The sequence below is a fragment of the Malaclemys terrapin genome, chromosome 2 (genome assembly GCF_027887155.1).
Source record: "Malaclemys terrapin pileata isolate rMalTer1 chromosome 2, rMalTer1.hap1, whole genome shotgun sequence".
Taxonomy (NCBI): Eukaryota; Metazoa; Chordata; order Testudines; family Emydidae; genus Malaclemys; species Malaclemys terrapin.
Genome location: NC_071506.1, coordinates 219,305,720 through 219,594,077, shown reverse-complemented (window position 1 = coordinate 219,594,077; position 288,358 = coordinate 219,305,720). Strand labels below are relative to the sequence as shown.

At 42.3% G+C, this 288,358-nt stretch overlaps 2 long non-coding RNA genes across 2 annotated transcripts; one reads left to right on the top strand and one right to left on the bottom strand.

Annotated features, from left to right (window-relative positions):
- Positions 1-54,172: 54,172 nt before the first annotated feature.
- On the bottom strand, positions 54,173-114,175 carry LOC128832115 (uncharacterized). The gene is made up of 3 exons (XR_008443902.1): positions 113,919-114,175; positions 61,401-61,444; positions 54,173-54,425 (listed from the first exon to the last, which is right to left on the bottom strand). It is a non-coding gene; the product is annotated as an uncharacterized LOC128832115 (long non-coding RNA).
- Positions 75,808-287,730, top strand: LOC128832114 (uncharacterized). The gene is made up of 4 exons (XR_008443901.1): positions 75,808-75,985; positions 232,244-232,328; positions 286,926-287,021; positions 287,582-287,730. It is a non-coding gene; the product is annotated as an uncharacterized LOC128832114 (long non-coding RNA).
- Positions 287,731-288,358: the final 628 nt, after the last annotated feature.

Below are 288,358 nucleotides of genomic sequence, written 5' to 3'. Positions count from 1 at the left end.
TGTGAGACTGCCCAAACCAAGAGACCAAGGAACGCCTAGGGCTCCATACAGATGTTATGCCTGCGGGGAGTGGGGACACATAGCTGCACAGTGTCCCAATGCTGAGGAGCCTATGCAGTGTAACCTGGGGAACTGGGCAGATCCATGTTCCCTAATCCACCTTGTGGGGGTTTCACTAACCCCACATATGTATACCAGACTAGTGAAACTAAATGGGGTAGGGACCACGGCACTGGTTGATTCGGGGAGTGCTATCACGCTTATCTCAGGGAAGCTCGTGAAGCATAGTCAGCTGCTGCAGGCTAAATGTACAGGGATAACATGTGTCCATGGGACAGTTAGTTACTACCCAACTATCCCAGTAAAAATCGAGATCACAGGGAACACTACTGAGGTAGCAGCAGGTGTAGTCCCTAAACTCCCATATGCGGTGCTCATAGGGAGGGACTTCCCATGGTCTGGAAACTTACTCCCAGTAGGGGGATTGGAGAAAGATGGGGACCCTAAAATTGGTGAGGCATCCACAGCAGACTGTCAACCCCCAATCTTCTCTGAAATATCCCCAGATTTGTTCTCCACTCCCAGACAGGGTAGAAAGACAAAAAGGGAAAGAAGGGCAGCTAAGGCCTTGGGAACCCAAATACTGACCCAAAGCCAGAGGGTCGCTCTTGTAGGTAGGCGGACCTGCACAGCTGAAAAGGAGGCCACGCAGGAGGGAGAAGCAGCTGAGTCTGACCCCCACCCTAATGCTTCTGAACCAGTAGAGGCAACAGAGACTGGGCCCCTAGATCTTGGGCAGATTAGCCCCGGGAGAGGAAATTTTGGACGGGACCAGGCAGAAGACCCAAGGTATGACAACATTAGGAAGGAGGTGACTGAAATAGATGGGGCCCCCGTGGAAGGGAAAATCCAGGGACCAGGACCCTACTTCATAATGAAGAAGGATCTCTTATACCGGGTTGCACCAGTACAGGGGCAGAAGGTACAGCAGATCCTAGTACCTCAAAAACACCAGAACGCTGTATTAAGTCTTGATCATAGTCATCTTTTTTGGGGGCATTTGCGGGTAGAGAAGACCCTGGCACGAGTCCTATGACGGTTCTTCTGGCCCGGAATGCATGAAGAAGTGCGGAGGTACTGTGCCTCCTGCCCGGAGTGTCAGCTGCACAGTCCCCGTCCCCACTTGAGGGCATCTTTAGTACCCCTTCCCATCATAGAGGTCCCCTTCGAGCGAATAGCCATGGACCTAGTGGGACCCCTGGAGAAGACGGCTCGGGGCCACCAATATATACTTGTTGTTTTGGACTATGCTACTCGCTACCCAGAAGCCATCCCCCTGTGGAACACGGCCTCTAAAACTATAGCCAAAGAGCTGGTGGGGATCTTTGCCCAAATGGGGCTACCGAAGGAGATATTAACCAGCCAAGGAACCCCATTTATGTCGAAGCTAACGAAGGACCTCTGTACGCTGCTCCATATACATACCCTGAGAACTTCGGTCTACCATCCGCAGACTGATGGGTTGATAGAAAGGTTTAACCGAACCCTCAAGGCTATGATAAGGAAGGTGGTAAGTCAGGACGGAAAGGATTGGGACACCCTACTACCCTACCTTATGTTTGCTATCCGGGAGGTACCTCAGGCCTCAACTGGGTTTTCCCCCTTTGAGTTATTATACGGGCGTCAGCCCTGTGGCATACTAAATATCGCCAAAGAGATCTGGGAAGAGGAATCCAATGAGGAGAGAAATATAATAGAGCATGTAATGCAGATGCGAGACCGTATAGCCCGGGTTACCCCTATTGTATGGGAACATCTGGAGAAGGCCCAGGAGGCCCAGCGAACCCATTACAATCGCCAGGCAAAAGTGCAACAGTTCCAACCAGGGGATCGGGTTATGGTGTTGGTACTCATGGCAGAAAGCAAGCTTCTGGCCCAATGGGAGGGGCCCTATGAGGTGGTTGAACCCGTGGGGGAAGTAACCTACAAGGTGCGGCAGCCAGGACGCAGAAAACAAGAACAGATTTATCACGTTAACCTTCTGACACCCTGGCATGCACAAGAGGCATGCACAACAGTCCAAAAAGACCTAACCCAGGAAAATAAGCCTTCCAAACAGGTGAGAGTGTCTCCCGATTTAACACCAGACCAGAAGAATGATGATGTTCCTGAGATGTGTCTGAGATGATCTTCCAGAACCAAGGTGTGTTCTCGACAAAACCGGGTCGAACAACCGAGACATATCACCACATCGTCACGAACCCTGGGGCCAGAGTAACAATGAGGCCCTATCGGGTGCCAGCGGCAAAAAGGAGGAAATAAAAGCAGAAGTAAAAAAAAATGCTGGAGTTGGGGATCATCGAAGAATCCCACAGTCAGTGGTCCAGCCCAATCGTGCTGGTGCCCAAACCTGATGGCACCACAAGATTTTGCAACGACTTCTGGCGACTAAACGAAGTATCCCAGTTCGACGCGTACCTCATACCACACATAGATGAGCTAGTGGACCGTCTGGGTAATGCCTGGTACTTGACTATCCTAGACTTGACAAAAGGGTACTGGCAGATTCCCCTTGCAGAAGACACAAAGGAAAAGACTGTGTTCTGTACACCAGAGGGTCTTTTTCAAAATACTGTCCTCCCTTTTGGACTACATGGGGCCCCAGCTACCTTCCAGCGCCTCATGGACAAGCTATTACGCCCACATAAGTTATTCTGCTGCCTACTTGGACGATGTGGTCATTCATACCCCAGACTGGGAAACCCACCTGGAGAAGGTGGAGGCAGTCCTCGATACCTTCAGGCGAGCTGGCCTTACAGCAAACCCTGCCAAGTGCACTGTAGGGTTTACAGAGGCCAAATATCTTGGCTACATTGTGGGAAAAGGTCTGATAAAACCCCAAATGAACAAGTTAGAGGCCATCCAAAATTGGCCCCGACCAAGTTGCAAGAAACAAGTCCGTGCATTCCTAGGTGTGGTGGGGTATTACCGATGATTTATCCCCCACTTTGCCACAAGGGCAAGCCCCCTGACAGACCTATTGAAAGCCCGTGGACCTGATCTGGTGAGATGATCTGACGCAGCAGAGGAAGCATTCACAGACCTACGGACTGCCCTCTGCAGTAACCCCATACTGATAGCCCCTGATTTCACCAAGGAGTTTATCCTGCAGACGGATGCATCAGAAGTAGGGTTGGGGGCCGTTCTATCACAGATGGTCGGGGAGGAGGAACACCCAATTCTATACCTCAGTCGGAAACTCCTTCCAAGGGAACAAAAATATGCAGTGGTGGAGAGAGAATGCCTCGCTGTAAAATGGGCCATGGAAACATTGCACTACTACCTGCTCGGGCGCAGACTTGTCCTCGTGACCGACCATGCCCCTCTTCAATGGATGCAATGGAACAAGGAGAAGAACACAAGGGTGACCAGATGGTTCTCATCCCTCCAACCTTTCCAGTTCCGTGTGCAACACAGAGCAGGGAGCCGTCATGGCAACGCCGATGGCTTGGCACATGTGCACTCTCTGACGTCCTAGGCTGCCCAACCCCTTGGCGTTGAGCAGGGGGGAGGGATATGTGACAGACCCAGACCAGTGGGGTACAGGAGTCTGGTAGAGGGCAAATATACTGGTCACTGGATGAGTAGTTTTCTGTTCCCTGAGTGACCAGAACAGGGGCTGCACTAGAGGAATCAGGAACCTGCTAGAACCAGTTAAGGCAGACAGGCTAATTAGGACACCTGGAGCCAATTAAGAAGAAGCTGCTAGAATCAATTAAGGCAGGCTAATAAGGGCACCTGGGTTTTAAAAGGAGCTCACTTCAGTTTGTGGTGGGAGTGTGAGGAGCTGGGAGCAAGAGGCGCAAGGAGCTGAGAGTGAGAGGGTGTGCTGCTGGAGGACTGAGGAATACAAGCGTTATCAGACACCAGGAGGAAGGTCCTGTGGTGAGACTAAGGAAGGTGTTTGGAGGAGGCCATGGGGAAGTAGCCCAGGGAGTTGTAGCTGTCATGCAGCTGTTACAGGAGACACTATAGACAGCTGCAGTCCACAGGGCCCTGGGCTGGAACCCGGAGTAGAGGGCGGGCCCGGGTTCCCCCCAAACCTCCCAATTGACCTGGACTGTGGGTTCTTCCAGAGGGGAAGGTCTCTGGGCTGTTCCCCAACCCACATGGTGAATCTCTGAGGCAAGAAAATCTGCCAATAAGCGCAGGACCCACCAAGATAGTGGAGGAACTTTGTCACACCGCGTTGTAAGTGTAGCCATAGCCTAAAGAGTGCCTTTGTGTGCATTTGCTTAATGCCCTTTGGAAGTGTATTAAGCTAAACCACCAGATGGCACTCTGCACCGTAAGTGTGTCCACACAGGGAGTTAGAGTGGAGCCCCATGCAGACAAGCCCTAAGTTGTTGTAAACAAACAAAATAAAATAATCTCTTGTATTATTTTCTTTTACTGTGTTGGCTGTCCTACAAGGTAAATGTTTTGACAAACTATCACTAAACCCCATTCTTATTAAAAATAAAATCAGACAGTCTAGTTCTCTTTTCGGATAGCTTTGTTACCAAAGCAGGCATGTCCGTAGCCTTCTCAACAACTTCCTGACCAACAGCACCATGCTCTGCTCCTCCTGGGGGACTATTTATGTTTTGTAAAATCAGGGCTGCATCTCCAGGATTGGAATTCTGTGTGGCTCCTTTTGGCCTTTGGAGCTGCAGATCTAGCCTTTGATTTCAGATGCTGAATATGCTTTATACTGAACACAAAGGGCCAGATTCGTAGCTGGTGTAAGTCAGGGTAGCTCAATTGCAAGTCAATGGAGCTATGCTGATTTGTGCCAGGTGAGGCTCTGGCCCAAAATACAGATGCCAAAGACATTACTCAGTAGGCTCCCTAACTTTTTTTAATAGGCAAACTAATAACTCAGCATCCTAGAATGGAATGGTACCGATTTACATTTAATTATGCTGCCTGTTTTAATGGTGAGTCCCTTTAAGGCCACCATATGGCTGTAACCTAAGAACCCCAGAACTGCTGGTAGAATCAGTCATTAGAGCACAATCTGTCAGTGTAAAGCAGAGTGCTGGACCTTTGCCAGCATAACAGTGTTGGACCTGTTCCTGTGTGCGCGTCTGGATTTACTTCCCACAAGGCAGTATGCTCGTTGCCTTCATAGATCCCTGCTTGGTCTGCCTTTCTTTTCTGGGGTGTGTGTGTGTGTGTGTGTGTATACACACCTCTACCTCGACATAACGCGACCCGATATAACATGAATTCGGATATAATGCGGTAAAGCAGTGCTCCGGGTGGGTGGGGCTGCGCACTCCGGTGGATCAAAGCAAGTTCAATATAATGCGGTTTCACCTATAACTCGGTAAGATTTTTTGGCTCCCGAGGACAGCGTTATATCGAGGTAGAGGTGTATTGCGCATGGCCTCAAAGGGTGAGATCCTCAGCTGTTGTAAATCAGTGTAGCTCTGTGGAAGTCAGTGGAGCTATGCTGATTTAAATCAGCTGAAGTTCTGGTCTGAAGTTGGTCACTTTTGATACATTATTTACGGTTTGCGGAAAGTAACTGCATATGGTCTTCATTATTAACAGCTTTAACAAAGAATGTTAACCAGGTGAAAATGTAGGTTCCCTCCACATATATGGGGAGAAGGATGCAAGGATCCTCTTCTCTAACCTCCTGCATCCCTGTGTAGAACTGAAGCAGTCAGGACTAATTACAGTCTTCCCATTCTCCTGACGGTTCCTGGCTAGCGCCACTAGAGACAGCAGGAGGAGGCAAGGTTGTGCTTGAAACCCTTCTCCACATTGGTCAGTGACCAAGCTCAGAGGAGAACATATGCTGTCCCTCTAAAACTGTGGCATTGAGCACTGGGAGGCATTGTGCCCCCAGTGAAGGATTGTTGCACCTTAAAAGCATAAAAGAGCCTTAAGGGAATAATAATAAAAAAAAATCCCCTGAGAAAGGGAAATAGGATTTAACTCACTTACTCACCCTCTGGGTCACAGGGGAAGCCAGGCCTTTCCTGATATCAGTAACTGGCCCAGTGTTGATTGCCAGACCTGCTGAAGTACTGAGATGGATGTCAGCCAAAGCAGATAGTCTGCTGGAGTTCAGCGGGAAGGAGGGAGAGAGGTACTTGTGTAGCAGAAAGACAGCACTTCATAAATACTGAATTGTGCTATTATCTACATATGTGCTGGGATTCTATTAACATAGCACTAATTTTGCTTAAATGCAGACGGTTGGTACTTATCATTAGAAGTGTTCATTTGTCTGCCTTTTATTTTAACTAATAAATGCTATTTGTACGCTAAAATTACAGATAGTCCCGAATCTAAACCCTGGATCCAAGTGCTTTTTTTTTCCCATCAGGGTGGTGGTGGTTCAAAATCTAATTCTGAATTTTGCCTCTCTAATAGGTTGAATCCATGACCTGGGTCTGAAAATCCCTGCATATATTTTAAGTGGAATTTTGGATACAAATTTTGCCCTTCTCTAGCTAAAATTTGAAAACCAAAATAATTTAGCTCTGTTGCTCTTTGATAAATCTATCTCATTGCTCTCCATAGGGAATAGAAAAGTGGTATGCTTCCAACTGGCTATTTCATCACAAAAGCCCACTCAACAGGACATTTATTTGGCAGACAAAAGTTTTAAGTCTAAATCTGGTACATGCACCCAAAACCTATTGCACCTATTGAAGTCTTCATTGGGAGCTGCATGCATGTATCTGATGGCAGAATTCAGACCTTGCACTCTCAAGTCTGACTTGCAGAATTCTGCATGAACCTGTGATAGCAAAAATGTATGCTTAATTTATGCTTGCCACCACTGTGATTTACATGCAAAATGGTGGCATTTTCTGGTGAAAATTGTAGTTCACAAAAATCTGGGCTAAAGAGTCACATTTTCAAGTTTTATCAGCTCAGCCTCAACATTGGCATCCACAATTGTGACAGTGCAAACAATAGTTACATGTACTAATTGGGTCGTTAGTAGTTAGAATTTCAAAAACACTCACCTAATTCTGCTTCTACTGAAGTCCATGGTACTCTCCCCCCCCCCCCTTAGTTCAATGGGAGCAGCTTTAGGCTGTTACTGACTGCTTTTGAAAATCCCACCCTATGTAGCTTTCTATCTCATCTGTGCCTGCCAACATCAACATACGAATAAAGTTTTCATTCACAAAATTTCAGATACAGAGCTAGAAGTTAGGCTGGAGACTCCTTTGAAAATCTGGGTCTTGGGGTAGGTTGCACACAGATAGTTTAGCATTTTCCTTGGTTTAGTCCCCAAATTACCTATGTTGCCCACAACTTTGTTGCTCTTTGTTGTTTACAGCAGAAATAAAACATCACAGAATTGAGGTTAAAGTAATTTCCATTAAAGCAATGGGTCCCACAGCATTTCAAGTTTCCTTCATGAGCGAGTCATCTGTCCTCTACATTGAGTCTTTGTCACGCTGTCTCACATTGCTGTGTGGAACACAAGCTGAATGCTCACTGGGACACAGCATTTAGCGGAAACTTGATGCTATCCTATAGAATTGTTCTGCCAGCCTAGGTTAGCTTAAATTTATCAATAATGGCTCTCCCTTCTAGGTGAAATACAGGCAGAATATGATGAATTGTTGAGTATTACTCTATTAATATAGTCCTGATTCAGGAATGCATCCCTATTCGGGATTAAGATTAAGGTGCTGTCCTGAATAAGGGTGGACTGAACCAAAAAGATTAAGTGCTTTTCTAAATTAAGGCTATGGAATCAATGCTATTATTATTAGATTCAAATTCAGATATGATATTGAATTATGGAGGGCTTACATCTTCCTTTGTTCCTCTGAAGCAACTGGTATTGCCCTTTGCTGGAGATTGGTCCATCAAGTCTGGAATCCTATGGTTTATCCTACTATGCTTCCAAGTGCCACTTTTGGATGTTCAAAACACTTCTAATCCCACTGTTGGGCTCCCTCTCGGCAAGGCAACCTGCTTTCTGAACAGTTTTACTACAGAGCTGAGGATGAACTTCATTAAACCTGTTTCCATTTGGTGAATTAAGCAACACTTATCTGAAGCCCGTTTGCTTGCCTGATTTTGACTCTCAGGTAGTGGCTCAGCAGTAGGGCTTCCACGTCCTTCATTCTCTGAAAAACTGACAACATAGAATGAATTGTCATAGCCAACACAGAAGCAGGTTGTTGGATATTCTCCTGTAGGGCCTGGGTGGATGTGCTGGACTGAGAGATGAGGTGCTTTGCAGCCTCACCCCTCCCTTCCCAAGCACACCAGTGCCAAGAAACTGTAACGAAACCTGCCACTGCTGTAAATAATGGAACATTAAATTAAATGAATTATCAGTTGGTGCATTGTAAGAGTACCTAAAATGAAACCCATTAAGCATTAATTGAACTCCTTAAAAACCCAGCTGCCTTGGTTTTACGTCGGATTCCTAGATGAGGAGGTTGTTTAGTGTTCCAAGGGGAAAGCCACCCTCCTGAGATGCCCTGAAGCAAATTGACTTAGCTATCAGTCACCTCTCTGACTGTTCCCATGTCCAAACCATGGGAACAGCCACGGGTACCAGGATAGCTCCCCAATATGGCAACCTCTTCATGGGCCACCTTGAAGAAGAAGTTCTGGACAAATGCCCCATGAATGAGTAGTACACCTCAATTGTCTGCTTTAAAAACTATAGAAAGGCAATGATCATTTTAAGTCTGTCTTTTAGTAAAAACAATACAGTAAAAGAGTTTATTGCTGACCTGCAGCTTGTACATTCTATTTATCTGAATATCTATTTAAGTACCAAACTTAATGGGAGCCCCCCTCTTCAAGAATATGTAAAAAGACACTTATTGTTGATGGGTTGGGACTCTTAACTTCTTGTGAACCAAACCTCTAGGGGTTAAAGTAAATGTTGGGCCTGGGACAAAATCACAAAAAAACCCAAACCAGGAATAAAACTGTACAATTGTTATAAGTCTTCTATATCTGTTTAGATGTATAGGGGGCTCTTAAAGATTCAGGAAGGTGACATCTAAAAATGAGAGACTGAGGACAAAAGATTCAAATAAAAGTTCCCTCAAAGTTCTCTGTGATTCCATTATGTGAAAGCCTTTTATGCAGGCATGCATTTGGGAATCACACGCTGTTCATCAGGCTTTGTTCATGAAAGCTTTGCCCCAGAAGTATAACTAACACAATTATCTCTCTTAATTTTTGCATTAGTCATGGAACACTAATTAGGAAAAGTCTTCCAGGGTTAGGCATTGTGTCACTGTGTTATATGATTCAACAGACTGGGACATAGTGTACAGTAACTGCATGAACTGGAACTGGCACTGTAGCTAAACGGATGCACATGAGATCTCCCTCGCAGATTGGTTAATTGTTTTCTCTTAGGGAAAGATCTGAAAAATTGGCAACATTTGTGCAATACCCTTGTTTTATAAGTAAATCACCAGCATACTTGGTGTTCACTCAGTCATGTAGCTACTGAGCAGAGGTCATAGGCAATGGCCATCTTTGTATTCAGTGCTGGATTAAGGCAGCCTGGGGCCTAGGTACACCATGGCACAGTTCTACCCTGGTGGGTCTGCCCTCTGGCCCTACCTACCACTTGGAGTGATGGTGGCAGCAGTCCAGCTCCTTTCCCAGAGAAGCCTGAATAGCAGCATGAGCTTTCCTTCTCCCTTCCGGTAGCAGCAGGGACCCACCTTCCCATGTGAGAAGTAAGGCTAGCATTAGCCCTCCCTCTTGACAGTGTGTGTGGTGGATAGGGTGACCAGATGTCCTGATTTTACAGGAACAGTCCCGATTTTTGGGTCTTTTTCTACTACAGGTTCCTATTACTCCCCTCCCCCCCGCCCACTCCCATCCCAATTTTTCACACTCGCTGTCTGGTCACTCTAGTGATGGAGAGAGGCACAGTACTCATCCAGCAGCTGGGGTGTATCTGCCTGGGACAGGGGATAAGCATGCAAAGTGTGTATAGTCCCACTGAAGCCAATATGCTCATGAGTATATCAATGAGACTATGCACATGTATATGTGCTGAACAATGTGAATAAGGACTGCAGAGTTGGGTCCATAATGTAGATAGGCTTTAGAGTCCATCAACTAAGAGTTTTGTCCATAATATCCTTCAAGAAGCCAGATTAGAGAATAATGAATAATGCATTATATTATCCATGCAGTGACTTGAATGAAAATGATTTGCAAACAAGACTAAACTGGCTGAACAAATGGTTATTTTTCCAATTGGACAAACTCACCCAAGGGTCAGCAATGTATTATTACATGTACTTTTCTCACCAGAAACACTATGTTGATTGCCTGGTCGCAAATTGGTTAAAATTTTCTCACTGCCTTATCTCTTTATCATACTAATCACTCACACTGGTTCTCACCTGATCATATCTTTTCAAAGTGCTTATTTATTCCTTCCTTGATTGCACACTTTGTTTTGCTAAGGCCTAATTTCCGTTTGCCGGGGTTCTTAAAATAGAGCATCACTGAAGATCTATTTTAGACTCTCAGTCTGTAATGTAAATACAGTAGATGTTGTTGCTCAGTCCACGTTCAGTCGTTTACAAAGCATGTTTATGTCTTTCTGGAAAATAATCTAGATAATCTTTACTCTATAAGAAAATTACTCTAAAATGGAGAATGGTGGCTTTCTAAATTTAGCTTTTTGATTTTAAAAAATGCTCACCTCAGAAGCTGCAGGAAGGGAAGGGAACTTTTTACATCTTTCACTCTAAAAAAAAATCCTATTTTTGATTATATAATTATAATACTACAGTGGTAATTAGAGAGAGCTGATAGAAATGCTATGCAGTGCTGTTTTCCTAAAATATCTTGGGGAGGAAAAAACCCTCTTTTGAATTAGATCACCTTATAAAGGAAAATCCAGGCCTTTTAGAAAGGTAGAGCTAAATTCTCTACTGCTATATATTGGCACTGCTCCATCAAAGTCAATGGAGCTGTGCCAGTTTATACTAGCAGAGATTTAAAGGGCCTGATTCTGCTCTTGTTAACACCACTGTAAATGAGGAATGACTATAATGAAGTCAATCAGGTGTAAAACCAGTGTAAGTAAGATCTGAATCAAGCCCTAAAAGTGCAACTCCCAAGTTAGCCAGTGTGAGGATTATGATGCATGGCTTTACTTTATCTGAAAGAAGCAGACTCTGCTTTTTCATGTAGTGTTTGATGTTCCTGTTCTTAAAAATATGCATGCAATTTGTTGGATAGAGTGACCTGCAGTGGATCTATCTTTTAAAGACTTTAATTTGAATTCATTTCATACAATTATTCTGCTGTAAACTCACCATGCAAGACACCATTCTTGATTACATTCACCTTACTGGTTCACTGAGCAGGATGATAGGAAATCACATATCAGACTAGTCATTCAAGGTACAACTGCCTGCCTGTCACTTAATCAAGATTCAGCCTCCTTGTGGCTCCGTAATTTAAAAGCAGGCACTAAAAGTATTTCATCCCTATTTTTAGTCATAAGATTGCTGAACCAGCAAATCCAGCCATCTCAGAAAGTCTGATCATATCCCTTAAAATAAGGTGATATGCTATCTGGTTACTGGATTGATGTACATCATGGTGAATCGACCACCACCGCTTTCAAAGAGCATTGTGACCTCCAGTAAGTGACATTTTCCCTGCAGTTGCTTTTTATTAAGTGACAAGCTGCTGCTACTTGCTTAAATGTTGAATGTTTAAAAGGAATTGACCCCTCCCTTGCTTTGTATTACCTGTCTATTATCCCCAAATATCATAAAAGAATATTATACTATGCTTTAATATATTTATATTAGATATAGTAATATTGTACTTTACATAGAGCCTTCCAGGATCTCAAAGGATTCTGAAAACAGTAGTGGTATTATTTGTATTGCTGTGACACCCAGGAGCCACAGTGGTGGACCATGACCCCGTTGTTCTAGTAAGTTCTCTGCCCCCAAGAACTTACTGTCTCAGTAATGAATTAAAAAACAGTGCACTCTTGTGAAGTAGTACTGGTAGAATCTCTCTAGTCCCTTGGGACCTGACCAGTGCCTGTTGCCGGACCAGAGAGTGCTATACTAAAGAGGTTCAACCTGTAGTTTCCTTGTTTTCCAGATGGGGGAAACCGAGGCATAGAGCCGGTTAAGTGACTTCTCCACAGTTGTACAGCAAGTAAATGGCTGAGCCAGAAAGACGGAGACAGCTCTTGTGACTCCCAGTCATGTATTTTAACCACAAAAACATATGCCCTTCTGAAAATGAAGCACATTTTCCTGTAAAATATTTGAAAAAGAATTTGGTATTGACTGACTTCAGTAAACACAATGTTATCTCTTACCTTTGCCGAGTCTTCCTTCTTACCTTGAAGCTACACTGTTAATTGTCAACGTTTCAAGTTAAAGAAGGAACCCGCTTTTGATACCAAAGAGGACTTTAGAAGATAAGGCATGTATTTTTTTTTTTTTTTTTTTTGCTGTGCGTAGCATGTAAGGCTATTAGATACAACATCAGGGACATTTTGTAAATCGTGTGGTTGTTATTTAGTAGTGTAATTCCACAAGATTATGATTGCAATAATGTACAAAGTTCTCCTGGTCTACACTTGGAGGGGAGGAATCAGTCTAAGATACGCAACTTCAGCTACAAGAATAGCGTAGCTGAAGTCGACGTATCTTAGAGCGACTTACCTCCCATTCTCACGGCGCGGGATCGATGGCTGCGGCTCCCCTGTCGACTCCGCTTCCGCCTCTTGCCCTGGTGGAGTTCTGAAGTCGACGGGGAGCACGTTCGGGGATCGATTTATCGCATCTAGATGAGACACGATAAATCAATCCCTGATAGATCGATCGCTACCCGCTGATCTGGCAGGTAGTGTGGACGTCAGGATCAAGACCCCATTGTGCTGTACAAACACATAGTTAGATTTTGTCCCTGGGCCAAAGAGCATTTAATATAAAGACCAGAGACCACCATTGGATGTAATAAACAGTAGGAGGGAGGATGAGGGGAGGAGGAAAGAAATCCAGTGTGAAATGAACCCAGGTCTCATTATACATTTTATGTTGAGGAGGATTAATTGAAAGCAGATTGTGTTTGTTTTCGCAGCATGTGTGCACGTTTGTGAAATATGCAGAGAAATTACTAAATGACTTTGAGACAGAGGAATGACAGCATGCTGCCTCTGTAGGCTTACAATGACATCAGTGAATACAGAACCTGTTCTGTAAAGCCAACTCTGCATTGTTAGCATGGAGTCAATATGGTCTGGTCTGAAGCCCACTGAAGTCTTCCATTGATGTCAGTGAGCTTTGGAGAAAGCCCTGATGCAAGTGTAAATCAGGAGTAGCTCATCCCCTGAGGTCGGTCTCTGGTAAAACTAATGTAAGAGAGAGGAGAATCCGGCGCTCTATCACCTATCTTCAGAGCTGCACCGAGGAATTCCGACGTGTGGCAATCTCTCTCTCTCTCTCTTTTTCTCACACAGGACTTACTGTGGCCTTTCAGCTCTGCTATTTTGGTGTTGTCCTTTAAAAAGGTTGGATCTCCGTGTCCTTATGTCATCCTCATTATCTCACCTGCTTCCCGTGAGGTTTAATTAATATTTGTAAAGGGCTTTGAAATATAAGGGTTTCAATTAAATATTTGACGTAAGTGCAAATTATTACGATTGTTGTCACAGGGCTGCCACACCCAGTCTCCTTTAAGCAGGTTTTGTTCTCTAATACAGGCATGTAAACAAACAGAAATGGGCTTTTAACTCACTCCTTGCTCTCAGGCACCAGAGCCACCTGCCCTGGTCTTTCCTGCTTCCCAGTTCTGATCAGCTCTGCTTCCTTCCTGGAGCAGTAGCTCCAGAGCTGGATCCTCGAGCTCCAGGTCCCTTGCTCTAGGGCCCCAGCACAGGAGTTATCTCTATTCCATGTGGCTTCCCTTTCCCAGGTACAACCTGTCCCAATTAGTCCCTTCCACTTCCTTATTTCCTGCCCTCTGACAGCCCTTTTTATGCCCAGGTGTGGCCCAGCCCTTTAACTGGCTGGATTGGGCTCACTTGCTCTGGCAAAAGGGAGCTGAGCCCAGTTCCACTCACAGGGACATAAGAATAGCCATACTGGGTCAGATCAACGATCCACCTAGCCCAGTATCCCGTCTTCTGACAGTGGCCAATGCCAGATGCTTCAGAGGGAATGAACGGAAGAGGGCAATTATCGAGTGATCCATCCCCTGTTGTCCAGTCCCAGTATCTGGCAGTCAGAGGCATAGGGTCTCCTGGAGCATTCCTGACCATATTGGCTAATAGCCATTGATAGACCTATCATCCATGAATTTATCTAATTCTTTTTTGAACCCAGTTATACTTTTGGCCTTGACAGAACCCCTGGCAATGAGTTCCACAGGTTGACTGTGTGTTGTGTGAAGAAGTACTCCCTTGTGTAGCATTCAAGTCCATCATATGGATTTGGGAGTGGTTCAGATCCTTCTTGTGAAGGAAAGAGTTGTGTAGCATTTTGTCTAAATTAGAAGTATTTGTTCTTCAGTGTTTTGTCAATTGGGATATTTCCCTTGATATGTTCAATATAAATATTAAATTGTTTATTACTTATTATTATTATTATTATTTGTATTACTATAGCACCTAGGAATCCCAGTCATGGACCCGACCCCATTGTGCTAGGCACTGTACAAACACTGAACAAAAAAGACAGTCCTTGCCTCAGCAATCTTACAATTTAAGTATTAGATGAGAGACAACAAATGGATACAAATAGACAGATGGGGGAGTACAAGGAAACAGTGAGACCATATTGGTCAGCATGATAGGCAGTGGCATCAGCACACCATCCACCTAATCATCCAGACTTTTTGTAGGCATCACGGCAAAGGAATTTTGAGGAGGGATTGGGAGGTGGCTAATGAGATAGCTTTGTAGATGTTTATGGGAGCATCTCTCAACCACAAGGGGCAGTTTGGGAGGAAGCACAAAAGTGCTTGTTTGGAAATTTAAAAAGTGGGTGATGGAGGCTGCCATCATTGGCTGACTGAAAATGGGTGTCAACATTTTGATAGCGAATGAGAGATAACAAGTAGGATGGGGATAGTCTGTGAAGGGCTTTGTAAGGCAAACATCTTACGTTTGATGCAATACAGAAGGGGAAACCAGTGGAGGGATGCAAATATAGGGATGGTATGAACAAAGTGATGGTCTAGAAGAGTAAACTTTGCTGTATTTTGTAGGGATATGAGTGAGGCAAGATTGCATTTGTCAAGATCAGAGAGAAGGATATTGCAGTAATTGAGATGTGAGCTGATCAGAGCCTGGCAGAGAGTTTTAGCCACATAGCTGGATATGAAAGAGTGCATCTCAGAGATGATATACAGAAAGAATCTGCAATATTGAGACATAGCCTAGATATGAGGACCAAGAAAGAAGTTTGAGTTGAAGATGATGTCCGGGTTACTGGCCTTAGTGAAAGGCAGGATGGTGATGGTGTCCACAGTGATCAAGCAAGGAGGTAGCAGAAAGGGCTTCAGGGAAAACATTAAATGCTCTGTTTTAGACATATTGAGCTTGAGCTGAAGGCTACATATCTATGAGGAGAAGTCAGAGAGACAAGCCAAGATTAAGTTTGGACAGAAGGAGACAGGTCTTGAGCAGAGAAGTAGATCTGTAACTTATCAGCATTTGTGAATCTGAATTTATGTTTGTGGGTGAGACTACCCAGAGATAAGTATATCAGGAAAAGAGAAAGGGACCAAGGACAGAGCCCTATGGAACCCCCAGAGAAAGTTGGAGCAGGATTCTCCGAAGGACATGCTGAAGGAGCCACTACAGAGGTAAGAGGAGAGGCAGGAGAGATCAGAGTCATGGAAGACAAGGGAAGACAAGATTTCAGTTATTTCTACGACTTGTTTAGTTGTTTCTAGCTGATGGCTTGATTTAGTAAATATGGGAGGTTTTCTCCAGTAGGTGTTGCTCTTCTTAGCTCTATAGCTTGCTATGTGTTTAAAGACACACTGCCAAAACTGGTATGTCAAGTTTTAATCAGTTTTTAAAATACCATAATTATATTCTCACTTCCCTGATTGTTTGAAATAAATCCATTCAACCAAATGAAAGCCGCAGTCTATGTAAAACTGAATGTACTTTGCGAGGTCAACTCTACAGTCGCAACTCTAGAGGAGCTTAAGTTTTTTGTGGCTATGTGTAAGAACCTGGGATCATGGGGGCTGGGCCGCTGACACTTCCACATCGCCACTGGAAGCTTAGGGTTGCTTTTTGCTAGAGGATCCTGTGAACCTAGGCTCAGCAGGAAGTAGCACCCATCAGAACCTGAGTGGTGGTCCCCCACAGCCCACTGATTGGCTGAAGCTAGTAATTAAACCAGGAAGTCATCAGGGGGCATTGTCTGAGCAACAATGCAGATTGCCTGCCTGCCTCTGCTTGCTGTAGACTCTAGATGCTGGCTTCTGAGCATGGTTTGTCCTCAACTTTGCTATTTGATTGCTATCTATAACCTGGTGCCTGACCTTGACTTCCTGACCCAGCTTTACCATGACCCTGCTATCTGCCTGTCACCTGCACCTTGGTGCCTGACCCTGACTTCCTGGTGTTTTGACCAGGCTTGAACCTGACCCCACTAATCATCACCTGACTGCAACTTAGCAGCTGACCAATGCATGCAGGCTACCTGTAGCCTAGCCCTCGCATTGTTTCTGCACCTGTGACGTTGTACTTCTGTTGTTTGTTAATTCCATTCTTATGAGCAGTCTAGAGTATAGAAATATATCAGAAGATGCTTGTTCTCTGCAGTGCTTGCAGTTTAGGATACTTGCATTGACAATGGAGAAACAGACTGCAGTAGAAATGAAACATTTGAGTATCCAACAGCTCAGCTTTGAAGGATGACTCTGCTACACCAGGCCTGTGTTGCAATAATACACAGGGTGTTTGGACACACAGGGTCAGTGCGAAGTATTTGGAGGAAAATGTGTTATCTTCTCTATTCTCTGTTGAAAGGTTATGTATATAGCAGTTTTTACTGTGGGATTTATCTGTGCATACTCATTGCATAAACTTCCTCCTGTCAGTAGAATTAGTAACCCAACAATATCTTATTTTCCACACAGTGCATTTATTTTGATGTGTGATGATTCTTGATTCCTAAGGGCCTTGTCTATGCTAGGCCACTGCTGCTAACATCATTTCAGCTGAACTAGTTTTGGCAACTTTAAGAGACCTAGATTAGACAGGCCTCTAGCTGCCAACACAGTTTTCAATACACAGGTATGTATCCCTTCTGGGAAAATGTCTGATCTATGTGGTGCTGAAAAATGTGCTGACAATCAGTGGGCTGTCCACACCAGAGCTCCCAATGGTGCTAACACAAGTTCAGCTGAACCAGTGTTAGTGACGGGGGGTATTTATTCAAACAATTCCCTAGTGGAGACAAGGGTCACCTGATCAGCCAGCTACACAATGAAACTTGTTGAACCTTTTCAGTGAAGGCTAAAATAAATGAGGCTTTTGCTGTCATCCAACTGTCCCTTACTTTGAAAGCATAAAAATGTTCAACAGTGACTTGTGAGTTTGGGCGCCTCACTTTGTGGGTGGCCAATTTGAGACACTGGAAAGGGGCCTGGGTTTTTTTGGGTGATGGGTGTCTCAGACTGGGCTCCCCACGTCACTACTCCTTTTGAAAATGTAGGCCATGGTGTTTAAATTTACCAGGTTGAGGTGTCCTCTTTAGGTCCCTCCATAATATTGAGTAGCAAGATTCAATGGTTAGCCTCTCTCCCTCATGATACTATACTCAGTAATGTACAGCTGGATGGCCTGTTTTTTTCACCTTTCCATGAAAATTTCTAGAATGTATATCCCGAGAGTTTCCCTAGCTACTGGCCAGCAGGCAGTATAACACTGTCTAGCACATACACACTCATTTCAATAGTAGGAAAATCTGAATATATTTTCAAAAGACAGTGATGATGGACCCAGTCTTCCTTGGTAACTGGAACTCTGGTAACTCCTAACAGAACTTTCCACCTTCCCCTGGGATATTTTTGATAGCTGTGACAGGGTTTATAAGTCTTCCTTAGAGAGGAAGTATGGTGCAGTGCTTAGGGCATTAGCCTGGGACTTAGGACACCTGAATTCAATTCCTTGCTCCTCCACAAATGTCTTGTGTGACCTTGCGTAAGTCAATTAGGGCTTGACTTCATGAACACTTAGTTCATGGTGAGCTGGGGTGGGGTGGGGTTGGGGTATAAATCTACCCCACACTAGTCTGCCGCACACCAAGTATCTGTGTAGACCCTGCTGCCACATGCTAGAAGTTCTATAGTGCACTTTGATCTACACTGCTTTGAAATGGGAGTAGATTAAAGTGCATTAAGGAATTGTTAGTGTGAAGCAGTAGCAGGGTCCACAATGACATCTAGTGTGAGGCAGGCAAGTGTGGGGTAGATTTACACCCCAGCTTGCTGCAAACTAAGTGTTTGTGTAGGCAAGCCCACAGTTTCTCTCTCCCTATGTAAAATACGGATAATAGTGCTTCCCTACCTCACTGGGGTGTTGAGAAGATAAATGTGTTGGAAATAGTGAGCTGTTCCGATATTGCAGTAATGTGGTCAATACAAACATCTTACATATATTTTTGGTATTGTCTGGATGGGTTTCACAGCCAGGATGCCTTATAGTGGTGGCAACACAGAGAAGCCCCAATGAGCCAAAGAGTGGCATGGCTTTTGCGTTTAAATTCCAGAAGAGTTTTTCCATCTAGGAGTGGCTCCCTGAGCTTAGTGAATCAGATGCATCTGAGTCTAGTTAAGCTGGGATTTTATCAGAGAGGAAACAACTGGAGGTAGGGGATTACAGTGGATGAAAAGCTGGATATAAATTATCAGTGTGCCCTTGTTGCCAAGAAGGCTAATGGCATATTGGGCTGCATTAGTAGAAGCATTGCCCGCAGATCCCAGTGAAGTGATTATTCGCCTCTATTCGGCACTGGTGAGACCACATCTGGAGTATTGCGTCCAGTTGTGGGCCCCCCGCTACAGAAAGGATGTGGATAAATTGGAGAGAGTCCAGTGGAGGGCAACGAAAATGATCAGTTAGCTGGGGCACATAACTTACGAGGAGAAGCTGAGGGAACTGGGCTTGTTTTGTCTGCAGAAGAGAAGAATGAGGGGGAATTTGATAGCAGCCTTCAATTACCTGAAGGGGGGTTCCAAAGAGGATGGAGCTCAGCTGTTCTCAGTGGTGGCAGATGACAAAACAATGAGCAATGGTCTCAAGTTGCAGTGGGGAAGGTCTAAGTTGGATATTAAGAAACACTATTTCACCAGGAGGATAATGAAGCACTGGAATGGGTTAGTTATGGAGGTGATGGAATCTCCATCCTTAGAGGTTTTTAAGGCCCAGCTTGACAAAGCCCTGGCTGGGATGATTTACTTGGTGTCGGTCCTGCTTTGAGCAGGGGGTTGGACTAGATCACTTCCTGAGGTCTCTTCCAACCCTAATCTTCTTTGTTCTATGAGGCTGTGTGCCTAGAAGACAGGCAGCTGCCTTGTTTATATTGTTTTCCTTGGTGTTTATATATGGTTTTTTATTAGGGTTTAGGGATTTAGGCTACATTTATGGCCATCCTCTGGAAAATAAGCCTGAAACTGCAAATAGGGTGTTTTGGCTTGGAAATTGCAAATTTTCAGTTCAACCGCTGAGACCTTGGCCCTGCTGTAACCTACCTAATATGAAAACAATGTTTTGTATGAAATATAGGAGATCATGATTGAAAATGTGTTGTTATTGTTGGGCAAGATTGTATTGCCTCATAAGTGGCCTGCATTTCAAGCATTCCCAGCTTCTCCCACTGGCTTCACATTAAAACTATGAATGTGATATAGTGACTTCAGCGTGAAACCAAAATGTGCCCAAGTTGACATGAAACTGGACTGTTTCACCCAAAAGATTTGTGAATGTCAGGAACATTTTTCAAGTATCAGAGGGGATAGCCGTGTTAGTCTGAATCTGTAAAAAGCAACAGAGGGTCCTGTGGCACCTTTGAGACTAACAGAAGTACTGGGAGCATAAGCTTTCGTGGGTAAGAACCTCACTTCTTCAGATGCATAGAGTGAAAGTTACAGATGCAGGCATTATATACTGACACATGGAGAGCAAGGAGTTATTTCTCAAGTGGAGAACCAGTGTTGACAGGGCCAATTCAATCAGGGTGGATGTAGTCCACTCCCAATAATAGATGAGGAGGTGTCAATTCCAGGAGAGGAAAAGCTGCTTCTGTAATGAGCCAGCCACTCCCAGTCCCTATTCAAACCCAGATTAATGGTGTTAAATTTGCAAATGAATTTTAGTTCTGCTGTTTCTCTTTGAAGTCTGTTTCTGAAGTTTTTTTGTTCAATGATAGTGACTTTTAAATCTGTAATAGAATGACCAGGGAGACTGAAGTGTTCACTTACTGGCTTTTGTATGTTACCGTTCCTGATGTCCGATTTGTGTCCATTTATTCTTTTGCGGAGGGACTGTCTGGTTTGGCCAATGTACATGGCAGAGGGGCATTGCTGGCACATGATGGCATATATAACATTAGTAGATGTGCAGGTGAATGAGCCCTTGATGGTGTGGCTGATGTGGTTGGGTCCTCTGATGGTGTCGCCAGAGTAGATATGGGGACAGAGTAGGCAACGAGGTTTGCTACAGGGATTGGTTCCTGGGTTGGTGTTTCTGTGGTGTGGTGTGTAGTTGCTGGTGAAGTGGACTATACCCATGAAAGCTTATGCCCAAATAAATCTGTTAGTCTTTAAGGTGCCACCAGACTCCTTGTTGTTTTTGTAGATACAGACTAACACGGCTACCCCCTGATACTTGATACTGTAATGTAGATGCTTACAGAGTTAGGTCGACATGTGCTGCCTTATGTCAACCTAACTCTGTAGCGTAGACCAGGCCTAAGTCTGAGTCATTAGACCATCTTACCAGATGCCCTTACCTAAGCTGTGCTAGACCTTCATCAGCATGTGTCATTTTGTCACTGAGGCAGCAGTTAAATGTTTTAGAGCAAGTTTGACTTGAAGCCGTTTGTACTAACGCTACAAATAATGGATATTAAATACTTAATTGAACTGGGAATGTTTCAGGTTGGAGGAGATTCAACCAAAACACTCAGATAACAGCTGACAATCTGTACCTCCAGGGGAAACACATCATTAAGTGGTCCTTCAGTGGTTTATGTTCAAAAAATCATTTCATCCAACTCCAAGAATGTACAGCTCACTCATAACACACGTAGCAAAGAATATGAATCTCACATTATCCTTCAGATTCAGGCATTAATGGATTTCTCAGACACTGCCATTTTTCAAATGCCAGTGGAAAAACTGTTTCCCGTTTTTGTGTATAAAAAAAAGAATATGGATTCAATCTCGCTCATGCTGAATATTAGTGCCAGCTTGGAAGCTGCTTCAGTGACATGACGACATTGTGTAATGTACTGAAGAGCTTGTGGCAGCAATGTAGAAAAAGTCTGAGTTTCGCTCTACAGCCTTGGCAGACACCATTGCAAAGTGTGTGTTGTAAAAAAGCTGAAGATTAATCCTGCCTCTTTCTGTCCAAATTCTTATCTAAATCTCTGCTCTAAGTGTTACACTTGGTTGATCTCTCCTGAGAGTAGGACTCCTATTCTCTTCCCTCCCCTCTTCTTCGTGGCAGATTGGGCCCAGGTCCAAAACTGTAATGTCTCCTACTTCAAATCTGACTCTAGGAAGTGAAAAGAGATTTAATTGTTGCTCAATATGTCTGAAGAATGTTTATTTGAAATTATATTCTCAACTAAAGTAAGGAAGAAATATTTTAATTCCTTTATTTCTTATGTTTATGTTTATATTATGAGTGAATGAGATTTTCTGTTATATTTGATTCTATTTTCAGCTCAATTTGTTACACTAAAACCAACATAACAAGCATACTAAAAACTATCCATTGAATAATCAATTAAGCACACTGACAAATCACTGAGTGGCATATGTACTGTATTGCACAGAATAAATTACATTAAAATATTATTAAGACTGCAAAGTCAAGCAGTCTAAAGTTAGGAAATGTCAGCATTAAGGTTGCCTTTGCAACCTTAATTTGGTCCCCTTGTGTGTGCATTCATAGATTCCAAGGCCAGAAGGGACAACTGTGATCATCTAGTCTGACCTTGTGTGTGATACAGGCCATAGAACTTCCCCAAAAATAATTCCTAGAGCAGATCTTTTAGAAAAACATCCAGTCTTGATTTAAAAACTGTCAGTGATGGAGAATCCAGACCACCCTTGGTAACTTGGTTCCAATGGTTAATTACTCACTGTTAAGTATTTACACCTTATTTCCAGTTTGAATTTGGCTAACTTCAACTTCCAGCCATTGGGTCATGTTATATCTTTCTCTGCTAGACTGAAGAGCCCATTATTAAATATTTGTTCTCCACACAGGTAGTTATAGACTGTACACAAGTCACCTCTTAACGTTCTTTTTGATAAACTAAATAGATTGCGTGCCTTGAGTCTGTCACTCTAAGGCATGTTTTCTAATCCTTTAATCATTCTTGAGGCTCATCTCTGAACCCTCTCCAATTTATCAACATCCTGTTTGAATTGTGGGCACCAGAACTGGACTCAGTATTCCAGCAGCGGTCGCACCAATGTTAAATGCAGGGGTAAAATAATCTTTCTACTCCTACTTGAGACTCTCCTGTTTATGTATCTAAGGATTGAATTATTATTGGTATTATTTTATTTACTGTTATAATAACACCCCGATGTCCCATTGTGCTGGGTGTTGTACAATGGGAGACATGGTCCCTGACCTGAAGAGGTTACAATCTAAGGGCTAGATTCTGACTTGTGTTATGGGCCCACAAAAGGGAGTACAAGGCCATTTTACATTCTTATGTGTGATAAATGGACTTTGAGTCCAGGTATCTGCTTACTTCCCACCCCAGAGTAGGTGGGCATGGAATGATCAGGGAATAAATAAAGCACTGGCACCACCGTATACCTCCTCCTTTCTTACTGGCTTGAGTAGCTGAACCAGAGCCGGGAGATGGTTAATGATATACTACTGGTATAGACTAGGAGCAGATGTACTACCTTCTGGGAGCAAGGAGAAAGCAGAGGAGGAACTGTGATTCATAAGTGTGTCTCTGGATCTCAATGCCTTCTAGTGCTGCTCCTGGATTAGTGCAGGTTACGCATCACCCCTTGCACAAGTTTAGTCACAGTCTAGCCCCAATTTAAGAAAGACTGAACAAATGAACCTGCACATATATACATTGGATAATTCTTATACTCATATGTGGATCCATGAATGATATTTGAATCTTAGTAGTGTTATCCCAATACCGTACGAGTGATGTTTAATCTAAGGTCTCATTCTGATAGGAATGGATCCTGAGAGCTTGTAAATGTTAAAGATACGAGTAAGAGTAATTAGTACCCCTGGGCAAATACTGCCAAATAATAATAATAATAATAATTAATAATGTTGGTGAACAGTTATATGAATGAAATCCACAAATAAAATGCATAGATGGTATCCAGAATCCCCTTTATTGCCTTTTGAAAATATCGATAAAATATAACCTATCAAATACTATTAGTTGACTTCATTATTTGATGAATTTTGCCATGCATCATCAAATAAAACACTTAACAACATCAGGGTTTTTTGGAGGGGAACGGGGGGAGCATTTGACCTGCTGCACATACAACCAAATTTTTGGTCACAAGAATTCTGCTTTTTCTGAGACTATTTTTCTGCTAAGCTCAGTGTTATCATTCCTGTGTCTTCCCCCTGTATCTTCATCCCCATTTCTCTGTCTTGTCCACCTGTCTGACCTTGTCTGGACTGCAAGCTTTCTGGGGCAGGGACTGTCGTTTTTTAATGCTTGTCTGCACAGTGCCTAGCATAATAGGGCCCTGACTGGGCTTCCAAGGTGCTCTCATAAGATAAGAAGAAGAATTTTGATGGAAAGTGGAAGCGTTTCTGAATATTTGTGCAGGGCCCCCATGAAGCTAAGTTGCTCAGGCTTTGGCTTCAGCCCCAGATGGCAGGGCTCAGAGCCCCAGGCTTCAGCCCCATGCGGTGGGGCTTTGGCTTTCTGCCTTGGGCCCAGCAAGTCTAACACTGGCCATGTTTCAAGGACTCCCTGAAACCTGCTTGCGGCCCCCCCCAGAGGCCCAGGACCCCTGGTTGAGAACCACTGCTCTAGGGTACATTCTCGTTTCATTTTTACATCAATTAATATTACTTCTAACTAATATATGTTGTGGATGTTATCAAGAATAGTTCTTATAGGCTTTGGCATGGGGCCTTCAGACATATTGATAGGTTAATAAATTACCTCCTGACAAAGTTTTAAATAAAAATTCAAACAATAGTTTAAAACAAAATCCTTCATAGCAGACAGGTAAATCCTGAAACAAGGAAAGGAGACTTAAAACATTCATTTTAATCATCCACTTCTTCCTTCCAGAAAGAGGAGGTGGACAAGCCATCTATTTAAATCCATTTTCATTTCCTCAAGTTGCTTATTATAATTATTCTCATGCAAAATCTTCATGTCTGGATGCAAATTAATACTTACATATTTAAAGCTGTTCCCACTCCACAAACGTTGGGTCAAATCAGGAACTTCTCTAGGATCAGAGACATTTTATCATCATTATAGCATCAGTCTTTGATTTAGTTGGGGTCCAATCCTGCAAGACCGTTGCATGCAGAACTTCTACTCATGCCAATGGGACTTTCATATGGGCAGTGTCTGGATTGGGTTTGTATTTTGTACCCCAAAATAAAGATGAATTAGAGAAGAAATGTGGAGACTGATTTATGATTCTAAGCCTATATTTGTGTTTCAAACTCTTTGGCAATTACTGTGCACTGTCCCAGACATAGCTGCATATTCAATGTGGTTGGAAAATTTTAATAGAAAATTTATGAAGCAGACTGGCTTTCCAAGTAATTTTTTAATGAAAAATTGAGACCCGAAAATGATTTAGTTTTTGAAAATTGATAATGTTTACTGGAAAAGTTTCAGTTTTTGATTTAAGGAAACAACAACGTTAGTTTTCAATTTTGGCAAACTGAGAACTTTTACCAAAACCTAAAAATGTGTATTGACATGGAATACCGTTGGGTTTCCAAAACTTTTTTTCTAGTTTTGGTTTTTCATCGGAGGTCTTTCAGGATTGTCCTTCATTGTAAAAACTAAAAAAATGGGCATTTTTCGACCAGCTCTCCTGCATATAGGCAAAGTAATAACTGGGAAATATGTAAAAGTAAATGGGAGCCTTCTATAGAGTTCCCCCTAACTGCTTGTTAGTGAGGTTCCCAGGTTTTAGTTCAGTCAGATTCTTTGGTCATAGAAAAATACCTTCCCCTTGCCCCCTTCCTTACTCATGTAACTCTAGTGCCCTCATGGCCAAGATGGAGTATGCTCTGCAGGCAGCTCAGGCCAAGAAAGGTGCATGCAGGAGTGCAGCAGGGAAAGTCCCTTCCACCCCAGAGGCAGCTGTTCCACACACACACACCGGAGTAGTACAGTGAATATAGGAAAGGGAAATATTTATTTACAGAGGGATGGATGGAGAAAAAAAAAGGGGGGGGGGAGTTAGGGCGAGCAAGACAGCGGGGTTACATCCACCACGAGGCCCCACAGGCCCAATGGTACCACCATATGTAAGGGCAGACACCGAGCAATGCGGCTACACTCAGAGTTTAGGAGTTTTGGGCAAAGTTCCAGTCTGGCAGTGAGTCTTGTATGATCCCGGTTATCTTCGACATCAATAAACTTTCTCCAACAAATGCCTCCGGTGCCCTCTTCTGCCACACTCTGCAAAGCCACACAAAGTGACAACCTCCATACTTAGCTAGCTACAGTCTCCCTCCTTATCTCAATTCAAAGTCACAAGCCCCAGTACTCACAGCCCCATACAGCTCTGGGCAGCAGTGATATTGGGTCCAGTTCCGGTTTGTCCTTCTCGGGCAATTCCTCCCTTGCACAGTGCTCCTCCTGGCTCCTGTCCTTGGGCATCCTTTTTGGCCACACTGTACCTCCCAGGCTTTGGGCAGGTTCTTGGCTCCTTCACTCTGTGAGGGCCTGCTTTCTGGAGGTACAGACATACATCCATTCACTCTCCTTTCCACACTCCTACAATAACCAGCACTTTCTCTTCCTGCAACCATCAGTACTTCCTTACCCTCAGGACAAGGTTTTAAAGGAGTCATGCTGTCTAAACCTCAAAGGGTTTACACTTGTGATGTTAGAGGGTCTCCACATTTCTGGAATCTTTCTGTTTAACCTCGTTGATATCATGTCAGGATCATTAATGAGAAGACAAACATCACAGTGAAAACACTACCAAAGGTGCATAAAAGGCATCTCTTACTTTGTTTACTGTGTTACTGCTTTCATCTGGACCCTGTTTCATCAGTAGAGTATCAAGGAGGAACCATGCACTACCTAACTATTTAGGGTGGTTTGGAGGGAGAAAGCAATCGGAAAGAGCCTGTTATATTACTTAACAGCTAGAGTGCCAGGCTGGGTTTCCTTGAAGAGAAGTCGCACTATGGTTGTCTGAAAAAAAAATCCTAATCTTGCTTCTTTTTAATTTTTTTTGGTGGCAGCTTTGGTTTTGTATGTGTGTTTTTAGCCGATTTGTTAAATAGAATCCCTGTTCCCCTAGAGATGTAGCCTGGAGATGGAAGGAAGAAAATTACACTGGCTTGTGGCTTGTAGATTTTCTGAGAAGGCGGTCTTTCAGGAGTGTCTCATTTTTTTTCTGCTTTATTCACGCCTTTCAATAGCTCTCAGCTTGCCCAAGGAAGAAATCTGAGGCCTGTCAGTGTTGCTCTGAGTATCCCAGAGGGGCTTCTTGAGACAGACAAAAGGCTCTTCATCCTCTCAGGGGCAGTTCATCCACAAAGGTTCCCAGCCCTTGCTGGTGTGCTGGAAGTGAAGCATCAGATGAGAGGCTGCCAGACTAGCCCTGTTTTTTTTTTTTTTAAACAGTGCTCACATTCAAGAATTTTTTTTGATCAGATGAGCAAACACAAGGGCAGGCTAGGACAAGTGTTAGCAATGGAAAGGATGGAGTAATACACAAGCACTCGAAACCAAATGCCACTGTATGCACAACTTAATAATCATGTGAGTGGAGATAGATTTGTATCTTCATTGGGTTATTTTATTTCTTTAAGAAAATAGTTTTAAATTGTGCATTGCTTCCTCAAACAGACACCTGGTGAAAATCTTACGTTGCTACTTCAACCTTGAGTATGAGGTCCTGCCATAGGATTCATGCTGGGAGATCCGACTGCCCGCATGGAGCACTATTGACCTCAAAAGGCTCATCTATCAGGATCCTGTTGAAGTGCCTTGTATAGCTATTTTAGTAGCTACTTTACAAATTAAAGTAACTAAGGCCATGTCTACGCTTTCCGGAGATCGATGCTGAGGAGATTAATGCACCGGGGATCGATTTAATTGACCGCAGATCACTCTCCTGTCGACTCTGGTACTCCACTGGAACTAGAAGCGTAGGTAAGTTAACGGGAGAGTTTCTCCCATTGACCCAAAGCGGTGTAGACTCCGCAATAAGTTAACCTAAGATACATTGACTCCAGCTACATTATTCACGTAGCTGGAGTTGAGTAACTTTCCCCTGTAGTATAGACCAGGTCTAACATAACTTGTCTTGCTTATTTAAATGTCCAAAAGTGCCATATAATGTTCTGGGGCATTTTATAAGCATTATAAAGTAAGTATTAATAGATCCCAAGCATCATTTAAAAAAGTCTTTCCGTCCACCAAAACAAACTGCTCCATATCCACCCACTGCACATTCCTTATTAACCTCCTTCATTTTCTCCACCTTGACACTCTCATACAAAAACTGTGGGTGGGGAAAATAGATGAAACTTATAGCATGTCCTGAAGGTCCCCCAATCCTACCTAGCTTTGGTTGCACCTAGGGTGAAAGAGCATTGTAGAATCAGGACTTTTCTACATGGGGAAATTGATTAGCACAGCTATAGTGGAGAAATCATATTAGAATAAAGTCATTTTTATGCTGGAATTGAATGTCACAGGGGAGTTATACCAACATGACTATGGAGGTAAAAATATTCCACTGTAACAATGCTGGTCATTTTCCGTGCATAAAAGAGCTGTAAAGGCATACTCACCAAAAACACCCTGCCACTGTATCCATCCCCTTTAAACCAGGGAAGCCCCATAATAGCTACAGTATCACACAGGGATAGAGACAGGGCCAAAATTTCCCCTCCTTTGTGCTATTCCACCAGTGCGAAGTGGCCCTAAAAGTCTGCTTAGCAAGGGGCAGAGCAAGGATGTCTCTGAGCCCTAGATCAGGATGTCCCGGGTGCATGTAATAGTCCCCTTCTGATCATTTGCAGCCATCTTTGCACCCCTTCCTCCAGAGTTGCTGTCCTCTATCACAGTGGTCTCCAAACTTTTTTGATCGTGCACCCCATCAGTAAAAATTTTTTGAGCATGCACCCCCTGTCGCGCCGAAGCAAAAAAAAAAAAAAGCCGCTCGGACTCCCGCCTGACGAAGCAAAAAACCCCCCAAAACAAACAAACAAAACCCACTCCTCCTGCCGCGCACCCCCAAGGATCCTCTTGCGAACCCCTTGGGGTGCGCGCACCCCACTTTGGAGACCACTGCTCTATCAGACCACAGTTCCAGGCCATGGTTTCTCAAGTTGTTATTAAGTTGTTATTAAATATCCATAATTTCTGGCTGCTCAATGATAGTTCGCTGTATGAACATTACAATAATTAACAAGAACGTTATAAAAATGTTAATGGAGTAGATTTTGTATTTGTAGAAAAGTCTGTAATCTAATGCTGACCTACATAATGTACAAATACACAAGCCATACTATTAGCTGCATTAAAAAAAAAGTCCAGCAAATATTACTGTATTAAACTGCCAGCACTTCCACACTAAACTAAAATATATGTTCTAGAAGTCTGAATGCTTAGTCAGCCTTTTCACATTCCCCACTCACTGACTTCACTGGGAGTTTGGCCTTAGTAAAGACTTCAGGATTTGGCCTTGAATGAGTTTTAAAGGAAACAAATGTGCAATTTGCACATACAAAGCAAGGGTATGTCTACACAGCAATGTAAGCCTGGGCTAGAGCTTGGGCTCAAATCTAATGCCTCTCGTGTCCACACACCATTATGCTAACCTAGGGCTCAGACCTAGGACCCAGGATCCTGCATGGCTGGAAGTCAAGCCCATGTTAAGCTGGGACCCTGGGTCCAAGCCCTATTGCTTTCCTGTGTGCACGCAGCTCCAGCTTGATTCAGGTCCCAGAAGTCCTCGGGATGTATCTCAGTGTTCCTGGCGGCAGAGGGGAAGTGCTGCAGGGAAGTTTTGAGGCAGGATCCCACTCACCGCCCTCACAGTGCATGCAGTGCCAGGGAGGGAAGTGGGGGCCTGGGAGCAAGAGCGAGAGAGCGGAGCGGGGACTAAGTGGCTGCCCTGCAGGGAGGGGGGCACAACAGAGCTCCCAGCTCAGCATGGCCAGGGAAGAGATGACCACCCAACAGCCTGGCTACTCCCCCTCCCTGAGGGGCAGCCACTTGGTCCCTGCTCTGCTGTCTTGCCTCCCCTTCCCTCCCTGGGGCTGTGTGTGCAAAGGTGCCTTGGCAACATGCACTGTCAGGGAAGTGAGTGGGAGCCAGCCCCAAAACCTCTCCACAGCCTCCCAGGGATCCCTTTTACTTGCCTCTCGGGGTGCATCAGGGGCAGGAGTAACGGATCCTGCAGGGGGCTGGAGCACACTGCACTCCAAGCCCTAGGAACGCACTTCACCACTCCACAGCCAGCAACAGCCAGGCTGGGGCGTGTGTGTTTTTCCTCTGAACCCTACATTTTATGTCAAACTTTATAATAAACCAACAAAAATAAATAAAAAACCAACCAAACAAAAACACCTTCATTGAACATCCCATGTTAAAAGTTAACAATTGCAAAGTTTCATTTTAATAGTCTGACAGCCCTGGAGACTGACCTGCTAATTATCCTCAGAACAGGTGCACCTTGGCATTTTCATGCCAATGTGACTCAGCCTAGTGGTGGAGAGCCCTATTCTCAGATTAGATGGTAGTTCAGTATAAAGCATTCTCAAACTGCAGTCATTCTACTGAGACAGCCACTAAAGCAACTAATTATGCAGTTTATGCACTCACGTGCTCCTTATGGGCACCTGAGTCCCATCAATAGCACTGCCTCAATTAGGAAATGGGGAGGGGGGCAATAGAATTTTCCCCACAGTGCAACACCTTCATAGGGCTAGAGTGTCGACACCCAGGAGGAAGGGGCCCTAGGCACTCTGGGAAAGGATTCCTTTGACTTAGAATAATAGGGTTAGAAGGTACTGCAAGGGTCATCTAGTCTAACCACCTGCCAAAATGCAGGATTTGTTGAGTCTAATGCAGTGGTTCTTAACCTGGGGTGCATGTATCCCCTGGGGGTGTGAGATGCCATTTCTGGGGGGATGTGACATGCCAGATTTTTTTAGAAGGTAAATCATCGAAAACACAAATTAAGCACAGGCACGTAAGTACAACTACTTTGTTTCATCAAACCTATGTATTTATTAACATTATGCATTTTTTAACAATTACTGTAATATACAAACAAAAAATATATCTAGGTTTAAGGGGTGCGAGAACATATTTTGAGAACCAAAGGGGTGCAGGCTGAAGTAAAGGTTAAGAACCACAAAGACAAATGGCTATTCAGCCTCCTTTTGAAAACATCTAGTGAAGGAGCTTCTACTGCCTCCCGTCCCTAGACAGTCTGTTCCATTTTCCTCCTATTCTTACAGTTGGGAAGTTTTTTCTGAGGTTTAATTGAGTCTGCTATTCCATAGTTTGAAACCATTGCCTCTTGTCCTGCTCTCTATGGCAAGAGAGAACAACTTATCTCCATCTTTTTTATGGCAGCCTTTCAAGTATTTGAAGACCATTATCATATACCCCCTTAATCTCCTCTTTTCCAAATTAAACATAACCAGTTTCTTCAGCCTTTGCTCGTATGGCTTGAGTTCCATCCCTTTAATCATCTTTGCCACTCGCCTCTGGATCCTTTCCAGTTGCTCTACAACCTTTCTATAGACTGGTGACCAAAATTGGACACAGTGCTCCAGCTGAGGCCTAACCAGCACTGAATAGAGCGGTACTATCACCGCCTGTGACTTGCATTCTATGCCTTTGTTAATGCAATCTAAAATTGCATTTGCTTTTTTTTTATAAGAGCATCACACTGTTGACTCATTTTTAGGTTGTGATCCACCCCAGCTCCCATATCCTTCTCAGCAGTGTTGTTGCCATGCCAGTTTTCCCCCATTCTGTATTTGTGCATTTGGTTTTTCTTCCCTAACTGTAGCACCTTACATTTGTCTTTGTTGAATTTTATTTTGTTGTCTATAGCTCAGTTCTCCAATTTATGAAGATTTCTTTGAATTTTAGCTCTATCCTCCAAAGAGTTTGCAACCCCCCCCAGCTTTATGTCATCTGCAGATATGATCAGTATGCTTTCTAGACTTACATCCAAGACATTAATAAAGATGTTAAATAACACTGGATCCAGAACAGATCCCTGTAGAGCCCCACTTGAGACTGCCTTCCAATTTGAGATCATTCCATTAATAATTGAGTGTTTGCTTTTGTTTAACCAATTATGTATCCAGTTAATGGTAGTTCTGTTGAGCCCACATTTCTCCAGCTTACTTGTCAGAATGTCATGTGGAATTGTGTCAAATGCCTTGCTGAAGTCCAGGTATATTACATCCACCGCATTCCCTCTATCCACCAAACCATTTACCCTGTCAAAGAAGGAAATCAAACTGGTTTGGCATGATTGTTCTTAGTAAAACCATGCTGGCTGCAAGTGATTACTCCTTTATCCTCCCAGTATTCAGAAATAGAATGTTTATACATTGCTCTAGTAGTTTCCCACATATTGAAGTCAGCTGAATGGTCTATAGTACACTGGCTCCTCCTTTTTAAAGATGGGCACTATGTTAGTTCTTCTCCAATCTTCTGGGACCTCTCCTGTCAGCTATGAGTTTGTGAATATTATTGCTAGTGGCGCTGAGATTTCTTCAGCTAATTCCTTCAGCACCCTGAGGTGAATAATATCAGGCCCTGCTGACTTGAATTAATTCAAATTAGTCAGAAGGTCTGTGATGTGTTCTTTACTTATCCTGATCTGCATCCCTTCCCCTTTATTGTCTATGGTAACGTTGCTAGTCACTCAATCACTTGTTATTTTTTTGTGAGAAGACAAGCAAAGTAGGCATTGAGCAGCTCTGCCTTCCTATCATCTTCCATTACCTGTTCACCTTCTCCATTGAGCAGAGGGCCCACACCATCCCTGGTCTTTCTTTTTTGTCTGACATATTTGTAGAACCCCTTCCTATTGTCTCTAACATTTCTTGCCAGCTGTAACTCGTTCTTTACCTTGGCTTTCCTGATTTTTGTCTCTACAACAGTGTTTCTCAAACAGGGGTCGCTGCTTGTATAGGGAAAGCCCCTGGCCGGCCGGGCTGGTTTGTTTACCTGCCCTGTCCGCAGGTCCAGCCGATCGCGGCTCCCACTGGCTATGGTTCGCTGCTGCAGGCCAATGGGGGCTGCTGGAAGTGGCGGCCAGTATGTCCCTCAGCCCGCGCTGCTTCCAGCAGCCCTGGCCAGTATGTCCCTCAACCGGGCCTCTCCCCAGCAAGTCACTGCTTAATTAGGTGACTTTGAGAAGTAGACAAATGTCCACTAGGGACTACCCTGAAATTACCAGAGTTATTTTACTTGCAACTACTTTGAATCCAGGTCTCCAGAAGTGAAGGGCAGGCAATTGCATTAACCCATGTTTTTCTAAGCCCTTGATCATTTGCCTTTCAAATTAGGACTATTTTTGAAAGTTTCCATCCATTTCTAGAGACTTTTTTTGTAAGAGGAAATGGGACTTTTGCATCCCAGCAAATCCTAAAGAAAACGAATCACTGAAAGTTCTTTTCCTAAAAGCCATCACAATTTGGATATTTTTGTAGACTGCAGCTGTCCAGAGTCTATCCCTAATTTAATTCCTTCCAGCACAAGGAACTGCTATCAGAAAATTGCCCTTCAGGTGTCCCATCAGGTGCTCTTATAGCCTGGTTACCAAAAAAAATCCTTTGATTAACCATTTTGGGTACTGATTTGCATTGCACTGCATTTCCCACTAATCCTTGTATGCTTAGCTGGAATTAATCAGTTAACAAAAGTAGTTAAGCATATACCATTAAAGGCTAAATGCTTAGGGATTGCTCAAAATACACAGATGCTTCTTGAAAGAGCTCTGGTTCACTGCACAGAGAGTAGTAATGTTGTCTGGGCTGAATGTAGCTGAAGAGATATGTGGCTGATGTAACTTTGGAAGGTCACAGTGGCTGTATTTGCTGGAGCTTATTATTAGCTGGAAACTCTATTTTTGCTATCGAGTGCGCTTGTCAAATGCAGGCTCATTGTCAAGGGGCATTGAAGAAGTGATATTCCCTGAGAAGCTGTCCTTCTTATGACCGTTCAATAGTATCCATTAATGAAGATTTAATGTGTTTTGTATGGAAAACAGAATCTGTATTTTATCCATTTTGAGTCACAGAAAAACAAAAGCATAAACAGCACTGAGCCCTCACTCCATGGATAATTTTGTGAAGAGCAGCAGGATTTTGGCAGCATATCTGGCTTAAGAAAACAACCACAGTTATAAAACACAGGAGTTTGGGGGTGGTATGGTTAGTGAAAATGGCATATTTTGAGGCACAGACTTCAGTGATTCCTGACGTTTCCTTCTTTATTTTCCAGGTTTTTTTCCTGTGTATCATTTTCTTTCCTTTCCATGTGTTGCACATCTGCTCGGCAGGCTCCAGCCAGGAGAATAGCCATATGGGGACCTGGACATCTCCTCTGCATTGTTGCCAGAAGACAACTTTATATTCATTCCAAATGGCATGAAGAACCATTTGTCAGTTTTCCCTTTACCTCCCTTCTAGTGACTTAAATGTGCGATGTTGTCTAAAACACACAGAAAATTACCTTTTTGATGACAAATTTTAAAGACTCTTCATGTTAGTTTAATTCCTAAAACACTGAAAAACATAAGGCCAGAAAGTCCCACTCTTTAGTGCTTGGTGAGCTAGCAGAAGGACTAACTCTCCCCCTCTCCCCAAAATGTTTTCAGTAGTTTTCACCCATGTTTCTTTTGGCATTTTTTTTTCTCTCTGTAGCGATATTGTCTCTGGAGGCAGATACATTCATTTAAAATTCCTCCAAAGTCTGGCCATTAGCTTAAGTTAATGTTCAACCCTCTGCATTATCTTCAGAATTTCAGTGACGTTCATATTAATTTTCAGGAGATATAAATCAGGGGACAGTGTACAGGAAAGACAGGCAGCTTAAAAACGGCTACACCTGACTCACATATCGACAAAGAAGCGGCTTATATAGATATTGTTGCTTCATGTTTGTCTCCTAGGAGTTGCTTGTCAGAAAATGAAAAGTCAAAGAAAGTGAACTTGAATTGTATTGGACAGAGCAGTGTTTAGAAAAAAAGAATCTAAGGGCCTAATCATACTCCTATTCAAATCAACAACAAACCATCCATTAATTTCAAAGGAGCAGAGCTGGGTACAATATTCTCTTGGGCATAAATATCTATTGGAAGCTATATGTGAACTTGGGACAAACACTAGCTTCGCATATGAATCTGGTATTAAAGGAATGTGGGATTTGTTCACAGAGGGTGAAATTCCCTTCACTTGCATGATGCTCAAATAACCCAGTTTATGATGGTGAAATGCAGGCAAAATCCACCTTCCTTACTCCCTGGCATGGGCTCTGGGATGCAGCACAGCCCTAGCACTGCCCAGTACCAATGGCCATAGATAGACCCTTCGTGCTACTTGCACAGTGTGATGGATTTACATGTCAATCAGCCCCCAGTACCATGCCAGCCTATGCACAGTTGGTGCAGAGACCTCTTGGGCTGATGTTGCAGTCTGAATGGTTGTGTGGATTGGGAGGAGTGTACAGGCACAGAAACTCATGCTTGGGAAGCTGAACAGAAACATATTGCAATCACACTCAAACCATCATTTTACAGTAACTTCTCTGGATATCTCCTTAGTTTCCCAGCGCTCTTTCCACTCTTGCTTCGTCCTGAACATGGTTTGGACTGGGCATCCCTGACTGTCTAACAGTCACCCCTCATGCTGAAAGGCTCAGTCATCTCCCCACTACCACACAAGCTCCCCATTTATTTTTTAACCTTCTAGATTTGGCTTTCCTGTCCCCACCTACTCTGCTTATCTGCCAGATGGGAGTTACAATGAACAGCTCCCCCCAGTGGTCCAGTTTGGAAATATATCTCCTATTTTAATAGTGGTATGATTATCATTATACTCTCTATAAATAAACATCAGTTCTGAAAATGTCCACAGCCTTACACTGGTCCTCTGTACTCTCTTTTTCACTCAGAGAAAACCCAGATGGCAGGAACAGGAACAACTGGTATACAGTGTTCAAGCCCTGTGCTTTGGAATATGTCAGTTTGTGTGTGGTAACAGTGGTAAGCATTAATCCCCAGGGATATAGGTACTTCTCAGAGGATGTAATGTACTAGGTACATTGGGCAATACCAAAGGTACACTTTTTTTCTCTATACATGATATGGCATACACCATGTTAGATACATTCATACACCAGTAGTCTCTTTTATCTTATAATTGGAGCGTAAACTCTTTGGGCCAGAGACCATCTTTCTGTTCTGCGTTTATACAGTGGCTTCCACAATATGGCTCTGGTCTATGACTGAGACGGCTAGGTACTACCACAATATAAGCAATAAAAATAGTACAGGGGGTGGGGAAATTGGGAATAGTAATGCTAACTAAACATGAAATGATTGTCTTGATTTGCTGTCAGGTCCTCTTTAAGCCTTAACATTTGCTGTGTTTTCAGTCAGCTTTTCCAATGTTACTTGCCATCTCCCTAATTGTTGAAGTTGTTTCGAGTCTATCTTTTAAAACAGGTTCTTCTTGTTGCATTCACCACTTCATAGCTGACTTCAGACACTTCTGTTCTGGCACAATCTTAATTTCCCCTCAATATTCCTTACGGATTCCCTAGCTAATATTTGTCTGCTTCTGGAATCTTTTCCTGTTACTTCTTTGTAAATTCCAGAGCAAGTAACATGTATTGTTTTTTAGAAATACCCTCTTCATTATCCCAGCCTTCTTTAAAAAGCTCTATTATCTTTTTCACTGGTCTTTCATTATTTACACATGTGAAAATACATCTAATTTTTATGGTGTTGAATTAACAGTGCAAATGTTATCTCTGATTCTCCTTAATATTGTCTTTCTCTTTTGCTGTTCACTAACGGCCAGATTCTTCCCCCCCTTGTTCATGTTGAATGGTACCTTTCTTCATGAGAAGCCCTGTTAGTGTCAATAGGACTACACATGGAGTAGAATATCACTCACTGTAGGAGTGGCAGAGCCTGGCACTAAATTAATATTGTTTTTCTTCTCTATCTTCATTTCTTTTTTATATGTCCCCCTCATATGTCTGAGTTCAGTGGGAGTTGGATCAGGATTTGACACTCAGGTCTAGATTGTTCAGTGTTCCAAATTTCCTTCTCTAGAGTGTAAGCAGAATACATTCAAGGATTGCGTTCATTAAACAGTGTGTGTCGGGGGAGGGAGTGAACGGAGGGAGGAATCAATTTTCAAATGGAAGATGACAAAGCCAACTTTAATATTCTTCCCTTATCTTAATTTCCTCTTGGTTTCCTTGATTAGGAGAAAATAGTTTGAAATATAGAAGGACACTCCATAAACTTAATTTTACCAGTTTTAAAAGATCACAGTTAAGGTGACACAAACTGTGGCAAAGAACTGCTAATTATGTCAGATTATAGCTTTTATAACACTGAACATGACCTCATTTTGGATTAAGTAAAGTTCAGATTGCAGCTGGGAGTCTAGTTGAAAACCTACATTTAAATTGCCTTTGAACTTCTGATTGCTAGGGGAGATTAAAAATAGGAACTCACCCCTCACCACCACCACCACCACCGTTTTTGTGGCACAGGGAAGTTTTAGAACCAATGGATGACATACAGCAAACTGTAAGTATCAATTTTTGTGCCAATCTGAACTAGGGATGGTTGAATCTTAAGAAGTTTGGAGTTCAGGTTTGGATAAGCACCCCAATGTTTGGTTGTATATCTGGAACTTATTCAAAACCCTCCTGTCTGCAAAATAGATTTAGATATCTTGTAAGAACAGGCTTTCTTATAAGATTTCTGGCATTTCTATTTCTTTCCCCTAAACCAGTTGATTCTTTCCCGCTTATTACAAGCCTATAGTCACTGGGCACAATTATAAAATTGTTATTCAGTCCTTACTCAGAACTGATATTGGACTAAATTCTATTCTGTAGTACGCTCATACAGCCCCAGGGAATTCAGGCATTTTAATGACATTATGGAGAGCAGAATCCGGTCTGTTGTTTTCAAATGAAATCCCTCTAACGTTAGTGTGAACTTTGCCTGTATAAGGAATGAGTGAGAACTTTAGTATAGCATCTCAACACAGCATTGTGGGAGTATAAGAAGAACAGAGACAGTCTACATAACTGCTCATTTAGAGATAGAGCCAGTAATTATTTTCCTATTTCTGTGGCTTCTACTGATTTTATAAAGAACATTGTTTTCTTTAAATAAACCCACGAACTTTGTTGGACATTTCAGATGTTTACATGAGAGCTGTTATCCTGGATTGGCTCCCATTTACCCCAACAGATCTTCTATTTTAAAATTATTTTTCTTTTCCAGTCAGAAGTATGTTTTCAGTGTGAGTATCCTGGGATCAATATTTTGCAGGTAGAAAAAATTAAACCCACTTTCATTTTGCAGATTTTCTTGTTAGGAGAAAATCAATCTAATCAATAATGGCAAAGTTTTAAAAAACGGCCTGCTATTATGATTTCTACCTATCCGTTTGCTTTCAGATCACTTATTGACATTATTTCTCAGCATGCAAACAATTAATGTAAATTCTTTGACATGTGATTCCTAATAAAACTGAAATTATTTTTATTTTCCTATTAACTTTCAAGTGGAAACCTCAGCATTGGTGTTTTACAGCCATTAACCTTTACAGTCTCAGTGTATTGATGCTGAGCAATAGATTTTGTTTTCTCGGCATCTCCTGTCAAATCTCCCCTTATTCTTTTGATAGGAAAAGCAAAAGGCTTTGGCAGGGTAATTCACCCTTGCCACTCTGTGCCACTGGGAGAGGTGCTAGAGGAGATTCGGTGATATGCTCATTCTTACTAGCAGTGAAGACTTTTTACAAGGTCTTTCTACAGAGAAGATGAACAGCCTTTCCTCTGTACATCCTTCCCTCATGGCTGACTTCATCACTCGTATGGGAGTGATAGGCTTCCAGCCATAAATTCAGCAGCAAACGTCAATTATTTTGAATAATTCTAAGAAGATTTTTGTTTAATCCTTTCTACTCTGTCCCAAGTAATATTTTTGTAGCACAAACATATGCTGTCTCAGTAAAAAAGAAGCCACATTTAGACTGAGTTATGATGGAGTGAGTTGATTCATTATGTTTGTAACTGAGTTCTTCATGGAGAAGTCAACAAGCAAGAAACTATTTCCTTTCCAAGCCATTTCCACTTCATAGCAGCAACTCCACTCCCTGTCAGCATTGTTATCTGTTATGCTTATATCTCTGCTTAGCAGTCAGTCCTGGTTTGGGGATGTAAAGGTGTAATGAGTGCTTTGGGTTTATGGATTTCTGCAGCTGCTTAAAATGGAATTAAAACAATCATGAGCTAACCTCAGATTTAAGCCCTTTGAAAATCCAAGCCAGGTTGCTTTAATCTTCACAAAATCCTCTTTCATTAAAAAAAAATCCAAATTCGCTTTCTTCCCCTGCCAACGATACAGTCATTGTAGTGAAGCAAGAACATAAAGTTGATTTTCTAAAAAACTTACACTGCCACTTTTGAAAATCTGCCCAGCACTAAAAACCAGACACTTGGAGTTTGTGGTGTACATTGTAGAATTAGCATGGCATTCTCTACTAAAGGCAGTGATACCTTGATAGTTTTTCAGGTCCTTGGGTTTAAAGAGAATTGACATGCCCCCATCGGACATTTGTATTTGGCTAAACCCCAGCCAGAGGATGGCTAATTATTTTTTATGCTTGTAGGTAAAATTATTATTACAGTATTAAGCCAATGTACCCACCTAAAAGGTCAAAACAGAGTACAAATACTCACATTTTTAGAATTTTGCCTATGAAAGTGAACAGTCAAAAGGTTTTTTGCCCTTGGACATCCCAGGTTGTGCTGTGTGTTTTTACTTACTGTTTACTTTTGCAATTCCTTTAGTTAAGCCAGTCTACCTTCCCACTAAACAATGACTTTTACCTTATCCCTGCCAAACTCAGAGTCATTTATTTTGTGCCCCAGCCAGGTGTATATGTTTCATTCTTGGGTCAACCCACCAATTATCAGATGCCTACATGGTTGTAATAGCTGGAGAGTTTACAGCACTTGCAGTCAGGGTTTGTGTTGTGGTCATTTCAGCTACCAACCAGGGTCTCTGCGCACCGCTGCTCTGATGGGATCAAGCTCATGCCTACCTAAGGCAAGGAAGGTGGTTCTGTTACAATAAATTGCAATAGACATACTTGATTTGGGGTTTCATCTGAGAAGGTTCACACAGCTTTACTGTTAATGTACTTTGTTTTTTATTCATTAAGAAATAAAAGCACAAAGATAGTGTGTGTTGAGGCGGGGAAGTTCTCTCAAACTTTTTTGCAGATTTTTTTTTTATTCCCAATCTGCCATGTGAGCTGCACGCTTGCCTGAAAAGGAAATAATGTCTTAAGTGGATGTTGACCAATGTCAACATGTTGTTTATGTCAGGTCACATTTGTATGCAGAAATCAAACATTGGTTTGTGGAAGCATTCAGATTTGCCGATTGGTGAACTGATCCAGTAGGCCAGCTATGGGAGCTTATCTAGAGTCTGACAAATAGAATGGCAGCAGCTGCCTTCCCGTGGAACGCTATTGAACAGAGAACTGTCAGATGTAATAATTCATTCTCTTTTTTTCTTCTGTCTTCATAATTTCTTTTAAAGACCAGCAAAGAAAGAGAGAATTTTATGCAATGGAAAATTCCCCTTTCTCCTCCCCGAAGCCCCCATACTATGCAAGAATTGGATGTATTGTTACTTGCTTAAATACAAGGCTTACTTTCCAATTTTTAAGCCAATAAAACATGTACAGATGTCCTAATGACAGACCACCTGGGCCTTTTTATATAAAGTTATTAGACAACAAAAAGTTGAAGGGGAATGAATGTGCAAAATCAAGTTGGCAACTAATCCTCTAAACTGTTTTCAGCTCTGATTTTAGTAGTTATCCCATCCGTATTTGGTTATTTTTACTTGCTCACTCATTTTTATACTGATGTTGTTAATTTCTGAAATTCCAAATTGCTGTTACCTCTTTCAAAGTGTTGTTGTAATTTCTTCTTCTCTATTTGTTTGGAGCCAGGCCTGGTTTGCTAGTAGCTCCCGCAGGACTGAGCTGAGGCTCGAGCTTGCCTATCATTTCTGACACACCTCTGGATATTGCTGAACTGTGCTGGGTTTATGTTGCTACCATTGCACTAGGCTAAATTCCTGATTAACTACTGCTGCAGAATTGGGCGCATGTGTATGCAGACTTACCAACTTTCTGGACATTTTGGCTTTTCCATATGTGTATCTTTCCATTCTTGTCTCAGGAATGCCTCAATTAAAAATATTTAATGGAAAAGTCAGAATCTCCATTCCCTCCTTTATGAAGATTCTGACTCCAGAAGGAACATGTTCTGATTCTTGTGCTGAGTTAGGCCTTACTGCTCAAGTAGTATCCTTGAAATCTATTACTTACTGCAGATTCATAGATTTTTAAGGCCAGGAGAGACCATTACGATCACGTCGTCTGACCTGCAGAACACAGGTCCAGAATTTCACCAAACATTCCTGCATCAAAACCCATAGCTTCTAGCTGAGATAGATCTTACCTTTTATCAAAGCTGGGTGTCTTTCTGAAAGATATCAGAATGTAGCCCACAGAAAGCATGACTCCCATTCAAAAATCTGATAAGTTATTGGCCAATATTAGATCATTGGAACCAGCCCTGCATTCACTGGAGTCGATAACAAAAAATCCAACTTGGTGTAACAGTCAGTATTGAGCCCATTATTTCCAAGGTAAGTTCTGGAGAAAATAAAAATAAAAATCCAAATCCAGACTCACTTGTCCATTAATGATACATCTACACTATGAGCTAACTGTGTGATTCCCATGCTTGTGTACACATACTCTCACTCATTGAGCTAGCAAGAGTATAAGTAGCAGTGTAGCCATAGTAGCACAGGTAGCAGCAGTGGACGCATGGCTTAGCCAGGCCAAGTATGTACCCACCAGATTCAGGCAGGTTTGTATTAAGCATGACTTAGCCACCCTCCACCGCTGTGATCCACGCCACCACAGCTACACTACTATTTATACTCACACTACTTTGAGAGCTACTACAAGAATGTGTACATGAGAAGGAGAATCACGCCTCTAGCTCACAGCGTGGACATAGCTTAAGTGTTGAGACTATACCAGAATACAATGTGCAATTGCTGGTGTTGTCATATTGAGCTACGATGGCATGATTTTACATGATTGTATTTGCAGAACTTGTAAACATCTTGGGTCTTTGAACTGAGCTTTGTTAGCATGTCCTTCTGTAGACTGCTTTAATAGAAAAGTCCTATAGAACTTAATAGGTATGAAACCAATAGGGCTCTATGGAAATGACTCTAAAATATGTAGAATATAATAAAGAATGCATTTTCTAGTCATAGAATTCTGTAGGATGGTTCAACAAATCTATAGAAAGATGGTTAATTTCTTTTACATTCCATAGGGCTTTTTCCATAAGGGATAGTTTAGCTGCTTCTTCTAAGTGGTCTCCTTCTGTCATTTTGCAGTAGTGATAGTTCCTGCTGAGAGTCTGTCTACCATCTCTCGGAGCGCTACTCTACCTCCTAGTGTCAGTCTAGACATTATTGTTCTAATTGCCAGAAATGTCTCATCTTGGTATCTGAAAATCAAATCAAATTCTTCATGCATTTTTACTAGCCCTTATCATCAATAAAGATTCCAAAAGGAGAATTTGACTGGCAATTTTGCTGATGATTCATAAGGCAGAAAAGAATACCTACCCTTTTCCAGCACTACTACTACTTGTGTATAACTTGGATATGTGGCAATGATTACAAATGTATATCTAGTCCTTCATGCCCCCAGCGAAAGAATGAAGGGGACACTCAGATATGATGTGCTCCATCGTTTGTGCCTGGTGACCAGAGTCACATACAGGTGTTTGCCTCATTTTCCATTTAAAGACGGTTTGTCCACATCTCTCAGGAGATGTCCTGATGCGATTCAATCTGCACCAATCTTTCCAACATACATCAAAACCTGGTGGCTCCTCTGCAGGGCCAACAATAAGCTGTTTGTTTTGAGCAGTTGAAATGCTCCATGTGGCTCTCCACTGAGCCTTAGCATCAAAGTTGGGAGTAAGGGTCTTGACGTGGTTCCATAAAGGATTGCAGGATTTTAATCTTATCTTTGGCAGGTGTCAAGGCTAATTCCCCACTCTGGCACTTTGAGTGCAGAAGGTGCGGGCCCGCACAGATTCTAAAAATTAATACTGGCCATACCAGGCTTGTATTAAACTCCCAAGATTACAGCTTTTCTCTGACCTTGGATTGGTAGATGCTGCCACCACCTGAGTGCAGAACCCCTTTGAGAGCCCAGGAAGGCACACTTGGGAATTCCTTCCTTTGGGGTACCCTCAAGCCCTTTCACCCCACCCTCTCCAGGGAACAGCTGAGAAAGAAAACAAAAGGAAATCAGTTGTAATCAGCTAATTAAACAACATGTGCACAAACCTCTTAATACACAAAAATCCAATTCTGTTCTCAAAAAAGGTACATTTTATTAATAAAAAAGAAAGAAAATACATCTGGGAACTCAGGCTATTGCTAGTTTTTAAAAGAGCAACTACAAGGATTAAGCACCAAGAATAGCTTTCTTGAGGTCCAGCTTAAAGCAAAGCTTTTGTTACAAGCAAAACAAAAGCACGTGGGGTTAGCAAAGAGGAGTCCACAAGCCATAAAGAAATAAAAAGAGAGAAACCTAATCCATCTTTCTAGACATCTCCTGATCTACTTACATGTCTGGGGGTTCAAATGAATAGTTTCTAGGTATGATACTGAGGATTTTTCATACCTGGCCCAAAGCTTCCTATGGCATAGCTGTTGCCCTGTCTGCCTCTCCCCAGGAGAACAACAACAGACAGACAAAAGGGGAGTCTTCAATTTTAAAAAGTTCTACCCTTCCCATTGGCTCTTTTGGCCAGTTCCTTTTACCTATGCATAGCAGTGAGACTTTTTAACCCTTTACAGGTAGAGCAATTAGAGAACAGCTACTAAGCGGGATTTTATAGCTACTGGCTGGCTGGGTGTCCATAAAAGGGAGCTGACCCCCCTTCATTTATTACAGCGGGTTCTGCAGCTCATTGTGCAGTGGGAGTCTCGCATGTGCCTTGACACGGTTGAAAAAGCAAGATGTCTGAGCAGCTCTTCTAATCTGTGGAGGCTGGATGTGCGATAGGACCGGGAGCCAGTTGACTTGAATCGATTTGAATGTCCCTGACACTATGCTCGTGGCGTTGTTGAGTTGAGTGTCAAGGAGTTTAGTGTGACTGCTGTGAGACCACACTGGTGCACAGTATTCAGCTGCAGAATATATCAAGGCAATTGTTGCAGTTCGTAAGGTCTGTGGACTGGAGCCCCATGATGTTCTAGTCAGTTTTCTGATAAGCACAACGTGAGACCTGAACTTATCATGGGTGTTCTTGAGGTGTTCTTGAAAGGTCAAATTCCACTCCAGTGTAACGCTAAGATACTTTGGGTTAGCCTTATGGCTGACGCTCTTGCCACAGAACTGCACATCGAGTTTGGTATTAGCCATTTTATTGTTCAGATGGAAAGTGGTTACTGTGGGTTTTTTTGGGTTAGGCTTAAGTTTCCAGTGTCGGAAATAGTCAGCCATTGTGCTAAGATCTTGGGTTAGCATGCAGCTGATGGTATGGAGACTTGTATACTGAACAGCTAGGGCAATGTCATCTGCATACATGAATTTCCTTGACTCCGTTGCTGGTATATCCGCAGTGTATAGATTAATAAGTATTAGGGCCAGGACGGAGTCCTGTGGGATGCCTGAGTTAAGAGTTCTTGGTCGACTGATCTGGCCATTAAGGTGTACCTTAAAGCGGTGGTCTGTGGTCATCGCCACCAAGAGACTAATTGTTCACCTGCAGTGAATGATGTGGGAGATCTTGAGAAGGCTCTGTTTCCAGATGGTGCCATATGCTGAGGAAAAATCAACAAGGGTGATCCCTGTCTTCCACTTATGTTGGAATCCTGCTTCAGTGTGGCCGGTGAGTAAAACTACTTGGTCACAGCGGTTCCTCTTTGTGTGAAATCCTGCCTGCTGTACTGGAGGATGTCTCTGATAATGTCAGACAGATGGCGGTGTCTCTGTCTCTGCAGTGCTGACACTAGTCTGTCAATAATCTAAGGTGATACAACTGGCAGGGCCGGCTCTGGCTTTTTTGCCACCCCAGGCAAAAAAGCCTCCCGCCACCCGCCCCGCCCCCCGGTGGGGAGCGCGGCAGGGGAGGGCGGTGAGCCCAGCCACGGGCCTGCTCTCCCCGATCGGCCAGAGTGCCGGGGGGAGGGCGGCGAGCCCGGCCAGGGCCCACTCTCCCCGACCGGCCAGAGCGCCAGGGGAGGGCGGCGAGCCCAGTCGCGGCCCCGCTCTCGGGCCGGAGCGCCGCGCCACACCGCACCGCCTCCCTCCAGGTGCCACCCCAAGCACATGCTTGGTGGGCTGGTGCCTGGAGCTGCCCTGACAACTGGGCTGACCCATAGGTATATGTTTTCAGATAGGCTGATGCCAGATCTCCCTTTTAGTAAATGCAGTCTGAACCACTACATTTGACTTCACAAAATGAATTGCAAACCCAAGAGAGAGTTCTTGCCCATCTATTGGCCTGATTGCAGGGCAAATACAGTAGTTACAGGAGCAGCACTCTAATTTGCACCTGCAATTCATACATGCGTGCACAACTAATGGCCTGAATTTAGTAATATGGTTTTTTTGAAATCCAAAAGGTTGATCCTTCAGTGACATGAAGCTGAATAATGTATGTAAAAACTCAGAAGCATGAGACAAATAACCTTTTATGAGCAGGTCTTTTTGTTCTGATTCTTAATAGCCTATATCATTTTAAATTGACATATTCTGTTTGATAGTTGCAATTTTAAGTAAACACATCTAAAACAGTCATGGAACAAAGCATGACCAGTTGCTAAATGTTTCCATTTGAAACAGTGTTGTTACTGTGCAATATGATGGTGTGTCAGCACCCTGAACTGTGTCCAGTTGGTCATGACTCCACTCTCCTTCAGACCTTGGAGATGTTGTCAAGGAGGCAGTATTACACATGCATAGTTCCTCCCTGGTTACACTGTGGCATTGGGGCTTTACCTCTAATTATCAGTCAGCTGTGAGGCAACCAAAATGTTTGGAAAGGAAGACACCAGTTCTTATGGCCTCTCCAGATGTCTAAATGGTTCCAGGCCTGTTTTAGACTGAGCCAAATGTGATTATGTTTGGTCAAACTTGAGCGGAGCTCAGTTATGTGGGAGAAAGAAATTAATATGCTCCTTATTCCAATGTAACCATGGTCCAAGTTTTGGAACTTGGGGCTCTCTCCTGTTCTGTTGAGGACAATGGGAGTTTGGATATTGGCTTCAGTGGAGGAATGATCTGGGTCTAAATGTGCAACTTGTAGTTGCAGACGTACTTGTTTTGCTAGCTAGACTCCATTAGAAGTGTTTCATTCAACCACATAACAATGGTAACAATTTGCATTAATATAGCACTTTTCATCTTGAGCTTCTCTAGCACTGAAAACATTAATTAATGTATTAATACTCTTGTGAAGTAGGTAAGCATTATTCTTCTCATTTTATAGATGGGGAAACTAAGGTACAGAAGGACTATGATTTTTCCAAGATCAGGCAGTAAGTCAGTGACAGAACCAGGAATAGAACCTAGAACCCGACACACCATCATATGATCTAACCACTAGATTAGTCTCCCTCACTGTACTGTAACTTAGAGGCAGCCACTCATGGACAGTGATCAAAAGCTTTGTTAAATTACATAAAAGCAAATGTTTCCTTAAGGTAAAGAATGCATTTTGTGTTTTCCAGAATAATGTATGTAAAAGCTCAGAAGCATGAGACAAATGACCTTTTATGAGCAGGTCTTTTTGTTCTGATTCTTAATAGCCTATATCATTTTAAATTGACATATTCTGTTTGATAGTTGCAATTTTAAGTAAACACATCTAAAATTGTCATGGAACAAAGCATGGCCAGTTGCTAAATGTTTCCATTTGAAGCAGTGTTGTTACTGTGCAATATGCCATTTGAAGCGGTTAGTGTTTTGCAAGCAAATGTGATCGAATATCAATAAGAAAAATTCTGTGAAAAATTCTGTGAAGCAAATGCTTGTATTGTTTTAATTATAAAGACTGGCATGCCAGCATTTTCCTTTTGTTTTGTGAACAGTTGACAAAGAGGCTATTGGGGACCATGGCAATGGTCATGGAAATATTGCTGATAGCAATGTGTACTTCCAAAAAATTAAAACCTCTAGATCCTAGAGCTTTAGCTGTAAATACAAGCTGGAGCCCATTCTTAACACATATGGGAAGGGTTGGTTTAAAAAAAATCTAGCAATCATTTGTTAAGCATTTGTGCCATGAGTACACATACATATAACAGTGGGAAATGTCACGATCAGAATTGAAGCTTTAAGACTTTCAGTTAAACACAAACAACAACAACAACAAAAATGTAGCTCAGCTAGTAGAAAGAACGCACACGCATATGCACACACACGCACTCCTGTCTCTACTAGTTTGTAACCAGTTACTTAAATGGTTTTTGTCCATGCACAATATGGTTAACACATATTTAGTAATTGTGGTAGGTAATGACATGTCACTCTCATGCCTACTACATGGTGATCTTTCTGTAACCAAGTTGCTTCAAAGAGTCATCTTACCAAAAGTGCACCTATGTCACTGATGGTTGGTTGTCCTTCCTCCCTGAGTTACTAGGACATCTCAGCATTGCCTGACGAGCTGCTGATACTGCTCAGTGTGAATGTCCTCTAGGCATTGTCCCTGGCTGACTGGCTGCCCAGAATGCACTGATACAGACACAGTTAAGCAGAATGGTAAGCGTGGATGCAGAAACACAGCTGACAAATATTTCTGTTGTGAAAGCAGCTGCTTTGTGGATGAAACACAACTGAGTTTGTTGTATCCAGATCAGAAAAGGGTGTCATGAGCTGGTCATAAGAACGTCCATACTTGGTCAGACCAACTTAATCTAGCCCAGTATCCTGTCTAGCCCAGTATCCTGTCTTTTGACAGTGACCAATGCCAGGTGTTTCAGAGGGAATGAACAGAATAAGCAATCATTGAGTGATCCATCCTCTTTTGTTCATTCCCAGCTTCATGGGCTTGCATCCTTGACCATATTGGCCAATTCCATTGATGGACCTATCCTCTAGGAACTTATATCTAATTATTTTTTGAACACCATCGTAGTTTCGGCTTTAACAACATACCCTGGCAACAAGTTCCACAGGTTGACTGTGAGTTGTATGAAGAAGTACTTTCTTTTGTTTGTTTTAAACCCACTGCCTATTAATTTCATTGGGTGATCCCTGGTTCTTGTGTTATGTGAAGGAGTAAATAACACTTACTTTTTCCACACCATTCATGATTTTATAGAACTCTGTCGTCTCACCTTTTAGTTGTCTCTTTTCCAAGCTTAACGGTCCCAGTCTCTTTTAAGCTGTCCTCATATGGAAGCTGTTCCATACCCTTAATAATTTTTTGCCCTTCTCTGTACCTTTTCCAATTCTAATATATCTTTTTTTGAGACGGGCCCCCCCAGAACTACATGCACTATTGAAGGTGTGGGTGTACCATGGATTTATATTGGCATTGTGATATTTTCTCCCTTTTTATCTACACCTTTCCTAATGGTTCCTAACATTCTGTTAGCTTTTTTGACTGATGCTGCACACTGAGCGGATGTTTTCAGAGAACTATCCACAACGACTTCAAGATCTCTTATTGAGTGGTAACAACTAATTTAGATCCCATTATTCTGTATGTATGGTTGGAGTTATGTTTTCCAATGTGCATTACTTTGCATTTATTAATACTGAATTTCTCTGCCATTTTGTTGCCCAGTCACCCAGTTTTGTGAGATCCCTTTGTAACTCTTTGCAGTCTGCTTTGGACTTAACTATTTTGAGTAATTTTGTATTGTCCGCAAATTTTGACAACTCACTGTTTACCCCTTTTTCCAGTTGTATTTTTCCAGTTGATTTACAGTTGTATTCATAATGTAGAAGGGGTCGTAGTATACCTCAGTGCCTCACAGCATCATTTGATTACATGATGGAAAATGTGTAATGAAAAGGTTGCTTGGCACATGGTAATTCACTAGTTAAGTATTAATTATAAGAAGAGAACAATCATACCATTCTAGTATCATTCCAGAGGAATTTTTTATACTGGGTTCTCAATCTGGGGCTTATGGACGTGTCAAAGGTCACTACCACCATATCCTTCCCATAATGCTAAATGGGAGAGGGGTCCCAGCTAGATCCAGATTAGAAGGAAGCCAGGTGCTGAGTGTGGGGAGAGGATACTATGGAAAAGGGAGTCTCATTATGGAAAATGATTGTTCTCTGCCAAGCGGTGTAGTTTAAGGAAGGATTAAAATTGCTTTCTTTGGTACTTAAATGCCCCCTTCCATCATCATAGTAGCTGAGCACCTCACAACTTTTATATATGTACTCACCCAAAACCCCTGTGAGTAGAAAAGACTATTACTCCCATTTTACAGATAGGAAACTAAGGCCAAGGAGACTAAGTGCCTTACCCAGGATGACACAAGAAATCTGTGGCAGAACTGGAACTTGAACCCAGGTTTCCCCAGTACCCGACTAGTCCCCCAACAGCTAGACCATCCTCCTTCAGAAAAACAGTGGAGGGGAATCAGTGACATACAGGACCCTTCAGCAGAGCCCTTCCACTAGGGATGCACTCCTTTTGCCTCAAGTGCACCCATCTCATACCTTAAGAACTTCACATACAATAAGAAGACAACATTCAACACAAACAATTGAGATCTCACAATATGTTCATAATAATTATTATTAATATTGCAACAGTGCCCAAAAAAGATGCTAAGTGTTGAAAAGAAAACATTTGGGAAGACCCAGGACCTGCTCTGTGCAGCCGATTTTGCTAATATCTGCAATTTAGACATTTATTAAGCAGCCAATTGCTAATTAAAAGCAACTCCCTTTAAAAACTGGGTTTGCTAACATTGATGAGAAAAACTGGGCAGTATGCTCTGCTGCATCGAGAACTACTCATTTAATGAAAGACACAGAGGAAAGTATGAAGGCAATTCAGAGTACAGGATTAGGAAGCCCCTCGAGTTCGTTGCAGTGGAAAGAATTGGACATGATACAAATTACTATTCTGATTTGGTAGCCTTTATCGCCCATATTGCACAGGTGAGTGTGACTAGACAAAGTGCAAGGCAGTGGACTCTCACACCCTCAGTTTCTCATGTTAGGCATACAGAATTTCAGACATATAGAATTAGATAACACTTTTGAAAATGTGGGCCTTTGTGTGTGAATACATCCATTGGGTCAGGTTTGGAGAAGGGAAAGAAACACCAAGAGGAAGAAATGGCATGTGTATGTGAGCAATGCAGTAGTACCAAGAAGACTGCCGCACCGTATACCATGTGTGTAATCTGTTGCACTAGGTGAAGAAGATGATAGCTAAATCACTGACCAGATACTCTCTTTCCCCCAAGGTTTGGCTTCAAACGATGAGACCAATGTGACACATGGAAATACAACCTAGGTGGAGCTACTATAAGGTGAGTGAATAACTGGTTGGAAAACCATTCCCAGAGACTAGTTATCAGTGGTTCACAGTCAATCTGGAAAGGCATATTGAGTGGGGTCCTGCAGGGATCAGTTCTGGATCCAGTTCTGTTCAATATCCTCATCAACGATTTGGATAAAGGCATAGAGAGTACACTTATAAAGTTTGTGGACAATACCAAGCTGGGAGCAGTAAGTGCTTTGGAGGATAGGATTAAAATTCAAATTGAGCTGGACAAACTGGAGAAATGGTCTGAAGTAAATAGGATGAAATTCAATAAGGACAAATGCAAAGTACTCCACTTAGGAAGGAACAATCAATTGCACATCTACAAAATGGGAAATGACTGCCTAGGAAGGAGTACTGCGAAATGGGTTCGGGGGTTATAGTGGATCGCAAACTAAATATGAGTCAACAATGTAACACTTTTGCAAAAAAAAGCAAATATCATTCTGGGCTGTATTAGCAGGAGTATTGTAAACAAGGGCACATCTTCACTACCCACCAGATCGGCGGGTAGCAATCGATCTATTGGGGATCGACTTAATCACGTCTAGTGAAGACGCGATAAAATCGATCCCCAATGGCTCTGCCGTCGACTCCAGAAATCCACTGTGGCAAGAAGCGGAAGCGGAGTCGATGGCAGCGCGAAAGCGGTCGACTCGCCGCCGTCCTCACAGCCAGGTAAGTCGATCTAAAATACACAACTTCAGCTACGCTATTCACGTAGCTGAAGTTGCGTATCTTAAGTCGATCCTCCCCCTAACCCCCCGTAGTGTAGACCTAGCCCAAGACACAAGGAGTAATTCTTCCACTCTACTCTGCACTGATAAGACCGCAACTGGAGTATCGTGTCCAGTTCTGGGCACCACATTTCAGGAAAGATGTGGACAAATTGGAGAAAGTCCAGAGAAGAACAACAAAAATGATGAAAGGTCTAGAAAACATGACCTATGAGGGAAGATTGAAAAAAATGGGTTTGTTTAGTGTGTAGAAGAGAAGATTGAGAGGGGACATAACAATTTTCCAGTACATTCAAGGTTGTTACAAGGAGGAGAGAGAAAAATTATTCTCCTTAACTTCTGAGGATAGGACAAGAAGCAGGGCTAAAATTTCAGCAAGGGCGGTTTAGGTTGGACATTAAGAAAAACTTCCTGTCAGGATGGCTAATTACCGGAATAAATTGCCTATGGAAGTTGTGGAATCTCCATCACTGGAGATTTTTAAGAGCAGGCTAGACAAACACTTGTCAAGGATGGTCTAGATAATACTTAGTCCTGCCATGAGTGCAGGGGACTGGACTAGAAATCCTCTCAAAGTTCCCTCCAGTCCTATGATTCTATGGAGTATAGAATTTCCATTGGGAAATAGAGATAAGAAGAGTATTAATTATATGCTGAAGAGGCATTGTGGTGGAGTGGATTAGCGATATGATTAGGCATCAGAAGACATTACTTTTTAATCCTGGCTCTGACGCTATGTATGATGTTGGAAAACACACATCAGTATAGCTGGGTGAGAAACAGGAAGAAATGGCAATGAAAATTTTAACAAAGGATTTTTGCCATTTTTTCATATAAATAAAATTCCAATTGAAATTTCTAGATGGCTCTACTTAATAGGACTGTGTTGCCTTTTCCCCAACCATAAAAGAGAGATAATTATACTTTGAATTACCATGAGCTACTGAACTGATTTTCTTCATGCTTGATTTCTTATATCTCACTGGAATTTAAAATCAAACTGAGTCTCAAGACTGCATGCACTTTAATGTAACTTACTATATGTAAAGATGTAGAAGAGATGCCAGTTTGTATTACATTATACAGAATTATATTACTATTATCATAATTATCTATTAGAAGGGCTATGTTTTAAGGCCTAAACACAAGAGGGCAGAGTTAAGGCTGAGCTTTCAACTGTAACTGCATTTTCTGACTTGTGTGAGCACTTCATTTCTCAGTCTTAACAGTTACTTGACACTCTATGTTCTCCTACTATGGGTTGGTAGGTGATCAGAACATTGTAGAGAGGTTAATGGAAATTATATTTAACTCTCTGGGTACGTCTACATACCTGCCAGATCGGCGGGTAGCGATCGATCTATTGGGGATCGATTTATCGCTTGTAGTGTAGAAGCGATAAATCAATCCCGATCTCTCTCCCGTCGACTGCTGAACTCCAGCTCGGCGAGAGGCGGAAGCAAAGTCAACGGGGGAGCAGCGACCGTCGATCCCGCGCCGCGAGGACGTGAAGTAAGTGATTCTAAGTCAATCTAAGATAGGTCGACTTCAGCTACGCTATTCTCGTAGCTGAAGTTGCATATCTTAGATCGATTCCCCCTCCAGTGTAGACCAGGCCTCTGTCTCACAAATCTTTAACTGTGAGGACTTGGAATGCCAATTTGTACAATCTGAACCTTTTACTATTTAAAACAGAATTTGGTATTCTAAAAAGTTTGTTATTCATATTGTACACATTACTATAAATGGATCCAGTCTTCAAATCAACATGTGCCCTTTCACCCTGTTATCATGAATTTGTTTATTGGTTGCATAGAAAGGAGTTCCTCTAAGATTGGCATTAGTACCTATTTTACTCATAGAAGAGTAGTATGTTTGTCTGCATGTTAATTGGGGTGTCAACCCAGTTAGCCGAGATCAGAAGATGCCTTCCTAGTTTAATCTTAAAGTTAAATAAGAAGGGTTTATGGAAGATGTCACTATGAGACATAACCCGCATAGAATCCAATAATTGCATTTTAATCAGTTGCACATCGTTGATAACATTGAATTATAACTTTACTTGTTTTTCAAGGACATTATGACCTTGTATAGTTGTAGCAAGTGAATCAAATTCTGGATCTGTGTGCTACACTCTTCTCAGAACAGTTTCTTTCTTTCTTTCTTCTGTAAAATATCATAGAAAAATAATCATCCAGCAAAAGAGTCCTTGGTGATTATACACTGATCCTTCAGCTTGGATAAATATTGGTGAAAGTGAAGAAGACGTACTGTACTGGAGGTGGTAAAAATAACTATGTGCCCAGCTCTTTGTGTTTTCTTTATATCTACAATCCAATATATATTTCAGGAAGAGGAATATCACTTTGACAATTTAATATAAAGACCTAAATCTTTTTGGATAATTTAAAAGCAAAATTGAAGAATAACATTTGCTAAGAGATAATTTACACAGCAAGATTTATTTTGCTTTACACTATATGTTTTTATTAGAATTTCAAAATTGAAAACTAAGATATATTGCCTTTCTCCATGTGTATAATAGTATCTCAGAATATATTTATTTTTAGTGTGCTCGAGTTGCTGAGACTTGTGGATTTTTACTATAAAAGCATTTTTAATATTCCTTTTGATAAATATAAAGGAAAGGAGTTTGTAGTAGGAACATATATAATCATATGGTTCAGTTTCAAGAAACAAACGAATGTTGACTTTCAAACAGTAAAGATGTTATAGATTTTAACACGACAGATCTAAAAATTCAGTGAAACAATTCACTGTGTATTAAAAAAACCCAGACAACTTTTCTCCCCCACCTAAATTTTGGTCTAAATTTCCAAAAGAGACTAATGATTTTGGGTTCCTCGATCTTTGGGTTCTCAGTTTGGGGCACATTAAAGAAACCTGATTTTCCGAGGTCAGCATTTTCTGAAAATCAAGCTTTTGTAACAGATCTCATTCTGACCCCCCCCTCCCCAAAACTGAGACACCCAAAATCACTATTCACTTCTAGAAATTTAGATCATAATACCAATAGAGATATGCTGATTTACATGACTGGAAGATCTAGCGTTAAATGTACATGAAACCCTGAATCTCAGTTGGAATTTATTACAAACCTGACCTACTTATTCTTGTGTACTTTTTTCTGTAGCCTTTGCCTGAATATTTTATTAACATTATTACAAAGCAGTAAAAGTGAAGCACAGAAGTTCTGGGTGTACTGACAGGTTTACAATCCATGTGGTGACTTCCGTGATGTACTTGTTTTCACTTAGGGCAAGATCATCCCCACCCATGGAGAAACCTGTGGGAGAGAACATAAAACTCATGTTCATTTTGTTCATCTGAATTATTCAGAAAATGCATGTCTGTGGGTGAATGCGGTAAAGCTGTACATGCAAACCTTGCACCAATTTGAATTCAATGATTGTGAGCAATGGGTGTAATTTACATGCTGACGGGGTGCCTGGAGAAGAGCAGTAGTGAGAAAAACAGTTAAGTTTGTTTGCAGTATTGTAGCCGTGTTGGTCCCAGGATATTAGAGAGACAAGGTGGGTGACGTAATATCTTTTAATGGACCAACTTCTGCTGGTGAACGAGACAAGCTTTGAAGCTACACAGAGCTCTTCTTCAGGTCTCAAGAAGAGCTCTGTGTAGCTTGAAAGCTTGTCTCTTTCACCAGCAGAAGTTGGTCCAGTAAAAGACATTACCTCACCCACTTTATCTCTCTAACAGGACCGTCTAAATTTGAATAAATTATGGCGTATAGTGTTTAAGATAGATGCTCATTCTCTCTCCCTCAGTACATGTATTCCAAGAAAGAAACTATGCTAAGATGCAGTTAAGGCTGAGTGCACATATCAGTAATTTAGGGTGAATTAATTACAAGGATATCCCAGAACCAAGCATTATAACCCAGCAAATTCATAGTTAAGGTTAAATGTAAAAGAAATTCAAACAAGGTATGGTAATGTACTGTTAGGGTGCCCATAACAACTTTAACTCATTCCTGTAGTGACACCCTGAGATAACCATATGATTAGATGTTTTCATGTTTGTGGTCATAATTTAGATTAAACTGATTAAAGTCACATTAGATTTTTTTTACCCACTTCCACTGAATCAGTACAGAGCAGAATTGCCTTCATTTAAAATGGGTGCCATTATCTATAATTCCTGATGGGACTGAGACCCCACAGGTTCTCAGTTACTGTGCCATCTTTCAAAATGGCCACCATCTCCCATTGTTTCCAATAGCCATCGTTGTTAAAAGTCATCTATGTTAAGAGCATCCTGTGGCCTCAGTCCCACTGAGAACAATTGGAGATAGATGATGTTCTCAAAATGGTGATGTAATGGTTCCATTGAGAACAATTGAAAATGGCAGCCATTTTTTTAAAAGGGCAGTTCTACATTAAGTTCTCTGTACTAGAACATTTTTCATTAGCTTCTGCTAAAGAAGAAACTTAGTTATGAAGAATTATGGGAAAAGAAACACCAAAGAATGAATACATTTACTCATCTCAGGGGGAGGCTAAACCTTACTGTGGGGATCCTGAAACATGCCTGCAGGAGTGAGAACCTTTTCCATTGATTGGGGAAGGTGTAAGACTCTCTTCTGGGACAGAAACTTCGTGTTACCCTCCCCTTCCTCACTTCCTTGAATGTTTTTAGCATCACAGCTCATGCCAGTGTCCAGCTCTCACTATGAAGAGGTGGTGGGAGGACTTTTTGACGTTCCACTTAGAGGCTTTCCTCAATAAGGGGCTCCTACTAGGTCTTGGCCAGGTCCCCTGGGAGGTGATTGGAGTACTCAGGTCTGGGAGTCATGAATTTTCTGCTTGGCTTTTATCTCAGCTTTCCTCAACACTCACTCCACTGGATGTCTTATGGGGCGCCAAAACCTCCCTTGGCCATCTGAACCTGGCAGCTGATTGGGAGCCAGAGACTCATTTGGTGGCTCTCAGGAGAGTCATAGTTACCCTGCACATGAATGCAGGGTGAGGCAGCCCAGCAGCACTGGTAGAAAGCCCCTTTCCTGGCTCAGAAGTCTAAAAATTCCAAGTCTGAAACCTCAACTTTAACTCTGACCCTTGGCGTGTGCCTTAAAAATAGTCTCATTTTATCTCAATTTAAATTATTTTTCAAATAATGCAACCTATAATTTCATACCAACTAGAATTGTACATAGACCTCCTACACAATAACTCTCATGCACACTCAGCAATATCTCAATGTTTTAAAGGCTACCCTTGCACTCCTTCCTCGGTTTCCCTGGCAGCCTTTAAAGGACTGATGGCCAAGTTAGCATACAGCCATGAAAATAGCAGTGCGAGTTGGCCCAACCCACTGTTCTACACAGTTCTAATCCTATCACTGACCAACCTGGTTGTCTGAAACATTACTATATCAAAGTCCCAAGAAAGATATTTTTCTCATAGTGGACAGACTGGCTTATGTTTCATAAGATTCCCCTCTTCTGGATGAAATGCTGTATCTGCTTTCTGCATAGATTAGTCCTGCTTTGAGCAGGGGGTTGGACTAGATGACCTCCTGAGGTCCCTTCCAACCCTGATATTCTATGATTCTAGATTGTATCCATGGGTTGTGATCATGGAGCTGCTAATTTTGCTGTCTCTACAGATACCTGTGCCTTTGGTGATGTCCCAGATGGTATTTCTTAATTTCTCTACATGCAGTTGGTTGCCCATAGTGTATGCAGCTATGCTTTGCTACATGCTGTGCAGGAGTTGAGTGTCCTCCAACCAATCAGCTCTCTGTCTCCCTCATTTATTTAGTTTCTTTTTATTTTAAACTGAATGTAGATTTTATTAAATGTGACAGACAGAAGTTCTGTTAATCCACAAGATAGATACAGAAATGGCCAGTAGCAAAGCAAGCATGCTATCCCACCAATATGTTTCAATCTTGACCTGGAGGAGCCATTTTATAAGTAAGAGGTTTCTCATTTTCCATACCAATATTTATTTCAGAGATGGCTAACAAGAGTATCAATTAGTGCAAGTTGTGATGATGATTATTTGATTTTTATACTTGTCTGCTAGAAATTAGTTTAATACCAGCAACTCATTTCACTTAGGCCAGCAGATTTTGGACACTACTAACATTTGTATGCAGTGTAGTTCTAGCACAGTCAGACCAGGGATATTAGAAAGCCAAGTTGGGTGAGGTAATATTTTTTATTGGACCAACATCTGTTGGTGAGAGACACAAGTTTTTGAGTCACACAGAGCTCTTCTTCGAGTCTGGGAAAGATACTCCCAGCATCACAGCAAAATACAAGGTGGATCAGACACATCGTCAGACTCATCCATTTCGTCATCAACCATAACAATCTTACATTGAACAACAAACACTTTGTCCAAACTATGAGAACAGCCATGGGTACTAGGATGGTTCCCCAATATGCCAACCTCTTGATGATCCACTTTGAAGAAGTAGTTCTGGACAAATGCACCATAAAACCAATGACATACCTGAGATACATCAATGATATTTTCATCCTCTGGACAGATGGCTTAAAGTCCCTCATAGATTACCATCACAACTTCAGCAACCACCACCCATCCATTAAACTCTCTCTGGAACACTGTCAAACAAGCATCAACTTCCTGGACACCACAATCAGCTTCAAAAATGGAACCCTATACAAGAAACCCACAGATCACCATACTTAACTTCATAGATCCAGTAACCATCCAGATAACCAAGAAATCTGTTATCCGCAGCCAGGCACTCAGATGCCCAAGAATGTGCTCCAAGAAGAAAATCTCTGATATGCACCTGAACATACTTAACACCACTTTCACCAAACAAGGATACTCTACCAAGGAAGTAGATTGCATCTTGTAATGGGTCACCCAAATACCCCAAGAGAACCTGGTTCAATACAGAAATAAAAACCCCTCTGACGGGGTCACCTACCACCCCACACTGGAACCCATATGGGATATCCTCAAACAACTACAACCCATACTCAGTGAGGACCACATCCTGAAAGAAATTTTTCTTGAACCCCCACTTCTGGCCTTCAAGCAACCTCCCATCATCAGAAGCAAGGTCCGCACAGACCAGCACACACCAACTCAAAATGGCACCAGACCCTGCCAGAACAACTGATGCAAAACCTGCAGACATATCTCCACTGCTACAATGATTAACACTCCCCACAACACACCCTTTCAATATCTATGGATCCTACACATACCTATCACAACATGTGGTGCATCTCATCCAGGGCACTAAATGCCTCAGTAACAACTATGTGGATGAAACAAGACAATCACAACACTCTCTTGAATGAATTCATACAGGAAAATGGTAAAAGACAAAAACATTCTACTGACCTTTCAAGGTCCCTTCCAGTTCTAGGAGATGGGATATCTCCATTATTATTATTATTATTATTTATTATTATTATTACCTCTGGGTGAACACTTTTCACAAAGCAGTCACTCAATATCTGACCTATCAGTCCTAATACTCAAAGGAAACCTGCACAACACTTTCAAAAGACGAGCCTGGGAGCTTAAATTCATTGCTCTGCTAGACACTGAAAATCATGGACTGAATAGAGACACTGGATTTATGGTTTATTACAACAATCTGTAACATAGTAACCTCCTCTTTCTTCCTATGACTGCAGAGGTGGTATCGGACCACTCAACCTTGAATGGTCCCTTACAATATGTGTTAACTACTTATGCTGAACAATCTGTTCCACCTTGCATTTAGCTGTGATGCTGAGAGTACTTTTCCCAGACCTGAAGAGGAGCTCTGTGTGGCTCAAAAGCTTGTCTCTCTCAGCAAAAGCAGTTCGTCCAATAAAAGGTATTATTTTATCCAACTTGTCTCACTTATTGTCTCACTGTCAAACAGATGACCTATAATTGCAAGGTTGCATTGTCATTCCCTGAACAATCCAATACTCTGTGCTTATGTAGTTAATTTAAAAAGAGAGTTTGTCATAACTATAAAGGGAAGGGTAACAGCCCTCCTAGGTACAATACTATAATCCCTCCTGGCCAGAGACACTAAAATCCTTTTACCTGTAAAGGGTTAAGAAGCTCAGGTAATCTGGCTGACACCTGACCCAAAGGACCAATAAGGGGACAAGATACTTTCAAATCTTGGTGGGGGAAGGCTTTTGTTTGTGCTCCTTGTTTTGGGGGTTGTTCGCTCTTGGGACTAAGAGGGACCAGACATCAATCCAGGCTCTCCAAATCTTTCTGAACAAGTCTCTCATATTTCAAACTTGTAAGTAACAGCCAGGCAAGGCATGTTAGTTTTATCTTTGTTTTCTCAACTTGTAAATGTACCTTTTATCTCTGTTTGCTGTAACTTTGAACCTAAGGCTAGAGGGGGTTCCTCTGGGCTCTTTAAGTTTGATTCCCCTGTAAAGTTATTTTCCATCCTGATTTTACTGAGATGATTTTTACCTTTCTTTCTTTAATTAAAAGCCTTCTTTTTAAGAACCTGATTGATTTTTCCTTGTTCTAAGATCCAAGGGGATTGATCTGGACTCACCAGGAATTGGTGGGGGGAAAGGGGGAGGGATGATTAATTCCTCCTTGTTTTAAGATCCAAGGGGTTTTGGATCAGTGTTCACCAGGGAATTGGTGGAGTCTCTCAAGGCTACCCAGGAAAGGGAGTTAGCACATTGGGAGTGGTGGCAGCAAAAGCAGATCTAAGCTGGTAGAGAAGCTTAGAGGTTTTCATGCAGGTCCCTACATCTGTATCCTAAAGTTCAGAGTGGGGAAGGAACCTTGACAGAGTTGAATTGGGAATGAGGTCAAATGGAAATTTTTGGATGGCCTGTGTATTGAATGTATTTGTAAAGATGGGTGGTAGCATCAACTGAACAATGTGTTTAGTGAAGAAGCCTGAATTCCTGGAAGCTGTTTCTCTAACTCATATGTAAACTGCAATAAAAGAGAGCTCTTTTTTGACACTCATTATATTAGTCATTTGGAATACACCATACAGTGTCTGTGTTACATTTTAAAAGAGTCATCTTCAAGTCCTCCCTCATCAGTTGTTCAGGATCTTGTCAGAAGCAATTATCTATTTCTTGTCAGCATCTCCAGTCTCTGTGGCAGTGAGGCATCCCTGTGCATAAAGCCACATCTCAGGGATGATGATGATGATAAATGATTCTCTTCCTTTGTTCTTGAAGTGGGACATTACTTTTCAGAAGCTGAAAGAAACTTAAAGCTGGAGTTTAGCCTGCTCTCAGTTGCTGCAGCCATAGCCTTCCAGTGTACGTGTGACTCCTGTCTCTCACTAACTTAATTACATAGGTACCTGAAAGGAATGTGCTCCAGGAGATAGATAGAGTTGGGCAGTGGGACTCTTGTTTTCTTTCCGGAACTGCCATTCACTTACTGTTTAACTTCAAGCAAGTCATTTAAACTTCTTTGTTCCAGTTTACTCATCTTAATAATGGGCCAGGTCTTCAGCTGGTGTAAATCTTACTCACTTTTCTGGGCTACTGTTGTTCCTGGTCTAGCATGTCACTGTAGGACCAATTGACTAGGGCTGGGGAGTGGGTGGAACTGTGGCTCCGCTCCCTTGTCCCATGCACCAGCCAGCACAGCTGAACCAGTAACGAGGAGGAAGTAAGCTATGCCAGGTACTGGTATCTCTGGTCAGCTCCTAGTGGACAAGCAGCCGCATCTCAAAAACCCTTCACTATACTTAGCACTGACTGCCTTGCCGGCAGTTTCAGAAGAGAGCCCCTGGTATGAGTGGCTTTGGAGAGTAAAATACCTTGTTCCTCTCCTAGAGGTGGTCCCTTCAGGTTGGTTTATGAAGCAATTGCCTATGTAACAGCTGGTCTGTCGATGCAAAGGGGACTTCACTTTTCAAGGCTCTCAAGCCTTTGAATTTCACAAGCATTGAATTGATTTTAAAAAATGATGCAATGTTTACCTGCCATTAAAAATAATATTAAATAAAGAATTAGTTCTAATTTCTTTCAACTGTGTATTAGCTCAGTTTATTAATGAATAGGGACAAACGTAGTTAAAAGCACTGAGACCAAAAATAAATCTCATTCTATTTCCATAATGAACAGAATTAACCACATATTTTCATTTGAATGCCCCATGATAGTATTTAGATAATCAAACGAACTCCTCTAACAAACTCAGTGATAAAATGCTTAGATGGAAAAAAACCAAAAGAACAACTAGGCAAAAATAGAGGTCCTCTTTGGGTGAGAATTCATCAAAGCTTGTTCCTTCAGTGATTTACGTACAACACAATCTGCCTGGTCCTCCTTTTCCTCCTCCTTCAGAGCATCTGTAGGAGAAATACAGATTTGTGAGGGTTCTACAGTAAACTCTCAATCTGACAAAGGAAAGCAAGGAATGATACAGGCCTGTATTTACTGTCAGCCTTTGTCTGAGAGTTAGAAGTCATGCCGTGCAGCTTTGAAGGAGAATTGCAGGGAAAATTCAGGTAAAAATGATTTATCTACACCCACAGACTAGTGTTTAAGTGTAGAAATGGTAAAATGATGAGGAACAAGAGTGTATGTAGCAGAACTGCCAGAACTGGATTTGTGTCCTTCCCCCCTTGAACACAAAGCAGGGAAAGTTCCATAATCCATCACTTTCTAGACAAGTTAGTCTCATCGTAAGCCATAGTTGTCAAAAGGGGCCAATAATTTTAGGTGCCTAACTTGAGACAACCTAAGGCTCTGTTTTTCCCCCAGAGGTGCTGAGTACCACAACTGCAGTGGAAGCCAATGCTAGCTGTGGGTGCTCAGTACCTCTGGAAATCTAGCTTTCTCAAGGACATCCAAAAACTGAGGCAAGTGAAATTAGCTGTTGTGAATATTTTGGCCATAGTCATTTTAATGCTGGCAGAGCAGGTGCCAGCTCATGCCAAGGTCTCCATGTCTCAAATGAACACTGACAAATACTGTCAAGGCTGCTTCCCCACTCTGAACTTTAGGGTACAAATGTGGGGGCCTGCATGAAAACTTCTAAGCTTAACTACCAGCTTAGATCTGGTCCGCTGCCACCATTCCCAAAGCTAATTCCCTTCCCTGGGAAGCCTTGAGAAACCTTTCACCAATTCCCTGGTGAATACAGATCCAAACCCCTTGGATCTTAAAACAAGGAGAAATTAACCATTCCCCTCCTTCCTCCCACCAACTGCTGGTGAATACAGTTCCAACCCCCCTGGGATCTTAAAACAAGGAGAAATTAACCATCCCCCCTTCTTCCTCCCACCAACTCCTGGTGGATCAAGATCCAAACCCCTTGGATCTTAAAACAAGGAGAAATTAACCATCCCCCCTCCTTCCTTTCACCAACTCCTGGTGAATACAGATCCAACCCCCTTGGATCTAAAAACAAGGAAAAATCAATCAGGTCCTTAAAAAGAAGGCTTTTAATTAAAGAAAAAAGGTAAAAATCATCTCTGTAAAATCAGTATGGAAAATAACTTTACAGGGTAATCAAACTTAAAGAGCTCAGAGGACCTCCCTCTAGCCTCAGGTTCAAAGTATAGCAAACAAAGATAAACACTCTAGTAAAAGGTACATTTACAAGTTGAGAAAACAAAGTAAAACTAAGACACCTTGCCTGGCTTTTTACTTACAAGTTTGAAATATGAGAGACTTGTTCAGAAAGGTTTGGAGAGCCTGGATTGATGTCTGGTCCCTTTCAGTCCCAAGAGCGAACAACCCCCAAAACAAAGAGCACAAACAAAAGCCTTCCCCACCCCCCAAGATTTGAAAGTATCTTGTCCCCTTATTGGTCCTTTGGGTCAGATGCCAGCCAGGTTACCTGAGCTTCTTAACCCTTTACAGGGAAAAGGATTTTGGAGTCTCTGGCCAGGAGGGATTTTATAGTACTGTACACAGGACAGCTGTTACACCCTTCCCTTTATAGTTATGACAAATACATAGCTGGAATCAGTCTTACTCACCTGTGTCTTAATATTGTTAAAATAGATATTAGAATTATTACAATGTGTTTAGAATTTAGACTTTATTGAATGCTTGTGAGTTGCTGCATGCATTAATCTCACAACATCTGTATCCCATTTTATAAGGCAAATCACCAGACAGGAAAGAGACATTAATTAGTGTAAAGGGCTGATCTTCAACAGAAGGTGTTATGCCCTTTGTGAAAGGAAAGGTCCATTAATACCAGATGGAATATTGTGGAATGTTGCAACTGGAATTTTCCCATGTATTGTCAACAAGAGTACAAGAGACTTTTGTTGTCCTGCTCTTCTCCCTGTGAAGATGAGTCATTCAAAAGGACTCCTCCCATCAGCTGAGTTTGCAGCTCAGAGCACGTGGCAGGAGGAGGATAAAGAACCCAAACAAAAGGAAATAGGTATCTCTATGCTGCTTGGACTCTGGGATGCAAAGTGTTTCTACACATAAGCAAGAGCTACCCAACTGCTTAAATTGCTTCAGACATACAGAGCTTGCTGATTATAGAAGCTTCTATTACCATTTGGAATTTAGGATTATAACTTATTAGTGTATATGTTTCCCTGCTTTAACCTTATAAATAACTCTCTAATTTCTTTTTCCTGTTTAATAAATCTTTATATAGTTCATTTAAAGGATTGGATACAAGCATTGTCTTTTGTGTGATATCTAAGGTGCAATTGACCTAGGGTAAGTGACTGGTCCTTTTGGACTGGGAGTAACCTGAATATTCCTATGATTCTTGGTGTCAGGGACCATCTGTCACAAAGGTACGCTCACCTGGGTGGCGAGATAGATTGGAGTACCCAAGGGGACTGTGTGTAACTCCATATTAAGGCAGTTAAAGTGCCTGAGGAGTTTATACTTGATAATTGGTTGGTGAAATCTAAGTATAGAACTCCCAACCAATTTGGGGTTTGTGCCCTGGTTCCTAACAGTCTGCCCTGAGGCTGGTACTCATGCTCTTGAGTCACTGTGGGCAGCATTACAATCATTATGGAAAACCCTAAGGTAGATTGTATTATGTTCTGTACTGAATACTAGCATCGTTATGGTGCACTCCCAGTAAAATCTCCAATTATATAAAGTGCATTACCTACTGCTTAAATATTTCCTTCTACTGCATACTGATTGACATTCCAGTTTAAATAATCCAAAATTGTGTGGAACTGCGGATTCTCTAATTGCCATAGGGGTTCTTATCTGACTGTCCTTCTGGCAGGGGCGGCTCTAGGCACCAGCAAAGCAAGCACGGTGCTTGAGGCAGCCAATTTGCAGGGGCGGCAGGGATCCAGCATGGGAGCTGAGAGGCAACAGGGGGCCCTGGGAGCTGTAGTTCCTTGGTTAGCTCCCTGCCTATAGAGCCAGCCCTGGAGCAGGGAAAGAACTACATTTCCCAGCATTGCCTTGGCCACTACCAACAGGAAAGAGAGGGAGGGAGTGAGGTAGCTGAGACCTCATGCGGCAGTGAATGGAGAACTGCACTGTGAGTAGGGATACCATATTTTAACATTAAAAAAATAGACACTCCACGGGAAGGGAGGGTAGCCCCACGCCCCACCCTGCCCCCATCCACTCCCTCCGACTGCCCCCCACAGAAACCCCAACCCATCCAACCCTCCTGCTCCCTGTCCCCTGATCACCCCCTCCCAGGACCCCTGCCCCTAACTGCCCCCCCAGGATCCTACCCCCTATCTAAGCCTGCCTTCTCCTTGTCCCCAACTGCCCCCTCCTGAGACACCCCCCCAACTTCCCCCCTAGGACCCCACCCCCTATCTGTCTCCCGATAAACCCCTGGGACTCCCATGCCTATACAACTGCTGCCTGTCCCCTGACTGCCCCCCCAACCCCTGACCCATCTAACCCCCCCTTCTCCCTGCCCCTGACTGCCCCCCCGAACCTCCGCCCCATCCAACCCCCCAGTCCCCTTACTGTGCCACTCAGACCAGCGTGTCTGGCTCCACGCAGCGCCAGACACACTGCTGCATACATGCTGCCATGCTCCCCTGCAGAGCCACAGCCCCCTTCCCCCAGCACCTGTCTTCCAGATTTGAACACCTCAAAATTCAGGAGTGCTCAAGCTCAGTTTGGGCAGCTGTTACTTCATTTCTCCCAAATCAAATATACTGATCCACTGTAACTTGCTGTAGAAAAAATAGGATAAAATTGAGCAAGAAATGCTTCCCAGTGGTTATTAGGACTGGAATTGCTATTTTCAACAGCCATTGCCTTTTTTGTTTGTTTGTTTGTTTAAAAGGAAGACAGTGATATTGCATTGGAAAATTCCCCATAGAAAGAAAGAGAGGAACAAAAGAATAATAAAGGCACCTAAACTTTTCTTCATTTATGTAGGACAGTCTTATAATATGCATCCAGATATCCTCCAGTCACACAAGCTGAAAATTGTTCCACTTTACTGCAGTTCTGTAACCATATGGGAACCAATCCTGTCTGTGTTCTGTGCACATCTAAAATTCCTGCTGAATGACCTGTCGCGGGAGCGAGTTACCAGTGACCCAGGGCTGGGGCGGCAGGAGGTGTGTGTATGGGGCAATGGTGGGGGGGAATGAGGGAGCCCAGAGCTGGGGCGGCAGGGGGTTTGGGTTGGGGGGAAGAGCCCAGAGCTGGGGCGGCAGGGGGTTTGGGTTGGGGGGGAGAGCCCAGGGCTGGGGCGGCAGGAGGTGTGTGTATGGGGCAATGGTGGGGGGGAATGAGGGAGCCCAGAGCTGGGGTGGCAGGGGGTTTGGGTTGGGGGGGAAGAGCCCAGGGCTGGGGCAGCAGGGGGGTCCTTCGAGAAGCCCAGGGCTGGGACAGGGGCAGCCAAAAATTTTTTTGTTTGGGGCGGCAAAAAAACCTAGAGCCGTCCCTGCCTTCCGGTGTAATATGGCATGCTATGGGAGATTATGTAGGGAGTTTCAAAAGTCCATTTATCCCCAGCACCATCATAGCATTATCAAAAAGGTTTTTACTTTCCCCCGTTTCATTGCCTTTAAGTATCCTTCCCAATCTTTGCTAAAAAAAATTTCTCAGGCAAGTTGATTTCTGCATGCCCTATAATCTCTACCATCCACAGAATGCAGCTGCTTGGTATCCACTGAGTACTACAGCAGCTTCCATATTTTTCCTTGTCTTGAACTAAAGATTTCAAACTTTTTATTTGATTGCAGCTGTTATTGCTTGAGTTATGTTTAATAAAAGTCATCTTTTGAATAATAATTGTCTTCTAACTTGGTATTACTTCATTAGACATGTTTGGAGGTATTCAGTTTTGAACAGTTTCTGAAAACTTGTCACCCAGTCAGTATGATATAGTTCTAGGGAGTGGCTTGGGGCTGAGGGAGAGGAGGCGGAGAGAGAGAGAGAGAGAATATAATTTAATTCCATGGCTTGATTTTGCCATCAAAAGATACAAGCAAGTCCTATGGTTTACAAGGGGACTCCCTTGTATTCCACTTGGGAAGAAGAAGGCATCTGGAATCAGTTTAATTTTCTACATATCTTTTATTTTACGAATGTGTTTCCAGGCCTAGAAGGTTAAAGATGAAAAGCGAGATTTACTGCTGACCTATACCCTGATCTACGTCTGTGGTAAATTTGGCCTGGAGTCTTCAGAAATTTTTCTTTGGTCGAACACCCTATTAAGTCAATAGTGAAATCAATGGAGTTACACCTGGGGTGAATGTAGCTCAGTGAGGTTACAAAAAAGTAAAATGTGCTTGTGTGTGTTAGGAAGAGAGTCTTTATTGACCTTACACATGACAGTAACTACAAAAATCATTGCAATGTAACTTGTAAACATTTCTATGTCCCGTGACATCCTAGCAAGTGAGGAGCATCCAGATCCCAAATATATTTTAGTTTGTTTGGTTTTTGAGTAGGGAACTTAAACATAGCCATCAAACAACTCACTCTACTCATTTCTACCATGCTGCCTATAGTGAACATTGTTGATTTGTATAAACATTTTTGTTGGTCTCCTTCCCTATCCTCTGTCAACTTGTTTGTCCTTAGATTGTGAGCTCCTTAGGACAGGGACTGCCCTTCTCAAAAATCTGGAAAGTGCTTAGCACATTGTAAATAAATAATAAATAATAATAATTGTCCATGGTGAAGCCCCTAATGAATTGACAGGATAAACAGGCTTAGCACAGTTGGATTGTTACATTTGTCACTTAGGTCTGAATGGAGCCATTTCTCTGTTATGTTTATGCACACAAAAGTCCAGGGGTGTCTGATAGAGCCATGTGAATCCTAAGGCACATGGTTTGGTCGGTTTCTATTGGATCAATCCCTGCTGGTTCTCAGAAGTGGTTGCATTTCAGTGCTGGCTGAACTGATCCATGCAGTTTTTAAAATCTGCTTGAAAGTTTTTAGGGCAATCTCTGGATGAAAGACACTAAGCTAAATGTCAGTTATAATTGCTACTTATAATCATTTTAAATGTACAGTAATTTTCTGTCACATCTCTTTAATATTAGGGACACATGGAACTACACTGCAAATTACCCTACCCATCAGTGATGTTCCAAGGATAATTTCTCATCAATGAGTGATGTTCCAAGGATAATTTCTCATCAATGAACTGTTCATGAATAATTTCTTAAATGTATTAGACACTCTGGCATTTATGTCTTTCACTTTCCAGCTACCTCCTTGTTTTCCTTTAAACTCTTTGGGGGCAGGCTCTGTTATTGTCTGAGTGTTTACAAGGTGTGCACACAATCGGGCCCAGGACGATTGAGTCCCCTAGATGCTACAGTAATATAAGTGTTGGTACCTTTTAAAACATGTCAGAGTAATGATGTACTGTAGCATGTCATTCCAACTCAAGAATATTTTTTTCAGTCCTCTAAAGTTTTAGTCTAGAAGATTAGCTGGTAGTACTTATATTACTCCCCCCCAGTATACGTGCATGCTGTTTAATCATCAAATTTGTAGAAGCTGCAATTCAGTTAATGCTTCCATCTTCCCTTGCCTAAGAAAAGAAGATTTTAGTGGACCAGAAGCTTAGGTGGTGCCAACAGAGTTATGCTGCTTTATATCAGCTGGAAATCTGTCCCAGAGATGAACTTCATAAGAGTCTTAAAACTTTACAAATTTTGCCTAAGAATTACATCTGCAGAGGAATGTATTTTCTGTGGAAAGGTCTGCCCTATGCAGTAAAATCCTATTATAATAGGGCCATATTCTGAATTCATTAACACCAATGAAAATCCAGTGTAACTCCATTGATGTTGGTGGAGTTACTTTGGATTCTTATTAGTGTAACTGAGCTCAAAATATGGCCCACGATCTTTACTGTCAACAGTTCACTTTCTTACTAGACAAATGCATTTTAGTCGATGTGTTTGCCCTTTTCTCTACTGTCTCGCTGACAGGTAGATACTGTAGTTACTTTCAAGTACCCCAAGTCCCAGCGGACAGAATAACAGGGCTGATCATTGCAACAAGCTTTCTATTGACTGCTGGACCAGTCTGAGTTTAAGCTGCCATCCATCTCCTAGTCCTTTCTAGCTTCCAGCATGTCATTTGGCATTAGCCCTCCTACTCAATTGAACTAATCTGGACAACACTGGCCTCCTGCCAGCTCTGTACTTCATCATTAGCTCCTCTACTAGAATCTCATTTTTTTTTTGTGGGTATCCATTTTATTCTGCCTCAACCTCTTCCATTTAAAACTCTTCAATCTTCTAAGCAATAACCTTTTAATCTGCATGCTATAATATTTGTTTAAGAATTTATGGTTTCTCCATTCCTCTTCCTCTCCCTTCTTATATGTGAATTGTCACATTAGCTTGCTTATAAGAATAGTTTGCAAATATTCAGTGGAAGGTGACTTATCTTGGTCCTTTCCTCTTCTAGGGAAAAAAAGAATACGCCTTTAATGAACTTGCTGCTAAAGTAGATTAGCCATTTTCAGGTGACAAGATTGATGATGCTATCAACGTTAAGTCACTAGGTTTGAATTCCTCATTGTGTAAATCCAATGAAATAACCACTATTAAAGCTCCTGTCTATCCATCTCAGTGTTGTCTTTTTAGTGTCCTGTCCAAAATGAAAATTGAAAAAAGAGAGATGCCTACTTTTCAAACTGTGGTACTTTCGGCTGCTTACATTTTCCAGCTTTGGATGTTTGGATGACTGGTTTGGAGAACACAGAACACCTAATTACCACAGGATATAATCTAGGTTTGTAAATCAAACAATTGACCTATGGTGACCATAGGTCCCATGGAGAGGAATTTATTTTCTGAAATCTGGTTCTACTCCATTTAAAAATTAATGCTTAGTTTTAAAATTATTCTCATTATTATGACATTCTAGGGTGGCAGTCACTTGACTATTTTGCAAGAAGAACAGGAGTACTTGTGGCACCTTAGAGACTAACAAATTTATTAGAGCATAAGCATAATTTGTTAGTCTCTAAGGTGCCACAAGTACTCCTGTTCTTTTTGCGGATACAGACTAACACGGCTGCTACTCTGAAACTTGACTATTTTGGCATCATTTTAAGAATTTAAAGGAATCAGATTATTTTCTCCTTTCCTCCTCACCAGATTATTATGGTTTACTTCTGACAAGTTACCACGTCTACTTGCAGGAGCCGCAAAGCCAGGGCAATGTCAAACCTCATTTGTGTGCTAGGAGAATTGCCCAAAGTGGTGAGCTATGTGATGCACCTAGAAGGTCATAGGACTTGGATTCCATCTGATCTTTTGGGGGCAATGAGATCCAGCACCAAGGATGCTGTGCTAGTCTCTGGCCCCAAAACGTGTATGTTTAGATAGTCCTGGGCTTCATCAGAAGTAATTTCCCTATTGAGTGAAGCTGATCTATAACTTAGTGTGGGCTGAGAAGTCAGTATCTGAGTTAGCCAGGTTCCAGGCAACCATTTGTTGGTTTATCAGTGAAAAACAATAGCTTGGATACGGAATTTAACAGGGGAGAGCAGAACAATCCTGAGGGTTATTTTGTCTTTCTCAGCATTTCTTCCCTCCCCAGCTGCCCCTCCCCCCCCCTTTTTTTTTTGCCATGCTACTACTACCCTGTTTCCCCGAAAATAAGACAGTGTCTTATATTAATTTTTGCTCCCAAAGATGCGCTAGGTCTTATTTTCAGGGGATGTCTTATTTTTCAGAAATGAAAAATGCCTTATTATCGGTGGATGCCTTATTATCGGGGAGGTCTTATTATTGGGGGGATGCCTTATATTACAACGAGAGGCAAAACTGTAAGTAGGCCTTATTTTCGGAGGATGTCTTATTTTCGGGGAAACAGGGTAGGAGAGGATGCCTGAAAGGAGATTGGAGTGGAAAGCTAGCCAAAGAAAATGAGCGTTGAAGACAATAGGAAGAGACTGAGGGTATGTCTGCACTACGAAATTAGGCTGAATTTATAGAAGTCGTTTTTTATAAATCATTTTTATACAGTTGATTGTGTGTGTCCCCACACAAAATGCTCTAAATTCATTAAGTTGGCGGACTGCGTCCACAGTACCGAGGTTAGCATCGACTTCAAGAGCGTTGTACTGTGGGTAGCTGTGGGTAGCTATCCCACATTTCCCGCAGTCTTCGCCGCCCATTGGAATTCTGGGTTGAGATCCCAATGCCTGATGGGGCAAAAACAGTGTCGTGGGTGATTCTGAGTACATGTTGTCAGGCCCCCACTCCCTTTCTCCCTCCCTCCGTGAAAGAAACAGCAGACAATTGTTTCACGCCTTTTTCCAGCCCAGACGCCATAGCATTGGGATCATGGAGCCTGTTCAGATCACCATGGCAATTATGAGCACTATAAGCACCATGCGCATTATCTTGGAGTATATGCAGAACTAGAACCTGCCAAAGCAAAACCAGGCGAGGAGGCGACGGCAGCGTGGTGACAAGAGTGATGAGGAAATAGTCATGGACATAGACTTCTCACAAAGTACGGGCCCAGGCAATGTGCACATCATGGTGTTAATGGGGCAGGTTCATGCCGTGGAACGCCGATTCTGGGCCTGGGAAACAAGCACAGACTGGTGGGACCGCATAGTGTTGCAGGTGTGGGACAATTCCCACTGGCTGCGAAACTTTCGCATGCATAAGGGAACTTTCATGGAACTTTGTAACTTGCTTTCCCCTGCCCTGAAGTGCCAGAATACCAAGATGAGAGCAGCCCTCACAGTTGAGAAGTGAGTGGCAATAGCCCTGTGGAAGCTTGCAATGCCAGACAGCTACCGGTCAGTCGGGCATCAATTTGGAGTGGGCAAATCTACTGTGGGGGTTGCTGTGATCCAAGTAGCCAAAGCAATCAAAAAGCTGCTGCTATCAAGGGTAGTAACTCTGGGAAATGTGCAGGTCATAGTGGATGGCTTTGCTGCAATGGGATTCCCTAACTGTGGTGGGGCAATAGACGGAACCCATATCCCTATCTTGGCACCGGAGCACCAAGCCAGTGAGTACATAAACTGAAAGAGGTACTTTTCAATGCTGCTGCAAGCACTGGTGGATCACAGAGGACATTTCACCAACGTCAATGTGGGATGGCTGGGAAAGGTACATGACGCTCGCGTCTTCAGGAACTCTGGTCTGTTTCAAAAGCTGCAGGAAGGGACTTTCTTCCCAGACCAGAAAATAAATGTTGGGGATGTTGAAATGCCTATAGTTATCCTTGGGGATCCAGCCTACCCCTTAATGTCATGGCTCATGAAGCCATACAGAGGCAACCTGGACAGTAGTCAGGAGCTGTTCAACTATAGGCTGAGCAAGTGCAGAATGGTGGTAGAATGTGCATTGGGACATTTAAAAGTGCGCTGGCGCAGTTTACTGACTCAGATAGACCTCAGCGAAACCAATATTCCCATTGTTATTACTGCTTGCTGTGCGCTCCACAATATCTGTGAGAGTAAGGGGGAGACATTTATGGTGGGGTGGGAGGTTGAGGCAAATCGTCTGGCTGCTGATTACATGCAGCCAGACACCAGGCGGGTTAGAAGAGCACAGCAGGGTGCAGTGTGCATTAGAGAAGCTTTGAAAACCAGTTTCATGACTGGCCAGACTACGGTGTGAAAGTTCTGTTTGTTTCTCCTTGCTGAACCCCCCCCATTGGTTCACTCTACTTCCCTGTAAGCTAGTCACCTTCCCCTCCCCCCTCGATCACCTCTTGCAGAGGCAATAAAGTCATTGTTACTTCACATTCATGCATTCTTTATTAATTCATCACACAAATAAGGGGATAAATGCCAAGGTAGCCCGGGAGGGGTTGGGGAGGAGGGAAGCGCCGGGTGGGGTGGGGAAGGAGTGCTGTAGTAGTGCTTTTCCTCTAACGGCCCAATCCTGTATTCCTAATCTGGGCACCCAAGTTATGTCAGTCACCTCAGTGACCATGGGTTTCACTCAGAGGCTGTAATTAATGTAATTTTATTCCATTAGCATTGACTCTTCCCCTTTTCGGTGTCACTTACCTGAAGAGCTTTTTTATGTGTGAGATTATAGACCCTTTTTTCTTTATACCTGGATAAGGAAAGGGCTGAGTTGGTCAGGGCTTTGGGTTTCTTTGGGGAATCACAGGGATGGGAATAAGTTGAGTTTAATTTTTCTTGCTGACTGGTTCTTTCGTGTTGGGTGAGGCCTGCTCCTATTTTGTTGTTATAGGTGTGGATGGTGGCTGGGATTTTGAAAGCAGCCTAAGGGAATTGGATGCCCAAATCACACTGAACTTCAGTGGCATTTAGGCAACCTCCCTCCCTTGTGCTCCTCTGAAAAGCCCAATCTGTATTTTTAATAGATGCCTATTTTTAAAAGAGATTTTGGCAAATCCTATTGAAAGTCAACAGGGCTTAGCCTCCTAAGTTTCTTAGGTGCTTTTCAAAAATGTACTCATGGTGCCTAGAGCCTCGTATGGGCATCTTCTATGATGAAAAATCAAAAATAAATACAATTAGGACCAAATGATGTCTTCCTTGGTGCCAGTGGACTGGGGTACAGAAGGTGGAGAGATTCCCTTTCCTTCCTCCTCCGTGATCTCATACAGGAGATAGCTCGAATCTGGCTCTCTGCAAAGGGTGCTTGTGTCTCTGTGTGATGGAAGATGTGAATGGTCCAAAGGGTGTATGTTTGGGCCAAAACCTTGCTCTCCTGAGCACTGAACAGTGCTTGGATTGCTACACAAGGAGGTGGGGGAACAGATGCTATACTATTTCAAAAGCTGCAGCAGGACGTGCCACTGACCATGTTTCCTTGCATTGCTTGGGGCAGTATGCCTGCTTCACAGCCCCCAGAGTTTGCATAATTCAACTCCTTTTCCATCCCCGTCTCAGTTTGAGCTGTGCCAGGGCCTTAATTTTGCCCTTGATATAATTTTGCAGGTTGGAAAATCTGGGTGCATTCTTACAGGCCAGCCTGATAATCAGATGCTAATTTGGAGGGTCTGATTAAAGTGATAAAGGGATAAAGTGAGAAGTTAGCCTGTTAACATTCAGATCTCCTGCAACATTCAGGTATCCAGGGCTAAATGCTACAATTCCCCATGTCAAAATCATGGTATGTCAAGTCCAATACCATGGCAGTTTCTTTGTGCTGAGTATGTGCTGTGTGTTCTAGTTTCAGAGTGTACTAAACTGCTGGATGTGAACCGGAGAACGGTATAAGTTAAAAGATGCACAGTGGACTTATACAATTCTTGCTGTATTTTAAGGCAGCTCAGTCGGTGGCAGTGACCTAGTTATATTTTTGCTGGCAGGAAGGATGACCATTTCTTTGTATGTCACAGCAAGTGATGCTTTTGTAAAAGATTTCAGCCATGTTATTCAAGTAAAACTATTTGCTTCTGCTTAAATCTAAACAGATTGTTTTTTATCAGAGCAAGCGGCTATTGGCTACTTTTGCTCAATATACCGTTGGAGTCATGAAAGTTTTGATAGGATTCCTAACCATCTCAGCGACAGCACAGGCAAACTTTCCCCCTGTGTCAACAACACTAAGACAAAAGGTTTATCCTAAGTCTGCTCTTCTCCTACATGTATTGTGTAGAATGCTAAAATGAGGTCAGGCCTAGGACTTTAGAGCTTTTCTTATGGTGGGACTGAGCAAGCCTCAGGGTATGTCTACATGCAATGTAACTCCGGGCTCAGGCTCAAACCTAGCCCCCCTTCCATCCGCACACAAATCACACTGACCCAGGGTCCCAGTATCCTGCAGAGTCTGAGCCCAGCTCAAAACTTGACCAAGGGTTTGAGCCCTTATGTACTATCTTGGATGATATGGAGACAGATATCACAGTGTGAAATTGAAAGAAATCGTAAATTAAAGACACAAGGTGCTACAACTGACTAGACAGGTTATGTTGTACCACAGGGGTACTTCAAGCTTTTCATTCTGCAGACTACTTTATGAGAGAGAAAGGAGGAGAGAGCGGAGCAGCTCTCCTCCCAAGTACCCCAATTCCCTGTTGTTTGATTCTCAAAATATTTCATTCTGCAGACTGTCAAGAAGGGCTCCATGGACCATGGTTTAGAATCACAAGTGTGCAGTGAGTCTACCTCTGATGACTGCAAAAAGGGAGAAGATAATACAGTTCAAAGATTCTTCTAGCCTACGGGCCGTATTTGTAAACAGATCCATGTGCAGGGCAGACCCTTGCAATAGGACTCCATGCGGAAGTAAGGATCCACAAGAGTGGATCTGTTTGCAGGAGCGGGCCCTAAATTACTACAGGATGTGTGGCGTGTGGGAGTCAGGGCAACATTGTAGGCCTATTGAAAACCAGTGCTAAAAATGTAGTTAAAACCTAGGGAATGTCTCAGGCCCCATGTTCTGCCAGCTTCTACCTTCCAGGTTGGTGGACGAGTCCAGGCCGGTGAGGAAGAAAAGCTTTCATTTTTGGATATCCTATATTTCAGTAGGCACAGTACTAGGATCTTTTTAAGGAAGGTTCATAAATCGTGAATTATTTATATTGAATTTGATTTTCCACTTTCCTTCATAACAATATTTTATCCTTAATTAACAACTGAGATTGAATTTGAAGGGTAAGGATTTATGTCTCTCATCAATCTCCCCCACTTTTAGGAAGGTAGTAATTTGCTCCAGATCCTGAGTTTTATCCACAAGCCCATTTACTAAATTAGACATGTGACCTGATTTTCAAAAGTGTCCAGCACCAACAGTTCCCCTTGTTCTGCTGGGCATAGGTCACTTTTGAAAATCTGGCCACGTACAGAGCTGCTTTAACGGGAGCTGAGCACTTTTGAAAATCTGGCCAATAGAATCTAGCTTTAGTTCCAGATGGTGCAAAGCAGCAGTTTTCAGAGTTCCAGTAAATGTCAGAACAGGTCAACGGACTCAAAACATCAGAGAGGATAGGTTGCATGTGAGAATGGTGTGGATTTTTCTTGGATAATTATGAATTGTTATATTTGAAACTCCTCCTTAGTCCTGGATGTCAGAAGAAAAATCCAGAGAGGTTACATAATTCTATGAAGGAGGATGTTGTGTTAAACATAATCTAATATGGTCTGCCTAGGGCTAGGAGTACTTGACCAACTTGAGTCATTCTTCCTCTAGCTATTGTGAGGCATTTTTCATAGTGGGGGTTGGGAGAGAGGAAGAATGCCAGCTAACAATAAACAATGCCGAAAGGAAAGGGAGAGAATATCCTTCCTCCCTCCCTCTATCCTCCAGTTCCTATGAGTGAGAGAGGCTGCCGAAATACTGTTCTTTCTGATCTCCCCTTCGAGAAAACAAACACACAATAAAGAGAAATCTCACTCTTTCAGTATCCAATGGGAGAAAGCCAAGGTTTCTAATGGGGACTACTTCAGGAGAATATATCTTAGAAGTAAAGAAAAAAAATGGAAGCTTCTTAAACAAAAATCCCCAAGCCTTAAATTACATCAGAGATAACAAAAGGTATGTAGAGCCATCAAGGAGTGTAATGTGACTTAAATGTTGATAGATGTTTCACATTTCTTCTGAAAGACCTGGACCATACTGGCTTCTAGTACCGGCCCTCCACAGTTTTGATACTGTTGGTGAGACAGCCTTGGCCTCTGCAGCTGCTGCCATCTACTAGTATTTTTATTCCTCTACTTTTCCACCTCACTGATTCTCTATCTTGTTTAAAAATGTCAGCTGAAAACACATCTTTTTCTTCATTGTCTATACCACTTAATTCATCTCTATTTCTATCTCTGCTGCTATTTATTATTTAGCACTATAATTCTGTATTTTAACTCTCAAAAGTGTTTTGGGATTTGGTTTGTATGAAAGAGAAGTTATACCAACGAAGAGTGTAGTACATTATGGTTGTTTTGATTAACGTTCTCTAGAAAATAGCACTGCACAATAACAGCATACAAATTCATCAGCTCCAAGCTTTATAGAGCACTTCTCAGTACAGATTTATTGGCAACATATCTACAAGGAACTAGAACTATTTAGGCTTCTTTCTTTTTTTCAGCAAACAAGGCTTTTTTATCTCCTGGGGCAAGCCCTCATAAATGGTAAATGTATTTGGGGCCCTCTATACGTCTGTCTCTTTCCATATTACAGTAACTCTCATTTCTACATCTGTAAAAATTCCTACATCTGTAAAAAAAATCCTGTCGTCTTTTTTTCTGCTGTTGCTATTATCTTTGGTGCAGGGATATTTTAATTCCAGGTAGAGAAGGAATCTGTTGATGGGATGAATTACAGCTCTTTGCAGCAGGTCCTCACTAGCAGTTCATTTAAACGCCTCCAGTAGGGCTGTTTGACTTCTGTGTGTGTTTGTGCTGTTTTCCTACAGCAGACACCATGCAGGGTGCCTGGAGATGGGAACTGTTGGCAACCAATTTTTAAGGCAATTGCGAGTATACACATGTGGAAAGGGCATCTTTCTGGGGCGATTAAAGGTAGCAAAGACATCCTATCATAATTAATATAATAATCAACCACTTGTGTTCCCTTAGAAAAAGGCAGGAGCTTTCTGAAGCACAGAACTTACTTCTTTTTCCTATTCTTACCACCTTGCCTTTTTTCTTTGGGTAGCAACTCTCCACTGGAGGGAATGATATTTTCTAGGGTCCACATGTACACTTTCTGGTGTATGCTGTTGTTGACTTTTTGAGATAATTAATGTAATTATTTTTTGTACACAGTCGTTTATGCTGCCAGAATGTACATCCTCTTCCTTTCTGTTCAGCTGTGCCATTGTAACTGGATAAAACCTTGTGCAATGGGGTTAGCTAAAAAATTGCTAACAGCTCCTGAAGGTCTTGCAGGGTTTTACTGTACTAGCTGGCTCTAGGCAAAAACAGTGCATTGTAACAGAGAACTATAAAGCTAAATACCTCCACTCAGGATTCAGGTGTGCCTTCAGATTCATAATATGCCCACATTTATGGTGCTACTATTTCTGAGCCTACTAGTCTTGTAGAGCTGGGTGATATTTCTTGTCTGAAACATTTTTCATCAAAAAATGCAGATTTGAGTTAACCAACACATTTTGTGGCGTCCTGTCAAATTAGGGTGACCAGATAGCAAATGTGAAAAATTGGGACGGGGGTGAGGGGATAACACTACTCTACAGCCAAAATGCTTCTGAAATAAATGTAGTCAAACTTTACTAATTCTGGGTCACTGAGAACGAAAATGATGCTTAAAATTGTTGATTGGCTCTAGTTTTCAAGATATGCTATTGGGTCAGTATATACGACCCTTGACTTGGGAATGATGGAGGATAAGTGAGTTATAAAGGGAAGGGATCTCAATTTAAACCAGAAATGACTAAAATACATCTTTGACTGGATCTATGACTAAATCTATGACTGGGTTTGGACAGTACTTGCTTCTTAGGCAAAACAATGAATGATGCAATCTGAAGCTGGTATTGCGTCATACATGATATGAATTGCATCATGTTATTCCTAGAAGTCATGGATGATGCAATCATAACGAAGCTTACATCACTCTGCTGAACAAATTGCCCCATATCAGCTCTAGAAATCATACAGTGCTCTCTTATTTGTCAGTGTTTGATTTTGCAAAGGGACACATTTCTGTTTAGCCAAAGTGAGCAGAGATGCCTCGTACTTGTGTGAACAGTGCAGATAACTTCTGCTATGTTTGTGGTGAAGTGACTTTTGCATCACAAAAGCGCAGTATAACCACTATGGTTAAGAAAACCTATCACCTTTATTTTGGCTCCAAAATTGGAGATCAGGACAAGAGGTGGGTCCCACACATATGCTGCAACACTTGTGCAACAAATCTTCGCCAGTGGTTGAACAGGAAAAGGAAATCTATGCCTTTTGCAGTGCAATTGTTACTTCTGCATGGTGCCTCCAGTTGGGAAAGGTGTGTCAAAGAAGAAAAAGTGGACTGTGCATTATCCAAACATTCCATCAGCTATACGCCCAGTACCCCACGGAGAAGGACTACCGGTTCCTGATGCACCAGAATCATTCTCACTTGAGTCAGACAAGGAAGAGGAAGAGGATGAAACTTCTGGTCCTGAACCATCAATGTCACAGGACCCACATTTTCTCCCATCCTCCTCCTCTGAACCACACCTCATAACACAAGGTGAACTGAATGACCTTGTCAGGGATTTGGAACTACCCAAGAGTAAGGCAGAGCTGTTGGGCTCCAGACTACAGCAGTGCAATCTCCTGGCAGGTGATGTTAGGGTTTCCATGTTCCATGACCGTCAAAAGGATCTTGTCCCATTCTTCTTCATGGAAGGTGATCTTGTAGCCTGCAACAACATCGATGGTGTGATGGCAGCCCTCAACATCGTTCACGATCCAGATGAGTGGAGACTGTTCATTGATTCATTGAAGACGAGTCTTAAAGCTGTTTTACTGCATAATGGCAATGTTTTGCCATCAATTGCAGTTGGTCATGCAGTCCATATGAAGGAAACCTATGACAACATGAAACAACTTTTGAGGTGCATAAACTATGACCAACATCAGTGGCAGCTTTGTGGCGATTTGAAGGTTCTTGCTCTCTTGCTTGCTCTGCAGACTGGATACACATAGTACTGCTGTTTTCTCTGCGAATGAGATAGTCGTGCAAGAGATTCCCACTACATCAAGAAAGATTGGCCACTCCGACAGTCATTGGAGCCTGGGAGGAAAAGTGTTCAGCATCCACCACTTGTTGAATCAAGGAAGATTTTGTTACCACCCTTACACATCAAGCTGGGTCTGATGAAGAACTTTGTCAAGGCCATTGACAAAACACAAGCAGCTTTCAAGTACCTCCGTGGAAAATTTCCAAGATTAAGTGAAGTTAAGATAAAGGAAGGTGTCTTTGTTGGTCCTCAGATTCGTGAACTTCTTCGAGATGATGCATTTGACCATGCACTGCGTGACAAGGAAAAGACGGCATGGAAAGCCTTCCACTTAGTGGCAATAAATTTTCTCGGAAACAACAAGGCAGACAACTACAGGTTGTTGGTGGAAAATCTCCTCAAGGCATACAAAAGCCTTGGTTGCAACATGTCACTAAAGATACATTTTTTGCACTCTCATCTAGATTTTTTTCTGAACTGCGGAGCAGTGAGCGACGAGCACGGTGAGCGATTTCACCAGGACATTGCAACAATGGAGAAACGCTATCAGGGCAAATGGAGCCCATCAATGCTTGCAGACTATTGCTGGACAGTGACAAGAGATGCTCCATTTAATGAATACAAGAGACAAGCCAAGAAGCGCTGAGTAGACACTGAATAGGACTAAACTATGTACATAATAGTTTTTTGCCTTTTGTTTCATAAAAAAATTATTTATATAACCCTTTTGCTGATTTTTAAAGTGTTACATAAACAGGACAGGTGAAATATTATCATGTAAAGCAACCATAAACACATGCAAAGACCTAGGTTTACAATTTATGATTAAACTCTACTATCTACACAATATACATAGACATAAAATGTAAAAACTTAAATATCTTAGAAACAGTAGCCAATCAGTTGTTTTAATTGTCATCTTTGAATTCAGCACATCAAAATACATAATAAATAGCACATTTTATCTCTGAAGCAGATGACTTCTCAAAAATTGTGGACCAGTGTAATAGGAGCCTATATAAGAAAAAGACCCAAAAATTGGGACTGTCCCTATAAAATCGGGACATCTGGTCACCCTATGTCAAATTCACCCAATTGTTTCAGTTATTTTTATTAGAACAATCAATGCATTTTGTGTTGACATTTTTGAAGAGAGATGTTTTGATTTTTTTTCAATTTGAAATTATTTTTGTTTAGAAATTTGTCAATTTAATTAAAAAAAAAAAAGCTAACTGCCCCGCCCGAAAACAAAATCAAATGTTTTGTTCAAACCTGAAATCATTCTTTATTTTTTTCAGATCAACTAACAACCCAAAAAATCAGTAATCTGCACTGCTGTAGTCAAGGAGTTATTTTAAATCTTCGTTTTAAATCCTGCATCCTAATTCATCTGATTTGATATCTATCGTCCTTCTCTGTCATTGTTTATGAGCTAACATTATTGGCTCCTCCTAAATCTTCTCTGTAGCTTATTTACTTGGAACATGAAATCTTTAATTTTTAATATGGCACTGTGACTTGTGAAATCTAATGATCTCAGCATGCTGTGCTCAGTCCTTGGTACATCTGGAGCATGGCATGCTGGGACCTGTAATCTCCACAGGCCATTCCACCACATTGAAGGCAAAGATGCCTTGCAATTTCTTCTGTATAGTGCAAATTAGGTGCACCTTTCAGGCTCCTGTCAAGCTGTCAATGTAGCATCTTAAACTGGATAAAGTGTAGATGCCCTGTTCTATGTTTTATTCTTATATTGTCTATCTAGCATACTCTATCTCGGAGTATATTTCGTGAAACCTATACTGTAAGTATATGTTATTATTTCCATTACAGTAATGTCCAGAGGCCTTGATATGACATGGGCCCATTGTGCTAGGTGCAGTACAAACACATTTACAACACACATGAAAAATAATAATGCTATTGCAGATGAGCCTCAGCTACAAAATTCACATCTGGATCCAATTTTTGAACTCCCCCAAATTTGTATTAGTGTTCAGTTTGGTCCATTAGAAAGATAGGGTCATCAGTGATATTTAGATCTAGATCCTAAACCTGACTATTCCTCCTCTCAAGTGCTCCCTCACTCCTACCCCACCCCCTCACCAGAAAAAAGGTGGAGGGTGTTCAGATCCAGGATTTTGGTTCAGACTAATCTCTAACAAATACCTTTGAAAGTAAACTGTGCTGGTTAGCCAGAGAATATATGCTGTGAGAATGTTATATTGCTCTATAACTCTGGTGTAAATCTGAAGTAATGCTGTTACCCTTGGTATTACTTAACCTTTATACCATTGTAAGCAAGAGCAGACTTTGGCTCCCTGTTCGTAACATTTGCTTCTTATCTTAAAGGGGTAGATGGACCTGGATAATTAGGAGTTCTGAATATAAGTACTTGCAGGATTCCAAGCAGAAATATGTATGGCCAAATTCTTGAGTGTGATGCTCAAAATTTCCTCCTATTACTAAATGATAAGAAAGACAGCAACGTAAGTAAGATAGCTGAAGCAGCATTGTCCAGTGGCTAGGAAACTGGACCAAGACACAAGGGACCTGCAAGCTAATCCCAGCTCTGACCTGCTGAATGACTGTAAGCAAATCACGTTCTTTTTCTGTGCTTCTGTTTCCTCACCTGTCTTGTCTATTTAGATTGTAAGCTCTTCAGAGCAGGGACTCGCCTTACTATGTGTTTATACAGCACCTAGCACAATGGGGTCATGATGTCAGTTGGGGCCTGTAGACACTATTGTAGTAGTAGTAATAATAATAACAATAAAGGGTCTTAATACATGGTGTGCTAGCCCTTTAAGGGAGGCTAAAGGCCCAGAACAGCCTGTTCTTCTTTGAATGCTTGCTCATATCGATTCCAATTAGGTGTGCGCGCGCCGCATGCACGATTGTCAGAAGATTTTTACCCTAGCAACACTCGGTGGGTCGGCTGAGGTGCCCCCTGGAGTGTCGCCTTTATGGCGCCGGATATGTGCCCCAGCCGACCCAGCGCCTTCTCAGCTCCTTCTTACCACCCGTGACGGTTGTTGGAACTGTGGAGCGCGGCTTAGCTGATCTCCACTTTCCTAGCTCTTAGCTCGTTTATACTTGTAGAAAGTTGTTATAGTGTAGTTGTTAGTAGTTTCTAGTTGTAGTTAATAGTAGTTATTGTTGCTAGTATACATAGTAATTGGGGGTAAGAGGTTTCTCCCCTTCCCTCCCTCCTGGTACCCGGGCTCATGCCTAGGTCTCCGAGTTTCAAACCGTGCTCGGCCTGCCTTAAGCCGATGCCTACGGGAGACCCCCACGACTCCCGTTTAAAGTGCCTGGGGGAATCCCATCAATCAGATAAGTGCCGCATTTGTAAGGCATTCAAGCCTCAGACAAAAAAGGAGCGGGACTTTGGCTTGAAGCAGCTCCTTATGAAAGCGGCACTTAGCCCAATGTCCTCGGCTCCACGCTGAGACCCGGCGCCGTTGGTCCGAAGTGCGCCTCCGGCACTGGAAACAACAGCTTTGCGACCCAGCACCATCAAAGACTCCCGGCACCGGACGTTTCCAGCACCGCTACCACCGCGGCACCGCTCGCTGTCTCCTGGACCCAAGAAGCAGCACAAGCAACCTGCTGCTCCTGTACAGTTGCCGGCACTGCCTGTGCCTCCCTTGGAGCAGCGTCCCATGCCGGACTGCCCCGTGAAGGCTCCAACTCCGACACCGTCGATTCCAACACCACAAGCGCCGTTGAGTCCAATGCACATAAGCTCCCCAGTGCGTACCATGGTTGAGCTCGGCCTACCTTCCACCCCGGAGACTTTCTCCATGGCACGCTACCTGATGGCGCTCACCGAGCCGGGACCGTGGCACCGATCTCCAGCTGCGCAGCGCGAGGCGACAAGGCAGGACAGTGCGACCCAGCATGAGCGCTTGGCTCCGCCTTGGCCGTCCCGCCCTAACTCGAGGTCGTCCCAAGTGGAAAGTGGCTACCACGTCCATGACCAAGACGCGGACGGCACTAGCCAATGGCGCGACGAAGGGCAGGATCCTGCTCAGGGACCCCCACAATGGTCCTTTTGAACCCCTTGGCCATACCATCAGGCCCAAGGTGTCCCCTCTGGGGCTTCTCGCTCTGCCCACTTGGAACCCTGGGTCCCGAAGGCCACTGTCAGTCGCCCCCTCCAAGGGGCTCGGAGGCAACGGCCCTACCCTCAGCTCAGGCCCATGCCCCTAGCATGGTGGACCTAGGGCAGCCGGACCCCGCCCCCAGCAAGACTTGCCCCAGGATCTGTTAGTCCCAGGTGTATCCTTCTCATCTTCGCCTGACGAGGCGGTGGCGGGTACGTTCTCCTCTGGCCCCCTACCTATAGACCTCCCATGCACACCTTCGCAGGCTGGCACAAAACATGAACCTCGAGGTGGTGGAGGTCGAGGACCCGGTAGTCGACATTTTATCTGCCGATACTCCAACATGTATAGCCTTGCCATTTATTCAGACCATCCAGGCTAATGCCAATATGATTTGGCAATCTCCGGCATCTATTCCTCCCACTGCCAAGGGAGTGGAGAGGAAGTACTTGGTCCCTTCCAAAGACTACGAGTACCTGTATATTCACCCCCAACCATGCTCCCTCGTCGTACCATCCGTTAATGAGAGGGAAAGACAAGGCCAACAAGCTCCCGCTCCTAAATCCAAGGATGCTAGGCGCCTGGATTTGTTCGGGCACAAGATATATTCTACCGGTGGCCTACAACTCAGAGTGGCTAATCAGCAGGACCTCTTGAGTTGCTATAATTACAATACCTGGAACTCGATGGGAAAGTTCAAAGAGCTTATTCCTCAGGAGTCCAGGGAGGAGTTCAGGGCCTTACTGGAGGAGGGCAAGAAAGTAGCCAGGACATCTTTGCAGGACTCAATAGATGCGGCAGACTCGGCAGCTAGGACTCTGGCCTCGGGCATAACTATGCACCTCATTCAGAGCCGTCTGTAGGATTTTTGCCGCCCCAAGCAAAAACAATTTTGGCCACCTCCCCCTGCCCCGTTTTTTTCTTACCCCACCCCCGGCCCCGCCTCAACTCCGCCCCTTCCCCAAATCCCCAGCCCTGTCCCCTCCTCCCAGGTTTGAGAGTCTGGGAGGGAGGGGGAGCAGCGGCGCGCGAATCAGCTGTTTCGCGCGGCGTGGCGCGCGAGCGGCAGCAGCGGAGGTGAGCTAGGGCGGCTGGGGCACATTTTTAGGGGCGGCAGGGGTGGCATTCTGGCGCCAGCCATGCTGCCTCTAAAAATGTGCCCCCCAAGCACCAGCTTGTTTTGCTGGTGCCTAGAGCCGGTCCTGACCTCGTTTCGTGGCTGCAGGTCTCTGGTCTCCCACCGGAACTGCAGCAAACTATTCAGGACCTGCCCTTTGATGGCCATGGTCTATTTTCAGACAAAACTGACTCCAGACTCCAGAGTCTGAAGGATAACCGGGCCATCATGCGCTCATTGGGCATGCATACCCCGGTGATGCAATGTAGGACCTTCCGACCCCAACCACAGCGCATCTACCCTAACCCCGGCCAAGACAGGACTTCTCTAGAAGACGCGGCCGGGGTGGTAGGAGGAGACAATCTGGTCCTCAGACGGGCCAGAACCAGGCCCTACCCCCCCCCCCAACCATCGGTGGGGCCCAAACAAAATTTGTGAAGGTGCGCCCGAGGGCGGAGCACCAGTCTCCTTCCAGGATCCTTTCCCACCTTTCACCAACCGGCTCTCCTATTTCCTCCCTGCATGGTCCTGCATAACATCAGAGTGCTGGGTCCTACGTACGGTGGAAAGCGGATACCGCATTCAATTTGTTCTGTCCCCCCTTCCCACCCTCCTTCCCTGTCCTTCTTCAGGGACCCCCTCTCACAAGCAACTCCTCCTACAGGAGGTTCAAATGCTCCTAACTATCAGAGCTATAGAGGAGGTTCCAATGGAACTGGGGAGTAGGGGGTTTTACTCCCGCTACTTCCTAATCCCCAAGGCAAAGGGGGGGCTACGGCCCATTCTGGACCTGCACAGGCTCAACAAATTCATGGCAAAGTTGAAGTTCTGCGTGGTTTCCCTGGGGACCATTATTCCTTCCCTGGATCCTGGAGACTGGTATGCCGCCCTCGCTTATAAAGGACGCGTACTTCCACATAGCGATTTACCCGCCGCACAGGCGCTTCCTTTGCTTTGTGGTCAATCAACCGGCTCTCCTACTTCTAATTTACCGTCCTTCCCTTCGGCCTATCCACAGCACCAAGGGTCTTTACAAAATGTATGGCCGTTGTGGCTGCCTCACTCCATCGGCATCGAATCCAAGTGTTTCTGTACCTCGACGACTGGCTCATTCGGGGTCGTTCCAAGGTCCAGGTGCAATCTTATGTTCAGTTTACCATGAGCTTGTTCAGACAGCTGGGTCTGTTGCTCAATGTCGAAAAGTCCACTTTGCAGCTGACCTTGAGAATAGACTTCATCGGAGCAGTCCTGGATTCAAATCTCGCCCGTTCGTGCCTACCGCACACCTGCTTCCAGTCCATGGCGAGAATTATCCACGGCCTCCAAAGCTTCCCAACCTCGACAGCACGCACGTGCCTCGGTCTACTGGGACACATGGCGTCCTGCACCTTTGTGACCAGACATGCCAGACTGCGCCTCCGGCCACTTCAGGCCTGGCTCTTATCCGTGTACCGCCCAGGCTGGGACAATTTAGACACAGTGCTCTTGGTACCGACGGAAATCTTAACCTCCCTGATCTGGTGGCTGACTTGGTATGCGGAGGGATGCCATTCCATGCCCCACAGCCTCCCCGGTCCTAACCATGGACGCATCATCTCTGGGCTGGGGCGCTCACCTTGCGGACCTTCGCACACAGGGCCTTTGGTCCATACAAGAGATATCCCTGCACATCAACGTATGGGAACTGAGAGCAGTACGCCTGGCATGTCAGGTGTTCCACAAACACCTTCAGGGCTGTTGTGTTGCAGTTTTCACAGAAAACACAACGGCCATGTTTTATATCGACAAACAAGGGGGATTGCGATTGTCCCCCTTCTATCAGGAAGCCATTTGCCTGTGGGAATTCTGCATAGCCCACTCAATTGACTTGGAGGTGTCGTTTCTCCCAGGAGTCCAAAACACCTTGACAGATCACCTCAGCAGATCCTTTCTGGCTCACGAGTGGTCGATTTGCCCGGACGTTATCCATTCTGTTTTCTGGAAATGGGCATTTCCCCACATAGACCTTTTCGCCTCTCACGAGAATCGGAAGTGCCAAGTGTTCTGCTCTCTCCAGGGGAGCTCCCCGGGCTCCCTGTTGGACGCCTTCCTGATACAGTGGAAGGACCACCTGTTCTACGCCTTTCCTCCATTTTCGTTAGTCCACAAGATCCTTCTCAAGTTACGCAGAGACGAGGCCCGCTTAATCTTGATCGCCCCGGTGTGGCACAGGCAACATTGGTATACCACTTTCCTCGATCTGTCGGTGACCACCCGAATGCCATTTCCTTTGTGGCCAGACCTGATCACTCAGGAACATGGCCGACTGTGTCATCCGGGCCTGCAATCCCTCCATCTCACAGCATGGATGCTGCGTGGCTAACCTAAACTGAGCTATGTTGCTCCCGCTCGGTGCAGCACGTACTTTTGGATAGCAGAAAGCCCTCTACTAGGTCCACATATCTGGCCAAGTGGAAGCATTTCTCCTGCTGGTGTCCCCTGACCAATACTGCCCCTCTGGAGATGCCAGTACCTGCCATCTTAGACTATCTCTTGTCCTTGAAGCAGCAAGGCCTAGCAGTTTCATCCATCAGAGTACACCTAGCAGCAATTTCGGCCTTCCACCCAGGCGAAAATGGGCGCTCGGTCTTCTCCAATCCCATGGTCAGCAGGTTCCTCAAGGGATTGGAATGTCTGTACCCGCAAATTCGGCATCCGACCCCTACGTGGGACCTCAACCTGGTCCTATCCAGACTCATGGGTGCCCCGTACGAGCTGATGGCCACTTGCTCGCTTCTATACCTTTCCTGGAAAACAGCTTTCCTCGTAGCCATCACTTCGGCAAGACGTGTGTCGGAGCTTTGAGCCCTCATGTCGGACCCACCGTATATGGTGTTTCATAAGGACAAGGTACAGCTGCGACCACACCCTGCCTTCCTTCCTAAGGTGGTGTCTGCCTTCCATGTCAACCAGGACATCTTCCTTCTGGTCTTCTATCTGAAGCCGCACACTTCTCAACGAGAACAACAGTTGCACTCCCTAGACGTTCGCAGGGCCCTTGCCTTTTACATCGATCGAACAAAACCTTTTAGGAGGACGATCCAGCTGTTCGTAGCTGTGGCAGACCGGATGAAGGGCCTTCCAGTCTCCACACAGTGCATCTCATCCTGGATCACATTATGCACCCGTGCCTGCTATGACTTGGCTGGTGTCCCAACTACACATCTTACCGCAAGCTTCGTGCTCAGCCTTCCTGGCTCATGTACCCATACAGGAGATCTGTAGGGCAGCAACTTGGTCATTGGTACATACCTTCGCTTCCCACTATGCTATAGTACAGCAGTCCAGGGGTGATGCTGCATTTGGTTCAGCGGTCCTTCACTCCGCAATATCTCAGTCTGACCCCACCGCCTAGGTAAGGCTTGGGAGTCACCTAATTGGAATCGATATGAGCAAGCACTCGAAGAAGAAAAGACAGTTATTCACCTTTGTAACTGTTGTTCTTTGAGATGTGTTGCTCATATCAATTCCAAACCCGGCCTCCTTCCCCTCTGTCGGAGTAGTCAGCAAGAAGGTACTGAGGGGGCGCTGGGTCAGCAGGGGCATATATCCGGCGCCATAAGGGCGCCACTCCAGGGGGCGCCTCAGTTGACCCACCGAGTGTTGCTAGGGTAAAAATCTTCCGACAATCATGCACCCAATGTGCGCGTACCTTATTGGAATGGATATGAGCAACACATCTCGAAAAACAACAGTTACAAAGGTGAGTAACCATCTTTTCTTAGTTTCAGTTGAAAAAAGAATTCCGAGAGGTGCAGTTCCCAGAACAGGTGGGAGTTGTAGGCTTGGGAGCAATGCATGCTGGAAAGGGATAGAAATATAAAACAATTTCTTTGTCTCTGCTAAAATACAGATCAGAAAAGACCTGATGGTGGCGCTACACAGCTTGGAAAGGAAAGGGGCTGGTTGTTGGGTTTCTCCATTCAAAGGGCTTGGGAAGGGTTTTGGAAGCGCTTAGGGGAGACCTGGAGAGATGCCATCAGAGTTCTCTAGTGAAGGGACATTGGGGCTATGGCAAAAAGACTGTGGAGAACAGCTGGGATGACCTGTGGAAAGAAGCCAGTGGAATGACTGGAGAAAAAGCTTCAGGGGCAGGCAAGCAGACAGAGAAGTCTCCTCTATGTCTCATATTGAGGTGGTGTGCTGAGCACTGAACCCTGGGTAAGAGCTGTGGACCTGGGGTGGAAGGTGAAGGACTGGTTTGGGGATCCCTGCATCTAGAGGAAAGGCTCTCACAGACCCTGTGTTTGTGGCCCAGCACAAAGGGGCAAAGGGTTTTGTCTGTTTGTTTGATCTTCTGAATCGGTTTGGTATTGGACATGGAATTTGTGCTGCAGCGTTTTAGAGGCAGTCCATTATGTCAGTGTGGGCAGCCACAAACCATGGCACATATTGTTAAGGACTGCAAAATAACTGAACTTCCTGGTGGTCTTCGTGCCTTGAACATCGTTGATAAGAACGCTATGGCTTGGCTTGACTGGATTGCATATGCCAAATAATAACAATCTTTGGTTACCCCAGATGATCTGTCCAGAAGGTTTATCAACCCACAGCAAAGGGTAAACTGGCTAGTCATTTGGAGAGAAACTGAAGCAGCAGATACACTTACAGATGAGGTAAACCACTGCGACTGGTCCTATCCCTGTTAGAGTAACAGCTAACATGGCCTAAAATATGCTTGATTTTTTTCCTTCTTGAATGCATTTTATATATTCACTTTTATATCTATAGGCTTCCCCTTGCTTACCATAACAGCTTGAATAACTTTGAATGGTGTTATTAATTCCCAAATCATCGCCATAATGTGGTGTCAGAGGGATGCCTTGAGCTGTCTTCTGCCTCCAGAGTGTAATAGGAATAGGTTATTTTTCTTCCATTTTTCCAGTCCTGATACAATCTTGGTCTTAGGAACCAGGTGTCAGAATTTTAATAGCTAATGTATTCCATGAATGACAGCAGAACACTGCAGTAGTTTCAAGGTATCAGTAGTCTATATTTTGACTGGCTAGTCATTCCAATTTCCTCCCTGTAGCCTAGTGATACTATTAAATGGGGAGAAATGGAATCGCCAAGTAATCCATATTACAGAGTAATGGAAAGGTCAATCTAGGTCAAAAGATTACTCATTTTTCTAAAAATTGAAAGGTGGTGGTGGGGGGGGGGACAATTTTAAAAGGCTAGCCATTTTTAGCTTGACAAAGAGAGACTTTATCCTTTAATGGAAGAATTTAAAATAATGCTAGCTGCTTCAAAATGAGAAACTGATCTTCAAATAATTGTTTTGTTTTCTCTTTGTAGGTGACTGCCTCTCAATTTTGTAATGTCTCTGTCTGTCTCTTGCAGCCAGTATCTGTAAAAGTATCTGTAAAAGCTTTTTCTAATGGATTTGGGAAACAAAATGTTACAAAAAATATTAATCTTTCAAAGACTGTTTTTTGCTTTCTTTCAGTTTTCAGACATATGAATCTTTTATTTTTTTCAACAATCTCTACCACACTCTCCTCCCACTCTCTCTTTTGTCCACCTTCCTCAGATGAAGAGCCTAAGGGTATGTCTACAATAGCAATGTATGCCTTGGGTTAGTGGGACTTGAGTCAGCTGACTCCTGCCAGGGAACCTTGGGCTTGAGCATTTTAACCCTAGGTTAAGGATTTTCTGACTCATGCTCGAATCTAAGGCTCTGGAATCTATACCACAATGCAGTCACTGTAACCCTATCCCAGAGTGCTAAGTGCCTAGCCCCCACCCCAGTGTTGACATCTAGCCCAAGGGTTCTCAAACTGGGGGTCGGGACCCCTCAGGGGGTCACGAGGTTATTACGTGGGGGGTCGTGAGCTGTCAGCCTCCACCCCAACCCTGCTTTGCCTCCAGTATTTATAATGGTGTTAAATATATAAAAATATATATAATTTATAAGAGGGTTCACACTCAGAAGCTTGCTATGCGAAAGGGGTCACCAGTAAAAAAGTTAGTCCTACATATGTGTTGCACTGTGGGAAAACTCTACTGCCCACCCTGTTTCCTAATTGAGGCAGTGCCGTTAATGGGACTCAGGTGCCCATAAGGAGCACATGAGTACATAAACTGCATAATTCGCTCCTTTGGTAACTGTGTCAGTAGAATGACTGCAGTGTGAGAAGACTTTATGCTGAACTACCATCTAATCTGAGAATAGGGCTCTCCACCACTAAGATGAGTAATATTGACAGGAAAACACCCTGTGCACCTGTTCTGAGGATAATTAGCAGATCAGTCTCCAGGGCTGTCAGACTATTAAAATGAAACTTTGCAATTGTAAATTTTTAACATGGAATGTTCAATGAAGGTGGGGTTTTTTGGGTGGATTTTTTTTTTTATTTTTGTCTGTTTGTTTTGAAGTTTGACATAAAATGTAGGGTTCAGAGGAAAAAACACAAACGTCCCAGCCTGGCTGCTGCCAGCTACAGATGGTGAAGTACATTCCCAAGGCTTGGGGGTGCAGTGTGCTCCAGCACCCACCCTGGGATCCCTTATCCCTGCCCCTGCCGCACCCCAGGAAACAGGGATAAGGAATCTCTGGGCGGCTGATGGGGAAGGTATGGGGTTGGCTCCCACTCACTACCCTGACAGTGCATTCAGGCACCTCTGCCTTGGCACCTCTGCACATGCAGCCCTGGGGAAGGCTGGGGGACCCAAAAGCAAAGGACATAAAGTGGAGTGGGACCAAGCTGGGGTCATGTACACACAGGAAGGCAATAGGGCTCGGACCCTAGGTCCCAGCTTAACATGGGCTCAGACTCTGCAGCCCTGTAGGGACCTGGGACCTTAGGTTCGAGTCCTAGGTTAACACAATTGGTTTGTGGATGCAAGGGGGGATAGGCTTGGGCCCAGACTCAAGCCTGGGCTTACATTGCTGTGCAGATATATCCTTCGGAATACAGACTTCCTATCAAGATTGAAGAGTTGATACAGTCTCAAATTATATATATAACGCCATATACAAAACTAGAGTAATAGAGTGTGTGACTGTTACTCCTGAGAGAAATTCTGCACCACTGCGCAAGCAGAATTTGCGTAGAATTAATGTTCTGTGTAGAATTTCTCCCCCCACCCCCCTGAAATGGCTGGCTGCCACTAGGGGCCACTGGACTCAGCAGAGCCCAGCTCACAAATAGAAGACACTGCTGTGGGGAGGGAGCTGGAGGGTGTAGTTCCCGGCATGCCCTGAAGAAAGGCGGCATTGTGGAGGAAACTCCATACAGGCCTGGGACCTGGCACCATGCTGTTTCTCCCTCTGGATCCCTGGGCTGTGGGAGGATATGGGGTGTGGGTGTCTGGGCTAGGGGGTGCCCCATGGCAGGGCTGGGGGGGAAGGGGACAGAGAAACAGGAACTGGGTTGTTGTAATGGTTTATTTAACTCTCTACTCGTGGGGAAATTTTTGTGTGTCTGTATTGTTACAGTTATAGTTGCTGACAGGTATTTTGAAATACATTACCAAAATAATTGAAACTGGCTTGATTATATAGTGTTATTTTGACAAATAAAATATGCAGAATTTTGTAGAATTTTAACATATTGTGAGCAGAATTTTTAATTTTTTGGCACAGAATTTCCCCAGGAGTAGACTCTGCAACCGTAATTTAGCCCTTTTGTGCCTTATTGAACATTCTTTAGTTACATGATTTCATAGTATTTTTTTCCACAGGACTCTTACTCACTGCTTCATTCAGTGCATAGGCTGGATGGTGCATACTGAATGAACAGCTGTTCAATATTTTGTTTTCTCCTTGTTGTTCAATGTGTGCTCCTAGACAGTGTGTAGTGCAAACTATTCAATCCTGCTCTGACAGAACTATTATTGTCTATTATTCTTATCACAATATTTGAGTGCTTCACACACATTAATTAATCTTCACAACAATCCTATGAGATGAGTGGATATAACCCCATTTCACAGATGGTGAACTGCGGCACGAAGATTAAGGGAAAAAGATATCACTAATTTTGGGTTCCCAGTTTGAGACACCTAGGACCTGATTTTTTCCCCCCCGAGAGCATTTAATATTACATTATACTTCATATGTTCAAAGCACAGCTCCCATTGACTTCAGATGCTCTTATGCAAATCAAACCCCACAGTGTCAAGTCAGGCCCACAGAAAGTGAGGAACACGCAGTTAATGATCACCTGTAAAAAGCTTGGTTTCAGTGACTTGTCCAGCATCACACAGGAACTCTGTGGCAGAGGCAGAGATAGAATCCAGTTCTCCAGGACAGCATTCAACTGCCTTAAATATGAGGTTATCTTTTCTCTCCCTGCAATCCCCTTCCTATCATTCACTACACACCTTCCAACTTCTGCAACAAAGGAGGCAGAGGTCCTACAGACAAATGCCTTATTAACTGCACAGGCCTGATTTGTTCCCAAAGCATGGTTCTTGCCTCAGAATAATTTATGTCTAAGGAAGTAAAGTAGAGGGGACTGATATTGAGGCATGCTAACTTTCTCTATAGAATCATTACATCCTTTTCTGTGCTTTTGGCTCAAGATGCAGAATTATGGCTATTTTGTTAAATTAGAAGTGTGGTTCTGGCTTATTCAGTCCTGGATCTGTGCTTTCATTACACATGGGAACTATGGTAATGAGCTCCCAGCATGGTCTTTTAATAGACATGTTAATGAAGTCACTTTCAAGGAAGGTGTTAAATGCAATCTTTAATAACACAAAGTGAGGGTTAATTAGGAAATTTATGCAAGGGAGGTGTTTATAACTTTATTTCAAGGCTGTAAGTTGCCTAGTGTTCTGTTTACAAAGGCAGAAAACAGAAATGAATGGAAGGAAACTATATCATTAAAAATATTTGTTTTCCTCTAAAGCTGCTCATTCTACAACAATTAAGAAATTATAAATTTTAGGTACTCCTAAAGCTTCAAACTGCAGATGTTTGTTAATCAAAAACTAACCTCTGTACCAAAAGATTTCACACCTCTTGTGTTTTAGCTCACTTCTGGGATCAAAAGATAGTGCATTCTACTGGTTTCCACAGAGACAGTGTATTGCTGTCTGCTGACTGTCACATGCTGTTGCTGGTGCTAGGGATGTTTCTATCATGTGAGAGGAGGTAATCCCCCCCCCTTAATTTGATCTTTATTATCAATAACTAAGATTTCTGAAAATACCACAGTGAGCTCCTTTTTGTAGCTAATTTCTTGCAGTTAATTGATAAAATCTTCACTTACTATTTTTCACCTGCCTCCCTTTATTAAATAAATTTCTGTTAAGTGCTAATTCTTTTTTAAACTGTGATGAACTGACATGGGCTGTTCAGACTTGTATAAACACAACAGTTGCACCAGTTTAACTTAACTGGATTTAGAAATCATTGTAGTTACACAGAACCAAAACCTCTGGGTGAATATTCTTTCATTAATTCTTAAACCAAGTTTATATTGGTTTTGTTTAAATTAAATCCTTACCAGATTAAGCTAAATCAGTAGAAGGCAGGTTTACGTCGATAAGTGTCTACACAGAAGTTTGCATCAATTTAACTAAATTAGGGCTGTCGAGTGATTAAAAAATTAATCGCAATTAATTGTGTGATAAAAAAATTAATCGCAATTAATCGCGCTGTTAAACAATAATAGAATACCATTTATTTAAATATGTTTGGATATTTCCTACATTTTCAAATATATTGATTTCAATTACAATGTAGAATACAAAGTGTGCAGTGCTCACTTTAGATTTATTTTTATTACAAGTATTTGCACTGTAAAAAACAAAATAAATTGTATATTTCAATTCACCCAATAAAGGTACTGCAGTGCAATCTCTTTATAATGAAAGTTGAACTTACAAATGTAGAATTATATACAAAAAATAACTGCATTCAAACATAAAACAATGTAAAACTTTAGAACCTACAAGTCCACTCAGTCCTACTACAACCAATCGCTCAGACAAACAAGTTTCGTAACAATTTGCTGGACATAATGCTGCCCATGTCTTGTTTACAATGTGACCTGAAAGTGATAACAGGCATTCGCATGGCACTGTTGTAGCCGGCATCGCAAGATATTTATGTGTCAGATGTGCTAAAGATTCATATGTCCTTTCATGCTCAACCACCATTCCAGAATATATGCGTCCATGCTGATGACGGGTTCTGCTCAATAACGATCCAAAGCAGAGCAGACTGATGCATGTTCATTTTCATCATCTGAGTCAGATGCCACCAGCAGAAAGTTAATTTTCTTTTTTGGTGGTTCGTGTTCTGTAGTTTCTACATCAGAGTGTTGCTCTTTTAAGACATCTGAAAGCATGTTGCACACCTCGTCCCTCTCAGATTTTGGAAGCACTTCAGATTCTTAAACCTTGGGTCGAGTGCTGTAGCTATCTATCTGTTTTGTCAAATCTGCTGTGAACGTGTTCTTAAAACGAACATGTGCTGGGTCATCATCCAAGACTGCTATAACATGAAATATATGCAGAATGCGGGCAAAACAGAACAGGAGACATACAAATCTACCCCAAGGAGTTCAGTCACCAATTTAATTAATGCATTATTTTTTTAACAAGCATCATCAGCATGGAAGCATGTCCTCTGGAATGGTGGTCGAAGCATGAAGGGGCATATGAATATTTAGCATAGCCGGCATGTAAATTCCTTGCAACACCGGCTATAAAAGTGCCACGCGAATGCCTGTTCTCGCTTTCAGGTGACGTTGTAAATAAGAAGCAGGCAGCAGTATCTCCTGTAAATGTAAACAAATTGTTTATCTTAGCAATTGGCTGAACAAGAAGTAGGACTGAGTGGAGTTGTAGGCTCTAAAGTTTTACATTATTTTGTTTTGAGTGCAGTAATGTAACAAAAAAAATCTAGATTTGTAAGTTACACTTTCACGATAAAGAGATTGCACTATAGTACTTGTATGAGGTGAATTGAAAAATACTATTTCTTTTATCATTTTTACAGTGCAAATATTTGTAATAAAAATAATATAAAATGAGCACCGTGCACTTTGTATACTGTGTTGTAATAGAAATCAATATATTTGAAAATGTAGACAAACACAAAATATTTAATACATTTCAACTGGTATTCTATTGTTTAACAGTGCAATTAATCACGATTAATTTTTTTAATCACAGTTAATTTTTTTGAATTAATCGCATGAGTTAACTTTGATTAATTGACAGTCCTAAACTAAAACAGTTTAAAAATTCATATGATTCAAAGATTCATATGTCCCTTCATGCTTCAATCACCAGTGTTTAAAAACACACTGTTGTGGCAAAGAAGCTAGCTGCACATCTGTGCCCATTCTGGTCTCTGAGGGTATGTCTACACTGCAATTAAAAACCTGCAGCTGGCCGGTGCCAGCTGACTTGGGCTCATGGAGCTCAGGCTGTGGGCTTTTAACTGTAGTGTAGACTTCCAGGCTTGGGCTCTAGGACCCTTTGAACATCTATGCTGCAAAAAACCAGCCCCACAGCCTGGGCCTTCCATGAGCCTGACTCAGCGGGTACAGGCCAGCTGTGGGTGTCTGTTTGCTGTGTAGATATACCCTGAGTGCACCCCTCGCCTTAGATGTTAGGTCTCTTGCCCTTACCTTTCTTGGGATGGATTCTCATGATTCTTAGACCAGGAGCAGGCACGCTGCCCCATGTATACCAGCTGCTTATCACCCTGCATGCCTGATTTGGATTTTGGGTGCCTGTATTTCCTCCATTTGGGAACTTGTGACTGGTGATATACAGAGCAACACCTTTCTTAAAATAGTTTTATTTAGCACTTGGAACAAAGCATTCAAGGATTTCAAATCAACAAACATCCTGCATGAAAATTTAGTTTCGTCTAATCTTACCCTTCATTATAAGATAGGTTTTTCTCTTAAGCTGCAAGAAGTGAACAGAACCAATTTACATTCCCTGAGAAAGGAAGGTCCTCCTGGGACCCACTCTTGTCACACCTGACTATGTGCCTTGTTGATCTTCTAGCCCCACTTCCCTTTTCTGTGAGAATCTGTCTTAAGTAGAAGAGAGGCCTTCTTATTCCGGAAGTGAGAGCAACCCTTGTTCTTTTGCCAGCCAGGGCAGGAAATATTTTGGGTGCCTGTCCTCCAGCAGCCAAAAAAACCCCAAACAAACAAACAAAAAAGCCAGCCAATCAGTGGAGTTAAAACCCAAACAATCACCCCTCTACCCCAAATAGGCCAATCAGAGCAGAAGGGGAAAAAAAGAGTAGCGCAGCAATATGGTGGCTCTAGGACAACCTCCCTGCTCACTCACACCTAAAACCAGCCCTGTCCAGAAGAAATCTATGACTATATTGCTCAATTTTGTATTTATTTCAGGGCCCAGGGGTGAAGACTTCTGGTTACAGCTGGGTGGGAAATGGTTTATCCAAGTTGGGAAAATTTTCAAGATTTAAAAAATGTTCCTGTCCCAAATCAGCATGAAAAGTCACTCTCAACAAATTTCTTGAACAGACAGTCCTTCAGTTTGGATCTATTAATATGTTTCTTCTAGATTTTGACCCTTTTAAATTTTTTACTAGAATTAGCTTACATTTTAAAACAATTTTTTTAAATGTCAAAATGGGACATTTAAACAATTTTGAAACTATCTTTGCCAAAAACTTTTTAAACTGAGAAATTAAAACAAAACCTTTCCTTCAAAGTTTTGATTTTGATGAATCAGCATTTTCCAACAAAACGTTTTTTTTTTGTTTTTTTTTTGAGAAAAGATTCCCAACCAACTCTACTCCTGGTGCTTCAGCTTGTTTATTACTGGTCAGGGGGCACATCCAGCAGGGCATGCCTCCATAATCCATGCCCACCTCTTCATCATTGCAGGGGGATTAGTGTCATTGGTTTTTAATAGACTGTAATCCCTGGCCTCCAATGTCCCTGCCTCTCCTGTGGATGAGGGTGTTGAAACTCTCGGAGGAGGTGAGCACCCCTCAGCTCCGGTTGTCAGTCTAACATACACTCTTCAAAATCAAACACATAAATCACATTTTGAATACAGATCAAAATATGCAGCTAACACAGATATTTATGGTCCTATATAGTCTCACACCTTGAGTTAAACCGGGGCAGCTTTGTGCGTAGATAAAGGCATAGTAGGATGTGGGTACCACTGTGATCATATACAAGTTGAGCAACCTCAGGTTCAAGGCATCAGCATAGGCTAGTGCCATTGAAGCAGCAAGATTCCTGATTTCTATTTTTATGGCTCTGCTACTGATCGGCTGGGACACCACATGCCAAGTCACTTCATCTCTCTGTGCCTGGTTCCCCTTCCACCTTTCTTCTGTCTTGTCTAGTTAGAGTGTAAACTCTTCGAAGCAGGGGCTGTCGGACTGTAGTGCATTGGAGCCTGGATCTGAGATAGAGCCCTTAGGTGCTATTGTAATACTACTGCTACTTATTAATTATTGAATTCACCGGTAGAGTAACCACTTCCAGCCACTGGGACCCAGATACTGTGATACATTCCAAATGCTTAGGCTAGATAAAATATTCTTGAATAAGCAGTTATCTAACCGCTCTGGCCATACTCTCTTTGTGCTTGTCAACTATAACACACATAAAGGTGAATGAAAGAAAAGGGAAAAGAAAAAACAGTAACAACAACCAATTTCTGAGCGGTTTATTGCTCATGGCTTGAACTGAGGCCACTAACTCATCACTAACTGACTTCTTAAAGACGTAGAAACCCCTCCCCCCCAATCCTGTATGCACGTAGAACAGTGCACTGGAGTCATCTGCTCAGACTGGCATGGTGAAGAAGGGAAATGGCTATAATTTTTGTCTTGCCTTTCTTTTGCCAGAGATCATGCAGTTCTTAAGACCTTTGGATATTCTTCAGTTTCCATGGGGAAAGTGAATGTCTCTTGTAGTTGAAAAATGGATAAGAAAAGCAAAACAGTGCTCAGGACATAAATTCCAGCTGACAACAATGGGATTTCACACATCTAGCTAATAAGTTGCTGTGCATAAATAACATGCCATGATGAATCACCAAGATTTTATTAACCTACACTGAATTAGCCTTCTCACACAGGAATATTTCACTGCATTATTTTATTGCCTGTTACTGTCACAAAATAAAGAACCGACTACTGAATGATGTAGTAGGTGTGGACGGGATGACTGATCTAGATTACTTTTAAAAGAGATGTCTTCTCCGAGCATTGCAGCAATAAAGCAATTTTGATGTTCATAAAAAGTGATAGCAGTCAGTTGCAAATCTCAGCCGAGGTAGGGCAGGGAAAAGTGACTGACAGATGTAAAGCTGACATAGGGAGCCTGGATTTGTTATTAAATTTTAAACATGTGACTGGAAGACTTTGGAGTTATTAACATCCCATAGGACTTACCATGGTTGTTCAGAAATTCTATTGTAAACCTTAGCTTATATAAATTGATTGTATACATCAATGGAAGTACATATGTGAGTAAAGCTAAGCATTTGCAGGATCAGAGCCTAGGTCCTGAGCCTATAAGTCACTCTGGACAGTCAGATTTCTGAGCCTACATGGAGTACCACTGGAGTCAGTAGTGCTCCTCATAGGCACAGGGGGCCACTAAAGCAGGTACACTTTCAGGATCAGGGCTCTAGTATCCCCGTATAGTGGAGCCACTAGAGTGGTTCACTTTACCATTCTGTAAGTTTTAATAAGTGTGCACATACAAGATGCTGACTTTTGCATCTGGAATTGGAATTTGGAAAGGGCTAAAATAGGAATTAGTTATGTGATGTACTTTGACATCCTTTTTGAAGATGAATACTTTGTCAAATTTTCTGAGATACTGAAGTTTAAATACTAGCTACTGTGCTTAGCATTTTAAAATAGGAACAGAATATGTATTATTATCACCCCAAACCCGATATGTATCTGTGGCAGCCTGTTAGACTGTAATATCTCCAAGGTCTATTGTGTCAACAAATTTGTGTATTAAAAAGTGGTGACCTACAAGTGTAAAAGTGAGACTGCAATAGATCCTCCAAGTCAGGTCAATCTACTGTTTATGTACTATGAACCTAATTCTGACTGTCTTATTCATATTGACTAATTCCTTTTTCCATTAATAGTCCTGTAGAAATCAATGGGACTGTTTAGAGAGTAAGGTATTGCTGGTACTCTGTGTAAGGGCAGGGGACGGAAGGGGGTAGAATTGGGTTCAGAATGAAAAAACATACAACATTAATAGCTGCAATGAACACTGGGTAAACAATTATGAGAGCCAGCTATGATTCTGAACATAATTAGAAAAAAACCTTTCCAACGTCACTTACCTATACCTTCAGAATCCTCCCAAATATATTTAGCCAATACATTAGAATTGTATCTCAATTTTCATCATTCAGGTTACTAATTATCATGTGTTTAGATAAACAGTTTTCTGTAACTTTTGTTGAGGTTTTTAAAATAGTTGCACTAGTAACCATAAGATTCTATCAATGGAAAATCCAAGAATATTTAGACCCAGCTATTCTTACACATCTCTGAAACTGCACATCAGAAAGGGCACATGTGCTTGTTCCTACATAATGACATGCCCAGTGGAAGAGTGGATTTGCTTGTACAATTTCACATGCTAGGTTTTTCAGTGATGTCTCAGAGGTTCTTTTGAAAGCTTGATGCTTACAATTAAGTATATACACTAAAGCATGTAAGCCTGTGCTTAATTTTAAGCCTGTGAGTAGTCCCACGAACTTAAAAATAAATGCAGATTGCTTTATATGGTGAAGAGCTACTCAAACTTTTTGTCTAAACTTTTTTTGATGAAACCTTTTCAACAGATAACTTTCAAATTTTCACCGAAAAAAATTCTAAAGTAATTTTAAGTTTTGAAAATTGGAAACATTTTTTTTTTTCAATGAAAAGCTGAAAAACTTTGGGGGAAAAATAGATTTTCAGTTTTGTAAAATAAAAAAAAATGTGGGGAAAATGAACGGCTCTACACCACGGGTGTTGCAAATTTTTTGTATAAGGTATTTGATGGCAACAAACACTGGGTCATTTTTATTCTCTGAAGAAAATTGATTTTTATCTCAATGTTCTCTTCTATATTAGTACACAAGAGCACTGAGCAGCGGAGTGAGTAATATATGTGTGGTATTTGAGCAAAAACACTCCAGGCAGCCTACCAAGTTCAATCCATGCTCATGAAGAGCAATGGAAGCTGGGAGTTCTAATGGGAGCTAATAACACTCTTAAAATAAACCTCTCAAGTGTATATCTACACAGCAAAAAACAAACAAACAAAAAAAACTCCAACCCCAACTGCAGTGAGTCTCAGAGCTTGGGTCAACTAACTCAGGCTTCCAGGGTTTGTGTTGCGGGGCTAAAAGTAGCAGTGTAGACGTTCAGGCTCAGGCTGGAGCCTGGGATCTGAAATCCTCACCCTTCACTGCGTTTCCGAGTCTAGGCGCCGCCCAATTCCACATGTCTACACTGCTATTATTAGCACCACGGCGTGAGCCTGACTCAGTTGACTCTGGTGCTGAGACTCGCTGACATACAGTGTTTTTCTGCTATGTAGACATATCCTCAAAGTTTTATAGATCTAGATAGGTGATCTAGGAACAGTATTTTCCTAGCAAGTCCATTGCACGGGACAACTAAGGCCCAATCATGCATTACTGAATGGGAGTTTTGCCATTGACTTAAATCAATGGGAGCAGGATTAGGTCATTGGTGAGGAAACCTTTCATTGTGGAGGTAAGTTAGTGTTGATGTTTATAGGACCAGGTATATATTTCCAGACATGCATTTAGTGATGATCTTTAATACAAATAACATGGCTGATAAACTGTGACTGCTGACTTTTTTGAACTTCCGGATACTTTTCACAAAATATTATCTGGGAGCGTGTCAGGCACCTGCAGACAGTTTCACAAACAGATTACTTCATTTAAGCTTTACCGAGGCCTTTCAAGGAAGCAAAAAATCTTTGTAGTGCTGAGGTTAAAATGGTTAATTTAATCATTGACTCAAATCAAAGCAACTGAAAATAGCAATGAATCATTATTGCTCCCCACGTTTTTGTTACATGAGCATCCCAAAGTGTCACTATGTACAATAAATGTTCAGTGCAGCCTAGGAGGATCTCCGTTTTTATTATAGCATTAACTGTTCTGATTCTGCAGTCCTCCCAAATGAAAGCTTATCTTTAACTCTATTGGGAATAGTGCCCACTACTCAGCAGGTCACTTAAGCATGTGCCAGCTTTAAGTGAGTGAGTAGGCTCACTGAATTCAAGCCAATTGTAATGCTTGGGAATCCGGTGGTCAAAGGGCAGTCCTAATCAGTGGTCAGAGTTCATGCTAGTGGTCCAATTGCTAGGAGATCCAATCCTATGGAAATGCTCAGAAAGATGGCTGGCGGCGTCAGATTGGTTCAAGTAGCAGCTAGCAGGCGATGATTTGGTACTCAGACTAGACGAGAAGGGAAGCAGGAAATTTTAATGTCACCAGCCATTCAGGGTCAAGACCGTGTGGCCAATCAGGGAGTGGGTCATGGAACGCTGGAAGCTGGCTTACCCAAGTCTGAATTCCCTGGTAACCAAATGCATTGATATGGCATGACAACCAAGGCTGTTTCATGAAAACCCAGTGGGCCTGGGTTTGAGACCTGCATCCTGACATCACGACAGCTTATCTCAGGGGTGATTCTGGAAGTCTGGGCTTATCTGAGTGTGCCCTGTGGAAGGTGTTGACTTTTTCAGGGGCATGCGCATGGTGAAATGGTTCCTAGGTCCACTCCTTGGGCCCGTATCCTTCCTAATCGATAAGGTATCACAACTTTATTCTATGTATCTGGGAGTCTAGGATCTCATGAATGCAGGAGTGCCGCCAGCTTTTCCGCCGTGGAAGATCCTGCCCCAAAATGCCGCTCCCCCACAGAAGCGGCGGAAGGTCCCGCCGCTGAAATACTGTCACGGTCACCGCCCCCCAAATCGCAGCGCCGTAGGCGACCACCTAGGTGGCCTAATGGGTTACGCCGGCTCTGCATGAATGAGATACTTTTCTTGTCCCTGAATTTCAGCTGGTTAGCGGGAAGGTTGTTTTTGGTTAAGGAAGAGATTGTCAGAGAAGAGTTTGAGGAGAGAAGCATGAAATACAGGATGCACCTCAAGGGATCAGGGAAGTTGAAGCTTGAAGGATACTGGGTTGATTTGTCTGCAAATCTGGTAAGGACCTACATATTGACAGTCTAGTTAGGAGTCAGAGTTGGAGCTATAAGTGAGGGGTTGATGTTGAGGAGGTGGGACAGATGTCTAGAAGTGCTTGCCCAGTGCGGTTTTCTATGTTACCCAGACTTGATCCCCTTATTGAGACTGGCTGAGGGAGTTTCCTGAAGCTGCCTGGTTTGGGGCGGTTGGCCAGGCAAACTGATACCATGTGGCCCATGCTGCCGGAGTAGAAGCACAAATTCTCTCACCACTGATGTTACCATTCAGAAGGATCTAACTGGAGTCATACTGAATGCATCTTCATGGGCTCAGTCTGGGGGGCTTGTAGGTGGAGCATGGGCACAAAATGGGTCCTCTCTCCTCTCGCTAAGTCGAGGATCAGTCTGAATACAAGGATCAATACAGGTGTCAAATCTTGTGGGGAGGCTCCATGTGGGCCAATTTGTCTTTTATCTCATTGTTCAAGCCTGTCCAAAACTGAGGCATCTGGGCCAGCTCATTCCAAGCCATATCTTCTTCCAGGCATTGGAAGCGGCCTGCATATGATGCTGCTGATCCCAGGGCCTGATGGAATCTCTGTAAGGCCATCTCTGCAGTGCAGTCCTATGTGGATAATCAAAAATCATTGCAAAAGCCCTAGGAAGGCAAAAGCCCTAGGAAGGAGTCTCTGCTAGCCAATACAGGAAGATCTTGTTCTAACAGAGGAGATAACCGGTCTAGGGCTTCACCAGTCAGGAGACTAATGACCAGGCCTACCTTAGCCTGGTTAGTTGTGTAGACATGCAGCACGACTTAAATAGGAACCTGCACTGATTTATGAAACCATGAAACTTGCTGCGGGCACAATCATAATGCTCTGATGAAGGTACCATGGACTCGGATACTGTATCTGCATTTGCATCTCTGTAATCTGTTCCTGAAGGATGTGGGTTTTCACCTGAAGCCAGTCCACCTTGGTCCGTATAGCTTGGTTTTCTGCTTGGATGAGTGTAACCTGCTCCTGGGGACTTGATGTTCTGTGCTCCTTTCCTTGGAGCAGGGGCAAAACCAGGAGGAGATCAAAGGATGGTGTAAGCATCCTGTAAGGCTCCGGAATTGGGCAGGTCAAAGGGCAGTCCCAATCATTGGTCACAGTTCATGAAAGGGACACAGACCATGGGAAGTTCTGCTTCAAGGGTTTGACAGACAGCAGTCCCAAGGCTACTGATTGGCTCCTTGCCCTATATAAACCCAAGGGATGTTCCAGGAAATGTTCAGGCAATAGCACAGATCTTCTGTAGCTCACCATTCCTGCTCCTCCTTCTTGAATTTTTGCTTTGATTTCGGCTTGATTTGGCCTTCGCCACCTGACTCAGGCCATGAAACCTGATTCGGACTCTGACCCTTGGTATAAACCCTGGCCTAGACCTGACTACAAAATCCGCAGCTATTCCTGGGCTCAGATTTGCTTCTGCTCTAACCCTTGGCCATGGCTGCCCTTGGGATCCTGACAAATATACATTTCCAAGATATGTTCAGTCTGTGTGTTCAGACTCCTAGTTTTCCTTCTGTCATAGTGGCTTTTTTTAGTTTGGTTTATTATTTCAGCATACATAATTCAGACATTGTGACTTTAAATTGTAAACAAATCAAAGTATAGTATCAGATTGGTACTAGAGATGAATTACTCATCTTTCTTTTATAAAAGAGATCTTAAATTATCACACTGCTTTCCTGTAACTGTTCTGATGGTGTCATTAGTAGAGCTGGGCAGGAACTGGAATTTTGGTTTCATTTGAAAAGTCATTGGAAATTCTGCAATTTTGAAATTTGTTTCCATTCCAAATTTCAAAATTTTCCATGAAGCAAAATTTTTGGGAAAAAAATCATATAAATTGCAATATTTTGGTTTGATTTTGACTTTTTTTTTACAATCCCTAAAATAAATTTAAAACAAGTCATTTTGATATGAAAAACTGAAATGGTCCATTGCAAAATTATCAAAATAGGATGTTTTGACATTATCTAAATACTTTACTTCCAAAATGAAATTTCACTGAAATTGACACTTCCTGCACCAAATTTCACTTTAGATGAAATGCCATTTTCTGATGAAAAATGTTCCACCAGAAAATTTTTCAACCAGTTCTGATTACTACAGATAATGAATTAAAAATGAATGAAAGTGTGTGGTACCAATGAGTCTGACAACTCGTTTTCAATATTAAGATAACTTCTACTGTATAGAAAGAAAAGATTTAGCTTCGTCAAAGTCAAAGAATGGATAATTTAGTCTGATCTTTGCTGAGATATTTAGCTGGAAGTAAAGGCTTACAGACAAAGATTTGTCAGAAGCTTCATTCTTGAAACACATGCATCTTTTTTCCCCCTTTACATAAAATATTCCTACCTTCCCATCATACCTAGGTTATTGACTTTCTGAGGTCAACAGGAGGCAGAAGAGATGAAATAATTATATGATGTAAATAGTAAGCCACAATTCCCATGGACTTGGATGCAATTAAAGTGTTCAAGTGCTTTGCTGAATAGGGATGGAGTTAAACTGTGCTTACATGCTTTTGCTTAATTGGGGCCTGAAAGAGTATGTCTCCACTGCAGCTGGGAGCAATCCTTCCAGCCCAGGTAGGCAGACATATGGTAGCATGCTAAAAATATCAGTGTAAGCATTGTGACACAGGTAGTAGCTAGTTAAGACCCAAGGGAGCAGGCAGGCTTTTACTTGGGCAGCTAGCTCATGCCACTGCCCAGGCTGCCACATCTCTCATGCTCCTTTTAGTGCACTAGAATGAGCAGAGCTAGCACATGTCTATCTCTATGTAGACTGGGTGCCATGCTCCCAGTTGCAGTGGAGACATACCTAAAGGGAATCCTTATAAGAGAAACACAATAGCCTGAGTATTCAAAAGGGAAGATTAAAACTGTTAACAAGAAATTAGAAATGGAGAAACCCAGAATGTGCATGTTACAGATCTTTACAGAAAATAATGCAATGAGATTTTACATTGAAAATCCTAAATTGGTATTTGTGCGTAAAATAACCTGAACTACAGATTATCAGTGTGGAAGGATTAAAAGGGATGCCATAACCCTATTCACATTAAAAAAGGAGCCTATATGTGAGTTTATACGCTCTCTTTAGGCATTAAAATATGACCATTTTGGCATAAATAAGCTAAGAACATCAGAATTGCCATATTAGGTCAGACTAATTGTTCATCTAGCTTCAGAGGAAGTGAACAGAACAGAACAATTTATCAACTGATCCATTCCCTGTCATCCAGTCCTAGCTCCTGGCAGTCAGAAGTTTAGAGACACCCAGAGCATGGTGTTGCATCCCTGACCCTCTTGGCTAATAGCCATTGATGGACCTCTCCTCCATGAAATTATCTAACTCTGTTTTAAACCCAGGATGTTGCCTTCACAACATCCCCTGGCAATGAGTTCCACAGGTTGACTCTGCATTGTGTGAAGAAGTATTCCTTATGTTTGTTTTATCATTCTGCCTATTATTTTCGTTGGATGACCCCTGTCTTATGTGTTACATGAAGTGGTAAATAACATTTCGCTATTCACTTTCACCACACCAGTCATGATTTTATAGACCTTTATCATACCCTCCCTCAGTCATCTCTTTTCCAAGATGAACAGACCCAGTCTTTTTAATCTCTCCTCATATGGAAGCTGTTCCATATCTGCAATCATATTTGTTGCCCTTCTCTGTACCTTTTCCAATTCTAATACATTTTTTGAATGGGGTGACCAGAACTGCATGCAGCATTCAAGGTATGGGTGTGTCATGGGCTTATATAGTGGCATTGTGATATTTACGGTCTCATTATCTGTTCCTTGCCTAAGGGTTCCTAACATTCTGTTATATTTTTTTTTACTGCTGCTGCACAGTGAGTGGATGTTTTCAGAGAACTATCCACAATGACTCCAAAATCTCTCTCTTGAGTAGTAACAGCTAATTTAGACCCCATCATTTTGTATGTATAGTTGGGATTATGTTTGCCAATGTGCATTACTTTGCATTTATCAAGGTTGAATTTCATCTGTCATTTTATTGCCCAGTCATGAGGTTTTGTGAGATACTATATAACTCTGTGCAGTCTACTGTGGACATAAATATCTTGAGTAATTTTATAGTGTCTGCAGACTTTGCCTCTTCACTGTTTTCCTCTCTTTTCCCAGATCATTTATGAATATGTTAAACAGCACTGGTCCCAGTACAGATCCTTGAGGGACATTGCTATTTAAATTGCCTAGGGAGGTTGTGGAATCTCCATCATTGGGGATTTTTAAGAGCAGGTTGGAAAAACACCTGTCAGGGATGGTCTAGATAATACTTAGTCCTGCCTTGAGTGCAGGGGACTGGACTAGATGACCTCTCAAGGTCCCTTCCAGTTCTATGATTCTATGATTTATCTCTCTCCACTGTGAAAACTCATCATTTATTCCTACTTTTTTCCTATCTTTTAACCAGTTACTGATCCACGAGAGGACCTTCCCTTTATTCCATGACTCCTTACTTTGCTTAAGAGCTTTTGGGAAGGGATCTTGTGAAAGGCTTTAGAAAGTCTAGGTATATTATATCCACTGGATCACCCTTATCCACATGCTTGTTGATACCCTCAGAGAATTTTAATAGATTGGTGAGGCATGATTTCCCTTTACAAAAGCCATGTTGACTCTTCCCTAATGTATTGTGTTCATCTATGTATATAATAATTCTGTTCTTTTCTATAGTATCAACCAGTTTGCCAGGTACTGAAGTTAGGCTTACCAGCCTGTAATTGTCAGGATTGCCTCTGGAGCTTTTTTTGGAAAATCAATATCACATTAGGTGTCCACCAGTCATCAGGTACTGATGCTGATTTAAGTGATAGGTTACATGCCACAGTTAGTAGTTCTGCAATTTCATAAGTAAAGTAATAAAGGGGTGCATGATAACATGCCACAGATATTTGAAATGTATGAAGAAGGTGGGAAAGCAGAGCTTAAAATGATTTCAAGGAGGTGTTGGGTATGTCATTGCCTGATAATGGGGTTGCATGAGTTTGCAACAGATTGTTAGGGCTCAGACAATTTGTTTAAATACATTTATGTCCCAGTGCCAAAGAACTACGTCCCTGTTATGTATTTATTTTTGTCTGGTCTTTGAACCAGTCCAACGTAATTCACTTTCGACTTTGAGAGAAAGCGATTATTTAGGGTGATAAAAGGGTTATAACTAGAAGTACTTGTAATGAAATGAAATTAAGCAATGGGAAACTTGTCTTGAATATCAGAGAGTTTCCTTCAAATGAAGTCTGGTAAGGTACAGAATAGGCCCCAGAGAAATGAGAAAGCCCCATCACATGAGAGATTTGTTCTAGCCTGTGGGGAGTATTACTAATTTTATTTGTGTTACAGTGGGGGAAAAATGCAAATCTAGGTAATTCATATGATTACTATTTGAACTGGTATTTTAGTTAATTTTCACTGATAAAGGACTAGATTTGATTTTTATTATTGCTGACAAAATCAGCAATTTAATAAAGCAGCAGCCTTTAGAGATGTGAGCAATCAGTCACTGCATGGCTCATGGCAATGCATTGGGTTCTCTAAATGCTTCCCAGTTCAGTTACAGTAAATGAGTTGAAAAGGGAAAAAAATTGAAGTCTGAAGAGCTATTTAACTATGAATAAAAATGTAGCGTTTAGAGAATAAAATATTAGTTTCAGAGTAAGCAGAGAATGGAGATGAACTTCCTCAAATGAAAAATGATGTTCATTTCTCTGACACTTACAGAACTAAGAATGGGGTGAGTGAGCTGGCCTTAGCATTTCTTGATGAGTCTGTGAAACGAATTTTGCTGCCCCTTCCCACCCATCCAGTCTATTTGGGATTTGGGGGAAGATTAGCAAGATCATTTTCAAACATTCTTCTTCTGTAACTGATTCTTTTTACACATGTCTATGTGTTTAGGTCCCTCTCAGCTTCCTGCTGCAAAGGTGGAACTCAGCTGCTTGCAATTTTTTTTAAACCCTTGCAAAATGTAAGCAAGAAACATGAGTCTGTGTGAGCTCTCCAGCAGGGTAAGTCTGGAACCAGACTGAAAAATATGAGGACAGGATCAGGCAGTTCTTCCATACCGTTAAATCTCTCCTCTCTTGGCCTCTGGTCTCATGACTCACATTTTCTGAGAAGTGCTAATGGGCTGTACACAGGTCTCAGATCCCCTGTGTCAGCACAGGAACAGCTTTTGGACACTTAAAGTGCTGCAGTGGCACAGCTGCACTGCTGTACCGCTTTGTGAAGACACTACCTATGCCCACGGGAGAGCTTCTGCGGTTGGCATAGGCATTCACCTCCCCAAGACGTGGTAGCTGTGTTGGTGGTAGAAGCCCTTCTGTCGACATAGCGCTGTCTACACTGGGGGTACAGTCGGTATAAATGCCTCTATAAAATCCATACACCTGAGTGACATAATTATACCAACATAAGTTTGCAGTGCAAACAAGGACTATGTCTCTCAGAGGACAAGCTCTGGTTGAGCCCTCCATTGCCCTGAGTGCTCCTTGTGTGACTCACTCAAAATTCAGAGTTGCTTCCCCTAAGCATTTTACTTCCCTTCCTACGATAGGAAAACTCTTTGGCTTTTGACCAGGCTACTTCTTGAAATGGTGGGCTCCTGTTACTATGGGAATTGGAGTCAAACTCTGAGCTCCAATCAGAAGCCTTTGGGGAAGTTTTCCCTGGCGTTACCACAGTTGCAAGTGGGCACTGTATTTACAGAGGCCCCTCCGTCTCTACAGGGAAAGATGGTCAGGTCTCACAAGTAAATCTAAACTTCTGGGATGGTGGGAGGGAGAGTCTTTATTTTGAAAGAAATAGGAGATTCTCTTTTACATTTCTAGTGCCCGTAATCTAGGAGGCACAATTTTTGCATCGCCCATCCACAAGAAATTGATTGGATGCAGAGGCTTGAAATGGTTTTATGCCAATATAGCACCCCAAGTACATATACAGTAACAGATAATGTAAACAAAAATACTACTACGTGCCAATGGGATGTGACATTGGCAGTCCAAATAGTGCAAATAAGCCAGCTTGTGATCAGCTGCCTTTGGGAGTCCTCCTATACTGTAGTGATGTTACATATTTACATAGCAAAGAAAAGAGTTTAGAGGTCAGGCATCCTGAGAAGAAAGATCACAGACATTGGCCCATAGGGGTTGTTATCTGGACTCTGACTTTTGACTGAATTCATGTTATTTCAGAAACATTAGTCTGGTTTAATAATAGTAGGTTTTTCATGTCTGTTCTGATTATTTCATTTAGTTACTAGTTTAATGGGGTTTGTAATTATTCTTTTTTTTTTCTACCTCAGGGCTGTGTTATCTTTACAAGTCTGTTCACATTTAAACCATTATAGATAGTATTTGCACATTAACCAATTCATTTTGAAGGACCCCAGAGAGCTGAGTAAATCGGTTGTCTTCCACACAGCAATTCACAGACTACCCTGCTGTAGAATACTAGAGTTACACATCAATGTTCCAAGGCAGATCAATTTGCCATAACGATAGTGTAGCATTTGTTACAAACCTAAAACCATAGCTGCTATACCAACTACTAAAACACTCTGTTAATCAATAAACACACTCCTTCCAATCTGCTAGCCTTCTTTTAGGCTAACTTCATTTCTGACTGGCATTAAGATTGTAGTCTAAGTCTAACAGTCTTACAAGTCTTCCTAAGCCATTTTATAATTCATGCATAGCATGTAAGAGTTTGTCCTTTTATTCTTATATATAGGTCATGTATTTATTTATAGTACGGTGGAGACTGGAGACCCCAGCTAAGATCAGGGCCTTATGGTGCTAGGCACTGTACAAACATAAAAGGAAACACTCCAGCAGTCTGGAGAGACAAGAAAGACAAAGGGTGGGAGGAGAAAGCAGTGACTTATCTAAGGTCACACAGAAAGTCAGTGGAATCGAATCCAAGTTTCTTCAGTTCTAGGCTAGTGCCCCATCTGCTGGCCCACACTACCTCTTCAAGAAAGCTTAGTGGACCTGAGTAGATACTATTCAGATACCTAACTTTCCCCATTAACCATTTGTGGCTTCCTCAAGCTGCCCCCACAGTTATCACTCCACACACAGCAGGTGTCAACCTTCCCTTTCTCCTCCCACCCCTGGATCTGATTTGTTAATTTCTTTTTCCTTCCCCCACCCCAATTCAGTACATGGCTCTTGTTGAACTTGCTGTTAATAAAAATCTCCAATTCTATTGAAGAAATGTGGGGGCATATACACTCTGCCAGATCTTGAATTTGTAAAAGCAAATATCGCATGAAATTGAGCTATATAAAATGTAGATGACATTTTAGCAGTATTAAAATATGATTTTGTAAAAAAATGATCATAAGATATGCTATTCTAGTAAAGATATTCAGGCCTTTCCCTAGTGCGGATATAATTTACAATAAGTTCTTCGCTTTGACTAGTTTGTTTCTAATCGTCAGTGGCATTAAAAAGCAGAATTATCTTTGTGATAAAATTGATCCTTTAATAATACACACATCCACACTGACTGAAAGCTTAGCCTTGGTTTAATCTCAAATTCAGCGGCAGACGGTTTTTTTGTGATAGTACTAACAACTGAAATAATAATCCTTATAAAACAGAGACAGGAAGTTGGAGCAGGACAGTGATATTCTTATGATGAAGTTAGCAGAAATGTTATCAAAGAATACCCAAGAGAAAGTGGATGTCTCTTCAGTTTTGTTGAATCTGGCATCTAAGAAATTCTTGACTCCTTCTTTCCATCCATCTTCGGTTTTTAGTAAGGGGCCTATCAAGATCAATATGTAAGTGCTGTACAACACTAACAGCTAGCAAGCAATGTCAGGATGGTTTTGTGAGTAAGGCACTGGCTAGGATTCAGACTATTTGGTTTCCATTTCCAGCTTCTCCACTGACTTCCTGTGGGATCTTGGACAAGTCAATCTCTTCGTACCTCTGGTCCCCATCTGTAAAATGTGGATAATAATACTTCCTTTCTCCCACCAGTTGTCCATTTTGTCTATTTAGAGAGTAAGCTAAATAATGGGACATGGATTATTTCTTACTATGTATTTGTACAGTGGCTAGCACAATGGGGCCTGGTCTCAAATATACTAGTAAAATAATAATGGAGTATACTTTAAATAGCAACGATGAATTTCCTAATTGCTATTTTACCAGAATATGAATGTATTAGCACATTGTAAATGCTTCAGAATGGTTGAGGTGTGGTTAGAAATTTTTGGAATGACTTAAAGCAAGAGACTCCATCATTTAAGTGCAGAACAAGTGATATGATAGGGACACTACTTCCACCAAGAATATGCTTATATGCATTTGATTACCTGTATTCATATGAATAAACATAAGAACATAAGAACTTATGTATATGATAGGGATACGACTTCCACCAAGAATATGCTAATATGCATTTGAATACCAGTATTCATCTGAATAAAGCTCTTTCCTAAACATCTGAGTGAACAAAAACTGGTTGCCTACATTTTCACAGCATAGCTGACAAACAAGGATGTAAATGTGGCTGTACTAAGTGGTGAGTTGGATTTATCAAATAGGCTTTAGAATAGATTTTTTCACTGTTCACCCCACTCTATCCCAAGAAATGTGCAGCTTCGCGGAGATCTTGCTGGGATTCTTTAACCACCCCTCTAAAGTTATGAGATCTATGATTGTCATTTGCTGAGGCAGCCTTTGCAACAGGAGCAGGCATGTTTCCCCATCTGTGTGTCTTCAGTGAGTGTGGGGAAGATACGTTCTGCCCCATGTTGTGGATTTGAGGGAATAAATAGTCTTTGTCTGGAAGGCTCCAAGAGCTATACAATAGCCACCCAGAACCCTCTGAAAATTCCAGAATTCATGAGGGAACTCAGTGCGGAGGGAACAGGCCACCAGCCCCAACAAGCTACCAGTAGGGTGGGGTTTCTTTTATGGATGGGGACACAGGGAACCTCAGCAGGTTGTGGTAAGATATAACAGTAGAGCAGTTCCCCAGGAGAAACTGGACATGATAGTTTCCTTCAAGTTTCAGGATAAAAGAGCAGGGGGTAATGTGTTGCTGACCCTTCTGAATGGACTCTGTAAGGTCCAGTTCATGCAACCCATAAAATCTATTATTGATAGTAGATGTCTGAATTAACTTAATGTATCTTTGAAATCCATTGTCGTGTATTGCTTGATGTATTTTCAGGGAGTGGAAGCAACTGCCTTCTGTGTCTTTCTTCCCAATCCATATCTGCAGTAATACAAAAGGCACTGACTCTTTCCAGGCAGCTACTTTAGCATATCATGAAGGCAGCACTTCAAGCAGAAGGCAGCACATAGTTGAGAGGGAAATAATTTCTATACACTTAACGGTCTGTGGAAACAATTCATGCACCACAAGTATTACTAGTTCACCTTCTGAAATTTCCCATTTGACAAAACAAGAGGTACTCACCATAGTAACTAGTTCTTTAATCAGATTGCTAGTTTGAAGAAGGATGTGTGTGCGTTGTGTACCCATCACTGCCTGAGTCACAGATGCAGTCACAGGACAAAAAAGTGGCGGTGAGTATGGTAATTAGCCATAAATCCAGTGTCTCTATTCAGTCCGTGATTTTTAGTATCTAGCAAAGTTGCAAATTTAAGCTCCCAGGCTCGTCTTTTGAAGGTGTGCGGGTTTCCTTTGAGGATGAGAATTGAGGTGTCAGATATGGAGTGATTGTTTTGTGAAGTGTTTGCCAATGGATGATATGGCCTTTTTCTGTGTGAGTTCATTTGAGAGCATAGTGATTGTCTGGTTTCACCCACATAGTTGTTATGGGGGCATTTAGTGCACTAGACGAGGAACACTGCATGTTGTGATAGGCACGCGTAGGACAAATGGATTTTGAAAGGTGCATTGTGGGGGGTGTTGAGCATCGTAGCAGTGGAGATATCTCATACATTTTTGAAACACGACTGGGTGTTTACAGGCCACTTCATCTTGGGTGGGCCCTTAGAATATATGCTAACTGCTTCTGTTAATCAATCTGTTCCACCTTGTATTTAACTGTCACCCTGAGTTCCTTTCCCAGACCTGAAGAGCTCTGTGTAGCTTGAAACCTTGTCTCTCTCTGAGCAAGAGACATTGGTCCAATAAATGATATTGCTTCACCCACCTTGTCTCACTAATATCCCGGGACCAGCTCAGCTACACCACCACTGCAAACAATCCTTTTTATTGGCAATTTATTTAAAAATGGCTAAGAACAGAACATGAATGTGCTGTACCATACCTGATTCAAAGGGGTTGTTCAAGAAGAACCGACAAATCAGAGGCTGTTCTTTTGCTGGGGGAGTGATTCACTGTTGCCTCTTTACTCACGAAGTGGTTGTACTAGCTTCTCCTCTGCAGACACAGGGCTGGCTTTCTCACACATCTATCAAGACAGACAGCTCTGCCTTTCAGTTTGCACAATCAGCCCAAACTCCCTAATGTTGTAACATGAACATAAGTAAGACCTCATGTAAATTCTATTAAAATCCAATCATGGAAAATAAACTGCAGATGTCTGCTCTTCACCATGGTGTCAGGAGGTGTTTTTCCCTTGGTCTGCACAAAACTGCTTATGTAGCTTGAATAAATTCCAGGCCAACATTTCAGAATTTGATCTGCTAAATAACCATGTGAACAACAGCACTGAACAGATACACGAGAAGGTGAAGGTATTACAGGATATGCATTAGCTGGCTCCTGTTTCTTATTCAAAAGTTGCTGATGAGTGATCTTTTAAATTCTGATTAGAAGGAAACGTTTTCATTCACTTAAGGAGAAGACGGTGACCTTTATGTTTCAAAAACGTATGAGACAGCATTTAGAGGAGAGCGAATCTCCTGGGTAAAAACAACAACAATTATAATAATGAATGACTCTGGAAAAATAAATATAAAAATAAATAATAATAAGACATAACTTAAAAAAGCAAATGAATTTCTCACCTTTCTACTTGTAGTCGTAAAACTCCTTGAATTGTATTATTAGGTCAAATTTATCCCTAGTGTTACTCCATTGAACTCAGCATACTTACACTTGGGATAAATTAGGTCCAGTACTTTTCTTTTTAAAATATCTGCCTTCCCCTACCAGAATGTTTAGGGCACAATTCACAGTGTTAAAAGACAGTCATAACAATAAAGAATTCACAGAGCAGCATTCCATTGTTGGATAAGAGCTGCTGCAGCCCTCTGGCATTGGGGTTGGGCTATGGATCTGCTCTCTGTCAACTCTTTCAGATGTTGTTACTCCTTTTGGCCTTAGCAGCTAGTGAATTTAAATAATTTGTGGGGGTTTGGGGGTTGTTTCCATTAAGGGGAGAAATTGATGATAGTTGGGTATTTCTTTGATGCCGTCCTGTTTATTAAAGAGAAGGTACACATTCTTTTTGTTTCCCTGAATAGAGTAGGAATCAAACAGGAGACAGTTTCCTTGCTCAATAGTGCAAGCCTCTTTTCCTAGCCTGCACTCTACCCCAAAAGCTCTCTCTTAGCTTTTCTCTCGGGGTCATGCATTTCTGGCTGTCCTTGGATTTTGGATGCCTTGATTGTGGTGCTTCTGGCTGTGCACACACACATGAGCAGCTCCAACAAATCAATACCCAGCCCTTTGCATTTGCATTCAGTCCTCAGCAAAACCCCTCTGCCCACATAACTCATCTCCTGACCTGTCTATGTATGCATCCGAAGAAGTGGGCTGTAGTCCACGAAAGCTTATGCTCTAATAAATTTGTTAGTCTCTAAGGTGCCACAAGTACTCCTGTTCTTTTTGTATGTGGCCTGTTTTTCGGGTGGTGGATCTCATTTTTTCAGCTATTTTACTCTTAAAGGAGCTTACTTGATTCTTCCATCTATATCAATGAAGGGTGGCAGGTGTGTCCACCAGTTTCAGCAAGGTTTCACCCAAGCTCCAGCTCAGCAACATGTGTTCAAATGTTAATTAATTGAAACTGGAAGTTCTACTGTCAGCAACGTTCTAAGTGGCCATGAGCATATCTCCTGGGAGTAGTAACCTTTTAATTTATCTTTCTTATACCAGGCATGATGTTGGCAGAGCATTTCTCATTTAGGTGGCCAAACTGGTTCTGGGTGCCAGAGCTTGGAGGAGTGTAGAAACTGTCCCTTTGTGTGTGGATGGGGAGTAAAAGTCCCTAAAGGGCATGGGGAAGAATAGGAAGTATGTGTGGCCATGGCCACCACATGCGTTAGCCTGCAGAGCTTGTCTAGTGCACTGGAGGAGAAGGCTGCTCTATGCAAAAGGATGGGGCAATGTGCATGCTCCCTTTGTATACTCTGAGTTCTTTCTGGGGAGGTGCACCTCCATACTCCTCCCAGCATGGGCTAGTGCTTAAATGTCTCTGAGTAGATCTACAATGAAATCAGAGGTATGACTGCAGCATGTGTATCCAAGCTAGCTTTGATCCAGCTAGCTCAAGTAACAATAGCAGAGAAGCCATGGCAGCACGGGTGGGTGCACAGGCTGTACAAGCCCACCTAGGACTAGGGTGACCAGATGTCCTGATTTTATAAGGACAGTCCCGATTTTTGGGTCTTTTTCTTATACAGGCTCCTATTACCTGCCACCCCCTGTCCCGATTTTTCACACTCGCTGTCTGGTCACCCTACCTAGGACCCTGGATACATACTAGAGCAGCTCGCCTGTGCTGCCAGCCATGCTGCTGAGGCTTCACTGCTCGTGTTAGTCAAGCTAGCAAGATCAAAGCTAGTTCGGGTATGTCTACATGTGCTGCAGTCACATCTCTGATTGCAGTGTAGAAATGCCCTCAGTTTTGGAGCATCTGAAGATGCTTGTCCAAACCGGACTTCCAAACCCTGTTAAGCTCCTTCATTGTTGCCTCTGTGTCTTAATTAGAAGTTTGAGACCAAGTCCTGAAGTCCTTACACAGGCAAAACTGTGACTCATGGATGACTCGGAGTAAGGTGACATAATATTCTCTTGGATAATGAGACCATGCAGCATAATCTCTGAAAAGAATGTGCTGAGTTTAGCATGTCCTTCATCAGCTCTTTAAAAGAGAGAAAAACAGAGAAGGCTATTCCCACATCACTGGCAGCTGAACTCATGGTGTGGGCCTGTCCCAAAAATAATCAATGTTAAGAGTCTAAATTATTTGTTTTGGGTAGCTACGGCACACTTCTTATTCCCTGTCTGTTCTACTCTATTTATTTATGTACATGATAACCAGACATCAGACAGAAATAGGCACAAAGTTGGTATTTGCTCAGATCAGTGAAATGAGTGAACAGGCTGGTGGCTGCATCTTTTCATACCCCATGAGAACTATTGATTTCTGCTCTCTGGTCTGTTGGAGTAACTACAGTAGGAAGCTATGGGTTATGGCAGAAAACTAGGAGCCTGGAGAACTGGATTTTAAACCTGGCTCCACCACACAATTCCTATATGATATTGGGCAACTCCATTCTCCTCAGTTTCTCCATCTGTAAAATTGGAATGATACTTTCCTACAAATATTTCACAGGTGTTTGTGTGTCTAAAATCATTACACGTTTGTAGATTGGTTTGAGATGCTGTAAAATTAACATGGGGAGGTTGATATTTCTCTTGCTATACTGCTAAACTGCCACAAGAGGCCAACGTTTCAGAACTTTGCTGCCTAATAACAACAAACAGGTGTTTATACTATATTAGCTGACTCTCTATGTTGTGTGGTTGTAGCCATAAAGGCCAGGGGCTTAGGCTGCTAAATTGGGTGTGATGCTGTAATCAAGATACTGGAGATATTAAAAAACCTGGCAACCCACTGAGGTGTTGTCATGCTACAGCAGTTGTTCAGACAAAGATATACTAAATCTAGCAGTTGCCCTGTGTCAGTCATTTGGGACAGGCTGTCACATAATCTCTCAATACATAATATTTTTTCCAGTGGTCTAAATACAAAGCCTGTTTATTCTTACCATTCATATCTACTTTGGAATTGTTGAATGAAATATTATTGCATGCAACACGAAAAGTAGCAAAACTGGAGCTCAGACAGCAGCAACATCATTATCACTAATAAATCACATCAGTGTTGTATTTTTTAAGAATTGTACTTCTTTCACTGTTAAGCTCCCTTGATTATTAAGGGACAGTTACTATGCTCCCTTTCAAATAAGAGAGATTAAAGGTTGACAGCACGGACATAGAAGATAAAGACATAGAAGATTAACAGTAAGACTGAGGAGCACCTAATATGGTATTTTTAACATTTGATTTAGGTCTAGATTACAGATGGAAGATTTTTATGGTAACTTAAGTTTTTCTATCATTACGTTCCCCTTATTCTAGTGAGGTGGGGGTAGGGGTGGTAGGAGGAAGGATGAATTTAGGCTTGTTTTTATGAAAATAGAACTCATGCTTGTGGGTTTTCTTTAACTGCTATACACAGCTCCCAGATGTTTTCATATGTGCATTTTGATAAGTATGTTTGCAAAGAAGTTGCATTTAAGAGAATATCAGTATCCAAAAATAATCCACATTTTTAAAAACAGCCTGTGAAATACACATCTCCTCTTACTTTTCAGTTACTGTGTATTGATCCTCGAATAACTGTATGGAATATCTATTCCAATATCTGAAGAGCTAATGTTGTTTACTTACAGCCCTTATTACTATCAATATTTTATTAACAGAAATATTATATTTCTAGCAAGATTTTATATCACATCTGCAATGCATTTGTACATATGTATTATATATTTGCAAACATATACTTAATGAAAATGTGGGAACATATATATCCTGTATCTGACTTCAGCTTTCTTGTATGTTAACATTGTTCACTTCATTCATGTGGCATCAGTGTTCCATTTTATGTTCTTTCTGAATGCAGCCCACTGAACACAGCAAAATTATAAAATCAAATGGTGCAGGAAAACAAGGTATTCATCTTGTTAGCAAGAACGGCCCTGAAATGTAATAAAACTAGACCAAAGTTGAGATTTTCTAAGGTGACCAGGGGATTAGTCACATAGCTCCCAAAAATTAATTGGAATGCTGTGACCATTAATTCCAACGAGAAATGTGTAGCTAAATCCCCTGGTCAGCTTTGAAAATACCAACCCAACTTTCTTAGGCTTAAATGGTATTATCTAGGCCCAGCCCTGCACTGGGACTGATGGGAGCTGCACCAGCCTAGGGAGAGCACAAAGAAGGAATTATGCCACAGGGAGGCACAAACTCCCTGGTGAGAACTGGGAGGGAAACAGTTTTACCATTCTATGAACATTTTTGAGATATTGAAATCTTTTTCCATCCTGAATTGGGACAAAAAATTGAAATCTCAAATTTTTGCAAACGGAAAATCTGAAAAAAACAGAATAAAACATTTTGAAGTTGAGCATTTTTTATTAATTTCTTGTGACTATAGGAGGTTTTTTTTGGTGGGGCGGGGAGGGAGTTATTTTGAACAGGAAAACCAGGGTATTTTTGTTAAGAAAAATGTCAAAAGAAAATATTTTTACAATTAAAAAAAAATCAACTTGTTTTCAAATTGAAAATTTGTTGCAACTGAACCTTTCCTTCACAATATTTCAATTTTTTTTTTTCACCAAAATAAGTTGGCATATTTTGGTGAAAAAAAAAAATTGAAAACTTCCCAACCAACTCTGTCCCTGGTGTGCCTGGGAAAAAGGTATTATGCATGAGCCTTCTGGTGGTGCCATGGCTTCTTACCCCTTTGGGATGACTTACACCTGGGAGGATGCACTGGAGGATAAGCCCTTCCACTCATTACAAATCATTGTTTCTGCCCCTTCTCAGGGGTAAATAAGCCAGAGGAAAGAAATGTTCCCTCTCCTTTATACACTTATGAAAGGACCAGCCTATCTAGCTCTTAGCCTTTTTCATAACAGTATTAGACAATTTCTTTCTTAGATTATTACTTATCAGTGCCGTGCTTTAATATCTGGGGAAAGGGCTAGATTTGGAGGAGGAAAAAAGAGCTACTACCAGTTCAACATTGTACAGCTACAGGCTCAAGCAGGGGGCTGCCAAAACACCACTCTCTCTTTGGTCCTGTGAACGTCAATAGCAATTTTGCCACTGACTTCAGTGGGACTAGGATTTGGCCCAGTATATAGTTCTGGAGAGCCGGTACATTCATTCCTAAAATTCCTTCACCAACATCAATTATTAAGAAACTGCCATTACTAATGCAGAATAGATGGAGAATGTCACATTCACGCCATCAGGAGTGCTTTCTGAGAGTGAGACACATTTGCCTATCAAAGGCCTAAATGAAAAGCTACGAGACTGGAAGCAGACCAAATCTGTGACATAAATTTGAGAGTTGGAAATGAGACACTGCACATGTCACAAGGGGAAGGAACTCGTATCAAATAAAATTTGCTCTCTTGATACGACAAACATGCAACTCCACGACTGATCTGAATTCTTTTCAGGAATTATTCTTATTAATTATTATCCTTTGCACATTGCGTACGTACCATTTGTTGGTTCTATCCAGGACTGGAGGTAGACATGCCGAGTGAGAAGCTGAATTCCCAGCCCAAGTCCAATTAGAAAATAATGGAAATTTCTCAGCAAGCCTGTTCTTATGTCTGGAACTTCTGACATTCTCCTAATATGACTCCTGATGCCACAGTTCATTGGTGGACCTGGAAAGACAATGAGCTGACCTCCTGTCATTTTCACACATGAGGAATTATAAACCATGCTGTCTTACATTATGAATTAAAAGCTTGATACAGGTTAGTGACTCCCTGAAATGTTTATTTAGACAAGCGTCTTGTCAGTTGGGCCTGAATAGTGATCACCGTTAAAATGGTGGATTTTATTACATTCAATAAAATACATGTTGCAGAAATGACATCTCTGTTTTTCAAATGGCTGAAATTGCTGAGTTTAATGGGTACTGGAGTGATGATATAATCATAGTTTTCTCCAGTGCACAGCCCCTATCATTTATTATTTCCACTCCTGTACATTAAAACCGCTTATACTGACAGCTCTGCTTTGCCACGGGTTAGTTTGATAGAACCAGCCAGGAATGGGTAATAACCAATTGCAGTGACAGCAGGCTTGGCAGAGCTAACTTTAATGTAGAAATTGGCTTAAAATACATAGGAAGATGTGACAAAAATGTGAATTGAAGCAGGGCTTCGCTCCAGTATTGCATAACTATTTAGAATTTTTGATTCCCAGACATCTCAACTATAATATATTCCCTTCAGAATTTTATTATAATTACTAAATGTCAGTCACCTTCAGTTACTCAGGGATATGATACTGAAGTTATTTAACTTCTGATATATTGCCATCATCCCGCAAATTTTATGGAGCGTCTACTTTTCAACCCTGAAAAATAGATTTGCTAAGGGAATTCAGTGGTTCTTACCCTCGGATGTTGAACGAAATTTTAGCTATGCACTTCAAGACAATGCAAGTTGCATGGCTAAATCATGGCACATGCTTTGAAGATATCAAGGTGCACTAGTCAAAAGGCTGTTATTTTCTAAGGAAATAGCTATTTTGAGTCCAGCCCTTGTTGCTGCTGTTGACACCTGGCAGTAGGTAGTCATATCTTGTGTTCTCGTTTGCTCCTAGTTTTACACCCTTTTCATTAGTACACCTTATTATCTTGTCTTCCCTTAGCCATCTCAAAGCCATGCTCTATTTAATCTCTTCCCATGAGTCTGTCTGTCCCAGTTCAATAAATCCACCACAATCATTGCTGCAATCCTTTTTATTGCAAATCCCTAATTTCCCCTTCAGTTTGTGCATATATCTTTTTGGCCATAAGTTGCCCATAAACTATTTAATAGAGTATTCCAGATAGAATCATAGAATATAAGGGTTGGAAGGGGCCTCAGGGAGGTCATCTAGTCCAACCCCCTGCTCAAAGCAGGACCTAATCCGCAACTAAATCATCCTAGCCAGGGCTTTGTCAAGCCTGACCTTAAAAACCTCTAAGGAAGAAGATTCCACCACCTCCCTAGGTAATCCATTCCAGTGCTTCATCACCCTCCCAGTGAATTTTTCCTCCCTAATATCCAACCTAAACCTCCCCCAGTGCAATTTGAGACTATTACTCCATGTTCTATCATCTGGTACCACTGAGAATAGTCTAGATCCATCTTCTTTGGAACCCCATTTCAGGTAGTTGAAAGCAGCTATCACCCCCATCCCCATTCTTCTTTTCTGCAGACTAAATAATCCCAATTCCCTCAGACTGTCCTCATAAATCATGTGCTGCAGCCCCTAATCATTTTTGTTGCCCTCCGTTGGACTCTCCAATTTTTCCACATCCTCCTTGGGGCCCAAAACTAGACATAATACTCCAGATGAGGCCTCACCAATGCCGAATAGAGGGGAATGATCACGTCCCTCGATCTGCTGGCAATGCTCCTACTTATGCAGCCCAAAATGCTGTTAACCTTCTTGGCAACAAGGGCATACTGTTGACTCATTTCCAGCTTCTCGTCCACTGTAACCCCTAGGTCCTTTTATGCAGAACTGCTGCGTAGCCATTTGGTCCCTAGTCTGTAGCAGTGCATGGGATTCTTCCGTCCTAAGTGCAGAACTCTGCACTTGTCCTTGTTGAACCTCATCAGATTTGTTTTGGCCCAATCCTCTAATTTGTCTAGGTCCCTCTGTATCCTATCCCTACCCTCCAGCATATCTACCACTCCTCAGTTGCAACAAAGTAATACAAAGAGGGACTATTTTCTACGCCATGACTAGGTACCTCTGTCTGTTACTTGGATTTTATTCCCCCCCACGTCCCCGCGATATCATATTTCAAAATCCTGTCTAAGATGCTGGCGACAATTTCTTCCAAGTCTCTTTTGGTATTTTGACTTTCCAGGTTATACCCTACCACTGAATAGCTGTGGTTTGGATTATTTTCCCAAAAATGTACTAACTTGCATTTTTCCAAGTTGAATTTCATTTTTGTGGGGTTCCCTCCCACATTTCTTACCTATCTTCAATCCCTTTGTATTTACTCTCTTAGATCCTCCTCTAATTTATCAGATGAATGTTGATTGTGGATATTATGGTTACATGGGTCCATGTCCTTAGTATACTTGATGACACATTCCTCTGTCTTTCTTCCTTTTCTAACTGTCTCTCACCTTACTATCTTTCATCTAATATATCAGACTACCTATTTTAGTTCACTTCATCACTCCTGATGATTTCAGCTACCATCCAGCCCCTGCAGCTTTTCCTTCAGAACACAAAGCAATTTGACACTTCATACATCTGTAAACCCTTTATTCAAGATCAGGAATACTCTATCCACCTTGGATTGCCCTGAACCTGGATCAAATAGCTGCGTTTTTTACTGAGGAATATTAAAATACATGTCTAAATATGCCAGCACAAAATCAAAACAATAATAATCTACATTAAAAAAAAAGGGGGGGGGGGACAAAACCCACCACCCAGCCATCTGAAGGAATTAGTTTTCTTATTTGGCATAGTGGATGTCAGGTTATTTTGTTTGCTAATCATTTTCTTTTTTTTTTTTTTAAAAAAAAGGCTTATTCCATTCTATTCAACTTCTTATGGTGTTCCCATCTCTCCTTGCACACCAACTCATTTTACAATTAATTAATTAATTAATTACATATAATAATAATTAATAATAAGATAAAAATCCAACTTGTAGCCAAATATTCAGCACACAGGGCCAGTCTCTGATTTTTACATGGAAAAGAGCATTATTTAACATTAACGTAGAGTACAATAATGCTAAAGATGTTTAGTAAAATGCTCCCAATCATCTTGAACGCTTTCAGCAAAAAGCTGCTAGTGTTTAGAGCTTTACTGCCACCAGCTCTCTCCTATCTAGCAGGAAGTGACTCACAGTGGTCCTTAATCCTGGGAAATGGATACAGTGTTTAGATCTTTGTTATTTACTATTTTCTGCTGGTTACTTCCATTAGCCTTCACAGTGCCCGCTGACTGCAGGATGACAACAAACATTCTGAGGGAAGATCCTCCAGTAATTTCCTGCCATGCAACTTGTTACTTAATTCACCAACCCAAGTTCTTCTTTGGAGGGTTTTTTATATAATAACACAGGACATTTGATACCCACAATTACCTTTATAGCTATGCCTTAATTTGCACATGGCATTTGAGGATTTCAGGGGGAAGGTAATTTTAAAGAAACCTTGTGAATAGTTTTGAAAAAAAAAAAAAGAGTTTCAGCCTTTTTGGTGAGAAAAGCAAAATGGAATATCCTGTTTGCACCTTGGTATATTTCTTTATTGTATATGCCTATTGGACCTGGGGAAAATAGTGGTAGACTGTTTCTTTTAATAACTGATGCTATTCTGGAGGTAAGGTCAAAAATGCTACTAAAACTAAGAAAGCAGAGTAAAGTATGTAATGATCTTGGGGTTCATTAAATAACAAACCAGTGAATGAGAAGGGAATAACACTTTAATAAAATAAACTGGAGTGCTTCTGTAGTGAGCTGCTGCATAACTCATAGTTCATAATATTGTCCCTTATGAGGGAGCATCTCTAAATTATAATCTTCTACAAACATATCTCTACATCTTCCCCCTTAAAGAACAAACAAATTAACTCTTATATATATATATATATATATATATATATATATATATAAACAGCTAATAACTATCTAATAACACATGTATTAAATTCTCAATCTAGTACATTTCCATAAACCCAATGTGTCAACTAACTAGAGAAGAGAGGTTACCAGCAAATCACTCTGGAGTGAGTCTTTATCACTCACTTTCCTCAAATACCCCTTCTCTCAAGGCCGGTTATCAAGTCTCTATGAGTCTTTCAGGATGTTTAATCTCCCTCTCTGATCTTTTCAGAATCAGCCTTTAATTAGCATCTGAGTTGTTCTCTTGTTCCTTGACAGTTTTCTCTTTTGTGCGTTGATGATAAAGGATCAGTCAGATGGGAAATGTCAGAGTCCCACCTCAGCTGTCAATGTGTTAGAACTTCCTGGGATTACTCATAAATCCCTTAGATTACATCAAAATGTGTCCCCCTGGTCTGTCTGGATTACATAAAACCTTGGATGCAGCTATTCTTTAATCGCCTTTTGCCCCAAGTATGGGTGTAATTCCTCAGGCACATTTTATCACCTGGGTTAAGAGATGGGAGATCTCTGGCCCTTTTGTCAAAATACTATTTCTGCTTCCATTTCTGATTTTCTTTCATCTTTCATACGGTTTCATTGTTATGAAGTTTCAGCAAGTTATCAGTAATTGGTAAATTAGATCTTCTTCCCATTAACAGTTGAGCTGGAGAAAAGCCATTCTCCAGAGGTGTACTTCGGTAAACTAATAATGCTTTATACAAATCACACCCACTGTCAAAAGTCTTTTTCATAAGGTTCTTTACTGTCCATATTGAGCTCTACAAAAGTCCACTTGTTGGGGAGAATTTGGATTTGATGTTTTGTGATGAAAATCCCAATGTATGGCAAATTGCCTAAAATCTGCCCTGGAAAATTGCAGCTCATTATCGCTAAAGACTTGGTCTGGAATTCCATGTCTGGAGAAGATTCCCTTCATGCTGGCTATCACTGACCTACTATTAGTACTATGCAGTGTGCAAATTTCTGGATACAGAGAATAATAATCTGACTATTAAATAACTCTTTGACTGCCAGGTGAATAAATCAGTGCTGACCTTCTCATTAAGCCTTTGTGAAATTGGATGAGGTCTCAGTGGCTCTGCCTGTTGGCATGGCTTGTATTTCAAGCATGAAAAGCAGTTTCCTACCACATTAGCAATGTTGTGATTGATCCACGGCTAATACAACATCTCTCATGCTGGTTGTTTGCACGTCTCAATTCCTAAATAACCCTAGTGGATCTTCTGTAGCATTTCTTTTTAGAGGCTCATTGGAATTACAACCTTACTGCCCTTGAAAATCACCACATCTATCACAGTAAGTTCATGTCTGCAGTTCCAATAGGCTCTTATATTTGGACAGTAACTTCTTATTTCTTTGGGCCACCCTTTAATGAGTTCTTTAAGGATTCCCAATTATTCATCTTTCTCTGTTCTTCTGTTATTTGTTGCAGTTTCCTGTTAGCTTTGGGAATTGACTTTACAATCAGATCTACATAGGCTTGCATCTCTATCTCTAACATCTTCTCTGTTTTTTCGTGGGAACCACTGCTCTGGAAAGTGCATTTGCAGTGAACATGAATTTCTGCGCGTGTAGGTCACAACCAAATAATACTTTTGTGGCTTTATCATCATTCTTGAAACCTTAAGGTACAGTCATTTAGAAGTTTGCTAAATACAGTAGAACCTGAGAGTTACAAACACCTCAGGAATGGAGGTTGTTCGTAAATCAGAAATGTTTGTAATTCCGAACAACACATTATGGTTTTTCTTTCAAAAGTTTACAGCTGAACATTGACTTATGGAAGCAATCTGGATGAGCTCTCCCCTGACATCTAGTGGTGAGCTGTGGAAGAAGACTTCAGAAGCTGATCTCGTTTGCATGGACACACCCACCCTGCCTAGGTGCTCAGCATGATGGGATTGCTTGCCCAAAAAATCACTTGTGGCTGGTGTTGGATCCCCAGTCTCCTTGTTATTGGGGCAGGAGTAATAAAGGGTTGCTACCTTGTTTATGTGAACTGAGGGCATCAGAACTGTACCTGGCATACCCCAATGGAGAGACTCACCCTCAACTGAACAGCACTCAGTAGGCAGGGGACATGGGTTCAAAAGCCCAATGAGTTAAGAGAAGGTGGGGATAGGTACTTGTACTTGGTGGTGTGGCTCCTGTTTAAGAGGCCTAGACACCATTTGACCCTTCCTCTCTTCATGGTATAATAAAGGAGATAATTTAAACTCAATTGAGAGTCTTGTTACATGTTGCAGAGCTGAAATCACTCAGGGGGGAGGGATAGCTCAGTGGTTTGAGCATTGGCCTGCTAAACCCAGCATTGTGAGTTCAATCCTTGAGGGGGCCACTTGGGGATCTGGGGCAAAATCAGTACTTGGTCCTGCTAGTGAAGGCAGGGGGCTGGACTCAATGACCTTTCAAGGTCCCTTCCAGTTCTAGGAGATGGGATATCTCCATTAATTTAATTTAATATTTAATATCTAGGTCTAAGTATTAGACCTACTTTGGGACAATGTCTCTATTTTGAGAGACTGTCCAGTGTGCACCAGCAGTGAAGCTCCCCAACTAACAGCCAAAATCACTGAGAGCTGTGTTAAGTGTGTAGGGGGGGGCCTTGAAGACATCTTGGTGAGTGGGCAGCTGGTGGAGAGGCATGGCAAGCGGCTATCAGGGCGGCTGGCAGAGAGGTGCGACCAGCAGAGTGACTGGTGGAGAGGCGTGGCAAACGGACAGCAGAGAAGCTGGTGGAGAGGGCCAGAGCAGAGCCCTGCAGAGGCATGGCAATCAGCTGTTGGAGTGACGAGTGAGTGCCTGAGCAGTGCAGTGCAGTGTGTAAGGTGCCTCCCACGCAGGGTGGGAGGTGAACTCTGCGGATAAACCTCTGAGCGCTGGGGCTGCACTGGCCAAGGACAGCAACTGTGAGTGGGGTACAGAGAAGGGATGGGCGTGTTAAAGGGACTTTTGGGTTGCTGGACTTAAGACCCTGAGGGGAAAAGGACACTGCCCAACTTACTTGAGGGTGGGTCTTTTGCTCATGATTTGAGTTTATGAGCCCTAGTTGTGGTGTTTTCCCAAATTAATGCTGAGTTACTTCCCTCTTTTTATTAAAAGTTTTTGCTACACTCAGACTCTGTGCTGTGAGAGGGGAAGCATTGCCTCTTAGTGGCTCACAGGGGCTGGTGTGTAATTGTCCCAGATCACTGGGTGGGGGCTCGAGCCAGTTTTGTGTTATATTGTTGAAAAGGAACCCCTAGATACTGAACCCAGCTCTTGTTGCTGCTGGCTCCACCTGGCAGAAGGGTGATATTTAATACAGCTCCAAAACGTTTCTATGCAGAAGAAAAATGCTGCTTTTAACCATCTTAATTTAAATGAAACAAGCACAGAAACAGTTTCCTTACCTTGTCTAATCTTTTTTTTAAACCTTCCCTTTATTATTTTAGTAGTTTACATTTAACACAGTACTGTACTGTATAGTATTTGGGTTTTTTTGCTCTCTGCTTTCTGATTGCGTACTTCCAGTTCCAAATGAGATGTGGGGTTGACTGGTAAGTTCGTAACTCTGGTGTTCGTAACTCTGAGGTTCTACTGTAATGCCATCAGGGGCTTGTGGTCCGTTTCAACTTCCACTGTCTGTCCATAAATGTACTGATTGAATTTCTCACAGGCAAACAATATTCCTAAAAGCTTTTTTTCAATCTGTGCATGTCTGGTTTCTGCCTCAGTCAATGATTTGAATGCATATGCCACTGGCTGCCAGAAATCCTCATCCTTCTGTAAAACCACAGCACCTAACCCAGGCAGTGAAGCATCTGCTTAGTTTTTAACAGGCCTTCCTGTGTGTACAACTTCATCATTGGTTCTTGTATCAGTTGTTGTTTTTTAAAACTTTCCCATGAACCTCCTGTTCTGCACCCTAATACCATTCATTTTTATTCTATAGGTTTCTCAAAGCTGCTGCTTTGGTACTAGATTAGGTATGAATTTTCCAAGATAACTAACCATTCCCAGGAACCATTGGACATCTTTCTTTGACTGGGGACGTAGAATCATTTCAGTGGCTGAAATCTTCCTCTTATCAGGTTTTACGCCTTCATTGGAAATAATGTCCAAAACAAATGTCAATTCTTTAACCCATAAAACACATTTCTCCCTATTTAGTTTGAGGTTTGCAGCTCTAGTTGCATCTAGGACTTCCTGAAATCTATGATCATGCTCCTCTTCTGTTGAGCCCAAGGTGATGATGGTGTCCATTGAGGTTTCAACACCATTACTGTGTTCAGAGATCATATGTATGGTTTTGTGGAACACGTCCGGTGCTGAAGCTATGTCGAAGGGTAAGTGTAAGAATCTGTATCTTCCATATGGTATATTAAATGTGCATAGTTTTGAGCATTCTTCAGTTAATTTTAGCTGCCAAAAAACCCGAGGATGCATCCAGTTTACTGAAATATTGAGCATTTGCAAATTGAGTCATAATCTCTTCTCTGGTTGGTAGTTTGAAATGTTCTCTTTGTATAGTCTTATTGAGGTCTTTGGAATCTAAGCATATGCGTTATCGGGCCGTTACTTTTCTCCACAAATGACTAGGGAGCTCACCCATTCTGCTGGCTCTTCAATTTTTGTATTACTTGCATTACTTCCATCCTTGCAAGCTGAACCTTGAGTTTATCACAGAGTGCAAATGGCACCTCTCCATATGGATGGATAACTGGAGGGACCTGCTTGTTTATCTGGATTGTATGTTCACCCTGCAAGCAACCCAGTCCTTGAAACTGGTCATGATATTCCCGAAAGAGCACTTCATAGCCAGGTTCAGTATAGTCTTGTAGTGAGAACACCCATTTTACCAGACTGAGTTTCTCACATGCAGCTGGGCCTAAAATTAGTATCACCTCTTTTGGGACTACAGTGAACAGTAGCTTGTACATGGTGTTTTTATGGTTGATGCTAGCAATGCACCTCCCCTTCACTGGTGTATTTGTTTCAGAATAACCAGTTACTTTTATTTTTTTGGTCCCAGATTTGGTCTTATTTTTAGTCTCTCATAATCTTGTTCAGACAGAATATTAACCTGAGTGCCTGTGTCCAGTTTCAGTGGAATAGTTTTTCCATTCACTGTCATAGGCAATATCAAGTCCCTCTCATCAGACTTGCTAGATCCCAGTACATGTATGAAAAACTCTTCAACCAGATTGTCCTGAACTGAATACGCTTGACTTTTCTGCATTTGGGATCTGCAGCATTTTTCAAAATGATTATTTCCCCCCATATTTATGACAGAGTTTCCCAAAGGCAACACAATGTTTGGGGCTATGCTGTGATACACACCTTCTGCACGACTGTCTGTACCCAGTCTTCCCCCAAGCCGTGGTTTTCATACCTTTGAACCACTCTTTGATTTGACCTAGTTTGTCTATATTCGTTTGTACTTAGTACATGGATAACCCATTCTGGTGAATTAAGCTCTTTGGCTTGTGCTTTCACATTTTCTGCTGCCCTGCATATGTGGAGAGCTTTTTCTAAAGTTAAATCTCCTTCACAGAGCAGTCTCTCTCTTAACACATTGACTTTAATGCCACAAATGATTCTATTACTGACAAGAGACTCTGTCAGCTCACCAGTCACAGGTTTTACTGACTTTCCTTAATTCTGTGACACATTGCTCTACAGTGTCATCAGTTTTTTGCATGCATGTAAAAAATTTGCATCTCTCAAAGGTTTCATTCCTTTTTGGCATGCAATGTTCCTCAAATTTAGTCAGTATTTTACTTAACTTCATGCTTTCACCTTCATCAAACTGTGAACAAGAAAGGAATAAAACTTTAATAAAATAAACTGGAGAGCTTCTGGTTGCACACAGCCATGTGATGTTCCCAACCGCCCGCCTCCAGGGCACATATCCAAATTCCTATGTTCATAATACTGTCCCTTATGAGGGAGCATCTCTAAATTATAATCATCTACAAACATAACTCTACAAAGTAGTAAAGATTACAATGATTTTTCCTATATGTTAATTAATGAGATCACAGGAGATGACTAAAGCTAGTACATTACCTACTGGTCAATTAATATTATATGCTGAAACATGTCACAAGGGAAGAATTGGCTATGCTAATATTGTATGAAAGAGATTGCCATTGGCAAATGTTTCACTGTAAAGAGTTCTACATTAAGTATACACTCAAGAAAAAATGACAATATGTCATGAATGTTTAATTGATTAGAAATCATTAAAGAAAGATAAAAGATGACTGTACACCTTTACTTCCTTTTGGTTATCTGTATTGACCATTGATCTTGACTCATTTTTAGAAAAGCTGTGGGTTACTGTGGGCTGCTTTTGACAGACGTGCGGTATTAAATTATCCTTGCTAAACAATGGCAATCTAAATATGCAGCCAGCCCATTCATATTTGGATTTCACCTAACGTGTCCTTGTTGGGATACTTGGCTTTGGAATCACTGTCCACTCCTCCCCTCAATTGATTCCATGCAGCCCTGACTTGGTGATATTCATGTGATGCACCCGTTTTCCTGGCTTTTGTTGTTATTGTTTTTTGTATGTGTGGTTCACTAGAGATGGGGTGGGGGAGTTGAATTGAAGCTGGGGTTGTATTAATAATGTCTGTTTTTATAATGTTTTCGTAGGTGATTATTGGTTGTGCTTTCTAACTTTGTAACATTCCCAGCGTATTTGCAGTTTGTAATGGATCAAATCTAAATAAAAACAAATAAATACTAGGAAGTAGAATGTTGTGGGGTTTGGATTGGAGCAATCTGTCACTCAAAGCAAACTCTAAACAAAACATCCATGTCTTGCCTTAGTTCAGATGTAAAGCATACAAAACAATGGAATTTTACAGAATTCCACCCAATACCGTAAGTCTGCCTAGCTTCACTAAAAAGTTCACTTACCTCAGTAAACCTTGTGTTGAATTTGACCCAACTTTCAGTTTTGTGATGAAACCTCAACATAAGTGGATTTCAGATTTCATTACATCAAAGTGATACAAAAATACTGCATGAAAAGCTGACTACTGCAAGGAGGAAGTACCAGAAATCTCATGAATTTCCAGCCCAGTTTTGCAGACTGAAAAAGTCTGGGTAATTTGGATAGGCTTTATACGCAGCTGAATTTGGGGCTGCTTATCTGAGCCAGTCACAAATAGAAAACTCTGAATATTACTAGTGATATAGTCAACTGAGTAAACTCCCCCCTCATTCATTCAGTTCAATTTCTTAATGGCACTAAATCAGGGCTGGGCAAACTTTTTGGCCTGACACATCTGGGTATGTAAATTGTATGGCAGGCCATGAATGCTCACAAAATTGGGGGTTGGGGTCCAGGAAGCGGTGAGGGCTCCAGCTGGGGGTGAGGGCTCTGGGGTGGGGCTGGGGCAGGGGGTTGGGGCGTGGGAGGGAGTCGGGTGCAGGCTCCGGGCGGCCCTTACCTCCAGCAGCTCCCAGAAACAGCAGCATGTCCCCCCTCCAGCTGCTACATGGAGGTGTGGCCAGGCAGCTCTGCACGCTGCCCTGTCCACAGGCGCCGCCCCGTAGCTCCCATTGGCCACAGTTCCTGGCCAATGGGACCTGCAGAGGCAGCGTTTGGGGAGGGGCAGTGTGTGGAGCCCCCTGGCTGCCCCTACGTTTAGGAGCCAGAGAGGGGACATGCCACTGCTTCCAGGAGCCGCGCGGAGTGGGTCAAGCCCCTGACCCCGCTCCCTGGCTGGAGCTCGAGAGCCAGATTAAAACATCTGGAGAGCCGGATGCGGCCCCCAGGCCATAGTTTACCCACCCCTGCACTACATAATACATAATAAACACTGTTTGTAGAGCTGTATGCAGCAAATACATTTTGTGAATTGCCCGTTTTTATTGACTGATGTGTTCAAGAACTAACTTTTTGGTATTAGCCAGTTGCACCAAAGACTGAATACTAATCACTGGTTTGAGTATTTGATAAATAAAAGCAATGTTCACTGAATAAATGATTCAACAAAGAATTTTTTTCTGGTATTTGATAAACTGTAGTTGTTTTTAAGTTTCAAGTTGATTGAAGAACCAAACCTTCCGCTGGTGTTATCTGGCATAGCTTCATTGACCTCACTGTAGCTCAACTGGTTTACAGCTATTCTGGATTATACCAACTGCAGATCGGGCTCTCTCACTCCAGTTGTTTTGAGATCATAATTAATGGGTGCTTGAATATATTTATTTGTGTCTGGAGCACAAAGTACACTATTAAGGGAGGTTAAGTACAGCCAAAATGTCTTTCATGTTTTGCTTTATTTTTAGAGGGAAACTTTGTTTATCTAATGGGAGTATAAGAGCTGAAAAAAATCTTTCCTTTAGATTTGTATTTTGTCGTTTCACTTGTTCATTCCCAGCTCCTTTCTATTCAGCCTATTCTATTCCCTGACATTATTTATCTAGCATTTCTGTTGCTAGCCCCATTTTCCTGTCTTGTCATTCTCTCCATGATGGTACTTGGCAGTTTATTGGCTGTTGTTTAGATGTCCCAACCAGTGTGTCATGTCTTCCAGACGATGGTCACAGTATTATCAATTGGAACAATGTTCAGAGAGGTTTGTGACATCAAAAACAAACACATAAAACAATGACTGCATGTTTCCAAAGCTCTGATTCATAGCAGCACTAACTAATATGTTTACCCCTCCAACATAAGTTGACATCTCTCCTTTTAAGGTTCTGATTTGAAAAATGTGCTAATATGAAGAGTTCAGCCTTTTGCATTGTTGTTTCTGATTCTTGGCTCTGTAAAGCACGATTTCCCAACATAAATGTGATCCGTTCACAGAGTCTGGTACCATAGTGTAGCCATAACAATCCAGATGAAACTGATGATGTGTGTGAGAATGAATTGGGTAAGACTCTAATCAGTGGCATGCAAAGGGTTGTGACCTCATTTGGTTTGTAAGCAGCATAAAAATACAAACCCAATTTTCTCTTTTGTGAAGTAAATGCATGTAAAGTCATTTTGAAGTTTCCAATAGTAATCATCCTCTGATCTGGCCGTGACATTAGTTAGACAAGCACAGAGTGCATTTCACTTCGGCAAGAATTTTGTGGCATCTAAAACTACCTCCAGGGACACATGTCCCAGACTGTCTGTAATCCTTCAGAAACATCATTTTTTAGTGATAGAGGGTTTGTATGCCATTATCATAACTGGGACAAATGAAAGACAAAAAATGTCTTGAAAAAGACTTAGAAGATGATGAACTTTTGAATAGATTTGTAAGAGTCTATATGAAACAAAACTAAACACGTGGAAGGCACTTGCATACCAACAAAGAAAAAAGGAAGTTTACTTAAGAGAAGATTAATGATTTTAATATAGGTTGGGAAAGACAAAAAGCGAATGAAAGTGGAAGGGTGAGAGAGAGGGCCTTATTCTAATCTCACTGATCTTTTTTACACTGGTAAAACTTCATTAATTTAATGGAGTTACTCCTGACTTACAGGTAAGAAAAATCAGACTCAATCACTTATTCTGGGCTCAATTGGCCTGCAGCTGCCTGGAGGACCTCAAAGATGGCTTTAAACTATCTGGGGTTCTCCCCTGCCCATGGGTCTTGTGCCAAGACCATTTTTGCCTGACCTGAGCATCTGGTCCTTAGTTATTTCAAATGGTGAATGAAATGAGTTAGCTTCACTTCACACAGGGTCAGTACTCATGACATTCTGATACTATGTCATGAGGTTAAACAGTAGTTAGCTTTTGTCATCATGACACTATATTAGTCAGTTAATGAGCCTCGTCATTGTCTTTATCAAAGAATTCTGAGACCTTTTCAACCGAGTAAAATAATACTTTTTAACAGTCTTGTGCTAAGGACAATTGGGATCCTTGATCAGGACTCCCCTACGTGTCTAGGGAAGTACAAGCTAGCTCCATTAGTAAGAGGTAGGACTCTTTACAACATGATCTTCTTCATCAGTGATATCACATGCCCCTGCAGGTGACAAGGAAACTATTTTTTGTTGTTCAAATTCCCAGGGCTGGCTAGCTTCCAATGTAAATTGCTGGTGCTTAAATAGTGTAAACAGTTTTGGAAATAAAAGGTCTGATTTTCCCCTCAGGTCTTGCCTGCACTAGGGATTTGCCTTTGTTACAGCCACTGGTGTACAAACCCCTAATATAGACCAGCAAAGCTACTCTAACCTGGGATTTGTGCTGGTAAAGTTTCCAAACAGGGCTAAACTGCATTGGTTCAAATCGTGGCTGAATAGTATTTTACCTGGGATCACAGTGGTGTGGCTATACTAGTGGTTGTCAATTAAGGTTACCAATTTTGGTCGGACAAATTCCTGGAGAGTTCATCACATGACATTATCTTTAATTAAAGACTAATCTTTAATTCCTGGAGACTCCAGGACAATCCTGGAGGCTTGGCAACCCTATTGTCAACCAGTGGCTAAAATCTCCAGTGTACATAAAGCTTCACTTGCACTAGATTTAGATCACTATAACTCTAGTGACTTCAGTGGAGTTATTCCATATGTATAATGATGTGAGAAATGAATCAGGCCCATATGTTCTTTTAGCAGTGTCCATAATACCTCCCTTTTCACAGGTGCTTACAGTTAAATTGGAGTTGCTGCACATCTAGTTATCTGATTTGTGCCTGAACTGCAGCCACATAGCTGGAGGTGCAACTACTCGGATTTGCATTCTCAACTGGACTGCGGCACAAAAATGCAAAACAAATTTTCCATATGCCCACAAAGGTGGCCACCCTTCTGAAAATGTAATGCAGAGAGGGATAGCTGTGTATAAAAAAAACCCATTTCTTTGGAGGTTGCTAGCTGAAGAAAACAGATCCTTACCTATAACCGTGAAGAGTAATCATTCCTGTAAGTGAAGCTTTCTACTGTAATCTTATAAAGGCTTGAGAACTGTGAAGGCAAAATTAAAGTGCTAACAGACAAGTTGTCCTCCAGTTTATTAGGGTTCCTTCCCAGGAGGGCTGGATTCAATTATGCTCTTCAGTGGTTTGCCAAAAGAGCTTCACAGTTAAGCCAGCCAAGTTTGCATTCAGATTTTCATCTTCAGGTTCCAAGTGTCCTGCTTTTCAAGGCTTTTCAGCTGACCTAACGTGGCACGCTATAGGTACCACAGATAATTGAATATTTTTTTCATTCTTCCAGTTCTGCCTCCTCTTCCTTCATTACAAAAGGGAAATGTCTGAATAAGAAAAGACAGGGACTAAAATAATCTAGTAATCTATGACAAAACTGTTTCTTTTATTTTAGGGTTTAGCCACTGGATGCTACTATTAGCTCATATTTGTCTTAAATGAATACTTTTTGGAAATTAATAGAGATCCTCAGTAGCAGTAACTTGCATGTAAGTGTGCAGCTCTATTTGCTGCAAAGCAGCCATCTAGTCTTAGTCTCCTGTAGGTGCTGTACTCAAAAGTTCCTAAGAAGTTCTCAGTATCTCTGAGCAATAAGGTAGAGAAGTTCAGACCCAATTGTCTAACTGTTCTGAGGACAGTCAATTTAGATAATTCAGGTTTTGTGGGATTCTTGGGGAATTTTCATAGTAATTATCAGTGGAAATTACCTTGATTTGGCTATTCAGTGCTATACTGTGTTCCATATAAGAGGAAATAGTTTTGCATAACATTGTTTCTCTCAGTTAAAGAAAATGATCAGTTGCAGACATTTAGGAAATAGACCCAGGAGTATTTCTTATGCATCACAGAAGAACACCAAATATTAGCATTATGCTCAATGTTCCTTTGCAGTTCATAATCCCTTGAGCCTTATGGTTCATATAAACAGCTGTAGCAGAAGTGTACACAAGGCCAGGTACACACTGAATTTAGGCAGAAGTATTGTATGGTCCTGAAAATAAAAGAAACGTATTCATGTAGAACAATATTGCTGTTCAATAAAGATTATTGAAGTAGAAAATGAGCAAGGCTCAGCATTTTTTTCCATCTGTGTTGGATGTGAGCTGATTCCTATTAAAAAAAAAACAGTTGAGTCCCAGCTTCTGCACTTTGGGAGCTATTTTATATCTGTCTTCTCCATGATGTGAGTTCACTGTACATAAAACACTATTAAAATTCTAAACACTACATAGTCAGGGCCTAAGTCTTGTAGCACACCATTTTAAAAAAATCTTAGCCACAAAGTTATTCCCTTTTCCAAGGTAATCTCAGAGAATTTGCCACTGGACCTGCTTAGACTCATGAGCTACTTCTGTTTTCTGGTCCCCTAACCCTGTCTTGTTAGCTGCGCAATATCCATCTTCTTAGGGAGTGTTGTATTAATTTTGATGGAATATATACAACATACAGTACTAGTAATGGGAGACAGGCTAAACGACATACATTAGGCTGTTTGTACACCAATGCGAGAAGCCTAGGTAATAAAATGGAGGAATTGGAGCTCTTGGTCCGAGAATTGAAACCGGATATCGTAGGAATAACTGAAACGTGGTGGAATGGCAGTCACGACTGGAACGCAGGTATGGAGGGGTATGCGCTGTTTAGGAAAGACCGGGATAAAGGTAAAGGTGGGGGGGTGGCATTGTATGTCAATAGTGAAATAAGCTGTAAAGAAATAATAGTGGATGGAATAGATAATACAGAGTCCGTCTGGGCGATACTCAAGCTGGGTAAAAGTACTACTAGAGCCTCTCCGGGGATAGTGCTTGGGGTGTGCTATAGACCGCCGGGATCAACCCAGGATATGGATAAGGAATTGTTTAATGTATTAAGGGAGGTAAATACTAATAGAAACTGTGTAATTATGGGGGACTTTAACTTCCCGGATATAGACTGGGGAACAAACACTAGTAGCAATAATAGGGCTCAGATGTTCCTAGATGTGCTTGCGGATCAATTCCTTTATCAAGTGGTAGCTGAGCCGACGAGGGGGGAGGCCATTTTAGATTTGATTCTGGTAAGTAGTGAGGACCTTGTTGAGGAAGTGGTAGTGGGGGACAACTTGGGCTCCAGTGATCATGAGCTAATTCGCTTTAAACTAAATGGAAAGAGTACCAGAATTAAGTCAAAGACTAGGGTTTATAATTTTAAAAAGGCCAATTTTAACAAATTAAGGGGACTGGTTAGGGAAGTGGATTGGGCAAACGTATTAAGGGACCTAAAGGCAGAAGAAGCCTGGGATTACTTTAAGTTAAAGATGCAAGAGCTGTCAGAGGCCTGTATCCCCAAAAAGGGAAAAAGATTACTAAGCAAGAGACTTAGACCGAGCTGGATGAGCGACCGGCTGAAAGGGGCGATTAGGAAAAAACAGAAAGCGTACAAAGAGTGGAAGAGGGGAGGGATCAGTAAGGAAACTTACCTTAGCGAAGTCAGAGAATGTAGAGATAGAGTGAGAAAGGCCAAAGGCCAGGAAGAGTTGGACTTAGCGAGGGGAATTAAAAGTAATAGTAAGAGGTTTTACAGCCATATAAATAGGAAGAAAGCAAAGAAAGAAGAAGTGGGACCGCTGAAGACTATAGCCGGAGAGGAGATTAAAGATAATCTAGGCATGGCGCAATATCTCAATGAATATTTTGCATCGGTGTTTAATGAGGCCAATGAAGGTATTAGGGATACTAGCACCGTTACAGAGGGGCATACGGGATGGGGGATTACCGCATCCGAGGTAGAAACAAAACTAGAACGCCTTAATGGGACTAAGTCGGGTGGACCGGACGATCTTCATCCGAGAATATTGAAGGAATTGGCGCGGGAAATAGCAGGCCCATTAGCGACTATATTTAATGAATCTGTAAACTCGGGGGTAGTCCCGTTAGACTGGAGAATAGCCAATGTGGTTCCTATTTTCAAGAAAGGGAAAAAAAGTGACCCGGGTAACTATAGGCCTGTTAGTTTAACATCAGTAGTGTGCAAGGTGCTGGAGAAGATTCTGAAAGAGAAACTAGTTGAGGACCTTGAAGTTAATGGCAAATGCGATAAATTACAGCATGGTTTTACGAAGGGCAGATCGTGCCAAACGAATCTGATCTCCTTCTTTGAGAAAGTAACGGACTTATTAGATAAGGGAAATGCGGTGGACCTAATATACCTGGATTTCAGTAAAGCGTTTGATACAGTACCCCATGAGGGTACCCCATGAGGAACTATTGGTTAAAATGAAAAACATGGGGATCGATATGAAAATCCAGAGGTGGATAGGGAATTGGTTAATGGGGAGAATGCAGCGGGTCGTATTAAAGGGTGAATTGTCGGGTTGGAGGGAGGTTACTAGTGGAGTGCCTCAAGGTTCGGTTTTGGGACCCATCTTATTTAATCTATTTATAACTGACCTCGGGACCGATTGCAAGAGTGGGCTGATAAAGTTTGCGGATGATACGAAGGTGGGAGGAGTTACAAACTCGGAGGAGGATAGGGATACTCTGCAGGGAGACTTGAATGAGCTTGTGAATTGGAGTATCAGAAATAGGATGAAATTTAATAGTAAAAAGTGTAAGGTGATGCACTTGGGGACGAATAATAACAATTTTAGTTACAAGATGGGGACGCATTGGTTAGAAGTAACGGAAGAGGAGAAGGACCTAGGGGTCCTTGTGGACCGCAGGATAACTATGAGTCGGCAATGTGACGTGGCGGTGAAAAAAGCCAATGCGGTCTTGGGATGTATTAGGCGAGGTATATCTAGTAGAGATAGGGAGGTCCTGCTTCCGTTGTATAAGGCGCTGGTGAGACCTCATTTGGAGTACTGTGTGCAGTTCTGGTCTCCCATGTTTAAAAAAGATGAACTCAAACTGGAACGGGTGCAGAGAAGGGCGACTAAGATGATCAGAGGAATGGAAAACCTGTCGTATGAAAAGAGATTAGAGGAGCTTGGGTTGTTTAGTCTGACAAAGCGAAGGCTGAGGGGGGATATGATTGCTATGTTTAAATATATCAGAGGGGTTAATACAAGGGAGGGAGAGGAATTATTCCAGTTTAGTACTAATGTGGACACGAGAACGAATGGATACAAACCGGCCGGGGGGAAGTTTAGGCTTGAAATTAGACGAAGGTTTCTGACCATCAGAGGGGTGAAATATTGGAACGGCCTTCCGAGGGAAACGGTGGGGGCGACGGACCTGTCTGGTTTTAAGATTAAGTTGGATGAGTTTATGGAGGGAATGGTTTAATGATAAAACATAGTAGCCAAGGAAAACCAAGCAATGGTACATGAACAGCATAATGGCCAACAAGGGTCAGGCTAGAGACTCTTGCCTATATGCTCGGGGTATTACTGATCGCCATATTTGGGGTCGGGAAGGAATTTTCCTCCAGGGTAGATTGGCTGAGCCTCTGGAGGTTTTTCGCCTTCCTCCGCAGCATGGGGCAGGGATCACTAGCAGGAGGGTCTCAGCCGATTGAAGTCACTAAAACACAGGATTGGGGACTTCAACGGTAGAGTCCAGGGAAGGGTCTTGCGGCCTGCAGCATGCAGGGGGTCAGACCAGATGATCATAATGGTCCCTTCTGACCTTAATGTCTATGAGTCTATGAGTCTATGAGTCTATATGGGCCAAAAGCGCCAAAGGTGTTCATAAGACTTTGTCACTGTCCAACATTAAACAGTGTTAAACAAGGTTCAGGGGAAATAGTACATGAGAGACCTCGGCCTGCTTAGTATCATGGCAAACACGCAATTAAAAATGTTTAACCCTTTAATAAAGATACGAGAGTGGGGTCGGGGAGAAAAACAGTTAAAGCATTTGAAATGTAATGTATAAGTAAGGCTTTTTGGGGGGAGGGATAGCTCAGTGGTTTGAGTATTGGCCTGCTAAACCCAGAGTTGTGAGTTTAATCCTTGAGGGGGCCACTTAGGGATCTGGGGCAAAATCAGTACTTGGTCCTGCTAGTGAAGGCAGGGGGCTGGACTCAATGACCTTTCAAGGTCCCTTCCAGTTCTAGGAGATGGGATATCAAAAAAAATTATTTTAACATCCCTTCTTCTCTTTCTCTTTTAGATGGTATTAAATATGGTAATAACTGGCTTTGGGGGCAAAAGCGTCAAGGTTTGTCAAGATGGGCTGGAGTTATTGTTGCTGTTGTTAAAGTCTGTTCCCTAGAAGGCAAAACAAGACAGCGAGAAAGAGAAAAGAACAGCAAAGTCTCTGGTGTTGACTTTCACTTTCTGCCTCCTTGCTGGGGAAACACAGGCATGGCCCACGGTCTTATCATCCATTCTGAGGCCTGGGAAACTTGTACCAGGCTATTAGGGCATTGCTTTCATATGCCTTTTTCTGGTCACCGGCTTATAGAAATGTTGCAAAATGTATAGTCTTGGCTGGTTAAACCAGACTCTTATTAGCTAGAAGAAAAAGGGAGAGGGACAGGAAAGGAGAAATAAGGTGCAGAAGGAAGAGGACACAGGAGGTGGGGAAGTCTCACAGGTGGTGCTTGGGATTTAGTCAGAGCCAGTAGAATTAGTTGAGTCCCTCTCAGTCAGATCAGGACATCTCTCAGAATCAGGTCAAAGAAAGTGTCACAGTGGATCCCAGAGTCCCAGGAGATGGTGGGGCCAGCAATCACAATGGTAAAGCTCATGCCTTTCCTGTTCTCCTGTCTCTGTCAGTGATTATTGACAGCCGAGTTCTTGAGTCCCCCCACTTTAAGTCTTTTCTTTTAGGGACCCTGTGATGGGGTATCCACCCCACACAAGTCCTAAGCAGGTTAATGTGGGCCAGACAGGGTCACTTAACCTTAGATGCTGCAGCTGGGAGCCAGGGATTGAAAGGGCATAGTGGGAGATGAAACCTAGCTGGGGGAGGAGCTGGGCTAGCATTACAAAGCCCAGAAGTGAGAGCAGGAAAGGGCTGAGAGGGAGGAGTTCTACAGTCACTCCCTAAAGGGAAAGAGAGTTGGCCAGGGACGAGGAGAAGAGTAAGCTCTAGGTAGTCCAGCAAGAGGCCAAGAAGGATGAAGTAGCTACAGGGAACAGAGGAACCTCTGGTGGTAAACCCAGAAATAGGCAAGGAGATAGAGAAGTGGGGTAGGAAGGAGTCCAGAGAAACAGCAACAGGATCTGACCCTGAGCAGATCTAGGTTGCAGTCCTGGGGTCCCTGGGCTGGAACCCAGAGTAGCAGACAGGCCTGGGTTCCCTTTCCAGTCATTGGGAAAGTGACACTGGATCTAGACTTGGCATGGGAAACCATCTGAGACAGCATATGGACAGCTCGTGCAGGTCTTTGTAACCCTGGAAGAGGGGTGTGTGTGTGTGTGTGTGTGTGTGTGACTGACTGACTATATAGTGATCTGGTCGGAGGGCTGAGTTACAAAGAAGGAGGACCCTGAGTCATAGAGAGAGAGGCCAGAGTTCAAGCAAGAGCCAGTTCTGAGACCCAGCCCCAAGGAAGTGCACGTCTGGTCAGTAGAACCCTGTTACTGACCTCAAAAGGGAAGTGATGGGCAGAATAGCCCACCGCCTGCAGTTTGTCTGCCAGTTAGGTCTAATTTTCAACACACAGGTTTTTGTCCATTGATTTCCAGTCCCACACATCTCTTGTTTACCAGGCATGACCTTAGTACAGTCCTTGAGTTACAGCATATTCCTCTTTGTTTCCTGACAGTCTGTCTCCCTTTTGCAACGTTTCCCTTCAGCACATGTTGTGGTAGGTTATTGTGATGTTTTTATGAACTTCCACTCATTTTTCACAACTGAGCTCACAAGTAAGATAAAATTTTTAGGTACAGGTTTCACAGCAGAAGGAAGGGGAGTCTCAGGTGGCCATGACAGGGCATGTGGGTCTTTGGAGAGGAGTGTTAGAATGTATGTGAACGATACTTGAGAGGGGAACAGGCTTGAATAAGCCTGTCTGGAGTGGAGTGAGGCCTGATGCAAGAAGGAGCTAGTTCCTCTTGTACTGAGGTTTTGGCACTTAAAGCCCTCATGTTACTGCCTTGGTTCCCTGGTCAATGAAGCAGCAGCATAATGACAAGCTCTGCTCCCAAATCCTGTGCCTTAGTGCAGAGACCATGGGCTCTTCTGCAGCTGCTGCATTGGCTCTCCTGTGCTCCAAGGCAGCATTTGAACTTGCAAAGTTGTTATATGGCTCTGTCAGACAGTGATAAACCAAGGGATCCCTAGGGGCCTTCTGCCCCCAGTGTACTAGGGATCTGAGGCAGCAGCCCCAGGGGAGCCTTTCAAGTGTTGATGCCTCCCTGCAGAGGATTCAGAAGAAAGAGCACCATAAAGCACTAACAATTCCTGAAGCAGCTGATTTTTCTTGGAGGTCTCCCCTTCAAGCACTAGCTAGCTGGGGGAAGACTTCCCCATTGCCTATAGTTAAGGCTATGTTTATGTCACAGAGGTCATGTAAGTCAGGGAATCCTGACTTCCAGAGACCTCTGTGACATTCTCTGCTTCAGCCTCAGGGGTTGCAGGACTCTGGAGCTGACAGCCAGTGGGGCCCTGGCAGGGTTCCAGTGACAGGCGACATCAGTGACAAGCAACAGGGGCCCCTCTGCAAAGTTCTAGGGACATGTGACAGACTCCTGAGGGGGCCTCCTCAGGGTTCCAGCCACAGGAGTGGGAGGGCGAGCGGCTGGGGTGTCCTGTTTTCTCTTTGGGCTCCTAGCCGCTGTGGGAGGAGGGGGAAACCATGGAGCCACAGCAGCAAAAGTCCCAGACAGGTCACTCCTTTTGTGAATTTTTGTTTATTGCCCATGATCTGTCCATGACTTTTACTAAAAATAACCATGACACAATGTTAGTCTTACCTACAGTGCTTAGTACACATGGAGAAGAGGAGATTCCATTTTGTAGTTCTCTGAACTTTGTGCCTAAATTCATTCAAAATTGGTTTAAAAATAAAACTACTTGCTTGTGCATCAACACTGATGTCTTCATCAATGGTCTTCACACAGCTGGAATACATTTGCTATATTTATTGCAGCTGCAAAGACAGCAGAGGGGTTATAAAATCTTGGCCCAAATCATCCCCTGAGTAATCCTTCCTGTAGCCCTGCAAGAGGTTGCAGAGAATGTGAGTCAGAGTTTGAGTGTCTTATTGGCCCTATAAAGATAATGGGAACTGTGTTCAGCTTTACACAATGAAGTAGCATATTAAAAACAAATAGCTGTTTGGATTCTGGAAGATATCATAGTGTAGTATATCTTTAGACAGGGCAAAGGTAAGGTCTACATTACAAGACAGTGTTCTTTAAAAAAAATATTGAATTGCTTCATTTGTTCTTTATTTTCATGCGGTCTGAACCACACTATTATGGGCCGCTCCCCAAACCAAACAGGCTCCAGAGGGCAGGGAGAGAAGGGTTGTAGACTAAAGGGCTCATGCATGAGAAGCTAGATCAGGCAAATACCATCATGAGCTGATCTGGATGAATCACAAAGCTCTTATTGAAGTTTATCTGCCATCAGACATAAGGACCACGGAAAGAAAATTCCTTGTAACCAGTCCAATAAATTAGCCAAGGCAGATGAAAGGTTCATGTCAGAATTCAGAATAAAAGTCATTGCTGGGCAGGCTTGGATGATTTGTTGGCATATGCTTCATACTTTCACACTGTTTCAAGCAGGAAACATGTGGTAGGGCTTTTTGGAAATCCACTGGACTTAGGAAATGTGTGTTATTGCTTAAGTCTTTGTTCTGCAGGCAAGCTCCATGTCCATAGTTCAGGGATATTCTGTCAGCTGTATGAATGACTTGCAGATTCCATTGGAATGCTTCCACTGGCACATTGTCCACAGCAGAAAAATTGCTATGGGAGACTGAGATTCCATTTTTAGAACTTATACAAAGTTCTCCTCTGAAGCCCTTCATTTTGTCTCCTCCTAGAAAAAGGTGCAATTTTGAGTGGGTTGGAATTTGCTGAATGCTTTTTTTTTTTTTCCCTACAAATCAATCTGCTGCATGAAGAGTTAATAACTCAGTGAGATGGGTGAACTGGTTTGACTCAAATAAGAGCCATCTCAGACCATCACCTCTCAAACCTTGCATGGAACCAAACACTTTTCAAGATTTGAAATGTTTGTTTAACTTGGAAACAAATCTCCCTATATCTTTTCATAGTTTAATGGGGGGTCAGCAGTGGAAGTACTGCAAAAAACAACCCCAAACCCATATCACAATATTTGTGAGTATGACCCAGTTGAAACCTTTAAGTAATAAAAATCTTGCTTTCAGACTGTTTGTTTTTTGGTCTAGACAAGCTTTGGATAGCTACCAGAACTCTGGATGATTGACGTCTGAACTAAGTATCTGAACCATTCAAGTTTACCCATCACTAGGTCCTGTTCCTGAGAGGTATCAAGTGCCTTCTGCTCCAATTATTTCATGTAATATGAGGATGCCCAGCATCTGGAGGAAAAAACAGTACTTTTGAAAAATCTCTTTTTAGACAAATAGTGTTTTCTGCAAGTTGTGAATAGTATGGAATTCTATAAAACTTTGAGAAACTGGGGAGAAAGCCCCAGTTTTTCAGTTTTCAATTTTCCAGCATCTTCTTCTAAAGCTACTGTATTGTCAGTGCTTTGGGTATCAGTATCTGAAGTAATAGCCTTGCCACAGCACTGAGCTGTTGACTGGGAGCAGAGTACATACGCTCAGGAACTCAGCTGGCTCCGGGCAGAGTCACCTAGCAAACCAATGATCTAAGATTGTCCCAATAACCTCTCACTAAGTATCTGTGCTCCCTGATTGGACAGAAGGGCCAACAGATCACCATCTGAGGCCTGGTCTACACCACACAGGTTGACGTTACCTGACTAATTATGTCAGAATCTACACTACAGCCTTGCTCCCGCTGATGGAAGTGCCGTACTACACCAACATCATAACTCCACCTCCACGAGAGGCGTAGAGCTTATGTCGGTGTAGTTAGGGCAAAGCAGTGTCTATATTGTCAAAGCTGTGTCTATTCACAGCAGGAGCTGTGAAATTGACAAGAAAACCAGGCTGCCCCTCGTCCCCCAGGTCCCTGGAAAGCAGGATGGCTGGACCTTGCTCCCAGCTGGGAGGTTGGCTGTCTTGTCGATTTCATGGCTCAGTCATGAAATTGACAAGGCTGCCTGGCTTGCGGAGGGGAAGAGGGGGCAGAAGCCAGGGCAGCTGCACCCCAGTCCCGGTGGGGAACGGGGAGGCAAGAAGCCCTGGGTAGTTTTCCCCACAGTCCCAGCGGAGAAAGCCCCAGGTGGCTTCCCCCACTCCCAGTGGGGATCAAGGGGCCAGCAAGAAGCTGCCAGCAGAGCTGAGAGACCAGGCTCTCAGATCCCCACACTGCCCCTGTTAGGTCAGTGGAAGCGCTCCTGGTGAGGACACACACCCTCAACCCAAATTGGGTAGTGTGGACATCAACCATCACAGTAATTACTGCAGCGGCTATAAGTCGACCTAATATAAGTCAACTTAAGTTTCTAGTGTAGACATACCTTAAGCCTTGTAGCAACAGCAGCACAGTGGCTGCTCTATGCATTCCACAACCACAGCTGCCCCTGTACCAGTTCCTGTACCAGCCCTTGCTCCAACCCATGCCAGGCCTACTCCTGCTCCGGCTCCAGCCCTAGTCCCTATCTTCCTCCAACCATTGGCTTATCTCCTGACCACAATTCCAGCTCTGCCCTTTGTTCTGTCCTGGTTACTGAGTTCTGGCTCTGACCATTAGTTTGTCCCCTGACTATGCCTTTGGTTCTGTCTGCTGATTGTGCTCCAACTGTAGACCAGACTCCTGTACTGATCACTAGGTTGCACGGCCTCTAGCCTGAAGTAGGACACATACTATGCATTTGAACACTAGACTTCATGAAAAAGCCCATAATGAAATAGGATATTGGAAGACATTGATTGACACATTACATCTAATACATCATCTACAGTGTTCTGTGTGATTGAGTGCATACAAATAACTAGCTCACAGCTAAAATACTATGAGTTTCAGTCAAATAAAATTACCTGTCTGAGTCTCTACTAAAGTTAACATTACAAAAAGATTTTGGATACAAAAGTACCGAAAGGGGTGATACCATTTTTCTAATGTTGCCTTTTTTCACTCACTTTATGTCAATTTCAGTCTTTTTAAAAAATGGTTTCAGTGATATCTTTTAACAAGCCAAGGACCATAGAGAAGACACAATTTGGGCTAAAGACTCAAAATGAGGGGAGATCAGCAAGAGTAATAGCGTGAGAAATTGTTAACAGCACAACATCCCTGTAGCATAATATCTTCTAATTGGGACTTACGCGTGGGACCTCCGTCTCTGCGTGACAAAGAGTTGGGAGGCATAACTCACGTTCTTAAAAGAAGCCTTGCTCTTCCAATAGGGGTTCAGCTGCCTTCAGTCCTGCTCCTAACTTCCCCCTTATTTCTCAGATGGTTGAAAAGGTGACCGAAAGCACAGCTTCTGGAACATGTTCAAACTTTGGATACACGATTGCCTTCATTAATTTCAGTTTGTCTTCCCAGTCTCCTCACAGTCCTGAGATTTGGACAAATATTACTGTCTCACTCTACCCCAGAGAGGTAGGCATTGAATAGTTAGCACTAGATATAGATTGAGCTGTAAGGGCTGATCTAAACCCACTGAAGTAAATGGACAGTCTGCCATTTACTCCAATGGACTTTAGATCAAGCTGTAAGTCCCGTGTATGGGATGGCAAGTAGTTAATTCACCCCAGAAAGGCTCTGAGGAAGGAATCATGGCTCAGAGTACTAGTTCTTTTCCTGCTTTCCCCTGGCTCCTGGAGGAAAGATATTTACTTCAGCCCTAGAAAGGGTGCAGCTCTTTGCACCTGCTCTGTGCTGCTGGGGAGTGCATTGGGGGAAAGAGCAAAGCTTCACCGCATCCTCACCCACCTGCTTGAGGGAGAATATCAGGCATGCAGTCTCTGATCCTCTCCTGAGTCATGATGTGGCAAACCCTAACTCCCTATCATATATCCGAGCAGTCACCTTAGGGCCAGTCACAATCTGACCACTGATGCCTATACAGCCATTTGAAGATGTGTGATACATGTACACTAAGTGTTCTTAGAGCCTTTGGAACAAATTCTCATTGCCATGGAGGAAAAAAAAAATCACATTTTCATTGACTGATGGAGCAATTAAATCTTTCATTTTTGCATCAGAGGTATAGTAGTATTTACTGTACTGCTAAGAAAATAGCTATAGATTTTCTTTTTTAAAAAAGGTTTAAAATTGGGGGCAAATTCATGAGACTGTGTGGGGATTTTCCTAGCTGGAGAAACTTTAGCTGTATTTTCTGGTGGAAAAGTTGAAACTACCACGGTATTTACAAAAGTATCCAATTTTGTGTATGAAAATGTGTGCCAAGAAAAAGATTGGTTATTTCACCTACCTCTTAAATCAGATTTTATTACTTTGAGCCTATAATAATCTTTGTCTGTCTCATGAGGAGAACATGTTGATATTTTTGTTAATGCACTTTTAATTTGAGTGAACGGCATTGACTGTATGCGCTATTTGACTTGGAATTTTGTATCAGTCTGTCTTGGATTGGTTCAGAACTTTAATTCTTCAGCGCTTCTCAGCATGGCACCAACTGTTTGAAATTCTAGAGATTCAGTGTTACGTGTGACCCAGTAAAGTTAGTCTAAAACTTGAACAGTTTATCAAAGCCATTGCCTCCTCAGCCTTGGAGGGAGGAGGGCGCGCATAAAAAAAAGGGACCGGATCCAAACCATAACTGGTTTTAGTTTCGCTCAACTATGAGGTGCTGCAAAAACAAACTGCTCTTCTCCAGACCCCACTAAATAAACTCAGCATGGCAAGTCTGGTTTAGCTTCTTTGGAACGCAGCTAGGAAATAAAGTTTGAGTATTAAATCAATAATGGCTTTCTCCTAGCTCGTAATCATCAGAGCAAATGAAACATTAACGATCTCTTTCCTAGCCAGATAGAATTAATTCTGCACATCATCCATTTTTTGCCTCATGTATAAAACTCACTAACCAGGACACACAGAATGATGGCACAAATTCAAGCTACCAAAAGAAATCACGACAACCTACCCAGTAGTTTTGAATTTATTTGAACTATCATGATTAGCTAGTAGGTATGTGGGGGGGAAATCACATTTTTGGTGAAACTGGGGAAAAAATATTTCTGCCTTGCCTGACAGTCTCTTAAAAAACAAACTCTAGCTCCCAACTTGAGCCCTTTTGTCTAGGACCAAAACAACACAAATTTTCACTTTCTGTAAGAGGTGGGTGGCCACCTGGAAGATTTTAGAACAACAATTTTAGGTCTTTAAAATGTTTTGCATACTTATGTATTGTTTCTCGGTAGCTATGGAACTAATTTGAAAGCAGAACAATGCAATTCAGACCGATAAGGCTTCAGAGAAGTTGGCTGGTTTAATTAATGAGCTATTCCTAGCACTGGCATGTTTTGTGGTTAGTAACCAATCTCGGACACATTTTTTTAAAAGCTGGCCTCATTTTTTAACAATCTAAGAACGGGCACAAATATTGTGGATACATCTTTGTGTTTACTTATTTATGGGTACATTTAGTATAACTTGACTGCCTCAGTATTCATTTCCAGACACAATCATTTCCTTATTCACCTCAGTGACATTAATTGTACCTACAAAACTGCAGGTTCAAAAAAAGCCAGGTTGAAAATGGCTTACAAGTCAAGATCTGTGTGTCTCAGTTTTTCCACTTGTAAAATGTGAATAATATGTACTTGCCTATCTCACAGAGTGTTGTGGGGGTTTGTTAATATTTGCACAGTGCTTTGATAAAGTGCTATGTATGCTATATTATGCAATGAACACAAGAAGGCTTTTCTCAACCTGAGTCCCAGGGAGGAAACAGAAGTCTTCTCTTAGCATGAGTGAGCAATATGCAACTCCCATGTTCTCTCCTCCAAACTCCAGCTCTTTCTGGCTCTTCCCACCTTTCCTGTAGTCCACTCAGCAAGTAGAAGCTTGCCTAATGTGGACTCTGATTCTACTTCTCACTAGTCAGTTTTGGCTCATCAGAGTAGCCAGTGACCTTGCCTTTGCCAAATTGGTAGTTCCACATGGACTAAAGTGCAATTCTCTCCACCTAGTTCCTGACACTGTCCTGTGAAGGGTTTATGCACCCCTGTAGGCTGGTGACCCTGCTCACCAAGCTGGGGAATAACCACATGAGTATAGCCCTTGCCTTAGGGTTTTGTCTATTCTTCCAAACGCAAAACAAAAATGATAACATAAAGCAAATGCCCTGCTGTCAACAGGGCCGGCTCCAGGCACCAGCCAAGCAAGCTCGTGCTTGGGGTGGCAGATTCTAAGGGGCGGCATTCCCTCCAATCCTTTTTTTTTTTTTTGCTTCGCTGCTTCAGCCGCCCCACAGGTTTTCTTTTCTTTTTGTTTTGCTGCTCCAGCCACCCTGTAGGGGGCGGCGGCACGGAGGAGGGGAGCGCCCTGCTGGGAGTGGGCGCACGCCGTCTGCCCCAGCCGGTGCCAGGTCTGCAGCAAGCCCGGCAGGGCAACCCGCGTCCTTCCCTACCTGCCAACCAGAGTGGTGTGGAGTCCTCCCGGCAGGTGGCGTGGCGGGAGGGGCCACGTGGCAAGCGCCCCGCTGAATGAAGCCCTGCCCGCCCCCCTTCTCTCTCTCCCCCCACTCCCTTCCCCTTCTCCTCGCTAGTCGGGGCGCGCACTCCGCTGCCTGGGGAATGTCTGCAGCGCAGGGAGTCCCCCTGCACCCTGGCTCCAGCTGCCCCACATTTTTTTTTGTTTCGCCGCTTCGGCCAGGTTTTATTTATTTATTTAATTTTTGCTTTGGGCAGCAAAAAAGCCAGAGCCGGCCCTGGCTGTCAAAGGGAGGTTGTGGGCTCTGTGGCCTCTGGCAGCTAATTATCCAGGATCTTTCCTCAACCCAGCACGTCTGCAGGTCCTCTCACTGCATTCTGTCCATCACACTGTCCATTGAATGACTGTCCCAGTCACTCTTCTTCTCCACTGCCTAGCCTGTGCCATTTTCCCAGTGGCTAGTAGGGGACCCCAGGGCCACCACTACTCTGGGTTCCAGCCCAGGGACCCTACAACCAATAGCCAAGTTCTGCACTGTCCCAAACCTTGCTGCTGTTTCCCTGGGCTGCTTCCTACTTCAACTGTATCAGGCTCCTCCTCCACCCTCCTCTACGTATGCCCTTCCCTCAGGGCCAGGATCCCAGGGTCGCTCATCTCCCCCTGGTTTCCTCCTTTCCCTCTCTAAACCCAGAGAGCGACTGCAGGTCTTTTGTACTGTAACCCCCTTCCCACTGGCTAGTTCCAGGTTTTATAGCAGTTGGGCTTCATCAGCAGTTACAAGCTTATCAGCCCTGACTATCCCCCAGAGGCAGCCTATCACAGGGTTAATTGACCCTTTCTCTCTACTTAGGCCTTGTGTGGGGTAGGGACCCCATCAAAGGCAGACATAAAAAGAATTACTCCATGGTGTATTATAAATTATGATGGATTTGAAGGAACAGCTTGGATTTGAACATTCACAGACTATTGAGAAGATCTGGATTCTAAGCTCAACTTTGCAGTTCAAGCCCATGTCTAATTACAAGATCTCATATGGCCACCCAGAAATTAACTCCTTATACTGTCCCAAGATCTGAATCTGTCCCTGGGGTTCCGAATACAATACCTTGTCCATAAATTATCATACCACTGTTTTCTGCCCTGATCCTATGCTCGTTGAAGTAAATGAAAGCTTTGCCCTTGACTTTAATGGCAACCAGATCAAGCCCTTTGCGATGAAATTTGTAATTAAATGCAACCCCTGCCACAAAGGGGAAGTGCATTCTGCCTTTTGATTGTTGAATTTCCATGGTACATTTCTTAATTGTCTTTTAACAAAATCATTCTTCCAAGACCTTGCCCTGATGCATGTATATTTCTAACATTATCGAGAACCTGAAAGGGCAGGTAAATTGGCTGTGTTTTTCTGAAAACCACTTCCATTTCAATCTGAAACCTGACTGCATATTGTAACATAACAGACAGTATAAACTGACATGGAAAAGATAAGCTTTATAACAGAATATAAATTTTTACGCCACATAGGAGATAGTAAAGAAAAAATAAAATAGAAACCCAATCTGAATGTGTAAGAGCCTTTCGGAAAAGCCGTGATAGCAATTTTGCATGTCTCCCCTCACTTTCATCATTTTAAAGCAATGTTATAGCAATGCTATTTTATTTTAACAATTTCTCTCACATAGATTTTTGAGCTTATAAAAAAGGCAGCCTTCTTAAATAGAAAGTCAATACAATAGCAAGCTTGGCATGGTCGAGAAGTCATAAAAAAAAATCAGCAGTAGATTCACGTTTGCACAACCTATAATTGATAAATGATAGAAGTCGAGAGAATATTTGTAAGGCTGGATACTCACCATAGCAAAAAATAACCTTATACTGTTGCCATTTCTTATCTTTGTGGTTGTTCGTTATGTTCTACCAGGAAACCACTGTGATATAATCCTGAACTCTGATGGAAAATGTAGCCATTAACCACTGAGCTGACATATACCAGAAATAAGCATTTTCAATAATAATCTTCACTTCTTGCATTCTTGTGCTTAGAACAGAATTTCTAATAATTGTGTAGCTGTATTATTTGCAAACTGTAGTCATCATAATTCCTTTTATGTATTCTGAAATTCACAGTTAAAATGTGATGTGTTCTCTTTTACTCTGTTTTTGTAATGCTTGCCAGTAAAACCAAGTTTTAATACACAACCAACAATTTATTCAATTAACTTCTCCCTTTTTCCCCTGTGTGTGAATTGTTCACAGATTAAGAAATTCTTGAATTTATTTATTCAAAATAATCCATGAATTTCTTCAACAGACCTTTATCTACCAATCATTCATTAGTTTCAAAAATTTTAGTCAAATCTGCAATTTGCAAAAAACTGTTTGTCTGTCTTCCCTGCTTCTGGAGAGGTTTGCTATTAACGACACAGCATCCTTAATTTTTCATTCTAAAAAAGGTTTCTCTCTCTTACTGTCCACAATAAGGAAACAGCCAACTAACCGATAGGCAATTTCTTGTATAAAGAAGTTCAGTACTAAAATTAAAACTACCATTACAGGGCAAAATTAATCCCTACAGTAACTCCACTGACACCAAGGATGAATTGGGCAAAGCTTCCATTGATTTCAGCTGGACCAAGGTACATGGACAATACGTTGTACCCACATTACTACGAATTCCCCTTTCATTACAAACCTGAGGTGAGGTCAAGTTTGCAGAAACGGCTGAGTTTTCAGTGAACTCTGGGACAGTTTATGGATATGGGTAGAGATGTGAAAGTAGAGAATCTGTCAAACCAAGAAATAACAGTGGTTTCAGTGATACTTTCTTTGAGAATTTTGTTTGAACACCGAACTCAAAATAACAAAATTCAGGGAGTGCAAGCCACTGGATTTGAACAATATGCATGTAAACAGGCTCACCCAACCCCCCATACAAACTGAAATTGTATCATTTCCTACAGCTATTGATATCCTAAGAAAAATTGGCTAGACTTCATGTTCAGATTCCTGGGGTGGTTGATGTCCCACAGCATAAACTGCCCTTCCAGAACCTTAGAAAACACATCACTTTGTGTTGACTTGTTGGTCATAAAGAATTTCACTGAGAATCCATTAAACCTTGGTGAGCTTTTCTCAAATAACTGCCTTTGGAATAAATCCATATCCCTTGTGGTATGTATGCTATGATACTGCTTCTACAAGCCAGACAAATATTTACTGTTTTATCATCTAAACTTTGCCATCTGTTTAAAAAAATGGCTCTACAAATGTATAGCAGCCTGTTACTGCTTTGGGGTTAACTCAGACCTTTAGAGGCTCTAAAATATTTAACCAGCTATACAAATCAGACAGAAGCTGTGAAAAACACAAGCTGAATCTGCTTTTACCATTAAATCAGGTGACATTAAGATCTATATAGGATTTCACTTCAATATTGCACAAATGTTAACCGGCTATCTCACCAACCCATCCTGCATTTTGGGATAAAAATAAATAAAATAAAAGCCTGATCCAAACATGGCCACTTTCTGTAAAAGGTACATGTTAAATCTTCATTCTCTGCAATGATCTCATCGTCACAGCCTGGCTTACAGATGCTAATTGCTTTCCAGTTTGCTGCAGTCACATCTTGGATACATTATGGCTTGCAGGAACCAATAATAACACATTTAGGCCAATACATCCTGAAATTGCATTATGTGGTTTAGGGGGGGAGGGGGAAGCTGTGTCACTGGAGCATTGCTTCTGAATGTGTAGCATGAGTGTAAACTCCTGGAAGCACAAACGAGAGTGGCTAGGCTGAAACTGAGAACTGGGGTATATTTCTTGGCTCATACTAAGTCTTACCATTGTTGAAATATAACTAAAGAAAATGTGACACCTATAATAATTGAAATTGCCTAATCCACTGCGAACACTGTATTGTTTAGTATCTTAGTCCTCTCGTCTACATGGTTATTTATAGATTAATATTCTGAATTGGAATCTTGTGGTATAAACTAATAATTGCCATGAAAACAATTACACACTGTTATTTAGCTCTTGGTAGATCACTGTACTATTTGGTGATGTAGCCTGAAATGAAACTACATCTTGACGAGCTAAAGTAAAAAAGACGGTGTACTTCACCAAAAGAAATAAAACATACTGTAGCACTTTGACAGCCTTGAAGGTGACTTCTCCAAACCATTGATTAGCAGGTTCATGCCCTGAAATAAAGCTCAGTGAGATTCATTACAGTTCCCTTAGTCACCAGAGTATTAAAAACCAAAATGCATCATTAACTCACAAGTGGGCTTTAACCATTTGGCAATAAGGGATCAACTTGACTCTAGTGACAAAACCATCTGCAAAAATACTTTGGACTTCTACTGGAAAAGGAAGTAATTGCTTCTACATTAATGATGAAAGAACTCATTTTGCTACAGTTAGTAGCCTTTGTATCTTTTGTCACGAAGAATAGTTTGCTGTATAAAGGACCTTGACTGGATTTTCATAAGGAACAGAGGACAACAAGCAGCTCCTTTTTCAAAGGACTTAAAAGAGACTCTTCAATCTATGAGTCATAAGGTTAGCTACAGCTGGCAACAGAAACATAGATGTCAGATATAAAAGCTCTCCAAGCCTATAGGCCTTGACCAACAATTACCCCACCTTTTGTTTATATATAGCGGTGCAAGGAAGAGAGGTGGGAAACCATCATTATGAGATAATTTCACTTCTGAAGTACTACTTAGGCATGTAGATCACTACTATAGGTTTAGAGCTGGCCAAATCTTGGGAATTCTGGTTAATGAAGCATTTTGATAATTTGGAATTTGGGTTTGTTCTGAATTGGACTGAAACCCAGTTTTTAAATGTCTTGCAAACAAGAAATCCTGAAAATATTTTGGTTTGGAAATAATGACACATTTTTTTTCTACAACAAAATATGCTCCCCAGGACTGGCAGAAGCTGACTGAAATTGCTGTGATCAGCAGTGGGGAATCTGACAAGAATGTCAGTTTCAGTCAGCACCTGCCGGGGCTCCCAGGGTCCACTCTGGAGCAGCCCTGACATGCGGCCTACCTTAGGGCTGGGCATCCCAATGCTTCCTGACTCCCAAGATAGCGGGCTGACTAACTCCCAAGCTGGCCTGGGGAGTCTGGAAGCCCTGGTATTCACAGCCTGGGGGAGCCTGCATATTGGGGTTGCTCAGGTGCCATGGACCCTGCAAGCCCATCCCTGGACTTCCAGGCCCCTGACTCTGTAGCTCTATGGCTTCTCAGTAGCTCCTGAGGAGTACTGGCAGGGAACCAGATAGGTTTCTGAGGGCATGTCTATACTACAAAGATAAGTCAACATAATTTAAATTGACATGTAACCACTGCATTAATGAAGTTGGTTGGGCGTGTCCACACCGTGCTCATGGTCTCGATGGAGTGCATCCTCACTAGCAGCGCTTGCATCGATGCAGACAGCAGTGCACTGTGGGTAGCTAACCCACTGTGCAACTAGCCGTAGAGGGTTTTGAGAAGGGCTTGCAATGCCTCCTGGGACCAAAACATTGTTGCAGGGTGGAATGGGAACATGGCTTTGACCTCCCTCAATGCAGTTTCCTCCCTCCCTCCCAACCTACTTTGATATCAATGGCAAACAACCGATACTTTTTGATGCCTGTTTTCGAAAGCCTGGCTAACCATGCATACACCATAGCCCAAGAAGCATGGACCCCACTCAGCTGTGCACTGTTGTGAGCATTACAAACACCTCACACTTTATCCTGCAGTATTTCCAGAGCTGAGACAGGAGCCACAGTGCAGAACATTGCAATGTCCTTCAAGCAGCTCTGCTGCAAGCCATACAACAAAACAATTCCCAGTTGCTGCTGGCAATCGTGCAGCACCTGAACACAATGGAGCGCTGTTTCTGGTCCCAGAAACAAGCATTGAAATTGCATTGGAATTGCATCGTTATGCAGTTATGGAAAGACGAGCAGTGGCTGCAGAACTTTTGAATGTCCACTTTCCAGGAACTTTGTTGAGAGCTTTCCCCAGCCCTGAAGTGCAGCAACAATAAAAGGAGACCTGCTTTGCCAGTGGGGAAGCAACTGGTGATCACTCTGTGGACGCTTGCAATGCCAGACTGCAAGCCTCTGGGTACAGACCTGGTCCTTGTGCTGCTATGCTGTGTGCTGCAATGATGCCAGCAGAATTAATACTGGAGCGGTGTGGAAAAGTGTCCTACCACGGTGGAAGAAATAAGGCAGCCCTCCACTGAAACCTTCTGCAAAGGTTGCATGAAAGTTTCCTGGAGATCTCCATGGAGGATTCCCGGACCATCCCTATAGACACAGACAGTTTTTCTGGGGGGCATCCTCTGTATAGCTGGAACACACACTGGGAAGCAGATCCCACTGCACCTCACTTTTTCTTCTTATTAAACATAAAACTAGGGTTACCATACTTAACAAATAAAAAAAAAGAGGACTCTCCACGGGGCCCTGGCCCCGCCCATTTCCCCACCCCAGCCCCACCCCAACTCCGCCCCTTCCCCACCCCAACCCCGTCCTAACTCCGCCCCCTCCTCCCTCCCACTCCCAGCCATGCAGAAAGGGCTGCCCGAGCACTACCGGTTTCACGGTTTGCCAGGCAGCCCCCAGACCTCCAGACCCTGCGCCCCCGGCTGGCGCTTCCCCAGCGCAGCTGGAACCCGGGGGGGGGGAAGCGCCCAGCCGGGGACGCAGGGTCTGGAGGCTGCCCGGCAAACCGTGAAGCCGGTAGCGCTCGGGCTTCGGGCAGCCCCCATGCCTCCGGACCTTGCGCCCCCGGCCGGGCACTTCCCCTCCCGGGCTCCGGCGGCGCAGGGTCCGGAGGTATGGGGGCTGCTCAAAGCCCGTAGTGCTCGGCTCTTAAACAGAGCTGAAGAGTCGGGGAGGAGCAGAGCCGCCACGGCCGGAGGCTCTGTTCCTCCCCTGACTCTTCGGCTCTGTTTAAGAGCCGAGCTGCCCTAGCGCTACCGGGTTCGGGCAGCCCCCATGCCTCCGGACCCTGTGCTGCTGGAGCCTGGGAGGGGAAGTGCCCGGCCGGCGGCTGGGGTCCGGAGGCAAGGGGGCTGCCTGAAGCCCATAGCGCTCGGGCAGCTCGGCTCTTAAACAGAGCCGAAGAGTCAGGGGAGGAGCAGAGCCGCCGTGGGAGGGGAAGTGCCCAGCCAGCATTTTCCCGGACATGTTCACCTTTTTGGCAATTCCCCCCGGACGGGGGTTTGAGTGCCGAAAAGCCAGACATGTCCGGGAAAAACCAGACGTATGGTAACCCTACATAAAACATAAGAGCATGTAACCCCTACAGTTTGCTTGGAATTGCACACTCACCAAGGGTGTCTTCCCCGGCATCACACCTGGGCACCATGCTGTCCTGCGACCGGCTGGACTGTTCCGGGGTTAAAAATAGCTCCTGGTTCTCGGGGAGAATAGATCCCTTGCTGTCCTCCTCCTCGTTATTTGAGGTGGCCCGGGACTCCTGTGAGGTATCCATGCTGCGTTTGGGGGTAGTGGTGGAGATTCTGCCGAGAATCGCATGCAGCTCATTGTAGAAGCGGCATGTCTGTGGTGCAGAACCAGAACGACTGTTCACCTCCCTTGCCTTCTGGTACACCTGCTGCGTGTCCCTGATGTAGCCCTTCTCCCCCATGCCCCGCACAATCTTTTTGTAGATGTTGATGTTTCTTCAGCTGGATCAGAGCTGTGCCTGCACAGACTCTTCTCCCCACAGACTAATAAGAACCACCACCTCCAGGCTAGAGTATGTTTGGGGCAATGCGTCACCATGATCAGCTGGGTTGCCGAGCTCTACATGCTGATCATACAGGAAATGGGAATTCAAAAGTTCCCAGGGCTTTAACAGGGGAGGGGCTGTTTCCTGTGTACCTGGCTGCTGTGTAGCGGAGTTGAAAATAATCACCAAAGAGGTCATAGCAGAGCAGTGTGGGCCACCTCCTAGAGGCCAATTCAGTTGACCTAAACAATGCTGTGTCTACACTGCCTCTCTGTCGACCCATCAACATCGAATTAAGCGCTAGGCCTCTCACGGAAGTGGAGTAATTAAATCAACGTAAGAGGAGAGTTAGGTTGGCAGAAGGGACCCAGTAGTGTAGACACATACATTATTAGGTTGATGTCAGGCAGCTTCCATCAACCTAAGTTTGTAGGGTAGACCAGGCCTGTCAGACTCTGCCTGTGATCTGGGGAAAATTCGTCAAACTGGATTTGCTTTTGTGAGATGTTTTGGGGCGATGAATAGATGTTTTCTGGCCAGGCCATGCACCTGGATTAAGTGAATACCTCAAGGCAGTGGTGTGTTTCCCAGTGTTAATTTTATGTTATGGTTAAAAATAAAAAGAAACAAACACACACTTGAGTACTTCAATATGAGTTAAAGATGTGGGTGTTTATCTTTCCTGCTGGAGAAACAGGAAGGAGACCATCAGCAATAGTTGCAGTATAGCTAGTACGGTTCATTAGATTAAGTGGTCTGGGACTCTGGCGTAGACATTGTGTTGAAATGATGCCATATTTCAGGTGTTAAGTCAGAAGGTCAGGGCTGGTTGCTTAAACTAGCCAAGAAAGAGAGAACTTGTGCAATGCACCCTGGAGTGCTTTATTGAGATCAGAGTGGTTTGAAACACTACAGTCTGACTCTGCTACTTTTGCTTATGTTATGTAGGAGCTTATCTATGTAAGTAGTTGAAGTCCTTTTGGCAACTCCCCTGTGTAAGGGATCACTGAACAGCTAGAATTGGGGCTTGATTTCCTAAAGGCGCAATCATATTCCTCCCCCCCTCCCCCCACCCCGGCAGCTTTGTTTTATGGATGAATTGATTCAATGAACTACTTTACATTCCCTACACACAAACACACAACGGGGTTTTGTTTCATAGTATTTGAGATTTAGGAACTATACTACATAATGACATGGAAAATGCCTCCATATACATAATAAAGAACCAGAAAATGCATACTGTACAGTTGTGTAATAAGCAAAAAAAAAGCTCTCCTCCTGCTGAGAGAATGCTTGCAATAAACAGGTTAGAGGAATTTTAGAATCTGGAAGGAGAAGAACTGGACACATGGCTCATGGGACTGATCATTGGCTTTTTCACCTCTAGCTTGCTGGTTTGTATTCAACCTACATCGTGAGAGAGCAAAAGTGGTTGCTCGATAGCTAGTTGGCAGTTTATGTAAAATGAGGTTGCTGGTGTTGGTTTAGTTCTCAGCAGAGTGTTGTCCAGATCCAAATAGTACTAGCTGACATCCTTTTTTGGCAGTCTCAGTGTTAAAGACTCAGTGGACATGGGGGTTGAATTATCCTTCTGCCCCTTAGAGGTGGTTTCCCCAAGACAGGGATAAGGTTGCCGGCATGGCAGTGAAGAGAAGCTTCTACAGATGTTGCCTGTATTTGTTATATGGATAAATAGAGGACTTTAATCTCCATGGCTATTACTTCTTTATCTTCCATTAATTATTATTATGGTATTATCATAGTGCCTAGGAGATCCAGTTACAGAACAGGACCCCATTGTGCTAGATGCTGCACAAATACAGAATGAAAAGACAATCCCATCCCTGAAGATCCTCAATCCAAGTATAAGACAAGAAAAAACAAATGGACATAGAGTGACAGAGTACAAGGATACGATTATTGATAAATTGGAGGATTCAGAGAAGAGCTCTGACAGTGATTAAAGGATTGAAAACATGTCTTATAGTCATACTCTCAAGGAGCTCAACCTTCCTCCAGTGCCCGCTCTTTCTCCAGTCCCTCCTAGTCACTGCTTAACAAAGAGACGGTTAAGGGGTGACCTTGATTACAGTCTGTAAGTACCTACTTGGGGAACAAATAAGGGCTCTTCAGTCCTGCAGAGAAAGATATAACCTGATCCAGTGGGTGGAAGTTGAAGCCAGACAAATTCAGACTAGAAATAAGGCGTAAATGTTTAACAGAGAGAGTAATTGACCATGGGAACAATTTACCAAGAATCATTGTGGATTCTCTATCGCTGACAATATTTAAATCAATACTGGATGTTTTCCTAATTGATCTCCTCTGGGAATTATTTTGGGGAATTTATATGTGGCCTGTGTTATGCAGGAAGTCGGGCTAGATGACCACAATGGTCCCTTCTGGCCTTGGAACCTGTAACCCTGTAAAGTCAGTGGCATGCAGGGCAGTACAATATTGGTCACCGTGATAGGCAGTGGTCTCCTGTGGCCTATGTTGCCAAACCCAGTAATTTAAAGAGAAATAATGACCATAGTGAGCATGATTCTCTCTGATTCTTACTGTGTTTGACCAGTGTAACTACTGACTTCAATCAGGTTACTCCTGCACAAATCCCAGAGCATCCATGGGAAGCCAGGGCCATAGCTGCTCATTCATGTAGGGAGGAGCTCAGCAGAATGGATAATACAGTCTGAAGTTGTGTTATCTTTTCTGCCTGAGCTCTGTGGGGCTGAAGGGAGGACCACGTGTGTCCCCTGACCTTGCCCATTCTTCCTCCAGTAACTCCTAGTCACTGCTTACTTCCCTTGCATGGAGCCTCGACCTACAGAGCATCCTCTGCAGAGGAAATGGTGCCACTGAGGGAATTACCCCCCCCCCCCATGCACATGCAATGAAGTCTTATGTAGGGATCCAAATCATCCAACCCCTCACTTAGGCATTGGAAGTTTTATGAAAGTGTTGCCTGAGTGATGATTGAGGATTGTGCCTCAAGCCTTTAGAAAGGACGGCAAAGTTCTGTTTCTGTCCGACACCACAGTTTCGTATGTGATTGTAAACATGCTCTGTTCTATGAAAGGGCATCTGGAATGTTTTAGCGGTTTTCCTAGAGCAAAAACATTATACAGTATAGATTTAGTAGTAACTAGCGTAATCATCAGCTATTAAATTGCCATTACTGAGTCTCACATCAGCCTAGACAAGCTTCTGCAGAGGGGCTAGGGCAACACTGTTTTTAAACACTTCTTTTCTGAGCAAGAGAGCGTGTGTTTGCCATCGAAAAGGAGAAAGATAACAAATCCCCAGATTCAGCTCTTTTGCCCTAGACAACGAAAATGCATCTGCAGGAAAAACAAGTAAAACGCAGTAGCGGCACCAAGTCAAAGAGAACGGCTAGGAGGGGGCTGCTGGGGAAATCTGTTTATTTTAATTGTTGCCACAGTTACTCTTTACTTGCACTGGTTTCTATCACTAGGCTGAGGCCGTACCGACCTGCAATAAACACTTTTTTGTTAAATATAAAAATGTGTCATGGAAAGCTATGCAGTGCAGCCGGATATGTAGCGTGTGATGCTTCAACACGTTTTCTTTCCTCACCTTCTTAGTAGAGAGAGAGAACACACACTGTCTTCTCCCTCCTCCCCTTTTTTCCTCTCTCATGCAGCTCTTTAATTTGTAAAGGTAATTATCCCCTACGATGACTCCGTGCATGAAGTAGATTTCATTCCAAAGGCAAGAGCCTGGGAAAGCGGGGGCTGAGTGGGCAGGAAACCTAATGGCAAACAGGCATGTGTGTGCTGTGGTATTTAATCTTGAACGTGTCTAAACAATCTGAGGGTGGATGAATTTTGACATGTCCATTTCCTGACACACTATTCATAACTAAGGAACAGTTTTAAGCCAAGATCTTCAAAACTAGGAGTCTTTTGCCAGGTTCCTAAATCTATATTTAAGCACCTACGCAAGTGGCCTGATTTTCCGAAGGGTTCCATGTTCAGCAGCTCCCACTGAAATCAACATAACTTCTGTATGTATTGAAAAAGCCACATTATTAGAGTATGTCTATACTGCCATTAGACACCTGCAGCTGGCCAGGCCAGCTGATGTGGGCTTGTGGGGCTTGGATTCTCCCACCTTGCAGGGAACATCTGCACCACAATTAAACAGCCCCTTAGGCTGAGCCCCACAAACTTGAGTCGGCTGGCACAGGCCGGCCACAGGTTTTTAATTGCAGTGTAGCATACCCTTAGTGTGGACAACAACAGCACTTTGGAAAATCAGGCCATTTATTTAGGAACCTAAATGTGTATGCAGGCATCTAATTTTAGGCTTTTATTTTTGATAATCTTAGACTTAGGCCTAGATCCACACGGGGACTTAGGCACCTAAATCCCAGACTTAAGTGCCTAAGTCCCAGTTTTAGGCTCCACTGCTAGCCACAAAACGTTGGCTGCCGCCAAACCCTGTAGACACCAAAACTCACTCAGCACCTAAATTTTCAGGCCAAACATTCCCTAGGCACCTAAATTCCTGTCTCTGGGCATGGGCACGCCTGCCTCACTCCAGGTGTATTGATACCTATCTCCTGCCCAGATCCCAGAGTGATCCAGAACTGGGGGAAGATTAGCGCTTCTCTGCCTATCTGACCTGTGAGGCCCAATCTGGTAGGCAGTCTCTGAGCATGCCCACCAGACTGGGTTTCATTCAAATATGGTTGCTGGAGGAGGTGCTGCTGCTGCCAACCTGGTAACTTTTAGCTCCATGGACAGAGCGCTCATCCGGGATATGAGAAACACAGGTTCAATCCCCCCCACAAGATGGGGAGAAAGGATTTGACTTCTCAGAAAGGGCTGCTAACCACTGAACCATGAAAGCAGGGGGACTGGAAATTTGGATTCCTACCCATCAAGCTATAGAGTCATTCTCACTCTCTCGTTCTCTCCCATGAATCCCAGGCTGCCCGTAGGATTTGTGGGCTGAGCCTGTGGCCTGTTCTATGGGGAGAAATAGCCACAAGGTGATCCTTGCAGACATTTTCTCCTCTTTTGCCACTGGTTTTCCGATGCGAAGAGTTGATTGGATCCTGAAATGTGACTGTGCTGCACTGTCTGTATTCTCCTTGTGTAATGAGCAGGGATGTTTTATTTCCCACACCTTATTAAAACTAGAGCAGTGATCCCTCAAAGTCAGAACATAGCATTCACCTAAAACAGTGTTTCCCAAACTTGGGACGCCGCTTGTGTAGGGAAACCCCCTGGTGGGCTGGGCCAGTTTGTTTACCTGCCCCGTCCGCAGGTTTGGCCGATCACGGCTCCCACTGGCCGCCGCTTCCAGCAGCTCCCATTGGCCAGGAGCAGTGAACTGCGGCCAGTGGGAGCCACAGTCGGCCGGACCTGCGGACGGGGCAGGTAAACAAACCGGCCCGGTCCGCCAGGGGCTTTCCCTACACAAGCGGCATCCCAAGTTTGGGAAACGCTGACCTAAAAAATAAATACATAAAAGAGGTGGAAGACGTGGAATCCAAAGCAGCAGTGTATTGTGGTTTCTGCTGTTGATATTTTGAAAGGTAAGTACACTGAGGTCAAGATTTCGTTTTCAATGCACTAGAACCTCACAAAGCCTCACAGTAAACACAGTAAACATTGAAAATGAGCCAAGAAACCACCATTGTTGTTGGAGCTTTTTTTTTCCTTTCACTTTTTGTCTTCTCTCTTGGTATATTAGGCACATACTGAAATAAGCACAACACTCAAGGACAAATTTAACAGAATAGGCTTCTTGTCTGAGCATGCAAAATGGTAGAATAATTAAAGTTCAGTTAGTTGCAGGGTCCCCAGTGGTGGCTGACTTGAATTACAGTGGAATGTGTTCCTGCTCACACCCCCCTCTGGAAATAAAAACTGGCTCTAATAGGCTGATTCTTCCCTCGCACACTCCTTTTAAACAGAGGGACACTTGTATAAAACCAGGATCAGTGAGAGGAAAATTGGCATCAATCTTTGATAGATTCCCTTCCCTGAGCAGGAATTTAGAACAACCCAAGATGAGACTATCCCAACTAATCCATCTCACATTTTACATCAGACATAGCAGGTGTCGATACAGGACTTTAGTCGGAGATATCTACATGCCCATAGAAGGCCTGAGTCTCCTCTCACACTTATTTTTATACCAGTGTAGTTCTATTCCAAGCAAGAAGTGACTCTTGCTTGACACTGAGGTAAGAGAGGGGAGAAGCAGGTGTGGAGTGTGGACATGCAAGATGAGTACAAGAAGAACCAATAACATACTAACCATTGGTTAAGCAGTCATGAGTGGAAGCCTAACCCTCGACAGTGTGAACACATTGCCTTAATAAGCACACTGCTGTCATGCCCCACACCTATGCTGCCACTGTATTTGGCCATGATAAGCAATACTGGTATCTGGGTGCAAATCCTGAGAGTCATAGCTCCACAACCCACTGAGTCACTCTGTGCTTGCATTTACAGGGTATTGTGGGGCAACTTGTCTGCCTACTCTGGGGGTTGTGGGATGGAATGGTCTAGGCCCGGGAAATTCATTTCCTGGAAGGACTCAGGCATGCTGAAAGCATGGCTCCTTCTCATCCTTCTCATCCTAATAATAATCTGCTGCTTCTTATGGAAACAGTATTTCTTTTTGACAACTCTGCAGAAGTTGCTGCTAAGAGATGGTGGTGGGATGTTAAGAGGCTGTTTTGGCCTCAAGAAGATGGAGGCAGAGGCTTACAAGTGAAAGGGAACCATATGGACATATAAAAGGGAACCATGTGGACACGGAGGCATGAACCAAGCAGATGATGCTTTTAATGGCAGATCCCTCCTATGTAGACCATTTCTTCTCAACCAGGACCACAAACATGCAGTGGTGGACCACATTGTGGTGGACATGTGGACTTTTGCATGCGGAAACCCACTTTTCTGGAGCTGTGTGAGGACCTTGCCCTGGCCTTTGAGCCGTAAAACACTCATATAAGAGAACTCAGAACTATGTAGCTGTCACTCTATGGAAGGTGGAAACCCCAGACTGCTACAGATCTGTTGGCACTAAGTTAAGGGTAGGGAAATCCATGGTTGGCGCAGTTGTCATGGTGGTTTGCAAGACAGTTAATGTGTTGGCTGCAGGAATTGTAAAAATTGAAACTGTTTCTGAAATAATTGCAAAATTTAAAATGGCAGGGTTCCTGAGCTGTGCAGATGCAATTGAAGGATGTATATATTTGCTCTATGCCTGCTATTTCAAGCAAGTATATAATCTATATACTTGCTTGAAATAGATTGAAAAATCCACACCTCTGAGTGACATAGTTATACCAACCTAACCTCCCATTTAGACAGCGCTGGGTTGGCGGGCCAGCTTCTCCCATCTACATATCTACCACCTCTCGGGGAAGTAGATTATCTATGCCAAGGGGACAGCTCTCTCTCATTGGTTTAGAGCAAGAGTGGGCAAACTTTTTGGCCTGAGGGCCACATCTGGGTATGGAAATTGTATGGCAGGCCATGAATGCTCATGAAATTGGGGGTTGGGATGCGGGAGTGGGGCAAGCCTCTGGTCCCGTTCCCCTGCAGGAGCTTGAGGGCTGAATTAAAAGGTCTGATGGGCTGGACGCAGCCCACGGGCCGTAGTTTGCCTGCCCCTGGTTTAGAGCATCTTCACTGAAGCGCTACAACAGCACAGCTGCTTCAATGCCACTGTGCTGTATATACTTACCCTGAGTAGTTATAAGGGACTCACTGTTAAGATGGGAGGACATATCTAGTGTGGTCTACAGGGGTCAGTGCTTGGTCCGGTACTATTCAATATTTTAATTCATGACTTGGATAATGGAATGGAGAATATGCTTATAAAATTTGTGGATGGCACCTAGCTGGGAGGGGTTGCAGCACTTTGGAGGGCAGGATTAGAATTCAAAATGACTTTAACAAATTAGAGAATTGGTCTGAAATCAACAAGATCAAATTCAGCACACAAAGTGATAACTTTACATCTGACCTATCAGCCCTCATCCTCAAAGGAAACCTGCACAATGTCAAAATACAAGCCTCTGCTAGACATTAAAAATCATGGACTGAACAGAGACACTGGATTTATGGCTTATTACAACAATCTGTACCCCACTAATCCCTTCTTTTTGTCCTATGACTGCAGAGATGTTAATGAGCCACTCTACAATGAATGGTCCCTTAAAATACGTGCTAACTACTTATGCTGAACAATCTGTTCCACCTTCCATTTAGCTGTGATACTTGGAGTATTGTTCCCAGACCTGAAGAAGAGCTCTGTGTGGCTTGAAAGCTTGTCTCTCCCACCAAGAGCAGAGGGTCCAATAAAATATATTATTAACTCACCCACCTTGTGTCTATAATATTGCTTTGGGGTATGCTAACAGACAACCACCAAATGCACCCATTAGTGATCCACAATCTATGATAGTGAAGCCCAGAATGGATGCCTTGATGCTTACCTTCTTGAGGTGCATGGGGAGTACACTGGGACTGATTTATGGGGTTGTATGGCACATTGAGCTGTTGCCTGGAAATCATATATAGTGCTTATCCATGCATTAAAGAAATAAAGATTCCTTCTTTACCATCACTGAAAATCATTTATGCTAAAAACGTGGACATGTCACTTGACTAAACAGAATTCAAAGGTGTGCAAACGTAAGATAAATAAAAACATAAAACCATGGCAATAAAAAGGAAACTCCAAATCATTGGTGCATTTGTTCTCTTTTTCCTGCATTGTAGCAGGCGTACAGAGCAGTTGATACTGCTGATGGAGTGAGGTTCCAAAGCTCAAACATTGGCTCACGACTCCCCCAGACATTGTTAGGGACAGGTTGTAGGACATGGGAATGTCAAGGTGAAACCACATGGCTCATGGGAGGGGCCAGACTGGAAGACATATGCATAGATTCTAGGGATTGGCAGGCGGTGCACACTTTCACTTCAGTGATCTCGGGTTAGCAATATGTGGGATAAGCTATGTTAGGATGTATTCTGTACTTTGAGCATGGTGGCTTACTCACTGGGTAGCACGGAGGGAGGTGTGTGGATGTAGAGCATGTTAAGGGAAAAAACCCACAGTTTAACCCAAGCTGAGTCTGCAGTGAAGACAAGAAGTAAGAAGCCAGAGCCAACTAAGGTAGTGATGTAAGGCCTCCCACTGCAAGGGAAGGATTCCATTTCTATGAGCTTGCCCTTATTTAGTTTTCGCCTAACTTGGAAAGAGCTACTTATCAGATTTTTACTGCAAAAGCTATTCTTGCTACTGCAAAGCCATTTAGAAATGTGTTGCAAAGTGCCTTGGAACCATTATGTTCAACATGGACCTGGAAAAACGCCAACATTCTCCACTTTGCTTTGTATCTGAACATTTTCTCCCATCTCTAGTCCTAGCTTCTTACCAAGACAAGGGCCTGACCTCCTTTGGGGTCATGGGACCACTCACAGCAAACTAAACAATTGTAAAAGGGGATTTTTACAAATTTAGAAAAGGAGAATAAAGAGCAAATTTTGCTGATTTTCTGTGTTCTTCTCCCTCCTTTTGGCTTCATTATGGACACACTAATATATGTGAGACAATGCAGAACATGTGCCTAGTAGTGAAAGCATCAGAGTAAAATATATCAGAGGTGCAGGCTTGACAGCAAGGTCTGTGAGCATAACAAAGGTAGGTGACGACAGTCCTGTATCCAGATCAGGGCACAGCATTAAGTACCTTTAATATAGCAGAGTAGAACTTAGTCTTTTTTTCTTGCAGCTCAGTAAATTGACATTACATATGAAGCAAATCAAAACTGGCAAAAGACACTCACCAAAATTAATGTAAAAAGAGACAAAATAAAAAAAATACAAAATCGGGAAGCACAACACCACTATCTGCAACTAGTGCTTATCAGTAATTGGACACAAACCCTGACTTTGAATTGCCCCATAGAGAGTTACTGTATCACATCACCTCTTTCCCCTCACTGGTTTCAAAATTTGTGCTCTAAGAGCTCTCTGCTTCACACCTACCCACCTTCTCCTGTGGCAGAGAACTCATAATTCTCTGCTTGACACAGCAGCCTCTTGCCACAGAAATGATTTTTTTGACACAAATGCAATGTTGTGCTCAGAGTTCACTTCAGGAGCCAGGAGACGAAGATAGACTCAGGGGGGCTGAGGCATCTCCTGTTCAAACATTTTTGATTAACAAAAATAATATGAACAATTATTAAAAAGATAATTAACCTATGCCCAGTGGTGTTTTTAAAAACGCAGCGATGGAAAGTATGTACCGCTCTCAGAGTGTGTGTGTAACAGTAGGTTTTCCCAGAGGAAGGATTGTTGTCCAGGGGTTACAGCACTAGTCTAGGACTGGGAGACCCACATTTGCTTCCCTGCTCTGCCACATACTTCTCATGTGACCTTGGGTAAGCTACTTAGGGTACGTCTACAGTACGAAATCAATTTGAACTCATTCTATTCAAATTTTCGGAAGCGATTTTATACATTCGGTGTTGTGTGTCCCCACTAAAGCGCATGAATTTGGCGGAGTGTGTCCACAGGACCGAGGCTAGCATCGAATGTCAGAGTGTTGCACTGTGGGAAGCTATCCCACAGTTCCTGCCACCCATTGGAATTGTAGGTTAAGCTCCCAGTGCATGATGGGGCAAAAACATTCTTGCGGGTGTTTCTGGGTGTGTGCCGTCACTCGCTCCTCCCTCCATGAAAGCTACGGCAGACGCCATACTGCCAGCAGACGGTGCAGTACGGTGCACCGCCTGTCTCCTGGTAGTATGAATACACCTCGCATGTCCTCTCGTCTTTCTATCTACTCTTTTATCTAACCATTTCCCGCCTTTTTTTTGGCTACCGTGAACCGAGCAGCACAGCTTTCGCCGCAAACTCTGCTCTCCCGCTCTTGCATCGCTAGCTAATTTTTCCATGTTGTCTGTCCTGGGCTCGTGTGCAAGCTACAGAAGGCAACAATTCCCCGTTGTTTTTCAGCCATCGTGAACTGAGACGCAGAGCTTCCGGCGCAAACTCTGCTCATGCTTCCACTGCAAACTCTGCTCTCCGGCTCTTGCAGATCTAGCGAGCTTCCAGACTCAGTGAAAGCTACAGAAGACAACCATTTACCGCCTTTTATCGGCCATCTTGAACCGAACAGCTCTCCTACGTTTCACGCCCTTTTTCCAGGATTACCCGTGCAGACGGCATAGCGTGGCAAGCATTGAGCCCGCTCAGATCTCTGCTGCAGTTTTGACCATTATAAATACCTCACGCATTATCGAGCAGTATGTGCAGTACCTGCAAAACTGGGCGAGGAAGTGACGACAGTGCGATTACTATACTGATGAGGACATGGACACAGACGTTCCGAGACACGTGGCATGTGGCGATTGGGAGATCATGGTGGCATCGGGCCAGGTTCATGCCTTGGAACACCAATTCTGGGCCCGGGAAACAAGCACAGACTGGCGGGACCGCATAGTGTTGTAGGTCTGGGATGATTCCCACTGGTTGCGAAACTTTTGTATGCATAGGGCCACTTTCATGGAACTTTGTGACTTGCTGTCCCTTGCCCTGAAGCACAAAGACACCAAAATGAAAGCAGCCCTCACAGTTGAGAAGCGAGTGGCCATAGAACTGTGGAAGCTTGCAATGCCCGACAGCTACCGGTCAGTCGGGAATCAGTTTGGAGCAGGCAAATCTACTGTAGGGGCTGCTGTGCTGCAAGTAGCCAACGCAATCATTGACCAGCTGCTATCAAGGATAGTGACTTTGGGAAATGTGCAGACCATTGTGGATGGCTTTAATGCACTGGGGTTCCCTAACTGCAGCGGGGCGATAGACGGAACACATATCCCTATCTTGGCCCTGGCACACCGAGCGTCGGGCGGCCAGTACATAAACCACAAGGAGTACTTTTCCATGGTGCTGCAACCATTGGTGGATCACAAGGGACGTTTCCCCGACATCAACGTGGGATGGCCGGGAAAGGTGCATGATGCTCGCACCTTCAGGAACTCTGGTCTATTTGAACAGCTGCAGGAAGGGACTTACTTCCCAGACTAGAAAATTACCGTTGGGGATGTTGAAATGCCATTCTGGGATAGCTCCCAGAGGCCAATAACGCCAAATTGCGTCCACAATACCTTTAACCTGGGATTGTGATCTTGATTTAAGTGCTACTCCTCTTGCCGAGGTGGAGTACAGAAATCGGATTAAAGAGCCCTTTAAATAGAAAAAAACAGTTTGGTCGTTTGGACGGAAGCATTTTTTTTTTTCAAACTAACTTGGCTAATTCCGAAATAACAGACTAGTGTAGACCAGGCCTTAGATTTGCTGTACCTCAGTTCCCGATCTGTAAAATGGGGATAATATGTCCATGCCTCACACGCATATGAGGATAAAGATTATGAAGTGTTTTGAGATCTACTGATGAAAAGTGCTACATCAGAGACAGGTGTGTTGATTTAAAGAGGCATTACTTAAGGCGCAATGATTTCAGTTAAAACGGTAGCCACAGGTCAGAGGGGAGTCATGCCACTAGCAAATGAGATTCGCTTATGCCCATCTTTCCAGAGTGCAATGGGGCCTTGGGTCCACCAATCACACTGTTAAAGGCACCAAAGCCTGCAAACACTCATTTATGTTAGTAGTGGGATCACTTGCGTATGTCAACTTACTCATATGCACAAAAGCTTGGTAGTGAAAAAAAACCCAGCAAAGCTATGAAGCATTAAATACAATTTTCACTGGGCTTACCTGTCACAGCCTGGGCACCATCTCTGCAGATTGCAATACGCTACTCCCACAGAATATGGAAACCTTTCCCTACCTCCTGAAATGTCATGAATAATTATCTTCCTGTTGTGCAGCCTGGCACAGTTTCTTCAATAAATGTACCTCACAAAGCTTTGCTGCTGTGCAGCCCTGCAGACACCATTTGGCTCATCAAGTTGAATGGCTAACTAGCGGCTTTGCCTGAGTTTTGAAAGTGGTTGCTTTGATTCATGTCGCTAATGCTGTGTGAAACAGTGTTAGCTGACAAAGGCACTGCCTCTGTTTGGTAGCTGCTTCGGGCCGCATTGCTTTTGAAGCCACGTCTATTCCACAGGCAGGGATAAGCCTTTCTGCAGTGGCATGTGCCTTACACTGGTGTGTGATTTGCAGAGATACCAAGTTAGCTGCCTGAAGGGTGTATGTGTTTGACATTGCCAGATTCAGTAATCAGGTCTTGTTGTTTTTTGGGTTGTTTTTTTTTTTCTCTTCCTAATGGCTTCAAGTTTCCTCTGGGTGAAAAAAAAAAAATCCTCAGGTTTGTCTCTCAATGATGGATGTCTGGTTTTTAAATGGCTCAGTGATTTCAAAAGCATCATACTCTCATTTAGCCCTCACTTCAGAACATGGTGCGCGCGCGCGCACACACACACACACACACACACACACACACACACGCACACACACACACAGCAGTGTGAAATCAATTAATGTAAAACCCACACATCATCTGTTTGTAACTGGCCCCTTTAAGAATGAATGGATGCCAGTGCACCTGAGACTCATCAGCTGCCTCCCAGTTGGGTTGAAGTGAAGGCACCTGGGCCATATCAAAAGGAAGACAGGAAAGGGCCATGTGACAAGGAGAGCTGCTTGAGCAGAGAGTCAAGGAGTCAGGAAGGGCAGCTGAGAGCTGTCTGAGAACAGAGGTGAGACAGAAGGAGAAGTAGAGAACTGCCCGAGGGAGGAAGCAGCAGGAAATCAGAAGGAATATAGTAACTGAGAGTGGCTGGTGACAGAGTTCTGAGGAAAACTGTTGAAGGACTGGCTTGAGCTGGGGAATGCTGCCAAATTTCAGGAAGGCTTATGCAGTGGCCCTTAAAAAGAGGTGATGAACCAGCATGGGGCCAGAAGCAAGGAGTTGACTGTGGAGCAAAAATCTGTGGAGCAGCGGTTGGACTTGCAGGCAAAGAAGCCTGGGAAATGTAACACTGCAAGGGCCCTCTATCAGCAGACCCAAGTGGAGGGCTATGGGAGGAGTCCAGGAACAAGGGGTTTCCCTGACCAGGGGTAGGACGTACAGGTGAGGAGGCTTGGGACCCCTCATGGGAGAACTGACATGAGGCTACAGAAAAAGACTTCCTGGAGAGAAGCAAGTCTTGGAACCCTCAGATAGAGGGCCTGGAGAGTGGAACCCTGGAATGGGGCTAAAGGAACTGGAACTGAATAGTTAATGCTCCTATGGGCGGCCTGAGAATGGTGACCTCTGAATAGGACTGAAATGCTCCTGCATTGCAACCTTGTTTTTCTGTGGGGGTTTGAGAGGAGCTATATTTACTGTGAGGGATCTGTGGGCTAAACATATCAGGGTCTTAAACCACTTGATTTACTAGATCTTCTTGGCCCTGTATTCCTACCAAATCCTGTAGCTCTGTGTTGCTCTGGTCCCCCAGGCAGCCCTCTAGTCTGTGGTGTGGCATAGCTCATCAGCAATGCGTGCCATATTGCTTCTCTCTGGCAAAGAGCCAAACTATCAGCCGCATGATATTCTTTCAGATTGTTGTGGCCTTACTCTTTGCTCTACATTAAGTCTATGGGGAAGCCCACACAGGCACAGCTGGATTCCAAATAACCAGGTTTATTAACTAAGTACAAATAGACAAGGCCTAGCTACTGTCCACAGCTGCTCTGTCAGGGTTCTGATGACTACAACAGAAGACCAGGGAAGCCAAACTATAGGACAGGGTCTCTTTCTTGTTACAGCTATTACACTTTGTATAAAGTAATTAAATAATCATTGGAGCAGAGCTGGAGTCTGGGTCTCCCAAGACCGAGAACTAAGCACTGGGTTATAGAGTTAATCACACTCTCTTTCTCCAATCCAGTATACGCTAAAGAATTCACTCTTTGAAGTAAGAGTAATTTTAAAAGGCCAGCCCTGTAACTGCCTACTGGTTAGTGTGTTCCTGTTCAAACCAGTTTATTTGTTGATCCAATTACAAGTATCCCAAATAGTCTGCTTTTTACTGAGTGACCATTACCTCTGCAAATATTTATGGCTCTGACACATTAATATAATACCAGTAATAGTCTAGTTCATAACCCATTTTTCATCTCCTCCCCCATGACATTCCTCCCTCTCTCTCCTTCCCCATTTGTTCCATTTCTGTCCCTGTCCTTAGATTCAAATGACTCCTCACCTTCTCAAGGTGTTTTGTTTTTTGTTTTGTTTTTGACACTTTGTATTTATTTTCCCAAAATAATGTTTGGCAACTCTTTGCGTGATTACCAAGTATTGGACAAGAACAAATCTCAGAATCCGGTCCCTGTGATATAGCCTGTGGCTTTGAAAATTATATTGGAGGAATAGTCTCTCAACAGAAACATGATCTTAAAACCGTAGCTTTTTAAAAATTGTAGATGATCCAAAAAGAAATGTAAAGCTGAATGAGGCTTCAGAATCTCTATGGGTGCAACATAAGGTGCTAGATGAGATCTCCCATGTGGCCCTTGAGAAAACTGTATTTGCAGTGAAGAACACCATGTTTGTTTTAAGGAAATGGTTTTCTTTCACTTGAGATAATGGACCTGCTCCTGCAAGGGTTCCATGTGTGGGCCTCCTAGTCTACTCACTAAATAGGAGTACTGCATGTGGAGAACTTCTCTCAACCTGTGTATATTTAAAATACCCACCACTATGCATAGGTGCTGGACCTAGCGGTGCCAGACCCCCCTGGCTTGAACTGGTTTCCATTATATACAGAGTTTACAGTTTGATTCAATGGCTCTCAGCACTCCACTATAAAGTTTGTTCCAGCACCCCTGCCACAATGTTTTCTGAGCAGGAACAAGCCCAAAGTGTATACAATTCCTAATGATGTGTCTGTCCAGAACACTTCCTGAGATGTGTCTGCTGTAGACTGACACCTTGTCATTGTGGTCTTTGTTTTAAATGATACACCAAGTTAAACAAATATGGGTATTAAAAAGATTGGTGCATCACAGATAGTTATTCTAGTATTATATTGTGACCTTGCCAGTTAAACTGTTACTATTGTGCAATAAAATTTTAAAGTTTAATGCTACAGCTGGCTTATATTATCATAAAAATCAATTAAAATATTCTAAATGTTCTCCCCATATAGCCATCCAGCCCGCAAGTTATGTCTCTCCTGGACCCGGGTAATAAGCTCCACTTCTTGCAGTGACATGGTGCTCAGCCAATTTCCCAACCGTGCCTGTAATAGTGCATTAATAGCCAGCCTGACTGTTTCCCTAGCACAATATTGGATCTGTCATCACAACAAATTGCAGACCAGTGACCTCATAGGTAGATGTTTAGTATTGTCTTTGGCCTGAGTCTTGTGGTTTTTTTTTTTTTTAATCCAAAACAAAGGCGGAGATTCAAGATAAACACTGATGTTCTATATTCCTCAGACCTCATGTTTTAGAACTAAAGAGACACAAAGTGAACTATATTTTAAACGTAAAAATATGTGCTGTTTCCAGCTCCCATGCCATTTGTCTTTTTGATGTTTCATCCCCCTTTAGGAGAGCTTCAGAATAAAAAATATAGTTTGCTTTTCTCTGAAAGCAAATATAGAGAAACAGTGTCCTTCCTGGGGCAAAAATCTGTCAAATTAATGCCTAAGTTGGTCCATGTGGACTCCTGGGGCCAAATCAGGTGCACAGGATCCTACATAAGGAATGTAATAATAATTCAGGTACTTCCATTTGCGTATTGAGAGGTATGAATAACTAATGTCCATAAAGCACTTTGATATACTCTTATATAATGTGCTATATCAGTTTAAAGTATGATGATCATTATATTGCAATGCAGCTAGCAGCCACTCTCACCTTTAATAAATTATATGTGACAGATAGAGATTGTGTCCCAGCATACAAAGCACCAAGATGAGATATCCATTTGAATCAAGATAGGCTACTGTGTGCTGGCACGTGTGGGTTTCATGGTATATTCTGTGATTTTTAAAGACAGGGGTGGTTGTTATTTTAATACAAGTTTGGTGTCACTCTTGGCCAGTTGCCAATATGGTCCCCTGGTGGGGTATTATTGATGCCACTGGACTAATGAATACAAGTTCTGCATTGCTCTTGTAATACTGGGTGCATTGTATTGCCTCTCAAATGACCATAAATAGCACATGGTGGCTCTGCCTTTGGGGCATCTTAGGCACTGTCCCACCAGAATAAAATGTACCGGTTCTGTGTGCTATTCACAACTGTCATTTAAGATGATAACTATTCCGGATACATAGTCTTTGCGAGGACACTTGCTCAGTACCCCAGACTACAGTTCTGGACAGTTCGCACCAGCAGGGTGCTCTAAAGCAGGACTTTAACAACTTGACAACCGCAACAGAGCACTGAGGCCCTAACTCCAGGAGCAACATGATTACATCAGACTCCCAGCTTTCTTTAGTAGAAAATAAGAGTTTAGCCCTCTTGGTTGTGAAGAAAAGCTTGAAAAGATGAACCATTAAAGTCATGGTTCCCTGAATCTGCTGATAGCTCAAAAATCTCCCTCTGAGAGGGGGAACTGGCCATGAATCTCACTGTGCCAGCTGCAAAATCCGCTCACTATTCTTGGTGCTCTGCCAACATCATCCCAACTGTGGCTTCTGTGCAAGAGTATACTGGACCTGTCCTATGTAGTGAAGCAGACACATCCCAACTGCTGCATTAAATATTGTGCATCAGAATGGTCATACTGGGTCAGACCAAAAGTCCATCTAGCCCAGTGTCTTGTCATCCGATTGTAGCCAATGCCAGGTGCTTCAGAGGGAACGAACAGAGCAAGTAATCAAGTGATCCATTCCTTGTCGCTCATTCCCAGCTTCTGGCAAACAAGGCTAGGGACACCATCCCAGCCCATCCTGGCTAATAGCCATTGATGGACCTATCCTCCAGGAGTTCATCTAGTTCTTTTTAGAACCCTTTTATAATCTTGGCTTTTAGAACATCCTCTGGCAAAGAGTTCCACAGGTTGACTGTGCATTTTATGAAGAAATATTTCCTTTTGTTTGTTCTAAACCTGCTGCCTATGGATTTCATTTGGTGACCCCAGTTCTTGTGTTATCAGAAGTAGTTAAGTAACACTTCCTTATTTACTTTCTCCACACCAGTCATGATTTTATAGATATCTATCATATCCCCCCTTAGTTGTCTCTTTTCCCAGTTTTATTAATCACTCCTCAAATGGAAGCTGTTCCATACCACCAATCATATCTTTTTTTGAGATGGGGTGACCACATCTGCATACTGTATTCAAGATGTGGGCGTACCATGGATTCATATAGAGGCAATATGATATTTTCTGTCTTATTAGCTATCCCTTTCCTAATGATTCCCAATACTCTGTTAGCTTTTTTGACTGCCACTGCACATTGAGTGGATGTTTTCAGAGAACTATCCACAATGGGTATGTCTACACTACGAAATTAGATTGATTTTATAGAAGTCGATTTTTAGAAATCGATTTCATATAGTCGATTGCATATGTCCACACTAAGCGCATTAAGTTGGCAGAGTGCGTCCTCACTATCGTGGCTAGCATTGATTTATGGAGCGGAGCATTGTGGGTAGCTATCCCACAGTTCCCACAGTCTCCGCCGCCCATTGGAATTCTGGGTTAAGCTCCCAATGCCTGATGGGGCAAAAATATTGTTGCGGGTGGTTTTGGGTACGTGGTCAGTCTCCCTTCCCTCCGTGAAAGCAACGGCAGACAATCGTTTCACGCCTTTTTTCCATGCAGATGCCATACCAGAGCAAGCACTCAGCTCACCTCACCGCCACCGCCACTGTTGTGTCCTAGGTGCTGCTGGCAGCAGACAGTGCAGTAGGACTGCTAACCATCATCAAACACCACTTCCGCTGCAACTGTGCTCTGCTGCTATTGCCTCGATAGCAAATTTCTCCATGTTGTCTGTCATGAGCTCCCGGGTACGTGTGTTCTTCCTTGGGAAATGTGCGTGGTGCTAACCGTTGTCCTCCACTGCTTCCGCTGCAACTCTGCTCTCCTGCTGCCATGAATCCACTTCGCAGGTCCTCTCGTTGTTCTGTATAAATATCTATTCTCGTGACATCTGTTATCATTCCACTGCAACTCTGCTTTCCTGCTCTCCTTCAGACGCCATACCACAGCAAGCATGGAGCCCGCTCAGCTCACTGCTGCTGTTGTGAGCATTGTAAACACCTCGTACATTATCCTGCAGAATGTGGAGATCCTGCAAAAGCAGGCGAGGAGGCGACAACAGCACGATCACGATAGTGATGAGGACATGTATACAGACTTCTCTCAAAGCACGGGTCCTGGCAATTTGGACATCATGGTGGTAATGGGGAAGGTTCATGCCATGGAACGTCGATTCTGGGCCCAGGAAACAAGAACAGACTAGTGGGACCGCATAGTGTTGCAGGTCTTGGATGATTCCCAGTGGCTGCAAAACTTTCGCATGCGTAAGGACACTTTCATGGAACTTTGTGACTTGCTTTCCCTTGCCCTGAAGCACAATAATACCAAGATGAGAGCAGCCCTCACAGTTGAGAAGTGAGTGGCGATAGCCCTCTGGAAGCTTGCAACACCAGACAGCTACCGGTCAGTCGGGAATCAATTTGGAGTGGGTAAATCTACTGTGGAGGCTGCTGTGATCCAAATAGCCAACACAATCACTGAGCTGCTGCTATCAAGAGTAGTGACTCTGGGAAATGTGCAGGTCATAGTGGATAGCTTTCTGCAATGGAGTTCCCTAACTGTAGTGGGGTGATAGATGGAACCCATATCCCTATCTTGGGACCGGACCACCTTGGCAGCCAGTACATAAACCGCAAGGGGTACTTTTCAATGGTGCTGCAAGCACTGGTGGATCACAAGGGACGTTTCACCAACATCAACGTGGGATGGCTGGGAAAGGTGCATGACACTCACATCTTCAGGAACTCTGGTCTGTTTGAACAGCTGCAGGAAGGAACTTCCCAGACCAGAAAATTACCGTTGTGGATGTTGAAATGCCTATAGTTATCCTTGGGGACCCAGCATACCCTTAATGTCATGGCTCATGAAGCCATACACTACACAGGCACCCTGGAAAGTAGTAAGGAGCAGTTCAATTATAGGCTGAGCAAGTGCAGAATGGTGGTAGAATGTGCATTTGGATGTTTAAAAGCTCGCTGGCGCAGTTTACCGACTAGGTTAGACCTCAGTGAAACCAATATACCCGTTGTTATTGCTGCTTGCTGTGTGCTCCACAATATCTGTGAGAATAAGTGGGATGGCGGGGTGGGAGGTTGAGGCAAATCGCCTGGTGGCTGATTACGCACAGCCAGACACCAGGGTGATTAGAAGAGCACAGCTGGGTGCCCTGCGCATCAGAGAAGCTTTGAAAACCAGTTTCATGACTGGCCAGGCTACGGTGTGACAGTTCTCTTTGTTTCTCCTTGATGACAACCTGCCCCCTTGGTTCACTCTACTTTCCTGTAAGCCAACCTACTTTCCCCCTTCGATCACCAGTTTCAGAGGCAACAAAGTCATTATTGTTTCCAAATCATGATTTCTTTATTAATTCATCACACAATAGGGGGAAAACTTGCAAGGTAGCCTGGGAGGGGTGGGTAAGGAGGGAAGCACCGGGTCGGGTGGTGGATGAGGGGAAAAGGGAAGGACAAGGCCACACTACAGTTCAAAACTTATTGAATGCCAGCCTGCTGTTGCTTGGGTAATCCTCTGGGGTGGACTGGCTGGGTGCCCGTACCCTCCCCGCATTTTGGGGCATCTGGGTGCGGAGGATATGGAACTTGGGGAGGAGGGCAGGCAGTTATACAGGGGCTGCAGTGGTGGTCTGTGCTTCCTGCAGCTCCACCAGACGCCGGAGCATGTCAGTTTGCTCCCCTATTAGTCTCAGCATTGCATCCTGCCTCCTCTCAGCGTGCTCCTCCCTCCTCTCATTGCATTCATTTAATGCTTTCCTGGACTCTGCCATTGTTTGCCTCCACGCATTCTGCTGAGCTCTTTCAGTGTGGGAGGCCTGCATGAGCTCTGAGAGCATCTCGTCGTGAGTGCGTTTTTTTTTGGCCTTCTAATCTGCGCTAGCCTCTGAGACGAAGATGATAGGGGGAGCGTAGAAACATTTGAAGCTGTGGGAAGAAAAAAGGGAGAGTAGTATTTAAAAAGATACATTTTAGAGAACAAAGGAAAGACTATTTAACACTGAATCAAGCGATTCACATTATACCAAAAGCACATTGCTATGTAAAGTCGCATTTTGCCTCTTATATTGAGTGTGAGACATCACACGCGCTCGGCTGGGCAACAGAATTCAGCTTGCAGGCAGCCATGGTAAGGCAAAGGGTTTCGGCTTCTTCAACCTTCATAACATGTGGGAACGGTTTCAAACAGCAGTGCCCTCCTTTCCCATACCAAGCAAAGCCTGTTGGGCTGGCCATTTAAAAGGAGGGGCTGTGGTTTTAGGGTGAATGTGCAGCACAATCCAACCCCCCCCACCCAATTCTCTGGGATGATCACTTCATCCCCCCGCCCCCCGCCCCGGCATGGCTAGTATCAGGGAAGATCCCTGTCAGCCAAATGCGAACAGCTCAGCATGAATGGGCCTCCCCACACTGTGTGGCTAACAATGGGGATGATTTATTTTCAGCCAAAGGCAAACAGCCAAAGCCTGGGCCCATTCGCTGCAAGGTTTTGTTCTGCAATGATTCCAGACTACTTGCTACTGGCTTGGTGTGGTAAATTAATTATTAAAAAGAAGAACAGGAGTACTTGTGGCACCTTAGAGACTAACAAATTTATTAGAGCATAAGCTTTCATGGACTACAGCCCACTTCTTCGGATGCATATATATATGTATGCATCCGAAGAAGTGGGCTGTAGTCCACGAAAGCTTATGCTCTAATAAATTTGTTAGTCTCTAAGGTGCCACAAGTACTCCTGTTCTTCTTTTTGTGGATACAGACTAACACGGCTGTTACTCTGAAACTTAATTATTAAACACGCTTGCTTTTAAACCCTGTATTATATTTACAAAGGTACACTCACCAGCGGTGCCTTCTCCGGCTTCATGGTCCGGGAGCCCACCTTGGGAGGGTTGGGAAGGTATTGGCTCCAGGATGATGAACACTTCCTGGCTGCCGGGAAGAAGGGATTTTCCACTTGCCTGTGGTGCGTTATCCTCAACCACTTCCTCCTCTTCATCTTCCTCATCCTTGTTGCGTGAGACTCCCCTCTTGCAGGTGTCCATGGACTGTGGTGGGGTACTGGTAGGGCCACCCCTAGAATTGCATGCAGCTCATCATAGAACCGGCATGTATGGGGCTCTGACCCGGAGCGACCGTTTGCATCCTTTGTTTTTTGATAGGCTTGCCTCAGCTCCTTAACTTTCACGCGGCACTGCTGTGTGTCCCTGTTGTAGCATGAACCGGCATGTATGGGGCTCTGACCCGGAGCGACCGTTTGCATCCTTTGTTTTTTGATAGGCTTGCCTCAGCTCCTTAACTTTCACGCGGCACTGCTGTGTGTCCCTGTTGTAGCCTCTGTCCATCATGCCCGTGGAGATTTTGGCAAATATATTGGCATTTCGTCTTTTAGAAAGGAGTTCTGCCTGCACGGATTCTTCTCCCCATACAGCGATCAGATCCAGTAACTCCTGTTCGGGCCATGCTGGAGCTCTTTTGTGATTCTGGGACTCCATGGTCACCTGTGTTAATGAGCTCTGCATGGTCACCTGTGCTGATCAGCTCGCCACGCCGGCCAAACAGGAAATGAAATTCAAAAGTTCCTGGGGCTTTTCCTGTCTACCTGGACAGTACATCTGAGGTGAGAGTGCTGTCCAGAGCGGTCACAATGGAGCACTCTGGGATAGCTCCCAGAGGCCAATACTGTCGAATTGCATCCACACTACCCCAAATTTGACCCAGCAAGGTCGATTTTAGCGCTAAACCCTTCGCCAGGGAGGAGTACAGAAATCGATTTTAAGTACCCTTTAAGTCGACAAAACAGGCTTGGTCGTGTGGACGGGTGCACAGTTAAATCGACCTAACACTGCTAAATTCGACCTGAACTCATAGTGTAGTCCAGGGCAATAAATCCATGATCGCTTTCTTGAGTGGTAATAGCTAAGTAGACCCTATAATTTTATATGTATAGTTGGGATTATGTTTTCCAATGTGCATTACTTTGCATTTATCAACATTGAATTTTAGCTGCCATGTTGTTTCCCAGTCACCCAGTTTTGTGAGACCCCTTTGTAACTGTTAACAGTTTGCTTTGGACTTAACTATCCTCAGTTGTTTTTAATCCTCTGCAAATTGTGGACCCCCCCATGACCACCTTTGCTAATCCAGGGCTCCATGGTACTAGCCCTATATCTCTGGGCCTCCTTGCTACCACCACTCCAATTGGATGTGGGGGACTGAGTTGTGGGGGGTACAGACACAGGACACCTTGTCTCTTGATGTGCTTTAGGCCCCAGACTGCCTTAATCTGTCTCTGACCAAGAGGCACTCTCAAGTGTGCTATTAGTTGGGCTCTCATCATACATTTATTGGGTGTCTACAATTCCATTTGACTCCATGCCATTCCAGTTACATGAAAACAACTTTTAATCACTTGCCTTTTGACTGTATGTGCTTGTAACCTGAGGTTAAATGCTGTTCTCCACCTTTTCCATGCCAGGACTCCACATTAACATAAAAGAAAATTTCAGGATCCCCCTCTCATCTAGCCAATTTTGGGAAACCCCTCTCGCATCTGGCCCCTCATCCCTAAGACAAGAACTCATGTTCTAGGTAAAATAATTGCAGTATCCTCCCATTTATCCAAAGGTTCTGAAACTTTTGGATAAACAGGTGTTCAGATAAACAGAAGTGCTAATTTGGACTGCCGTCTCTGAAAGTAAACAAAAATGCCTCTTTGCCATTCAGCTCTTTGTGGCAGTGTTTTGCCTTCTCTTTAAGCATGAGCCTGGTTGTTGGTGCACCTTTCATATGACTCTTCTACAGACTTCATGTACACCTCTTTATGTGGGGCCTCACCCTGGCACCCGTGCTTGGGTTTCCTTTCTTCCACCCCCGTATTGGTGTCTGTGGATGCAGCAAGGCTCTGCAATTTGTCTCATCTCCCAGATATTGCAGATGGTGGTGTTACCAAGATTGGATCCTTGTGCAACATTCAGAACTGTTTCTAGGTCCTCTATAATCTGTAGTGTCTGCTTTATATCCAGTACAGCTCTTTCTTTTAGACATTGTCCTGCCAAGCGGCTGTTGCCACTGAAATGATCTGTGGGTAATCTCTCATCACTGCTGTACAAATACGGAACTATTGATCAGTGCTAAGGGCAAACTGAGAAGTTATTAGTGACTGCTTAACTAACATAGGGCTATGTGGGGAGCCTGGATTCAGAAAACTAGGGGTTTTGCACAGAGGGCATTGGGAGAACTGGAATTATATATTCAAATGTGTTTTTCACCAACAGTCAGATAAGGTGGGGTAGGAACGGTGGTACTCCATTTAACTTCCATCCACAATCCCTGAACAGATGGGCGTTACTCCTAAACCGATATTAACAATACTAATGGTTAGTATTTTCACAGTTGGGCTTCCGAGTAGCGCAGTAGTTGACTGGATGCATTTCACACCTTTTTTTAGATGTGAAATTGGCTTTTTTTCTGTTTTTATTGGCTTTTTTGTAGAAATACTGCACTGGCTCACATTTAGAAGCTTATCTTTACAGTCACAAGTGTTCGAAACTTTATTTTTTTAAAGAAAGCTAGAGACAAATAGGACCACCTGACAGGTGCTGGTGCTGCTGCATACCAGCTCAGTGTGAAAAGTATCTGATGGCAAACCAGCATTTTGACTTTTGCTTTTGAAAAGTTTATCCTATGTGTTTTTCTTACTTCAGTGTAAACCAAAAACACTGAAGAAATAAAATGTATTTTTTGTCTTAGTGACACCATTTAAAAGATGTAATTGAAAATAGCTTCAATCAGCCAGGAAAATGAAGTGTACTGAGACTAGGACAGGACAACTGCCAATAATGTTACAGTTTACATTACTTATACACCGGTGATTGTATTCCTTATGTATCAATGAGGTTTCTGGATGTTATATAGGGGCTTGATCCAAAGCCCGCTGAAGTCAATGGGAGTCTTTCCATTTACACCATTGAGCTTTGCCTCAGGCCTTATGTTAGACCATACATTGAGCTCTTTATCTCAATGGTGCCTGTAGGTCACACTTTTAAGTACAGTATTAGCTTATGTTAGGAATCAAAACTCAGGCTGAGTGCATAGAAGGAGGTGGAGCCAAAGTAAAGACACAGGTTAGAAACAGGGAAGATATAATGCCGTGCTATAAACATTGATCCAGAAACATAGGCAAGACTTCCAGTGTAGCAGCTTCCCATATAAAAATAGTAATCTTGGCAAATTCCCAGCACTGTTCCAGTTTCTGCTCGTGTTTGAAGTTATTCTAAATTGCACTATTTAAACACAAATGGAAGTGAGTAAGATTATTTATATTTCTTTATTTCCAGTTTAACTTCAGGCAAGAAAAAGTATCATCAAAAGTAAATGCCTAAAAACAGATTTGTACATTTTTTTTCTTCATGTTTGAGACTGTGTGGAGCTCAGAACAATAGGATGGTTGGTTTCTGCAGATTTTGTTTGATACCCTTGAATTTAGTCTTCTAGCATTTAATAAAACTGAGATTATACATGTTGTCAGACATATGTGCAAAAGCTTTCTTCACTTGGAGGTGAAGCGAGTCAAACCAACAGCTATTTATGTCTCAGGATCTATCTCTGTGATCCCTGTTGCTTAGAAATGTATCATTCCATCAGCACAATATCTTTATTCAACTGAGAATCAGCTCTACCACTCCTGTGCAATCAGAGTGGCTATTCTGAAGTTGGAATAATGAGCCTGACAGGGTTATGAATTTCAGAAACTTGACTCACAACCTGCTACTCTTTCATATGTCATTTTCTGTCCTCTTCACTTTCAGAAATGGAGGCCACTAAATCTTGTTACGCTTTCCTAAATTAAAGGCTTGTTAATCATTCAAGTCTTTCTACTCAATTCATATCCAACTGGATGTCTCTACTGTTTTTGATGCTGTTGTTCTTCCCTCTCCTTATCAACATTGTATTGACCCTGTGCTTCCATGACAACATCCTCTCCCAGTTCTCCTTCTTCCACCCAGACCATTCCTTCAATATGTGTTTTGGTGGCAAGAAATTCTGCTCTACAGCTAAATTCTTTTTCCTGCTTTTGAGCTAGTTTTCTATCTAACAAGCATTTCATCCCATACCCCTCGTGTGAAATCCTGGCCCCACTGAAGTCAATAGGAGTTTTGTCATTGACTTCACTGGGGCCAGGATTTTACCCTCTTTACTTCTTAGACATTATCCTTTTGTGTGATAGAATGGTCACCATTTAAAAGTCAACATTTTCCAATCTATTATCACTGTGTGGTAATGGTCAGTAACTATGGATATTTTAGTGGTGACCAAAGTAACCTATCAGATACCTGCAGAAATTTGAGTATACATTTTAACATCTACTCAATTCTGCATTTTCTTTATTGTCCAAGATGGTATCTTGCAGTATACCATTAAGATAGTTACTTAGCTACTGTCAACTTAAAAAAGTTCTCATTGGTAACACATCAGAAACCTAAAAAAAGTTTATTTTCAAATTGGATTTGGCACCTCCAATTTTACAAATTGTTTTCACGTTACAATTCCCATGGAGATTGTTAATGCATAATGGTATTTGCTGCTCTTTTATTCATGCACTGATTTGGAAGTAACTTGCACTATCTCTAATATAATCTATAGGATTAGATATTGGTATGACAGTAGTGCCTAGAGGCCACAACAAGTATCAGAGTCACTGTACTAGGCACTGTACAGAGTCCCTTCCCAGAAAAGCTTATAATCAAATAAGTATAGAAGACAAAAAATACAAAAGGAACAGAGAGATGAAATCATAGAATCATAGACTTTAAGGTCAGAAGGGACCATTATGATCCTCTAGTCTGACCTCCTGCACAACGCAGGCCACAGAATCTCACCCACCCACTCCTGTATCAAACCCCTAACCTACGTCTGAGCTACTGAAGTCCTCAAATCGTGGTTTAAAGACTTCCAGGTGCAGAGAATCCTCCAGCAAGTGACCCATGCCCCATGCTGCCGAGGAAGGTGAACCCCCCCCCCCGCCCCCCAAGGGCCTCTGCCAATCTGCCCTGGAGGAAAGTTCCTTCCCGATCCCAAATATGGCAAACAGCTAAACCATGAGCATGTGGGCAAGACTCACCAGCCAGACACCAAGGAAAGAATTCTCTGTAGTAACTCAGATCCCACCCTATCTAACATCCCATCACAGGCCATTGGGTATATTTACCACAATCAATTAATTGCCAAAATTAGACTATCCCATCATACCATCCCCTCCATAAAATTATCAAGCTCAGTCTTGAAGCCAGATATGTCTTTTGCCCCCACTGCTCCCCTTGAAAGGCTGTTCCAGAATTTCACTCCTCTGATGGTTAGAAACCTTCATCTAATTTCAAGTCTAAACTTCCTGAGGGCCAGTTTATATCCATTTGTTCTTGTGTCCATATTGGTACTGAGCTTAAATAATTCCTTTCCCTCCCTGGCTCTAAATTACACCACAGGTTATCTGACGGACCAAGGAACAGAACCCAGGTCTCCAGACACTGTTTAGTTCATTAACTGCTAAACCCCACTGTCCTGGTTTGTGGGGATGACTGTTGAAAGATTAGCAACCCTTTTTAAAAAGTTCATGTCCTTGTTTTCACTTTTGACCCAAGTCCTCAGCAGGTGTAGTCATCCTATCTCAAGAGAAGGAACTGTTCATTGTTATAAGTTCTCAAATTCTAAACCCCAAACTAGACCCTCTAACATTACGGTTTAAGGGTATAAACTCTCATTATATTTTGGCTACATGTCTAGAAATAACATTTAAATGGTCACAACCCCCCTGATAACACCCTGCCCCCTGCCCCGCATGAGAATGAATGCTGGAAGTTCATATGTCTATCCTTTATCTGACAAGCTGTAGACTCTCTGAGACAGCAGTGCTCTGATTCAAATAGTGAAGGCTATTTTGAAACTAATAAAAAGCTAGGGGAAAAGCCCATCATACATAAAATGAAACTTTAATTTCTGAATAACAAGGCAAACATTACAGAGAACTGAAATGTGCAGCATTATTTGCTCAGAAATAGGAACTGTTTTTGTTAATTATTGCGTACATAATATCCATAAAACTGGATGTTGGCTCCTCTCAAAGTAAATCCATTCTTTTGTAAACTCAGGCAGAATCCTAACTCACAGCAATAACAATGGGCAATACCATTGCAGAGACTAGTAATTTTTCAGGCTTCAAAATTAGCTTAAATTCCCATAATCCCTCTACTGCTATAAAGGAGAAAAATGCTTCATGAAACTCATATAAACCAGCACATAACACCTACTTGTTCCATATTTGTCCAGACTCCCAAAAGACACAGACATGCTCCAAATATAAATCATATAGTAATATGATGGTTTTAAAGTCATCTTGTAGCCAGTCATTCCAAATGGAAACACATGGTATAAACTACAGAGAAGGGCAAGTGGTGATTAGAATGATATCTGGGGAGAGGTTATTGATTTGAGAAGGTGGATTCTGTAGAATGTATTTAGAAATGTTTTTCAGTTCTAGTTCAGGACAAAAGGAAATGTTAAATGCTGTCAGGTGTTAATAGCTACTTGTCTCATTGAGGTTCCTTTTCTTACAGAGGTACTGCTAGTTGCAGAATGTAGCCTTTAGGGATTAGCTTTTTCCTTCTCTTATTTGTTTTTGGGTTTTTTTGCCAAGGCAAAGCATGCAACATGTATAGGCCTCCTACCAGTCCCTCTTAGATTGAATTCCATGGACTGACCTATCCCTGGCAGTGGATTCAGAGTTGTAGATGTTCAGCATCCATTATGTGAGTGACCTGCAGGTGGTCTCTGGGGTCTGACAACTGGATATCATTATATCATAGCATCAACCCGATAGAGCAGAGATAGTCAGTTGCCATTCTTGTTATGAATCCTTTTTGTAGACGTTTATAAATTGTAACGATTATTCTTCAAATCAACCTAGGAACTTCACAGTTAAGGTCTGATGATATACCAGTAGGGGAGCCCAAACAACTGTAATTTCCCCATATAGTTACACCAGGCAATAACCCCTTTATTATGATAAAGGTCGCAGTGCAAAAGAGAATTATGCACATGTTTAACTTTATGTAGAGCTGAGTGAATAATGGGTTTTGTTAGCAATTCCAAAAATCGGAACGAATAATTATTTGGGGCTGCACAAAAGGTTTCATTTGACCTGAAACGGAATGTTTGGTTCAGTTCTGTGCTTTTTTTTTTTTTAAATGACTAAGTTTTTTAAAAAAATAAACAAACAAAATTTTAAAATGAAATGCCATTTCAAACCAAAAAATCAAAACATTTTGTTTAAAAAACATCAGCATGAAATATGTTGGTTTTTCCATTTAAAAAAATTGTTTGGACTGATGTAATTTGGTAAAATTGACATGAATTTCTGAAACGTTTTTGGTGTCTCAAATCTGCATTTTTCACCAAAAAGTTCTGACTGAAAACTTTGACCCTGCTCTCACTTTACACACTGTGAGTAGCCCTGTTGCCTTCAATGCGACTACTCACAGAGCATAAAGATTAAGCATATGAAAAATTCTTGGCAGGATCTAGTCTAAATCATTTACATGTTTGTGGTCCCAGATTAGATTAATAGGTCTTTAAAAATCAGTTTATATTTCTTCCTCATGATGTCATTACAGGGGTTTACAAGGAATGTGCAACGTAGGCTTGATTACCTTGTTCCTAGCTGGCTCCTGCACTGGGGGGAATTCTTGCCAGCACCTATACGCTGCTGCAGTGATGAACAGGGGCTGGAATGGAGGCCAGAATGGGCCCCTCTATGTTTTTTTTGGAAATAGGATCAGGAATTAAATACACCAAAAATTTAATAACAAAAAGGCTTTGCAAACGTCTACTTTGCAATGTTCTTTAAGATAAGAATGGAACTTAAAAGCTAGTAACTGTAGAAAAACTGTTAAGATCTGAATAAACTTCAGTATTTAACTGCTTCCTTGGGAGCAACTGACTAACAAAAGCAAGGTATTTATGATTTCTGATATAACTTTACCTCAGCTGATAATATTACTTCTATAAACATTGCATCAGTTGACTCTAACAAGAAGTTGACAGTGTCATGACATCAAGAAAGCTAGTTGCATCTTATTTCACGTTCATGTTATTACTCATATCTTGAGAAGGGATATACTTTATCATTTTCAAATTTATTTACATTCCTTATTCTGAGAATGTACTAATGGAATTGCCAATCTTTCTGCTGTACAGCGAACTACATGGCAATGTGCTGAAACAGCAATGTGGGGGTGACCTTGTCCTCAGTCCAGATTCTAATGACAAAGTTTGCAAGGAAAGCAAAGAAATCTCCAAAATAAATGTATCCTTAGAGGAGACTTGTAATTAGAACAATAGATACAGGATCAAAATTGATCCATTCTCAGGACAAGTTTACAACTAGAACTAGGTGGTAACATCACAAAGGACACCACTACAAGTGGTGGTAACTGGCATTCGTGTGTGTAGTCTCAGCAACGGTTGAAAAGACTATATAAACAAAACTGCTCTGTCACATATAAAGAGGGTCTCTCCCCTCCAGGAACTGAGGGATGTTGACAGGACACTGTGCAAAATGTGTATTATCTCTAACTGTTCTGGGTATAAAGATTGGCCTTCAGTCTCGAAGAATGTCAGTGGCACATGAGCACCTAGTTCACATCAATGAAGGTTGGGGAAAAATCTGTTTCTTTGCAGGTTCATAAAGAAAAGCAAGCATCAAAGGAGGCTTTTGGAGATACAGTTTCCTAGCCATATTGTGGCTATGTGTATAAGAGTGAGGACTTGTAGTCACTTTCCTTTAGGTGATCGCCATCCTGATGTGTAGTTTATTGCCCACAGAGAACTATTTCAAGAGTGAGTCCGAGCTTCCTGACACTAGTGGCAAATGACCAGGTTGAGATTCAGAATTGGAAGGCATTTGAATTTGGGCCTCCTATTTAGACATATTTTTATTCTGTACTGACCTTTGGCAGGCATAGTCCTGAAATAACTTTCTGTTTGTAAGGGAATGACCTATTTTTGTTGGTGTGGTCTACTCCTTGTGCTATATGTGAACTAAAATAGGCTGTTTGGTATAGGCAGTGGTGCCAGTTTGTAGAATAGTAGCAAGTTATATACATTTAACACAGTAAGGTAACACAGAATTATAGAAGTGTACGACAGGAAGGAACTTAAATAAGTCACCTAGTCCAGTCCCTTGCACTCAAGGCAGGTCTAAGTAATAACTAGACCATTTCTGACAGGTGTTTGCTTAACCTGTTCTTTAAAAGCCTCCAGTGATGCAGATTCCATAACCTCCCTAGGCAATCTGTTCCAGTGCTTAGCTACCCTGACAGAAGGTTTTTCCTAATGTCCAACATAAACCTCACTTGCTGCAACTTAAGCGCATTATTCTTGTCCTAGCCTCAGAAGTTAAGGAAAACATTTTTTTTACCCATCTCCTTGTAATAACCTTTTTGAAAACTGTTATGTCCCCCCTCAGTTTTCTCTTCCTCAGACTAAACATACCCAATTTTTTCAATCTTTCCTCCTAGATCATGTTTTCTAGACCTTTAAACATTTTTGTTGCTCTCCTTTGGACTTTCCCCAATTTGTCCATGTCCTTCCTGAAATATCACACTCAGAACTGGACACAATACTCCAGTTGAGGTCTTATCAGTGCAGAGTAGAGCGGAAGAATTACTTCATGTCTTGCTTACAACACTCCTGCTAATACATCCCAAAATGAGGTTTGCTTTTTTGGCAACAGTATTACATCATTGACTCATATTTAGCTTATGATCCAAATCCCTTGCTGCAGTATTCCTTCCTAGGCAGTCATTTGCCATTTTGTATGTGTGCAACTGATTGTTCCTTCCTAAGTGGAATACTTTGCATTTGTACTTACTGAATTTCATCCTATTTCCCTCAGACCATTTCCCCAGATCCAGATAATTTTGAATTCTAATCCTATCCTCCAAAGCACTTGAAACCTCTCCCAGCTTGGTATCTTCTGCAAACTTTATAAGTGTATAAGTATGCCATTATCTAATTTATGAAGATATTGAACAGAACTGGAGCCAGGACTGACCCCTGTGGGACCCAACTCAATATGCCTTTCCAGCTTGACAGTGAAGCACTGATAACTACTCTCTGGGAATAGTTTTCTAACTAATTATGCACCCACCTTACAGTAGCTCCATCTAGGCTATATTTCCCTAGTTTGTTTATGAGAAGGTCATGCGAGACAGTATCAAAGCCTTACTAAAGTCAAGATATACAACATCCTAAGGTGAACCGCTGATGTTTGCTAGCAAAGCCAGTGCTCAAAGGAGAACACGTTCCCCGTGTAGGACAGTCCAGCACTGTTGATTACCCATCAGTTGAAACACATTCATCCAGTGATTAGAATATGGTAGATTGGTATATATTGCATTAATTACACAAGGCTGCTGCTGCTAATAGTTCAGTGGTCACCATTTACCAGGAGTGACTACAAAGTGTGTCCTCTCTAACATCACTCTGTGGAAGTTCCTGGCAAATATTAACCTTTTTAATGGTTAACACTGTAGTTGGTTTTTGACGGGCTACATAGAAGTGTAACATCTGCTCCTTCCTTGCATCTGCTGTTACTATTGTGGCAAAGACGGAGAAGGTGACAGAACTGTGGCAGTCATTCTCCCAGATCTAGATTTTTGGTTGTTGGAACATGTTCTGCTTTTGTTTGTGTGGTCTGCCAGTTTGGAATTGTAGTGGATAGGCTATCACTAAACAATAGTCTCACAATAACAAAAAATGATGATCCCATGTGACTGGTGTGTCAGTGCTTGGTTGTCTAAATTCAGAGGCTACAATAGCATAAATTGCACTTGCTCAAATTTCCATGGCCCAACCACTCTTAAACAGTGGTCCTGTACTAAATTTGTATGGTTGCTGAAATTTGAACTGCTGCCTCTCTGTACAGATGGAGGGGCAGCTGGGCCAAATTGGTTGTGACTTGGTATATGGGGAATCTGTTTCTGTGCAATGGCACACAGGGGAATCCTCTAAGAATCTGACTTCTATTGGCAACTACTTGTGCACTCTGTGAGTAAGAGAGAGGGACTGAAGGAGACTTGAGATCTCTGGAAAGAGGCAGGGCATAAGCGGTGACCAGAACAGGGTCCCTGGTGGGCAGGGGAACCACAATCTCCTATCTTCTCCAAGAAATATCTGAACGACGCCACTGAGGGGCTAGACACGGATAATAGGCCGTGTCTGCCCTGACTGTGATCAATAATAAATAGAGCATGATGTACCTAATCCAACTCCGATTGAGTCAATGAGAGCATTATAAAACTGTAACACGAGAACAGCGGTGATGGCATGCTGGCGGCCTCAACCAAGCAACCTGCCTATTTTAAAACGGATAATTAAAAATAGGCTTCCCTTGACCTAAAGCAGTTAATATACAGTCACTTCTGGAAATGACAACTAAATAAAAATTTAGCAAAGAAAATATCCCTGACAGATTCTATAAGAGTTTTTAATCAGCCATTGGCATTGAGGAAATTGCGTAGCTGAAACTAAGGTCAAATCTGGCCCTAAAATCCAGGCCAGGGGCTGTTTTAATAGGTTAGATGCTGCACAAACATAATAGGACACCAATCCTCATTGGGGCTTTTCGGCAACCCACAATATAAGTTATACTGTACATTTAATAGGCCTTTTTTATTTCGCTGTCATGTTCAGATAGTGAAAAAGCGCCCTCAAAATTGTAGTTCCAGAGAACCACAAGTACTAGTGTGCCAAGGCAGGAGAGCCTGAGCAAGAAGAAAACTAAAGTTTAAATTTTTGGCTCATTATCTCTCTAGCTCATTATCTTCTCCATACCATTCTCTATCTACTGCTCCAAGGTCAACCATAAATAAATATAAAAGGCCAGCCATCCTGCTCAATAGATTAGAAACACACGGTATCCATGCTTTCAGCAAGTTCACTTCACTGCAGAGAAAACATTTTTTAAAAAATGATGGCACTCCAGTCCAAAGCATCCATTTGCTTCATCTCCATTTGTTTTAGCGCCCAAAAACATCTGCACAGCTCTTGAGGTTGACCGCTATACAACAGGCTTGGAGGGAAAGGGGTGAACCCATCACAGCATATATCAAGGTTTAAACTTACATTGAACTTAACTGTTTTTTTTTTAAACTGTTTGATCCCTGTTAAAACCTTGCATGGATTTCATCACTGCCTGACAAGGTTCTGACTTGACAATGTAACTGGAACATCATCATTCAGTTAGATTCAACACAAGAGAAATAGGAGCGCAAATGAAGTGTTTTCTGGACAGATCCTGGTGGCTTTTGTGTGAGTTTTCAAAGAGTGGGAGGGAGTCAGGGGGAACACCTTCGTGTACTGACTCCAGGGGAATCCAGAATCATGGCACTTGCATTCCCAGAATGTAAGCAACAGGGGGGTTGCCAATTCCAACACTAAGGAAGCATGCAATAAGGGAGAACTAGCTAGTTCTCCTAGGTCATTGTGTGTGATGTGGCACTTTAGTGGCTCATGTACAGAGAGGATAAGATAAACTTATACAAATGCCAACTAAGGGAGAGCAAATAGTTGAGAAGCCTCTATGCTTAGTACCCAAAGTCCTGGCTTTATCCCCAGTGATGAATATATGTGCAGTTTACCTTGACAGTCAACGTGGCTTTGTTCATACTGTGTTTTTTTTCTCCCTGCAGCCCAAAGACACATTCTGCATGCATGGTATGTTCAAGTTGTGCTAATCCTTCCCTCCCTAGCCACCCCTTCTAGGGCATTGGCTAGACTAATACAGCCATTTATATGATTAACCATGTCTCCAAACTACAGCTGTGAAATACTCATTAGACTCAGGGTTCGGCACCATCATGTTGTGCGACGGACACTTGACAAAATGACCATACTTAGTGACAGACTTTGGGGGTGGGTTATGTCATTCAAACATTCAATCTTTTGAAAAATTACCTCCGACCTCAAAATTTTCACAACGGACACTTGTGTCAGTGTACATACACGTTGCTGAACCCTGATTAGACCTCAAGCCCAACTGAGTAGAACTTTACATTCATATCAGATCATGCACTCAAATCTCCACCAATATTAGTGAAGGGTTTCTGAGCACATGAAGGAAGAGGCACACAGCTGCAAAACTGAACCAGACCTGCCTAACCTCCATCTTCTGGCGAAAAGCTACTTCTTTCATGTCTGTTTGCTGGTATCTCACCAGGTTGGCTGGCTGCTAGAGTGGGCAAAGCTAGTGACAAAGATTCCTTCCACTCTGGCAAGGGAAAATTAGAACATACTGTGCCCTCAGTTCCTTCTCAGTAAGTGAGACAGAGGGAGTTGTGCAGAAGCTGAGGAGATGGAGAGATCACAAACTGTTGTTGCTTTCTGCTTTCTTCCTCTTCCAGCTATCGAACACTAATGGGACCCAATGTACTAGGAGCAGAAGTATTGATGATTTATGGCTGAATCATTGGGATATTGCAGGGAGGACTGATGGATTTGGAGGGAGCTGTGTAGTTGGGTGTCCACTTTGGATTTTGGTGCAAATAATGCATTTTTTTCCCTCAGGCTTTTTGCTGAGCCCTTGTAGGCAGGTCTGCTGTGAAGTCCTGACCTCAAAAGGGAGTCCTCTCACCACATTATTTCCAGGAACGTCCTACTTATCTGACATGGTTTTTTGGGGGGAAAGGGGATTCAGTGACTTACCCACTTTCCTTAGAGCTGGGTGGCCTCATTGTCATAGGTCATCGAGTGGCCTCTGGCCCCACCCAAGCAAGCTTTGCAGGGGGCAACCTGAAGATTTTTTTTGAACTTCCATTTTTAAGGGATGATTTTCATATGAACCTTTATTCAGTCTGGTGCAAAAATCTTACCTCCCCATTAATATTTCTTCCAAGAATCCCTATTGCTTAAACAATTATGAAACAGAAAGTAATTTGCGTGAGAAAAGCAGATGTTTACTTTGTGAACCTGTCTCAGGAAGCTAGTTTTTCCTGAATATTTGAAATAATAATCTGTTACTAACAAGTCTTTGGCTAGATCGTTGTCATAGTGAGCTAGAGCCATGCAGATATTTAACTATGCCCACATAACCTCTCATGGCAGCAGCTGTTTATTGCCCATTCTGTCTAACATCTGCTTCAAAGCAATAATCCTCTTGAAGCCTCTGATGTATCTGCCAGCTGTTTCTAATAGACCAGGAAAGTTACTACCCTATAAATGACAATAATTCAAGATTCTTCATAATTTTAAAAATGCATGGAAGAATCAGAAGTCTGAACCTGATCAGATGAATATTCAGATCAGGTGCTCTTTTCCCTGGAAAGCTATTCATTGTGAATGACAACACTGAAGAGAAAATAAAAACAGAATTGCACACTGAAGTTAGGCATACACCCAACTGCAATAATGAGGGAGACTAAAGAAAACTGCTGTACTATAAAATGAACAGGAAATTGCAGAGATGTAAAGTTTTAGCATGACAGTTTATACTAAGGTCCTGAATGCACTTTTATTCTTCTCTAACAAATGGGCCAAAACACTACGAAGAATAAGAAATCAGAAATGCCCAGAACATGAGGTTCATATTCACCCAGGACTTCTAAAGTTGTCACTTTAGAAATGTTGTTACTCGAGAAAACTCACCATAACAAAATAATATCACTTAACCAGTAATCCAAAGGGATTACAGCTGTCTATTATGGAGATAAAGGGCCTCCTTATTTCCTGTGGCAAAATTTGAGCACCTCCATTTAATGAAAGTGCAAAAATCACATTTGTATAGGCAAATACTTATTCATGCAGTTATTACTTGTTTCTCCATGTCTTCAATACCCTAGAGGGCTTAGTCGTTTGGTACGTGTCAATATCATATGGCAAAGTACTGGATTTTTGTGTGTGAGTGATGTTGTTCTGAAAAGACTGGTCCAAGGCAGCATGAGGGATCTGCTTCTCCTAACAGTAAAGGAAATGTCTCTTAGTGCAAATGGAAGTTTGTGGTTTTAGAGGCTGAAGGACCAGGATTTTAGCCCTAGCTCTATATGACTAAGGGCAAGTCTACACTACAGCTGGGATCGACGCTCTGAGATGGATCCACTGGCGGTTGATTTAGCGGGTCTAGTGAAGACCTGCCAAATCGACAGCGGATCACTGTCCGGTCAACCCCTGTATTCTACCCCCGACGAGAAGAGTAAGGTAAGTTGACGGGAGAGTTTCTCCCGTCGACCCCCCCCCCCCCCCCCGATGTAGATCCCGTAAGTACGTCGACTCCAGCTATGTTATTCACGTAGCTGGAGTTACGTAGCATAGGTCGACTTACCGTGGTACTGTAGACATAGCCTTACTCGGTAACACTGCCCCTTCACAGCAGCAGCTAGATTTTTTTATTACAATATGACTCTTGAATTTTCTACAGTTGCAATCAGATATTTCATTTTCCATTTGAAAGGGGCAACATCACACACGAGTGTTCTCTCAGATGGAACCTCCCCCCCCCCCCCCTTTCCTGAACATCTTTACAAGCTTATTTACATTTTTGAAATAAAAAGCTTCAACGTGTGATGTAAACTTGTGCTGTTAAGGAGGATTTTGAGTTGGGGGATACTAGGTCAAATTCTCCAGGTAAAAAGTGGTCAGGGATTGGAATGGTAGGGGGAGCTTGAGGGAGATGGAAAGATAAACATTACATAGAGGAATTTGCTAAAACTAAATATTCACTAATGGAACGTTCTCTTTTGGTGCCCTCATCCCAGGCTGTTGCTGCTGTTATATTTGCACTGAATATCTTATTACAAAATACACAAGTGAAGAAGATATATGCTGGCTTGTTTTTGTAAGTTTGGTCTCAGCTCATTGTGCACATATTTCATTTGGCTGCATCAAAACACAACAAACTACTTCAATTACTTCGGCACTTGGCCACCACCACAAACTTGCCATTTCACATCCTTGACACATTTTTCTTTTGTGCGTGTCTTTTCTCTTTCTCAGTGAAATCTCAGTTCCTCAGCTCACTGCCAAATTAGGTCTTAGTCTGTAACAAAGTTGGCTTCAGAATGACAAATGTAATGAACAAGGCATATCAACATAGGGAGAGAACTGCTTGCAGTCCCTGAAAGGTTTCCACTCATAGATCCTGTAAGTTCTGCTGTATCATTACCCCAGCCTAATTCAGAGGATATGCCACAGTCAGCCAGCCTCCACCACAGGCTGCTGCTTGCCCATTACCACCGAGATATTGTTTAGAGGAGGGCCTGAGGTGCTGAGCTCAGATGTGGCACCTAAGTTCCTTAGAGTTGTAAGGTTGTTTGGATCTGGGGTTTTGCTTCTGTCACCAACACCGTTCATCAAGACACCTTGTCGAGAACGGTGTTAGTGCTAGCTGTCAACCTGGGAGAACCAGGAATAGTATTCACTGCCACAGCATTCACCCTTACTTCCCTTTCCCTAACCTCCTTAGGAAAAATACTAACACTAATGAAGTTGAAAGAACTTAGGTTAGGGTATTACATCTGTAATATTACATCTGTACAAATTACATCTGTAACCTGGTGCCTTGCATATTAACCAATGGACCATCCTTGGGTCCAAATTCTGTTCACTAATACACATGCACAGCTCTCAGTGACTTCAATGTAAGTTGCACATATATATCTGAGTATGTGGCCATTAACATAAACATACTTGTTATCAGTGATCCTTCCTTTTCTATGGATGTTTTCACTTAGCTATAATCCGTAGTAGAAAGTTCAGGTTCAGAGGAGCAGTACCACTGATCATGCAATTTGTACTAATTATCCTGTACAATACAGAGAAATGGGAAAGCAAATAAAGCACAGTTATGGGTAAAAGAATAAATTATGTCAATTCCCTGACTCTAGTGAAACAATAGCTTAACCATCCAGTCCAGCAAGAGACCAGGGCTGGAAAGCCTGCATGAGGTGTGGAGATTCCAATCCTATTGTGTGCGCTGTGTGTTCAGTGAACAGGCTGAAAGCAAAATACAGATCACCTCTGTCAAATTTGTCTCAGAGCCCATTTTGTCATATTGGCAACCTTCTTCCTGACTATCAACTTTCCATTTTAACACATTAGTAAAAGGTATTGATATTCTCAGTTGTGAAAGAAAAAGTGAAGTGATTGATATGAAGCAACTTCCATGTTGTGGGAGTGAAGAAAAAATAATATGCTATTAGAGAGTGGGAAATTAACACACATGGTCTCCCACTGCTGGTACTGCAAAGGCATAAGTACAATTCCTTTACGTCTTTACTTTCCCCCACAAACATTGTTAAAAGGTTCCCTCATTGCCACAATAGGCTAACTCAGACCTGAAAACTACCCAAATTGCAATCAGTGTGATTCTAAAATTCTAATTCATGTGTGAACCAGAGTAAAGTGCTACCCCCACACCAAAAGCAATAAAATTCATATTCACATTAGGATTAAGTTTTCATGAGGGAAGCTTCTCCTTTGTTGATGCAATTTACACCTGCAGTTGATTTACAAGTATAAATCTACATGCTAACAACTTGAAATACTCATCTGCCAATACAAAGCAGGTACTTAGAGGTGTAAGTGCACCGATCTTCATTTAAGTCATTTTTCAGTTCCAAAAATGGTGCCAAATCCCAGCTCTTCAGAAAATTTAACCACGTGTGCTTTCTGATGGACTGAGGGCTAGTCTACACTAGAAGTGCTACATTGGCACAACTGCACCTATGGAGCTGTGCCGCTGTAGCGCGTCTGGCGAAGACGCTCTATGCCAATGAGGGAGAGCTCTCCCGTCGGCATAATAAATCCACCTCTGTGACAAGCGATAACTACAGTAACCCCTCGCTTAATGTTGCAGTTTTGTTCCTGAAAAATGCAACTTTAAGTGAAACCATGTTAAGTGAATCCAACTTCCCCATAAGAATTAATGTAAATAGGGGAGTTAGGTTCCAGGAAAAAAAAATTCACCAGACAAAAAACTATATACATTGCCTTTTTAACTATATCAGGAAGTTGAGAGAGCAGCTGCGGACAGCAAGCTCCCTCCGTACTGAGCCCTGTCGTGTCTCCCCCCTGCTCTATGGATGGAGAGGCAGGACCAGGGGGAAGGGGGACACCCTGACATTAGCCCCCCTCTCACTCCCCCTGCACAGCAAGCAGGAGGCTCCTGGAAGCAGCTCCAAGGCAGAGGGCAGGAGCAGCACATGGCAGTGTGGGGAGGGACAGCTGAACTGCCGCAATTGGTAGCCTGCTGGGCGGCTGCCACATAAGAAACTTAGGGGAGCGGGGATCTGATGGGGGGTTGCTGGTCCACCCTGGTTCCAAGCCCACCAGCTAGCTGCAACGGGCTGCTCTTCCTGCAAGCAGTGGACAAAGCAGGCGGCTGCCAAACAACGTTATAAGGGAGCATTGTGCAACTTTAAACGTGCATGTTCCCTAATTGATCAGCAACGTAACAACGTTAACCGGGATGACTTTAATTGAGGAGTTACTGTATGTCAGTGGGAGAAGCTCTCCCGCTGACATAGCGCTGTCCCCACTGGTGCTTAGGTCAGTGTAAATTACGCCACTCGGGAGGTGTTTTATTCACACCCCTGAGCGACGTGAGTTATACTGAAGTAAGTGATAATGTAGACCTGGCCTAACAGTCATCGTTTTTCATAGAAGGTGGTAGGCCATATCTTCAGCTGACATAAGTGGCATCACTCTGTTGCCTTGAGTGGAGTTATGCTGATTAACACTGGCTGAGAATCTGTTCCAGAGTCTTGTAATCCCAAGACTCACATTTAAAAGCTTTAACTGGTCATAAGATAACGTGCTCTTATTAACATATATCATCACTGTACTGTGCTATATGTACCTTTAAGCCCTTTTTTAGTCCTACTGCACTGCTCAACTTCAATCTGCCATTGATACAGTGGGAGCACTAGTGGAAGAAAAATTATAGTTGTTACCTTAACACTGCCGATTCTATAGCAAATTCTTGTTTGTCAAAACTTTTGCCTCTACGGCATCATATACAAAGAGAGGCTGAAGAGTGGGTACCAAACTCTGACTGCATTTTTAAAGAAAATGTGGAAGCTGAGAAAACCTTAACATTCAGTAGGATATTCAGTGTGCTTGGGTAGCAGGTATGTCCAGTCTTCAGCCTCTCTTTGTATATGATGCTGGCTGGAGAGGAGTCTTGCTTATCAGCATTCTGCACCACTGCCACAAGTTGAAGGGGGGGGTGGGACGGGGGAAGAGAGCAGAAACATAAGGAGCAGAGGATATAAAAGGAGATCAGTGAAGTGGAAATAAGGACAGTGTCAAGTTGTTTAGGAACAAAATTTCACATACCTTAAAAGTTGTACATTATAATAGTAGCAGATGTCATCCTGATTCTATTCATGTTTCCCTTGAAATTGATGGCTGCAGCAAGGAATAATTTAGGGGATGGGCAGGAGACAGTGGCACTTAATGTAGGTCTCACATATAAGCAAGTCTGCATTGCTGTCACTGATTTGAGAGGAGAAAGATTCATACATCCTTCCCAGTCAGAGTATGAGACGAATGTATACAGAGTGGAAAGAGTAGATACTGCTGTTTATAGCCTGGCTTTTGCCTTTTGCTCTTCTGATAACAGCAAAATCTATGGGGTAGTTAGTAATTTTTCCTTCCCCTCCCATGGTATCCCAGCTGTAACTGTCAGTCTACAGCAAAAGAAAGATATTATTTTAAATCAAATGGACCAATTTATGCATTCAAATATTTGCACTTTATAATGACTTGTGGGAAAAAATATTGGAACTCAAAAACCTAACTGGCTGTTTGTGGGAGTGAAATCCCCCACTTCTTCACAAACCCAAACATCTAACTGTAACCTGTCGGCATAAATCCAGTAGATAGACATTGAACAACTGGAATTTTTACTATTTTTATTCTTGCTTCTTAGGACTTACGTAGTGCTTTTCCCTGAACAGATCACAAAGCATTTAAAGGTGGGGAAGCATTTTTATCTTCTTGTTTACAGGTGAACAGACAGAGACACAGGTAAAAGATTTGGATAGTAATGGTACGGGAACAAACAAAGCACTGGTTTCCTTAGTCCCACTCAGATGCCCTGTCTAGTGTAACAAACTGCCTAATGCTGCATTGGGCAAAGAATGGGAGAAATGATTGCTAGGCTGGTGCTTTCATAATGATGGTGAATGTGAGCCCTGGTAACCATATTGGAGACCAAATTCATAGATTCTAGGACTGGAAGGGACCTCGAGAGGTCATCGAGTCCAGTCCCCTGCCCGCATGGCAGGACCAAATACTGCCTAGACCATCCCTAGTAGACATTTATCTAACCTACCCTTAAATATCTCCAGAGACGGAGATTCCACAACCTCCCTAGGCAATTTGTTCCAGTGTTTAACCACCCTGACAGTTAGGAACTTTTTCCTAATGTCCAATCTAGACCTCCCTTGCTGCAGTTTAAACCCATTGTTTCTGGTTCTATCCTTAGAGGCTAAGGTGAACAAGTTCTCTCCCTCCTCCTTATGACACCCTTTTATATACCTGAAAACTGCTATCATGTCCCCTCTCAGTCTTCTCTTTTCCAAACTAAACAAACCCAATTCTTTCAGCCTTCCTTCATAGGTCATGTTCTCAAGACCTTTAATCATTCTTGTTGCTCTTCTTTGGACCCTTTCCAGTTTCTCCACATCTTTTTTAAAATGCGGCGCCCAGAACTGGACACAATACTCCAGCTGAGGCCTAACCAGAGCAGAGTAGAGCGGAAGAATGACTTCTCGTGTCTTGCTCACAACACACCTGTTAATGCATCCCAGAATCATGTTTGCTTTTTTTGCAACAGCATCACACTGTTGACTCATATTTAGCTTGTGGTCCACTATAACCCCTAGATCCCTTTCTGCCGTACTCCTTCCTAGACAGTCTTTTCCCATTCTGTATGTGTGAAATTGATTTTTCCTTCCTAAGTGGAGCACTTTGCATTTGTCTTTGTTAAACTTCATCCTGTTTAACTCAGACCATTTCTCCAATTTGTCCAGATCATTTTGAATTATGACCCTGTCCTCCAAAGTAGTTGCAATCCCTCCCAGTTTGGTATCATCCGCAAACTTAATAAGCGTACTTTCTATGCCAATATCTAAGTCGTTGATGAAGATATTGAACAGAGCCGGTCCCAAAACAGACCCCTGCGGTACCCCACTCGTTACGCCTTTCCAGCAGGATTGGGAACCATTAATAACAACTCTCTGAGTACGATTATCCAGCCAGTTATGCACCCACCTTATAGTAGCCCCATCTAATTTGTATTTGCCTAGTTTATCGATAAGAATATCATGCGAGACCGTATCAAATGCCTTACTAAAGTCTAGGTATACCACATCCACCGCTTCACCCTTATCCACAAGGCTCGTTATCCTATCAAAGAAAGCTATCAGATTGGTTTGACATGATTTGTTCTTCACAAATCCATGCTGGCTATTCCCTATCACCTTACCACCTTCCAAGTGTTGGCAGATGATTTCCTTAATTACTTGCTCCATTATCTTCCCTGGCACAGAAGTTAAACTAACTGGTCTGTAGTTACCTGGGTTGTTTTTAGTTCCCTTTTTATAGATGGGCACTATATTTGCCCTTTTCCAGTCTTCTGGAATCTCTCCCATCTCCCATGACTTTCCAAAGATAATAGCTAGAGGCTCAGATACCTCCTCTATTAGCTCCTTGAGTATTCTAGGATGCATTTCATCAGGCCCGGGTGACTTGCAGGCATCTAACTTTTCTAAGTGATTTTTAACTTGTTCTTTTTTTATTTTATCCGCTAAACCTACCCCCTTCCCATTAGCATTCACTATGTTAGGCATTCCTTCAGACTTCTCGGTGAAGACCGAAACAAAGAAGTCATTAAGCATCTCTGCCATTTCCAAGTTTCCTGTTACTGTTTCTCCCTCTTCACTAAGCAGTGGGCCTACCCTGTCTTTGGTCTTCCTCTTGCTTCTAATGTATTGATAAAAAGTCTTCTTGTTTCCTTTTATTCCCGTAGCTAGTTTGAGCTCATTTTGTGCCTTTGCCTTTCTAATCTTGCCCCTGCATTCCTGTGTTGTTTGCCTATATTCATCCTTTGTAATCTGTCCTAGTTTCCATTTTTTATATGACTCCTTTTTATTTTTTAGATCGTGCAAGATCTCGTGGTTAAGCCAAGGTGGTCTTTTGCCACATTTTCTATCTTTCCTAACCAGCGGAATAGCTTGCTTTTGGGCCCTTAATAGTGTCCCTTTGAAAAACTGCCAACTCTCCTCAGTTGTTTTTCCCCTCAGTCTTGATTCCCATGGGACCTTACCTATCAGCTCTCTGAGCTTCCCAAAATCTGCCTTCCTGAAATCCATTGTCTCTATTTTGCTGTTCTCCCTTCTACCCTTCCTTAGAATTGCAAAGTCTATGATTTCATGATCACTTTCACCCAGGCTGCCTTCTACTTTCACATTCTCAACGAGTTCCTCCCTATTTGTTAAAATCAAGTCTAGAACAGCTTCCCCCCTAGTAGCTTTTTCAACCTTCTGAAATAAAAAGTTGTCTCCAATGCAGTCCAAGAATTTGTTGGATAGTCTGTTCCCCGCTGTGTTATTTTCCCAACATATATCCGGATAGTTGAAGTCCCCCATCACCACCAAGTCTTGGGCTTTGGATGATTTTGTTAGTTGCTTGAAAAAAGCCTCATCCACCTCTTCCACCTGGTTAGGTGGCCTGTAGTAGACGCCTAGCATGACATCTCCCTTGTTTTTTGCCCCTTTAAGCCTAACCCAGAGACTCTCAACACTTCCGTCTCCTATGTCCATCTCTACCTCTGTCCAAGTGTGTACATTTTTAATATATAAGGCAACACCTCCTCCCTTTTTCCCCTGTCTATCCTTCCTGAGCAAGCTGTACCCATCCACACCAACATTCCAATCATGTGTATTATCCCACCAAGTTTCAGTGATGCCAACAATGTCATAGTTGTATTTATTTATTAGCACTTCCAGTTCTTCCTGCTTATTCCCCATACTTCTCGCATTTGTATATAGGCATCTAAAATACTGGTTTGATCTTTCCTCCCAGTTTTTTCCTGACTCTCCTTTCTCTCTGCCAATATAGCCCACACTCCCTCTTGTTTCCGACTCATTTCCCCGGTCTCCATGTTCCCCACTTACCTGTGGGCTTTGCTCACCTGTCCCCGTCGAACCTAGTTTAAAGCCCTCCTCACTAGGTTAGCCAGTCTGTGTCCGAATAGGGTCTTCCCTCTCCTCGAAAGGTGAACGCCATCTCTGCCTAGCAGTCCTTCCTCGAATAGCATCCCGTGGTCTAGGAAGCCAAAGCCCTCCTGGTGACACCATCTTCGCAGCCAGGCATTCACCTCCATGATGCAGTCTATTTCATTAATATGCTGACCACTACCCATGAATGACAATTTCTATCCCCAGTTCTAAAAACACAGATACATACGCCAAATATTTATACTTTTATTGCTTTCTTAAAGGGATAGCCTCTTTTTTGGCAATTTGCTTTTTCTTTAAAGTAAGCAAACTATGATAGTCAGTGGTGGATGGTGGCAGAAACAGAAAATGTTATACAACATATCAAAAAAACATACCAGTCTTCCATATCTTCCACCTTGATCTCCCCTAAATGTTGCTATGCCACCAGTGCCATCAATTTATACATAATGACTTCAATTTATAAGGCCCTTTGGGTTCAGACTTCGGTCTTCAGCCTGCAAAAACTTAAGTATGAGCCTAACGTTACGCATGTGAATTCAGTGGGACTAATTATGTGCTTAAAGTTAAGCATGCATATAAGTCTTTTGAAGGATCTGGACTTAAGCGGATAGGCAAACTATTCCTGGAGGAGCTCTTAACAACCAAAATGTGAAACATGGCTTTCTTGAATTGAAGGCAACACCAGTTTAAGGGATTAGGGTAGAAATGAAAAAAAAAACCCACCCTGCTTATCAAGAAATATTCATAAGGAATTTATAGAGGCCAAATACAACTCTTGGTACCTATGATGAAATCTAGCTAGGTCAAACACCACCATCTCTACTCAGTCAAACTTCCTGGAAACTTCTTTTGACCACAACACATCAGCTCCTTGCAGCTCCAGCAGCACAATGCCCCCCAGAGTGACACATACTGAATTACTGGACCACTTCCTGCAATGCCTAAGTAGACTTTAGAAGTGTGCCATGCAAATACAGCTCCAGCCCAATTTTGTTAACATGTAAGGGCTGATGGACTCAGAGCTCCAGGTGACATGGCTGGAGGACACACCTGAAAAGTAATGCATGTCTTTTAAAAAACACCAAAAGATGTCTAATGAAACAATTATCTTTAGAAGTGTCCGAGTGAGTTAGATCCCAAGTAAAGAACAAGTGCAGGTAAAGTGAGCACACAGGCCTTGCTATAGGCTGTCAGTGCAGCCTCTCTCAGAATCTCGAGGTAGAAAAATCTCACATTTTCAAAATACTAAATTCCCATGAAGTCAGTAACAACAGGGCAAGTTCTGCGGCAGCGGATAAGAGGTTCCCCATGACGTAGCTGCGGAGGGCAATTCCATTTCTACATGTTTCCCTTGAGCAGAGGCCACCGTTAAGTTTGCTGAAGAGCAGCGGAGAAGCATTCCTGTGGTGATCTGATTATGCCATTACCTCAGACCACCTTATTGTCTAGTATACATAGCTCTCAACATATGTGTAATGCCATGCATAAGAATTTTTTTCAATGATTCCTTCAAACAAATTATTAGCAGTAAGCTTGAATTTGTAGCCACAGGCAGGATCAGACACTGTGGACTTCAACTCGCATTGCAAAGCCTAACGTTTAGTCCCCCTTTCCCCTAATGGAATCTACAGCACCACGTTAGGCAAACAGACTCCTCTATACAATGCCTGGGGCAGGAGTGTGCAAACTTTTTGTCCCAAGGGCCATGTCTTGGTATGAAAATTGTATGGTGGGCCATGAATGCTCACGAAATTGGGGTTGGGGTGCAGGAGGGGAGTGAGGGCTCTGGCTGGAGGTGCGGGCTCTGGGGTGAGGCAGGGGATGAGGGATTTGGGGTGTAGGAGGATGCTCCAGGCTCTGGGACCAAGGGGTTCAGAGGATTGGAGGGGGATCAGGGCTGGGGCAGGGGGTTGGGGCATGGGAGGGTAAGGGGTGCAGGCTTTGGGTGGCACTTATCTCAAGCAGCTCCTGGAGGCAGCGGCATGTCCCTGCTCCTATGCGGAGGTGCGGGCAGGTGGCTCTGAGCACTGCCCCATCTGCAGGCACCGCCCCTGCAGCTCCCATTAGCTGCAGTTCCCGGCCAATGGGAGCTGCGGGGGTGGCGCAGCGTGCACAGACCCCTGGCTGCCCCTAAGTGTAGGAGCTGGAGGGGAGACATGCTGCTGCTTCTGGGAGCCTCAGCATGCGTGCGTAGCATGGCCTCAGACCCCGCTCCCTAGCCGGAGCGTGGGAGCAGGACAAGCCCCAGACTCTACTCCCCAGCAGGAGCTTGAGGGCCAGTTTAAACCGTCTGGAGAGCTGGATGTGACCCCTGGGCCGTAGTTTGCCCACCGCTGGCCTGGGGACAATTAGGCACTTAAGAATGGGGTCCACAGAAGCCAGCAAGCTGCGCAGGGAGCTGCCTAAACTAGCCATTAGGAAATTCTGACTGGAGGGATGGGTACTGAGTCCCACTCCTCAAGGGACTTAGGTACCTCAACATGTGTCAGAAGGAGACACCTGTCTCCACTTGGGATTCACAGCTATGAACCCTCTCCTGGAATTAGGTGCTTAAGCCCTTTCCTGCAAAAAACGGAGGAGGACCCTCCCACACACTTATACCCTTATCCCAATGATTAGTGCACGCACCGCAAAGTGGGAGACCGAAGCTCAAATTCCTCCTCTACCTGATGTGACCAAGCATTTGAACTTGATTCTTCCATCTTCTAGAAAAGTGGCCTAACTACTAGACTATGAGGTATTCAAGCTCTGCTGTTGAAGCTGTTTTACTTTATATGAATAATTAAATAGTCAGAGGGCCAGAGAAACAGTGAGAATGACTCAATGTTTAGGGTCTCCTACATCCTAGGTGAGTGCCCAAGTTCCAGTCCTTGCTTCACATCAGGCAGAAGGAGAATTTGAACACAGGATCCCCACATCCTGGGTGTATGTTCTAGCCCCTGGGCTAAAGTTACAAGTGCATTACCAACCAGCTTTTGTGCTAGGCCCAGTCTGGCAAGCAACCTCTGGAAAGGCCTACTGAATCAAGCTCCACAGGTGAGATTGATGGGGCAAAGCCTAGTTTGGGAATCCTGCTGGGGCTTAGGCTTGAGTTTGCCACCTTGGCATCAGAACTGAAGGGTCAGTGCGTATGCACAGACATCTAAGAGACTACAGGATTAAGGGGGATATTGAGGATCTACATTTTGAATATAGGTGTCTAAATCTCTGTGGCTCTAGGTCTGCGTGCCTGCACTCTTGTCACTCATTTCATACTGGTGTAACTCCACTGACTTCAATAGCATATGTCTAGATTTACACCAATGGAAAAGGAGAATCAGGCCCTGGTTCCAGAGGTTCCACATACAGATGGGCAAAGATACAATATTCACCCCTGGATTTAAATCAATCCCACATGCTGCCCAGGGTGGAGGGGAAGATGTTGGATCCTGGCTATTGGTTTGGCCATTATAAAGAGCCTAGTCAGCTGTGAAATTTGGATTTAGGATTGGGGTTTTTGTTCCACCCCCTATCTCTAATTCTATGTCAACGATGACTGAGTTTCATGTTAGATGGGGGATGGGGAGTTGGTGGGTGAGTAAGGAGGGGAAGAAATATGCTTCTGTTGCAGTGGAAAGAAAATGAAAATCTTATGCTCAAAATGAGGACAAATGACAATAAATCATTAGAAGCTTATGTAATAGAATATAGATTTCATTGGTACTCAGCAATGCATATTAATATATCAGTGAATCACTGCAACAAGCATGCTGTAAGCAGTACCATTTTAACAGGAGGCACTTGGAATCAATCTTGATGGTATAAAAAAAATGTTTCCAGTTTGCTTTGCTAATCAACAGCTTTTGCTTGATTGCTGTTTCCTGCTTATTTGTTGAAATAACTACATGCCCGACTATACAAGCATCACTCAACTAAAAAATACACAGCTTTCAAAACAGTGCTTTTAAAGCAGTTTGTGATTTTTATATGACTGACACATCGGGTACACTTCACAATAGATTCATCGTGGTAGTTTTTTCTTTTATAAAGCAAATGACTAAACAGCACTGTGCATGTAACAGATCACAGCCTGGGGACTCAGCAGTTTGTATACATCTCAACAAGTCTGCCGCTGATCGGGACAGGATGGCCAGGGAGGACAAACACAGGAATAGCAGCAGAATGCAACTTTATAAAACCTGACACAGGGGAGGAGGTGCTACCCACCCTGGCACCCAAATGTTTCAGGCATTTTAAGTGGTTCAAGGACAGGGGTTAAAGGGCTCCCACCATATAACCCATAACTCAGGCTAGACACTCCTCAGCCTACCTCTAGGACTCAGCTTGCTGTTTTGAATCCTTTCACTGCCCCTCCCGCTCCCTGAGGAGGACTGAGTGGCAGCCTCTCAGCCAGCAAGGTCTCCCTTATCCTATAAATGCAAGGCCCACCAGCAAAATCCCAGGTCTTTTAATCTTGGAAACCATTCTTTTGATCCTTTTAATTGTACTGGAAACCCCAGTCGCAAGTTACAATAAAATAACATCTCTACCAATTACTACCACCAGTTATTAAATCCAATTCCTATTGAACTGCAAGGAAGGCAAAAAAACCCTACCAGGGCTTTGCCAATTTAGCCCCTACAGGATGAAACAATTCTTTCCTGAGCCCAACACAGCTGATCAGTCAGACCTGCAGAATCTGCAAAACACCGAAACTACCAGTACAGGGCAGTGCCGGGGCAGAGGGGAAATACGCGTGTGCTACTGAAACAAAGAAAAAAGAGGCACCACATGGCCCAAACTAGGGTTTTAATTAATGAAAGGGGGACTGAGGGACCAATTATCTCCATTCCTTCCCAGACTGGCAAGTGAGTGGCTAGAGACTCTGGAAGGGGCGGAGCTACCCCTGAGTCCTCCGGCATATGTTCTTCTCCCTTTTTCTAGTGGGGCTGTGCAATCACTGGGCCTATCAAGTTTTCCACCCATTGAGGTGGGTGGGTGGTAATGGCTTGAGACCACTGAAGTCACTTCAGCTAATTAAGGGCCAAATTGTGGCTTGGCTAACACAATGGTACATGGGTGTAAGAAGACGCCTTTCACCTTTTTTACACCTTGCTAGTTGCCAACTTGGACTTAGCTGAGGAGGTGAAGCAGGCCGAGTCCACTCATTGCCACTCTGATTGCATGAAGAAAATGTGGCAGTCTTGCAGCTACTGCACAGTTTGGCCACCTGGCCATGAAGAAATGCCATTTTTCACAGCTATCCTATGCGTTTGCATTGCAGCTGGGAACAGAATATTATTCATTGCCATTGCTGAAATGAGCCATTGTTTCTGGCTAGCTGCAACAAAGAATTAAAGCAAGAAGAACTAGTGTACCCTGGCACCATGTTAGGAGTTGGCGTAATGAGTTACCAGGAGAAAGTGATTTTCTGTAAATAAAATACATTTTATTGGACTCTATAGAACCGAGGAACAATGTGGCATATCCTTGAGGGCGCCACGTGCTGGCACCTTATTAAATAATTGCATAGACATCTCTTTCATAGAGCACTCCTGTAACATCTGGGCAGGACAGTGTGGAGACTGGGTGTAGCCCCCAACATGCCAGTCGGTGTAGCTGTGCCAGTATGCAGAGGAACAGACACTGTGCCAGACATAAACCTATTTCAGTTCCTTCCTTCTGGGGAGCAGAGTGTCATAATCTGCTTCCCGAGCTGTTCCTGGGGCAGTCAGTAATGAGAACTCCTTATTCTGGGTATGTGGCAAAAGCCATGAATGAATGCATTTTGTCACATCACAGTGCATGCACCTTCACGACATGCAACAGGTGACTAAATTATTCATGAAACTGGAACATGGAAAGGAATGCATGCAGCATGCACTTCACAATATGCAGAAATGTCACATACGTACTCTCTCAGAGCAGGTGTGGAAGCCTCTCGTAGCAATCAGGGTGCATACATGCTGTCACACGGCTACGGTACATGTTGCATGCATGAAGCCCACGCATCATCTCATTTTTTATGAGCTGTTAAAAAGCAGTGGAAATTAAAGGCCTTCGTCCTAATGTGCGAAGAGCTGCTCCTAGACTTGCGGCAGTGTTAAATTGCTGAACTACACAGCAGCTGTTTTCTACAGAGAAATTTGGACAAGTTCAAGAATGTGTTTTTAAAGTCCTTAAAAACTTATGAATCGGCTTTTCATGATGTAAATGGACTTTGTAAACGAAGACTAAATTACTAATGAGACGACCCTTCAATTCAAACCTTGAGGATGAGTGAACACAATTGCAGGAAATGCCAAGTGATGATAGAAATTTTATAGTCAGAGTGGGCATTTTTGGTTACAAACGGAGCAAAAATGATGTGAAGTCTGAATTGCTTCCTAATTGCTTTCTATTTAACCCGTCTTAAAACTTTTTATAAAGACACAGTTTAACCTACTCTCACGTACTGTATAGTACCATTCAATCTCTAATAAGAAGCACAGTAGTAGCTCCATTTCACACAAAACTATTTGTAAATTAGCTCTGGGCACACTGGTAACACTGGTCTACAATTTTTGAGAAGTCATCTGCTTCAGAGATAAAATGTGCTATTTATTATGTATTTTGATGTGCTGAATTCAAATATGACAATTAAAACAACTGATTGGCTACTGTTTAAGATATTTAAGTTTTTACATTTTATGTCTATGTATATTGTGTAGATAGTAGAGTTTTAATCATAAATTGTAAACCTAGGTCTTTTCATGTGTTTATGGTTGCTTTACATGATAATATTTCACCTGTCCTGTTTATGTAACACTTTAAAAATCAGCAAAAGGGTTATATAAATAAAATGTATTATGAAACAAAAGGCAAAAAACTATTATGTACATAGTTTAGTCCTATTCAGTGTCTACTCGGCGCTTCTTGGCTTGTCTCTTGTATTCATTAAATGGAGCATCTCTTGTCACTGTCCAGCAATAGTCTGCAAGCATTCATGGGCTCCATTTGCCCTGATAGCGTTTCTCCATTGTTGCAATGTCCTGGTGAAATCGCTCGCCGTGCTCGTCGCTCACTGCTCCGCAGTTCAGTGGAAAAAAATCTAGATGAGAGTGCAAAAAATGTATCTTTAGTGACATGTTGCAACCAAGGCTTTTGTATACCTTGAGGAGGTTTTCCACCAACAACCTGTAGTTGTCTGCCTTGTTGTTTCCGAGAAAATTTATTGCCACTAAGTGGAAGGCTTTCCATGCCGTCTTTTCCTTGCCACGCAGTGCATGGTCAAATGCATCATCTCGAAGAAGTTCACGAATCTGAGGACCAACAAAGACACCTTCCTTTATCTTAGCTTCACTTAACCTTGGATATTTTCCACGCAGGTACTTGAAAACTGCTTGTGTTTTGTCAATGGCCTTGACAAAGTTCTTCATCAGACCCAGCTTGATGTGTAAGAGGGTAACAAAATCTTCCTTGATTCAACAAGTGGTGGATGCTGAACACTTTTCCTCCCAGGCTGCAATGACTGTTGGAGTGGCCAATCTTTCTTGATGTAGTGGGAATCTCTTGCACGACTATCCCATTCGCAGAGAAAACAGCAGTACTTTGTGTATCCAGTCTGCAGACCAAGCAAGAGAGCAACAACCGTCAAAGCTGCCACTGATGTTGGTCAGAGTTTATGCACCTCAAAAGTTGTTTCATGTTGTCATAGGTTTCCTTTATATGGACTGCATGACCAACTGGAATTGATGGCAAAACATTGCCATTATGCAGTAAAACAGCTTTAAGACTCGTCTTCGATGAATCAATGAACAGTCTCCACTCATCTGGATCGTGAACAATGTTGAGGGCTGCCATCACTCCATCGATGTTGTTGCAGGCTACAAGATCATCTTCCATGAAGAAGAATGGGACAAGATCCTTTTGACGGTCACGGAACATGGAAACCCTAACATCACCTGCCAGGAGATTCCACTGCTGTAGTCTGGAGCCCAATAGCTCTGCCTTATTCTTGGGTAGTTCCAAATCCCTGACAAGGTCATTCAGTTCACCCTGTGTTATGAGGTGTGGTTCAGAGGAGGAGGATGGGAGAAAATGTGGGTCCTGTGACATTGCTGGTTCAGGACTAGAAGTTTCATCTTCTTCCTCGTCTGACTCAAGTGAGAATGATTCTGGTGCATCAGGAACCAGCAGTCCTTCTCCGTGGGGTAATAGCTGATGGAATGTTTGGATAATGCACAGTCCACTTTTTCTTCTTTGACACACCTTTCCCAACTGGAGGCACCATGCAGAAGTAACAATTGCTGGTATGATCTGTTGGCTCTCTCCAAATCATTGGCACTGCAAAAGGCATAGATTTCCTTTTCCTGTTCAACCACTGACGAAGATTTGTTGCACAAGTGTTACAGCACATGTGTGGGGCCCACCTCTTGCCCTGATCTCCAATTTTGCAGCCAAAATAAAGGTGATAGGCTTTCTTAACCATAGTGGTTATACTGCGCTTTTGTGATGCAAAAGTCACTTCACCACAAACATAGCAGAAGTTATCTGCACTGTTCACACAAGTACGAGGCATCTCTGCTCTCTTTCACTAAACAGAAATGTGTCCCTTTGCAAAAATCAAACACTGACAAATAAGAGAGCATGACACTGTATGATTTTTAAAGCTGATATAGGGCAATTTGTTCAGCAGAGTGATGTAAGCTTCATTATGATTGCATCATCCATGACTTCTAGGAATAACGTGATGTAATTCATATCATGTATGACGCAATACCAGCTTCAGATTGCATCATTCATTGTTTTGCCTAAAAAGCAAGTACTGTCCAAACCCAGTTATAGATTTACTCATATATCCAGTCAAAGATGTATTTTAGTCATTTCTGGTTTAAATTGAGATCCCTTCCCTTTATAACTCACTTATCCTCCGCCATTCCCAAGTCAAGGGTCGTATATACTGACCCAATAGCATATCTTGAAAACTAGAGCCAATCAACAACTTTAAGCATCATTTTCGTTCTCAGTGACCCAGAATTAGTAAAGTTTGACTACATTTATTTCAGAAGCATTTTGGCTGTAGAGCAGTGTAATAGGTGTCCCCAATGCTGCCCACTTTGCATTATAAAGATATAATTATAAAGATATATTTAGTAGAGACTGGATCTTACCAAAACCATGGCGCCAAACATCCACTTAACTTTCACTGCATGTATATAAATGAATGGGCCTATTTCTGTATTCCTCTGGCATTCAGCATGCTCATTGAAATCCACTGGTGTTTTGTGTGTAAAAAACACAGGATCTGACCGTGGGATCAATCCTAAACCCCATCTTGGCCTCTTGATGATGCTCTTAAAACAGCCAACTAGAGATTCACCAAGTGCAGGTGGAATCCCCAAGTTGTTTAAAGCTGGTATAACCAGCCTATGCCACCCTTTCTCTTCCCCCACCATAAGGGACACATCAGGATAAGCCACAGCAGCATGCTGTATTCTGGAAATGCCAGGTTGGTGGACAGCCCCTTGCATGGGGGGAGTAGTTCAGAAAAACTGGCACCTGCCCAGCACAACACCCACATCTGCTGCAGCAGGCAGAAACTGCAGGCACCAGACTATAGTAGTAAGCACTGAAATTGCAATAATCAACCAGAGTGGGGACCCTACTGAGCTAGGTGCACATATGTAAATGGCAATGGCAAAAATAGCCAACATATAGCAAAAGACCGTCTCTAGCCAAGAGAACTTGAGTCACTTAGATTTATAAAGCTTAACTATATTCAATAGTCAATCAGCAGCATTGTGTTTTATATACTGAATGTCCCAGAGCATGTTCATCTGCGTATACTAGGAAAAAATGAAAAAAATTATCCACTGAAGCAAATTATCTATTTCTTATAAAAATGAACTGCCTCTCGTAGATAATCAATCAGCAAATTATACACCAGACTTAAGTTCCAATATTGCTATTCCAAATTGTTTTCTTCTTCAACAAGTGGACAGGGCTTGGATTTGAGTGACATCCTGGCTTCTAATTTACAGAAGAGTTCAGGAATATTGAAAGATTTTATGGAAGATCTTTATCATTGAAAACGGCACATCAGTTTTAATTGCTCTCATCAATAAAGACACTTTTGTTTGTTTCAGATAGTTAAGGAATCCCCACATACTATTGTTATCAGGTGTGCATTATCAGAAGGCCTTCTGTAACAGAGGAGAGAAGGAGTTATTTCCCCCAGTAAAGGCTGTGAATGATTTGATTTGTAGGCTTCTCTCAGTTTCCCTTCTTACAGTATTTTGCAACTAATCACCTGGTTTACCATATAGGAGGAGACACTCAGAAGGGGTGCTCTCATTTATATGCAGCTTCTGCTGGATTTTACAAAAATACATTTGACTCTTTCTTGGGTAGTAAATTTTATTCCTACTGACAGCAGGGATAAATACTTTACTTAAAACTCAAAATGACTGTTTAAGAGGTTCGGCTCCTCTTTCTTGCTCCATTTTATAATATACATGCATCCTATGCTGAAAAGAACAAAAAAATCTTCATACTTGCCAATCAATTTGGGGCACAAATTCAGGTTGCTCTGTATTTATCTGAACTGGATCAGCCAACCCTACCGACACCACTAGGCCAGCATATCAACCTTAATAGAAAACACTCTGATCACTGAGCTATCCACACTATGTGCTCATGTTGATCACACCGGGTAGAGGCGGAGGCCATATGGAGATTATCAGTCTGAGAGACATAACTTATCTTCTGTGAACCATCCCCATTAGGGCTTTTTCTCTGATAGAGCAAGCATTTGCAAACTCTCATTTATCTTTTACTGATATGCACATAACATACACTACCTTTATTTGGGCTATTATCAATTTTTGGCCCTTTCAAGTTTTCTAGGTAAGTGAACACAGATATGATACAGTTGTAAATTATTTTATATTGCTGTCTTTAAGTTTCATTTATGACAGTATGAAAAAGACATTCAGAGTCAAATTCTCAAGTGGTTTAAATTGGCATAGTTCCACAACAGACAATTGAAATGTACAGGCTTCCATTAGAGGATCTAGCCCAGTAAGAGATGAGGTATATGTAAAAGAAAAAACACAACAGCAGTTGCACTAAAATGGGAAGTGTGATCATAGAATCATAGAAGATTAGGGTTGGAAGAGACCTCAGGAGGTCATCTAGTCCCACCCCCTGCTCAAAGCAGGACCAACCCCAACTGAATTATTCTATTCTATGAAATAGCATGAGGAATAGAGATTTTGTAGATTATAGAGTCAAAATGATTGTATAAGGGATAGCTCAGTGGTTTGAGCATTGGTCTGCTAAATCCAGGGTTTTGAGTTTAATCCTTGTTGGGGCCATTTAGAGAACTGGGGTAAAAATCTGTCTGGGGATTGGTCCTGCTTTGAGCAGGGTTGGACTAGATGACCTCCTGAGGTCCCTTTCAACCCTGATATTCTATGAAAAACAATGCCCGCTGTAGTAAAAAAATTCAAGTGTTTTGATCTCGAAGTCCAAATTTTAATATCTATATTAAGGGGGACTACATTGTTAGGGGACAGATCATTAGAGGCTTACCTAAACTAATTCACTCATTTATATCCAACCCAGAGCTCTAGCGACCAAAGGTCACTACCATCTGAAGGCTGGAAGGGAACTGTGTGAAACGGGCGGTGGTCTTGATACAACTTCTGGGAATCTCAGAGAGGCCAGGATTGAATGGGCACATAGAATTTACTATCTGCTCTTCATTACTGGTGATGCCTCCAAGGTAGTGGGGAGGCACATTGGAAGAGCAGCATGGGGAATTTTGTGTTGCTACTTCCTGTGTTGTAGCTGTTTGTGGGATAAGCAGAGTACTAAAGTGTTTCAGCTCTTGTCAACAGAATATAACCATATGTAGTGTGTCACTCACTACTGCTTTTGGGCAGCACCCACAGTCCTGTAGATGTGTCAAACATGTTCCAACCTTTTCTTAGCTGTTTAAAGGAAAAAATAGTACTTCAAAAAGATTATTCACCCTTTTCCTCCTGCTTCTTCATCGTTCACGGTTGCTGTTCCATTCTTGAGGTCCCCACCCCTTTAAAAAGATCAAGCTCCTAATGATGAAATAATACAGTTGTGAAAATAAGTTAAGATTTCAGTTCAGCTTTCCCCAAACATACAAGATTTTAAAAAAAAATTCCCCGTAGTTTAATGGCATTTTCCAGCATGTTGTAAAAAGCATACTTAAGCAAATGGAAGTAAGATCGCATGATGCTTGCTACATTTGCACATTATACTCCTCTTCTCTTACCATTTAATCCATACTATTCTACTATACACTCCCACAGTGGAGTAGTATGCCACTAACTATCCCCCGACACTCCAGTTATTTGAGAATAAGAAGGGGAGACCTTTAGTGAACTGTTTACATTCCTTTAAAAAAAAAAATCCTGAACTAAATGTGTTAGGCTAACATGCCTTGTTATAAGACATCATGCTTGGGTATATAAAGCAACATCATTGATGTGAACATCAACTAAAAATGTGAAAAACATTTTTAGATAATATTTTTTAGCGATTGCACTCAATTTAAATTTATTCATAAAGTGTAGATCAGAAATTCCAGCTCGCCCCGTCGGTTCAGGAGTTATGTTCACGCAGAGGCACCCAAAGCACTGCTGAATTTGTTCTCCTGTTTTTCAAAGAAAGGCAATATAAACAGAAGATCAAATGCTTGTTGCCTGCATCTTTAATATGTCAGCACCTTCTGTCTAGGGGGAATGTTGTGCCAGACAGAATGCTGCATAAATAGTGTAGCAGACAAATTACATTACCTCTTGTGGTGTACACACTGAAACACAAGTACCTTGAAATAACTAAATTACATCTTTTGTCCAAATCTCAGCCATTGCATTTCAAGTCAGGTAGAAGAGAGTGTATTATTCTGTTTGTTCTGCTCAAAAGTAATGAATAAAAGCTGCCTTATGTGGTAGTAAAATATGCACTTTCTATTAATTATCTTCACATTAATGTTTACACTAACATTCTCAAGCACAGAAAGGTTATAAATAGAATGATAGGACTGCCAACGCGATTACCTTTTAAAATGCCATTGCATTTTTATGAGCATTCTGAGGTGACTGCATGAGTATATTAATGCACAGAAAACTGGAAAAATTGGCATATTCTTTCTGGTATGTTCAGTTGAATAATGGAGTTTACATCTGAACAATATTCTAATTTAAACATAGGACAATGCAGCTAAATAGTTTTGTGCCCAAATTATGGTGATTAATGTTAGACACTATGCATGGACTCCATTGTAGACACACTGCATTGTCAGAGCGAGCTGGAAAAGGGAATTTTTGATTTATCTGCAGAGTAATGTAGTTCTTATAGGTTTAGAAAAATCTAAATCAGCTTTATTTCTATTTGAACAGAAAACAAAACAAAAACAAACAGACAAACTCCAATAACCTACCACTGCCTATTCCCATGTCTTAAATTAACAGAGTATTTGAGACTGAAATAATTACTTTTTAGGCTGGAATTAATCTCAATATTTCAGAAGATTTTAAATGGTTGATGTTCACACAATAAACATGTCAAGAACTAGATTTTTGCCACCACTATGCACATTTTCAGTGTTAGAATGAAGAGCTTTTTTTTTTTTTTTTTTAAGGGTGGGGAACTCCAACAGATTTTCCTTCAACTTTTTCCCCCTATTTTTTTATTCTGCAACTGTATTTATTAGAAAAAAATACTGTGAGCAAAAATTATTATTTTGTGTTAGCACAATGTATTAATCTAGCCTTTATTTTGGTGATATTTTCATGTTTCTGTTTGAAATACAATTTAGCAGGCAAAGACAAGGGTTTATACACTGCTTGGTGAATTCATGGATTAAATTAATCTTAATTGCATAGTCCTTAATCTTACTGAATAGACAATGAAACTCATAGTTGTATGAATAAGTGCAACGTTTGACAACTTTTTCAATTTTGTACACTAAGTTAAAATTTCATTGAAACACTGATTGTGGGTTAATTAAAATGCAAGATTCAAGTGAATTAGTTATGTAAATAAGATATTGTATAAGTTATGCAGCAATTACCCAGTCTACATTTAAAACCTTATTGTTTTTCAATACATTGCAACAAACATAAAATTTGCAAAATGCAATTAAATAAGTAATTAAGTGCAAACAGATATTTGGTTTTGGCTATATCTATTTTAGGTACTTCAATGGCCTGCTCCCCAATCATCATATTATCTGGTTGCCTCACAATCTTGAATGTATTTAGCTTCACAACACCAGTGTGAGGTAGGGAAGTGCCCATTTTACAGATGTGTCACTGAGGCACAGAGGATATGTTTACAAGCCTCCCAGCCTGGGTAAACAGACTTGTGCTAGTGGGACTCAGAGCATGCTAAAAATAGCTGTGTGCACGTTGTGCCTCAGGAGCCTGAGTCATGCTATCTCAAGCCCCATTAGTACAAATCTATCTACCCTGCTGGGAGGCTCCCTCCCAGCTAGAGTGTAGACATACCTGGAAAGGCTACATGACATGCTCAAGGTCACAGTGGATGTCTGTGAAGGAGCAGAGAAATTAATCCCTCTTTCCCAAGTCCTAGATTGGTGCCCCAACTACTGGACCATTCTTCCTCTTTGTTGACATTAAATCATTACTTTTCATTCCTTTTAAGCTAATTCTTTGGAGAGCGCAGATCTAGAGATTGTACATGTTATCTTAAGAATCCCTTCTGGTTACAGTCTGGAAAATGCCAGCAATCAGAAAGGTCACATATTTTACTTTAGGAAACCTAATTGCCCAGCTGGAGGCAACATGGAATCTCCTTAGTACTGTTTTTTTCCCTCATTACGAGAGATCGGACTTCCAGCTCTGGGTATTTATTACACAAATATTCATTACCACATGATTTGTGTTGTTACACATTTTATTATAGTGAGGTGGGGCCACGCTGGACCATAAGATAGGTTGGAATACAGAGGATGAAACCAACAGCTATACTCTGTCACCAGTTCTTGCAATAAAAAACGGGATGCTATTCGAGGAAGGACTGCTAGGCAGAGATGGCGTTCACCTTTCGAGGAGAGGAAAGACCCTATTCGGACACAGACTGGCTAACCTAGTGAGGAGGGCTTTAAACTAGGTTCGACGGGGACAGGTGAGCAAAGCCCACAGGTAAGTGGGGAACATGGAGACCGGGGAGATGGGTCGGAAACGAGAGGGAGTGTGGGCTATATTGGCAGAGAGAAAGGAGAGTCAGGACAAAACTGGGAGGAAAGATCAAACCAGTATCTTAGATGCCTATATACAAATGCGAGAAGTATGGGGAATAAGCAGGAAGAACTGGAAGTGCTAATAAATAAATACAACTATGACATTGTTGGCATCACTGAAACTTGGTGGGATAATACACATGATTGGAATGTTGGTGTGGATGGGTACAGCTTGCTCAGGAAGGATAGACAGGGGAAAAAGGGAGGAGGTGTTGCCTTATATATTAAAAATGTACACACTTGGACTGAGGTAGAGATGGACATAGGAGACGGAAGTGTTGAGAGTCTCTGGGTTAGGCTTAAAGGGGCAAAAAACAAGGGAGATGTCATGCTAGGAGTCTACTACAGGCCACCTAACCAGGTGGAAGAGGTGGATGAGGCTTTTTTCAAGCAACTAACAAAATCATCCAAAGCCCAAGATTTGGTGGTGATGGGGGACTTCAACTATCCGGATATATGTTGGGAAAATAACACAGCGGGGCACAGACTATCCAACAAATTCTTGGACTGCATTGGAGACAACTTTTTATTTCAGAAGGTTGAAAAAGCTACTAGGGGGGAAGCTGTTCTAGACTTGATTTTAACAAATAGAGAGGAACTCGTTGAGAATGTGAAAGTAGAAGGCAGCCTGGGTGAAAGTGATCATGAAATCATAGAGTTTGCAATTCTAAGGAATGGTAGAAGGGAGAACAGCAAAATAGAGACAATGGATTTCAGGAAGGCAGATTTTGGGAAGCTCGGAGAGCTGATAGGTAAGGTCCCATGGGAATCAAGACTGAGGGGAAAAACAACTGAGGAGAGTTGGCAGTTTTTCAAAGGGACACTATTAAGGGCCCAAAAGCAAGCTATTCCGCTGGTTAGGAAAGATAGAAAATGTGGCAAAAGACCACCTTGGCTTAACCACGAGATCTTGCACGATCTAAAAAATAAAAAGGAGTCATATAAAAAATGGAAACTAGGACAGATTACAAAGGATGAATATAGGCAAACAACACAGGAATGCAGGGGCAAGATTAGAAAGGCAAAGGCACAAAATGAGCTCAAACTAGCTACGGGAATAAAATGAAACAAGAAGACTTTTTATCAATACATTAGAAGCAAGAGGAAGACCAAAGACAGGGTAGGCCCACTGCTTAGTGAAGAGGGAGAAACAGTAACAGGAAACTTGGAAATGGCAGAGATGCTTAATGACTTCTTTGTTTCGGTCTTCACCGAGAAGTCTGAAGGAATGCCTAACATAGTGAATGCTAATGGGAAGGGGGTGGGTTTAGCGGATAAAATAAAAAAAGAACAAGTTAAAAATCACTTAGAAAAGTTAGATGCCTGCAAGTCACCCGGGCCTGATGAAATGCATCCTAGAATACTCAAGGAGCTAATAGAGGAGGTATCTGAGCCTCTAGCTATTATCTTTGGAAAGTCATGGGAGACGGGAGAGATTCCAGAAGACTGGAAAAGGGCAAATATAGTGCCCATCTATAAAAAGGGAAATAAAAACAACCCAGGTAACTACAGACCAGTTAGTTTAACTTCTGTGCCAGGGAAGATAATGGAGCAAGTAATTAAGGAAATCATCTGCAAACACTTGGAAGGTGGTAAGGTGATAGGGAACAGCCAGCATGGATTTGTGAAGAACAAATCATGTCAAACCAATCTGATAGCTTTCTTTGATAGGATAACGAGCCTTGTGGATAAGGGTGAAGCGGTGGATGTGGTATACCTAGACTTTAGTAAGGTATTTGATACGGTCTCGCATGATATTCTTATCGATAAACTAGGGAAATACAAATTAGATGGGGCTACTATAAGGTGGGTGCATAACTGGCTGGATAACCGTACTCAGAGAGTGGTTATTAATGGTTCCCAATCCTGCTGGAAAGGCGTAACGAGTGGGGTTCCGCAGGGGTCTGTTTTGGGACCGGCTCTGTTCAATATCTTCATCAACGACTTAGATATTGGCATAGAAAGTACGCTTATTAAGTTTGCGGATGATACCAAACTGGGAGGGATTGCAACTACTTTGGAGGACAGGGTCATAATTCAAAATGATCTGGACAAATTGGAGAAATGGGTTGAGGTAAACAGGATGAAGTTTAACAAAGACAAATGCAAAGTGCTCCACTTAGGAAGGAAAAATCAATTTCACACATACAGAATGGGAAAAGACTGTCTAGGAAGGAGTACGGCAGAAAGGGATCTAGGGGTTATAGTGGACCACAAGCTAAATATGAGTCAACAGTGTGATGCTGTTGCAAAAAAAGCAAACATGATTCTGGGATGCATTAACAGGTGTGTTGTGAGCAAGACACGAGAAGTCATTCTTCCACTCTACTCTGCTCTGGTTAGGCCTCAGCTGGAGTATTGTGTCCAGTTCTGGGCGCCGCATTTTAAAAAAGATGTGGAGAAATTGGAAAGGGTCCAAAGAAGAGCAACAAGAATGATTAAAGGTCTTGAGAACATGACCTATGAAGGAAGGCTGAAAGAACTGGGTTTGTTTAGTTTGGAAAAGAGAAGACTGAGAGGGGACATGATAGCAGTTTTCAGGTATCTAAAAGGGTGTCATAAGGAGGAGGGAGAGAACTTGTTCACCTTAGCCTCTAAGGATAGAACCAGAAACAATGGGTTTAAACTGCAGCAAGGGAGGTCTAGGTTGGACATTAGGAAAAAGTTCCTAACTGTCAGGGTGGTTAAAAACTGGAACAAATTGCCTAGGGAGGTTGTGGAATCTCCGTCTCTGGAGATATTTAAGAGTAGGTTAGATAAATGTCTATCAGGGATGGTCTAGACAGTATTTGGTCCTGCCATGAGGGCAGGGGACTGGACTCGATGACCTCTCGAGTCCTATAATCTATGAATCTATAATGTAGAGTATGTTTAAGGCTCGGGCATAGGGCCATTCATATGAAAATTACACCAGTCCCTCTCCAGCCATTGGTAGGCATTTCCTTGGAAACATGAAAAGATCTTCCCAGTGAAGCAACTTATTAGCTCCAGAAGCAAGGCCTCCCTTCTAATTATAGACAGAAAGGTTTGGATCACCACAGCCATGTTCAATGTGCATTCTGAAAACTGGTGCTCATGATTGTAGGGGTAGGCCAAACTGCCTGCATCTGTGGGGGGCAAGTCAGTAGCTCATGGGGACTAATGCCAAGTCTGTTCTGCTTGAGTTTTGGTAGGTTTCACACTATGAGGTACTAGCAGCGTAGGGGGCACTTTGTGTCAGAATTTGTGCTTTGGACTAGAGCAGAGCAAATAATTGATTTTTGGAGTCAGGAATCAAACCAACAAAAATTTGGTTTGATTCAAACTGAAATTGAAGGATTTTTTTTTATTATTATTTTTCTTGCCAAAAAACAAAACAAACAAAAACAAACTGAAAAAGTTTCACTTTGTCTCGAACAAAACTTTTTGTTCGACCCAAAGTGAATATTTTTTTGTGTTTGTCACCCAATTTTATATAAAAAAAATAGCTAAATTACAAAACTAAACTCTATTTCAAAACAAAGTCAAAACATAATTTTGAAATAAAATGTCAAAATGAACCATTTGTACTAAAAAAAAAAAAAAAAAAAAATCCATTTTTTTCCAGCTGAAACTAATAGTGGATTTGACCCGAATCTGCAAATAGTTTGGGTGCCTCCCACAGTGAATGTTTTGGCAAATTTAGTATTCACAAAAATAATACTACTAATTAATCCAGCTCCACTTTGGACTCCTTTCCATTAGCCTTCATGAACCAAGATGGGGAGGGAGTGATTTCATTGTTGGAGAATGTCAACGTTTCTTCAATGTTTTTATTATAAATCCAAAAATATAATGCCAGCCAAATGCAAAGACAGGGGACTCGAAGTGAAGTATAATGTGAGTTTATCACAAACATGGGATAAAATCAGTCAGACTTTATCAGAGGACTGTCTACTCACTTAACTAATTATATTCATTGGGCACAGATGTTGGAAAGTTTAAAAAGGAATTGAACGGCAATTTACTAGAGAAAAAACTTTATTCTCAGAATCAGTGATTAAAGACGGTAAACTTGAATATTATTTAGTTCTATAATAATGATCATTCTTATGATCATTATTATAGATATAAATAACATTCTTATAATCATCTATTATTAATTTTTTTTAAAGAGCTGCTAAAGATTATTCTAACAGCTTCTCAAAGATGATTGGTCTAGTGGTGCTCTCAGATACACCGATGCATCTTCCCAACAATGGTATGTAATAGACTGAGGAAAGTTCTCCTGGGGGAAGTGATGGTGCTTGACACATTTTTAAAACTGAACTAGATTAAAGCAATAGGAAATATACTGCCATATATGAAAACACACACATCCCATTAGGGAGTTGAAACAAGGCGTACCAGTTTATCAGAGAACAGAATTTGGACCAGTGAGTGACTGTAACTAATTACAGTGTAATTATTATAACATTTCATCAAAACCTTTTAAATGTATTGGAATTTTTATTATAACCTCAAGGCATTTGAAAGGGACGCTGTCTTGCTCACTTTTCTCAATGTTAGTAGAACTGCAGCAGTGATTATAGTGTGTACCATGACAAAGCAATGTTACAGACAGAGGTGAGCAAGTCCATGGGACTACACACCCTTTACACTGCACATGAAGGAGCCATTTGAAAATAACAAGTCCATTTTAAATAGAGGCTGCTGCTGCTGCCAGAAAAAAGTTTGAATTCAGCTAATGCAGAGTTAACAGCGAATGTTCTAGGGATAAAGTGTGTCTTCAAGGCACCACCCTTCATTGGAAGTTGCCTGGTATTGCACTGCCCAAAGAGCAGCACCAGGAGTATTGAACTTTTTGGAGCTCCCAAAGACCACAGTTGCGGTACCATGCGTTCATAGGTGCAGGCTCGGATCTCTCAGAGCATGGCTAGCCATTGTGGAGTTGGAATGGCACCACAGCCCAGCCTCCTCCAAGCTTGCTTAAGAATAGCTGATGCTACCCGTGGCGATAGCCAGACCCATAATCTTTGTGCTTCCCCAGGAATAAGGACTACAGTTGTTTCTAGCCCTGTGTGTGACTGGAGGCAGCAGGATAGGGTTAGAGGAAGAAGCATGTCTGTAATGCTGCAGGAATTTGTTATCCTTATTGCTACCTGGTGGCTAATGTGCAAATACTTTTACGGTTAGAATATAGCGAATATTTACTATTAGAAGCCTTAAGGATCTACTGAGCGTGCTCCAGCTGAGTGGCGGGCAGAGGGCTATGTGAGGAAGTTTTTCCAATATGGAGCTGGTTTGTTGTGTATGTGAACCTGTAACAGAAGAGAAGCTAAGTTCTATGTTTTGGGTCTCCATATACTACAAGGTTATTATCTTTCTTCATTTGTACATCCTCATAGCACTCAAACACAGTCTGCTCCTAGGTCAGACTGGGATTATAATATGGATTCTTTACTTTCTTGTTAACAATACAGTCAGTTTCTCAACTGTCTACACTGGGTCCAGTTGTGTAATCTATTTTTGTGTGGATGAACACTTGCTCACACAACAATCCCATTCAAGTTGGCAGACTTGATGGTCTACTCAGCAACAATGGAGTTGCACTGCCATAAAAGAAGTGTAACAGAGTGGAGAATCAGGTCTAGTGGGCGTACTCAAAGGAGTAAGAGCTCCAGCTGAGTAAGGACTGCAAAACTGGGGCCACTTGTTCCATACATATTCTCATTTATGGAGACTAAGATTATTTTATTCAAAAGTTTAGGCTTTCCATTTCAGAAAAAGAAAAGACTTAGTAATGATTAACGAAGGAGCAGAACCTTACCTTAAACTTGTAATGTACATTCTTCCTTAGCTGGCCTTCTTTTCTATCACTCAAATGACTGTTCCAAAATAATTTCCCACTTCTGAGTTTAAGAATGAATGCCAGTTTCTCTTTAACTTAAATTTTTCTCATTTACTTAAAAAAAATCAAATCTCACAGCATTAAAAAGATCACTCGGGGACCTGTATTTTATTGACTTTGAAAGGTATTTTAGTGCAGCAAATACCTTGAAAAGATGCAGAACTAGTTGAGTACAGGGATCAGCAGAGACTCGAAATGAGCATTTGGACTGAACATCAGGGAAAACTTCCTAACAATGGGGATCTAATAGACTGTGGAATAGTCTCCCAAGGGAAGTAGTGATGCTTGACATTCAAAACAAGACTAGACAAAGGAAATATACTGTGGTGTAGTGCACAACACTGCATTAGTAGAGGGATGAACTAAATGACCTATTTTTTTTCTCTCTCTCTCACACACACACACACACATCTCTAATTCAGCAAATCTTGTAGTAGTATGCTGCTGATATATACTGTGTGGCATAAAACCAATGCCTATGTGTGCTATACCATGATTTTGCATAACCAGAGTTATCACTGGTTTCACGAGAAGATACCTTAACACTGACTAATGAAGGGTGAAATCCTGGTGCTGTTGAAGTCCATGAGAGTTTTGCCATTGTCTTCAGCGGGGTCAGGATTTCGTGCAAAGTCATTTTCAGAGCTAAAGAAGTAATGAATAAGCTGCAGCAGATCACCACCTGCTGAAAGCTTATGCTGAAGAGAAAAGGGGATTCCATGCACATCAAGCTCCAGAAGATCTCTGTATTGAAAGGAGAGGCATGCCCAGAAGTGAAGGAGGCAGCAGGAGACATTACCATCAGTGACTGTTTCAGTCTTAATGCAGTATTTCTGTGCATGTATATTCCTCCCAATCTTCTCTTCCATTCAGAATAGAATGTTTACATATCCTTTAAAATTCTACAGGATTCAAAACAAGAACAGCAACTAAAATTAGTATCAAATAAAGGATGCAAGGAAATGTCTTGCTTTGAGAATTCTGTGAGCACAAAGTGGTAAAAAATGTTGAAAGGAATAAACATACAATACAGTGTGTCTGAGAGTATCAATTTTCTTTTAACTGAACAGTAAAAGATGTTTCTTTGCAGGAGGAAAAAATACTGTACTGGGACTAAAATAGTACCATTTGGCTTAAGCACGCCATTATGGCTCTGAGATATGTACAAAGGAACAATAGCAATGAAGCCACATTTGTTCTGGTTTTGCTACTCTGTATGACAATGAGCTTTCTATATTAGTCTGTTCAAATAAATTAAAATCTACTTTCTAAGTGAATGGAAGCTGGAAGTGAGAAAAAAAGGGAAAGTGCAGCTGATAGTGCCATTGATCTGTGCAAAGATATTAATTTGTCCTTTGTTGTAAGTTCTTTTTATCATGAGAATCTCTATCAGTTGAAACACCATGTTCCCAGTGAATATCCTGAGGGCAACAGCAGGAGAAATTCACGCAGTGCCACACAAATGCTCAGCTTCAGTCCGTACAGGGGTGATCAATTCAAAGCGTAAACAATAACATTTAAAGAAATAATAAAAGGGAACTGAAAACAAGTAACAACATAATTAAAAGGCAGCCTCCTGAGAGATGTGGAGAGGCTGGGGGCAGGGGGAGAGAGGGAGGCAGAGAAACAATCCAATCCTTCAGCAGGAGGACTTCTGTGAGGAAAAAAGCAGTTCAAGAGAAATTGCCTTCAGAGGAAAATGGATTTTTTTCCCCACAGTGTGTAGAATTGGGTTTGAAAACCTAAGGATCAAATCAAATCCAAGTCACGGTAAAGAATAATCAATGTGACTTATGATTTGTTAGGTGGCTGCAGGGAATCATTCAGCCCAGATTCCTGTTCTTGAAACAATAAAGTAGAGTTAATTACCAGTGCAAACAACTCGCTCTCCTCCCCACCCCAGCCACCCTTTTATGAAAAAGCATATTAACTTTAATAAATGGAGCTTTGCCATTGACTTCATTGGACACAAGAGAAGGCCTCTAAATTGGTAATTTAAGTAGGGAGTCCAAAGATGGAAGAGGCCATGCACTGAATTGCATTTTCATCTCTATAAATGATTCCTTTCGGTCAGGAACAAAATTTGTGCAATCATACACTCATAGAGTTTAAGGCCAGAAGAGACCACCAGATCATCTAGTCTGACCCCCAGTACATCACAGACCACCAACATCACCCAGCACAAAACCCAACAACTGAAATTAGACCTAAATATTACAGCCCACAGGAGGCTAGACTTTCATGTACCACAGGTAGAGAATAGGAGGGATGAAGGAGCACCAGTGGCTCCCACAATGGCACAGAAATGATTCAGTGAGATATACTCGGATAATCCTGTCAAGTGACCCGCATCGACACGCTGCAGAGGAAGGTGAAAACCCCCCAATCTTACCACTAGTCTGATCTGGGGGATAATTCCTTCCTGATGCCATTTATGGCTGTCAGTTAGACACTGAGCACGTGAGCAAGAATCAGGTGCTCGGCTGGCTGGCTGGGAAAGAGAATGTTCTGTGCCACCTCAGAGTTCTGGCCCTCCCAGGCTCCAGCTGCACCCATCCCAGAAGGGAACCTTTAAGCTGACCTCCTGTATATCCCACTACCACCACCACTCAGCACCCATACACTAAACCCAACAACTGAAATGAGACCAAAGGTTTACAACCCACGGGAGACTCAATTATTGTGTGTCACTGGCATAGAAGAGGAAGGACAGAGGTTTCACCCACACAGGGGGAAAAAAAATCTCTTTCTGGCTCTTGCAGGTGGCTGGCTAAAACTCAGAAGCATGAACTTTAGGAACATAAGACAAACTGGAATTGAGCCCCAGGGTTGTTGATCCCTGCCTCCTGCCATCACAAGCAACCCTGTCATATAATTGCACTCATAAACTTGCTCATTTCTCTCCTTAAAACAAATTAAGTTGCTTGCTCCCACAACTGCTATTGGGAGGCTGTTTCAGAACTTAATCCCTCTAACGGTTAGAAACCCTCTTTTAATTTCCAGCCTGAATTTGTTCATGGCCTGTTTATATCCATTTATTCTTGTGCCAGCATTGTCCTTTACCTTAATAGTCTTCACCCTCCCTGGTATTTACCCCAATGTATTTATAGAGCGCAATCCTATCACCTCTCAGCCTTCTTTTTGCTAAACTAAAAAATCCAAGCTCTTACAGTCTGCTCTCATAAGATAGGCCCTCCATTCTCCCAGGGCCGACGAGAGCAGGGGGGAAGCCGGTACAAATTACCGGGGCTCGGCAGTCCGGAAGGGGGCCCAGGACCTGGCTTCCCCGGCTTCCCCTCCCTCTTGTTGGCCCTGTTTAGCCGGTCCACCCTTGCAGGGGGACCCTGAAAACATTTTTTTCACCGGGGCCCGAACCCGCTCTCAGTGGCCCTGATTCTCCTGATCATCTGAGTAGCTCTTCTTTGCACCTGTTCCAGTTTAAATTAATCATTCTTGGTCATGGGTGACCAGATTTGTACACAGTATTCCAAATGAGGTTTCACCAGTGCTTTGTAAAATGGCATTAATACTTCTCTGTCTCTACTGGAAATACCTTGCCTATGCATCCTAGGATTGCATTAGCCTTTTTCACAGCTGCATCACACTGGTGGGCCATAGTCATCCTATGATTCACTCACAACTCAGCTCTCTCTCTTCTCCTCTGTCGTCCAGATGATGATCCCCGAACTTGTAGCAAATGTTCTTATTAGCCCCAAACTACATGACCTTGCTCTTCGTACTATTGAATTTCATGCCATTTCTGTGACTCCTGTCGTCAAGATCATTCAGATCTTCCTGTATAGTATTCTGATCCTTCTCTGTATTGATGATGCCTCCCAATGTTGTATCATCATCATATTTTACTAGCACACTCCTACTTTTTGTGCCAAGGTCATTGATAAAAATATGGAACAAGATTGGTCTGTAGACTGATCCTTGAGGAACTTCATTAGTAACCTCCCTCCAGTGCAATAATTCACCTTTCAGCACAATACATTGCCTTTTCCCTTTTCACCAGTTCCTTAGCCACCTTACAATTCTTGTACTGATCTCCACCTTCCCTAATTTAACTAATAATTTCCCATGTCAAATGCTTTACTGAAGTCCAGCTATATTAAATCTACTTCACTTCCCTATCTAAAAAAATAAAAAAAATAAAAAAACCCAGCTATTGTCTCAAAGAAGAAAATCAGGGGTCATAGATTAGCTTTAGTCTCCTTCCCATCCTCACTGCATAGCAGCTGTCATCCTTCCTTATTCTCTTTTTCTTTATATAACTAAAAACCTCTTATTATTTATTTTAATTTCCTAGGCAAGAACAAATTCAGCTTGACCTTTAGCAATTCTCACTTTATTTCTACATTTATTCACCTACACAATGTAGCTATCTTTACTCACCAACCCTTTTTTTCACTCCCCTGAGAGTCTCTGCTCACTCCTAATAATCTTTTTGAGACAGGTTTCAGAGTATTCAACCAATTGGGTTGGCACCTTTCCCTACAAGATTCCTTTGCTTGGGATGCAAATTTCAGATAGTTTTTGTATAGCTGATTAGAACAAATTCCAAGCCTGCTCTGAAGAGCTCCTTGAGCTCTTCAATCCAGTTAACTTCTTTATCTAGTTCCCTTAATTTCCCAAATTCTGCCCTTTTGAAATAAAAAAAATCATAGTTGATATCCTGATTTTGATTATTCTTCCATTTAATTAAAACTGAATAAACTTGTGATCATTTGATTCAAGGATATTTCCTACAATCAACTCTTCTATTATGTCCTCACTGCTTATCAAAACCAAGTCTAAAATTGCATCACCTCTTGTTGTTTCGGTGACAAATTGATGAAGAAAACTATTGTCTATCACAGGGGTAGGCAACCTATGGCACACGTGCCAAAGGCGGCACATGATTTTCAGTTGCACTCACACTGCCCGGGTCCTGGCCACTGGTCCGGGGGTCTCTGCATTTTAATTTAATTTTAAATTAAGCTTCTTAAACATTTTAAAAACCTTATTTACTTTACATACACCAATAGTTTAGTTATATATTATAGACTTATAGAAAGAGACCTTCTATAAACGTTAAAATGTATTACTGGCACGCAAAACCTTAAATTAGAGTGAATAAACTCGGCACACCACTTCTGAAACCCCTGGTCTATCACATCCACGAATAACTTCGCCCTATCAGTATTAGCTGCAATTATTCTTCATTCTACATCTGGGAAGTTAAAGTCTTCCATTATGACACAATTACCAAAAGTATTTCTCTCTCAAATAATATTGAGGCGATCTCTAGCCAAATCTGACCCTGAGGGTCTATTGCAGACCTCTACCACTATCCTAACAGGACCTCTTTTACAATCTTTCCCCAAAGTGATTTTTGACCCAAACAGATTTTGTTTTGTCTATGCTATTGCTTTTTATTTCTTTACAGTTTACTGCTTCAGTGATGTACAATGCTACCCTGCCACCTTCACCTTTATTTCCATCGCTCCTAAACAGAACATACTCTTCAATACCGGTATTCCAGTCATGAAAGCTATTCCACCCTGTTTCTGTAATCCCTAGGATATCTAGTTTGACTTCCTGCACCAGTAGTTCCAGTTTTTCCCCGATTTGTAACCTGCTCACTAGTCATATAGATGGATTACTCTTGTTACTGACCATCCTATTACTGTTTTTGCATTAAGGAGGCAATTTTGGGCTCCAGGATTGTCAATCTGGTAGTTTTCATGACCGTTAAGTGCACTAATAGTAAATAGAAACCATGATTTTCTTAAAGGCTATTGCTCAGTCAAGGTGGTGCTTGTAACTTCACACCAATTCTTCCTGAGGATGCTGGCCTTTTCTATATTATGAAAAAGAGCAGTGCATCCTGGGTGCAGGAAAAAAATCAGTTGGGAGGACTCCGAAAAGGAAGGTGGAGAAAGGTCTCAATAAATGAAGAGTTTCTGAACAAGAATATGTTTTCTTTCTCCTGCTGTCATTTATGAAGATTTTGGAAATAAAACAGAAATTCAGTTACCCAGATGCAGAGGGTCTATTGAATATAAAAATATATTTATATTTGCTTTAGCACTAATAGGTGAGGAGGCTCGCTCTGGCTATGCTTAGGGTTGCCCAACACTTCCGATTACAAGACCCTGTTTTCAGTTGAATATAACTTTGCCAAATTTTACCATTCAGACTGCAAGTATCCATCCTGGTGTCTGCCTCAAGCTAGCTGTTGCTGTTGTTTACTTTCAGCCAAATCACTTCATCCTTTTCCAAAAACAAGGCTAGGGAAAAATAGATTTCTCAATGTTAAAAAAAATTCCTGGTGACTTTTTCTTTGGAAAGCTCTAGCACCCCTATGGTTTGAAGTAGGGAGTTGACATCTGACAGTGTAATGGCTTTGTGTCAGGGATGTGCCTTTAGCATCCCCCTGAAAATCAGCCCAAATTTAGCCAAGCATTTGGAAAAAAATTGCAGTTTGTACATGCTCAATAAAGACTTTCTAGAGTTTAATAGCTGACTCTCTGAAGATTCCATCTTCAATGAGCATGCTCCATCCCCTTACCAATCCTAGTGTTGACCAGAATGCACATGCACCACCCCGACATAGTGACTGAGCATGCTTCAGCCCAGGGCTACGGGGACAAAGTTGTATTTTCCCTATAATGGCTGCTCCTGGCTGTTAGCAAGGAGATTGTCTTTCCTGTACTCTCAATGTCCCCCCTACTGGCACCCAGGCAGCTGGAAGGAAGAAGCCATCTGATTCAAATGCAGAAGGGAGAAGAGCCAGACCTAGGGTATTGCAGGGAGGGCCAGAGGAACAGATGGGAACAAGGAGCCTGGGGTGGAGACTGGGACTGGGGGCTGTTAGGAAAGTGAGTGCGTTGGGGGAGAAGGGGGACTGAAATTGAATGAGGAGCCAGGGGAGGAAAACACTGGGACTGGGAGCCAATGGGGAAAGGGAATATGTTCTGAGAAGAGGAGCAACTGGAGACCGTGGGTGGGGGAAGAAAATAACAGATTAGGGAGTAGAGGAGGAAACTGGGACTGGCTGGGCAAGGAGACTGGCATCAGAACATGAGGACTGGGTAGTCAAGGAGAATGGGATTGGGACAAGAAGCCAAAGATGGGGTAGAGACATGATTAGGATAGATTAGCGGGGACAAGGGAAGAAGAGGTCAAGCTTATGGGGAATTGGCAGAAGTGTCTGTGCTCACTAGGAAACATTCCCATCAAGAGCCTGGAATGGAAACCATGATCTGCGAGTTTCACCATTCCTCTGCTCTCCGCAAACAGCTGTGAAATACACTGGCAAAGTTCCCATTCCCCTCTAGACCTGGTCTACATGGAAGAGGACAATAATTTCTTACTATAAATTACTCCGTTAGCTCAAGTGGCAGATGTCTGTGCAATGGATCAAAAGGTTGCAACCCTGCTGATGAGTGTCAATATAATGGAATTGTTTTTTCCCCCGGTTTGCTTTTTTTTTTTTTTTTTTACAGTAGGAAATTGCATTATTCTACATTATTCTATATTAACGGAATATTAAGGTTGCAAAGTCACGCACTCAAAAGTTTGGAAATGCCAGCATTAAGGTTGCCTGTGCCAATTTAATTTGGCCTGTTTATGCATATGCATTACAATATTACCTTTAAATTACATGATCACATTTTCCCACAAAACCACCTCCCCAGCATCATTAATCCCCAGAGCAGATCCATCGTATGCACTGAATCACAGCCGTGTAGTGGAGGAAGCTGTTGGCTATTTTCCTGTAGGAAGCTTGCATCATTGATTGCAGAAGTTGGAAAGTGGACAGTGAATGAACTAGGAAATTTCAGGAAGAGAAATAGCGATTTCACAGTTGAATGCTACCATGGAGAACCGGATTCTATTTCTGCCTCTGCGACACAGTTTCTATGCAGTGCTAGGCAAGTCACTTAAAGCAAACTTTTCACAGGTGGTCACTAACTGTGTGTTCTTCATTTTCTGGGTGCCCAGGTTGATGCCCCCGAAGTTTGATTTGCAGAAGTGTTGAGTATTCAGAGCTGCAACTGAAGTCAAGGGGAGCTGGGCTTTGACCACAGTAAGTGCTATATTATGTTAAGTACTCTGAAAAGTCAGACCCTCGCTGTCTCAAGCTGGGCACCCAATTTTAGTAGATACGTTTAACCTTAAGCTATGTGCCTCAGTTTGCCAACAGTAAAATAGGAATAATACCCACTCATCTCACAGGAGTAATGTAAAAATAAATTAATTAATATTTGTGAAACACTCAGATACTATAGTGGTGAGTACCATAGAGGAGCCCGGGAGGAAGTTAATAGTTCTAACTACTGAATAGTGTCTGGTAAATAAGGTGAGGGGCCACACATTGAAGAATGCGGAGAAAGCCATTGGAACAAGTTACCAAGGGTTGTGGTGGATTTTCTATCACTGACAATTTTTAATTCAAGTTTGGATGTTTTTCCTACAAAATCTGCTCTAGGAATTATTTTGGGGAAGATCTATTGCCTGTTTCCTGTAGAAGGTCAGACTAGCTCAGAGGTTCTCAACCAGGGGTCCAGGGCCCCCTGGGGGGCTGTGAACAGGTTTCAGGTGGTCCGCCGAGCAGAGCCAGTGTTACATTTGCTGGGGCCCAGGGCAGAAAGCCAAAGCCCTGCCATGCGGGGCTGAAGCCTGGGGCCCTGAACCCTGCCATTGGGGGCTGAAGTCAAAGCCTGAGCAACTTAGCTTTGTGGGGCCCCCTGTGGTGTGGGGCCCTGGGCAATAGCCCTGCTTGCTACTCCCTAATGCTGGCTCTGGCTTTTATATGCAGAAAAATGTTGTTGTGACACAGGTGGGCCATGGAGTTTTTAATAACATGTTGGGAGGGTTGGGGGGAGGCTCAGAAAGAAAAAGGTTGAGAACTCCTGCACTAGATGATCACAATGGTTACTTCTGGTCTTAGAATCAATGAATCTATGAAAAAAAAACCCCACAAAATATTGACTACCTACACCCTGTCTTCAAGAATGGGTTCTGGTTTGTATCAGTTTATTTGAATGGCTTTTGGGTTATCAAAATGTACCTTTTGCCCTGTTCCCCAACCCACTCCTGCTTCCATACAAACACACGCTACTTATTAAGATCAATACCCTCAACTTCTAGAGAAGCCTTTTGTCAAGGGAGTTTAAGACACACACTGTTACAATGGCTGGTAGCTTAGGCACAGGCTATTGGCAAAAGAGCAGAAATTATGTGGTTTTGCGGACGACTTGAATTTACAGCAGCGTGTGTCCACAAGCAAAGTATATGGGTGTCTTTAATCCACTTCATTGTTTGGAGCCACAAATAATCAATTATTTTTCCTGTGCTGTTTTGGGGCTTAGATAGTTCTACAGCACTATGTGTGACTAATTCTAGAACCACATATCACCAGTTATACTTCCTCTGAAACAGGCAATAACTGTAATTATGTAGAATTGAGTAAGCTGGCAGTAAGCTACTTCATTGCCCGTAGCTCCTGAGTCATAAAAACTTTAGTGCTAACAGGAACGTGGACGGTTGTAGTTTTGCTGCATAGTCCCAGCAGACTCAATTAGGAAAAAACTTGCATTCTTTGGAATTATTGGGGGCTACGGGTAAGTGAGTTGGTTTTAGTTTGATTTTCCAGATAATTTTAGATGGATGGAACTCAAGATGCACTGAAATATTGTGTAGAGCCCAATATGTGTGTACCATCATTTGAACCTTTGGATGCCTTTACTATTCCATCCTCAACATTGTTTTAGACCCAATCCCCAAAATCTCTCCTAGCTGTTATAACTATACCCACAATTCTTTTTCTAATAACCCCAACTCACTGCTCCCAACCGTCCTCTTTCACCCCTGTTCTGACTCTTGGCACTACTTCAAGAGATCTAGGAATTGCTATTTCTTCTTTCGTTTAGTTTCTCCCTCCCCAGTTCTCTTACCCTTCCCTTCTTTGCCCCATACCTTTGAGAACAATCCTCTGGCCTTGAGTCTAGCAACTTAGCACACTGCCACATCTTTCAATAATTGGTGATCCAATAATATTCTGTGATGTTTTGTATCAGAACCTGGCCCAGTCCTCTGGACTGACACCAGTCTATTATGAGGAGACCCAACCACTGAATCCCATATGTTGCTTAGCCCCCTGAGCATGGGTATTGACTGATCACTGGTCCTAGCACTAAGAAGAACAGGAGTACTTGTGGCACCTTAGAGACTAACAAATTTATTAGAGCATAAGCTTTCGTGGACTACAGCCCACTTCTTCGGATGCGGTCCTAGCACTAGGTCTCTTGGGTGCATGCACAGGTGCACACCCCATGTATGACACTCTTAGGGGCAGAGAGACCCACTGTCAGGCCACCTAGCCCCCAGAATCAGTGCCCGAGCCCTCCCAAGACCCCAGTTATTTAGAGATATTCCTCCTCAGAGTCCATCTGGCTTGGAAGTTCTGGTTTCCCAGTTATATCTTTCAGGGACCACATGACAATAAACGAATGATCACAGGCTTAGGCACAGCACTTGCAGCACAGCAATCTTATACTGGTGAAATAAAAACGTATGTCTCCATGGGCAGTTATGTGCCTGTTCTATCCTGATGCAGAACCCTCAGCCTGCAGAACTCCCTGAAATCTCCTGCAGCCAGGTAAGCATTAGCATACCAACTGTTGTTCAAGAACTGGATGAAGAATTGGCTTGAAACACAGAGTTCCTCTTGTGTGCGGTAGCAAGCCAAGAGATTTGACAAGAGTACAAACTTGAGGCCCTCAAACACCCTAGCACCCCTCAGGGACACATCAAAACAGAGTGAGGTCCCAGGGTAGTAGCAACATATGGGAGCAGTGACGTCCTCAGGCAGTAGCAACATATGGGAGCAGACTAAGTATGTTCTTCAGATCTAGGGAAGGGAAGCCAGAGAATAGAATCATAGAAGCATAGGACTGGAAGGGATCTTAAGAAGTCACCTAGTCCCATCTCCTGCACACATGGCAGGACTAAGTATTATCTAAACCATCCCTGACAGGTAATGGTCCTGCTCTTAAAAATCTCCAAAGATGGAGATTCCACAACCTCCCTAGGCAATTTATTCCAGTGCTTAATCACCCTGACAGTTAGGAAGTTTTTCCTAATGTCCAACCTAAACTGTCCTTGCTGCAATTTAAGCCCATTGCTTCTTGTCCTATCATCAGAGGTTGAGGAGAACAATTTTTCTCCCTCCGATGTTCTTCTCTGGACTTTCTCCAATTTCTCCACATCTTTCCTGAAATGTGGCATCCAGAACTGGACACAATTCTTCAGTTGAGGCCTAATCCACAGGCAGTAGAGTGGCAAGAATTACATCTTATGTCTTGCTTATGACACTCCTGCTAATACATCCCAGTATGATTGCTTTTTTTTTTAAACAGTTTTATACTGTTCACTCATATTTAACTTATGATCTACTATCACATTTTTTGCAGTACTCCTTTCTAGACAGTAGTTTCCCATTTTGAATGTGGAGTATTTTGCATTTGTCCTTATTGAATTTCATCCTATTTACTTCAGATCATTTCTCCAGTTTGTCCAGATCAATTTTAATTTTAATCCTATCCTCTAAAGCACTTGCAACCCCGCCCAGTTTTGTATCGTCCACAAACTTTATAAGTGTACTCTCTATGCCATGACCTAAATCATTTATGAAGATATTGAATAGAACTGGACCCAGAACAGATCCCTGCAGGATCCCACTCATTATGTTCTTCCGGCATGACTTTGAACCACTCATAACTACTCCCTGGAAATGGTTATAGTACCTTATAGTAGCTCCATCTAGGTTGTATTTCCCTAGTTGTTGTTGTTTTTCACCAGGGGTGGTAAAAAAAGATAGTTGCTCAGAAGCTGAGCAGTCTTCTCAGAATTACTAGTAGTGCAGCAGGCAGGAATAAAAAGAATATTTGGTGGCAGGGGAGAGGAAAAAATACTTTTTATCTGAACCTTTGAAAATGTTCAGGATTGCTTGAAATAGAAGATAAGGCTGAAGCTCAGGCTAGTTTAAGAAGGAGCTGGAACTTGCTAGCATTTGGGGGAAGTACATATCAATGATTTTGGGGAGGGGAGGAGACAGACCCTTATGTTATTAATAGCTACGCTTTTTAAATACTATCACACACCACTTTACACTCACAAATCACTTTTCAACCCTGGATCTCAAAGCATTTTGCAAAGCAGAGTAAATATCATTAATCCCACTTTACACATGGGGAAACTCAGGCAGAGAGGTTAAACGAGTTGTTCAACATCACACGCTGAGTCAATGGCATAGCCTGGAATACAACTCGGGTCTCCTGACTCCCCGTCTCATGCTCCATTTACTGAACTGTTTCTCTTTACGCTTAATTTTTTGTAACATTAACAATGTTTCTTGTAAATGCTAATTACAGACTAAGAGACTATTTACATTTAAACAACATTTATAACAAAAATAAAGGCAGTAGGAGAGATAACGTGAATTATCTTTGCTGTTGCCAAGGGACTCAGTGTTTAATACCTGGATTATTTCACACAGTCTCTCTCCAGTATGCTGATGTTCTTAGATGAGCTAGCAAGCCTCTCAAACCCTGTCTGAATTAGCATTGCAAGTTTCTAGACACTTTCTCTTAACAGGAATCTTACTGTACCCACTCTTATAAAACCACATCTTTGAAAAAAATGATGACTTGAACCTCGCTAATCTAGTAAAAATGCAATAACCAAAAGCTATTAGAAACCAGGCTTTATTTTACTAGCAATTTTTTATCTTGCTTGAGAACACAGAGCATCCATCACAGGAGAACAGCGGAAAATACAGCGATGAGATACAATCCAGTAAGGAACACATCATTTTGTTACATTTTACTCTAATCTGACCACACTCCAGATTTATGCCTCAATTACTGCAGCTGCAGAGGAGGGCAAGAAGCATTTTATGACCAATTCAGTGAGTGATTGACAAACAACTAGGCATGATTTAGTCATAGTTATCAGAGACTTTAATGTAAACTTTGCAGGTTGATGAATTACTAAAAGCTGACCTACCAATATGTCCTGATTTTATATCAGGACAGAGATATTGGTGCATTAGAAACATAATAGATTAGATCTGCTGGATAATCTATTTACCTGTAGGATTTTCTCACACCAGACACCATCTGAAACTAGTACTCTCAGCCTAGTTCAGTAGTTCTGCTCCACTACCCTGGTGCATAATATGTTTCGCTTTTTGTTGCTCACCTTAGTAGCTGTCTGTGAGTGTTAAGGACAGCATAATCGATGCACTGATCCAGGCATCTCAGCTTGGGATCTTTGTCATGATGGATTACTTGCTGTACACTGTGCTTGGTAGGATCGTGGGTGAAGAGGGATGGGATAATATTTAAAAGTAGTCTGACCATGGAGTACATACTCTTCCAATAAATATGTCTCTTCAGACTATACATATTGTATGTAAGAACCTGTCCAGATCTCTCAACCTTCCCCTTTCTGGCCTCCAGAAGTCTTTGCTTGTTTATTTCATGCTGCATTGTGCTTAGCCAGTGATTCTCCCAGTGGCATATCTGAAGGAGGGCTAAGGGAAATCTAAACTACAGCTCAGATACAGTATGCAAGTTCAAATACTTACCTTCATTTTTTCTTTCTAACCACATGAGAACAGAAAGAGCAGGATCAGTTGCAATCCTGCAAGGCTCCTTGGAACAACAGACCAATAACATGAATCCAATGCCTATTATTAATATTGCCACAATGAAGTTCTGTGTTTATAATTTAATGATCTATCAGAGCTACCACCCCGTTTGATCATGAATCAGCATCTACTTTTTCTTTTCTAGGAACTATAACTGCTGAAGGGACACACGCTTGTATCCCCATTCTCTTACCTACATTAGTCATGTGCTTTATCCAGTGTTTAACATATTTGAGTTATCAAAGTTCCATAGGGATTTTCAGTACTTTCCCGCTTCAACAGTTTTGTTGGTAAAGCTACTAGCGCCACATTTTGAAAAGGACCCAACCCATAGACAACACTTTGTCCATGCAGACATCTGCACCTGCCTGTATGTGCATATGGCAGATTCAAACACATGCAGGGGCACTAACATTTGTGCTTGAACCACCTGTATATGCAAAAATAAATAATCAAAGAATCAAAATTATACGCACACACAGGTTGGAAAATCTGGCCCCTAGCGTTCAACAGGGCTAACAGGAAACTTGCCTTAAACTATACAATCCTAAGTACAAGTAATTGCATTGATCTAAATTGGGACCCCCATGTGATCTCTGACTATCAGTCTATACACTTGTTTTTGACTAGTAGCAATCACCAGAACTGGATTTAGGGTTGTAGGCACCACTATTAAGGTTAGTCTTCAGGGCTATCCAAACCCCATTCGCTCCTAACACCCACATTGCCCAGCAATAAAGTTCTTTCTCAAGACACCAGGACCCCCAGTAATATACCAGAGAAAGCCCCCTACCAAGTTCCACAATGGCATGCCATCTTAGCATCTGGATTTCATCACTCAGCTAAAAAGCAGAGTTAAACTCACCAGTGACATAGGTAGACAGGCACAACATTACTGAAGCCAATGGAGTTGGATCTACTTATGGTAGTAATGAATTTGGCCCTCAGTGTACTTGATTAGGCCTTTTTCATCAGAGGCTCCCTGAAGCATCCATTGACTTCAAGGGTGTCTAAAACTAGCTCTCTCACCATCTCACAGTATAAAATGTACAATAGTGAAGTACTTTGAAAGCCTACTGCTCTAACACAGACAGTTAAAGCTTAGAGTCTTTGCACATACGACATTAAGCATAAAGGCCCGCCTGTCCATTATGGACAATTTATCACTGATTACAGATCATAGCAGATTAACAGCCTAACCCCTTTTCACTTAGGGCTTTCTGCCAGAATACACAAACACTGGGTAATGAATAGCAAAAGCAAATTAAACCCTTATCTTCAGAATCTCTTCTGTACTCTCAGTAAAGCATCTCTCACACATCCTGTGTGTGTGTGCACGCGTGTGCTGTATTCAATATGAAATCCTTACTTAAGGGAATTTCTAGATTTTCCACTCACATGCCAGAATTAGTCCCTTGGTTGGGCATATCAGCTGGGGAAATGAAAAAACACTCTGGTCTTTCTGCATGAAAACTGATCCTCCTACTCACAATTGCGTCTCTTGAGAAGAGCCTTGAGGTATGATGCTGCAGCAGACCCATTGCAGAGGAATCAAAGGAGCTGTTACAGTGTAGTGACTAAAATGTGCACTCGGAGCTAAAAGTGCATGGAGGGAAGCCCCCTTACCACAGAATAACCTCTAAAATGTGGATTTGCCATGAAACAATTAATCGTATCAGTCTATTGCCTGACTACACCTGGGCAACACAATCTCAAAGGTGTTCAAAAATGTTTATTGAGAAAAGTTAGTTGTATACGAGCATTCTACTAAAATCAGCTATCAAATATTGCAACAGAACACTTCTCAGCTGTCGCATCAACATCCAGCTCTTCAGCTGGTGTAAGTCAGGATAATTCCATTGTTACTACTTCAGTCCACAGCAGCTGGGGATTAGTCCGAAGGCTCCAATCTGTGAAGATCAGCTCTGTACATTTGTGCAGGGGTGGCGCTATGTATTTTGCCGCCCCAAGCACGGCAGTCAGGCGGCTTTCGGCGGCGCGCCTGCAGGAGGTCTGCCGGTCCCGTGCCTTCGGCGTACCCGCCACCGAATTGCTACGGAAGCCGTGGGACTGGCGGACCTCCTGCAAGCAAGCTGCCGAAGGCTGCCTGACTACCGCCCTCACAGCAACCGGCAAGCCGCCCCCCGCGGCTTGCCGCCCCAGGCACGCACTTGGTGCACTGGTGCCTGGAGCCGCCCCTGCATTTGTGGATTCTACAGTTTAATTTCCCATCTGGTGAGTGAGCACACCTCTCCAAAGTAAAGAGATCCCTAAGAGAATACTGAAGTTTCTGTAGCAAGCAACATTACTCCAAAAGAAAAGCCGGATGTACACACTTAGGTATGTTTAAAAATCACATTGCAGTTGCAGTGTGATCATTGATGGGAGAGCAAGACACCCATTAACATTTTAGCTTGCTGCCTTTTCAAAGACTCACCTGCTTCATACTGTAATTATTAGCATCATAATTCACTTTTATTCTGAGATTGCCTTTGAGCTGGACCTTTAGTCTGATTTTAAGTATATTTGTATGTCTAGGCTAAAAAATGAATATGTCAGCAATAATCACAAATGAGTGACCCTGAAACCTAGTTTTATTCATTTTTATTGGGAGTGTATTGTCAAATTGCAGATCTGAAAACTTCTAATTTTTTTTTGAATTAGCAGTCAAGTGGCATTGTTTGTTCATTGAAATAATAGGGTCCATTCAACGTAAGAGATTAATGATCCATATTAATCAAGAACCTGTTTCCTGTAGCAAACTACCAGTTTGGGAAGTAACACCAGAAATTAGATTAGCTGTTGGGATATATGGCTGATTTTTTCTAACCATGCATTTTAAGTGTTGTAGATAAATGAAAAACAACTTATTTTTGGCTTTAGTTTTCAGTGTGGAACACCAAGGGTAAAAATAGCCCCAAACCTACATCAGCTATTTTCCCATGTTATATAAGAAATTGTACTGCCTAATAGTTGCAAGATGTAGATAAGAACATCACCAAATATATTTTTCATGTGGTTCCCTATTCAGGAAAGGGTGTGCAGTTTTGTTTCTACTGTACAACAACAGCAACCATGCCTCAGTTTGCCTTTCTTGGTATGGCAGGTTAGCTTTCCCACTAGACTGAAAGATTCATCTCTTCCAAGGTAACAAAAACAATCCACATCTTCACCAAGTCTTTTTCCCTGGATCACAGCCCTCCACTGAGGGTGTGTAAGACTTCTCCTCTCTCAGGATACAACAGAAACACACCCAGCTGACTCCTGAGTGTCAGAGGGGAGCTCATGCCTTCCCTCTTCCAAAAGTCCTAGCCTTTAATGCCTCAGAAACAGTGAAGCAGGTTTCAGGTATGACCACCAACTCTTTTACTGGTTCCTTATGCTATCTATGTTCTGCCACAAAAACCATGTACTGTTGCCAACCCTCATGATTTTATCACAAAACTTGTGGTTTGTTTCCCTTCTCAAGGCCCCAGCTCTTTGAATCAAGAGACTGCACGAGAATCTCAGCTTTCTTTTTCAAGGAGAGTAAGTTTATTGTCCTCCTGGTTGTGAAAAACTTAGAAACAAAGTAAGTACACCCTAAAAGCTCAGAAACCAGAAAGCAAATAAAACCCAATTGTTCTTGTTTTTAAAAAAATCATGTGATTAAGCTGATCTCATGATTTTTGAACACTTACGATTGGCAGTACTGCATTACCTCTTCCTTGCTACCCAGACTTTTAGCTATCTTTTTAGTCACTTCTGGACCCTTCTTCAAAAGCCCCCTCAACACTTTTCTAGGTTTTTGGGTTAATGAGACAAAACTCTTACCCTCATTTTCACTTCTCTTTCACTCAGTAGAAAGACTCACAACAAAACTTACTCCTTCCCAGTTCTTGGGGGAAGGGATCTTATATTCCTTGGCACACTTTCCCATCATTCCTTGTTTTGCTTTTAACTCCTAGCAGCCCTGGGAACTACAAGTCCCAGAGTTCCTCTGTTCTAGGCTGAACTAGAATAAGACAATGGTGAGCCTGTTGCTTGCTCTAAAGGGTCGGCATACTGTGTTATTTAGGATATGCTATAATCACTTCAACTGAAATGCGGTTGGGGTGTCAGCTGTTTCACTGTATATTTAAACCCTCCATAGCAGTTCAGGATGGAAAATGAAGAAGAATAGCACATCCATATGAAATTATGTGGGGAATTTAGATATGCAGAATGAAGTTACATGAACCAGAATATGGACAGGACACTGTGGTAATGCCTTTTATATCATAATAAAACCTTGGGAAATGTTTTGAGAAAACCTGGGCTGAGGTTGAGAGATTTGGACTGAAATTCAGTCATTTCTCTGGATTTTGAATGTTTTACTCAAAACTCAAATAAAAACTCATGTTTCATTTAAAGAAAACAACAACAAAAAATATTCACAGGAAATCCTATTAAGTGATACCACCAAGTTTCACTCAGCTCTAGTTTAATATTTTGCCACTGCTCTTTTGAAGAGTGCCATGCAATGGTTAATAACCACAAGAGGGTTAAGATATTGGCATTACATGATTCTGAAAGGTTTTACGAGTAAGGTGGTGAACCCTAACTTGATTTAGGAAGAATCTAACTAGATAACCTACTGGTGGTCCCTTCCTGCCCAAATGATTTAATGATAATTCACAATGACTATTCTTTTATAACAACTCATAAGAAAAAACAACATAATTTCCATGGAGGGGAGGGCTAGCTCAGTGGTTTGAGCATTGGCCTGCTAAACCCAGGGTTGGGAGTTCAATCCTTGAGGGGGCCACTTAGGGATCTGGGGCAAAATCAGTACTTGGTCCTGCTAGTGAAGGCAGGGGGCTGGACTCAATGACTTTTCAAACTCCCTTCCAGCTCTAAGAGATAAGATATCTCCATTTTTTTCATAAAGATGAATGTCCTAGCAGAGATGAGCATTGTACACTATCTGTCTATTTGCAGTCTATATGCATACTCTACTGATATTTTTAAAAGATTAAAAGGGATACAATTTTCAAAGGATTGCAGTCATTTTACTTAGGCAATATAATCCTGATTTTTGGAAGCAGGTTCCCAGTTTGTACCCATGAGTGAAGCAAGCAAATAAGATATTTAGATGTCTTAACTACATCACTTGCATCCACAAATTGTGGTGGACCTCAAAACAGGAGGCTGGGTTGAGTTCTGTCTTAAAATCAGGCCTGTGTGTCTTACGGTAGCACATACAATGACCTTTTATAAGAGCACTCAGAGGCATAACAGCCTATTCCATCAGATTTCAAAAGCTAGGCTGGTTTGAATCGAGTCAATACTTGATGAGAGACTCCTAAGAAACACCTAGCTGCTGTATGAATTACTGATGGGGATGCAGTATGTGGCACTTACGCATTTGCATGCCTAACAAATGAAAGCTCTATCATGCTCTTAGGCCCACTGTGCTTCTGGAGATGTTGGGTTTTGCATGAGAGCTAAATCTTCAGTGCTTGTTGTCATTAAAGATTTTACAGCATTGTAAAAGTTGCATTAATCCCGATGTCCTGGACAAATTCCAACCAGCATAATTACTCTCTGTCTACCTTAACCACTAATTTGAATGGAAAAAGCTTTTCTGCACTTTCTGTCCTAAATAGTAGTGTACTAGCATCACTCTGTGCTGTTATCACAGCTGCACTGTTTCATCAGAGGGATTGCCTTTCAGAGCTAGATGTGAGGGATCACTGTGTATAGTAAACATATCAGTTTGTAAAGCACTTTGGGATAAGCACTATACAAATTTAAGATTATTATTAGAACAGCTTGCACAGTCTCAGAGGATGTGCTCATAAGCAGTGTGATTGTATATCGCAATATCTTGTGTGATATAATATGTAGAGTCAATGCTATACTGTAGTGTTTACTGTATATGAAAATACTTTGTATCATACAAGGTATAACATAAATACAATGAAGACTGGCCAAAATAAATAAAAAAAAAATCACACTATCACATATATTTTACATGTATGTTGAACACATTTGATCTTTCACTATGCAACAAATGCATGAAACATGCATTTTTGTCTCCCTATAATGTATGAAGAGGAATAAAAAATTGATTTCTCAAGAATAGTCAAGATGTTTCCTGCAGAAATCCCTTTCTTGCTCATAGAGGGAGCTTTTATAAGACATGAAAATGTATAACAGATTAAGGAAACAATCTTCCATTTTGCTTATTATAACAAGGTTTTCATTTATTCAGTTTTACTGCATTTTCCTTCACTCAAAACCAATTTCCTTTAAGGAAAATGGTTTCTGTACTATTTTAAATTGTTTAAATATTTTACTTTATTAAAGTTTCACTAAAACGCTATGGTCTTGATAAGATGGGGACTTCTGCCTCCAATAACTAGCTTGTGAAATGTCAGTCAAGACCTTACTTTTAGCAGGAACCGACTACAATGTTTTTTGTAGATTTCTTTCCCAAGAAGTTCTGCTAAGAACTGGTGCTTAATGGAATGTGATCTGCTTAAACTCAGTCTGTGCACATCAATTTCATTCAATATGTATGGTTAGGTATCACCTAAAGTCCTCGAACCCTGAATCCACAATGTTTCCTTCTCATTTTTATTTGATTCCTTTCTGAAGAAAGTGGCCAACCTAGTTTCCTGTCAGTTAGCAAAAAGGTTAAGTTATCTTTGATTGTTGAAGAACTCTAACTGGCTTACGAAAATGACACCATTGCCTGGACTTTAGGTTGCATTTTAGTATTTGCTTTTTTCCTCACGAACATTCCCATGACATATACAGAAGGTCCAGTCAAGACATCCCCAGGAAAGAAAATGAGACCAACTTTGCTTAGAAAGAAGTGAAATCAATGAAGAGTTTGAGAGCAAATTCCTTGTTAATGACTACCACTTTTCAAAGTGTACACATGATGCCAGGATAGCAGGGAGACACATGCATTATAATATGATAGACAGATGACAGATTTGAGAATGCTAACATTAAATCACATTTACTAACAAAACATTTCAAAGTTCTGTTATACACAGACATTATAACAATATTTGTCAAGAAATGGAACATATGTACTTGCTGTTCCTAGCTCTTGGATATTTTTTTCTGTGGAAGGAATACATATGTAACGTTCAACAGACATCAATAAATCTTTTCCCTTGCCAAATCAGAGTAGCTGTTCTTAATACATAAGGTCTTTCATAGGTAGGAAGATGTTCTTCTTAGCGGATGTAGATTGGTTGAACTGTCAGTCATTACTCTAGGCCTGAGGCTGAAGAAACTCCCACTGCTCCTATGTCCCTGATCCACCAGAGATGAGTGACTGGTGGATCTATGTGGCCAAGCAAAGCCAACGCACTTCAAATTTCAGATATCATAGATTCCAAGGCCAGAGAAAGGGACAATTGTGATCGTCTAGTCTGACCTCCTGAATAAACAGGCATAGAACTTACCCCAATTAAGTCCTAGAGCAGATCTTTTAGAAAAACATCCAACCTTGATTTAAACATTTTCTGTGATGGAGAATCCACCATAATCCTTGGTAAACTGATCCAATAATTAATTATTCTCACTGTTAAAAGTTTTTGCCTTATTTCCAGTCTGAATTTTTCTAGCTTCAATTTCCAGCCATTAAACCATGTTATACCTTTCTCTGCTAGGTTGAACAGCCTGTTATTAAATATTTGTTCTCCCACATACGTAATTATAGGCTATGATCAAGTCACCCCTTAACCTTCTCTTTGATAAACTAAATAGATTCAGCTCCTTGAGTATATCATCTGTTCTAATCCTTTAATCATTTTCCTGGCTCTTCTCTGAATCCTCTCCAATTTATCAACATCCTCCTTGAATTGTGGACAACAGAACTAGACAAATATTCCAGCAGCAGTCACACCAGTACCAAATACAGAGGTAAAATAACTTCTCTACTTCTACTTGAGATTCCCTTATTTATGCATCCAAGGATTGCAAGAGCCCTTTTGATCACAATGTTGCACTGGAAGCTCAGATTATGCTGATTATCCACCACAATCACCAAATCTATTTCAGAGTCACTGCTTGCCAGGAGAGAATTCCTCACTGTGTAAGTATGGGCTACATTCCTTATTCCTAGAGGTACTTTTTCTTTTAGACATATTAAAACACATATTGTTTGCTTGCACTCAGCTTACCAAGCAATGCAGAACACGCTGTATCAGTGACATTTCCTCTTCATTATTTATCACTCTCACAATTTTTGTGTCTTCTGCAAACTTTATCAGTGATAATTTTATGTTATCTTCCAGGCCATTAATAAAAATGTTAAATAGAACAAAGCCAAGAACTGATCCCTGCAGGACCCACTGAAAACACACCCGTTCAATGATGCTTCCCCATTTACAATTACATTTTGAGACCTGTCAGATAGCCAGTGTTTAAACCATTTAATGTGTGCCATGTTAATTTTGGAACTTTCTAGTACTTTTAATCAAAATCCCATATCGTACAAAGTCAAATGCCTGACAGAAATCTACCTTATTACTTTTACCAACCAAACTTGTAATCTAATCAAAAAAAGATATCAAGTTAGTTTGACAGGATCTATTTTCTATCAACCCATTAGTTACATTAGCCTCCTTTAATTCTTTATTAATCAACCCTTGTATCAGACACTTCTTTATCTTGCTTGGGATTGATGTCAGACTGACTGGCCTATAATTATCAATTATCAAATATTCACAATCAATTACTCGTGACAAAAGCTAATGACTAAGAATTCTGTGCAGAAGCAATTCAGTGAATTTTGAGATCACCCAAAAAGGGTAAAAATGTATGCATAAATGTTCTGCTTTTTTTTGGTTGAAATTCAAATTTTGATGACAAGTTTCATCAATCATCATGGGCCATATTGTGAGCCCTTTATTCCCATTGGTGAGCAGTTAAACCAGCAGCAGTGAAGTTAATTGGACTGCTTGTATGAGTGCTGCTCTTCAGTGGAAGTAAGGGGTTCACAATCTGACCAAATATTAGGTAGTTGCTTAATCTAGTTCTTGGTGAGAATTTATTCTAGAATAGAGTGCTCCTAGAGCCACATACTGCCCTTGCCCTGACATGGGTTGAGTGGAAAGTTACTTGATGAACAGTCCCATTGAGTTCAGTAGTGCTACTTGTGAAGAAAAGCACTACTCTGTTTGTGTGAGTGCTGGGATGATGTGGGTTTTATTTTTTTTATTTTTTTGGCAGAGTTCATTGCTACAGCACATACCACAGCCTTTAAACATTCAAAGAGGGACTGTTGTTTCTCTTCTGTAATCAGATGGCAGAAAGTCCACATCTTTTTTCTCATTATTTCCTCCTTTTACCCCTTAATGCCCCCTCCCTGCAACAAACTCCCACAACTGTTTATTAACAATTTTAAGTACTTGTCCAAAGTTTGGTTGTACTCTAATTACATGAAAACCTACAGAAAAAATAAGGTAGGTGAGGTAATGTGGTGTACCTTATCCAGTGCATCAAATGCCCCAACAACAACTATGTTACTGAAACCAGACAATCACCATACTCTTGAATGAAAAATGATAAAAAACAAAAACACAACATTATCCATAGGTAATGGATAAATTCATAACTCTGCTAGAACTAAAAACCATGGACTTAACAGAGACACTGGTTTTATAGCTCATGACAATTTCTAGCACACCCCATTGCCTGATAATCCTTAACTTCCACTTCATTTTAAGGAGTGTCCTACAGCCTGTGTGAACCCCTTGTGGTTAACAATCTGTCCCTACTTGTATTTAGCTCAGACACTCTGCTTACCTTTCTCAGACCCAAAGAAGAGCTCTGAGAAGCTTGAAAGCTTGTCCCTTCCACCAAGAGAACTTGGTCCAATAAAAGATGTTACCTCACCTACCTTGTCTCTCTAATATCCTGGTACCAACAAAGCTACAACACCACTGCAAGTAAAGAATAAAGCAGATAAGATAATCTGATTTTTTAAAAAGCGGAGAGCTGGGATGTATTTTGTACAAAATATATGATTGATATCTGTTGAGGCAAATATGAAAAGTAAAGGCAGATGAGAAAATTAAATCTTATCTAATTTATAGATGTTAGCTCATAGAAAATACATATATATCTTTTAGATAGCTATTAAAATAATGATACTCTCTCTCTACTAAGAAAATTCATACACAAGGTCCAAATATCAGAGGGGTAGTCATGTTAGTCTGAATCTGTAAAAAGCAACAGAGGGTCCTGTGGCATCTTTAAGACTAACAGAAGTATTGGAGCATAAGCTTTCGTGCACGAAAGCTTATGCTCCAATACTTCTGTTAGTCTTAAAGGTCCAAATAGTTACTATTTATTCCATAAGATGTGCACACTCTTTATTTGTACATGTTAAGGGCCACATTTTCAAATGGCTTAAGCAAGAAAAAAACTAGATTTCTATTTGAAACTAGTTGTATGGCATAAATAAGTCCAGGTTTCAGTGTGCATAAATGCATGCCTCATGACGGGAGAGATTCCAGAAGACTGGAAAAGGGCAAATATAGTGCCAATCTATAAAAAGGGAAATAAGGACAACCCAGGGAATTACACAACAGTCAGCTTAACTTCTGTACCTGGAAAGATAATGGAGCAAATAATTAAGCAATCAATGTGCAAATATCTAGGCGATAATAAGGTGATAGGTAACAGTCAGCATGGATTTGTCAAGAACAAATCATGTCAAACCAACCTGATACCTTTCTTTGACAGGGTAACAATCCTTTTGGATGGGGGGAAGCGGTAGACATGGTATATCTTGACTTTAGTAAAGCTTTTGATACTGTCTCGCATGACCTTCTCATAAACAAACTAGGGAAATGCAACCTAGATGGAACTACTATAAGATGGGTGCAAAACTGGTTAGAAAATCATTCCCAGAGAGTAGTTATCAGTGGTTCACAGTGATGCTGGAAGGACATAATGAATAGGGGTCCCATGGTGATCAGTTCTGGATCTGGTTCTGTTCCATATCTTCATCACTGATTTAGATAATGGCATAGAGTACACTTATAAAGTTTGTGGATGATACCAAGCTGGGAGGGATTGCAAGTGCTTTGGAGAATAGTATTAAAATTCAAAATGATCTGGACAAACTGGAGAAATGGTCTGAAGAAATAGGATGAAATTCAGTAAGGACAAATGCAAAGGAAGGAACAATCAGTTGCACATATACAAAATGGGAAATGACTGCCTAGGAAGAAGTATTGTGGAAAGGGATCTGGGGGATCATAGTGGACCACAAGCTAAATATGAGTCATCAGTGCAACGCTGTTGCAAAAAACACGAACATAATTCTGGGATGTATTAGCAGGAACGTTGTAAGCAAAACATGAGAAATAATTCTTCCGCTCTAGTCTGCACTTATTGGGCCTCAACTGGAGTATTGTGTCCAGTTCTGGGCATCACATTTCAGGAAGGATGTGGACAAATTGGAGAGAGTCCAGAGGAGAGCAACAAAAATGATTAAAGGTCTAGAAAACATGACCTATGAGGGAAGACTGAAAAAAATGGGGTTGTTTAGTCTGGAAAAGAGAAGACTGAGGGGAGGACATGATAACAGTTTTCAAGTACATAAAAGGTTATTACAAGGAGATGGGTAAAAAAATGTTCTCCTTAACTTCTGAGGATAGGACAAGAAGCAATGGGCTCAAATTGCAACAAGGGAGGTTTAGGTTGGACAGTAGGAAAAACTTCCTAACTGCCTGGGTGGTTAAGCACTGAAATAAATTGCCTAGGGAGGTTGTGGAATCTCCATCATTGGAGATTTTTAAAAGGAGGTTAGACAAACCTGTCAAGAATGGTCTAGATAATAGTTAGTCCTGCAGTGAGTGAGGGGACTGGACTAGATGACCTCTCAAGGTCCCTTCCAGTCCTATGATTCTATGCCTCTGGAAAATGGACAGACAACTGATCCTAAATTCCTTTTGGCTCTGAGAGACATATTTTATTAAGGCAATTGTTGTAGCCTATTGGAATAGCATTGTCAGTCTATGGAATATGCAATGTAAAAGTGAACACATGCTAAGATTATACATGTTAAGTTAATTTGGTTCACATACTGCACAATGTCAGAGATGACCTGGCAATATGCATAACCAGCTGAAATTCAGCTGAAATGAAACTGAAGAAAATTATGTTATGCTGTTTTGGATAGAGGGAAAATTTCCCCTTTTGGCTCATCTAGTACAACTGCGGTCTGCCGCCCTCAAGGATCTTGGCTTGAGTTCCATTGCGGCAGTCAGCATGTTCTACCCATGTCAATTCTGCTAAATGGCTAAGTCTGCTTTGAATGTCTTGCCAAAAATTTGCAGACATAACAAGATCTGAGATGTTGTATCAAAGAATCTCCTGTTGTATCAAAGAATCTCCATACAGGTGGTGTACATTTATGAATATTACTGTAGGTCAGATAAAATAAATTGTACACCAAGAAGTGAACTAAGCTTGTCTTAGGCTCACATCCATTGAACTTTTGGGTGTTTCCACCTCTGCTTCCTGTCCCATAGCCTTCCACCTTAGAAAAAAAGCAGCATGTGGATGCATGCAAGTCATATGAAATCTAGCCACTGCCTGCCTATCCTTCTCTCAGATCACACTGCGCTGACAAGCTGAGAGAGAAGCACCTTAAGTGCATGGTGTCTTTATCTTCCTAAGGTTAGGCTAGGGTAGGTCTCTCTCTTTCTCTCTCACTCATATTATCCTTAGGACCACCTGCTGATCAGGTCTCATTGCTGCATTGAGCTCTCAGAGTACTGGGATTGGATGGTAGGCATCCTCTTTTCATCCACTGCTGCTTTCATAGAGAATTCATCTCTGAATTCCACTAGATTTTCACAGTTTTAGGTCCAATTTTTTTAAAAAGACCAGCCCAGGATCCTGGTGCAATAGTGCACCTATACTTGTGCATGTAATTACCGCAATTCCCATGCAAATTGGGAGATCACATACACAAATGTCAGAGTGCCTAAGATCACATGATTTTCACATGCAAAACAGTGGCAATTGCACCTACCCAAGTACAGTTCTTTGCACATGGCTATTTTAAAATGTGTCCCTTATTGGTTTAAGTAGTATTTTCTAATCAGGTTGTCAAAATAATCACAACTAGAATAAGTGCAGCAAGTTTGCCCACCAGTTGTTTTGAAGTTTTTCAGTTTGAGTTTAATTTTGCCAATTCTCTTCAACTCACAACATTTTACCTACATAAAATACTGTGCAATATAATCACTTTGTTGCACTTTGACATTAAACATTAAGACTCATAGACTCATAGACTTTAAGGTCAGAAGGGACCATTATGATCATCAGGTCTGACCCCCTGCATGCTGCAGGCCACAAAGCCATCCCTACCCCTTCCCTTGACTCTGCTGTTGAAGTCCCCAAATCCTGTGGCTTAGTGACTTCAATTGGCAGAGAACCCCCCTGCTAGCGATCCCTGCCCCATGCTGCGGAGGAAGGCGAAAAACCTCCAGGGCCTCTGCCAATCTACCCTGGAGGAAAATTCCTTCCCGACCCCGAATATGGCGATCAGTAAGACCCCGAGCATGTAGGCAAGAGTCTCCAGCCTGACCTTTGTTAGCCATTATACTATTTACCCGCCGTTGCACTGTATTCCTTTGGCTACAATCATGTTTTTCCATTAAACCATTCCCTCCATAAACGTATCTAACTTAATCTTAAAACCAGACAGGTCCTTCGCCCCCACCGTTTCCCTCGGAAGGCCGTTCCAATATTTCACCCCTCTGACGGTCAGAAACCTTCGTCTAATTTCAAGCCTAAACTTCCCCACGGCCAGTTTATATCCATTCGTTCTTGTGTCCACATTAGTACTAAACTGGAATAATTCCTCTCCCTCCCTTGTATTTATCCCTCTGATATATTTAAAGAGAGCAATCATATCCCCCCTCAGCCTTCGTTTTGTCAGACTAAACAACCCGAGCTCCTGTAGTCTCCTTTCATACGACAGGTTTTCCATTCCTCTGATCATCCTAGTGGCCCTTCTCTGTACCCGTTCCAGTTTGAGTTCATCTTTTTTAAACATGGGAGACCAGAACTGCACACAGTACTCCAAATGAGGTCTCACCAGTGCCTTATACAACAGAAGCAGCACCTCCTTATCCCTACTAGATATACCTCGCCTAATGCATCCCAAGACCGCATTGGCTTTTTTCACCGCCACGTCACATTGTCGACTCATAGTCATCCTGCGGTCTACAAGGACTCCTAGGTCCTTCTCCTCCTCCGTTACTTCTAACCGATGCGTCCCCAGCTTGTAACTAAAATTGTTGTTAGTCATCCCTAAATGCATCACCATACACCTTAAATATGGGTATAGCAAATAAATTGGTCTTGCAATATGTCTGCAATCTTTTCTAAGCGCATACACAATTGCTTGGGTTTGACTCTGAACATCCAAAATCATCATGATGGGGAATGGGTGGAAAACATGCCCCCTCCAGTGGAAAATGTATTTAATTTTAGAAAAATATTTTAAGTATAGTCATCATGGGCCAGATTTTCAGAAATGGCCACCTTATTGAACCTGCAAAATTATCACACAAACTCTTTCTGAGTGCAACATAGTATCAATGCATGCTAAAAATACATTACATGTACAACATGTATAGCTACACATTTACCCTTGCTATATGTGCCAGCACCTGTTTTTGTGTGTGCAATGGGTGCACATATAAATTTTGTAAGTGTGACCTAGGGAGCAAATACAGCACAAATGATGGAGGGATAAAGCGATAGAGCCAAATTATCTGCAGTTGTATTTTATCACAGCTGCTTTGATGTCAGGAGGAGCTATGCCAGTCAGAGAATTTGGCTTGTGTTAATATATAATAGATGGTTGTAGTGTAAAGTACAAATACTCTATTATTTTAAGATGCACAAAGAGTTGTGTGAGCCGAGTAAAGCTTAGCACACCTCACGTTAACTTGGCCAGGGGGACAGATGCTCACTTTTTGCTCACCTATACTTACACTTACTATGGACCACAAGGTTCCTGGCTAAATTTTCAGCTGTAGTACATACATAATATGCACGATACTTACAAAATAACTGGCTAGAAGCCATCTGGCGATCGATAGTGTTTGACCACCAGTTGGTGACAACCACAAATCACACTTTCCTCTTTCATTTACAGTCTGTCTGCTTAAGAGTCACCTGAAAACTATGGTGGCTCTGTCATAACATAGTGCAGTTGGTAAACTGTTTACCAAAAAGGGGATCTACTTTGGTGGTTTAGTTAACTAGGTGATTTAAGATGATTAAACTACTGAGATTTCAAATATGTACCTTCATCATTTCATTGCCATTGTATTTTATGCCAGGGCCCCTTATACTATTCCTACAAAACATCTCAACTGCCATGTAAGTAAACCCCAATTAGGCTCAGCAGTTCTATAGGAACAAATTTCCCAGGAACTAGGCGGACTGTGATTGCTTATGGTTTCCTTGGATAAAAGGAGATCAGTACTTCTAGATTTTTCTTTATACTGACAGCCTGCCTCACTTCACTTGTATCTTGAGAATTAGTTGTCACAGGCCAAGGAGATGGGGCAGCAAGTTTCTAGCTTAACTGTCACTCCAAGAAAAGAAGGATAATGAAATGTCCTCCCTTCTTGAGCCAAACCTCGGCCTCATACATACAAAACATATGGAAGGTTTTGAAGAGTCTTCACACAAAGTGACAATAACATTCAAATTGAACATTGAGTCTAGAAGTACTTAGTAATGAACACAGAATTAATACATCAGATTCTCTATGTCAATGATCAAATGATTTGTTAAAGGGGCACTTACTGACAATTTTGAGACTCATCTAAGAGACAAATGAAGTTTTGTCATATAATTAAATGAGCAAAATGCATAATCACATTCTTATTAATATGTTAACCTTGTAAAGAATAGTTTGGTATTGCAGGCATCTGACAAGATAGCTATGGCAAGCTAATTAGATTTGGAGTGAATTGCTAACCATGCTAATTTATATTTTATAAGAATAGTAATTAAAAACCAACATGGTATAGCTGCACTACAGTATCTTATTATATTTTATAACAACTCTGCCTTACAAGTAAATTAAACAATGCAAATATAATGGATTAATAAAAGGACAACTAGCCATTTATTGCTAATATAGTAAAAATTATACTGCAAATGTTTTATCTCTTATATATTTATTACATCTCATCATGGGCTCTTTTAGCAATCACTTGGTGCAATGAATTATTTTTATATGCAAATTTAAATACAGGGTTGACAAAATAAATATGTATTTTAAGCACAGGTTCTATGGCCTCATTTCATCTGTATGAGAAAATTAAATTACAGTGGCGCCAAGGTCACTTGGTATAGAATGCCATATGCTAAGAAGTACTGCATTACAATAGCGGTATTAACCCATTGTATGTGTGGTGCACATCTTCACATAAATCCTTTCTTCAGCTCCACTGAATCCACATTGGGTCAATGGATTGTGCCCTTTTCAAGCTTGCTTGCTGAAATCTAACAGCAGTAACCATTTTGGGATATTTCTGTTAATGAATTCATTATGGATAATTCTCAGTTAGTGCCGCAGGCTATTCTGCCCCATGCTAACTCCCCTTTGTACCACCCCGGTGATTCAGTTCGGACTTAAAGTTGCCCTAAATAGGAATCAGAGGAGTCCCCGACAGGTGGTAAAGTCTCATATTATAGAGCCACCATAAGTGGTTCTACATCACCCTCAGCATAAGGGATGTTCTTGGGGCATAAGTGAGTGCTACAACATGTCCACTAAAAGGCTATTTACAAGCCAGCACATTGTAGACCAGCCTTGTGGCTACGCTAAATTACACAGAGATCAAACTATACCTCGCCACCTTCAAGATCAGGGGAAGAAAGGCAGTAGAAAGTCACCTTTGTTTCTTCCCCCCCACCTAGATGCTTTAACGGTACCATATTGTGCGATACATTCTACATTGCTTCAGGCTCCCTGTCTCAGTGCACCACATTTTCAGGCAGTGTCCCACAGGGCCAAGGAGCCTGAAGCAGCCTGGCTGATGGGCTTGGGATGAGAGAAGATGACTCTTTCCCCGCAGTTCCTGAACTATTGTTCTCTTTTTGCTCCTCCCCTCCTAGCAGAGAGGCTCCCAGGGAAAGAGGGCAAGCCCTAACAAGTGAGAAGGGGATGAGGAAGTTGATCCATGACATTATTTGCAGAGGGGAGGGTTATAAGGAAATGGAGCAGGTCTTCACTGAGGCTGGGAGACTCACCTCTTCTCATGAAGAACATAGCATCCCAGCCTGCTCTCTCCAAACTCCCCACTCCCCTGTGAGAAAACCACTGTCAACTTCTGGGCAGTGGAGACTCCTTTCTCTCTGCTCCCCACAGTGTGGGGCCATCAAGGAGTGGGGAAGAGCAGGGACCCAAAACAGTAGCTAAGACCACCTGAGGGGCAGTCTTCCCTACAGCTGGTACTGTCCCTTTACCGTATTTGAGAAATATACAGCACTTTCCATCGCCATTTTACTTTACATGTTTTGTTAAAGGTATTGCAGAGATACTATATGTACTGTGTATATTTTACAAACTACAAGCCAGCTTTTGTAATAGGAAGATGAGAATAGGTTGCCTCCCTTCCATGGCTCCTCTGCTCCCCACAGGCGCGGTAGCCCCTTATTCCTCTCTCTGCTGGAACTCGGCGGCCTCCCTTAGGACCAATGGGGCCCTGCGTCCTTGGTGCTCAGTGCCTTCACCTAGTGCCAGGTGCATACATCCACAACCAACCTTCATGGATCTCCCAACTCACAGGTCCAGCAAATCAAGGACCAACAAAAAAATAAGGCACACTTTATCCCCAGAATGGCTGGGAGTGCATTAAAAAGGGGGGGGGGGAATAGAAAAAGGAATCCAAGCTGTTAAATAAATGAGGCTCCCCCAACTAAAAGCCCACAAATTAAGTCAATATAATTTGAAACTGCCCTCCTCTCCCCCCGTACCTCCAGGCCTGATGTGGGTGGTAGGATTGTCACTCAATGTGAAGGGCTGATATCCCTTCATGGGAGATGGACAATTGGTATCGGCAGCTCTCACAAACTGATTGTGAGTCATGGGAGTTGGGAACCTGCAAGAGGAGTTGTCATGATGACGTGAGGAGCTCCTCCATTCCTCTTATTTTCAGGGCTGGATATGGGGGGGCACAGCTCCTTGTGAGAGCCTCAGGGCTGCCCTGGCCTGCCATTGAGCCCTACTTCATATGTGTATCAGCCTTAGCATAGAAAGGATCGGGGCAGTGGGAGGCAGAAGAAGGGAGAGTTGGGGAAAAGGTGTTGCTGGGCCCGACTCAGTTGCTGCCTCCTGGCTGCTGCCCAGGGTCTTCTCCTCTGGCCAAGACCAGCAGCACCACTTCCAACTCAGACCCCAATCCCCTCCTACGCCTGCCTCCTGCTGCCCTCAGGGCTTCCCCTCTGCTTGTCTCTGGTAGCACCATTTACCTGACCCTCCTGGTCCCAGGCAGAAAACACTCAGGATAGTGGGAGGCGGGGGGGAGGAGGAGGAGAGATGGGGAAGTGCTGCCAGACCCAGGCAGAGGAGAAGTGCCAACCCAGTGGGAGGAGGGGAAAATCAAAATTAAATAATTATTTTAACTATTCAATTTGGACAAGTGTGAGATTAAAAAAATGTATTGTAATTACTGGGTGATTCATATATTTATGTCATTATGAAAGTTATTGGAAGAAAGCAGAATGATTTTAATTTATTTTTGAAATGCTTTGAATGTGACTGAATTGATTCCCTTTAAAATATATTATTTAAGGATTATAAAAATGATTGCACTGAGATATAGAAAGTGCCCCTGGGGTTAGGGGTTTCAGCCGTTAGTAAGGTAGTTGGCGTGGTAAAGACATTCTCACATAAATCGTTATTGCAAAATAATTGGAAAACTTGATACACAGGGAGAGTGTTTTGTGATTCTTGGATGTTAATTGTTCATTTTCCAGCTCAATTTTATAGCCCTTATATAGTATATTTTAAAATAACATCATGATTCTTTGTCTGATTTAGGAAGGTGCAGGTGACTGTGCAGGAAGACAGGAGAATGCAGGGGGCTAGGGGCAGGTCAGGGAGGATGGTTGAGGAGATGAATATGGGCAGGGGAAGGTGGGAAACTAGGAGAGGAGAGAGTCAAGCAAGTAACAGGAAATGGATGGCAGTTCCCTTATCTTAGGCGGGAGAAGAAGGTACATGGAATCTCCCTGAGCAGCCAGGGAGAGCTGTGCATATTTGTATGCATTAAAGGCTGACTTTTCAACCTGAAATTATCATACATCCATTGGCAGAGGAGTAGAGGGGATATATACAATGATTTTGGCAGCCAATCTCATGGTTTTGTGGAATCCAACTAATGATTTTGGGTCTCTTGAGGTTGGCAGTACTCTACAATCTTCCCTTTCTGCTGGATGGAGTCCCTAGTGAGCAACATATAGAAAGCCAGTGTAGATCCCGGAGCACTAATGTCTTGTGCTTCTAATAAGATGCCCTGCTTAATAAGCAAGCTGCCATATGCTTCATCAACTTCAGACCCTGAATGGTTTTAAGGTCTAGCCCCTGGTGATGTGCATAGCAATAGTCCAACTGTGAAGTAACAAAGCCACGGATCAGAGTAACAAAGTCCACATCCAAAAGAAACAGATACACCCTCCCGATTAGGTCCTGACTAACATGGTAAATAGGAAACCTGGTTACTGCTGTAATATCATCGTCCAACAGCAACTGATTGTTTAACGTGACCTCCCATGTTGTGAACTCTTGTGACCAACAACAGACACTAATGGAGGAGGTAATACCCGCTCTTGAGGTAGCTTCCCCCAGCTCTCCATCACCATGTTGGTCTTGTCTGGACTGAGCTTCAGCCAGCACATTCTCATCCATGCCCCAATCTCTACTATACCTGGGGTGAAGTTTTGAAAACAGTGTCCAGTTTTCAATTGGCCTTCAACTGGCCCTTTCTGTGGGTGCTGTAACAGGGTGTGCTGAGTCAGGAGCTAACTCAGTGCCCTGTCAGTCTAATACCTATCAGTATATATGAATTAGGGCCTAACTGGAAGATCGGTGGTTGACAGTGGGTGTGAATTAACTGTGCAGAGCTACAGCTAAAGTGGTAACTGTAGGGGAAACAACGCAGTTGGGATTATATATATTGACAGGAAGGACACCCTGGAGCTAGGCAGATCCTGAAGGAAGGCAGAGTTAGGATGGCTGGTCTTGATCCCTAGAAGCAAGTAGAGAAGCTGGCTGTGGATTGTAAATAATACACCTCCCCCTGGCTGCTCAGATGGAGGTTCCACTTACAGTAGAACCTCTGACTTACAAACAAGACTGTTACAAACTGACCAGTCAGCAACACACCTCATTTGGAACTGGAAATACACAGTCAGGCAGCAGAAGAAAAAAAAAAAAGCAAATGCAGCAAAAACAGTACAGTACTGTGTTAAATGTAAACTACTAAAAAAATAAAGGGAAAGCAGCATTTTTCTTCTTCATAGTAAAGTTTCAAAGCTGTATTCCATCAGTGTTCGGTTGTAAACTTTTTAAAGAACACCCATAATGTTATGTTCAGAGTTACAAACAACCTCCATTCCCGAGGTGTTTGCAACTCTGAGGTTCTACTGTATCTTATTCTCATACCTCAGATAATGGAATTGCTATCCATTTCCTGTTACTTGCTTGATTCTCTTCCCTCCTAGTTTCCCACCTTCCCCTGCCCATATTTGCCTCATCAACCTTCCTCCCTGATCTGCCTCCATCCCCCGGCATTCTCCTGCCTTCCTGCACCGTCACCTGCACCTTCTTAAATCAGACAAAGAATCATGATGCAAGAAGAATATAATAAAGCATCATGGTTGTGCATGAAAGATGGAGTGGTTGTGATCTGTGAGTAAGGCCCGAAAGGACTCTCAGGGGGACCACCCTGCGACAGGGGTATAATTACTCCCATGGCAAGAAGAAGATGCACAGGATGACAGTTGAACTTCTAACTACCCACCTCCATGAACAAATAAGGATTTAGATGACCAGTCAATTCCATTGGCACCTTTTTTTTTTTTTTTGCTGGTTCAAATTTGCACCCATAAAGTTAAAGGTTTCTTCTGAAACTGAAGACGTCAGAGTATTAAGTTAGACTGTATTTTTAAACAGTCAAAATTGGTCCTGGGTGTGTATGTAAATGACATACATGCAGTGGCAGATTAGCCACTGGGCCAACAGGGGCCCCTGGAAAAATGGCCACCTCCACGCCCTGACCCACTCCACCTGCCCACTGCTCCTGCTGAGGAATGGGGCCAGAGTGAGGTGGCTTGCTCCACTCCACCTGCCCGGCGCTTCCGCTCGCCCACCCAGAGCTCCTGCTGGGGAGCGCGGGGGAGGGAGCACTTGCTCTGACACAGGGCCCCACAAAACAGTAATCCGCTTCTGCATGCATGAAGTGTTGTTTATCAGCAATTATCATATGCATCACAAACAAGCATTGGGAAAAAAAGATACCGGTGTATTATTGCCACACACCATATAATATAGTATACTGAAAACAGAAGTGCTGAATTGCGGCAGGGGAGTTCTTAAAATATTAAAGATACATGATTTAAAGGACTTTGCCACTCCCATGATATTGTATGAGTGTAATTTGTATTTAATAAGTTCCAAATGCTAACTGTCTTCATTTTATATTTGTTTTGCTTAAGTTGAAAGATGAAGACAAGCCATGGCTCTTGGCTTGAAAAAAAAAGTCTATAGGCTACACTGAAACCTTACAGCCAGAACTTCTGGCCAGGAAAGTTGGGGCAATCAGAACCAAGGGGTGTATTAACATAGGGCTGGACAAAGTCCTTTGGCATCTAGAGCTACCAACTCTAAAAATGGCCTGTTTTCAATAGTTTGTTAACCTTTCATTGGAGAGTTGGAACGCTTGAAATAAAAACCTTATTTACAATGAGCTGGAAAAAAACCATGTATATAGTCTTGTAGATGAAAAAAGGGTGAAAAAAAACAACAACCAAAAACTACACAAAGCAGAATGTTGTGACCAGATTTAAAACTTTTGAAGCATTGGCTTTGCCAAGGTTTCCTTTTTAGTATGCATGCCACATTCTCTTTATTTTTTTAGTCTGACACTTTAGCTGTCATAAATCATATTAAAAATTGATAAAGGAAAAGAGCACAGCCCTAAGAAAATTCAACAGGTTGGCAGCTCTTTCTAATTTGATAATTTATGAGAACAAGATGTCTCAATTACATAAATATTTCCTTTGCATTTCATTGGATTACACTGTGTTATTTTGGAAGTTTACAATTAATATAAAGCAGATTTGTGTGTGTATGTGAGAGAGAGAGAGAGTACGAGAGAGAGAGTGAGCTGATATCAATAACTAGAATCACCAATAGTACAAATGCTAAACCCACATGCTGGCAAATAAAACAGACTTTATTGGCAAAAGAGTATCAGACAAAACTGACTAGGTCTCTATTCAATAAGCAAGAGAATTGTCTGTGCTATCTGAAACTAGGAAGGGACAGTGATCATGAGGTATGCAAACCTTTATGAGAAGATAAAGGAGGGCCAGAAAACCCCTTGAAAAAACACTTAGCAAACCCTGAAAAACTTGTCAGCTCCTGTTTTTTAACTATTCAGTGGTGGGCAACTTGTGGCCCATGGGCCACATGCAGCACTGCCTGCCACTTCCCACAGCTCCCACTGGCTGGGAATCATGAACTGTGGCCACTGGGAGCTGCGAGGGGCCGTGCCTGCGAATGGTGAACGTCACAAAATGTCTCATGGCCTGCACTCAGAATGCCCTGATGGGCTGCATGCAGCCCGCGGGCTGTAGGTTGCCCACCACTGTATGAATCGACCTCCTCAGATCACAGTATTGCCAGTTTTTCCTGAGTCAGTTGTTCTGAACTGAGGGTAGAACAGCTGTTAAGTATTATCTAGATTTGCCTTCTCTTGCCCCCCCCCCCCCCCACACCCATATCAATGATTCAAGGGTAAGATTAATAAAATTCCTGTAGGGTTTGTTCATACAAACAGTACATGTACAACTTGTCATATAGCATATGTACAACATGTGTTATGAGTGTTTTCTCTCTCTTATTATGGTGCCCTGGAGAAAGCACAGTTTATCCATATGTTTTCTACATATTGTGTAATTGACTGATACAACAAGAAAAAATGATTGAAGGACATCCATCATTGAATAGCCTCAGACTAAAAACATATACTTTCTTCTGCAAGATTACCATATTCTTTCTACTAGATAATTACATGTGGAGTTGAAAAATAAATTCAGCACATCTACAGAACCATATAAATGTTTTAAGACACTATTTTATAATCTGTAAACTTTGTTATGAGCCTTTTGTTCCATGGCAGGTGAAGCACATAGATCATCATGTTACAGCTCTCATGGATGTTGTTTTAGCAGCATGCTGAGTCACATGTGATATATGAAAAACAAGCCAATGGATTGGATTAATGGTTCCACTGAGCCCCCTTCTATAGTAATACTGGTTTGAACCATAAGTGAATTCCACCCATCATGATTTATGTGCATAAAGTAAAAACACAGTATTTACCTATAGATCAATAAAGCTCAGAGTCAGTGCATATCTGAATGGATATTTCTAGTTCCCTTAAAGTAACCCTACTTCTTCCACCACCTCCACACTTTTATTTGCTCTCCAGCTATTTTAGGAATGAGCAGAAATAAAACAAAACCGTCAATAATTCAATGTAAATTAAAAAAAACTGTTCAGAGTTATAGAATTTTGTCCAGCACTTTGCAATCTGCTGTATAGTCATTCAAAACATATTTAAAAAGCAGCTTCAGTAACTCTGGAAGGCATCAGCTGATGAGATTAGCAGGAATTCTGACAAATATGGAAATGCAGTCAATGATACACTGACAAGTACTGTAACTGAAGTGAGATCAGATTGAATTACTGTAGTACAGAGTAAATTAAATTGCTGTGGTTGAAGGAGATTTGCCCTTTGTATATAATCTACATTTAGCAGCTGGAACTCTGACTGAAACTGCTACATAAAAAAACAAGTAAGATCTTTCTACAAACAAGATGGCAGCGCAGCAGCTGAACTGACAAATTAAAATGCGAATTAAAAGAGGAAAAATTCAGGTTGGTGCCAGGCCCTCCATGCTGATTAAATCCAATAGGGGGCTGGCAAGGAGGCTGGAGCTGCTGCTTGACAAGATCTCAGTGCAACTCTGAAGATTGTGCCATATATCATTTAAAAAAAATCCCCAATGTCTAATAATCAAAGGCTGACCATTCAAATATTCTGAGTGCCCAAGTTGTTTGTTTCTCCTCCTTCTGAAACCTAAAGCATGCCAAACAAATCAAGTAAAGAATCAGGAAATGCCTATGTCCTTAGCTCTGTCACGCACAATAATACCTGGATCTTATATAGTGTTTTGCATCAGTAGATCTCAAAGCACTTTACAAAGGAGGTCAGGGTCAATATCCCACTTTTACAGATGGGAAACTGAGGCAGAAAGAGTCAAAGTGACTTGACCAATGTCACCCAACAAGCCAGTGTCTGAGCTGGGAAAAGAGCCCAGATCTCCTGAGTCCCAGTCCAGAGTCCAGCCAGGCCATAATGGTACTCATTAGGCAGTGGGGATGCCCGAGTTGCAGCCTCATGTTTATAAGAGAGAAGGGATAGCAGGTACCGCATTCACCATGAAAGTCCCTAAAGTTTGCTGCTCACTGCTCCCTAGACCTACAACAACATGTTGACTTTTAAGGCATTTTGCAAGGTCTATTTCTTTTCCTCAGCTGTAAGGCAATGGTGGAAGAACTTATATATGGTTTTTGCTGTAGTGTATGTGCTGATTAATAGTTGTAGGGTGCTGATTATAAGAGGGCTGTTTTATGGTTGTGTATTGGAGAACTGTCAACGAGCACTGAGAATAAGGGACCAGCACTCCCATTTAAATTATAAAATCCAAATAAATAAATTCCATCATAGCACCTCTTCGTTTGATAGCACAAGACTGAAAATATGTCCCAGCATATGTTCCACTTTGCATCCAAGACCTGGAAGTGCACAGACTCTGAAGTAATTCTTTTTTTAATACTTATTGCTTATCAAAAATTAATGAGAACAACTGTGTGTACTCTCCACATTTTTATTTGATGTATAAACAGAGCAGTGGGGTTAATTGTGAAAACTGTTTGCTTTTGAAAAACACTCAAGTGCATTTTTTTTGTCAAGCTGTGAATCTTTTCTAGCTATAGCACGTATGCCTTGCAACAATATGCCAAAACATATATAGAAAAACAAACCATGATTATAATCCCTACTTAGACAGCCTGCAATAGAGACTCACATCAATTACATATAATTTTCTTTCTCTACCAAAAAACAATGACAACACCCATTAAATGTTGACCTCCTCTCTAGGACTGCCTTGGCAGTAGGACATGCAACAAGTAACAGGTAAGGAAGGAAAGTACACTCAGTTTCAACTATTTTCTGAACAAAAACTTTAAAGTCCAATAAAACAGAAACTCAGGTTAATAACAGGTCACGTATGTTAGATGCACTCTGCAGGGCCAATAGCCTAAAACAGAATTTGTCACTATTAAATATAATACCTGCCAGCAGGTCTCCCCAGCTGTACACAGTCTTTCCTGTCTCTGCTTTCTCTGCCTGAATGGCATCCCCCTGTGAGTTACAAGCTTCGCCTTGCCCAGAGGTCACCATACTTCCGGACATGAGAAAATAGTGTATTTTGGCAAATATGCAGAAATTAAATGAGCCAAGGCTTTTATACTTTCTTTCTTTTAGTGGTAAATATACTAAACTGTAAATATATATATTCAATAGTTCATGACATACAAACTTTGGGACATTCCTGCAAACTACTTACTTGTACTGGGCTACTTTGTACCCTGATCCAAAATGGTTATGCAGGAAGGAAGGGGAAGCTGCATTCCACTCACCAAACCCAAATGGCTGCCTGGGGCCTACTTAGACCATGGTTCTCCGCGCAGGGGAGAACCAGGACTGGGCACTCAACACTCCTCCCATGAGCAAGTGGTGGGGAATGGGATGGAGTAGTGGGATTTAAGTGAAGCCACAGGTCTGTTTTGACCCAGTGTAGAAGCCAGCAGACCCAGCTAGGTGCATGGGTTAGAGTATGCTGTACCCCAATAAAGAATGTAATAAATTCCTCCCTCATCCCCAGTTCAAGGATGGTACAATTGCATGGTGTGCCATGCCCAGGTATGGGTCTACAAGTCCAATGTATTCCATAGGAACTACTCATGTGGGCAGCTGCATTGAATTCTATGTGACGACCCATACAAGTACGGCTTGGGTCTTTTAATTTTTGATCTTTTAATATACAGCAACAAATGAGTGTCGATATTAATGTAACCAACAGAACAATTATAGAGGATAACAATAGGAAGGCCTTGGAAACAAAACAGGCTGCAGACCTGAGGGTACTGTGCGCCTGCACTCTTCCTCACCCTCTACTCCCACCTCCCAACCACTGCAGCCAGGGAAACCCATCCTGGGACAGCGGGTAGCCATCATATTCCTTACACCACTCTTTTGACTATTCTGACAGCACCGGGACTTTCTAGGGTGCAGCTTGAACCTTCAATTCCCCTGGAAGCCCAGCAGCAGCAAGAGAGGGAAGGGCATACCTGCTTCCTCCCTTGCCTTTGCTACTCTCTCTTATAGCCATTGGAATCTACCCAAAGACAATGCGCCCTGGCACCTCTCTTCAACCCATATATCACCCTCTGGCCTTTGATGTGTCTGCCAGCACCAAAATTTACTGAGATGGAGCCTTCTCATATTCCTTTGGTAGCCTCCAGCAGCTCATCATCTCAAGGTTTTCCCACTCTTCCTCTCACGTGTTTTCCTTGGGCCAGAGGCTGCTTCTCTTCAGATCAGCATGCACCGCTGCGCCCAGCCACTCATTACTTCTTCAGCAGCAGTTACTTGAATTTCAGTTGTCACTTATCTCCTGGGGTTTAGAATTTTTTTTTAGTATAAACCAACTTTTCTTGCTGCATAATCCAGTGGATTAGTTACTAGACAGCGAGTCAAGAGAACAGAGTTCTAGTCTCCTTTCGGCCACTGACCAGTAGTATAACTTTGGGCAAATCTCTCCATTTCTCTGTGTCCTAGATTCCCCAAGGTGGGACTGTGAGACCTCACCTCCTTTGAGATCTATGGAGTAAAAGCTTAAGAGCTTAGTATTACTGCCTCCATTTTAAGAACACAAGAGTCCTTTTTTTTTGGTAGCTATGAATTCCTTGATGTGTGAAAAGAGGAAGTCCTTTTTATTTGCAAAATTGTTCTCACTGGTGAGAGATTCAAAAAACTGGGGATGACAATCTAAAATGAGCAAAGTAGAACTATTTCAGGCAAAGAGTTCTAAATATATGGAATAAATACCCAGGGAAAGTGACTGATGCACAAGAGTATAAAGGAGTTCAGGAGAGATTCAGATTTATATCTGGAGCAAGAGGAGGTTGAGCACTATCATGAAAAAAAGCCAGAAAGTGAGATTAAGTTAAATCGAAAAAGGCATCCTGGGCCAGATGACTGTTTTTCTTGTTTGTAAATTTCATATGTTTTTGAACAGAAAAATAACTACACAGATGGTCTGTGTTACGCCCACATCCTTTGAAAGTCAGTATCCAAAAATGTCACCTTGTTCTGAATCCTCTCATGTAGCATAAAGTGCATATGTTTTCCAATGTGCATATATGTGCTCTCATGCTCATGTGGTCTTCGTTAGACAACCTTGTGGAAAAATGTGGGGAAAAGGTACATATGTGGGGATGTGTGCCACCAGATTCTGCTGCAGAAACGGCTGCTGGTGGCCCACGCAATCACCAAAGCTATCACTTAATCAATTTGATTAACCTTCCTGAATGCTCTTACTTTCTTGCTCTTCATATCTATCTCTGCTTCTCACTGGGGCTGCCTATTCAGCAGAATATGAGCACTATATGCTCTTACAAGCTGCATATAATGCAAAGAATACAACCATTTTCATTTTCTTTTCTATTTCAGCCTTGAGAGATCGAATAATCCTAAACGGCAATCCTACTTTGGGGCTGTGCTATGCCCTTGATATCCTTAGATGCATTAAAGGAGGTGCAGAGGGACACAGTGCAGCCAGGTTACCTAAGATGAAATCTGACCTAGGCAGCCAGAATTCCTCCTAGGGAGGGGGGGAGATCATGTACAGAGAGCACCAGCACAACAGCTACATCACCTGTGTTGAGGGAGCAGAATACTCCCCTTACAGCTCAGTCAGCTCTGTTGACAGTTGCAGAAGGGTGTATAGGCTTATGGCCTCATCTCATCCTGCTTTCAGGAAGTTAGTTCCCTTTGAGGTGCTCTAGGCGGGAGTGCATATGCAGAGTTGATGGGTCTGGGTGAAGTATAAGACCCTGAACAGATCAAGGCTTCTGTGATGGGAGCTCCCTTCTCTGATAGGGTGTTCCAAACCCTTACAAGCTTTGGGGAGACTGAAATTCACCCAGGAATTTCTCCAGTGCACAGGGCCATCCCAACTCCTTTACTAGCACAGATAGAATCTCAGTCTCATTGCAAAGACCGGTCGGTGGGAAAAAAAAATCCAAGGTGAACTCTACCTCCATCAGTCACAAAGAGCCTCAACGATCCCTCCAGTCTCACCACCTTAGTCATAGATTAAAGCATCACCTTCCTTTTGGGCAGTGGCCAACTCTTACATGCCCTACAAGCTCATAGAGCCCACGGCCCAGCCCTGAGCTCAGGCTCCACTTGGGTTTGCTGTGTCCCAGCAGCAGTACAGCATGTCCTCTCCTGCAACCTGTGGCAACCACTTCTCTAATGACCTCAAATCCTCATCTCCAGCTTGAGGAGAGCTGGACACAGGAAGCCGTGGTGGGATTTCTTGCCAGCTCTCTAGTGAACCAGGGGTGAAGATGCCAGTTCCACCTGGCTGGGAACAGGCAGACAATCAGGGCTCCAGGGAGAGGGACATCCTACACAACACTGCTACTGACCTGTGGAGTGGGGGCTGCACACTTGTGATCCTCAGACAAATCGTGGCTGATCTATGTGCAGAGATACAAGAGCAGGGAGAGGTTTATTATTTCCTTCCTCCTAACCATCGTCCCCCTACCTCCACCCTCCAACACTCATCTGTGCAGGGGTCAGCCCCAGTCTGGTCCTTTATCTTTTCTGGAAGGAGCTATCTTTATTTTTAAAGAATGTTGACGAATACGAAGAAAGGAAACAGTCTTTTGATGAATCACAATCTAGTAATAACATAACCCTGAAGTCAGTGGAGTTATACCATTGCAAAGCTGGTGTAAAGTGAAAGGAGAACCAGGGTCTATAGCTTTAGGACCAAGTTTTGCTCACAAATAAGCCTTACAAAAGTAATGCTGGTGAAGTGAGTGCCACTACTCTCATAAGGACAACTCTAGCCTGTAAGGGTTATATGACTAGGCCCTTATTCTTAGGAATTTTCTAATCCCTACTAGCTCTCTTTCAACATGAATTCAGCTTGGTTTTAAATGAACCTCAGGATTTTGTAATCCCCAGGTATTCACAAGCACAGTTCATGTCCTTTATATAAATCAGGATCCAGTTACATTAATTCCACCTGCAAATATTTGTAGGTGTAATTTCCCCCCTGCAATTATTGGAGCCTGTTGATGCCAAAAGTAAGCCAACTTTTAAAAATCAGGGCCACTATATATAGTGAATGTGGGAGTAATCCAGACCATCTGTTTAGTCATTTTTTTTCTGTTCACTATGTATGAAACTTACAAACAGGAAAAGAAAAGTCATCTGGCTCAGCACACTCAAACATCAACATTTTGGGTAAAAGACAAAGAAAAATGAGAAAAAGACCCTACAAAATAAAGAAAGATGTGATTTTTTTTAAAAAAGGAGACATTAAAATGAGCATAAAGTTGTTACCTATACCCCTGAATAAATTCAGAGTCTATTGCAAAACAGAATATGGTAAAATTTCCTCCAATTTGATGACTAAATGGTTAAGCTTAGTCTTTCTTTTCCTATATATTGTCTCTGCTTGAGTGATTGCTCAGTATCTGCTAGGATACCACATGGTGCTTTACCAGATGCTGAACTGTCAGACAGGCAGAGTTGCAATGACATCATGAATATATCTATTATAGCCATATTTTCTCTGCACCCAAAATACACACACACACAAATTGTGTTTTTCCCCATGTCTGTCTGTTTTGGTTTAGTTACTTCAGAATTCAAAAATAAAAACTACAACAACATACATGCCCCAGGAAAGCCAGGAAGCCAAAGAGGGTGATCTTTCTGTTGCTATTTATATGACTGTCTATCTACTCTATTCATTTGCAGAGGAGGGTGGGAAGGTAAGGGGTTAAGTGACAATATGCATCACATGTCTTTTTCAATGACAGAACAGAGGGTTATGCAGCATGGATCTCTGAAGAAGGTGAATGTGTCTCCTAATGAGGTGCAGCTGATGGATCTAATGCAGTGGAACAGCTGCAGGGGGCTTTTTCCCAGTTTGGAGTCATACTGAGATCGGATTTGGCTCATAGTGGCTCTATTTTCTTCACACACTATAATTATGATTGATTGGCAAAAGACATAAAATATTTGACCTTTCATAGCAAGAGCTATTAGTTTGTGAGGCGTTGAGAATTAACATTTTTGTTAGTGTCCCAAGAAGAACTAGTAGAACTGTATGAAGTTGGTGGGAACAGTCCACAGATTAGGGTTAAATTATCATAATGCATCATTTCCAGCACAAATCTACAGTGTGGCTATCAAAAGATGATATGATTTAAGTCCAGAAGAGATGATATGTTGCTAATGTGGGCTTTATTATTGTATAATGGTGTTTTTTTTAATCATGCTGGTCTGTGGTACTAAGGCAAATGCCCCCCCCACGTTTCTTGCTTTACCCACCTTCACTCACTCATTCATTTTCACCGGCCTGGCACAGGAGGTAGGGGTGTGGGCTCCTGGTTGGGACCAGAAATGAGGAGTTCATGGTGCGGGAGGGGGCTCTGGGCTGAGGCAGTGGGTTGGGATGCGGGAGGTGGGTGAGGGCTCCGGCTCGGGGTGCGGGCTCTGGTGTGGGGCCAGGGATGAGGGATTTGCAGTGCAAGAGGGTGCTCCGCACTGTGACTGAGGGGTTTGGGGTGTGGGAGGGGGTTCTGGGCTGGGGCAGGTCTGGGGATGAGGGGTTTGGGGTGCAGGAGGCTGCTCCGTGCTGGGATCAAGGTGTTTGGGAGGCAGGAGGGGGATCAGGGCTGGGCAGGGTGTTGGGGCATGGGCAAACCTCAGGCCGCTCCCGGTCAGTGGCACAGTGGGGCTAAGGCAGACTCCCTGATTGTCCTAGCTCTGCGCTGCACCCTGGAAGCAGCCAGCAGGTCCAGCTCCTAGGTGGGGGGACCAGGAGGCTCTGCGCGCTGCTCTCACCCACAGGCATGGTTCCCAGCCAATGGGAGTGAGGAGTCGGTGCTCGGGGCGGGGGCAGCTTGCAGAGCCTTGTGGCCCCCCTGCCTAGGAGCCAGACCTGCTGGCCACTTCTGGGTGCAGCACAGTACCAGGACAGGTAGGGACTAGCCTGCCTTAGACCCACAGCACCGCCGACAGGACTTTTAACAGCCTGGTGAGCGATGCTGACCGGAGCCTCCAGGTTCCCCTTTTGACGGGGCATTCTGGTCAAAAAACAGACACCTGACAACCTTATGTGCAATGTATTTATTAACACTATATGAGGAATTATGAATACAGTACTTACTGATATTATGCTTTAAAGTCTGTGACCAGACAAAGGGAGAAACAGGTTCTCTCCCAGACAGTAAAGAGGGTTCTGCCCACTGCTTACAGTTCAGCCAGTGGCTGACCCACCTACAGCACTGTAAGAATGGAGGTGTGACGGTGGGTCATCACACTTGCTCTTTTTGAATATTTGCACAATGTTTTTAGGACTTTGGGGTGCAGGTGATCTGGGCCTGCTGATTTAAAAATGTTTCTCCCTAGATGTTACTCCTTAGTTACTAATGGACTGGAAAAAAGTCCATCAGCCTCATGTGATACAAGTATATCATCCTGTTTTGTTCCAAACACAGATTACATATAAAACCCCAAATAAACACTTCTGCCTTTTCTGCAGCATTAGTCAGTTTTATCATCTCCAGCTAGGAGTGGGTCTACTCCATTGTTAAGCTTTGTATCAGATTTATGTACTTGGTTTGGTGTGTCCTCTAGAAATACCTTCCAGCCAAAGAGAAATAGAACCCAAGATGCTTGATAGCCAACATTTCTCTGCTGTCTTGTAAATAGTTGTACATGCTACTGCTAACATGTGTGTAGCAGCCCCCTCTAATGGCTGGTCCACAGAGAGACAAAACTCAGCAACCCACAGCACCCCTCACAGCATAGAGTGGCATTACAGCCATCTGCCTCAGCTTCTCCACTGTGCTCTTTGGCCTACTTCAGCCAAAGGTATGATTTGCTCCCCGCCCAGAGAGTTTTAGAGAGTTTCCCTATCTTTGGCTTAGCCAGGCTCAACATCCAGTTGTTGTGGTTTTTTTTTTTAAACAGGCAGGCCCCAGCTACAACAACCTGTTTCAACACCAACCAGCACTCACCTGAGCTCTGGTCAACCCAATAGTTCCATCCAGAGCCACCCTTCAACATAGAACTGTGGCTGGCCCCAGTTCTCAAGCAGCTCCTGACCCTCAACAAGGCTTCTAGCCCCCAGGTGGGAGCAGTCTGTCCACTCTCCTCCCCACTCAGCCTTCATCGGGGGCTTTCCCCTTTTGAAACCCCACGCCCTAGACAGGTATAGCAGGGGCAGAGCTAACTGAACAGGACTGACTAGCTCAAGGCCTCCTAGCTATTAAAGGGGCAGGACACATTGTTACAAACCCACTGTTGTTACCAGTTACTCCTGTAGTTCAAATGGTCATGGTCTGTGCTGTGGATCTAGGGCAGTGATACTCAGACTGAGACTTGCAAGCTGAAGTGTCCCCTGTGGCTCTTTGCAGCACACAGTATTAAAACACTATGTGATTTAATTATTAACCAATCAGGTTAAAATATCTAAAATTATTCTCACAGCAAAACAAATGACCAAGTATTATTATTTTATCAACTACAATGGTTGATAACATAGGGACTGCATCTTGATTGGTTAATAATTAAATATATAACTTTCCCCTCATATTGTTTAAATATAAATATATAATAAATGAAACAATGAATTCACACTCCTGTGGCTCTTTTGGGTAATATTGATCAATAATTTGGTTTCTGAAGCCCTGAGGTCCATTTATCAGTTGATCTAGGGACAGCTGATGAGCATTGATGGGTGGGTCCAATATGGGTCCCCCTGATTTCAGTCTGCTTTTTTAAAAAAGGCTAGGAAACTATATAGAAAAATATATTTTAAACATTTCAGGTTGAAAAGTCAAGCACTCAAGCAATAGAAAAAGAACTAAGATTTTTCCCATCTGACCTAAATTAGAACCCTATAATAAGCATTGTTATATAGTCCTTAATTACAAGCTCCTGTAAAGTTCACAGGATGAACAATGAATGAAGTTGTCAGGGACCAGGACATGGGCAGTCATACATAAAGGTGGGAACGGGAGTCAGGGCCTAGTGGTCAGAGCAAGAGTCAGTAGCCAGGAACAGGAACCCAGGTTAGAACTGAAGTGAGAAATCAGAGCCCAGGATCAGAGCCATGTTACCTGGGGTAAGCTGAGACTGGGAACAAGCATGGGAGCTATCACAACTATGGACAAATGCTTGGTGCAGCCACCAAACTACTGCTGCTGCTGGGCTTAACAGGGGGTCTTCTGAGTCTTCCCACCAATCAGGCAGCTACTACTGGCCACCTACACTCATTAGGTTGACCAGACTGGCTCTGCTACAGGCCCTGCTTCCTGAAAGAAACAGAGGGTTGCCCAAAGAGAAAAGGATAGTCACTTGTATTTGAGGCACTGGACCCAAGAGAACTAGGTTCCATTCCTGGCCCTACAAAAAAGTTCCTATGACAAAGTGAGCAAGACCATCAAAAAAATCATAGAATTTTAGGACTGGAAGAAATCATCTGGTCCAGTCCCTTCTATTCAAGATAAGACTAAATATTATCTTGACCATCCCTGACTAACCTGCTCTTAAAAATATCCAGTGATGGAGATTCCACAACCTAGCTAAGCAATTTATTCCAGTGCTTAACCACCCTGACAGTTAGGACATTTTCCTAATGTCCAACCTAAACCTCCCTTGCTGCAATTTAAGTCCATTGCTTCTTGTCCTATCCCCAAAGGTTAACAAAAACAATTTTTCTCCCTCCTCATAATAACCCTTTATATACTTGAACTGTTATAGAATATCAGGGTTGGAAGGGACCTCAGGAGGTCATCTAGTCTAACCCCCTGATCAAAGCAGGACTAATCCCCCAAAAGATTTTTGCCCCAAACAGCCCCTTCAAAGATTGAACTCACAATGCTGGATTTAGCAGGCCAATGCTCAAACCACTGAGCTATCCCCCCTCTGCTTAGTCTGCATATCCCCCCCCCCCCCAGTCTTCTTTTCTCCAAAGGAAGAGAAGGAAAATAAAGTCACGTGAGCACCTTAAATTTGGCATTTCCTACATTTTGAGTGCTTGACATTGCAAACATAACATTCTTTTAAATGTAGCAGTAAATGTAGCTAAAGGTCAATCTCACTGTCACCCACACAAACCAATAAAAAATAAGTCCATCAATAATAATCAAAATTTACTGATAAGCAAAGTGAGAAAAATGTTACTTGAAAACGTATTACCGTTTGATTTAAGGATATTTACCTTGTATATTTTGACATAGGATATTCACAATAGGTATTTAAATGGTTACAAAGCTTTAACTTTTTGAATTTTAATTGTTTATAGTCATTACCATTATTGTCTGACACCCCATTTTCTGACACCCCCCCCCCAATTTCCCACAATTGTGAAAATTTAAATTGGTTAAAATAGAAAAAATGCTAAAAATATTGATATTAGACACCTAATAATAAAAAATTGAATTCTGCTAAGTGTGAGTAGACGTGGTAAATTTTCAGTGTAACTGTATGTGATTTGTGAGTTAGCAGAGAGATTTTTCTTTAAAGTTTTTATACAAGGTAATAGCATAAGAAAGTGATTACTGCTAAGTTAAAACCACAGGCAATATCCCTTAAATTTATTATAATGACACAATCTTGTCCATTGCTAGAGTCAGAACTGCTTCTAAATGCAGTGGAAGATTTCAGAAAATATAGTTGGCAATTTTAGAGGTGGTAATAAGGAAATCATAATAAATAATATTAATAGTATTTTAAACAAATTGTAGACACTTAAAGGAATGAAAGCCTTAGACCCAACTCTAATCCCATCTCTTCTGAAGAAATAACTGCACAAGTTAAAAAACTGTTTTATTATCTCTGTATGTTATTAGGACAGCAGGACTGATTCTGTAGCCTAGGCGTATTTGTTTGACTATATGATATTAGGTTAAAATGTGTATTTTCCCTCTACAATATTCCTTCTTCCATAAATATATAGAATTGCTGTCTCTGCAGCCACCCTCCATCAGCCTTTTTATGGTTGTTCATCTCAACATCTGGACATAGCATTATCTGAAACACAATTAAATTTCTCTGGGGGTAGGTGGAGAAGGGAGAACCAGGAATCCAGTATCTAATCAGAAATAGTTCATAATGGATCACCCTGGACAGCAGATATAAAAATGTCAGCTATCATCATAAAGTCAAATATAATGTAATTCCTGTGCTAGACCCTCCAACAAGATATAATTATAGTAACCTAGAGGTTTAGGTCCCCAACATAATAGATAGAAAGCAAAGGGCTCATAGCTTTTTTGCAAAATGCACTATGCATACAAGTAAGGAAAAAGAAAGATGTCTTAAAATACATCCTCCTTCATGGACGTGCTTAGTAGCAATTCTTCTATCCTTGTTAAGGATGACAAGGAGAGAGACTGAAGTGGAGAGATACTTGCTACTTCAATGTCCCTGTCTGTAAGGGACGCCTGATCTACATTACACCTTCTGCCAGGTGGAGCCAGCAGCAACAAGGGCTGGGTTCAGTATCTATAGTCTCCTTTTCAACAATACAACACAAAACCAGCTCGAGCCCCCACCCAGTGACCCGGGACAGTTACCCACCACCCCCTGGGGACCTCTAAGAGGCAATACTTCCCCTCTCGCAAGCACAGAGTCTGATTGTAGCAAAAACTTTTAATAAAAAGAGGGAAGTAACTCAGCATTAATTTGGGAAAACACTGCAACTAGGGCTTATAAACCATGAGCAAAAGACCCACCCCCAAGTAAGTTGGGTAGTGTCCTTTCCCCTCAGGTTCTTAAATCCAGCAACCCAAAAGTCCCTTTGATGTGCCCATCCCTTCTCTGTACCCCACTCACAGTTGCTGTCCTTGGCCAGTGCAGCCCCAGAGTTCACCTCCCACCCTATATTGGGGGGAGGAAAAGGGAGGCACCTTATACACTCCACTGCTCGGGCACTCACTCAGCGGCCCAATGGCCGATTGCCACACCTCTGCAGGGCTCTGCTCTGGCCCTCTCTGCTAGTTGCCCTGATGGCCACTTGTCATGCCTGCTGGCTGGCCACTTGCTGTGCCTCGCCACCAGCTGCCCAGCTCACTAAGATCTCTTCAGGGTCCCCCCACTTAACACAGCTCTCAGTGATTTCATCTGTTAGTGGGGGGCCTCACTGCTGGTGCATCCTGGGCAGTCTCTTGCAATAGAGACACTGTCCCAAAGTAGGTCTAATACTTAGACCTAGGTATCAGTGATTTCAGCTCAACAGCATGTAACAAGCAACAGAGGGTCCTGTGGCACCTTTAGGACTAACAGAAGTATTGGGAGCATAAGCTTTCGTGGGTAAGAACCTCACTTCTTCAGATGCATCTTCTTCACTTGCATCTGAAGAAATGAGGTTCTTACCCATGACAGCTTATGCTCCCAATACTTCTGTTAGTATTAAAGGTGCCACAGGACCCTCTACTGCTTTTTACAGATTCAGACTAACACGGCTACCCCTCTGATACTTGACAGCATGTAACAAGACTCTCAACTGAATCTAAATTAGCTCTTTTATTATACCATGGAGAGAGGAAGGATCAAATCATGTCTAGCACCATTAAACAAGGCCCACATACACATACCTATCCCTCCCCCAACATCAATGGGCTTTGGACCCATGTCCCCTGCCTAGTGAGTGACATTCAGTTGAGGATGAGTCCCTCCATCGGGGTATGCGAGTTCTGCTGCCCTCGGTCACACAACAATGGTAACAACCCTTTATTACTCCTGCCCCAATAACAAGGAGAGTGGGGATCCAACACCAGCCACAAGTGATCATTTGGGCAAGCAGCCCCATCATGCTGAGCACCTAAGCCGGGTGGGTATGTCCATGCAAATGAGATCAGCTTCTGAAGTCTTTTTCCACAGCTCACCACTAGATATCAGGGGAGAGCTCCTTCAGACTGTACACTAGAAAATTAAGTTGACAACTACATCACTCAGAGGTGTGAAAAATCCACACCCCTGAGCAGCATAATCAAGATAACTTAACCCTTGGTGTAGACAGCACTAGATCAATGGAAAAATTCTTCCATTGATGTAGCTACCACTTCTTGGGGAGATGGATTACCTATGTCGACCGAAGAACCCCTCCTGTCACCGGAAGCAGTGTCTACACTGAAGTGCTACCGAAGTGCAGTTATGCCACTGTAGCATTTCAAGTGTAGACAAGGCCTGGGTGGGTGAAAGATGTTTCCTCAAATTATCAGGAGTAAAGGCAGACATCATCCCGAAGTATTGAGAAAAACCTGGGCATGACCCTGGGAGAAAGGAGAGAGATGGATGGACACCAGCTGTAGACGGAAGAATGACACTAAAACACATGGGATTAACTGAATGTGAAGTCTTATCCTGGTCAGATTTCCCCCATCTGTTAACAGATACTTGATGATTCTCTCTCTTCCTTACACTATGAGGTATAAACTGTCTCATCAATAAAGCTTTATCAGATTTGACTTGATGTATAAAGATGACACTTGCTCTGGGGAGAGCAGACGAGAGTTCTCCTGAGAGGAAAAGCAGGCGACAGGACTTAGTCCCAGCTGCATTCCCAGAAGGAAAATGCCCCAATGCTGAGAACTAAGGAAGAGGTTGCATGAAGGAGTATGCCACTCCTTCATCACCTGAAGATGCCTCTATATTTGGGGACATCCTCAGGTAATGGAGGACTCAGAAAGTTGAAGGAAATGTAAAACCACATGTACTGTAGGTAGACATTTCCTTACAGTACTTTGTGTTTTAAGAGACCTTTGAACATTATTTATCCTGCCATACATATAGAAGTGGTTATATGTGGAGAAGACAAATTCTCCCTTTGGATGTCGGTGAGTTCAAGGGGAGCTGAATAAGTATCTTAAAAAGAATAAAAATCGTTCTTGCAACACCTACTATGAATAAATAGAAGATAGGCCTAAGGCTTCCCATTTTTGTTCAAACCATACCGTTGTAGAATGCTTGGAGCACAAGTGCATTAAACACGTACAGCTGTGCCAATACTTATCTTGGAGGACTCCTTCAGAGCTGCACTTTGCACAGATTATTCTGTTTCAGCGCCTTCTAAGGCTTCTAAGGAATTGGGCACCTTCTAAGGCTATAGTGTAATTGTCTTATTCTGAACTTAGGCTATCAGGAATTGGTGAATTATTCTAAACTGCAATTTGCCTTTTATAACATACCCCTGTGTTGGGGACAATATGGAGGCACCCAGACCCAGCAGTTCATCCTGGAAGCATTGTGACTCACTCAAGCACAATGCCTCCTAGATCTCTGAAATCTGCAGGGGGAACACTGCCACTGCACCACCCATTACAACAGACCAACCCTATCCTTGGATCAGGGCCAGCTTGCTGGACAGGACTGTGGGACGGGGCAGAGCCATGATTCCAACCCCAACCCTTCCTGGTTTGCAAACAAACTCCAATGCTGGGCTAGCACATAGTTCTTCAACTCAATGAGTACAAGAACCAGATTATGCCCAGACCCAGTACAGGGAGAACATGTCCTGAAACCTTTCCCACCACTGACACGTACTCAGAGAGCAAGCAGCTTTATGACAGTTACATTAACATGGTATTGCTGTAATTTTTGCTGTAAAAGAAAATCAACAATACCATTGCCTCTGTTGACATTAATAGTAACAGAAATAGTCAATTAAATTAAATTAAAATAAAATAACACAGCTAAGGAATCTTTAAGTACAGAATACAAAAGAGTGGGAAAGGGTAGTTTTTTATCATCATAGCTACCGTTCCCCCTTTGTGTGCCCTGGTTTTAGGAATATTGCCAGAATACATCCTCACCTTGCTGATGCAGAGGTTCTTTCCTTCTGCTTTCCTTTTGTTCTGGTTAGACTACTGTAACGTCCTTGTCTTGCTAGCAGCTGTGTGCGCACAAATAACTGCTGACACCAAATGCTGCTGCTTGATTGGTGTTGGCACAAGTTGGAGAAAGCTCTTAACTCCAGATCTGGCTCAGTTACACTGCTGGTAGTTAGTCTGAGTCCATATTAGGTTCAAGGTGTTCCTCCTGACTTATAGAGCCTTTTATCTATTTCTGAGATCTGACTAACTCTGGGACCCTCCCTTCCCATTCACACCCCTTCACCTAAGAACCTGTGAGGTCCTTCAGTGCTGGCTTATGTTTTCATCATAAACGAAGGCCTCCATTTCCACACAGAGGGACCCAGGTGTTCATATGGGACCCCACTGACGTCAGTGAAGTGCTTGCAGGCAGAGAGGTTCACCCATATGAAGCAGTTTGCAGGACTGAGGCCTGTATCTGCCATGCTGGAAGGCTGATGCTTTAGGAATTTAGCACTCTCTCAGGGAGACCCTACCCAGAGAAGCCAAAGCTGCTGCCATTTGTTAAGTCAGTATGACACGCTGGCTTGTTTTCCACCTTTTGCTTTCAATAATCGACTTGGCATTGCAGACTGTATTATTAAACTACTGTGCAACTTTTGAGAGCACCTTGAGATGTCTTAGCATAGCAGGTCCAAGAATGTATCAACTAAATTTGCTGGCTGCCATTGCGAGATATTACTACTTCCAAGAGGGGAGGACAGGCAATTCATTCAAAGCCAGTGTTATCCAGGGCTCAGATAGTACTCATCTGGACACAAACTCCAAAGCTTGAGATGGGCCTTTATTAGGTTTGAAAAAGTTGGGTTATTTCATTTCCCTCACACTAAGTCTCATTCCATTTTGTCTGCCTCTGCACTGTCTGGTTCCATGCAACCCAGAGAGCAAATGGCCACCAAATGTGCTGCTTGAAAAAGCTGTGTGACATTTTTACCAGAAAAAATAGAGTTACTGGAAATCTCCATTAGATTTTCAGCCACTTTTCCAGACTAAAGTGGTGTAGAAGCAAAACTTAACAGGAGGGACAGCTTATGTGTAGGGTGACCAGATGTCCCTATTTTATAGGGACAGTCCCGATATGTGGCATTTTCTTCTATAGGCTCCTATAACTCCCCCACCCCCATCCTGATTTTTCACACTTGCTCTCTGGTCACTCTACTTATGTGAACAGAAACACCCCTTTTGAGATTCCACCACTACAAGTACTAATGCCAATAAGGTGAATAGGATCGTGTATCTGGATGGAAAAGACAGAGGGATGCTGAAGTGTGAGCTCTGCAGCTAATACCTATAAATTTAGGGCTTGATTATATCCTCAACTCCTTTACAGCAGAGCTCAGACATTCCACACCCTTCCTCCTTGAGCATGCTACCTGTTTTCAGGTTAAAAAAAAAAAATACCTCACCACCAGTTTCCTCTCCAATGGGAGTGGAGGGTCCACAGCATTTTCAAGGAAGCTTTCAGAACCCTTATTTAATAACTGTTACTTCAATGAGGTGGTGTTAAACCTGGGCCCTGAACCGGCAATAAGCGCTACACAGGCTGACTCCCACAACCATGCAGCGCTCCTTGCAGACCTGAGGCCTTTTTTTTTTTTTTAAACTGGCTGTAAATCATTTTAAACTCCTCAGGCAAAAGGTGCTAAACTTGTACAAGTAATGAAATTGATTCATTATAATTTCATATCCCTGGAGCCCATTCATTTCAACTATGCAATATCCTTGAACCTTCTTTTTCCTGGCAGATTAGGCCTTCCCAATTCACTTCCAAACTTTGGCCTATATCTTAGGAACTTGGTCTTCCTGCTCCCACACCACTACCATACACAGATCGAGCATCCACAGAGTAGTAAACTCTAAAGTATATTTGCTATAACATCACTGTTGTTATTTTTAAACAGAAATTCAGATGGGAGTGAAATCTTCTAGGCTTTTAATGAGTTTTCAGAATTATCTGGGACTGCTATAATTCTTCAGGGTTAAAGAACTGAAATAGGTATTGACCTCAGTCTTTTTTTTTTAATTCAGATATAATTATTTCCTCAGCTGTCTTCACACAGCTATTCCTGTGGAGATTGAGATTTTTTGACCTTGGTCCAGACATTAGCTCTTTTTTTGCATAAAATTACTGAGAAAGCTGTACACTCAGGGAGCATGATCACCCCAGTGTGTGTTGATCGGCATATGCCTATTGAAAACTTCCAAAAAATTTAGCCCAGAATGGAATTAAAGTTGTACACATTGAAGGAATTAACTTCAGTGCAACTAGAACTCAAAAGCAAACAAACAAAAAATCTCCCTACTACAAGTTTTTGAAAGGAACTGATCACAGAACAAAAAGTTAGAGGTTGCTTAGGTGAAAGGGAGCATGGCATAATCGCATTTGTCATGTGCAAACAGGATAAAGTACCAACCACTAAATATATATATTTGATGTTTTAAAAGGACCACTTTTACAAAGTTGATAATTATGAACCAGATCAGATGATATCGTTATCTTCAGATGGTGTAATGCAGAATATGTCAAGACAATATATTAAGGGTCATACAAAAATCCACAAGAAGTTTTAAGTTGAACCAGCTTCCCCCATTTAGTCAGGCAATGTAGCACGATTATGGACTAAATCCTGAGACCCCCTCTCATTTTTGTTTAGTTTTTATTCAGGGCAGACTCTTGTCAACTTCAGTGTACTGGCTATGAATAAGAACCATATATAAACAGATTTTTAGACTGGACTGGCTGAACTTTCTTACTGCTTGTTCTGTGTTTGATGGCTCTAATAACACTGGTATACAATTTTTGAGAAGTCGTCTGCTTCAGAGATAAAATGTGCTATTTATTATGTATTTTGATGTACTGAATTCAAATATGACAATTAAAACAACTGATTGGCTACTGTTTCTAAGATATTTAAGTTTTTACATTTTATGTGTATGTATATTGTGTAGATAGTAGAGTTTTAATCATAAATTGTAAACCTAGGTCTTTTCATGTGTTTATGGTTGCTTTACATGATAATATTTCACCTGTCCTGTTTATGTAACACTTTAAAAATCAGCAGAAGGGTTATATAAATAAAATTTATTATGAAACAAAAGGCAAACAACTATTATGTACATAGTTTAGTCCTATTCAGTGTCTACTTGGCGCTTCTTGGCTTGTCTCTTGTCACTGTCCAGCAATAGTCTGCAGGCATTGATGGGCTCCATTTGCCCTGATAGCGTTTCTCCATTGTTGCAATGTCCTGGTGAAATCGCTCACCGTGCTCGTCGCTCACTGCTCCGCAGTTCGGTGGAAAAAAAATCTAGATGAGAGTGCAAAAAATTTATCTTTAGTGACATGTTGCAACCAAGGCTTTTGTATGCCTTGAGGAGGTTTTCCACCAACAACCTGTAGTTGTCTGCCTTGTTGTTTCTGAGAAAATTTATTGCCACTAAGTGGAATGCTTTCCATGCTGTCTTTTCCTTGCCACGCAGTGCATGGTCAAATGCATCATCTCGAAGAAGTTCACGAATCTGAGGACCAACAAAGACACCTTCCTTTATCTTAGCTTCACTTAACCTTGGATATTTTCCACGCAGGTACTTGAAAGCTGCTTGTGTTTTGTCAATGGCCTTGACAAAGTTCTTCATCAGACCCAGCTTGATGTGTAAGAAGGAAACAAAATCTTCCTTGATTCAACAAGTGGTGGATGCTGAACACTTTTCCTCCCAGGCTGCAATGACTGTTGGAGTGGCCAATCTTTCTTGATGTAGTGGGAATCTCTTGCACGACTATCCCATTCGCAGAGAAAACAGCAATACTTTGTGTATCCAGTCTGCAGACCAAGCAAGAGAGCAAGAACCTTCAAATCGCCACAAAGCTGCCACTGATGTTGGTCATAGTTTATGCACCTCAAAAGTTGTTTCATGTTGTCATAGGTTTCCTTCATATGGACTGCATGACCAACTGGAATTGATTCCAAAACATTGCCATTATGCAGTAAAACAGCTTTAAGACTCGTCTTCGATGAATCAATGAACAGTCTCCACTCATCTGGATCGTGAACGATGTTGAGGGCTGCCATCACACCATCGATGTTGTTGCAGGCTACAAGATCACCTTCCATGAAGAAGAATGGGACAAGATCCTTTTGACGGTCACGGAACATGGAAACCCTAACATCACCTGCCAGGAGATTCCACTGCTGTAGTCTGAAGCCCAACAGCTCTGCCTTACTCTAGGGTAGTTCCAAATCCCTGACAAGGTCATTCAGTTCACCTTGTGTTATGAGGTGTGGTTCAGAGGAGGAGGATGGGAGAAAATGTGGGTTCTGTGACATTGATGGTTCAGGACCAGAAGTTTCATCCTCTTCCTCGTTTGACTCAAGTGAGAATGATTCTGGTGCATCAGGAACCAGCAGTCCTTCTCCGTGGGGTACTGGGCGTATAGCTGATGGAATGTTTGGATAATGCACAGTCCACTTTTTCTTCTTTGACACACCTTTCCCAACTGGAGGCACCATGCAAAAGTAACAATTGCTGGTATGATCTGTTGGCTCTTTCCAAATCATTAGCACCTCAAAAGGCATAGATTTCCTTTTCCTGTTCAACCACTGACGAAGATTTGTTGCACAAGTGTTGCAGCACATGTGTGGGGCCCACCTCTTGCCCTGATCTCCAATTTTGCAGCCCAAATAAAGGTGATAGGCTTTCTTAACCATAGTGGTTATACTGCGCTTTTGTGATGCAAAAGTCACTTCACCACAAACATAGCAGAAGTTATCTGCACTGTTCACACAAGTACAAGGCATCTCTGCTCACTTTGGCTAAACAGAAATGTGTCCCTTTGCAAAATCAAACACTGACAAATAAGAAAGCACGACACTGTGTGATTTCTAGAGCTGATATAGGGCAATTTGTTCAGCAGAGTGATGTAAGCTTCGTTATGATTGCATCATCCATGACTTCTAGGAATAACATGATGCAATTCATATCATGTATGATGCAATACCAGCTTCAGATTGCATCATTCATTGTTTTGCCTAAAAAGCAAGTACTGTCCAAACCCAGTCATAGATTTATTCATAGATCCAGTCAAAGATGTATTTTAGTCATTTCTGGTTTAAATTGAGATCCCTTCTCTTTATAACTCACTTATCCTCCGCCATTCCCAAGTCAGGGGTCGTATATACTGACCCAATAGCATAGCTTGAAAACTAGAGCCAAGCAACAATTTTAAGCATCATTTTCATTCTCAGTGACCCAGAATTAGTAAAGTTTGACTACATTTATTTCAGAAGCATTTTGGCTGTAGAGCAGTGTAATTCTTGTAGCACTTTTTTGAACACTTTCTAACTTATCAATATTCTTTTTAAAATATTGACATGAGTATTCCAGAAATGATCTCACCAATGCCCTCTGCCATGGTAATAATATCTCCCTGCTTCTACTGGAGCAGTTCCTCAGCTGGTGTAAATTGTCGTAGATCCAGTGACTTCCTCTGCTTAGACAGGGTATTAGTATGCATGCATCAAAAAACAGAATTTAGAGCATAGTCTTAGTCCCTAAAAACAAAACAAAAAAACTACACACACAAACTATAACATACACCTGTGACAGGAATCCCCAGAGCAGGACATTTCACATTTCACATACTGTAGGGATTCCAATCATGAGACCACTCTGCATTCTGGAACAATCCACAGGGAAGTTCCATGGTCCATCAAGGTGACACTGAATAATAACCTAGGGCCCAAAGCAGAAGCTACTAGGCCAGTCAAGTCTTTGAGTGCTATTTAAAAAGGGATAATGGGTAGGGTGCAGGCAGAAGGCTCGGTGGCAAAGAGGGGACCTCCTTGGGACTGGGGATTCTGATAAAGTTCTTTTGAGTGCTTATCTGTCCCAAACCTCTGAACTATTTGAAATCTGTCTGTCACTAACATTCAGAAGTAGATAAAGAATAGAAATGTAATTTATTATAAAAACAGAAATTATCTCCCTGTTATCCCATTCACAAAGCCAGCCCATTGGAGGCCAGGCAGAAAACTTCATGTGAGAGTATTGTCAGCCAGAAGGTAAATGGCATCTGATAAAAATGAATGCACTGAAGTAAAATGAAATGAGATTTTGCCATTTATTGAATGGAATAGTGTCACAGTTCAGAGCGGTGAACAGAGTTCAGACCTGAAAAGTAGGTTACTTCTTTTAGGAGAGAAAATTGGATTAAAAATTATTCTAATCTATGTTTATTTAAAACTGTTCCAGTCCCACACATAGGATTTCAAAAGATAGGGATTAATAATGAAAGTAACATAATTCAAGCTTGCATGCTTAGCAAAAGGTTTCTTTCACATGTGCTCCTTAGACAAACTGTATATCCTGTTCTCCAGCAAAGGTCAGATGCTTCTCCGCCTTGTAAAATTCAGCTCATAGTTCCAAAGCCCTGTGTTTGCAACTCATTCTCCAATATACGAGGGCCCCTTCTCACTGACTTTTGGAACAAAAACTCCCACTGAATCCGTTTAACTGTAGTTAGGCAGATGGAGGAACTACAGGGGATTCCTCTGTTTCATGGACTTGAACATGTGCTCTTAGAGGAGGGGGGGAGCTATCAGCTCTTTTTCAAGGTACCGAGACAAATTCAGCCTTGGTGTAACTGTGTTTCTTAAAAGAGGGCTACTTCATTTGAACCATGATGTCCAGGGCCCCATTCGTATTCCAAAACCAAACCCACTGAGATGCTATCAAGACCATGTCTTAGCTAATAAATGCTTATTTTAAAAGTGACTTGCAAAAGAAAAAGAAAAGGACATTGGGATTGTGCCATTTTTTAGTTTGCTGTGATTGATAAAGAAGGCCTGAAAGGTTGATTTTTTTTTCATTGTTTGTTTTTCACTTTCTACTTGTTTTCCCACACTAGACATGCAGATTCTTTCTAAATTGGAAGGCTCTTTGGGTATGTCTACAGAGCCCACAGCAGCAAGCCTCCCACTTGGGGCTGACAGCCTTGGGGTAGCAGAGCGTATGCCGGAGCTCTAAAGATAGCACTTTGAAGTTGCAGCTTGGGCTCTGAAGCCTACAGAGGGGGGTGGGCTTCAGAGCCTGAGTTCCAGCCTGAGCTGCAACTTCAAAGTGCTGTCTACACAGCTATTTTTAGAGGGCTAGCACAAGCCCACTAGCCCAAGTCTGCTGTCCTGGGCTGGAAGCTCCTGGTTGGGGGCTATGTAGACATACACTGTGATGACAGGAAAACTAGTGAAATGGAAATACCACAAGAGAGTGAAAACTGAGTTATTAACAGGAAATATTAGTTTATTAGTGATTTGAATTCAGTGACTTATTAACATCTTAGATAAAATAAGCTTGTTAAGAGGATTCAACCCACGGTCCACTTTTTAGATTTTTAAGACATTAATTCATGTGTATTAAGAGCTTTGAAGCACTATATTAATGCCAAACTGTATTAATACATCTTTTACTCCTCCCCTGGCTTCCCTAATCACTTCATTGTCTGGTCTTATAACCATGAACTCTTTAAAACTTAAAAAATCACCCCATAATCACCCTTTTTCCTGGTCTTAGAAATAGTTTGTAATCCATTAACTCCTTAATCCAGGCCTCAAAATTATTATTTATTTCAAAAATTCATTTGTTATTAAACTGAGACAAGAATTAGGATAATAAGTATCATACCACATATTACAATCTAAGAACTGGGAGACAGGCACATTAAATATGGTGTATCAAGTCAGACATGCACATAGCTACAACAACAAAATCAGAGTAGGGTCTAGAGCTGGTTGGGAATTTTTTGATTAGCCTTTTTTTTCTTTTTGCTGAAAAATGCCAATTCATTGAAACTGTTCATGAAATGGGGATGGGTCCAAAAAAAAAAAAAAAAAATCCTGACTGAAAAAGTTACTGGAAAAATATTTTGAAATTGTCAAAATATCCCTTCTTGACATTTTCTAAATGAAAAAAATTTAGTGAGTCCAATAAATGTCTTCTAGTTTTTAACTTTTAGTAAATTTAGACTAAGAAAAGGTTAAAGAAAAAAAGTTTAATATCAAAATGAAATGTTCTGATTTTCCCATACCATCCTTTTTTCCTCTCCAGTTTTCTTGGTCAGCAAAAATTTGAGCTATTGACTCTGTCCTATTTTGGGACAAAAAAATTCTTCAGTATCTCAAAAAAATTTGTTGGGATAGGAAAACAATTTTCTGCCCAGCTCTCCCAATAAGTTTCTAATAGGAGGCACTATGCATGCACAAGTAGGGAGATTATTGATTGGCTGAATTACAAAGTGCCCACTGCAGAAAAGTGCAATGTCCATAAAAACAATTCATTTGGATTTGGACTTGGGAAGTACTGAAAACCTGCCATTCCCATGCTCTTCAACTGGGTCCATAACTCACCAGCAATCCTCTCTCAGCTTCAATCAACACAGTCTCAAGATATCGTATTTGTGCACAAAGTTAGAGGTAAATAGAAGAAATTAAAACTGACAAATTAATTCAATTTGTTAATTAAGAGAGGAAAGTCTTGAATCCTAGGAACAGTCACAGGGAGACTGAAAGACAGTGCTCAGGTAGTAAATGCTACTGACAAGGTCCTAACACTGGGAAGACTCTGTCCCAACCCAATCTAGATTGAACCTCAGGATGGCAGTAATGAAAACCTACATGATTTCGGTTACTTTGGTGGGACACAGGATAAAATATGGACATGGTGATTATTATAATAAACTATGAAATTCTTAAACAAAGTGTACATTGTGGAATCAAACAATTAACAAAAGGAAAGTTAGGGTAACTTGTTTGATTTCTTACTTGCCATTAGAGTGCATTGAAGTTCTCCCATAAGAAAGTGTGGCTTCATCAAAAATCAACATTTTCCTCTGGAAAGTGTCAACTGGGCAACATTTTCTTTATTTTATTTTATTTTATTTTTTTTTGAGTGGGAAAATTCTAAACCAAATTTTTTGATTTTGTTTTGACTTAAAATGTCATTTCTGTTCAGATTTAAGGGGGAAAAAATTCATCCAGTCTAAGGGGAAAGGAAAAGTTAAAAGAAAGTCATATTTATAATGGACTATCACAGACAGACTAGGTATGTCAGAGTTGGTTGTGTTATGAGGTGTGAGATGAAAGTGCATGCTACATCGGAAAAATGATTGCAAGCATTCCTTTTGAGCTTTTAACCTATCCACTGCCTTTGTATGTGTCGCTCAAGAGTGGACTGAGTGTCCTGCAGGCCCAATCAAAATTTGAAATTCACTTGTCGAGCCAGACTTTTAGTTTCTTAAAAAAAAAAGCCATGTTGACAGCCGTAACCGATGCAACTGGGTTTGACTAAATGTTCGTTTTCATGTAACAAGCCTATTTATAATGGTTCCACAGTTCCATCAGTCAAACAACAAGAAAAAACACCTCACTTGGGCCATTCAGCACAAGACAACAAACAACGACAATTGTACAAGTCTGGACCTAGATGATGTAAGTGTCAAAAATGCTGTATTATTTTCTTTAATCTAAGTCAAGTTAGCTGTAAATGATCACACTCTTCTCGTTTCCTAGGAATAATACACATAGCAGTTAATTTAAACATGTAGAAAGGAGTGGGGTGATTTTCCAACACATAGGGTGGAAGGGACACAAGCTCTGTAAAAAGATTACTCTTATCATCACATCCAGAATAGAGTTTGTGTTGCTGGATTTCAAAAGAAAACACTTAGAGTGACCTACCTATATTTCTCTCAAAACCAGTCTAGAATTTCCGAATGACCAGGTTTTATTAGAACAGCTGAAATCCAAATGGATTAAAGTACATACCGATATGAGTGCCAAACCTTTAGTTAGATTAATGAAAGACACAACATAATGTAAAACTGCATAAATATCTAGTTACAGAAAACTGACTGCATCTAAAGTTTCTTGAAAGTGATATGAGAATGTAATTGAGGATACTAGTGGAGGGGGCAGCCGCAGAATTGAAGAAGAAAGTGTTTGACATATGATAAGAGAATAAGTGAGGAAAAATCCTTTCTTCCATCCAGGGTCCACATGCTGAGTTATTGCTCCAGGAGAAGATTAGAACTTCTATGAAAAACACCACTGAACTGCAAAGTTAAGACAGGGAGAATACAAATGGTGGGAGAAGACTGTTCAGATCTGGATAAGGTTACCATTCAAGGTTTGGGCTCCAGGATAAGTCTGGGTTAGAGTTCAGGCTTGGGACTCAGTACCTAAATCATGCAAATTGTTCTCAGAATATTTTGGACCCTAACAGTGGAAATCTCGCAAAATCAGCCAGCTTCATGAGCTTTCTACCATTGAGGGCCAAACATCTCATGAATGAGAAATGAATATGCTCATACTGATTTTGAATCTGACGCAAAACAAAAAGCATTTTGAAATCTACAGTAAAGTTTCTTAAAAAGGGTGAGAAAAAAGGTAAGGGACTGTATTCTTAACTGGTGTAAATCAGTGTATTTACACAGATCCATTTACAGCAGCTGAACATTAGGCCCAAATGTGTACAAGAGCCATCAGCTCTTAAAGTGTAAAGATGAAGCCTGAAATCACATACAGGATGTTCACAAACACAATGCAGTATTATACACTTATAAGAGTCTATATATGTTTCCGCTGGCCACAGTCCCAATGGAAAACTGATACAGAAATGGCTGATTTTAAATAAAATATATGAAATCTTCATTGTCTAGTGAAAAAAACAAACCAAATCCTTCTTGGAGCAGTCTGAAAAGGTTTGTCTCTATTTGGAGCACATTTTGTTTATGTTTCAGGGCCGCTGCAGTGAAAGAAACCTTTTC